This window comes from Fringilla coelebs (assembly GCF_963513975.1).
Source record: "Fringilla coelebs genome assembly, chromosome: 10".
In the NCBI taxonomy this organism is placed as follows: Eukaryota; Metazoa; Chordata; class Aves; order Passeriformes; family Fringillidae; genus Fringilla; species Fringilla coelebs.
In genome coordinates this window covers 12,964,043-13,224,551 of record NC_140036.1, presented here as the reverse complement: position 1 = coordinate 13,224,551, position 260,509 = coordinate 12,964,043, and the positions used below count along the sequence as shown (strand labels likewise).

At 40.3% G+C, this 260,509-nt stretch overlaps 6 protein-coding genes across 12 annotated transcripts; 4 read left to right on the top strand and 2 right to left on the bottom strand.

Moving 5' to 3' along the window:
* The first annotated feature begins 40,645 nt into the window (after positions 1–40,645).
* Positions 40,646–181,025, top strand: DLG1 (discs large MAGUK scaffold protein 1). 6 transcript variants are annotated; one of them, XM_084212494.1, is made up of 25 exons: positions 40,646–40,757; positions 41,019–41,150; positions 54,646–54,812; positions 92,312–92,476; positions 127,551–127,643; positions 130,953–131,006; positions 133,422–133,472; positions 134,443–134,567; positions 135,650–135,819; positions 136,340–136,476; positions 137,802–137,946; positions 144,014–144,140; positions 145,927–146,083; positions 147,140–147,242; positions 156,409–156,523; positions 162,887–163,063; positions 163,822–163,891; positions 169,046–169,079; positions 170,684–170,725; positions 173,806–173,856; positions 175,279–175,380; positions 175,625–175,797; positions 179,161–179,270; positions 179,636–179,727; positions 180,686–181,025. In XM_084212494.1, exons 1-25 carry the CDS (start codon positions 40,739–40,741, stop codon positions 180,790–180,792), a joined length of 2,718 nt encoding a protein of 905 aa, XP_084068620.1. In that variant the 5' UTR covers positions 40,646–40,738; the 3' UTR covers positions 180,793–181,025. The 6 variants fall into 6 exon arrangements, with proteins under 6 accessions (XP_084068620.1, XP_084068619.1, XP_084068618.1 ...); XM_084212493.1 differs by lacking the exon at positions 169,046–169,079 and adding an exon at positions 168,258–168,354; XM_084212492.1 differs by lacking the exon at positions 169,046–169,079 and adding an exon at positions 168,255–168,354.
* Positions 181,026–185,263: 4,238 nt separating this feature from the next.
* Positions 185,264–203,056, top strand: MELTF (melanotransferrin; the record flags this gene model as incomplete). The annotated part of the gene is made up of 15 exons (XM_084212438.1): positions 185,264–185,309; positions 187,852–188,006; positions 191,452–191,551; positions 192,900–193,082; positions 193,393–193,549; positions 194,413–194,480; positions 195,130–195,317; positions 195,500–195,680; positions 196,598–196,749; positions 197,153–197,249; positions 198,126–198,320; positions 199,458–199,614; positions 201,620–201,687; positions 201,783–201,970; positions 202,778–203,056. The coding sequence occupies 15 exons, from the start codon at positions 185,264–185,266 to the stop codon at positions 203,054–203,056; spliced, it is 2,214 nt and encodes a 737-aa protein (XP_084068564.1).
* Positions 203,057–205,078: 2,022 nt separating this feature from the next.
* PIGZ (phosphatidylinositol glycan anchor biosynthesis class Z) lies at positions 205,079–207,194 on the top strand (the record flags this gene model as incomplete). Its single annotated transcript, XM_084212471.1, has 2 exons — positions 205,079–205,196; positions 205,636–207,194. The coding sequence occupies 2 exons, from the start codon at positions 205,079–205,081 to the stop codon at positions 207,192–207,194; spliced, it is 1,677 nt and encodes a 558-aa protein (XP_084068597.1).
* Positions 207,195–209,648: 2,454 nt separating this feature from the next.
* Positions 209,649–210,347, bottom strand: NCBP2AS2 (NCBP2 antisense 2 (head to head)). Its single transcript, XM_084212179.1, has one exon. The coding sequence runs from the start codon at positions 210,321–210,323 to the stop codon at positions 210,069–210,071; it is 255 nt and encodes an 84-aa protein (XP_084068305.1). The 5' UTR covers positions 210,324–210,347; the 3' UTR covers positions 209,649–210,068.
* Positions 210,348–210,499: 152 nt separating this feature from the next.
* NCBP2 (nuclear cap binding protein subunit 2) lies at positions 210,500–214,034 on the top strand. 2 transcript variants are annotated; one of them, XR_014616410.1, is made up of 5 exons: positions 210,500–210,665; positions 210,745–210,926; positions 211,646–211,784; positions 212,354–212,480; positions 212,570–214,034. XR_014616410.1 is itself a non-coding variant. In XM_084212007.1 (4 exons), exons 1-4 carry the CDS (start codon positions 210,585–210,587, stop codon positions 212,423–212,425), a joined length of 474 nt encoding a protein of 157 aa, XP_084068133.1. In that variant the 5' UTR covers positions 210,500–210,584; the 3' UTR covers positions 212,426–214,034. The 2 variants fall into 2 exon arrangements, 1 of the variants encoding a protein (XP_084068133.1); XM_084212007.1 differs by having other exon boundaries at positions 212,354–214,034.
* Positions 214,035–223,863: 9,829 nt separating this feature from the next.
* Positions 223,864–242,392, bottom strand: CPB1 (carboxypeptidase B1; the record flags this gene model as incomplete). The annotated part of the gene is made up of 11 exons (XM_084211949.1): positions 223,864–224,051; positions 225,262–225,346; positions 233,374–233,576; positions 234,238–234,328; positions 234,411–234,521; positions 236,849–236,950; positions 237,289–237,390; positions 237,954–238,053; positions 240,340–240,464; positions 242,151–242,226; positions 242,322–242,392. 11 exons carry the CDS (start codon positions 242,390–242,392, stop codon positions 223,864–223,866), a joined length of 1,254 nt encoding a protein of 417 aa, XP_084068075.1.
* Positions 242,393–260,509: the final 18,117 nt, after the last annotated feature.

The window sequence follows — 260,509 nt, the reverse complement described above, 5'->3', positions numbered from 1 at the left end:
AGGAGCTGACCTGGCTCTGGGTGCCCTCTTACACACAGCTCTGCTCAGCAGCACTGGGGCATTGCTTTGCTGCTCTGTGCCTCCCTGGAATGGGGAGTTTGCTGCTGATGCTGCTCCTTGGGAGCAAATGGGACTGTAGGTGGCCCTAGGCTGGGCTCAGGGGTGTGGCCTGACATGGACAGGGGTCACGCTGGGGAGGCAGGAGTGGGCAAATGTCCTGGTGTCTGAGAATAACATCAGGCATTTTTCTTTCCCGTTCCAAGGAAATGTTGGGGCCCTGGAGAACTGAGTCTTCTGACTGCTACTTCCCCTCTTGTGTAATTCTTTAGGAAAAGCATCCAGGCATACTAACTCCATCCCAGAAATGGAAAAAAATGCACCAGAATTCCCAGCCCAGCTGATAGCCAGATCTCTGAGGAGGCAGGACACATGATACAGCCTGGCATCTCCCAGGGTTGCCCACCAGGCTGAGCTCCTGCTCCTGGAAAGCACCACTTTGGCACTGCCTCCCTCCCAGCCATGCAGATGGGACTGCCAGGCTTGCTGAGATCTTTTAAAAGTGCTTTTTGACAGCATTCACTGTGGTTTGACACAGCAGAGAGAAAGGGAATCCACCAGGAATTACCCAGTGCCCCGTGGATGTCTGTTAGACTGCAGTGAGTATAAAAGCAGATTAAATTTTTTTAGGGCTTGGCTGAAACATTCTTTGGGCTCCACTCTCAGCAGTGCTTTGAGCTGAGCTGGCAGCTTTGATCCCTCGAGCAGTCGGGAGCACATGGGAGCTTCTGAGGCACTGCCGTGGTGAGCAGAGGGAGGCAGGGACTGTGCTTTGGCAATGCTGCTGTTAGCTCAGTCACAACTGTTTTGGAGGATTTCTGACAGCACACAGGCAGAGCTGGATTTTAGCCAGCTGGTGGGGGATGTGTCTTCAGCTGTAACTGGACTGGTACTCCTTGCAGCCCCACAGGAGAATTTTTAAAATATCACATTCCTTAAAATACATCATTTTGGAGGAAGTGTGAGTGCCACCAGTGGCAGCACCTACTGAAGGGTCTGCAGCAGTCCCTGAGCATGCAGAGGGAAATGCAGGCATGGCTGTTTGCAGATGCTCCTCCCAGCCTGGGGGTCTTCGCAGTTGGGAACCAGCTGTGGGTCCCCCAGCAGGACTGTGACCCCTCTGCCAGGCAGATCTACCACCCTCCTGGTCTTTCAGGATCAGCCCTTTTGCAGCCTGACCACAGGCCTGGCTGGAAATGCAGACACATGGTTTTGGTGTGACTCACAGAGGGTTTGGTGGCTTTTCCCTCCCCGCAGCTCCCAGGATCAGCTGGCAGCATCAGCTCCTGGCCCCAGGGAGCAGATCTGCAGCCTTCACTTGTGAGAGAGGTTGGTATGAGTGCTGAGCAGGCTCAGGGGAAGCAACTAAAGGTGCCAAGTATTATTCTGGAGCTCTTTCATCTTTTTTGGGATAAGTGACCTCAGAGATGGGTGATGGGGAAGCTGGGCTTCCTGGAGATCCTGAGTGAAGGGGGATCTGCTCCTGTGGACCTGGACTTGGTACCTGCCATGCTCCCTTTCCTATCCCTGAGGCAAGCAGAGCTTCTTGTCTTTCCTGGGAGCACAGAGACCTGCTCAACTTGCTCCTGCCTGCCAGCGGGAGTTCCTGATGAGCCTGGTTTGCATGAAGGGGTGAGTTTTTAATTAAACTGAATGTTACAGCTGGGGGACACAGACAAGTGACAGATAGGAGAACCTTTCCCTTTCAGATGGGAACAGCAGCAGCATTTTTGGTGCACAGTGTTGCTCCAGAGGTCATATAACATCTGGGAGGTGAGGGAAAGCCTGACTGGGCTGCAGTCAAGGAACACTTCAGGGAGGGAATTTCTTATCAGTGTGACATAAACTGACTGCTGCCTTTTATTTGATGTGCTGTGTCGAAGGGCACAGAGCTGCACCAAGGTGGGGACCCACAGCTCAGCTGCTGGGAACAGACACTGCCACCAGACATGTCCTCTGCTCCCCAGTCTCCCAAACCATGACAGGCACGTGTTTGAGCATCATGTGTCTTAGGGCTGTGATGGATCCTGCTGCTTCCAGAGGCAGCTGCTCCAGACAGGCTCTCACCTGGAGTTTGCTCAGGTGTGGCTGTGTCTGGGCCCTGCAGTGTTTGCAGCACCTTCCAGCTCTGCAGCAGGCCACTGTACAGGACCCAGACATCCCTCATCCTCTGATTTGTAACTCTCCTTGTCTTTCCTCTGCCCCTCACCCTGCTGTGAGCCTCCTCCCCGAACTGCAGCTTGGACATCTTGGGCTCTCCTGACCTCCCTGCTCAGATTCCTGCCACCTTCACCAAGGCTTCTGCACCATCCAAGGCTGTTCCCAACCTTCAGAAATGCTGATATTGCCCCACTTACTACTCAAGGCTTACAGAGCCTTGCAGCAGCCGTAAATTTAGGGAGTTGTCTTTTGTTTAGAACAAATGTTATTTTGTTTGTACTAGAAATAGGCTGGAAGAACTGTCAATGAACAGCTTTGGAAACACATCCCAAAAACAATATGAAGGATCTCAGGGTGCATATCCACTGTGGGCACCACCAATGTCCTGCCTGAGAACCCAGTGGCTCCAGCACCATGGTTTAAAATAGCTCCAGCATCAGTTCATAGCATCAACAAAAGCCTCTGGTATAACAGCAGCCCTCTCATTTGTGCTCACTTTTCAGTCTGTCTGCAATATCTCTAATCAATTTATTGGTATGAAATTGGCTACCCAGAGCAACTGAAGGCTGCCCAGGGTCAGGAGGAACATGAACACCATTTTCTAACTCTGACTCTCTGAGGCTCCCCACGGTGAAGGCTGTCAGTACTATTGCAGACATCACTGTGCAAGGGGAAGACAATTGCTGCAGGAGAACCACTTCTCCCGGGCTGAGTGATTCATCAGCCTGTGTGGGTGCCGTTAATCCCCGTGGGAGCGGGGGCAGGTGGCCTCACAAACTATGCTATTCCTGATGGAGATTGCAGTAATGCTGGCAATGCCGTAGAGAGGTTCCTCCAGCTCTGGGGGAACCTTTTCCCCTCAGAAAACACTCAGAGAGGGTTCAGGACTGCTCATGGCACATTAGCTGGACCATGCTGTAGGCTTTTCCAGTGGCATCTGCCATCCTGCAGTGGGGATCCTTTCTTGCCTGGCAGTCTTTGCCACTGAGCTTTTCCCTGCAGCAGCAGCTGTGCTGTGCAGAGTGAGGTGAAAAGCTCATCATATTCACTCACCTTAGAGGTGTTCAGGGAGCTCCCAGACCCTCTGTGGTTTCCCACAGGAGTGATCACAGGGAACATTCCTGGGTGGAGCACCTTGAGCCCTGCCCTCACAGCAGCACAGTCTGTGTTGCAGCCCCTGGGCCAGATCCTGGGCTCTGCTGGGAGGAGCAGCTGGGCCACTGGGGATGCTCCTCTGTGCCCTTGCACCCTGGGGTGTCCTGGCTTTGGCAGCTGGGTCCTGCACCCTTCTGCACCCGCTGGTCTGACACACACAGCACTTGGGACAAGCCGTGGAATAGTCAGTTTGTAATGGAAATGTTGCCTGCAGAACCCTCACTGCCCCTCAGCAACACCTGGAATCCCTGTGCCTTATGGTTTGTATGAAAACATAGGTGATATCTAGGCACTAAAGGCACGATTAAAGATAGGATGATACACAGAAGAACCTACACAGGCATGCAAGCCTAAGAGATTCTCCTTCCCAGCAAATGCTTGTACATGGGCTTTACTGACTGCCTTTGCAGAGGGGAGGCTTGTAGGAAAAAAACCCCTTCTTTTTCCCCAAGCTTAAAAACCTTGATAAAAATCTGTGTTCATGTGTTATTTATTGCCAAAAAATATTTGTATGACAATTATAATCACTGCTAGTATCTCCAAAGTGTCTTAAAGCTTAATTACCTGATCATTTTTGTTAGTGAGGTAATTCTTGCCTCCACAAATAATTATCCCATAGCAGCTTATAGCACCGGTGTGAGCAGCTCTGTGTGCTCAGGAAAGGCCATTTTCTGACTCTCCTGTGAGCCTCCCCAAGGCATGGCCGGGACTGCAGAGCTGTGCTGTGGTGATGGACATGAGGAAAACTGGGAGGAGTGGCTGTGGGACCGGCAGGCAAGCAGCAGTACAGGAGAGACACAAACACGAAGAGTTAAGCCAGCGTGAGCTCCTCTGCCACAGTGATCCGCTCAGAGTGATGAAGTGCCCATGGGCTGGTGTTCAGGGGTTCCCTGGCAGGGTGTTATTAAAGCCGGCAGGGAGAGGAGGTGCTGCTGCCGCTCAGCACAGGGCAGAGGGCTGCACCCTCCTCACCCTACTGCAAGGGTGCTTTCGCTCATCTGAACCCTGGGGGGACCAGGTGCTCGCACAATCCCTGCAGCAGCTCTATCTCGGGGCTCCCTTGACAACGGCAAAGCCACAAGAAGGAGGATTTGCCCTCTAATTGCCTCTTGTTCCAAAAGGCAGCATGCTGTAAGATTCATTACCCTCGGACTAGTTTTAGCCCTTCTGTAAAATACATTTTGTGTCTAATCTTGGTAACGCCTCGTCTCCGCCGCCAGCCCGGCAGCGCGTTTCGCTGCCGATGAGTAACGAGAGAAGCCTCGCTGCGGCGGCGAGAGCCGCCCTGCTTGGCAGGCACATATGGTGCCCTGTTCCTGGAGACGTTTCCAGGCTGTTTTGAGCCTTCTTGAAGTCCCCAGCACTCGTTTTACAAAGCATCCCGCGGCAGGTGAGGCCGCCGCTGCGGCTCCGTGGGCGGATGGATGTGCCCAGCGGTGACGGGCGAGCGGAGCCCGGGGTCCAGCCCGGGCCCCACGGCCCGGAGGCGCTCACGGCGCTTGCATCCCCTCAGGTCTGTCCTGCAGAACGGGCTGGGAGAGCCCTGCCGCACCGGGACACGGCTCATTTCTCCTTGTGGGCACCTACAGCCCTTTTAAACCTGCTTGAATTGGCCTGCGGAGCGGAGCATCCCTCAGGCTCGGGTGCTCTGCTGACCCCGGGTACAGAAAACCAAACCATCTCCTTTTCTTCGCCGAGGGAAGGCAGAGGAAACGTCGCTGCTTAGGAGGAACCTTTGCTGAGCAAAGAAAGATAAGCTGTCATGCCCTGCATGGGTTTAGCGAGGAGGAAGGCACCCCCCGAGGGGCTGCAGAAGCAGCAGAACCGGCGTGCCGGGGCCGGAGCAGCCGCCGCTGCGCTCGCTGCCCTGAGCCCCCCGCTGCCTGCCGGGCCCTCCTCGCCTGCCCCGAGCTGATCCCAGCCGCAGATTCCTCTTTGGTTCCCCCTTTGGTGTAGGGGGAGGAGGTTCTAGCGTCCGCCTTTCGCTCCCGTCCCCGTTCCAGAATGAGTCACCGGGATGACGGAGCTGAGCAACAGGCGAGAGGCGAATTCGCCTTGTGACGGTGATTCAGCCCCTGCGCGCTGGTGGCAGCGTGAGCAGAGCTATTGTTTCTCCCCACCAGCTGATGACAGAAGTTCTCTTGCCCCTCTCATTGTAGAGGAAGAGATATGAACAAAGTGATGTGTAAAACAGTGATGACTGATGTCCCCGCTCCCGGGAACAGCCTCTGGTTCTCAGCCTGCGCTGCACGCAGGGCACCTTGCTGTGCCAGCAGCCAGCCCCTCTCCTGCCAGGGTCGCTGTCGCTGCATTGCCGGTCCCAGGAGCAGCTCAAGGCACACAGGGGCTGAGGCTGGCCCGTGCTCAGAAGGGACAGCGCTGCCTCGTCCGGGCGAGCACACTGAGGCAGCCTAGGAGTGCCACGCCAGCCGCTCCTGCGGAGCCATCAGCGAGTCCCTGCAGCTGTGCGTGCCGCCCAATGCCCTGGAGACCAGCCCCGGTGTCCCCTTCCCGCGGGGGTTTGGGCCACGGCACAGCCGCGCCCTGCCAACGGGAGCTGGGATTTGGGAAGTTCTGCAGACCACAAAATCAGTGAAGTCTGCTAAAGCCGGAGTGCTGTGGCCAACAGGGAGTGGCTATCCTCTGCCTTTTGTCAGATGAGGTTTGAGGGCATCAGGTGAAACTAGCGGAAATAGGTCACCACCACAAATGAGGAAAAACTAAAACTTAACAAAGTTTGTATTTAAGTCGTTGTCTGATGCGTGGCAGAGAGGCTACGAAAATTTTACAAGGATTCAAAAAATAATCATTGTATTAAGAGAAAATAATACGTTGTGCTCACTACTTCAAATACAAGCCCTCAATTAGGAATTTCTTGCACCAAGCGTCAGTAGATGCAGGGAGGAGATGCAGGAGTCATGTTTGCAAGCTCCCCTGGACACTTACCCTCCCCTTGGCACACACTGGGGAGAGGTTCTGCCAGTCTGACTCACTGTTTCCACATACCTTTGACCAACATATGTGTGAAATTTATAGGTTCTTGCATAAGTTGTATGTGGACTTTAAGCAAATGCTCCAAAATCTAGCATGGCAAAATTAATATGAAGCTGAACTGGAAAACCATAAATCATCTTTTACTGACTTTAGCATTTTCTTCTCCCAGTTATTTACATTTTGCTCATTTTGTGCTTGCAATTTAGATGAAGCCCAAGGAGCTGCATGTCAGATTAATGCATGACTGATAGCAGCTTCAAGATATTCAGACAGCAGCAATATGTGTATCATTGGCAGTGAATATTCATAGGGATAGATCAGCTTGGAGGATTAAAAGCCACATCCTAGAGGGATGAATATAATGAAAACAGGAGTAATGAAGTAAATGAAGCAGAAAAGGTGTAGCTTTATTGGCTTTTTATAGCCACACTCAGAGTCTCCTTCAGTTCCTAATTACTGTTGCTGGAAGATAACAGCTATTAGCAGCGGTTACAGATCCTGGGCTCTTTGAAGTCCTGAACAATAGACCACAGGAGGTGCTGCAGGACCTTCTTCATCTTCTCCCTAGTCTACAGCACCCCTGTCATGCAAACTGCTGATGGCTGCTCCAGCAGCGTTCCCAGAGATTTTGGGAGATCAGCAGCATTCCCAGTCACCTTTGATCGCAGCCACCCTTGCAATAGCTTCAAGGGAAAAGCTTTATTTTGGTGGAATAAAAATAATTTGTTGCCTGATCATATCAAAACAACCCTGAGGGAAGGCAGTGCCTGTATCTGCTTGGGCAGGGAGAAGATGCAGACTGTTTTGGGCAGGGCTGAGACCTCACCAAGGAACCTTACCCCCTCCTGATCACCTGGTTCATCCCAGTGACAGCAGCACCCCAAGTTTGCCTTGGCCATGACTGTGTATGAGTGTGAAATAAATCATCAGGCTCATTGTCAGATCCAACTGGCACAGTGAGATGCAGAGTGCACAGAAGGTCAGCACTTATCTCTCAATTAAACTTGCAATCTAAAAATTAAAACCAAAATTACTCTTTCATTCAAGTATGTTTTCCATAATTTCTAGGGATTTACAGATTCCTCCTGTACACAACGAGAGCCATGGATACATTTGAATTTCTCTGTAAGATAAAAGCACCTTTTAACTGCTCACATGTGGTTTTGCTCTAGTTTCTCACCATTAAGATGTTAGAACACACAGCCGTGTCTCCACACACCACATGGGTACAAGCAGATGTTTGGATGCCTTGTCCACTGCCAGCTGATTTCATCTGTGTTGTCTGGGGCTTTGCAGCATCAGTAATAAATGACTCACACTGAGAATGGGGGTTTTATGCTTTCCATGTGCAGAAGCCATGGAGAGGGTGGAGATCTCCCTTCCCATGTACTTGGGAGCTGCCAGGTGCTGCTCAGGACTTTCTGCAGCATTTTTGCACAACCCTTGTTGCAGTCCAGGAGCCAGCACAAGTGACTGCAGATGGAGAGGTTGACTTTGGTCTCTTTACAGGTGTTCTCTGAATTATGCAGTTCTGAAAGGGAAGGCAAAACCATCCTCTCCTTAGATCACAAAAACTAGGTCAGGAGGAAATTCATGGATCTTCCAATCTGATTGCTTATTATCTCAAGCAATCAGATGATGTAATCACCTTCATAAACAGTGGAACCTTACTCTTCTTATGTGGAACCTGCTGCAGACATCCACTGACAGATGGAAACCTTGTTTTATTAAAAAAGTGCCCAAAAGTACAGCCCAAGCTTTAATTGTGGCCAGCCGATATCAATTTGCGGCAGCACCAGCCTGGGCAGCTGCTCTCACTCCCAGCTCATCAGCTTCCCGTTAATATATAACCACTTCTGCTCTCCTCTGCTTTTTCATAAGTGAGGGTATGAGGTTAGTGGGCTTTTATCTGGACTCCTGGTTTGCTGAGTGTGTGCTGGGGTGACAGCAGCATCATGCCATGCTGTAAGTACCATGGGAGAGAGGGCTCTGTACCAACTGGGGGTGGCTGTGTGTAATGGAGATGTGGTAAAAGCTTTCTGTCCCCAGAACCAGTACTTTGTGGCAACCAATGTAAGGCTGTCCTTCAAACAGTATCAACACAGATCTCCTGCATGAGCAAATTCATTTTATACCTTGTTATTTGATTTATCACCTCTTGTGTCCTGGACCATGGTAGAAGGCAATTAAACCACAGTCTTGCTTTCAACTTCAGGGATTTTGGGTTGTCCTCTGATGTTGCAAGAACTCTGAAATAAACTCTCTGGCTCTCTAGAAAGTATCTTCCCTGCTCCATACGTAGGGAGGGGTTTGGCTTTTTTGTGCTGTGAGTGTTACCTGCATCCTCAGGGTCTTCTAAACCAAGCCATGAGTTGGGAGATTGTACATCTGACTCTGCTTGCTCTGTGTTCATCCTGAAAGCTTTGTGAGGCTGAAGGGCTCAGTTCCTTTCTAGGACAGGGCTGCTTCTCCCAGCAGTGCTGCTGAAGCCCCTGTGTGCCAGGGAGCTCAGCACAGGGAATGCAGCCCCCACACCGTGTATGTGCTTTTGTGGAACGTGCAGCTGCAGCCTGTGGGCAGAGCTGTGCTGTAGTGCCAGGGTTGTCCCCTCTCCCTGATCCTCTTCTGCACCTCCCTGGGCCAGCAGGGGCTCATCCTGCCCTGCCCAACCCTGTGGTGCCTCTGTGCCTCCCTGCTCCTCCTCCAGTCCCTGGGCCGTGGGCTGCCTCTGTGACAGCTCAGCTCCAGCCCTGCTGGGGAAGCAGAGGGGTTAGGGAGGTGCAAAACAATCCAGACATGGGAGCTACTAATCCCCAGCCACGTAGTCCCAGATCTTGGGAACTTCAGGACAATGCAAGCTTTTTGCTGGAAGACACTCAGCCGCCACGATCCTGACTTTCAAGCTGAATCTATCTGTGTTTAGCCTGGAATGATGCTTTCCCAGCCCTCTGATGGGATGCAAGTTCATGCTTCTGCTGGAAATCTTTGCTGTTTGACTTGTGATTCAATGTTCTGGCTTCTAGCTGCCCAGAACAGCTGCTGTTTGGCCTTCCCTGCTCTAGCAAGCTGAACTGCAGGGCTTTCCTTCTGCCCCCAGTGAGATCATCTCCTTGCTTAAAGGCTGTGCTGTTTTCTACACTGTTTTCTACCACTGTTGTTTTAGAGAAAAAGTAATTTAAAAGGCTTCCTTCTCAGGGACTTGGAAGATTTCTACTTCTGCCCCAGCATCAGCATGACACAGCCTCACTTTTTTCCTTGCTCTGGTTCACTTGCATGGCCAAAACTCCTGGTGTTATTTACTGATTAACTGTCACTCCCCACTGCTCCACCTCTCCATCTGGCCCTGGGCTGTGAAGCTTCTCAGGGCTCCCTCCCCCAGGAGCTGGAAGAGGCTGTGTGGATTTTCTTGTGCTACCAGCAAGTCTGTTTTTCTCAGTGTCTGGGTTCAGCTTTCCCTGGGCTGTGCAGCACAGAGCTGCTTGGCTGCTGGTGGTGCTGCAAGCTGTCCCTGTGGTCTGGAGCTGCCTGCCATTCTGCTGTGTAAGAGGTTTCCTCACATCCTGAATTTTCCCTGAATTACTCTGAATTTTCCCTGCTCCTGCTGAATTGCCAGGAGCCTCCCTTGCCTGAGAAAGCAAGAGGCTTCCCTCTTGTCCCAGGAAGCAGGACAGTGGTGGCCCAGCTGTGTGCTGGGACTGGCTGGGACCTGTGAATGAGCTGGAAAAGGGCAGCTCTGTGGGTGGAGGTTTGCTGGGAGCACACAAGTGAGGAGCTGTGGGGAGGGCTCTGGGCTGGGATGTGTTTTATTGCTGGGAACTGGAGGGGGGAGCTCACCCCTTTGGCAGCCCACACTAGTGAGTGCTCCCTTTAAGCCTTTTTATCAAAATCTCTAGATCATTGTGATTTCTCTGCACTTTGTGGACTTGTATTTCAATTTCTGATGAGTTGTATGAGGCTGTTTTTTGCTGAAGGGTTTGGATGTTGCAAATGCTGCTGCTGCCGAGGTGTGAAGCACTGCTCTGTGTTGGTGAGGGGGAGCACTGCCCCAGGCTTGGGGCTCCATCAGAAATCTGGCTCACAGGAGCATGCTAGGCTGACAGCAAGAAGGATGGGAGGACAGAACTGGGGTTCAAAATAACAACAAATTGAAGAATTCTGCAAATCTACACTGCATATCAATGAACTTGGGAAAACCTCAACTTTATTCAGATTTTGCTGACATAAGTTGCTGTCAAATGACTTTTCCTCTTTCCCTCTGTGGTCCTATATTGCTGTAGAGGCTGTCCTGCAGGCAGGAGAACCTGTCCCTGATGGCAGCACATGAACCCTCTCGAGGCTATATTGTAGTGGGTGGCTTGTTGTGCAGCCACCTTGAGCTGTCACAGGTGTTACCTTCTGCACAATGTTATGTTTTGTTCTTTTTCCTGCCCTGGTGAAGGACCCCCATGTGTCCTGATACTCTTTTGGCTTTGTTACAGCTCTCACCCTTCAAAATGCTCTGTTACTCTCAGGTTAGCCATCACCTCCCAGCTCAGTTAATCAGACTCTCATTAGCTTTGGTCCCCTGCTGCTTTTTGCCACTCTGCTGCTTTAATCCTGCTCTGATCTGACAAGCAAAGCACATAGAAACAGGGCTAGGATATGCTCTGGAAATAGTTCTGCCCTTTAAAGCCCTTGGTCATGTTTTTCTCTTTGGTCCTGCAATCTTTCCATCCTGACCACTGTAACCTGCCACCAGAGACCTTCCCATGGAAACCACTGGTGCTTCCATCCTCCACGAGCTGTTCTGGGAACCCAGGGGAAAGCCACATTATTTTGACCGCAGTCAAGATGCAGGGGAATTGTTTACTGCTAGGCAAACCTGTGCCATGTGTGCCAGGAGCTCCTCAGCACCCTGGCTGGCAGCTCAAAGCCTTGGATCCTGGCAAAGCTCCGCTCATGGCCAGAGCAGAGAGGGGCAGAGCATCCCAGGTGGGCTGGGAGGCAGGAGAGGGCAGCTTCACTGGAGGGAGTGCTGGGTTAGAGCCCTCAAGGGAGCAGCCTGGGAAGGAGGGAGGGCTGAGTGAAGCACTGGACAGAGGCTTAAACTTTACAAGTTTTGGGGATTTTGCAGCTCTGATATTCAGTCAGAGATGAGTGTTCATTCACTTGATATCTTGGAAGCTATTGAGGAAAAGAAATATTGTATGGAGGGCTGCTTTGCTTGAAGAATAAGTATTGATGTAATAGTGACAAATTTGTTCTAGCATCAGCTGGCACATGCTAGTTAAAAATCAATTACGTGGAGAATCCAGTGATGGTGCCTCTGTGACATGTGGCATCCTGTTACTGCACATTCAGTTTTTTCCATGCTTTTGAGTTTTCATTCTCTTCAGTATCTGATGTGTGATGTAGGAGAGAAGGGGGAGAGATGAATAAATCAGAATAATGAGCAATAAAATTTTCTCTATTTGCAGTTCAGAGTTTTGATCAGCCTTTTTGATGAAACCCAGAATGTATGAGTGCTAGTTGTCAGCAAGGAACAGACAATTGCAAAATATTCTTTCCACAGGAAAGGGCCTTGCAGCCTGAGGCAGTATTTCCACAGTTTTCCAATGTCTCTGGTCACTTATAACAGGTTTTCTCTGTTTTATGCAGCTGTGGTCTGGCATGCTGTATGACAGGGAAAATTTTCAACTTATGGTTTGCAGACACTGGATTATTAAGTAAGTCCTGTGCAGACAGAATAATGGCTGCCTGTGGGGTTTTTCTGGTTTGGATTTTTTTTTTCCTTCCCTTCCCTGAGCTGGAACAATTTATTTCTCAAGGCAGCTCTGAATATCTTTGCCTTTTCTAAATGCAGGATTATTCTGTCCTCTCTGGTGTGTGAAAACATGCAAAGAGTCATTCCACCTCCACTCCTAGCATGCAGGGCAGGGTGGAAAGGCTCCTGGATTTTGACTTCAGCAGAGATTACATAACTAAGTCCTCTAGTCCTTTTTTGTGCCTATTTATGCCTGGGACACTTACCTACTTTGCTCATGTCCTCAAAGCAGCCCTGCAGAAGCTGGGCTTCTCGTGCTGCAGGCATCAAGAGCAAACAGCTGCTGTTTTCTTGTCCTGGTGGTGGTGTGGGGGCAGCAGCAGTGCCTGGGCAGGTTCTGCTCCAGCAGAGCCCAGGTGCTGCGCTCAGAGCTGATGCTGGCAGGGTGCACTGCAAGGTGCAGGCCTGGGACTTCTGCTTCCTAACACTGAGGTTTTATTTTGCAACTTGATGAACAGAGCTAACTCTCCTTCTCAGGGCCGTAGCCAGCAGAACACAGATGGATGCAGCCTGGCCATGGCCTAGGGGGCCCAGGCTCATAAAGGGCAGGTATGATTTGTACAACACCCCAGCCTGCACTGACAATGCTCTTGCAGGGTGTAGCTGCAGCCTCAGAAAATGCCTCATCCTACCAAGAAAGAGCCCTAGGTAGTAATGCAGAAGCAACAGGTCTGTATTGATCCATAAAAAGGGAGCTCACCTGCCAACAGGCTGGGTTTAGCTTGTGCTTTGCCATGGCAGGTATTTGATCCTAATATTTCCCTCCCTCATGTCTGGTTCCTGGATCCCACCTCAAAGTTGCACAGATGAAATAGCTCAAAAGACTTGTGTGAAAGAAAATCCAAGGAATGAACAAGGTAGCAGGAATTCCACTAAATCTTTACTCTAAAATTTTTCTTGGGAGTAACTCTGATGCATTCTTAAACTCACAGAGCAACCCTGGATGGCACTGGGGCTGATGTCTGTCTCTAGAGCTGTCTTGAGCCATTTCCCCAGGCACTGACCCTCTCCAAGGCCTTGTGTCTTTGCCAGCAGGTTTGGATTTGAATGGAGGCAGCTCCTACGATCCCTCTCCAGTGCCATATGAATATACAGTGAATGGGAAAACTGTACATTAATAGCACTGAAAATTCAAAGCAAAACATCCTGAAGGGTGTCCAGTTTCACCTGGTGCTGAAAAGGGAGTTTTTAAATCAACATCAGTGCTGCTTGTCTGGAGTGAAAAAAGAGCAAGTTAATTATTCCCTGCTTGACACAGAACTGGTTTTGCGTGATTTGCAGATTCTGATCCTTGTCTCCTTAATCAGCCTCTTTTCTCTCTCACCACCCACACAAAGCTTCTCTTCCTACCTACTTCTAGCTGCTGCGTGATGGTACTTGTTATTGCCCCCATTCATGGTGCCAGGCTCACAACACTGGCATCAGCCCCAGCTGATGGGGGCAGCCCTGTCCTGCTGGGCACTTGGGAAGAGCATCCCAAAATCCAGGGGCTGTCCTGACCTGCTGCATGGCCACAGGCACTCGTGGGCAGCAAGACCTGTCCTTCCATCAGCTCAGCAATGCTGAGTGCTCTGCAGGCAGCACAGCTGCGTGGCCATAGACAGGCAAAATAGAAAGGTGGCTGACTTGCAGTCCAGAAGATTCTGTTCAAACCTAACCCTGGAAAACCCATCTGACTCCAATGGAGACTTACTTCTGTGAAAATTCTTTGCAACACCTCTGTCGCTCCTCTGTGCGTTCATACCTGGAGGAATGTGATGGTTTCTGCATAAATATGCAAAGGTACAGCAGCAAACAAATTTCAATAGGAGTAAGAATAGGATAATATTGTATATGTGAATTTTAGCTGATGTTATTTTTCAGCCAGGCTATGGCTTGGGTAACCCAGAAAAAAGCCCTCGCTGTGGATTGCAAAACCTCATTTTTCATGAAGAGGCCATATCAGAGATTTCTAAGAGATAATTCTACAGCTACTTTCAGTACTCAGAACAGCTGAGTAAACCTGTTTTACCCACAATATAAAGCAGTTCAGCAAATGCATGTCATCTGGAAAACAGTTTTAAGATGTGGTATCATGAGGCCAAATTCCAGGAGCAGGAATGCTGATGGTCTTGTAGCAGGACATTTTGTTGGAAGATCTGTCCCCACCTCTTTGCTTCCTGAAAAGAGATGTGATGCTTATGGATTTACAATAAGGGAAAAGCTTGTTCAGATGCTCTGACTTTTTAGAAGAAACCCTTCTAATCTGGAATTCGGATGGGAAGGGGGCTGAGGTGGGCAGTAAGCACCCAAATGATGCTGCTGTAGGAGTGCAGGTGAACAATCTGCTGCTGCTCTTGGCCCTGGAGAGCCAAGGCTGGATGGGGGAGATGTTTTATGTGAAAAAAGATTAGGTTATGCTGACTATGGGGTGAAGCAAAGTCTTGACTCGGATTTATCTGGCTGTAGACTGTGCCTGTTGGCACCATCTCCTAACCTGGGTCCCCAGCCAGCTTTGTATACCCACCTGGTAGTCTCAAGAAGCATCCACCTTCAGAGATGATAAACCCTCAGCTCCTGCTGGCTTTGAACGTGGTTGTTTTGAGATGTTTTTTACTACTTGGTACACTGACTCATATTTCAAGTATTATTAGCATGTACTTACAGGGTATTTTCTAGGTTCTACTTTTAAGATCTGTCCCACTGAACCAGTATGATCCTGTTGTGTTTTTTAAAGTCAACTGGTAGAAAAGTTTTTGCATGTGCTGATGATGTCCTTGGTTTTTCTTTGTGTTTCTGGTAGGAGGTAAATCAGGAAGCTTTTGGTGATTAAACTCAAAGCTGTTTCTCTACCTGTTCCCTTCTTGTGCAGATGACGGACCAGAATCAAGTTGTACTGATTATGCCAAGGAATTTCTGGTTCAGACAAAAATTAATAACTTCAAGTTTTACCCCCAATTCTCTTTTTAATGTGAATTTACATATGAAAACTTGTTTTTAATAACTTTCCACATCACAAAAATTTTTCACTGCAGAAATAGGTCACTTGAAAAAAATCACCTATTTGAATATTTTTCTGGTTCTCCAGGAGCCTTGCTGTTTTGACACTGTGCAAATATTTCAGTGTTAATTCAGCTGCCTCTGCAGTGAGTTATAACCATTGCTGAAGTATGTGCACAAGAAGGGAAGTAGAAGAACAAAGATGCTTTGAGATGTGCAATTCTGTGAACACAATTACTAGAGGAGACGTGAATCTAAAACGTAACTTCTCAATTAAATTGAGTGTTTATTATTTCTCAAGATAGTTCTTCTACCAAAGAGAACAACCATGTATCATTTTGCTGCCCAGATGTTTCCAGAGGTCTCAGTCGAGGTCATTCCTGCTGAGTGCAAGGCAGGTGCAGCAGGGAATTAATGGGCAGCAGAACAGAGAAATGCTGTGGTGCTGGCAGGGGAGGATGATGACCCAGGACAAACCCCTGCTCTGCCCCAAATGCTGCACGTGCATCTCCCTGCTGGCTCCTGAAAAGAACAGCAAATTATTCTCTTCTGGGAAGTGTTTATGTAATTGCTACTCTAAGTGAAAGAAATCTCATCATGGATTTAGAACCAAAATTGTAATTTCCAGTTTCCCCCTGCCCTAGCCCTCTGTGAGCAAAGTTCAGGCCTGTTTGGGAGCAGATTGCTTTGGTTTCTGTCTGGTGCTGCAATAATGCTCATTTTCCCCTCCTCCAATCCTGTCCCCAGGGTGTCCAGATGGAGCAGGTGGGACCCTCCAACCCTTGATCCATGACAGGCACCAACAAGCACACTACAGAAATGCAGAGAGGGTGGATTTTTTTCCCTGTGGAAGCCTTTTGGCATGCCTGAGCTCCCCTCTGCCTCTCCAGGGACTGCTCCTGCAGGGAGGGTGCTGCTCTGCAGTAGTGGCTGGGACAGGGGTGCCTCTCCTCTGATATGTCCCTGGATGTCCAGCTACCCCTTTATCAACACTGGTCATAGTGTCCCTGCTGGGTTCTTCTGATCCCTGCTGCAACCTTTCCCAAATTGTTGTTTGGCAGATTCACAGTGACTGTGAAGGATGGAGACTGCTAGCCTGCAGGAACTGGGCCTTTACCAAGAGACAGGATTTGGGAGGTGGAAAAGTTGTTCCAGATTGCTGGGTCTATAGGCTGTGAGCAGCATTCATTTATGGATTTCACTGTGGCTTCATTCTTCACCTGGGAGAGCTGAAGTTGAGTGGTATCACAGGCATGGAGAGCTCTGGCAGATGTTGAGAGCTTTGGGGGACACAGCTTGGGGCTGCTGCTTGAACTGAAGGGCTTGAAGTCCTGGAATAACCACAGGCACACACAGGTGGTGACCAGAGCGTCCTCTGGTGAGCTGCCCCACTGCAAGGGCAAAATGTCCTGGTGCTCAGACCCTGTGGGTGATCTCTCATCAGCTTCATAAGCTGAATGCAGCCTCTCCATTTATGTCCTGTGCCTTCAAGAGCTGAAGAAGGAGCTGTGGGCAGCACCAGGGAAGGCTGGGGAAAGCTCAGCTCTCCTTCCTGGACATGGTGGTGGTGCCAGTATTGCCACCCAGGCTTGCTGAGCTGCAGACACTGAGAACTCATCATTGCAGGAGCAGGGCAGGAGTTCTTTCCTACCTTGACAAAAGCCACAGTGGCTGAGCAGTACTTGGTGTCCTTGTGGCTAATGGAGCAGAGGTGCTGATTTTTTCATTGTTACTACCAGCAGTGAATTATAGTGCTCAGCCTCTGAAAGGACCAGTGCTGGTGGAGCAAAAACCCAAGGGGTTGGTGCTCCTGCTCTTACTGTAGCACTGCTGGGGTGGCTGTGGGACCATGTGGGGACACCCAGAATGACCCTGCTTAGCTCAAATCCCTTTCTGAATATTGGTTTTTTATAGAACTCTGCTTTTCTGCTCCGTTCTGTAATTCTGAATTGCAAAGGCACAGTCATGACTGACTACACTTCTAAATATTGTGATAGTAAAAGTCTTTTCTGCTGCTGGCCTGACACAAAGCACTGCACCACTAGCAGGCAGCAGCAGCTTAAAATGAGATTTGCAGACTCTCAGGGACAAGGTGATGGCTCCAAAGGGGATACAGCTTTAGGATGGGGGCTGGACAGTCTCTCTGACCTCATTAGTTAAATAGTGATGGGGAAATGGCTGGTGGCTGTCTGCAGCAAGCTGTGAGGGAAAAGGACTGGGTGGGTAAATGTGTTGGGAAGTCTGGTCTCTGAAGGAGACACAGAGATCTCTGCACAGTTCCCACAGTTGTTTCAAACCAAGGATTTTTAATTTTCTGGCTATGCAATTAGCCTTGCTGTGAAGCCTCAGCAATAGATATTTTACCATGTCCCTTGGGAGCATTAGTTCATTAGTTAATTAGTTCACAATTTTAATTAAAATTGTGCTGCTTAATTTCTTTGAACTGCACTGACTTCAGTGGTGTGGTGCCATTATCTCACAGAACAGAGGGACACACCTGATGCTGGCTGGCTCTCACCACGGCTGTGTGCAGTCCCTAAGGAAAACCAGGAGGTCCAGGCCCTTTTAGTGCTTACAGGCACTGGTGTTTCCAGGAGCAGTTCCCTGATATGTGCTCATTTCACCTTCTGCACCCAGCCAAGGCACCTTTGGGTCCCATTGCTTTTCCCACCCTTGCTGGAGAAGTCATGGATTTCCCCAGTGCAGCAGAACTCTGGGCATGCCTCCAGTGGTGAGGAGACAGGGTAGAGATGCAAGGGGCAGAAGGACAGGCTGGGTTTGTTAAATGTCACTGCATGTTGCTGGCTGTGGAGATGGCAGAGAAAAAGAACATATGGGTAAAGTCTCCTCTACACCTGAGCTGGCAGTGCCTGGCTGGTACTCAGCCACATCAGTCACTGCCTTTGCTGGAGATTAACAGGGCAGAGATGTATTAAGTGCTCTGCAGAGCCTGAACAATGTAATTACCCTCCAAGTGAGGCAAGAGTTTGTGCCAAGAGATTTTTATCTTCCATGAATGAGCTGGAGGGTGAAGGGCTCCTGGTTTTTATGAAAGGCAGGAAACTCCAACTCTCCAACTACTGTTTTATGAGCCAAGAGATTTGACCACCATGAAGCAATGTCTGTGTCATTAACTTGGCCAGACAGCCAGAATATGTCAGGACAAGGGTGGTGACTAATGCTGCTAGAAATGCTCCTGAATTACTCGTAAGCTGCTGCTCCTGGAGCACCTGCTGTCACCAAGGGTCTGTCCTGGCAGCCCCAGAGCACCTCTGCCAGCTCCCAGCTCTTTCTGGCAGTGCTGCAGGTACTGTGGCCATACAAGCACCTTGGCACAGTCTGAAGTGGAGCTCCAGAGGAGACTAGCAGGCAGCAAGAGAGGAGTGGTGTTTCTAGGGAGAGGGAGGGAGGACTTTGCTGGTGTGGGTGTCTTTAACTGCACCCATTATCCTGCCCTGTCTGCTGCTCCTCACAAGAGAATCCCTTTTGATCTGGAAACGAGTTTGGCTTCTTGCCCTGCTGTCCCAGTGCTGGGAGGGCTGCTGCTGCACCCCAGCCAGCCTGGCTGCTGCTGCTCCTGGTGGCTGAACTAACTGTTTCCTCCCTGGCGTGCTCTACAGAGGAATGAGCTCTCTCCTGTTGTGTTTTGCAGAACTACCCAGCCATTCAGTCCTTGCTAGAGCAGGCTGGTTTCCTGCTGGTGTGCTCTTTCATGTCTGCTGAAAGTAACCCAGCTCTCCTGAATGTGGGCAGCAAGAGCAAACTCCTCTTGTGCCAGAGAGACAAACCACAGATCAGACTTGACAGCAGACCCTTCTGGACCTGTGACAGTGATTCATCTTCAGGCTCATCCTGCCTCTCTCAACACTTGTTTCTGTTTCCTCCCTTGCAGCCAGTTCATTTTTGTTCCCTGTCTTTTAGCAGAAGCACCTTCAGTTTGTTAATCCTCCTTTGATGGCATGTCAGCTGCTTCTCTGAAGTCCAAAGGAATGAGCTCCAAGTCTTCATTTGACTTTCAAAGGAAGAAAGAACAAAGTCTGACAAAATTCCTCTTTGCAAAGTCCACATTTATTGCTATTGTGTCCTTCATTATCTTGTACTATTACAAAATTTGTTTTAAGATCTGGCTTTCTACTGCAGTTAAACTACCAATCCTCAACCTTTCCTTATCACTTCTCCCTTAAGTTCAGATATTCTTTTACATTTCCTTAATTGCATCCCAGTGTCCCAGATGTGCTCAAACCCTGCTATTTCTGCAGCCTCTTATGTCAATCCACTCCAGTAAGCAAAACTATGGTTCTTTCCCTCTGAAAATGGGCTGAAAAATGGTGAATTAGTGTTTATCACATTATCCATCTTGCTTCTTACACCACTTCCAACATTATTGGTTCTATATTGAAAAGTAAGGCAAAGAGTTAACTTGGCTTGGGGCCATCCTGAGATTAGCATTTACCCCATTTTCTCTGTAGAAAGACCCTCCCTTCTCCTTCCTTTGATCTACTTTTTCTCATGTAGCTGACTAAACTTGTCTGTTTGTGTATTACCTCCGGTGAGGTGTCATTTGGTCTGAGGATTGCCGGAGGTGATAGCCAGATGCTTTTGACCTGCCCTGTGTATTGCTGCCTTTGCTCTTCTTCCCTGTTCCTTTCCATTGGAATTTCTGCATGCTCCAGCTGCTCTTCTAAGGGGGTTCAGTGTGCCTCTGGCTGCTGTGCTGCTTCAGACCCTTTACCTGTTTTGCATGAGGTGCAAGTACCACAGCTCTTAGTAGCTTTTCTTCCACTTGTGGTCTTGAATTCCTCAGCTGATCTCTCATTTCCGAGAGATGATCAATTTGCCTTTTGGAATTGGGGGCCATATTTCTTAGAGGTTTGTTGTAGATTAGTACGTGCTCAATTGATGATAATTTATTGTTATCCACAGTCTTTTCACAAGCTCTGCCGGTGTATGCTGGAGCACACATCACCACGTGTATCTCTGAAGGGTTCCAGGCATCCCCTGGCACTGCAGTCTCCTGTCTCTGTGTCTCTGCATTCCCTTCACTCTGTAATCATCCTCCCTTTGTCTCTGCTTCAGAGGCAGATAAATCTCTGCTCTCCTGTTCACTGGCTGGTGACTGTTTAAGTCCTTGGCTCTCCTGCCTCTGTCAGCCCTGCCCCTTCAGTCAGGGCTCAGCAGTTCATGGTCCACCAGCTGGGAGTGAAGCTTAAGGAGGAAAAGGCCCATTCATGCGGATCAGGTGATGGGGCACTCCTACAAAGCCTCGCCTGCAGAACAAAGCGTTTTTGGGGCTTGCCAAGCTGCCTCTAAGGATGTAAAAACCACCTCCTGTGAAATCCCTTCCCTTAACAGAGGGAATTCAAACCTCCCCACACAGACGTGTGGTGTCTGTGATTATGTGGGCACAGTGCAACCTTCGTGGCTGCTGTGCCCTTGGAGGAGCTGGCAGAGAGGATCACAGCTGGTTTTAGCCTCCTCTCTGTCAGCTTCAGCCAAAAATTAATAGCACACCAGCTCCCTCCAACCTGGACGGCCAAAGCCTTGCCTTGTTGCAGTTTGCAGACATTCACATTCTGGTTAATAACATAATTGAGATGTTTCCAGTGATTTAAAAGACTTCTGACTAAGCTCTTGGCATAAAGAGGAAAAAGTGAAAGCCAGAGTCAGGGGGAATCAAGAATTCAACAGAAGCCTTTGAGCAGCTTTTGATTTACATATGAATGACATTGATCTGCAAAGGGAATTGTCCAGTCATCCCCAACAGAGGCGCCAGGCAGGAGCTGGTTCCATGCTGGGAGTCTCCCCCAGTTCCTACTAGGATTATTTTCCCCACTGTGCTTTTGTGACTGTGCACTTCTACCCACTTACCCAGGATCTCACACAGATATGAACTCCCTTGATCTCAGGGGCAGTGAACCACAGAGTCCAGAGTGACTGTGGTGTGTGGAGCAGGGAAAGATGTGCAGTCCTGGAGGTCTGGGAGGTGTCACGTGCTGATGGGAGGACAGTCAGCAAGCCAGGTGTTCAGGTGCCTCGATGCCTGAGCTGGTGGTGGGACAGCCTGGCAGGGACATCTGCTCTGCTGCCAGGCAGTGCCTCTGGGCTGGCTGCTGACCCTGTGACTTGTGTCAGCTCCTTGTGTGGCTTCCTGTCAGTTCTGCTCCTGCAGGTGCTGGAGGTGAAGGATTCTGTGGGTTTTTACTTAGAGGAGGCACTGGAGCATAACGTGCAGCCATAAACTGCTTAGAAGCCTCTAAGCTTTACTTACCGTTCCTTCTGGGGTAACCAGCGTCATGTGCCAATCTGACTAATGCTTTTTAAAATGCAGTAGATTAAAGGTGAATGTGTTGTTTTGGATTTAGAATTGGAATGACAGCATTTCTCACTGCTGTTCACATACAGCTCAGCAGGGATGATGAGCACTTCCTCTTCCTGAGCTCTGCCAGTCATCCCTGAACGTGACAACTGCAGTTCAGTGATTTCATCCCTGCCCTTTTCACACAGATCCATAAAACACACCTGCATGCTGTCACCCCAGCTTCATGTAAGAATATAGTAGCAAGTCAAACCTTGAATTTTCATATCTAGATGTTCTGGTTTTTTATATTTCTGGGTTTTTTTTTCTGAATGTCAGCCTGAACAGGTTGATCATCCATTCCTACATGGGTTCTGCAGCTGCACACCTTCACTCCCAGCTGCAGTAATGTTAGCAATGACTGTGATTGAGGCTGAAACTGTGCTTTAGATCCCAGTGGAGCTGTGCAAGGCTTGTTTGTATCTGGGTGTCACTCCAGATCCCTCTGATTGTGTAAAAGGTAGCAATCAGTGCTTTCAGAATACATCAGGACCCTTCCTACTCACTTGGCTTCTTTCCTGTCTGGTTACTGTTCCCTGTGTTTTACTGCTTCAAAACTTATCTTTTCCAATTGCTCCAAAATATTTTCACCATAATAGCTTCCAACTGAAAGAGACTTTGATTTGGGATTTCTTGCTTTGGCTGCAGGGAAAAGAGGGAGAGGTATTTTTACTTTTGAGCCCTCTGTGCCTGCAGTATTCTGCAGGGCACCTCATTCCTGTCTTGCTGGAGCTGGTTTAGACCAACCTGACATTCACAGCAATTTATATTTAATCTGCTGTCCAGATCTGGTGCTTCTGAGCCACTTCAGTCCACGCGCCTCCTTCTCCTTCCTATTTTGGGCTCCTGGGTGCTTTGACGCTTCCTCTGTGTGGCTCAGCCTTCCAAGCTTCAGCTTACGTGAAATCCCCAAGACAGCCAGCTTATGTCACCATCATCCATCAGGGACAGCCACAAAGGAATCTGCAGATCAGTAGAGCTGCTCTTGCTCACATTCCTCTGGAAGGAACAATGTAAGTTTAGGGAGCAGGCAGGAATGCTGCAGAGCTGCGTATGTGATGTTTTGACACCTGAATCATAGAAAATAATGTAAAACTCATTTGTTACAAACTCCACCTTTGAATATATGAGTGTTATATAAACCAATCATTTATTGTGACTTTAGAATAAAGAACTGCCAGCCATCCTGTACAGATGTGATGGTTCTTCTCTCAGCAATAGGAAATGTCTCTGCTCACAAGATGAGGTGAAAGAGAACTTGTCACACTTGCCTGAGCGTGTGTCCAGGGTATCAAAACCCACAGACAATGTGTCTCCTGCCCTGCTTTGGTGTGGCCTGGATTTATCCCATTCCCCTTTCTTGTCCTTCTGGCAGAGCTGTTGAAGGCTCTAAGTCAGGAGTTGCAGCTCTTTCTCTTGCTCTGACGGTATTTTGAAGGGAGTCACCTGAAAGGCTGTTTTGCATGAAGGCTGGAAACTTTTGTCCAGCTACAAATGAACTGTCCCTGCCCTGGAGAGAGCCTGGGGCACTGTGTCCAGATTGGTCCTGTATTCAATGGAGCCTGGCAAGTGGCTCTGCTGCTGGCCTTGCTCAAGTCACTTTTTCACTCAGGTCACCTCCTTCCTGCTCCTTGCCTTGCCAACGCACAGGGACAGGACTGCTCCTGAGAGACAAGCCGGGGGTTCAGCTGCATCATGGGCTCCTCAGCAGGGCACAGAACAGCAGCTCCTCTGCCTGCACTGCCCAGAGCAGCAGGGACCTGGCCTTTGTGAGAACAAGCTGCCACTGCAGACGATCTGATGAGTGCAACACCTCCTGCTTCTAATCAAATAGCTGTTATCTGTCTCTCCAGTCCTCCTGGCCCTTAACAGGTGTGCATCCTATTTGTTTCTTAAACAGCTCCATCCCATGCTGCTCAATAATGTGAGAATTTTGTGCTTGAGGAGCTGGATGCAGCCCTGCTCTCTTAAAGGGCTGTTGTCCTGTGCTGCAAATTAACAAGATTGCACTGGGTTTGTAATCAACAGCAATTAACTTGCCACAGAGGTTGCAAGAGAAATCTTTTCCCCACATCACAGGCTCCTCTGATCTTTTTCACAGCACCCAAAGCCCTGGCACCAATGTCTTGCACAGACACAGAGAGCACTTTTCTGTGCAGCAGCAGGGCTTGGGGTGTCTGCAGGGCTTGTTCCCCAAGCCAAAGTCACCCCTGGGAGTGCAGAAGAGGACAGCCCAGAGGTGCAGGTGTCCCACAGGAAGCTGCTCTGTGTCCTGCCATCTGTGCACATGTGACCCCAGTGCCAGCCTGACCAGCTGCAAGGTGGGTGCCTCCTGGGCTGCTCCCAGCAGAGTGAGGTGCAGGTCAGCCTGAACTCCCCACAGATCCCCCAGGGAGGATCACAGCATGCCCACTGCCTTTCTACCCCAACCTGGCATTTCTCTCACTTTTTCTCATGATGGAAAGAGCCCCTGGAAGCACCGAGAGCACCTGAGCCTCCATCCAAGGACCTACTAAACTTCAGTTGAATTTTCTCTTAAAAAGATCTGCCATCCCTCCTGAGCCTCCACTTCTGCCCTTCCTGGGCTGTGCTGCTGTAGGGAAGCCCCTCCAGCAGATCCCCATTGCACTGGGGAGGTCTCTGGGATGAGGTGGCATGCCAGGTTGTGCTTAGGGAATGTGGCACCCCTGGAGCAGGGCTCAGTGCTCTGCCCCTCCAGTGGAGGCAGGATCCAGCTGACCAGCCAGCTGCTTGTGCAGATGATTGCAGTATCAGTGAGATAGAATTAGATTATGTTTATTTCATGATCAGTTATGTTCAAGCTCTTACACAGACATCTTAATGATGTTAAATCCAAATTAATTAATTGCTTATTCTAGGAAAAGATTAGCATCTAAAAGCTACACAAGACTTTCAGGGCTTGTCTATTTAGTAGTGCTTGTCTTGCTTCTGCAAGTCTTGATCTTGCCAAGTCAAGAATGAACCATAAAGTGCATTTTACTACAAGTGAACTGGATGTAGCACCTGAGCTTGTACTCCCTTCACACACTGTTGGTAATTACCTGCTTTGTTTTTGCCGGTGTGCCTGAAGTGTTCTGGATATAAACTGGCCCAGGTGGTGGATGACAAGGACATCTGTGATGTGCCAGAGCAGGGCAGCCAGGAGGCAGTTCCCTTTGGGACAGGACAAGGGGTAATTCATGGCATAGTATCTCTTTCCCACACCAGAAGTGCTTCTGCCAATGAGTATTTCCATCATCCCTCCCTGCCCACTGCTGAGACATGTCATGTCTAAGCCCATCTGTGAGAAAATGTCTCCATTTTTACCTTAATTGTCCTGAAATTTCAAGGCCTTAAGGTGCCATTGTTAGTTGTCCAGGTAGCTGGAAGGGAGACCCCTAATCCATGTTCTCTACATCCACTCATTAAAGATGGAGCAGCACTGCTCTGAAAGACTCCTGCCAATGCAGTACCAGCAATATACCTCAAAGCAGAGAATGCTGCTCCTGCAGAGGCCAACAGGGTATAGAGGACAGGCATCCAAATCAGCCTCTGAACATGGGACTCACTACTCAGTGTCTGTACTGTTTGAACAGCTTTTGGAAGTAGATTTTCATGGTTGAGCACAGTTTCTGTAGCCTGTTCTCCCTTTCTGCTGTCTTCCTGCCTGTTCCCATATCAGCATAGATATTCTGACAGCCCAGAGACTGGTGTTTTATTTCTGTCATTCCAGTTTTTCCCATGTATTATTAGATCAAGATGGTTGTCTCTGGCTTTTACTTCACTGAAGCTGCTATAATGTAAAAGCAGCACTCACCTCCTCTACATGTGTTTATAAGGAAAATTCTCACCCCCAGAACAGAGAATAACTTTGTGCTCTCTGAGCTTCCTCCACTTTGGTGAGAAGAGGTTTTCCACTTTGAAAGCCACAGAGATGGACATGCCCTGGGTCAAACGCCACAGACGGATTTTCTCTTTAGCGTGGCTCTCAAAAGGCAATATTCATCCCTCCACAGGCTTTCCCCAAGCTTTTCATGCTTCCAGGTAAAACAGGCCCCTTTTTTTTTGTGGAAATTTCTTTGGAGAGGGACTCCAAGGACCTGTGCTGCGCAGGGAAGGTGTCACCCCAGCTCTGCAGCAGATCAGGTTTGCTGTGAGCATAAGTAAGGATGTCCCATCTCCTGGCACTCAATGCCATTAGATCCAAAGCAGGATGCAAGCCCCTTGGTCCCCAGGTACCTTTGGCTGACAAAATAAACATGAATTCATTCTGGTTTTCTCACCTCTATCCTGCTCATGTCAGAGGTGAGACTGAAGCTGTATGAGCAAATGCACCGTGTCCACCAGACCCTGTGCTGCATTGATACTGACTGTTCACTAAAAATAGTCTCCTTTTGAGTGTCAGAACTGTAGCTGCTATTTAACCCCTCCTTTTCAGTTTCTTTTTGGGCTCCAGAATGGGAGAAGAATTTGCTGTAGGAAGAATATGGGGAAAAATATCCACTCTTTTTCTTCCATTTTTCTTTTGCCTTGCTGGAAATGAATGGCAGGCTGCAGCTGTCAATATGACACTCACACACACTTTTCACCATCACACACACTCAGACACACTCACTCTTACATGCTCACATTCACACTTTTGGTTGTCAAGGGTCTGCCCTGCTCATACTCCTTGTGTAAAGTCACAAACTCCACCAAGTCTCTGTTTTACCTCCTTGTTCCTCTCCCCTGAAGGAAAGCAACCTTGTAAATTCTTGTGGCTCTTGGGAGAGGTGGGAGGTGGGTACTGACCTCCCTGGTGCTGTAGCTGCTTTTCATACTTCCCTCACCCTCAGCAGAGAGTGGGTCTGTACTGTGCAGTGCCAGGAGGTGACAACTGCAGCCTGTCCCTTCTCGGGCTGGAGTTCACCTGAGGACTCACTGCAGGGTTTCCCAGCACGTTCAGACACAGCCAAGCAGGTTCAGCTCCTTTGGCTCTGTGGGGTAGGTGTCTTGCTCTGGTTCCAGGCTCGGCTGTGCATTTTTAAGCATTATGAGAGTTCAGATGAAATTGCTTCCAGCTGCTCTCACAAAGCCTAAATATTGCCAGGGTCCCATAATAATGCTCCTTTCCTGCCAGATTGTGACCTCCTATAGAGAGGTCTTCAAAGACCAGTTTCAACAAAATCAAATTATTTTGAGATATAATTGCCTCTCACCCCCTTAAATTTCATTGTGTTCTGAAGAGTTTCCTGTAAGCAGATCCCAGTCTTAAAAGGAGCCGTGCCATTCTGCAGTGCTGGTGGGAGCCAGCCCTCGCCAGGCTCCCCTGCATTAGCAATTCTTGGAGAGACAGTGCCTAAGTAGCTTGTTATGTGATAAAACATCACTTTTTTTCTCCCCAGCACTGCTTGTGCTGATATTCAGCTCCTGCAGGAAACCATATGGCTTCCAGAGTCCTTCCCACATACCTGGACGTGCCCACGCGCTCCGTGAGTCACATTCACTGTTTGGATGCCCCTTGAGTCATCTGAAAATCTGTGAAATTTCCACCTCTCTTTTCCATGTAGTCTCTTAAGAACTTTAGACAGTTATGTATGAGGATTTACATATGTATCTTTTTTCCTATTCTGTTTTTAGTTTCATGGGTGGTAATACACTGACACTTCTTATTTTGAAGGAAATTGAATCTTGATGAGAGCAGAGCACTGGCTGCAGCTGTCTGGGGATGGGATTAAACTGAAAAAGTGAGATGCTTTTGGAAGAAGGGCTTTAGGAGCAGGAAGTCCAACACACTTGGGCTTCCACCCTTTTTTCTGCTCTGACAGGGCCATACCTGATCCCTGCTGACCTTGGGGTGTTTCTGTGTCCAAGGGCAGCTGCAGTGATGCCTTCAGTGGGATGTGAGGACTCTGGGGGCCCCTGACAAGACTTTGCAGCACTGAGGAATGGCACAGATGGAGCAGACTTGTGTCACTCAGGGGGTTCTGGGGACTGACCCAGAGCAGCAGGGCTTGGGGTGGCTGTCTGCCTCCATGCTCCTTCAGCTCCTCAGCTGCAGGGACTCCAGCCTCAGACAAGTCTATCTGCCCTTTATCAATCTCATGACAAGAAAATTTTGCTGCCTCAGGACAGCTCAGGTGATGTGTAAACTTTGCCTGTTGCTTTTGCTGACTAAAGTAGAGAAAAGACAGTTCTTTCTCTTTCCTCTGTGATGGGCTAGCCCTGAAAATGCATTATAGCCCAAATTAAAAACAGCAGCCCCAAGGTTTGCTGCAGCAGCATGGAATGATGTAACCAGCCTGCTTGAAACAGCTACTTTTGCAGCTGTGGCCCAAATGCAGGCAGTGTTGGGTGTCTTACAGAATAATCTCACAAGCAGTTGAAAGGGAAGGAATGTGTAGATTGACTGTTCTACTGTGGAGTGAGCTGACTGCACTAAAAACATCTATGTCTCCTCATAAGCATTCTGCAACCAAATGGTGATACTGTGGCCTTATAGAGCCAGAAAAATTGTCAGAGGTACCTATGAGTGTTTTGTGCAGCTGGAAGCAGCAGCGTGAGCTTGTAGATAACTTCTTGTTGTAATCTAGCTGAGTAAAATTGCCAATAGTGTTCATCAGGGCAAACAATCAGGACACTTCACCCTCTGTGAGAGAGTGTGCTGCTTTATTCACCCAGCCCAAAATGCTGCTCAGTACAGTCAGGGATGTTCCTGTTTCTGCACTGTTGAGAAGCATGTGTGACCTGGAAAGCTGCAAACAAAAGCACTGCTAATTTATACCCCTCCCACTCTTCATTCTGACTGGTACTGTTTAAAAAATTCACTCTGTAGAATAAGAAAAGAACCCCATGATACTTTCAAAATGTGATTGCAAACCGGGGTAACTTGCTGTATAGTGTTTAGTCAAGCAATACTGGTAAAATATGAGCTTTAATACTATTTCAGTGAGCTACAAGGTATCTATACTGGTCAATAGTGCATGCAGCATGTACACATATACACATGTGTATGCATGCAAAATGTAGGAGGCATGTTCCATAGAAATAGGTCAGGAATGGGAAGAGCAGAGCTAAAGGAACATGAGAGGACAGGAGAGCTTCAAAACAAGGCTTCCCTGGAAGCTGAGGGTTCCAGTGCAGAGGGTTCTGGGGTGGTGAACCCCTGACACAGCACTGTTCTTCTGCCTGCAGATGGGAACTCACCACTGAAAAGGCAGCTGCTGCAAATACTGGCAGCAGCCTGCTAGCTGATAAGAGGAATAAGAAGTTGAATAAGTAGAGACTAAATTTCCTATCTTGGATGTATGCTTTTGCACAAGCAACAAAAACGAGCTGAGTGGTTGTTTTTAGGAAGGTTTGTTCTGCAAAGGCTGCTGGAGGGATCAGTGTAACAGATCTAAGCCCATGGAATGTGCCCCTTAGCGAGAAGTTTAGAGGCTGTTTCTGGCAGTCTGTTCCTGCTTACAGCAAAAGGAATGCTCTGGTGGATGCCTGTGTCCCAGGAAGCTTGTGGCAGTTCCCAAGGGCCCCTGCTGCCCTGCATCTCTGTGTCAGCCAGCACATCTCAGTACCTGAGCCCTGCCCAGCTGTTCCAGCTGTGTGTCAGCCAGCACATCTCAGTACCTGAGCCCTGCCCAGCTGTTCCAGCTGTGTGTCAGCCAGCACATCTCAGTACCTGAACCCTGCCCAGCTGTTCCAGCTGTGTGTCAGCCAGCACATCTCAGTACCTGAGCCCTGCCCAGCTGTTCCAGCTGTGTGTCAGCCAGCACATCTCAGTACCTGAGCCCTGCCCAGCTGTTCCCATGCCTCAGGGGCACTCCTGAAGCTGCCTCTTGTTCAGCCTGAGAGCTTAACTGATCTTGGCTATTTAGGGGAGCTTGGTCTCCAGCTGAGCCTCTCAGTAACTCCTAGGGAATGGTGGTGTCTCCTTACAGTTTTCCAGGGTGAAGAGGGCACCAGGAACAGCGAGCCTGAGATAGAAATGATAAGGCTGGGCACCCTGGATCCCTGCTGGCTTGTGCTACTCCATCCACAGACTAGCAGGGACTCATTGGCACTTCCCAAATGCCACCTCATCTTTCCTTCCAGCCGAGTGGTGTTCCTCAAACTGTCTGTGGACCTCTGTAGGATGGGTTGCTTTTCTAAATTTTTGTATGACAAAAGTGGACTAAGAAGCCAAACCTATTGTTTAATGAGCTTAGAGATGACTTCCCAGGTCAGCACAGATATTGAAAAGATTTTAGGGTCTGTAAAATGAAAACCATGGTCCTGCTTTCAATATATATCACTGCTGAAACTGTCATGGACCAAGGCTGATGATTTCACTCTGACTGTGGTGATTGTGGAGTGATTTCCCTGGAGTGATTCTCTTTAGCAGAGATGTTTTTGTGAGGCGTTGGACTCCGGCTGCCTGGGCCTGAAGTCTGCTTTCCCCTGCAGCCACCAGCAATGAAATGGAGTTGGTCCATGAGTAGGATGGTAAAATCTGCAGGGGAGTGTTATGTTTTCCACATTTTCAAAAGTACTTTCCACCCATCCAAAGAGTTTACAGAAATAACCTGCTGCAAAATTTAAAAAAAGCAGCAAGCGTTTGTATTGTGTGGAAAAGTTAAAATTCCTGGGAGCTAGACCACATAGTTTACTCACCATACTGCTTGGGTAGGGACATTTGTGCAGCACAGTGAGCCAGTGAGGGCTGAGAGCTGGATGCTCTCCTGTCCCCTCCCTGGGGTGGTTGTGGCCCTGCGTGGAGAGCACAGTGCTGGGGCAGTGAGGAGCAGGGGAGCAGCAGAACTGAATTCTTCCTGACTAACTGCAGAAACTCCAAGGAGTTCACCTAAGGAATCAAGTGAGAGCTGAAGTTGCTTTATACTCATGCAACATTGCTTTGATGCCTCCAGTTCTCTGAGCCTGCATGTAAAACAAACTCAATGTGTATCTAGCAGCTAATTCTAGACACAGATACAAAAACTAGCACACCTCAGTTGCTAATTCCTTGAAGGTATGGGCTGCTTCTGATGTAAATGTGAGCATGTGGCTTGCTCTGCAGAGACTAGCCACAAAATTTTCATTTTTAGTTACATTTAGCTGGAGCAGACAAAAATAAAATCTGCAGAGGCAAAAATGCATCAGAAATTCACTGGAACTACACTGAAGTTGTACCCTGCATAAATAGCTTTAGCAAACAATAATTAACACTGCCAGCATGTTTCATAGTATTGTTAAAGAGAGTCGAAACACAGATAATCCCTTCTGAATTGTAATGTAATGCCATACATAATGATAAGGTTTCCTTTCTTTGGACTGCTAGTTTTGTTTTCCATGATGGAATGTCTTCAGAGAGTTTAAATGAACTATTTGAAATGAAGCTGGAAGCTTCCTCCAGCATGCAATAATCATAACCCAGTGAGATTGAATTAATAATTGAATAAATCCTTAGTGAGTGTTTGAAATAGGAGGCACGCTCTACATCTGCATGATGCCAGGAGATCTGTGAGAATACTGAGCTCTTTCTGATTAGGAAGCTGAGAAGTCACCCTTGAATCCAGACCAATGATGGTGGACTGAGTTCTTCTCTTAAGCCTACCCTTAGTGCAGAGGCCTGGAATTTCTTAGCTGTCCTAAAGCAGAAGTGTAAATTCAGCAGCTTTGGTGAGCAGAATACTCTTCGTTGTCAGTAGCTGATTTCTGTTCCATCTTTGATAAGACTGAATATAAAGAAGTAAAACGCCAAGCCCAAACCTATCAGAGGCTTTATCCTGTCCCCTCCTATTCACCTTGGAGGAGCTTATCTAGCATTTTACTGTGTTAGAGATGTCCTCAGCAATCAGAATAACCCTTGGGACCCCTGACTTTCAACAGGTTGTCTTGAAGCTGCTGTACACTACAACATTGTCCAAACCACCTACCAGAGGACTCCAGAAATGTCAAGAATAAAGAGAAACCCTTTATGAAAAAGATTTTGGGGTTGCTTCATTCCAGCACATTCTAAGTCTTTGTACACTGTTTTCCTTCAATACAGAGCAATTTCAATGTAAATGCAGCCCAAATCTGGTTGTGAAATTGACTTTTCTATTCAAATGTATGGTCCAATCTGTGAGTACCTGAGGTGAAAGGTACCAAGCCTCCAGGAGATGGAAATGAAAGGACACCAAGTGCTCAGAGAGGAACATTTTGCTGTGTTCACTCTATAGTGATGAGTGACTGCATCAATCCCACCTCAAAACCAGCTCAGTGCCTTGTCTTCACTTTTCTAGTTGGAAGCAGCCCCAAACCTCACTGCTCTTGTCTCAGGAAGCTTCTGGGGGACCTTTGCTCTTTTTTGCTCAATAGCCTTACTGACCTGAAGGTACCCTGTGAGGTTGTCCACTCTGGAAATCCCAGATTTCCTGGTCTGCCACCTTCCAGTGCAAATTCACCTTAGCTGAACACAGATGGCCATGGTAATATGAAACTGTAGGTGAGGTCTCGCTAAGGTTTTGTGCAGGGCTATTAGCACAGCCCTATCTGCTGTAAATCTCACTCCTGAGGCTCCTGTCAATTATCTTCCACTTTCATGGCCTTAGGAAGGGCTCACAGTCATCCTTTGTTGACTGTTTTTGTTTCTTGCCTCTCTCTGCTGCCTGGTATGACTTTGATCTCTACACTATTCCAAGTTCACAGTGTTTCTTTTTGCTGTAGCTTTTCATGTCATCCCATGCTTCTTCTATAAGCTTGTCTCTGTGAAGGATAAAATATTTACAGGTGAAAGAAAAAGGGAAATATTTTACCTCTAAGTCTTAGTCCACATAGTCTCTGCACCCATTTAAAGAAACTTTGCTGATTTCAGCATTAAGCAAATACATAAATACAAACCATTCCAGGACAGAGGCTTGCACACCACCAAGTTAATATTTTATTTGGCCACACTTCCAGATTATCAGGAAAATGAGACAAGAATTGCAAGCATACACCTGTTTTCCAGCTTTTCTTGTCCCTGTGAGTCAGTGGTGGTATCAGACAGTCTCGTTACCCAACGCTCTCTGCTGCTCAGGAGGGCACTGCTGAGCAGGAATGGGGTACAGCCTCTGGTGGTATCACTTCTTACCTTCCAAAAATCACACTCGTGGTAAGGGGAAGAGTCTTTTTTCCCCCAGTAATGAAAATCTGAAAATAAGGAAGGTTGATGGATTGCTTCCAGAAATGCTGTATTTTGAGGACAAAAAGCAAACAAAAGGAAAAGAACCCTGGAATATCAATAGTAAATAGCCTTACAGTACATGTTGTCTCTGAGTGTGCATGTTTGATTATTGCAGCCACGTTCCCTGTAGCTTTCTGGAGCATCTAGCTGAACCCTTAGACTCATCTGGAGAAGTCAGCAGCTTTTGTCCATGCAGCTTTGCCAGCAGCAGCAGCAGCAGAACACTCGGTGTATTCAGAAGTAGTTCTGATTCTGGGAATCTAGTATAAGCTCTTTAGGAACTTAGAACCAGAAAATGTTTAAAATTTCAATGACCTCAACTTGCAACAGTGTTTGATCAAAAAATTGGGGCAAGATAAATGATATAGAAGCAACAAAGCTTAAATGAGTTATCTATTGCAGAGGATTTACTGAAAGGACAAACAAGAATCTGCTTGTGAGTCAGTAACAGGACTTCAAATTCTGATAACTTCCTTTAGAGTCAGTAAGAGTAGGCACAGAGGCCTTTTGTGAAAAAGGGCAGGTGTACAAAGATTTTCTTCACCTAAACACATATCAAAATGTATCAGAAAAGTTCTGCGGACACTGCAGGATCTCAGCACTACTGAATGCTCACTCCTGGAGTGAAGGACAGGATCCATTAACTGTGGGCAATTCCTGCAGCCCCTAGGTCCTCTTTATCAGTAGATCCCTGCAAGCTGGACAGTTTCCCAGGTTTCTCCACTGTTCCAGCTCTGCAGTTGTTCAGTAGGACCCTGGAGGACTCACCCCTCAGCTTCAGTCACTGGCAGCCTCTCCCCTTAATTATTCATAAAATTCTAAACGAGACTAAATTTTTTTTCTTGAATTTTCCACCTGCATTCCATTTTAACACCACTCTTTTCCTTCACATATCTGTGGTACATATTTGCTTTTATCCTCCCAAAGCTTCTACACAAACAAGGAGAAAAAAACCCACTAAAGGGAAGGTGTGCCTGATAATTAAATTACCTGCTCACCACCAGTGAGCCAGGAGGGCCAATTTATGCTGACTCCAGTAACTCCTCCTCTCAAGTGATCTCTGCAGAAAACTTCCACAATCTCAAGGAGCAGGGAGTATGGCAGGGCAGGAGATGGGGAGCTTGGGTCTTGTGTACCCATAGCCCAGCCTGTAGCCAGTAACAGGGACAGTGCCCCAGATGGAGGCACAATCTGTGGAGGGCAAGCCAGCAGTCTGCTGGTTGTGCCCCTGCTAATCATCCTCAGACACGTATTTCTCCAGATATTGGGTGAGCTCAAATGTAGATGTTAGCACAGGGAGAAGGAATTTTAAACAAGTTTAGCTGTCTGTCATTCCAGGAGAGAGGGGTTACTATAAGAGCTCCACACACTCAGTGTGTTTCTGCAGTGTTCAGAAATACTCAGTGTTTGGTGTGAAGTAGAACGTCTTAATACGGTGCAACAAAACAGTTTATTTGGAGAGGGACTTGGAGCTCTGAAACAAGGTACTTTCTGACAAGTATGATTTTGATTCCTACAAAAATCACTGCCAGACTCCCTTTCTATTTTTCCCACTCACCTAATCTAGGTACATGTGTCTGTAATCCCAAAACAAAAAGACTTTTTGTCTTTTCAGGTGCACAAATGATGGACGATGTGATGGGAGCAAAGCACGTATCTCTCACCCTTGTGCAAGAGGCACAAGGCTGGGCACAGTCCCATGCTTCCTGCCACAAGCACTACATTGTTTGGGGGGGGAAAACAAAAGTGTCTTGATGTGATATGCTGTGATATCGTTCTGCTGGGCTGCTGGATCCCGTGGTTCAGGCACACCAGGGGTGGTGAAAATCAGCAGAGTAAACCAAGCTATGGATAGCACCTCTGTTTCAAGGCATGCTGGGGACTGTGCCACAGAAATAAAGAAAAAGCATGTTATTTACTCTATTTCCATAGAAAGGGCTTCTGCCCTTTCTGGGAGAAGGGAAAGCATAGCCTGTGTCTGAGTCCCACAGTGAGGTTTAATAGCCCTTTCTTGTGCTTTGTCTGGAGTGCCTTGCTATTTGGAGTGCATCTGTTACACTTTCATAGGATGTGAGGAGTTGAATTTATTTTTAGTAGCTGTTGTTTTAATTAGGTAAAGTGATCCTACAAAAATCCACAAATTTACTTTCTTAACACTCTCCTTAGCATTTGGTAAGGTAAACCCCACAGCAACCGCTGCCTTCCTCCCAGGAAAACACTTCTCAAGGGCCTCTGACGTGCTCTTTGAAGGTTTATTTCTTGCATCAGGTTTTCACACAGACAAAGTCACTTCATACAACACACCAACCTCTCTGCTTAATTTGACTGGGAAAGTTAAAATAGGCAGGTTATATAATGATGTTTATCTTTACATCAGGAAGTCAACTAAGAAGCTGTTAAGCTGATATTATATAACACAGCCCTGATTATAGAAAGTGTGGAGGAAGATGGTCTAGCTTTATGCATGTTATGTTGGCAGTAATTGTTAACGATTATAATTAATATTATTTTGTCTGCTTTTGTTTTTGATGTTTTCCAGCCTTCCAGAAGATGTTGGAGCATTAGCAGCCAGGCACTGAATTTTAATTGTTTATAAAAATTGTAATTGCACTCTTCTATACATTAGGTACATATATTTAAATAAAACATTCTAAATAAGGAAATTGAAGTCTCATATTTCTTATAATGCTCTAATTCTTGAGGTTACTGGAGTTGTAAAACTCAGTCTTTTGTAGGATTGTGAACTGTCCCAAACCCGATAGATAAATGTTATTAAGAGAGCAAAAGAAAGAAGAGTTTGCTGTATACACATGGAAAACAATCCCTAATTGAACAAAAGCTCAAACAACCTCAGTGCCCACCAACTGTACAATGATAGAGGAAAAAAAATCTTTTAGACAAAAAGAAGTCCAGTTTTCTCTTGCTCTCCCTGTAAACAGGAACACGATCATCTACTAGCCATGCCCAGCTGGACTCTCTAATGCTAAGAATAAAGACATCCTTGTGTTCTGATGGAGATTGAATTAACCTAAGACAAGTTTCAGTTATGAGGATAAACTGGACATACAGCTCACAAATGAAAATTATGAAGATTGTATTACTGGGGAAACTGACTTCTCTGTATTAAAAAAAAAAAAGAGTAAATAAGACGAGATGTGTAAGAGCATCCCATAAGAATTACACTGAGTAGGCTTAATTAAATTTGCTGAACATGATTTTTTAAAATAAAACTTTGATTTTAACAACTGAAGATCAGATCCTTCCCCATGTAATAGGCAGCAACTTATTTTACCTTATTTTAACTTATGAGAGTGAAGGTGATAGACTAAAATGAGCTGGCATTTCAACTGTTAGCAGTACCTATGACAGACACGTGGCTCATTGGGTTGTGTGAGAGAGTAACTGCAGACTGTATTGCAAAGAGTAGCTCCAGTCTTTAGTGGCCTCATGGAAATTTTCCATATATAATAGCTTTTGGACATGTTACCATTCCATGCTTTCATTCAAGTAGAATGCTTCTACAAGAAGTTGCTTGCATCTCTTATAACCCACAAAATTACAGATGCTAAGGAAAAGGTGCTCTTCTGAAAAGACAGCTCCTGGAAGGTGAGGCTGTGGCACACAATCCAAACTTATCAGACATCAGAGAATCTGGATGAGTGGAGGCATAATGAGCAAGCTAACTTCACTCAGGCTTCATTCCTTGTTAAGCAGGGGAAATGAGGCTTCATTAGTTTCATTGCTTCCCCAGCTAGCTGTGAAGTATTGCACTGAGTTTGCAGGGAAGTGAAAGCTTTTCTGCAGCTGTCAGAGATCCTTTCATGAGCATCAACTCCCAGTTCTGAATGAGTAAGGGAAATCATCTACTTTGTATGGTGACTGCTAGTAGTATATGGTGACTTTGGACACTAAATCTGACAATTAAGAGAGCACCAATTTTATTGTTCTTGTGTTTTCTTTCATTAGTAAGCCCAACACCAAAAAGTTTTGAGTTTTACTCATTATTCTTCAACTGTCAGCATTACTTTTTGCTAAAATTAATACTATAATTATAGTATTTCAGAAATATTCCACATTATACACCAGTGTCCATCTTTAATTATGAACAGATGTACCTGTATTTATTTAATCTATTCCACCTTCTATTGTAATGGAATTTGTCTCAGCTTGTAACTACTGTGTTTTTTTGGCCATACGAATAACTGCAAATTCTTGCCATGTGATGGTATCTGCAGTCCTTTTTTTCTCGGTGTTCTTGTGTTGATTGACATTGTGTGTGAAATCTAGGGAATGTTTTTTGAAGTCTCCTGTTCTGTGTTCATTATACCTCTGCAGTTACTGTGTGGGACATCATCTGCCACACATCCACTGCCAGTTTGAGAAGTCCGTGTTGTCAGCTGGCTCCAGTGGGACTTAGGGGTTCACCAGGTAGTTGGCATGAGGTCAAACCCCTCCATGTCCTGCTGCCCTGCCTGTGGCCAAAGTGTGACTGCCTCAAACATAAGAAGCTTGAGAGCATTCTTCTTTCCTGTGGTGTGGTGCCAGCTGGACAGGTGATGTTTCTAAAGCAGAAAGAGCCATTTTCAGAGTGGCAGCTGGACTGCTTTGAGGAGTAGGAGCTGGTGTAGGAGCAGGTACAAATCTGTGGCAGGGCTCACTACTATGATCACTTGCCAGAGCAGGCAGCTGCCAACAAGTTCTGGCATAGTTTCCCAAAGTGGGAAAACATCATTTCTGTTTCACTACAGTTTATGAGACTGGGGTTCTTAGGCTCTGACACAAGGCTGCTTTTTCCCCATGTACAAATGGCATGGGCTAGGATCAGGTGGCTGTTACAGAAGGTTGTCCAGGGAAAAACTTGTGCTGTGCTGGCCTCCCTGCTGCCAAAAGCTGCCTGGTCCTGTATCACACATCCCCCTGAGCACTACGTGTGCTGTAACAAGCTGCCTGTGCCTGCCAGAGACCATCCCAGGCAGAACATCCAGACACGCTCCTGGCAGCAGCTGCAAAAGGGGTTTTAAAGGGAAATCTGAGGGCAGTGAGAAAAGGCCAGTGGTCACATCCTCAGATGCATCTGAGGACTAAAGAGGCAATGGGCAGCTGCCTTGTGTAATTGTCCTGGAGTTCCTATGCCAAGGGTCATTTTGGAGCACGGCCAGGGCGTGTTAAGCGCAGCATAATGCTGACTTCTATGCTGACCACATCAGTCACAATTTAAGTACAAGCTCGTCTGTATGCTGCCTGTAGTGGTTTGATTTAAATGATATTGTTCAAGTTGTGGCACAAACGATGCTCTGCTTCACACTCAGTTTTCCCTTCCTCCAAGGGAACTACACAATTTCCTGAAAAAGACGATGTGTAACACAGGACAATTTTGCAACAGTGGCTCTAGCTGCAATGTTGCTAGTAAAAAAGTCATTTGCCATTCATGGGATATTTTCTGTATGTGCTGGAATTTCAAGCCCACTTTTCATACTGAAGTTTAATTCTGTGCTTTCTGGTTCAACTGCTTTCAATCAGCAACTGCACTCCTAGAACAGAAACAGAAGTGCCGGGAACCAGCATCGTTCTCTGAGGTACAATAAAGCTCACCTAATTGCTTCCTGACTTGCTGATCCATCATCCTGATCCCCTCTTTGATGTTTTCTTTTTTTTTTTTTTTTTCCTAGAGCATTAGTAACAAGTGAGAAATGCTGTCTCAGGGTGTTATATATGGGATTATTTCTCTATCCCCAGCACAGTGACCGTATGTAATGGGATTATCTCTTATTTAAAATAAAAAAGACTTGGAAACATCATATACTGTGTATGAAAAAGTAGTTTCTTTATGATGGTTCCTTTAATAGTAAAAAAAAAAACCCTTTTATTTTTTGTTTTGTAATAATACATTTTTGTCAGTCAGCAAAACCAACCAAAATGCTGCAGATGTTTCTTTTCTGCTAGCTAAATTTAGATTGTTCTTCCTCTCATTCTGTATATATATTCCTCTGACATCAAGAGGACTATTGCCCCTTTACAGCACATTTATTGCTGTTGTAAACACTGAAAACTGATGAGCCCAGATGATGGAGGCTTCTGCCAATGTCCCTTCTTAGCCTGCTTTCATTTCAAAACATCTGAACTGGTACCAGCTGGTGCCAAAATTCTGAGATATGAAAATACAACAAGAAAGGAGGAAAATGGGCAATGTGTGTCAGCACTAAATGTGTGTTCTGCCTGCTTCAATGAGATGCGTGAACATTTCCACAGTACATAGCTCTGGGAGCAGGAGAAACTCCTGGCACAAATCAAAGAACAAAACACAGGACTATTGGGAAGGGAAAAGAGAGAGGCCTTTTCTAGATCTGGGTTAGATCTGTCATGGTGTAAGTTTCCTTAAGATTAGGTCTTTGCCAAAGAGAAACTTAGCTCTGATTTTTAGACTTCCAATTTGTGAGTTGCCCAGAGACTCTTGTTAGGTTCTTTAGATAAGTTTTTGTACATTTTCTGTTGTGCTTAAATCTAAAAAGTGTAAATGGAAATATGAGTTTGGATTAAAAAAAAAAAAATCACATCAGCAGTATTTGTCTTGAACTTTCAAGTCTCTTTTGGCCTCTCATATGTGTATACATACAGGGTTTGAAGTGGATCAGATCAGAGGCTCTGTCCCTCTGATTGAGAGATAACTTAACATTCCCTCCTAGAACAAGAGTTGCCCCTACATCCACCAGCTTTAACATATATTGCCCTTTAATGGGTATATAGAATATGCTGCAAAGACCATTTAGCTCACATGTTTCTATCCAAGGCACCCATTTCTATGCACTGTTATCTCTTTGCCATCTTACAAAGAAACAAGCTTTGCCTTTGGAGGTAACTCCTTGCCATTTCCACGCCAGTTTTGAGAAAGTAACTATCATGATTCTGACCAGTCCCTGATGTCAGCCTGTTCAACTCATTTCTTAAACTTTCCAGGAAGCAAGGCTTTTTATGTTTTCTCCCATGATGTCATTATGCTGACCTTATGTTCTCTTTTAACTGAGACAAAACTATTTCTTTATCTTTCTTCGAGTCCTTCCTCGTCATCCTAGTCTACACCAGGATGACTGAGGGAAAAAACCCCAGCAACAGGTGGATGCCAGTGCTCCGTGTGTTACTTCTAGAGGAGGCCGGCAAGGTCTGCGAGGTGTCTCTGTCCTCCTGTCTGTCCCTTGCCCTGCCGTAACGCGGCTCCGGGCTCCGCGCAGCCGGGCACGGCTCTACCTGCGCTTCTTCAGGGCAGGAGCCGCTCCGTGCCCGGCACTCCCACGGCACCATCGCGGTCGTTTGGTGCGTGTTGCCCAGAAACTGCCGCGGTGGAACAGGGACGAGCGATACCGCAGGTACCCGGCACACCTGGAGCCGCCCCGCCCTCCCGCAGCCCACGCTGGGCACCACCAGCGGCGCGCCGGGGACGGCGGCGGCGATCGGCGGCGGGGACGCTGGGGGCGGGTTCCGCCGGGGCGGGTTCGCACTGCGTTCCCGGTGGCGGTGCCGGTGTCCGGCTGCGCGGGCTGCCCCGCGGTGCGGGCGCGGGCGCGGCGGGTGGGGCGGGGCGGCCCCTTTAAGGCGGGGAGCGCTCACCTGCCTCCTCCCCCCGCCGCCAAGGTACCGGCCCCGCGCCGGGCGCTGATTGGGCGCCCGCCGGGCCCGGTCACGTGGGGGGGGGCGCGCTCCCCCAGCCTCCAGGCCGCCATTTTGGCTGGAAAGTTTGGAATTTCCCAGCAGTGCGGGCGGGAGGCGGCGGGAGCGCCCCAGTCCCGTCCGGCCCGGCCCCGGCCCGCCGCGCCGCCTGCACCGCGCTGTCCCGCCCGGCCCGGCTCGGCGCCTCACGGCCCGGCTTGCCCCGCGTCGCGCCGAGGCGCCGCGGCGGCGCCGGCGGGAGCCCCGCGCGGAGCCGCTCGCTCGCCGGGCGGCGGGGTCGGTCCGGCGGGGCGGCCGCCGCCCCCCCCGCGCCCGGCCGGCAGGGGGCGCCGCCCCCCGCGCTGCCCCGGGCCGCGCTCCGAGTCCGCGCGGCGGAGCCCCGGGGCAGCCCCGGGCCGGGGCGCGGGGCGCGATGCCCGTCAGGAAGCAAGGTGAGCGCCGCGCGGCCGGGGCCGGAGCCGCCGGCTGACAGCCGCCGCCGCGGCGGGACGGGCGGGGGGGCGGCCGGCGGGAGCCGCGGGGCTGCGGGCGCTGCGAGCACGCCGAGGGCACCGTCCCGCCCGCGCTCTCCCGGCCGCGAACAAAGGAGCCGCCGCTCCGCGCCGGGGCGGTCCCGGCCGCGGGGGCTTGTTGCATCCCCGGTGCTCTGCCCGGTGCGCCCGGTCAGCCGTGTGTCTGGTCTCCGCTTGCAGATACCCAGCGAGCCCTGCGCCTCCTGGAGGAATACCGCTCCAAGCTGAGCCAGGCGGAGGATCGGCAGCTGCGGAACTCCATCGAGCGTGTCATCAGCATCTTCCAAAGTAACCTTTTCCAGGCTTTGATAGGTAAAGGTTGGCTTCTCTCAGTTTGCACGCAAGCCGGTCGGTTCTTGCTGATGCTGTCACTTGTGGTGTTAAGAGCAAAAGGCGTTTTTCCCCTAAGTTAGAAGCCATGTGCTTCTTGTTGTGTTTTTGTTTTGCATAGTAACACACGTGTTGTTACAGATCAACAGTTCACTTGTTACACGTACTTTCTTTATTTGAGGCTTTTAACTGGTCCAAACTGCTTAAAACTGTGCGATAGTTTTTAGTTGTGACATGTTGTCCTAGATTTCTTTAGATTGTTTCTTTGTGCATCTTTGTTCACCTGATAAATTTCTAAGGAGGATGGGATTTTTTTCCATCTGTATATAACAGGTTAGTTAATGACTTGAAATGTTTTTAGTATAAGGAATCAGGCAATTCCTGTTGAAGAGTCTCTAAAAACATCACAAAGTGTACAACTGAAGTGCAGATTTAACCTAAAGTAAATGAGAAGAAACCTCTAATGCTTCAGGGAATACTACAGTCATCTCTTCTCCTTTGTTGCATATTAAAGTATAGTGAAAGCACTATTGAATCTCAGCTTACAGTCCTTATAGTGCTTGACTTGATATGTTCCCATAAGTTCTTAGAAGCACTTGCATGTAATTTTGAATTTCCTGCCTGTCTGTTTGGAAAAAAACCCTTGAGCATAAATAGAACTTGCAGAATCCTGTCTTTATTTGGAAACTTCTGCAGAGCAACAGTGAGAAGTGGTTTCTTCTTGATTGATTGTCACTATCTTTATGACAGCTACTGTTAGTTTACCCTCAAGAATAAAATTTGTTCTGCATCCTTGTCTTTTAATAGTAACCAGTGTCTGAATCGGACTAATGGCAAACATTGTAGCTATATTTGTTACTGCACTTACTACATGGTTACTGTGCTAGGGTGCACATCTTCCATCGCAGGGCTGCAGGTTCTTTGAACCTCTGTTGTGGTTGAAAGCAGGGGGACTGGCAAAACATAAACATGCATTGCTACTGAATGTTTTCTTCTGGAGTATTTATTTCATCTTGTGTGGATTTTCAGAAGACAGTAGTTGTGCTGGTTTCTTTTCTTAGCATGTAACTTCATGAAGGGTAGTTGTGAAAATAGGTCACTTAAAAGACTTTTCCTTATGGGAACTCTGCATTTCCCTTCACTACACAGTTGATGCTGATCAACTCCATGATGAAAAACTAAACATAATCCTTGTGGGACATGTGAGAACGGATTCACTCTTTGGCAGATCAGAATGTTGAAATCTTGTGTCAAATATTTAATGTGCAGCAGCAGCACTTTTTATTTTCACCCATAAAACTTCCATGTTCACTGCCATTTTTCTTGTTCTGGGTGTGTGTACGTGTGAGTTTTTTATTTTAAAACTCTACAAGGTCCATGCAGCACTCTGTTTTCTCCCCTTCATTGAAAAGATACCAATCTGTTAGCCTTTGAAATTCAAACTGCAAGATGTATTTTCTTCTCATATCCACGTATGGATCTTCATTGTTTATAACTCTACACCTAGTAGCAGTAGTGGACTTGAAGGAGCAGGCAGCCTCCTGTCTGCTGGCTTTGTTCTGCAAGAGCAGAAAGGAGGAAGGGGTTGCTGCCTGGGTGGGCTGTGTGACCTGTTTTCTGGGCTTGTAAGAAGCTGCACATTGCAACCACAGGACCCTTGTTCTTGTTGAGTTCGGTTCATCTGTACATGCACAGCAGGTGCGTCTTGGGCACGTTGCATTAACTTTGCATTTCCCGGGTCTCTGTATGATGGTTTATTAGATTGCACACATATCTTCCCAAACCATCTGGCAGAAGGCTGGTACTTGCCAAGCAATTTATGCTGTCAACTTGGGTCTTTCTCCTTTAACCTGCTACTTTCTGTGCAAATGTCAGGGGAGTTCTTGTTCCTGGCAGGCTGCTCCTGGCTGTTGTTTTCCTGGAAGCACCTTCTTTTATGGTGTGATTGCTGCATGATGGGGGTAAGGAGTGGGGGGACTCCCTGGAAAGGTGTGATCTGGAGCATGGCTGCAGTTACTGGGGAGGCCTTGAGCTGGCTCCTGCTTGGCTTGTTTCCATGAAGATCTGGAAGCAGGCTGGATGAAGTGTTCAGTTATGCTGGGGGTTAGACTTACCTGGAATTCTCTCTTGGCCATTGCTTTATGGCTGAATTTGAAGTGTGCATTTTGTAGAAGTTGTGATGTGCTCCAACTGAAATAGCCAGTGCTGTTCTGGCAACAAGTTTCAGGCTCAACTATACCAAGTTATTGCTCTTATAGATGCTTCTTCCAGAAAGTGTCCTACTTTGGGTCCTTTTTTTTTTTTTTAAATTGAACAACACTAAAAAAATCCTCATCAAACTTCATCCATTTATTTTCTGCTTTTCCTGCCAAGTTACTGCACTATATCCAAGACTTGTTTGCCCATAGTAGGTAGGTTTGTGAAGGTTGTAGTCAGGATCTGCTATCAACTTCATGTATCTTTTTTAATATAATTTTTGACTTGGCAATCAAATGCTGTTCTTTCAAGCTATAAATAGCATTATGCACAGAAATGCATCTTTGAGTTTATAATGGAAGAAATTAAATATTCCTGAAAACTACAGATTTTAACAGTGTTTCATGTTTTTAGATAGTCAAAGGTTTTAGAAACCCAAGAAGCTTTAGAATTTGAAAAGCTGGTTTTTTTTGTAATGTCCATTTGGATACTAAAGAATAAGTAGTATTAATTTTTCATTTGAACCTTTTTTATGTTATCCTCTCCTTTTAGTCCTCTCAATAAAGTTTTAGTTTAGCAATCTACAAGTTTGACCTTGTTCCTAAATTATGGCTTTAAATGGTTTGAATTAGACCAAGCAGTGTGAACAGCCAGTGTGGCTGCATCAACATTGCAAGTGTTACATTTTAAGTGATGTAACTGTAAGAACTTTGAATCTGTAACAAAAGTTGTAACCACATGTGACCTCCTTAAAACAGTCTCTGAAAAAGCCCATTTTGATATTTTCTGTCTTCCATAATGTGGTATTTTCCATTGCTTCAACCAGCTATATGTAGTAATCTCTAGAACTTTAATTAAATGAATACCAAGGGCCTGTAATTGAAATCAACTTGAGAATTGGGTCAGTTTTAAGTCAGTTTCCTTTAGTACAGGTTCAAAAATGTGTGGTAGCTTTTCTATTTGTTGATTTCTTGTTTTCAGTTAGAACAGCTTGTTCCCAATATTCTGATCGTTGGTGAGCCAAATTATGAAGGAAATAAGGAAAGGAAAATATCCAAATATAGAACCATGGGGTAGACTTATTTCACTTTGGTAAGGCATTTGATATTCATCTTTAAATAGGGAGATAATTATTCTGTAGGTGAGTTCTCTCCTCAGCTTAGGTACTCTTTTACCTTTTCAGAAGCTACAGGTTCTTGAAAAGGTACAGATAGATCTATCTTTTTGAAAATATGGGAAGAAAAACCCTTGCATGCAAAAATAACACTTCTGACAGAAAAACATATGAAGCAGACTTCTGTTCATACACATAATATTTTAGTTTAATTAAGATCTGTTTTTAATGGGTGTCATGTTGAGGCTTACCATATTAAAATAGACTTCTAAAATTAAAAATATTACAGCTATAGCTAGAGACATAAGGTAGTTTGCTGCTTCAGAAGCATTCATTTTCCTGATAGGAACTAACTCCACATGCACTGGTGCCAGAAAAAGGGAATTCTAGGAGTCACTATATATGCTGGTAATGCAGTTGGCTGTGCTACCCTTCTAGCCTAAAGTAGGGTGGTTTTTTATCTATCTGTCTGTCTGTCTATCTATCTATCTATCTATCTAACGTGTCTGTCTATCCATCTATCCATGATCTATCTAATTTTGTAGCTGTGCATATACAGGCTTTTTGGTATAAAATGACAAATCTGACTAGGGAAGGTTCAATGTGTTGAATTTTATTGTGTAAGCAGTCTCATTTGTTTCACTTATAGTCCTTTTGCGTGAAGACCTGCCTTGAAAATTGTGCTTAAGTGCTGGCTATTCCTAGCACTAAACATCCAGTGTAGGAAATTTTAAATTTAAAAAAATGTGGTTGTTTCAGTCATCCTTACTAAACGAAAGAGCAGCTTCTCCCAGTAAACTTGAGGGTACTTTTAAGCATAGTTTGGATGAGCCTTATTAGTATAACAAAACATATTGCAAATGCTGTTAATACATTTTTACACCCCAGAAAAATAAGTCATGTCTCTGAAAATTTTGAAAAAAGTTCATGATTCCATAAAAGCTCTTTGTTCAGATTTCTCAGCAGTGTGATTCAGTCTGAAAATTCTAGGAATATAAAACTCAGTCTGCAGATTTTTCATCTCTGTCCACATTTGCTTTCTGAACTAAATTAGGAAAACAACCCTGGATTTTAGACTGAAGTAGATTGGATTGGGTCAGCACTCCTCAAAGTTGGTCCGCTTTGGAGTGGACTGACCACATTCCTGCTACCTGGAGTGTGGTCTCAGCTCAGCTGTGTGTGGCAGCTCTGGAGCTCTTCTTACTCCTTCTCACTCCTCACTAAGCCACCTTGGCAATATTTCCTATACTTTCTGGCTAACTGGAAATAAAACACAGTTAAACACAGCCTCCTCTTCTGCTGAAACCAAAAGTACTTGCTTTTGGGGAAACCTCAGTTAAAACTTTTATTTCAGCAGTATGTTAATAGAGCACGTGCCATGATGGCGCAGTTAACTCTGCCAACCAGCTCAGGCCTTCCCATTTTCTGAGGTTACTGAAGCCTTAGAACCTTTCAGACTCTGCTGAGTAAGATTTACACCAAGAATGCAGAAATTCTAGACAGCAAGTTGAGGATTTTGTTATAGTCAGTGAATATTGCTGGGGTTTTTTATTATTACTATGTTTCTATTAGAGGAAGGTTTAGGGACAATTGGATCTTTTGTAACATTGGATAGTACTGAAATTGTTGCAAGTGCTAAATAGGTTATTTTCACATCAAAATCTTATCCTTGCTGCATTTTTGTGACTTTTTCCCCAGACTGCAGCTTCTGTGGTACAACATCTTTACTCATGTTTGAGGCTGAAGCATCCATGCAGTATAATCCTTGCAACTTTGAGGGGTTCATCAACTCCTGGACAAGTTTCCTAAGGCTTATACTGTGGTTATGCTTGCTTTGGTCTCCTTTGAATACACAGAAGTTGGTCAGTTTTACAGAAATTTGACTTGGGGTTGTGTTTACAAAGGTTGTTAAGTTCTTGATTACTTTCATCCAGCTGGAGGGAGGATAAATATTTTAGTTGGTGTCCAGATGACTGGAATGTTAGTTCAGTCATTGTTAGTATGTTTCTGCTGTTAGTATGTTTCAGTGCAGTTTGTCTGAATGTCCCAGACTTTGGAAGAACTACATGTCTTACTCTTCAAGGAACATAATAATAAGTGAAATAGTCTCATTGCTTCTCTTTTTTTTTTTTTTTTTAAGAATTACTTATTATTTTGTACATAGTGCAGTTTGATAGCTAGCTTGCTTTTTAAAGTTTTTTCCACCCTGCATTGCATGTGTGTGTGTGTGTGTGACAGGGCAATGTATTGAATTTTTGGGATTAGGTGCTGCTTTTGGTAGCCTAAAATAGCAAGTAAGTAGTAAGTTGAGTAGCTACTGGTATGCAGATAAATAGTATTGTGGCAAAAGTTTATCCTTGTGGTATTTCACTGACTGTGTATTCAGTGTTGAATAGCTGCACTGTAGAATATATCAACTGCAGTGTTCTCTTCCCAGGGTTACCACTGAAAGAGTCTGCTGACAAAAAAAAAAAAAAATTGTCAATAAATCTGCTGTTCATCCAGGGGCTGAAAAGAAATTGTGAATAATCGGTGTACTTTCCAGGTTATGAGAAGGTTTGTCCTCTGGCCTGTCCTTGTTTTATTTCCCATGTTCTTTCACCTCTTTTCCCTAGGTGTGCTGCCTACCTCCTCCCCTGCTTCTGTCTGTGTTCCTGGATTTGCTCCTCATTTCCTCATAATTTCCTTCAGTGCTGGGTACAGTGTAGAGGAAGGGGGAAAGCATGAGAGAGGATATTTGCCTGATCTTAGTCCTGCTTCCATGGTGGTCCTAGCAGCAAGGGCAGAACATCTTGTTCATCTCTGCAGCTGGAATGCCCTGTGCCCCCTGTGCATCTCCTTTGCCTGTATTTTGAGAGATGGAGCTTGTTTTGGTGCAGGGGGAAGGAATCTTCAAAGTAACTGAACTGTAGCAGCTGACTTGGAGTCTCCTGGCACAGATGGTTTCCTGAATTATAACTAGGCCAAATTTGCAAGATTGTTAAGAGACTGCAGAAGGTGTAGGGCTGACACTAGAATAACCTCCTTAGCTTCATGTTCTTTCCCCAAGTTAGGGGAGGCTCTAGAGCTCTTTGGTAAAGCTTTTATAGGAATCTTGTCATGTGTGAGTAGCTTCCCAGCCATGCCCTCAAAACAGCTGACTTATTTTGGCTTGAAATGAAAAAGTCAGCCTAAGATAGTGGAGCAGCAAGGAGAGAGAGAGTGTGAGCAAATTGTAAAAGCACTGCAGCTTTAGGTGGATTTCAGAAACTTGTGTTAAAATTTGGCTGCAGGAGACACACAAGTGTTAGTGCTGGAGGAGATGCTACTCTGTGGCACACCCAGCCTTGTGTTGCCACCACTGCCACATAATTCCCTTGGAGCCTGAGCTTGCTGCAAGTAGAAGAAACCAAGGCTTGTGCTGTCTCATCTAAGCAAAGCTATGCACCTCTATGGAAGCTCTACTTGGAGGCCTGAGTGAACTCATCCCAAAACTAGTTTGAGAGGGATTAGTAAGCAAAGAGGAGAATGAGTGAGTACTTTGGTCAGCCTGGTAAGGAGTTGAATTTGTCTGAGTGTAAAAAGCAGCTAGAGGAATAAAAGCAATTAGATAAGCACCAATTAATGAGAACTGGAAGTGAGAAGTGGAAAATAACATCTCCTGGAATTTGAGGTAGGCAAAGAAGTGTGTGCAGAAAGGGTATTCAAAGAGTAGGACCTACTTACTGAAGCTGGTAAAAGAGCTGGGGGTCAGTAGCTGGATGCTGCAGCTTGTGGCAAAGGATTTTGTGGAACAGAATGTGTAGTGAGAAAGCTGCACCACAAGTTGCTCCTTAAATTTTTAAGAAGTCTTGATTGTGGGCAGCAGTTTTAAAGAAGAAATAGATCTCCAGCCCTGAAAGGGGCTTTACAGGGGTTGTGATGAGGCTGTTTTTCACTTCTCATAGTACAAATGCAAACATTTATTTTTGATCACACACCATGACAACACAACCATTAAATACACAAAGAGAATGCTTACTTAACTGTGGTCATTGGCTTGGTAAATGGACATGAAGCTTTTCTTAGTCTTTGTATCTTTTTGTTGATCACTAATTATGCAGTTTTTGAGCAGAGCTTTACTTGCATTAAATGGATATTCTTAGCTTGACATAGCAGATGAAGTAAGCATGCATGATTGAGCCTTCCTTGGAGTTAGTAGGAGTTGCTTTATGACTGAAGAATGAAAGTCTGTAGTGTTGGCAGACTCTTGTGCCTGTTCTGACAGTGATCTTGACTCTGTTTTGTCTATACATTCGTTATGTTGGGCTGTTAAGAATTTGGCAGATACCGTTTATCTCAAATTGCTCTGAACTGAAATAGCAGATTGACCTTTGTTTTCGTTCTAGTCATTTTTAGACTTAAGTTTTCAAGTGCTTTGGGTGCTTTGGCAGGAAGCCCTAAGAAATAAAGCTGTCTTTCCCTCCCCTCCTTAATTTAGGGAAGTACTTCATTTTTAATGGGATGACACCTTTTCCTGGACAACATACAGGTAGTCAAGTTTTTAACAAACCTGTTTCTTCAAATATGGGTAGCATCATAAACAAAACCAGGCATTTGCATGTTCATTTAGATGAACAATGTCTGAGAAGAGGCAGACCAATGAGAGATGACAAAGGAATCGCTTACATGCGCTAAACAGAAATAGGTCAATTTCTAATGGAATTCATAAGCTCCTTGGTTGCTTGCAAGTCTGAGGGAAGGCAGTGGCTTTGAGAGGTTCTCCTGAACAAAGCTGGTATTGAAAAACTTTGTGTGGTAAAGACTGTATGGTGAGGTAAAGTTATCTAGTGTTTTGCTGCCTTGCTGGCTTTGGCTGAAATTGGTTTGTTCTGCTGTTGAAGATCTTATCAGAAAAGGAACGCCTGCCGAGTGCAGGATTTACTGAGTAGTGGAAGCAGGTAGATCCCGGCCATGCTGCCATGCAGAAGGACCTTGCCAAGCTGAGGGAATGGGAACCTCATGGAGTTCAACAAGTAGAAATGCAGAGTCCTGTCACCCTGGGTAGGAACAATCCTACATACCAATATATACTTTTTGTCACCCAGGTGGAAAGCAGTGCTCCCAGAAGGGATGTGGGGGTCCTGGTGACAAAAAGTTGACCATGAACTGTAAGTGTGCCTTGGGGCAAAGTTGGTGAATAGTCTCCTGGGCTGCATTACACAGCCAGCTGGGTATCTTCAGATGGGGATGCAATTAATACAGCATACACAAAAATGCTTTGTTAAATCACATATATTTTGGTGGCAATTTATACCTTTGTGTAGTGCATGATGTAAGGACAACAGTTCACTGGTTTCTATGGACAGTGTCCAAAGCAGTCCATTGTAGTAAATGTGTTACTGTTTAAGTTCGTGAAATGCTAAGCTTGTGTGGAATTTCCTGGCGTTTATTTAAGAAAAACCATCTATAACCCACAAATGTTCAAGATGCTTAAACTAAAAACACGAAGCCCAAAACCAGTAGGTTACTGTGATCATTGGAGGAATGCTTTCAATTTAAAAAAGAATAAACCACAGAATCATTTAAGGTGCCAAGGACCTTTATGATCATTGAGTCCAACCTTTAGCACAGCACCACCATTAAACCATATCCCTAAGCACTGCACCTACAAGTCTTTTAAAGTCTTTTAAACACCTCTTGGGACTCAACCATTCTCCTGGACAGCCTGATCCAATGCTTGACAGCCCTTTCAGAGAGGAAATTTTTGATCGTTTCCAATCCAAACCTCCCCTGGCACCACTTGGTCATTTCCTCTTGTCCTATTCCATGTTACTTTGAGACAGACACTCCCCTCAATTAGAACCTTGTTTCAGGTAACTAGCAAATTTCAATGAAATTTAATCGGTTCCCTCTATACCATCATACAAAGGTTCAGTATCAGAAGTCTGAAACTAACATCATATAAAAAAATTACATTGATGCTTGTTTGAAAACCAGAACATATTAAAAGTTGGTCAGAAAAGAACACGGAGTAGGAGACTGAGTAAAGGGAATCTTTCCCATGGACGTGTGCAGTGTTGACTGTTTTCTTTCTCCTCACTGTTATGTTTTGTTGAGGTTATTGTTGTTTGCTGACATTCTATGCTTCACTCATTCTTTTTTACTTTGCAATTGCATTTGAATTTCTTATATATACTGTGTATTTTATATATGCTGGATGCTCTTTTTTCTGTTACACTGAACTTTTTTTGCCCAGTTCTCAGGTTGCCTTCCTTTAACCAGTAATTAGCAGCTGCTGAGTTGTTTGTAGACTTAAGGTCTCTGATACCATTATGTGTCTGTTTCCAAGGCCTCTCTTGTCATGCTGTGCCTTCTCTTCTATGCAGCTTTTTGTTCTGAGGTCATAAGTAATCCAATCCCTACAGAATAACCCATTTTTGTTGGTATGTATTAGCTGTTACACACACAAATGAGAATTTGTGCATTTAGTCTGTATGGGGGGGTGTACTTGTATTCGTGTACAGCTTTTAGTTAGCTTTGGACAATTGTGTGATGTAACACTGAATGATTTCACGTATATATTTATGTATACTATTTATGGAACATATGTAGCAGATATTTATTTGTGTGTTATATATAAAAATATTTATAGAAATAGGTGTTAGCTCACACAGTTGTCTGAAGCCAAGTAAAAGCCATGCAATTTAGATGAGTCACCAATCATTTGGTCTTTAGATAGTTGGTGGTAGAGTTGGACAAGCTAAAACAAAGCTCTGGGCAGGCCAGGACAAGTGCAGAGGCCTGGTTATTCAGTGAACACAAGGCCCATGGCCTGTTAGCAGCAATGCCTTGTGTGTAGGGTTACACCATTTCCTTAAGAAAATGCATCTTTCACTTGCAAAGTCACGGTTATCAAAAGATTCATGCATAAGTGAACACAATGAGATTTTTTAGAATATGCACTGATCTTAAGTTATCCTGATTACAAGTACTCCCCACTGAATCTATAGCAAAAAGTAGCAGATAGTGCACATACCTGTCCAAATGATAAGCAGAGGCCTTATGTTTGATTTCTAAGGAGCAGGGAAGAAATTGATCTTAGAGTGGTGTAATGTTGCTGGTTGGAATCCTTGTCCTTGGAGGCAGATTCTTTAGACAGAATTGATGTAGTCTCTTGAAGTGCCCTCAAATACACTTTAGAAGAGAAAAGAATTTGGTTTTGCAGTTATGCTGTTCTTTTAATTACTGTGTTGTGGTTTTTAGTGAAGCTGGATCTCTCTTGTAAAGTGGATTTGAGTTTCAGTTTTAGTGAAGCTGGATCTTCCTTGTAAAGTGGATTTGGGTTTCAGTTTGTATTTGGCAGATAACTCTTGTTTGCTTTAAAAGTGAGCAGTTTTAGCTTTTGGTGTATCATGTTACTGGTGAACAAGCCTGTTCAAAGAACAAAACTGAGTGGAGAATATGAGAAGGGGTGAGCAATACACCAGCAAATTTCTTTTAGAATAAAAAAACCCAGTTTGTCACTATTCCTTAGCCTTAGCTTTTCACACTACTAATAGGCTAAGAAAAATAATTTTCTTTTGTGTAGGAGTTCTCCATTGCAGAAGTGGTGGTCTGTCACTTGCTTTGTATAGGCTTTTATTCTTTGTGCTGTCAAATGTATTTCTGATTTGGCTATTAAATGTGGTTTTACTTGTGGGCAGACCAAATTCCAGAATGGCTTTCTCTGTTGCCTACCATTCATCACTTTTGATCACTTTAGATTCCTAAAACTCTGGGCTCCTATTTTTCAATGCTCCTTTTAATGTTCCCCTCTAGTTTCTAAATGTTCCCCATCTGTGCTTCCTTTTAGCGTTGTGTGATACCTGATTTGAATCAAGTTTTCTTTAACTTAGTTTGAGATATGATCTCTCTTGAAATTAATATGTAAGACAAATGCTGTAATATAAAAATAGCCCATCCTAGCTTGAAGAGGGAATCTGACCATAAATACAACTAAAACTTAGTATTTTACTACCTGCTATTTGTAATAATCAGAAAAATGTTAGAACTTGTCATGTGCTAATGCACTCTCACATCATTAACATGTGTTCAGTACATATTCAAGTGTGTTGAATATTTTTGTGAGCTGATATATAGCTGTAGAAAATAGGAAGGAATTTTTAGGTTTAATTTAGTATAGTCTAGGCTTTATAGAGTGTAACTGTCAGGTTTTGTTCTTGTGGACCTAATGCGTTCAGGGTTCATAGGTGGCTTGCCTATACTTGTATATACTTAATGTTTGCATTCTGAGTAGTAAAAATGGAAACTTTTTTTTTAGAAGGTAGATATTATCATATAGACACCAAGTTTCTAGAAACTTTGTGGATTTGGAGCAACTCCAGGATAAACATAAACTAATCCCCTCATTAAGTGGTGCATATTATGTCTTGCCATCTTTCAATAGCAAATCTATTGTGGTGTCCTCCGTGGAGAAGTGGAGATGAGGTATGGGAAATGCTGTGCCTTTTGAAATGAGAGTTGTGCAGGAGGAAGAAATGGCTACCTCCGCTGGCAGGGACTTAAAAGAATAGTAGCAGAATTGAAAATCAGTGTCCTAGATTTCTGTTGCAAAACAGTTGCACAAATAACCCCTTCCCATAAATAATGTAGTGATCTTCCTGGCTTGGTTGCTGTGGATTGCAGCTATAGAATCAACTTAAACCACTGCCTATTTTCATACACAAAGTACTCTCTGTCAGGGGGGGAAAATCTTTACTGGGTGTGCTTGATTGATGTATTGATGTTAATGCAGCTACAAGACAAATTTGCAACTGAGGGAGCTAATGTGAAAGATAGATTTAAAGGCAATTTGTATCTCTTAGGCTGCTTTGCTCCTGTATATCTAGGTCACTTAGAGCAGTGAGGGCTGCAGAAGATGTTTTCTTCCAATCAGCAGCGCTAAGAGCAAGTATAACTTTAAAAATTAATGTAAGCTGTTGGTAGGAATTTGACTCTTGCTCAGAGGAAAGATACAAATGGAATTTGAGAATTTCAGTTTTCTGAACTGGTAGAGAGCAGAAGTGCAGTGTCTGTAAGAACACATAAGACTGGAATGCCAGCATCAGTAGTTGCAGCTCAGTTGTGTAGTCTTTCTTTTGTGGGGTGGCTCTATAAAGGAATTGGTTATTGTGCCTCTGTTACTGACTCTGGGCTGTTGCTGGAAAGCTACAAAACTGCAGCTTAGACTCTACTCACAGCTGGGTCTTATTTCCTTTGGCTTACTGTGCCTGTATGTTTATCTTCTATGAAGTTGTTGCGATTAAGAATCAAGAGTTTGCAAATCCATATAGCAGATTTTTACTTTGAATAAGAGACAAAAGCTTTACAGGACAACTTCTTTATTTGTATGCCCTTCCCTTAGCCTATACCTTTCCTGAGTTTTTTTTTTGATGTGTGTATTTATGGATGTGATAGCAGTTGTGGTAGCAACTTTGATACACCTGTACTTCATAGGAACACATTTGGTGTTTCTTCACATTATGTTATTTTTGTTGATGCTTCATGGAGCGAGTAGGATGTCAATAAATAATGTACTATAACCAAATTTTTGTTTCCCAAAAGTTTCCAGCTGAGTCTTCAGGGTTATAGAGAAAGCTGTTAATTAGTTCATAACTATGACTGATAATTCATGCTATTAAGTTTCATCCTATTTCTGGTACTTAGACTGAAAAAGCAGATGATGATCTATCCTAATCAATTTTCCCTTTCCTAACTTCTTGCAGCTTCTCTCTCTCTTGCTGATTTCATCAGTATACTTCTATTTCTGTGGTCATTTTATTGAAACATGTACAAAATAGACCTTCTAATATTGCCCTTGAACAGTAGATTTCAGCTAACCAAAGGCTACATTAGTTGAAATGATGTATACCAGAACTTGAAACATAGACACCCATCCTTTCCACTATTCCACTGCAGTTATTTCATGTGCTTCTGCTGTTCCTGCTGCAGCCTGTGCTCCTGGGGTCGGTGGCAGAAGCCCAGAGTGAGTGGGGACAGAGTGAGTTGTGTGTGCAGCGGGGGAGGTTCATGTGATCGTGGTGATCCCTATGAATTTACTCATGACAGATGAAGCCATATCTCATTTGTTTTTCAAGAGGAGGATGTAGTTACAATCAGAATGTAGAGTAACTATCAAGCCTAACAACATTTTTTTTACATGTTTAGATATTCAAGAATTTTATGAAGTGACCTTATTGGACAATCCAAAATGCATTGATCACTCTCAGCCATCTGAACCAATACAGCCTGTGAATACCTGGGACTTCTCCAGCCTTCCAAGCACAACAGTGACATCAGAAACCTTGCCAAGCAGCCTTAGCCCCAGTGTAGAGGTATGAGATAGAAATCTTCTTTTCTAGTTGAGACTTTTAGTTCAATGTGGTTCTCTAAGTTTCCTTTATTTTATAAAATATTAATTGTCAAAGAAAATGTACATTATTAAGATCAATAGTCATAGGGGATTTAATTATTGAAATGTTTAATAACATGTATGCATTTTGCTTAGTCAAAAATTTATAAACTCGTTTGTCAAATGTACCATTAAGTGACCATTAAATTGGATTTATGCTTTGATTTTGGAACCTCACTGACAGGTTTAGTATGCTTATACTCATCCATACTTGTGACTCTTGAGTCATTGCTTCATTAATTATTTGGGAAATCTGAGGCTGTGTCTTTCTGATTAGTAACCTTTTCAGTCTGGTCATAAGAAGTTCTCTGTTACTTCTTTATCTATGTTCTGGAAGGACCTGTTTTTGAAAACTATATGCAGCCAGTTGTCACTAGTGAGTGGTGAGAAAACTGATCAGGAAAATGCACATTGATGTACATTTTTGACTAAAACACAATCTCCCTGCTCAGTTTAAACTTAAAATGTTCCTTGAATATTTTTGCATCAGAGCTATTTCTCCCCAGAGAGGTGAACCTAGTTTGAAGTGTGCCCTGGAAACCGACAGCGCTGGAAAAAGTGTGTGGATTTCTCAGTAACTGAAGGCAGTGGGCTTTGCTGATCCATTTTCATGAAATGATTGTAGAGCTCAGGAGGAGCACTGGCAGAGATCAGCTGAAGGACTGGAGCTGCAGCCTGTAGGGACGCTCAGAAACTTGTACTGCTCAGCAAGATAAAGGGGCTGGGATGCCTTAATGAGTGAACCTTTATCAGGGGCTGTTGGGACTGTGGGAGAAGGTTCATTTAGCTGCACATCCTAAGTGTGTGATGTGCTAATGAGTTTGTACAGCTAAAAGAAAGTGCTCATTCTAGCTTTTTTTTCAAATCTGTCATATTGAAGCTAGTATGAAATGCATCAGAAATGCTTTAAAGGAAACTGTAGATGAAATCAAAAACTTGTATTATTTTGGAAAGTAAAAAATGACCAGTGGATAAAAGGTCAGCCAAGCCAGGGGCATGAGTTACATATTGCAAAGAACAGCCATTGAAATATCTTTACATGAAAAAACTGAGCAGCCTAGGCTTACTGTATTTTTTAGGCTTGTAAGTAATTGAACACCGAGGAATTAAAATTCTAGTTGAACTTGCAATGTGGGAATAGATTATTTTCTTTGATTTTTTTGTGAATCTTGGTCACACAAGATTGTTACCAAAATTTAAATTGTATGTCTCTGTGGAATCTATTACCTGAAAGTGCATAGAGAATGCCACTGTCATCACAACCACCTTAATGAATTGTCATGTTTGGAGCAAATGGGGTAATGCTGGGGTATCTGAGAAATAGCATGGGGAAAAAAGGCATTGTGATATTTGCCTGTATGCCATCATCTAAATCTAAGGCTTAGAGCTCTGGAATGTCCCTTCCTGCAGGTATGGTGGGAATGGCATCTCTTAGAAGCAGGAGGAAAAAGGAGCTGTAAACAAGAGGGTAGGCAAGGCTTATTTTGCCTACTGTTTTGAAATAAGTTGATCCTAATGTATTTCATGTCTGCATGTGCAGAGAACTTTATGAGGCAAATTGAGAGCCATTGCAGTTGCCCTTAGTCATGGTGGGTGGATGAAGTTCCTGAAAATGGCAAATGGACAAATGCTATATTTTAAAAACAGAATATATAAGAGTAAGCCACGAGAGGGGGATTTAGGTTGAACTGGTACAGAAAATGATTCTACAGTTTTTTGGTAGCTCCTTGAAAGTCATAAATGAGCCAAATAATAGCTGTCATAGTTATTGATGACAGTTTTGTCAAACATTTTTGTTCTACTGTGGTAATAATTCTTGTGGTAGGAAAAAACCATAAATGTGATACTTCTGACTTGAGTAGGGCTTTTGGCATGGTTTAAGAGGTCAAAAACTCATATTTATCTTTTGAGATAATATATCAGTTAAAGTTTTCAAAAAACTAATCCTAGTTTGGGGTATTAGTGAAAATACTCTGACTAAATTAGAAATTGAACCATGGGAAGATAACAATATGTTGCTACTTCACCAACTAAGATTAAAATGAAGCCTTGGGCAGTTGAAGTAATTCATGAAGTAATTAGTGTCCTACATTTTAGCTAAACTAATGGTAGCTGAATGGTTAACAATTGGGTTTCTCAGAAAAGGTCTGGGTAATTTTAGAATCTTAGGGTGAGTCAACCATGGCATGTTAATAGATGAAAAGAACACATTATTGACATAAGTGTGGTGTAAAACTCTTTTCTTCTACTTGGTCTGCATAAGGCTTTGCTGGAGATATTGTCAAATTTGAGGTACCATGGTGTGAAAAAGATGTTTCATTTCAGTGCTTAGAAGAGATTGACATGGAGGATCTAAAGCCTGGAAAGGAGTGAAGATTGGGAAGGTTTGGTGCTGCTTGAAAGGATTGAACACTTAATTGGGAAAGAAAAGTTTTTCCTGTATGGAATGTGAACAAGAGAATATTTTGCTTTGTAGAATGTGAAAAAGATAATATTTTGCTTTTATACAAGATGTGCTAGACTTACACTATGGAAAGAGACTTACAAAAGCATTTAAAATATTTTCCTGAGCGCCAGAATAGTCTAATACATGGCCAGTCTCCTTTAGTGTTTTGTTTTTTTTTTTCATCCCTGTAACACACCTAGGAACAGTGTAATGGAATTGAGGATTCATGTCCCTACTAAAACATTTTGTTTTTAGTTAATATACTCCAAATCCTAGCAGATTGGGCTTGGAGCACATATTTGTTGCTATGAGATTTGTCTTTTGATGGTGCTACTGTAGGATGTTTTGTGCTCCCCTATAGGAGAAATGAATGTCTGAAGTGGGGAATACTGTGTGATGTTGAATCCAGGCTTTGTGATTATTTACTCCCAGCGCCCTGCAGAAACTGTTTCAAGCCATGTACAAATGTAGTGTTGTCCTTGGATCTTTCTGTGTGGTAGATGAAGGTGTAACTTAATTACAAAGTTGCAGTTTTAGGGTTTTTTTCTTATGTGCAGTTGAACTGCCAGGAACACAAGGCCTTGTCCTTGACACTGCACCAATGGCAACGGCAATTTATCATGGCACGGTCACCAATGCATTGAAAGGAGGAATTGCCTGATTTGGGAAAGCTCACCAGAGATGTATGTCTGTTCTCAGCTGCACTGTGTGCTTCTCCAGTCCAGTCTGGTGGCCGTGCTGGTGTTGCCTAACAGAACCTGCTATGGTGTGGATTTCTTCGTTATTTTCCCAAGTGGCTTGAACATTTATGACAAAGTCTCCTGTCTTCCTTCATATTTTTTGTTTTGAGTAAAATGTGAAAATCACAGTTGTTTGACCTTCAGTATATGAAGGTCAGGTTATAGATTTACTTCCAGTATTTAAAAACACAGCTGCATATATTGGTGTTGATCCCAGTTCACGTGAAACTGAAAGCAAGCTTTTCTCCCAGTCTGTGTCACTTACAGTAAATGTTACCTTGTATTTCATTAGTTAGAATACTGTTTCCATGTTAAGTTGGAAGGTGAACAAATTTGAAAAATGTTAGTTTGGTGTTGGTTTCATTTTCGTTTTTCTAGTATATCTGAATGTCTTAGTTTAGCTTTCAAATAAATATGAAAATTGTTACATAACCATATGTACGTTTTTATCGACCTTAATTCTTTCTTGTTTGGTGACTGTTTTTTTTTTTCTTTATATACCTGCTAGGCAATAATTTTTCCTCAATATTTCAAAATTTATTTAAAATTACAAGGAGAAATTCTCATGTATTCACAGTTTATATTTCACATACTTGCTATGTATATTATGTGAAAATTTATGTTTTAATGCTTAATGCATTTTGGTTTCAGTAATACTTTTTTTAGCTACTTAGGATATTAAAAAAAAATTATTTTATATTTGGTTTTAATAAACCCAAGGGCATAATAATTCCAGTACAGCATGTGTTTAATCGAGTGATTTGTTTTGCTTGCTGAAATTTACTAGAGGCTGGGGCTTAGTATATTGGATTTTGTTAATAGCTAGCTTTTTAAAAATAAATTCTCACTTTTCAGACTTTCAAGGCTGCTGCCCAGTTCAGTGTTAGTTCATTAACCAGACACAAGCAGACTGTATGCGCTTTGAGATTTTTTTAACTCTGTTCTGTTTTACCAGGCTAGTGAGTCCACAGGTGATACAAATGGAACAGCTTTTTTCTTGCTCAGACGTTAGACTTTGAAGTAATGTATTTCAATCCCATTTCTTTTACCTTGCTGATATTGTTTTGCTGTAGTTACTGTGGGCCAAATGAATATTCTTCCAGCTGACACTTTGATGGTATATGTGAGTTGCTTGAGAGTGGGAATATAATGCCCCCCCCAAGAGATTAAGGATTGAATTACAAGAACTTTCTACACAGCTGACTTTGGAAATGACTTTTTAGCAATGTGTGCTTGTGTATATACATAGAATAGTGGTATACAAGCTTAGGTTGCCTGAGGACTTCTCATGGCACGTAGCCTACTTCTGTTTTTCCCTTCCTGCTCCTGAATCCAAAGACTGGAGTTTGAAATCCCCATAGGCTGTGTATTAGAGAAAGTTGGAACTACAGATTACAAGTTTTCCTGCTCACAGCAATCTGTTTTCTTTTCCATGCTCTATATTTCTTGGAACATTATTTAACAGTTTTATTTGTTTCACTCTCCAGTACAAAATGATGGGGGGAAAAAAACCCACTAGAAAAAAGAGTGATTAAAGCCAGTGATAAAGCAGGAAAAGAATGTTAATTCTTTCAGTACTAGGAACTAGTTTAAAAAACCAAATGTATGCAATCTGAAAAGGACGAATGGTTCATCCCTTTCCTTGTGTACGTTAAAGACTGAGCTCAAGTGTGCCTGGCAAAGCGAACCAATGTGAAACAGGATCTGGGCGCCGAGTGCGAGCGGAGCCGCTTGCTGTGATCTGTGCTGCCATCTGTAGGTGGGACGCTTGCTGTTTGACAAATACACGGCGAAACTCGAATCACTGGAAGGAATCTCTCGCCTAATTGAGTAGTGTATTGCTAAGGAAATAGCCTTCTGGCATTCTTTTTTATCTTTAAATCTGTAGGATTTGTTTTAGTATTTTAATTGTTATAAACCAGAGAAGCTGTTTGCTGTTTAGCTTGAATTTAACAGTACCCACAATAATTTGATTTTAGATGTTGGAAAAAACCCCACTGAACAATGTCTCCAAGGTAATTTTTTGCTTTAGGACATGGAACTCAATCTGGAATCTCTTACAGTTGGATGAGGACACCTTTGTATTTAGTGGGTAATGGTGTCTGAAGGACTTTGGTCTGACCTGTGGTTTTCCCATCTATCTGCCCATGCCTATGTGTTTAGTGTCTGGCACGTAGAGACTGGCTAGCTCACTCTCTTCTAGGGCCTTTGCCAAATTCTTTCTTCATACAAAGAAAGCAAAAGAGGAAGTAAGGAAACAGCTGATATGTCTGCAATTTCAGCTAAAATTTGATGCCAAGGCAGAGTGGAAAGGAAACTCGCTAAACATCTTGCAATTACAAAATAGCTCAGTATCACCTATGAGGTGTAAAGGATTTTGACCAGCTAAATCTTGAAAATATCAAGAACTGGAAATGCAAAACTTTTCTGGTCAGTCTGATCCAATGCTTGACTATCCTCATGGTGAAAAAACTTCACCCTATTTTTGATTAAAATTTCTGTTTCAATTAATTTGTAGTTTCTAGGGGTTTTCCATCATGCAGCATGGACCTGACTTTGTCTTCTGGCTAACCCCAGTGTAGGTATTGGAGGGCTGCTCTTAGGTTCTGTACTCTTTATCCAAGCTTAAACAAGCCCTGTACTCTCATCCTCTCTTTAAGGGTTAAGGCTTCCAAAACCCTCTCACCATCTTAATGGCCCTCTGCAGAACTTGCTCCAGGTTATCAAAATCCTTGTATTGAGGCCCCAAAATGAAATGCAGTGTTCCAGATGCCCTACTTAAAGTGTCAAGCAAAGGGGAATGATAGTTATATGTTACTCCTGGCTGTGTTTCTGTTAATGCAGCTCCTGTTCACCTCCTTTGCTGTTAAGACCTGCTCCAGGCTTGTGTTCGCTTTGCTCAGTGTCTGTCAGTGTGAATATTTTGAAAAGGGATAAAGTTAAACTAATCTCATTTTCACCTAGAATATGAGAATTGTCTTTGTTTACAAAGCAACCAGTAATGTCTTCATAACCTTTTAAAAATTGTGATAGGTTTGTGTAACTTCTTAAGATAAACTGATGTAGTCTGGAGGAGAGAATTTTGGATGTCTGGTTCCTAGTGCAATGAAAAAAATCGGTGTTGAATCCATAGCATTTTGTATTCAGAATGGAATGGTACCTCAAGCAGTTAATCAGGATCTTAGTGGAAGTCTTGTATGGAGATACCTGCATGTATAGAGTACATTATTAAACTTCAAGATGCTCTGGTTCTGTTTCTGAATTTTAACTCCAATATCTTGCCTTCACTTTACAAAGTCATTCTGACCTGTTGTATTTAACAAGTTGTTTCAGTGAAAATCCCTGACCTATTGGACTATGTTCAAATACCTTCTTTGCCTTAATATTTATAAAGATTCAGTGCTGGTTAGCTTGATGATATGCTATGTCTGATTGTTGTGCTCCTTGTTATTGCACTGGTCCTTTATGCCTGTATCTGTATGTGTGTATTGCCCCTCATTTATATCAACTCCTCTGCACACATGATGTGCTTGTTTTATTTCAGCAGCTAGCATAGTCCTGGGTTACTCAGGAGCTTCATGGCTTTCTCTGTGTTAACTTTAGGGTGAGGAAATGGTATTTGGCTTGCTATGTATTTTGCCTTTGATACTTGAAATCCAGGCTGTTTGTACAAGGAAAAGAATGTAAGTCTTGAACCAAAGCTGAAAAAGTCTTCCAGGGGCAGGCTTCTGGTCAAAGTGAATTCAAAAGCAAATAAACGAAATCCAGATGCTCAGTTCAGGATATATACGCAAGCAATAAAACCCTGCTGTTTCTAAATTTCTCAATTTAGAACTAAATAGACAACTTACAAATTCACTTTAAAAAAAATCCAATTGTTTTTTATAAACTTGTAATAATTATATCTTGCAACAGATTCAAAGGTAGCTATCTAAATTATGACATCTTACACTTCTAGTGCTTTCTTTACTAAAGTAGCTGAGAAAATGCTTGTAGATATGATAGTGCTTGATCTTTACTGAGTCTTTGATATGTCTCCTCAAATATGCTGAGGTTGGGCATTTGACATTCCCTTGTGAGGCTGAGCTGAGCCTGCTTCTCTCGTTACACCTGTGACAGCTCTGTTTTGTGTGGCTTTTCTCATAGAATCCAAGAGCAAATTAGCATTTAAATAACCACATGTACTTTTAGATTTGTGGATAGATGAAGAAATTATTTATCTGCAAAATCAGTAGTTTCCAAAGCATTGTTCTCATTTGCATGATTTATTTCTATGCATAGTTTATCTAAGCATGAATTTTCCTTTATTTAGTTATCTGGTGGCTTCGTAGATAGAATCTGCCACACTGGAAAAAGAATAAGCCTGTGAAGGCACAAAAAGTGACTGCCAAACATAACCTGAAAGAATTCATAAGTAATTCAAGGAAAGGAAAACACATCTCTTACCTTTGTGTGAGAAAGAGAATCATCCTTTGTTGTTTTTAATATTAATGCCATGAATAGTGGTGAATGGAAATGCATTTTTTCCTTCTGGCCAAGCTGTGTAGAATAGTTATTACTGGTTGTTACTGAGATCACTTGGAGCTGACAGGACAGAAAGATTTATTTTTAATAAGAATGAATGACATTGAAGAAATCACAATGTTTCTCCCAAATTCAGTAGAATAATAGTTATTTTAATGACTCACAGCATTTGTGCAAACATCTTACTCTTCAGTGCATGAAAGGATGACTTTTCATGCATTTCATGATTATGATTCAGGTTTTGGTGTGTTCTTTAATATCATTCTGTTCCTTCTCACAATACAATTTAAAGGAAAGAAGGTTCTAAGTTCTTTTATGAAATTATTTATTACAGTAGTTTTACTTCTGGATTTTTTACCTATGTCTCATTTTAAAAAACATTGTTCTGATCTCCAAAATTTACACATACTTGCTCATTCAAGGAGTTTTATGATTTGTTTTCAAAAAGCAATATTATTTTTTTCTTATGAAAATGCTAAACCTCCTGAATGTGTGAGTCTTGGTCAATAGTTTTTGGACATTTATTTCTTCTATAGACAGTATTTCCAGTGAAAAGGCTGCAGAAACTGCTTTTGGGCTAGAAAATACTTTTTTTATGCATAGTGCTCTTCTCTTTGTGTGCTCATCTCTATGTACACTATATTTATGAAAATGTATATTGGTGTTTGCCACAAAATCTTTTGGTCTACTGGTATGAAATTTTTTTCCCCTGGTAGTGGACATTGTTAGCCTAAGATGGGTCTTGAGAGAAGCATGTACAGTTACCAGAAGGACTTTTACCCCATCATAGTGGCGCAGTGCTTGGTAAAGGGCTCTAATGTACCTTGGTTGTGCATCCTGCTCTGATTTCTGCAGTGCGTGCCTTACATTTCAAACACACTTGTTATGAGATGACTTTCTGTCTGCTCTGGAGTGTTTAGGCTGCCTGTTCATGATGAGCAGCTTGATCACAAACTCTGAGGAAAGAAATGCTTTTTCCTCACCTCTCTGGAGAGGTCTCTTCTACATCTCATAGTTTGCCTTGGAACTTGAAGGAAGTTACATGCTTGCTATGACAGGACTAATGGGTCTTGGGTTTTGTTGGAAGTGTGGTGGCAAGTGGGAGAGGAGAAAAATGATATGATAATGACCCTTAGTTCTAAAAGTGTCCCAAAGGAGGCAAGAGAACAAAAAATTGAGAATAAAAGTGATTGATTCTCGACATAAGCTAATTGTAGCCAGGATTCATCTGCAAAAGCTTAATCTTGTGCCAAGGTGGCTGAGAGAAATTTCAGTGGTGAGCAGGATTGTTAATCTTTGCCCTTCTTGGACAGAGCATGAGAGACAAGCCAAGTTTCTATGTGCTACTGGCATTCCTAGAGCTGTTTGTGCAAGAAATGAACATTTGGACTGACTGCATGTCTTGTATTAGTCATTGAAGATGTTTCTGGGCTAGGAACTGGACATGTGCCAAGTTAACCTAAAAATGCTTTTCCTTAACTTTTTGGATACTTGCACTACATTTCTCTGAACCTTATGGTCTTCCCAAAAAAGTACTTAGAAAATGCAAGAATGTCTTTGTGAGATACCTTGTGTGCATTCAGCTATGAAGGTAATCCCTCCCTCCCTTTTCTGCCATAGGAATGTTTCATCAGCCTAATTTGTTCTTTTTTGTTTTTGAAGTTAGAACTTTAAACCTTCTGTCTGGGTTCAGCCAGTTTCAGCAGTCAGAAAGATGCATATTTTTCCCACTGCTGCTTTGTAGCAGTGAAAACTTCACCTAGGTGGTCACAGCAGAAATTCTTCACAGATTTTATAGGCAGTGTAAAAATGAAAAATATCTCTGGCTTGTCTTGGATATGCAAGGTAAAAATTATCATCTTAGTGGTTGAATGATGTAAGATTTATCTTAAAATTCCATTCAGGTTTGTCCTATAAAGATATCACCTGCCCATAAAATAAAATATGGGAATTTGGAAAGATTAGTTTCCTTATATACCCCCTTCCCCACCCCAGTCGCCCCCCACACCCCATCACTTCTCTCAGTATATATAGAAGAGCTGGGAGCAAAGTTGCAGAAAGTTTAAAGGGAGTGCTCTAGATACAGAGTATTTTCTAGAGTTGTTTTGGTGCAAAACACAGTCAGTTGTACATCTTGGGGTAAAAGCAAAATGATACAGATGATATTTAATAGCTTGAAATTACTCATTGAATTTTTTCAATATACTTCATTGTGCTTGCAGCAAAGGTGTTCGTGGGGGACCTAATAGGACAAGATAGTGGGAACTGAGTTTACAAGCTGCTTTCAATGCCTCTTGTGGGAAATTAATGTAAAAAGGTTCTTACCAATGGATGGAACTGTCAGGTTAGTGTTTCAGAGTACACAGGAGGTTGTTTGTGCCCAAGAGTTAGACTTTTCCCAGCTGTGCTAATTAGGCTGGGAAGACAATGCCTGCACATTCAAACTTTGCCTTGTCACAGCATTACAGCCTTACAAAAGGAAATGAAATTCTAGGTTAATTCAAGGCTCAAAATAGCATTTCTCTTGCAATATGCATTACTCTTTCCTTGCCACTTTCTCCTCTCCCTGATCTCATGGAATATTCCATTCATTACTGCTTCGGATATCAGTTATTTTGCAGTCTGCAAATGCTGAAATGACGTTAGAGGAGAAATACTTGTTTGCAACCAAAACTATTTTTGAGCAAACGCTTCATTTTAGAAATCCTAGCTAGCTAAGAAAAGCTGAATTGAGATTTTTTTGCTGTAAAATAATTTTGTATTGCATTTCATCAAATGATTCCCTGTGATGCTCATGTGTTAGGTAATCCTGACAGAGGAGTATATGAAATAGAATACGAAGAGGTACTTAACTGGTATGGAACAGGATTTGACATCTTTTGTGGAATCTTTGCAAGGATATATTTAAGTTTTTCAAACATAGATAACCAAAATAGGTTAAGGACCTTTCATGAAAGTTAAAGCATTTGTATTTTAGCCTGCTGCTTTTTCTCCACGGTGTTTCTACCTCTGAATGAATCCAAAGGGAAAGCTGGCACTCACTCAGCTGTTTTGACTATTAAATAAGTGTGTTTTTTCTCATTCTATTGAGATGGTGTTTAGCTGTGACTGAAAATAAACCTTTTAAATGTTTGGAAATATACCTGCTATGCTGAAAGGATGGATTGCTTATGCATTGTAACAACAAAGGTAAGACGATAAAGCTTTTGATTAATGCCTACAATCTCGGAAGTTCTTATTGAATCAATCTTCCAGTTTTTACTACCTGTAATGAAAATGCCTTGATGGTTTTCTAGTGTTGATCTTTTTTAAACTTTAAACTGCACAGATCATCAAAATAAATTCTGTAGTTGTTGCTAAGAACAATCATAGATGTTAATCCTTTGAAGAGCTAATTATGCACATATTGAAAAGTGTAATAGAATGATTCCCCCCCCCCCCCCCCCCATTCTGCAGTAAGGCACTTTTTTGTAAAAATTCACTCTCTTTAAATGTGCTAAAATAGTAGTTTGCTTTTTATTCTAGAATAAGAAATTCCAAATGATGTTTTACATAACCTTTATCAGGACATGTTTAAAATAATCATCAAAGAGAAGAAGATGAATCTGGCAAGTCATTTTAGGGATGGATATATTTCAAGATGCTTTATTATTTTGACATCTTGCTGCTTTGAGATGAAGACACCCTGATAACTTAGAGTCATTACTTCTGTGCTAGGATAAAGTTTTATGTAAGTTTGTTTTTATTGCAGTCCACTTGTAACTGCTAAAGATAAAATCTGATGCATAAATGTAATATATTAGTACTGTGCTTGTGAAATGTGGACTTGGTGAGTTCGGTGTTTTGGAGGCTTTTATTTTCCTTCAAGTAATAAAATTGTTCTGTATTGCTCCCCTTTCCCTGGATATTGAGATAGTTGCTAGCTTAATTTTTTTTTTGACAAACTGATTTAACTTTGAGCATTCTTCTGGACAATTTGAAACCCTAAAACTTGCTTATACAAACTTCTCCTTCTCAAGAAGTAGAAGAAAATTGAACATCTTTAGAATATTAGGTGAATTTAATGATAGCTTTTACAAAAGAAAAGATGCTTTGCAGGTTTTTTGACAAAAGGAAGCAAAGGCTGGCTGGAATGAATGAAATTATCTTGTCTCTCACTAGCAAAGGAGTGTTTCTGGTGTCTGAACTGTCACAGTTCTTTTGGAAGTTAAATATACCCTTTGAAATCATGTTTGAATGATATATTTTTTTGGCATTTTGGCTTTATTTATTTTAGAATATTCTCTTTTATACAGTGAGATTGGGATTGGATATTGATTGCTTCATTTCAGTTATATTGATATGTACCTTAATTTTACTGTACTTATTTTTAAAAAGGCAGAGCAGTCATTTTTTATAACTAAAGTGCTTACCTTCAGTTTTATTTTGTGCGTTTGTTCACCTTCACATATCTACTTGTCTAAAAGCAGAAAGACAATTGATATGGAAAGTTAAGGCAACAGAAAGCATTCTGTGAAAAAAGAGAGTTTTTTTTTAGCATAATTAGCCTAGCTCTGTGCTGCTAAGAAAGTAAGACTGCTCACAGAAATGTTGCACAGAAGAGGGAGAGATCAGCTCTGCACAGCACAGACTTACATGGGTTACTGATGGTGCATTTCCACCTGGAGTTATCAGCACTTCATCCTTCCTGCTGGCTTCTTGTGAAATTTTGGCCTCATTTAACTAAATGCTGTTGTAGTACCTTGTAGCTTTAACTAAAGCTGTTTATTTAAAGTGGGGCTTAGAGCAGAACTGTGGGCTTTCCTGTGTACCTGTGTGTATCTAATTACTGGGAAGTTGTAGCCTAATGAAAAGTACATTCCTTGGTTTTGTGCATAAACCTATATTTCAAATCTCAAGAAAAATCAGTGCATGTAAATAAGGCAATTTTGAAATCAGTATTAATGTAATGTATGATAGGATTAGTAAAAATGTTAAATGCTTCCCCTTTCTCTACCTTGAGTGGAGGCATATTTGAAACAATTCATTGTTACTCTTTTCTGACTAGGGAAGAGAAGAATTTGGCTAGTGAGATGAATTTTCTAGTGGATTTCAGAAGTCTTTTGTAATTTGATCTTTGATATTTCTGTTCTGCTTAGTTCAGAATTCAGATCTAGTCACAATAGATGAACAGGTCATTGAACTAATTTCTGTCCTGTCTTCAAAGGTTCTAACTGGTTTACTTTGCCCAAATCTAGTGCAAAGAATACTGATTAATACAGTATTTTTTCCTCCTTATGTGGGCACATTGGCTTGATGTAGGTAGGCAAATTTGCATCACTGCAACCATGGATACTATTAAGAGCAGGCACGTGGGCTGAGCTTACAGTAATGATTTTTATTTAAGTCACAGTTTTAAATGAGTTCATGGCACTTAAAAATGCAGAATATGAAAAGTCGTTGATTATTCCAGAAAAAACAATTTTTAGCAGTCATTCTTAACTTTGTTCCATAGTATACTTCCAGTAAAGGAGTTGAATTTAAAATGGCAATGATCTAGAATAGCTTTAAGTAATATATCTAGCCTGACAAGTGTGAAAAAACAATTGTTTTGTACCATTTTTATTTCAAAATCCTAAGAAGCATCCTGCTTGGACTGCTCCAGAGCAGTACCAGTGTGGTGCAGTCCTTGTTTCTGACAGTAACCAAACTCCAGTATTTCAGGAGAGGAGAAATGTATAATGCATCAACCTGTTACTAGGGGAGAAAGGTGAAGGGTTTTTCCCTAAGTTGTAAAACTTAAGCCATGAGACCTTGTAAACTGGGGGTCTGAGCTCATGATGTGGCTGCAGGGAGCCTGACCACAGGAGCACAGTTCAGCTGGCATGGCTCAAGTGGGGCAGGTGACACTGAGTTTGTGTGATTCCTGCAGCTTTCCTCCTTGGCTGTGCCTTTCACTGTAGTTCAGTCCCATTGTTGTTACAGTCAGTTTTTGGAATTTGCCTCAGCTTAAATGGTTTGTGCATAATTGAATTTGCACTGAAAGTGATCTCGTCCAACCATCTGCTTAAAGAAGGGGCAGCATCAACTTAGACTAGGTCACTCAGGGCTTTGATTTGGTTTTGTTTGCCTGCTGTGCACAACAAGGGCTCAGTTTTGCTTTCTTATTGTCCCCTCTTAGACATGAGAAGGTTGTTACCAGCTCCTGTCCAGGGCCTTTCTCTGGGTGAACAAGCCCAGTTCCCTGAAACTTTCTACATTATGCTTCAGCCAAGTGACCGTCTTGGTGGTTTTCCACTGTACTTGATCCTATATTCCAGGTCTAACAAGTGCTTGGAGAAACATAGAGGGGTTGCAATGCAGGCTTTAGCCTTCTGTATTATGTACTGTGTGCATAAAACCTGAAAACCTCAATGCTGGCGGGAAATATAATGTGAGAGGCAATTGTGTGAAAACAGAATTAGTGAAAAGCTAGGCTTTTATGTATAAACTTGATGGAGAGATTACTTGGTGGGCCCAAAGGAATTTATTTTCTTAAGTGGAGGAGCAAAATACAGAATTTTGAATTAAAAATTGTTGATGAGATGTAAATGAGTTATCTGGGCAATTTTTACACCGAAAGCTTAAGAAATACTTTCAGTACTTATTAGTACACAACAGCTCTGCCAAGCTGGCACATGTGAATGATGTGTCATAATGGGTTTTGGCCAAGGACTTCATTTTGCAAACATTCCATGTCCTCACTAAAAAGCAAATTGCTTTCCAGACATATTTGATTGGATAAATCATAGTTACCTGGTGAGCCAGTTGAATAATACTAATAATAAATCATTTGCCTTTGCTATGACATCTGCTTACAGTGTTGAAGAAAAGGGTGCAGAATCAGTCATAAAAGTTTTGGGAAGTGAAAAAATGGTGCAGCTCTAATGTTGGCAGCATCTGCAGATGGTATGATACTGCTCTTGCATGTAAGCTTGATGTCTGCTAAATGCTAAAGAAACAGCTGCCTACTAGATAGTTGGGAAGTGTCAAAATCGAGCTTGGTTGTCTGCAATCTAAAGGATTGGCCAGCGTTCATGTGGAATATGAAACCAAGTGTGTGAGGAGTGTTTGCCATATTTGCTTTAAAGGGTATTTAACAAAATCAGTGAGGAATACATGCTGAGAACACTGACCTGGTAGTCATGCCAGGAGAAATGATGTCCCAACTGCCTGTATTTGCGGTTGGGAACAGCCCTTTAAAAAGTTTGAAGTTTTAATATACAGAATGAATTTAGGCAGAGGGTTATGCCTCTGATCTCTGCAGGGCGAATAAAGAAACCCAGTGCAACATCAGATAGCTGGTGGTTAATTCTAGAGGTTGTAGCTAAAGAAATTAAGAAATACTATGTTTTAGATTCTATGGATGGAACTAAAAGTGGTTTCTCAGGGTTTTGAAGATGAGTGTGTTTCAAGGTGATGACGCCAAGAGTGATGCAGGTGGCAGAGTGATGATGGAGGAAATGATGAAGGGACCTGATATGCAAAATCTGAAAAGCTGTATGGGGAAGTAGGAGAAAACTTTGACTAATTTAAAGCAAATCATTAGTAGAAGTTTATTATCTTGTGTATGGATTACAAATATATAATATGCTTTCTGCATTTAACTTCTAAGGAAGTTCTCTGCATTTCAGAGTTCTTTCTGTTAACATGTTATTTGGTATTCTCCCAACCAACAGTAGTTTGAGACTCAAGAACTTCCTGAGCCAGAGGCACTTGCTCTGTAGTATTCTTTGGCTTTCCCTTAGGTGGATTATCTAGTGTCATCAAAATGCACATAGAATACAGACCAAAGGTATAAATCTTTGGTGTTTGCTTTTTATACAGAGCATCTTCTAAGTTAATTCTTGTTTGCTTGTGTTTGCAGCCATTTCGAGAGAGCAAGCAAGCATACAGGGTTGTTTAACCCAGAAGTTAATAGGATTGTGTTGTTATTCATGCTGGCATCAGTGATGTTATTATTTATTGGAATTTGTGTGCTCCAAGAAACTGAATACCAGGCTCCCGAGATGTTTAGATGAAGCTGATGAATTTAACATGAAGCTCTTGTGTTATTGTGTGTGTTTGTACTTATTTCTCCTTCTGCTTTAAATGAAAAAGCTGCTAATTAATACTAGAAATAAATGACAAATGGGTTATATTTGGTTATTGCACTAGGGAGCTAGACTGACTCTGAGAACATGGTGTGGAACATGTTTAGAATGGAGATGCTGAAAACTATAGTAAAAAAGGAGAATAACTTTTTGAAATCAATCCTACAAATAAGACCCCTTCTAAGCATCTTTGTAACCCCATTTGCCTGCCTGGAACTGTGTGGATTTATTTCAGAGGAGCTGATGATCATTGCCTGAGTAATTTTCCAGGTATTAATGGCATCACAGTGGTGAAACATTCATTCCTGATCACTTTTGCTTTGCTTACCTTGTTTACTTTGGGAAAAGAATTCAATCTATGGCTGCACGAGTGATTGTGAAACGCAGCTGGTGCTGCTGAGAATGCTTCTACCCCTTTTTGTTCACTGCCCACCTGCTAGGAACCTGCTAGAACTCTGTATGCTTTTGTGCTGGCTACTGAGTGAAAACAGCTCATGGATGACCAAACAAGCACTACATCTATTGGAAGATAGCTGCTGGGATGGAGAGTTCTCAAACTGTTGAGCAGTTGAAGTGATTCAGATGCCTGTGGAAAGGCAGGTAAAATGGTAAGACTTAACAGCTCAACACTTTAGGAAGGAGAAGGTGAGAAAGAAGGTAAGAAGAGCAGTGATTGTCTCTGCAGCAGAATCAAACTGGTTGCTCAGTTTGGCTGCTGCTCATGGAACTGGACCCTGTGAGTGAACAACTTTGGCATAGTTTCCCGTTGTAATGAAAACAGTGGGAGAAAACAGTGGGTGAATAAATGTAGGGATGTTGGTAGTTGGGCATATGGTCTCCAACACGATTCCTTCAGGAGACAGAACTGTGTGGATTTCTTGATGGCAAAAACCCCAAAAGGCTTCCTCTCTTATTTGAAGTGAAATTTCAGGATGGCTGAGCTCACTGGCTGATTATCTGGTATGCTGCTAGTCAGATTTGTTTTACTAGCCAGCCAGCACTGTGCTTGATCACTTCTTTTGTCAATGCACAGCATTGCACCAGGGCTTTGTTAACATGAGGGGTGTTTTTACACTTTATTTGAGGCTTAATCATAGTCTGATGTTTTGTCAGGGGATATTACTCATACTTTCATAAGTGGGAATAACATTACTTGAATCTCATTCCTAGGACTGGTATTTACCAGACCAAAAAAAGGTAAAACTTTGAAAACATATTCAGGTGGAGAACATCAGTATTTAAGGGATATTCAACCTTGTTAGGTTGGTGTGTTTGTAAGATATGTTTCTCTGAAGACCATACACTGCCATATCTTGGTTTGGAGGAGGGAAGGACATTTTTTAATGAAATTCTAATGCATACTTAAAATATAACTGAGAGCTGCTGTCTTAAAGGTCAGTGTGGGCAGGAATCATCAGCATTTTCTGAATTCATCTAAATGCCCCACAAAGAATGAACAGGCCTTAGGGGGTTTTAGTGACAAACCCATATTGCCTGGAAGAATGATTCCCTACCCTCCATGCTGTGAAAACATTAGAACAATAATTACTTCCTTCTTTCGGTCTTTGTGCTTCAACAGTGAGTTTACTTGTGCCACAAATCAGATTTGTTGAGGACATTTTTGCTCTTGCCTTGGTGGGGCTGCCTGTGCCAGCCTTTATTCACAGTTCTCTCAAATGTTCCTTTGAGATGGAGAACACTGCAGAGAATTCTCACTCCTCTGGCTGTTCTTTCTTGCCTTTTGGAAAAATTATGTGATAGTTGCACTTAGCCACCGGCATTTGGGGTGCCTTGAGGGTGCCTTTTGGGTTACCTGGTGAGGACACCACTGCTGGGGAGTGCTTTGCACATTGTGTAGGTGACACACCACTTGCACATCTTGTATCTCGAGCTCCAGAGCTTTTCTCTTAAGCAAACTCCAAAGGCTCTTCTGGCTTTCCAGCTGCTGGGGTGGGCTGGCCAAACGTGGTAGCACTGAATCCAGAATGGAAAGGCACTTCTTGGATTCTTGTAAGGCTCTTGGATTTACCTAACACTCTGTAGGTAGAGTGTTATAATGACAAACTTGGTCCATTTTTCTCCTGTAATTAAAAGATGGCCTTTCACTTTTGTATGCTCATTATTTCTTTGAAAATATGTAATAATTCAAAACTGTACACATTTGACTTCTAGTATGTTCCTGTATGTTTTTGTAAATGTTTTTCCCAGAAAGAGACTCCTGTCTGATTCTTCAGTCTGCTGCTTTTCTATTTGGAAAAAAAAAAAAAAAAACAAAACAAAGCCCATTCATATGTGGTAAAATGCAAGTATCTCACGTGACTGAGTCTGAGAAATCTACTGCTTTGGTTGTTTTAGCTTTAGTTTGGTTAATTCAGGTACAGTTCTCCTTAAAATAACTCCAGTCTCAAAATGAGGAAGAAATTGAAATAATTTTAATAATTCTGCTGTCTGAAGTGATCATGTTGTTGCAGTTCATTTAAAAAAATCCCCAACCAAATCACCTTTCTGCTGCTATTTGTAATTAAATTCTATAATAACACTACTCAAGAAGGAGAACTGTTTATTACATGAAATCTTTCTTACCTGCTGGGTTTCATCTTTCTTCAGGCTAAGGAAATGGCAAGGGAATACTTAGTTAACTTAGTGATGTAAGTACTTAACTTAGTATTTAACTTTGTGATCTGTTATTAATAAATGCATCTTGAGCTGTTTGTAGAAAATTTCATGGAAATAAATGTCACTTGTATGGTGAGAAATGGATCCATTTCTTTATTTCCTAACTTCTTAATAGGTTGTTTACAGGATCTGATGTACACAGCTGGTTTTAGGCCAGGAGCTATAATTCAGGTGACTGGAAAGAAGTCTGTAGTTGTGCTAGAAGCTGCATGGTCTTTATAAGTCTGTTCCTGATCTTATTTTGATTGATTGAAATACTCTTTGGAGGGCATCAGGGTATTCTGAAGAGATGGAAAAGTTCTGTTTTACAGTGTGTAATATAAGGGCCACTGCAAATTGCACATCCACGACTGGAAGTACTGGTGAGGGAAGTGCTGTCTGGGAAGGAGGGGCAGGAAAAAAAAAGTTGGAAGAGTTTGTCTTGATGGCTTAGGGAATATGTTTCCAAACCCAGAAGATGGTAGTGACTTTTCAAATGAGATGATGCTGAAATGGGAACAATAAGAATTAAGCCAAAATAAATTAAAGCTGGAAATCAAAAGGATCCTTGCTGCTAAAGTAATTAGTTAATAAAAGACTTTAATAACAATAATATAGATAACACAAACTCATTATGATGTAGCTAGATGATTTTAAAGATCACATTAAGTTGTTTATTATGTGTTTCAGTTGTGTGAGAGACCTAGCAGAAAAATCTGTCTCACTTTGCATTTTGAACAAAAAGCATCAGATTGGGTTAGATCCAAAAAGAAGGATTTTTAGTTATCTCAAATCCTTTAAGCATCATTTGTAGCATATTCTAATGTATCTCTACTGTCACAGGGATTGTAAAAGTACATGTCTGGTAACTCTAAATAGGAAAGTTAATTTCAAAATAGGATTGTTTCAACTCAGTGACTGCTAACTGGCAATCTGAAAACCTTTACTTTTTCTACCACTAATTGAAATGTTTCTTCATCTGTTCAGTCAGGGACTCAAAATTTAGGTTCTGTGCATTGGCTCACCAGCGTTCTGCAATTTATAAACAGCACAATGAAACAACTTGGGCAGCAGATTGTGACTGCAACGAAGGAAATTAAACCTTTCTGATGGAATCAACTTGTTTGTTCTCTGGTTTGGTTTTAGTTCAGATCTGATGCTTGCATATCAGAGTGCTTTTTCTTTTGTCTTTGCTGAGAGTGAAGTGTGCCTCTGTAAAAGGAGGACTTCGGCAGCAGGAATATACTCTCCTTTTAGTGGTTGGCATCCTTACCTCCCCGGGCTGCTGCTGGCAGCAGGGCGATGCAGCCGAGTGGCGGTGGGGAGCTGCTGCCCTCTGCTGTGCTCAGTGCGCTCTGCTCAGGGTACCAACCCGGGCCAGGGCGGATCTGCTGCCCCGAGTCTGCAGCTTCCTTGCCCTTCTCACTTTTGAAATAGGTGAGGATGTTCTTTTGAACGGTAGAAAGAAATGAAGGGTTAACTACAGGTTACAGAGCTGATGTTAGTTTGTTGACTTGCTGATCATGAAGCTGTAAAATCTTGTTGATATTGTGTATTTTTTTCTATAGTCCTGTATTATTTTGGAAATTCCTTTATATAGTTAATATTCATTCACTTCCCTCATACAAATATATGCCTGTGGTAATTTTCATTAAAATTGGATTATCCCAGCCTTCATTAGCTTAGTTAATGATTTTCTGTAATATGAGAATGGGCAACACTAAACCATTTTTATTTTGGTGATCTCTGCTTTTTTTCATGAAATGTCTTAAAAGGCTTTTGAGAACTCTGGCAAGTATTGTATCTCTTCCTTTCTTAATTTAAACTTGCATGTCCTCAGGAACCCAATTGCTATGAAAGTGACTTCAACTCCCTGTGATGACTTCCCTTACAGCATGAAATAAACACAGGAGTGTGAAAACTTCCTTGCCTGCATTTTGTATTGTATGGCTTTGTTGGATGCTGCCCAGAACTGCAGTGCACAAGTGCATTAAGGTTTTTGTAGTTTTCATTCCCTTTGCCTTTCCCCTTTCTGTTTGTTGTTATATCAGCCTTTCTTTAACCAGTAGTTAAGATGCCCAGGGGAAGCCTTGAGTAGATCTGAATCTCTGATAGTAGGTGATGCAAATTGAGTTCTTCAGAGTATAGGTACTCATTAAAAATAGAGTTGGACTTGTGGGTAAGCTTTGTGGATCCTTTCCAACTATGGCTGGTAATTCATCTTAAGATGAGGCTTAGGTTAGACATTAGGAAATAATTCTTCACTGAAAGGACAGTTGGGCATTGGAATAGAGAGCCTGGGGAAGTGTTGAAATCCCCATCCCTTGAAGTGTTCAAAAGGCACGCGGATGTTGCACTTGGGGATGTGGTTTAGTGGTGAATATGGTAGGGCCTGGCTCATGGTTGGACCTGATGAACCTTGAGGTCTTTTGCAGCCCTAGTGATTCTATTTGATGGTTGTAAATGAAGGACAAGTGCCCACCTCAGTTCCTGTCTCACTCCTGAGATAGTGATTACACATTTTTATTAGACCCTGGTTTGTTGATTTGCTCTGTTCCTTTTTGATTTTATATTTTTGGCAAGGAATTCTGCAGTACTTTCTTTTCTTTGCTTTCAAACATCTGCTGGGTAATTTAATTGTCTGCTAATGCCTGTGTTGTCTTAAATAGTTAGTAGTTGCCTTTTATGTGCCTTTTCTATGCCATTCATCTTTTCAAAGATTGAATGTCATATTCCCAACTCAGCTGCTTGCTTTTTATAAGATGAAGAGCTTTGTCAGTTAAGCTTCTCAAATAGAAGGCACTGAGTATCTTTATCCTTGATGTTATTCCCTATAATTTTTTTATTTTTGTGGCTTTTATCAGATGAGATGATCAGAAATGTTTCCACTAGGCAGGATTTATGATTCTCTGAAAATTATACAGAAAAGTAATACTTTCTGCTTTTCTTTCTTTTTTTCTAAGCTAGTAGCTTTGTTCTACTTGGTGGTTTGAAACCCCTCTATAATTTTAGTTGAGGTTCTATTTTCTAGGTGTTTTAAAGGCAACAGAGGGGAGGAAGAAGTGGAGAATGACCTACATTAGCTATAACATACTGTCACATTCACTCAGGTATTTGGGTCCTAACTGAAGTCATTTCAAAGCTGAAGTAGGGTGTTATTTTCTGTAGCATCTTGCTAAAACATACTAAGAAGAAATATTCTGTTTTGAACAGTTGTGCAATTAGTTTGCCAACAGCTGCTGGTGTTTTTTAAGGACTGGTGCCTGCCAAGACTGTTGCCCTAGATTCCTGCTGAAATGCTGTGATTAGAAACCTGTAATAATATGCAGAAGCTCTGGGGTCGATAAGTAACATTAAGTCCAGGATCAATATTTTCAAAGTTTGCTTGTGGTCAGGGAAATAGCACTTGGTAATAATATAGTATTTGGTGCATCATTGCTTGAATTCTTAGCAAAGTTTGACTCTAATTTGACAGTAATTTTCACTGTAATTATCTAAATACTCATTTTGTTAATGAGCATTTAGATAATTCAACCTGCTATAAGGAAATGTGATTTGAGATTCCTTTGTGGAGCTCAAGTTCAGATCAAGTAACAGTCCCCACACTTCTTGCTTAAGCTGTTCTGTCATGGTGATTCAGTTGTAATTTGTGGTTTCAATTTTTATAAGTAATAACCTTCACCCCCAACTCTATTTTTCAGTTTGTTAATTAAAGTATTTCATCCTTATTTGCAAGTTCTGAAACTGTTACTGTTCTGGTTACCATATTAGTGAGCACTCCATAGGAGAATGAATCTGCTAAAAGCAGAAATACTTTGAAAAATACTTTTTAAGAACTGGAGAGAAGTGATACTAACTTATTAGCAGTGTCAGTGCTACCCTAAACTGCTTATGGCTTCTCCTCAGCTCTCGCCTTTACCTTTTAGTTTCCCAGGAACTGGAAGTAGAGTCAATGACCTGCAGGCAATAAGAGCCTTCTTTACCTGTTCTCAGTTAATAACAAAGTGTAAATCACCAGCACCCTTAGCACCTGGATTGGATAGAGATGGCAATTGTAGTCCTTGCCTATAAGAGGATTTGCATTTTAAGATGAAGAAAGTGATGAAGTTGCAGTGAATTAAAACTGTAAGCTAGCAAATGCTTTTATCCATTGGAGTAAAAAAGTAGCATTGTGAATTGCTTCCCATTCAGAGGAAGGTGTCATCTCTGGTTTTGAGATGTTTAGATTCATTAGAATGATGTAAGAAATAAACCATTGGCATTTCTGCTTTAAGCATTATACCAACTTCATTGTATAAAAAAATCTTTTTGAAAACAATTGGTGTAGAACCTAATGATAGTTCTCTGTGTATTCAGAAATGTATGGCAAGTATTTAAACATCCACAAAACAGCACTGCTGTTGAGATTCCGTCCTGATCTCAGCAGATTATTTTATAATTGAGATGTGATCAGCTTTCACTGTTTTTAAAACAGCAGGACTGAAGGACTGAGTTGCATTTGTCTCTGGGAACAACCTTCTCACTGTCTGCAGGGGGGGGAAACCCCCACTGTTACTAGTATTGTGCAAGCACTGCATCTCCTGGCTATGAGACGTTGTTAGACTCATCTCTTTTCTGCTCTGCTGCTTTGATGTAGCACCAAATATGTCAAATTACAGTCTCTTCTTGATGTGGTGTTAAGAAGCATGAACAGCAATTGAGATGAATCTGGAGTAGTTTGAGGCTTCACCAGATAAAAGACATGTATTATTAATATATTTTCTCTCACTCATTTTCACTTGTTTTTTTACCAGTCTGCCCTTATTTTTTCAGGGGAGGCACAGATGCTTTATTAATTCTTTGTGAATAATTCAGCAGATCTACTTTTTGTGGCTACTTTGCACGGACCATTTAGAAAGTATTCCACTACTGAAAACTGCTTCCCCTGAAGGGGCTTGTTCAGATAGGATGGGATAAATCAGATTCTGAGCAATTCTACAATAACTGAAGGATCTTTACATGTTATCCATACTGGAATAAACCTCAAAGGTGTTGTCCCTCTTTCCTCCCATCACATTCCCCTCCAAGAGTTCTGCATGACAGTCTTAATCAAATTAGCCTTCTGTTAAAGCCCAAGAGGTTCATAAGGAAAACCATGTTTTGGAGGCTATGCTTGGCCTAGTCAGCCTGGGTCCTACAGGGAACCATCCAGAGTGAAATCACATCCTTGCTCCAGCCTGGTCTTGACACTGTGGAGAGCAGTTCCAGCTAATCACACCCTGCTGGATTTAATCTTTTCCACTGAGTATAGCCTTGAGAATATAACCTTGCTTGGCTGATAATTGCCACTCGAGATTAGAGTCCATCCACATCACATAGTGACTGGGTGAAATCTTCATTGAAGGTGTGGGGAAGGGATGAGGCAAGGCTGCAAAGCTTTTGGGTATTTCAGGAGAGCTTTTATAGTTTAGCAGTTTTATCTTTGTGATTCAGAGTCTGTTGTTCACTAGAAATCTTTTTGAGAGTCCCATGGAACCATTTGGGGCTATATATCAATACTTCTTTTTCTCCTGTATGGACAGATGGAACCAACACATCAAAGGCAGCTTTAGATTAATCACATACTTTTACTCAGAATGATTTCATTGGTGTTTTTTTGAATGTAAAGATCTCACAGTTTTTAATACTAAAGGACTTTTCAGGTCAGACTGGTAGCAGGTTTGGCTGGGATGGAGTTAATTTTCCTCTCAGCAGCCCATATGGTGCTGTGTTTTGGATTGTGAGGAACTGTTGTTGAAGATGCCAGTGTTTTAGCTCTTGCTGAGTAGCACTCACACCTTGTCAGGGCCTCTCGCTTTCTCACTCTGCTGCCCTGGCAAGTAGGCTGGGGGTGGGCAAGAGGTTGTGAGGGGATACAGCTGGAGCCTCTGACCCAAACTGACTGCAAAGATGCTCCATATACTTAAATCTCTTGCTCAGCAGTAATTTAGGAGGAAGCGGCCATTGATCATTGGTGGTTAGTGATTTGGCTTGCCTTACTTGTATGTGTGGTTGGTTGGGTTTTGTTTTTTTTAAAAAAATTATTTCCCCTTTCACTTATTTATCTTGATCTATGAGGTTTCTCCTCTTGATTTTTGCCTTTCTGATTCTCTCCCTCATCCCTCTGGAGGGAGTGAGTGAGTGGCTGGTTAGATGCTTACCTGTCATCAACCTACCACAGACTGTATCTGGACATGTTAAATATATTTGAAGCAATGTAGTACATTCTGATTTTAGGAATTTTCTGATTGAGTTCTATTCTAATCACAGTACAGTTTATTCAAAATAGAGTAATGGTTTTGGTTTTTTTTTTCTCATTGATATTTTGCTGATGTAATGAAACAATTGTCTGCAGTGAATTTAACAGAAGGTCAGATAGGTGTCTATCTGCTGCATGTACAGTGTATTTATTGGATCAAACTTCAAGTATTGCAAAAGGAACCATTTCTTTTCAGTCATTTCCTAGTCTGTATTGAAGATGTTCTCCTGACTTTGGTGGTTTCCAGCTAGGAAAAAATAATGTTGACTTTTGGCTTTCATAGTAGTGATACTAGCCAATTCTGTGACCTCTCTCATTCTCAGGAACTTCTTGTGTGAAAACTAAAAATGTAAAGCATGCTCCAGTAGTGCTAAAATACTTTCAAAACATCAGAAGAAAAGGAAGATGTTTCACTCAGGGCATTTTTAATTCCAAAACATGCAATGGCTTCATGCCTGCCTTAGAAAACAGGACTACCTGTAATTCTCTGTTGCTTCTGTTTTAATATAAACATATAGCATTTTGCTAGACTTTCTCCCCTTTGATATTCTTAATCCTTTTCTCATTATATAAACTCTACTTGTTGTTGCTTAGATAGCCTTACCCTCTCACTTGTTTCCCCTTCACGTGGTGGGGATTTTTTGGTGTTTATTCTATGCTTGCTATTTACTTCTGAGAAACTTGCACAAGATTGATATCCTCAGAGACCTCTATTCCTCCAGTCAGTTTGGCTGAAGTTAAACTGTAATGTTAGAATTACTAAGAGACAGGAACTGACAGATGAATGATATGACTAAATATCTTTGAAATCACACTTGGAATATGTAGGACCTTTATTCAGTGGTAATTGTCAGGAAAGTCTGTTTTTCATGAAGTTTTGCTTCTGAATGCTCTTCAGTCTGTCACCACATATTTTGAAGTCTGGTTATTTTTGCATATAGAGGACATGATAATGCAGAAACCTCTTGGTTCTATCTCCAATATGGCATTATATTTTCCTCCTCTGTTTTGGACTGTAAAACTCCTAAAGCAAGCTTATACAAATGCCCATAGTGATGGTCACTCAGCTGGGAAGGGAGGCAGTCTTGTCTGTTTTTTGGCTTGACTTATCAAGGCTTATGAAGGACCTCATTGGAGTGATGTCCCAGATCTGTCTTATATGTAACAATTTAAGACTTGGAATAAAATGGGAGAAAAATCACAAACACCCACTGAAAAGTTTCTCTTCATAGGATCTATTCTGGGCTTAAATGCCATTGCAGGGTGAGTTTAAAAAACAAAAAAAGGCAACTATTAATCAGCTTCCTCTTTCCAAAGTAACATTTCACATTCCTTCTGAAGTTAATGAGGCTGTGGTATTCTTCAGGGTTTTGGAAACTTAATACACAGACAGGTGTATTTTGCAAATTTTTATATGAGATTGTTAAGCTTTAAAAGGACATATACACATCAGCATTCTGACCTGGATGTGCAGTGGCTGCTGGTTTAACTCCTGCAAACATGTTTACCTGCTAAGCTCACAAAAACATGTTTCTAAATGATGGAGACCTGTTAAAGATGCCCTTTAGGTGGGGAATTTCAGCTCACAGTGTTTTGAGTTTATAAACCTCTCCACCTGAAAGAATGGTGCAAATGAATGTTTGGCAGTTCAGGAGCATGCAGGAACAAGCAGTACATTTTTGGCTACTCTCTCAAAATTGGCTTGGATGGTCATCTGATACTTCAGGGAGCAAGAACTGCAGAGCCAAAGAGCTTCCTGGGTGCTGATGGATGCAGTTTGTACCAGACATCAGTTGTTCTAAAACTAGCGTTCAAATTTCATTTGCCTTATAGAAATTGCTTATAAAATTACTACTCCTTGAGTAAGAAATCATTATAGACATTACATTAGAGCTCTGTGCTGGTATGGGGTAATCTTAAACCAGCAACCAAACTGTCCTGCAGAGCTCCTTATAATTTTGGAACTCTGTTTGAAATTACTCTTTGAAGACCTTACTGACTATGATTATGCAAAAAACAGGATAAAACAAGTTTCTTAGATTTAAGTAATTCCAATGATAAAAAGTGCATTTTTAAAACAATTGGATTGTATTACATATCCCAGAAGTGTACCAGCCTAGGCTTCTGGGGAAGGGGCACCTAAGCTTGAGCCCCAGCAGCTTGACAGGTGCCTGCAGTGCTCCTTAAGGGACATGCTCTGTCTGAAGAATTTATGAAGCCTTTTCCCCTTTGGTTTGGCAGTCTGAACAGTTGGTACATTTGTCAAGTTAGACCTTCACTACTCATTTCATTAAAAGCTCCAGGTCTTGCTGCTTATGAGATTGCTGTTTCCTAACCTGTGTTGTGTTGAGGATACAGGTAGAATACAGGGATCAGTGAAATTGGTACTACTTGTGTTCCATCAAGAATAGTTGGCAAGTGCTGAACTGAAGCATTAAGTTTCTATGAAAGTCTCATACTGTGGTTTTTTTGATGCTATGTAGCTCTTGTTTCTCTCCATCTAATATTCTTAGGGCTCAGGGAGCTTTCTTATATTAAGACAACAAAATTAGTCTTGCTCACTAATTGAAGATCATAATGATGTGGGTATTTTTATTATGCATGTGGGAGCCATCCATAAAGATGGGTTATTGCCAAGTAAACATTCAAACAAAACCTGAAATAAATACAATTCACTTTAGGTAGTGTTTTTGTAAGGATGAAACCAGTTATTTTCACTCAGAACACTTTTGAGGAAACATGAAAATAGGAGCTTTTATGTGATAATACAAAATACAGACTAATGAATTGGCAATGAGATGTGATAGGTAGTTAAGGCCATATTCTTCTAAGTAATGGCTTAGTCATTGTATTAATACATTATTTTTTGTGTTTTGAAATGTTAATTCAACCTTCAATTTGAGTCAGAGCAATAATTAAGTATGGATATGTTTCTGTAGAGCTCAAAAGTAGACTTGGAAGTCTTCCTTTTCATATGTTTCTCCATATGAGAACATACTATATGTTCATATTTCAGAAAGACTTATGTTAACAACTTTTTTTTTTTAAAGTTTTTGGGCACAAATAATTGTTTTGAACAAGTGAAACCATTACAGTTATATCTCAGGATTTAGTCAGCAAAATATGTAAGAATATATTTTAATTTTATAAGTTTAAATATTGTATTTTTAAGCTTGTGGGCAGGCAAATGTGTAAAAAGTTTCATCTTTGTATGAAGGTCAAGATGATTTTGTAGTGTAACCAATTTATTTATCTACAGCTGCAAATATATGGCTGAAAGATTCAGATGTTTTATGTGGTCTTCATCAACAATGTAGATGTAATTGCCTGAAGTTACTTAAGCTTTCTCTTCCTTATTGTATCTTACTGATGGAATCCTTTGTGGATGTGTAGACTGTATCTTCCTCTTATTGATTCTTCTATGCCCACGGCACATTAGAGCTTATATTTTCTGCATCACAAAAAGCTATTTCTGCAACATTCAAGAACTGCTTTTGGCTCTTTGACTTTTATTTGTTGTCATGAAATTGCCATGCATTTGGCTGTGTGTTATTTCAGTGAGAAATTATGTTATTACAATGCGATTAGAGGTATGGAAGTAAGATGGATTGTTGATCCGAAGCGCATAGAAAAGGTTGTTTTGTGGGATAGGAACATTGTTATGTTTGGCAAGAGACAGCACTCCGTGCCTGTGTTCCTTCTCCTTGCAAGTGTTCCATGTACGGTGTTTGAGTATGTGCTCAGTTGTGCTCTGCCCTGTTTCTTCAGTCAGGAGTCCATTTACTGGGACCCCCAGCCAGCAGAAGGAACATAAAGGGGTTTTAGGTTCTTCTGTCAGCCTTTCAGCTTGGGGTTACCTTTGGATATTCTTGCAACAAAAACATAATCTAATTTAGCTAGACAAAGAAGGTGCATTTTTTGGTTCTTTACACTGTTTCTTTTTTTGTGACAGTTAAGTTCAGGGTTAGATTTTTTCCGTTGGTCCTGCCCATATTGCTGCACTCACATGCAGAAGATGATCTGCAGTGGGAAATCATGTCTAAGGCTATTTGGTGAAAAATTGTAGGTCACAGCACACGGTGGAAAGAAAACTATGCTTATTAATATGGAAATACTGTCATTGGTAATCCTTGGAGAGTCTACCAACAACGAGGTCCTCATGCAAATGAAGTTTATTTTGAGGTTTACTGTGGGCTGAGTTACACATTTTTTCTCCAGACATCTTGCCTTAGTTTTGGTTTCATCAATCTGCACATTTATATAAAGAACAGTGTCTCAGTATAATTCATGAAGTTACTAGTTTCTGAGCTGGAAGTGTGGATACAATTTTACACTACACCAAACTTGCTATCTCAGGGGCTGCTTATCAGGTAAACCAAAGGAAGTAAAAGGGAGATGACAAAAGGCTGCTACAGGTGTAAACTTAAGTGAACAGTTATGCCCTAAAGAGAGTTCTTTACAATACTGCTTAATGCAATAAAAAATAGAAATTATGGCTATTGTTATTTTATTGAAGTTTTTTTGCAAAGGCGTGTTAGCTTATGCTACAAGAGCAGTGTAATTGCAGAGGGAATGTTTTGGATCAATTTCTGTAATGCAATTTACTAAAAAAATGCATGAATAGATTGAAATCTTGCAGAGACCCCTGGCTGTGTAAAAAGGGAAATAAAGTTTGAATCTTAGAGGGCTTGATTAAAAAACAAACCCCAAACAACCCATTAAAAATTTTTGCATCTTAGGTTTGTTAGAACGCAACAAACAACAACAAATTCTAAGGAGACTATGACTGTATTTACCTCAGTTCTAAGGAAAAAAGCTTATTTCTTGAACTCTTCTAAGTGTTCACATGTACAGTTTGAAATGCTTTACCTAGAGCTCTTCATAATCAAGTGGATGCATAGTCCAGATTGTTCGTGATTTCATAGTGCTAACGGGGAAAAATAGCAGTTTCTTATTTTATTGTGTTGAAGTTGGAGAGTATTCTTGTATTTCTGTACTGTTTCTTTATTACATTTTGTAGACCATTAGGAGTTTTACTCAGCAGTTAAAGACCATTTTTTTTGATGTGTCAAATAACTTTGAATTTTTAATGTTTGAAAATGAGGATTAAATATCCCAGAGCCATTCATTTTGCGGTCTGCTGACACTTCCTTGAAAAAGCTGGTGTAAATTGCAGATCAGCAAATTCCCTGCTGTTAAGCTTACAACGTCCCTGGTTTTATAATTACACCCAGCTGATTTCAAACTGGGCTTTCACATGCTCATTGGTGCAGTGCGAAAGCACCTTGCAGGAAGCGTTGGCTCGATCTCCATCGGGCCGTGTAACGAGTCCCTTGCTGCAACATCTCGCCCCTCCCCTAAGCAAGCAGCACACACCGAGCAGTGGCTCTGCTGGAGTTGCTCTGTTTTCATGGAGGAGATAGCAGTCCTTGCACTGCAGCAGGTGGAGCTGCCTTGGATCGAACCCGGGCTTCTGGCTGAGAGCATCTGAGTGTTACTTTGGGCCGTGAGACAGTTGTCACTTCAAGCTGGCGCTAACGTAATTAAATTTAAAGCTGACTCAAAAATTTTAAAAATGGACACGGGATTTTTTCTTTGCTTTTTTTATAAGGTCTGGTTTCTAACGTGAAGCAATATTTTTCCTGAAGGATTTAACCTATTTATATAAAGGCTTATTTTTGAACACTATGGACCTAGATTAAATGTCAAAGACAGGCAGCAAGCAGCGCTTACAGAGGCATTTTTCTGGAATCTCAGTCACGGATCGATTGAAGTGCACAGGGTCTGAAAAAATGTCTCCTAGCATAAAAAACTTGGACTGTTTTTCTCCGATGCTATGCCACTGTAAAGTAGCATGTACCAACAACACAATATCTTTAATGTTTGGATGTAAGGTGGGTCTATAAAAGGACTTTCCTGGAAATGTAAGCTGCATTTAATGAATGATTGCCTTTCTGTCTAATTTAACTGTACCTTAAATTTCTGGTTAAATAAGTGTGTGTTTTGTTCCATGCCTTACTCAATTATCCGAGCTGTTAGTGATGGAGACATAAGTAATGAATTATCATGCCTACTGTTTAAAGATCCCTTTGAACAACATTTTGAATTTACTGAATGCCGCATGTAAAATGTCGTCATTCTTCATTAATCAGCATTAATCATCACGTAATCAGTTTATTGCACTTGGCTTTCATTTTCTTCAGCTGTAGAGAATTAAATACACAGGAGACTTGCACTGAGATACAGGGCTGGAAATGCCTCCTGACATCATTTTGATGGAAGCAATTGTTAGTGGCAGGTTTGGGTTTAACAGTGCCCTCGGGCATTTAGTCATTTTAGGACGACATCAACTGCTTAGGTTTCAGAGGAATAGAACATATATAATTTGGTAGTCATCAGAATGGTAAACAGCATGTATTCGGTGTTGTGTCAAAAGTCTTTTTAAAAAATTTCTTTTCAGTAAAATTACCACGCAATGTCAAGGATATGAGGAGACTGTTAAGTACTGGAAAGCCACTTGAAAATTAAAGGGATATGTGTATGAAGTTACTTTTGAGGCAGAAATTAGGAAATCTTTCTTTCTAAAACTTTCTTTATATATTCGGGGTTTCCAAGTCATGTTTGTTATTTTTAACAAAAAATATTTCAACTACATTTTATTTTATAAAGTGGGATCAGTTGTGTGTGTACATATATACTCACATATATGCATGTGTGATTCATTTATAGATACATGTAAATATACATATATGTATCACAAAATCTTGATGGTGAATAAATGTCACCTATGTTAGGAGGGAGGAATCTAAATTTTTATGGCTCTTTTTAATATTATAAAACTTAAAGTTGAATGCTTTATTTCCAGGAGGAAGACCTTGTTGTGAGTTTGCTTTTCCTTCCTGTGTCCCAAGCATTTTTCAGTTGGAAATATGTGCCTATTTATTGATGCCATTTAGAAACTCCTTGATATAACACTAAGATTTCTTTTATTCTTTCTTTCTGGAACTGCACACTCCTTATTTAAACGATATGCTCATGTTTAAACAGTGGACTTAGGAAGAAAGCCGTGGAATGAAGATACTCTGGGGCTGGATTTTGCCCGTTGAGCTGCAGAGCAGGGATGCTGTTCACTTTAAGAGCAAACTAAAAATATCCGGCGAGCACGCAGGCAGCACTTCGGGCATGGAGCGGTGGGGGCGAGCGATGGCGGCGTCCCCCCTGCGCGCTCCCCCCCCTGCGCGCTCCCGCCCTTGCGCGCCCCCTGCGCGGCCGCGGTTGCCCGGGCGGGGGCGGCCGCCCGGGGGCGCTGCAGGCGCCGTGCTCGCCTTCACGGCGTCCTTGGGCTGCGCGCCGCGCATCGGGCACGGGGCAGGGCGGCAGGGCAGCCGCGGCCTCCCGAGCGGGGAGCGCTCGCCAGGGGCCCCTTGGGATGCCCTGGGCTGTTGGTGCCCGGGCCCGGGGTATCTGCGGATGAACACGGCTCGCTGCTCATCCCCCGTGGGTGCTCCGCGCCCCCTGCGTGCTGCCTGCGCTGTACCTCTGCACTGCCCGCATCCCGGCCAACGAAGGGTTTCTGTTTGAGCAGCGACTCTGGAGTGCAAAGAGGTTTTGCATCAGGCACTTGTCAGTTTTTGAATAAAAGTTGTAGGGCTGGATAGTACTAAAAATAAAATGCTCTTGTCCTCTGAGAAGATACAGCCTTTGAATACTAAGTAAATATTTAGATGACAATGTGAAATAGTAATGCAGGGTACCTGTACCAGTCCTTAACGTAATGAAACAATTAATTTCACACAAGTAATCACACAAAATAGTGTTTTCAATTTTCCTTTTTGGCCACGTGAAGAGAACATTCACAATCTGAGCATTCCTTCTTTATTCTCTTTTCCTTGGCCTTCTGGAACAGGTGAACTTTAGTACAAATATTTCTGGAGTTTTTGTAAATGTATATACTTATCTTCAACTGTTTTATTGTTTGTGGATGTCCATGACATGAAGCATTACATAAATAAATTTAACAGTAGCTCTGCATTTTGACATATGATGGAACACTGTGACCTAAATAACCATGCTATAAGCACTTATATTCAAGATACAATGTCAAACTGAAACTGTTCAAGAAGGGTGAAATGCCTTATGTCTTTGTCATAGCTCTAGTTATTAGAGAAAACTTTGTGCTTTTGTTTGAGAATGAAGCAGTTAGTTACTCAAAATATTGAACTTATCTTTGAAGAAGCAAACCCAAAGATCAAAAGCCTTCTTCCCATATTGCAGATTATTTAGTTTATCATTTGTTGATGCTTAAGTTGAAAATAATACTGAATGTCCTATTTCATGATCAGTGAAGAAGTTGTGAAAAGACACAAACGCTATCATCTTTTCTTATATTACTTAAGTTTCTTCTGTTTTTTCACAGCCTTTTAACTTATCAGTCTGAATTGCTGTTTACCTGCAATGAGATTTTATTTGGCTTTCACAGCCTTCTTTTTTTTCAAAAATAAGAAGTTTTCAAGTTGATTTCAGTTCTGCAATAGTGGAGCATCCCTTTATTTTTGTCTCCTTTTTTTCCTTTGTGTGGAAGGCACTATTATTTTTCTAAGCACTAGTTTCTAGTTTAGCACTAGACTACAGGAAAGACTTGTACAAAATGTGTTAGCATCTTTAATATATGAGTCATTTTTGATTAGTTTTGTTTTTGCAAGATATGCAAAATTTTCTGTATTGTTGCTTTTGTTATTGGAGTTGTTGGAAGTTATTTTCTGCTGAATGGTGACAGAGCTCTGAAAGCTGGGGAGATGTGAGAGCTGTAGCTATTCAGTCTTCTCTACCTGTTTCTTTTTGACATTGCATCCAGGTCATTTTTTGCAGGAGTGGGAGTGTTGCATGTCAAACAGTGCTTCACAATAACTTCAGTTGCTGAAGTGATCTTTGGAAGGGTCCTTTCAGATTTAGTTTAACTGGTAAAATGGAGAAATGATTAAAAGAACCAAGTATTTAAACTTGGGGAATGGTGTGCAAATGATCTAAAACTACTTGGTTTCATCATGCTGCCTCAGAAAGGGTCTGGCCCTTTGAGCTTCAAATTCAAATTGTTAGATTTACTTATTCCAGTCTTCTTTTATTCTTAACCTCTTTCTAACCATGGTTGGACCTGTACAGTGAAAATGAAAACTTTTACCCAGGGCCAGACTGTAAGCCAGACTGGGCTTTCCTTGGATTTTTTGCTTTTGTTGTTGGAAGGGAGCAGTGACTTGGGAGTTGTATGGCTGGTGGATGGGAAGGACTAAAGTCTGGAGAAGGAAGGGAGTTTGAAATGGATGTACATGGATTTTTCAGTAGTTTACACCAGTGACCATAGAGTTTGGTGACATTTCAAAACTTATTCAGGGTATAACTTAGCCTGAAGATATCCTGTTAACTATGTTGCATCAGAGAAGAAATGTTTTAAATTAATTTTGACACACCTGTATTATGCAACAGAATCCTCTGGGGCAGTGTCTCTGTCAGAAGTATGTGTTAAATGTTTAGCACTTGGTTGCTTTGGACTTAAAATTAAGGTTATAAATTGCAAAGTAGTCCATAAAGCTCCTTAAAAAGAAGGTAAATTGCTTGGCCACTACCTGAGTGCTGGGAGATGTGCAGCTGAGACTCTGCCAGTTCAGAGATGCTTTGCCTCACCTTTTTCTTTCGTTTGATGAGTCCCTTGCTCGGCTGGCTCTGGTAAATGAAGGTCTCTTTGGAGCCTGGATTTGGGATGGCATTCTCCTACTTGTGAGCACAGTAATGACCTGCTTCTAACCACTGGAGCAGGGCTGGCCTTAACTTTTTACCTGCTTTTCTCCTGTTATGCCAGCGCTGCTGTGTGCCTCAGCTTGTCATGAGCCTCTTCAGGGAACTACAGAAAATTTGTAACTGCTGGAAGAGGGGGAAAAACATTCTGCTGGATAAGCTTGCTGAGCTTGCTCACTCTCTGAAGTCAGCTGTGTGCTCCCAGCAAGGGCCAGGGAGATGAAATTGTACAGCCTGACCAAGAGCAAGTGAATGGGTTCTTCTTCAGAGCCTGGCTGCCCTTGCAGAGAGCTGGGCTGTGCTGTGAAATCGTGGCTCTGGAGGGGAACTTGCACAGGGCTTTGGAGGCAGCAGCACAATAACCTTGGCATGGCTGGAACAGCTGACTGAGCTCTCGTTCAGGGGCTGGCAGCTGCTGGAGAGGAAGGGAAGGGGCAGTGATGAGTGGTGGCTCTTTGACCAGCCAGCTCACTTGAACGGGCTGCTCAGACAAGAGGCACTGTGTTCAGGGATGGTGCTCTGTAGTAAAGCAGTAGAAACACTTCCTGGAAAATTGGCTGGTACAAGAAACAGCAGTTTGCTTTACTTAAAGCACTTCACTCAAAAGTAGTTTCTGTGAAAGGCTATGGTACCTTTCAGGATAGGTTGTAGTGTGGATATTATGTTTTCATGCACTTCACTGAATCGCAGAATCAACAAGGTTGGAAAAGACTTTTGAGATCACCAAGTCCAACCTATGACTTAACACCACCTTGTCAACGACATCACAGCACTCTTTTCTTAAACAACTTCATATCAAATAGTAAAGTTCATCTCAAGTACTACATCAAAATCTAAGTAGCAGTTCACTTTCAAAAAATTTTTTTGAGAAAATTGTGGGCTCTGTCACTGCTTTTAGGGGAGAGTTCTTTACCACAACATAATTTCTAATCAAAATAATGAAATACCAATCTTTTAAAACTTCATATGCACTATTATATTATAAGCACTGATACACTCCATAATGTAAAAATATATATATTAGTGAAATCTAAAGCCTGTTTTCATTCAGTCATGTTCAAGTATCTGTTTCTACTAAAGTACCTGTTTCTAATAAATATGTCTGGTTTCAGGAAAAAAAGCAAGGTAATTCTGTGCTTTGTCTAAAGATATTAACTGTTCTCTAAAGGAAATGAGCTTTGATTAACCTGTGACTATTTGACATTGTGTTCAGAGTTTTTACGTGAATATTGTGTGTGCCCTGGCCCCCACAGTAAAACTGGAATGATCCACATCTAGCTTTTACAGGACCTTGTCTGAGATAATCTGGAAACTAAATCCACTTTCAAATAATTTTTCTGTATTTCATAAAGAAATCAAAGCTCAAGGTCTGCTAGGGATATTTTGGATCACAAGTACAGCCAAGTACAGCCTTCAGCAGTGGAGCAGGCTGCTTTAAGCTCACTGAAGTCCTGCATTGTCTGATGCTGCAAGACATTTTCTCTGCTTCTTGGAGCTTCAATGTTTATTTTCTCTAATTGCCAATGTGGTCTAATTTATACTCTGATAACGTACCCTTGTATTTTTGGCCAACACTTTGTTTAAATTATTATTCTTCCCTGTTTCTAGTGTTTAATATGGCTGCTCTAGAGAGCTAATGTCAACTCTTTTCAGGGTTTCATTTTGATAAGTGAAAAACAAGTCAATCTCAGAAAAAAGATGAATGGCAGCAGTCTGAGGCTGAGCAATCCAGCATCTCACTGCTGCAAGGAAAGGAAAGAAAAAGAACTTTTATCTCCCGGTAGTAGTGAGCTATTAAGTTAATAATCTCACAAATCCTCTCTGGTAAAAACTTGAAAAATTAGGGCTTTTTGAGTTACCATTGCAATTTTTCTTAACTGTCAGACTTCACCATCTCTCCTTTTGTACATCCGGCTGAGGAGAAGGTCTGAAAGTTTTTGGAGTTGGGTTCTTGTGGTAACAGAAGTCGTAATGCTCTTGCTTTCTTCTTGGGAGTTATTTCTTATGCTGGAAGAAGTGGGTCTTGTGCTTCTCTGCTAATTAGTATTTTTAGAGAAAATACACTTGAATTGCTTCTACTTTACAGTTGGCTTAAGAATGTGTTAAGGAGCTGATAACTGATAGATCATTTCAAGCAGTTTCTTTGTAGTTTATCCTGTATATTTTAACTTTGTAATGTAGGTGTTTCTGGTGAAAGGAGTGGATCTTTGTGGTACCCTGAAATAGATACTGCATGTAACCCTTGAGAGGGTTAGGATTTATGCACTGTTTGTCAGATACTGCCTTGGTGTAGTGTTCCTGTGCTTACAGACAGGTTGGTTACTTGTAGTTATCTACTGGATTATGATATATAAAAAGTTGCCAGGAAAAGGTCTATTTTTGACTTAAGCTGTAGTATGTAGATCTTGGAATTTTGTTTAAAAGAAACCCAACAGAAATAGCTTCTATCTGAAGTATGCTTCAATAACAGGAATAACTTTTTTCAATATTAAAATGAGTATGTGTTTAGAAGGTTTTATGTACCTTTAATAATATGACCTGCTTTCCCTATAAACTATTAATAACTATTCATGTGCTTGGGAGTCTAGTAATGTGTGAAAGTGCATGTGCTTAAAAAATGTTGGGATGTTTTTTATGGACACAATAAACCCTGCTGGGGTTTAGGTACCTTTTTAGTAATCCCAGGTGGAACTAAAAGGGCTGGAACATTTTTTGATAGGACCAGTTTTAAAATAACAATGCTAATTAAATTTTTTATTTATAGATTTTATTGCTTTGAAGTCAGCAAGGTCAGAAAAACAACTATTTCGGTCTTAGGTTTTCTGGATTCTTTTTTCATTTCTGGGGTGGCCTGATCTTATCCTGTAATTTTTTTTTCAGAAATACCGCTATCAGGATGAAGACACACCCCCACAGGAGCACAGCTCTCCACACATTGCCAATGAGGTGACAGGTCCAGAGCTGGTTCATGTATCAGAGAAGAATCTGTCTCAGATTGAGAATGTCCATGGATTTGTTTCCCATTCTCATATTTCACCAGTAAAGGTAGGCATTTTTAAATAGTGAACTGTTTTGGTATGCTCCTCAGGGATTTAATTTGGTGGGACAAAAAAATGCATGCAGAACACCTCTTTCTGTTTTTTATGGACCTGCTCAATTGTGAAATTTATTTAGTATACATTAAAGCATTGCCTTAGTTCCACAAATTCTAACTAGAAATGCATGGTAGTAAAATGCCCAGAAAACAGCTAAAGGTAACTGAAGATTTTGGATGTGGTTTGAGGGGCACTGAAGTTCGGGCTGTCGGTTTCATTTTGGATTTTCAGTCAGAAACCTGTAGAGCCAATTCCGACTTTGTTTCTAGTAGATATTTTAATTGAGGATCTCTGTGCAATATGAAATAAGCCAAGGGCCATATATGTCTCTCAAGTTTTTCAGCATGCAGCATCATTATTTGCAAGATTGCTTCAGTTACTTGAAGACAGATTTAAAGATTTAAACAAGCTGAGTGTGAGGTTTGGGAGGGGGTATTAACAGGCAGTTTTATTTACTGTGTTAGTACATAGATATAGCTCAGTCATGTTCTGAATAGCACAGTGTTTTTGTGTATCAGACTAAATGCTGTTTTCTATAACATCTATGAGTCTTTATGCCTGGTTTTGAGGGAAAGTAGAGAAATTATTTGATACTGGGGAATGTTTGTGCTTTAGAGTGATGAGACGGGCTTACATTGTAGTAGGCTTACAGCTTAGTACTTTTAGCATGAATTGTTTGTGTGCTGTAGTGTCCTTTGTAGCTGCAAAGAACAAACACTATTACATGGAGAGCAGCCCTGGGGAGAAGGACTTGGGGGTGATGCTGGTTGAGAGGCTGGACATGACCCAACAATGTGCACTCATAACCTAGAAAGCCAAACACGTTCTGGGCTGCATCCAAAGCAGAGTGGGCAGCAGGGGAGGGAGGGACAGAGGGGATTCTGCCCCTCTGTGCTGCTCTGCAGAGACCCCACCCACAGTGCTGCATCCAGCTCTGGGATGGGTCCCTAACAAAAGGACATGGACCTGTTGGAGCAGGCCCAGAGGAGGGCACAAAGATGATCAGAATGCTGGAGCACCTCTCCTGTGAAGATAGGCTGAGAGAGTTGGGGCTGCTCATCCTGGAGAACAGAAGGCTCCATGGACACCTTAGAGCCCCATAAAGCAGCTGCAAGACAGCTGGAGAGGGAATTTTTGCAAGGTCATGTAGTGGTAGGACAAGAGGGAAATGGCTTTAAACTGAAAGAGGGTCAATTTAGATTAGGTATTATAAGAAATTCCTGTGAGTGGTGAGGCCCTGGCACAGGCTGCCCAGAGAAGGGGTGGCTGCCCCATCCCTGGAAGTGTTCAAGGTCAGATTGGATGGGGCTTTGAGCAGCCTGGTCTAGTGCAGGGTCTTTGAGCCTGTGGCAGGGAGTTTGGTCTAGAGGATCATTATGGCCCCTTCCAACCCAAACCATTCTATGATATTTTAAGAAAAAATGTTTTGAACCTTATATTTCCATTTTTTCAATTATGAAGAAAAATTTTGTTGAATGTATCACCTGTTTATCATTGACTTGTAAGGATTCTGTAGAAGAGCCAGTTGTAGTGTGTGAGTGCATTTATTAATTGGTTTCCAGCTTTTCTAACAGTTTTAAAATGTATATGATGGTGTTGAACCAGTGGTTTTTACTTATATCTCCATAATGAACTCTCAGTATTTTTCCATAGTCTTCAGCTAGGCAAGCTGAATTCTTTAAGCCCTAGTGAATAACCTTTTAGAAGTGGGCTATATTGCCCTCTGAAGAGCCTTCTGAGAATACTCATGTGACAAAGCTTTCATTTTTGGGAATGGCTAGAACTTCAAAGTTTTCTTGCTTATGAAGTTAGACACACAGTAACACACTTTTAAGTGTCTAATTCCCTGAATTTACTGATGTTGGGAAAGCAATGAGGCACCTTTTGTGTGCAATCATTAGAAATAAATAAAAGTCCTTTTTCTCTGGGGGCTTAAGGTCAACTCTGTTTATTCACAAGCTCTTCCTAATTCCTAGTGCAGTTAGTCTTGCCTTTCAGAAAGCGTAAGGGGATCAGAAAGGCAAAGGGGGAGCTCTAAAACTGTCTGCAAGAAGGAAAACTATTTTGGAAATAGAATTAAGCTGAGTTAAGTATAGTTACAAAATATGGTGAGGCCTTTTCAAAATACTCTGTGTCTTAGGTCTCTGAGGAGGATTGCTGGTATGTGTCTCACATTGGTAAATGCTGGGAAATCATCCGTCAGTATGGAAGAATGTCCATAAGTATTACCACTCAGTTTGTATTACCATTTTTATTTTATTTTTTTACCATTATTTTCAGGTAACTCTTCTCTGTTAATTTCAAAGCAATGTATGGCAAATTGAAATTGTTCAAAGCTTTGTTCATCTGAAAACAGATGGGGTGGGTGTTCCAGGTTTCAATTGTTTTACCAGCATTTTGTGTAATTCTGAATTCTGATGCTAATTGACTGCTGGCTTGCTTCTCTCCTGAAGAAAAAACCCAAGGTTGCTGTTGTGTTATTAGCATAGCTGGTGAGCTCTGCTTTTGGTCTGATGATCTGCCAGGTGTTCATAGTTTTAGCACAGCTTGTGCTGAAGATCAATTTAGCAACAACAGCTCTGATTTAAGAGTGCTTTGTGTGATTTATTTGGTAGGTTGGCTTGGTGCACTGTGCAAGGACCAGGTCTTGGCTGATACACAGGAGCTCAATCAGCTTTCTTGAATAGTTCATTGATTAAGGAAACTAAACATAATAGAGAATGTTGTGTTTATGACATGAATAAAGTAATGAGAGGAGTTTGTTTTTTGTTTTAAATATTAATATTAAATCCACTTAAAATTTCAAATACAGAGTTAGTAGTTTGAAGAAGTCAGTGGTTTTATGATTATATCTTGATTTATAAGCAATGCTGTAGAGGCCAGTAGAATTGGAGTTTGAGGAATACCTCCTGTTGTAGCAAGGTCTCTGCAGTATGGAGCAATTATATAAAAGAACAGAATTTTGTTCTTGAGAGAAGCTTTCAAATACTCTAGGAATTAAAACAGCTTTTATCATTTGCTTCAACAGGTGGATGCTATTTCAAAGAGTACTTTTCAATGACCAAAAATACAAATATGTATCGCAAGTTTTTAGATGATGAGTATATGATTGCTATTTATCAAATATTAAGTACTATAGTAAATGAAGGTGGTTTATCTTCTTGACAGGGGAATGGGCTACCTCAGATTCAGATTGGGTTAAAAACTTGCATGTTTGCAATAAGTATAAAATAAGAGAGACTAGCTGTACTGATTTAAAGTTTAAGTGAGGCTTACAGGTCTTGTCTTGTTAGAGTGGAGCTTTGTCAGTTTAAGAAGAAATGTTCACTTCCTGTATGTCAAGTAACAAAGAAGTGAACTTGGCCCGGGAGATTGTGTGTCCTCTGTTCTCTAGTACTGCGTGAAATGGAACGCTAATGCTGTGAAACAGCTTTTAAAAAGTATTTAATGGTAGAGAATCGTGAGTGAAAACGGTCAAACTTCAAATCCTTCACAAAAAATCAGTCCCAAAGTTTTTGAAGAATACGTTCAGGTAGGTCGGCAGCTGGTCCAGGATTTCCTCAGTGCGGGGTTCCCCCATTGCCCCAGGGAGCGCGGGGTTCCATGGGAGGGCCGAGTTGCGGACTGTGTGCTCTGCAGAGCGGCCGCGAGGCGGCGCTGCTGCACCGGGCTGTGCTGCGGGCGGGCCGGGGCTCCGAGCTCGGGGGGAGCGGTTCGGAGCTCAAACGCGCTGTTACTGAACAGCTCCGCGCCGGGGAGAGCTGGCACAGGCATGGTATGGCACCAAGCGGGCTTTTAAATGTGGAGTGGAAGCTAAAGTTTTCTATCAAGGAAAAAAGCTTTGAATAACGTTATTACAGGGCTGCAAAATAGTGGGTCACGGGACAATAAGACAAAAAACCCCAAAAACCAAAAACACACACCAAAAAAAAAAAGGCCAAACAAACAAACAAAAAAACCAAACCAAAACCCCCAGTAATCTTTATTTAGAGCAACCTGGGCACGACAGATTATTTATCTCATATATATGATGTAGCATGGTAATTCAGTATTTAAGTGTCGAACCTGATTGGGGCTTCCATATACTTCTGTAATATGTTTGTGTATTGTGTGTTGGTATTTGGGGCTAATATTTCACTGTTAATGCAGAAGCTCTAAAGGAAACATGTAATAATTTGTAAGCTACTAAATATATCTTGTACTGAAAAGATATACCATGACCAGCATGATGAACCTTTATCTTGCTCTGAAGTAAGTTCTTAATATTGTAGTATTCAATGCATTTCTATTCTATCCATAATTGCCATTTGCAATTTGCACAAGTTCTTAAAAACTTTTCAAAGTAGTTGATAGGTTTATGAGTAAAATTACCATGTGGCTGCATGTGGTAACAGGAAGCTAGACTTACTGGTTGAGAAAAGTTTCTGCAGTTCTTCTTCCTTTAATCAAATCTTTTTCAGTGATTGACCTCTGGAGATTTTTGCCATAGCTCCAATCTTCCAAGGGAATGAGGAAAATGCCTGCACCTGGTTTTTTCCTTTCATGTGTCACAGATAGGGACAGCTGAACAGAAATGTTTTAGTTGGAGCATTGTACTGGCTTTAGTCTAGTGAGGGGCCTAAAATTGCTTATTCATGCTATACATGAAAATTTTAAATATGGACTGAATTGTGCATCTGTAAGGAGCTAAAGACATTCTACTTGTTGAATATTTGGTATCTAGAACAGCTTTGTGCAATCATCAGTGGAGTAGCAGAACACTCTAGGAATTGTGAGAAGTAGGTTTGGGTTGGTGAAGGAACTCTTTAACTTGTAGTTCCATAATCGTGGACTCTTGTCCGTATTTCATGCAGCACAGTTGGCCACTTTGCTGTCCTCACATGCTCTCAGGAATGGTCATCCCTGTGCAGGGGGTGCTGGGCACAGGCAGTGCAGGGATCAGCCTTCCCATTGCTGGCTGCCTGATCTACCTCCTGCACAGACCTGTCAGTCTGGCTGGGGCTGTTTTATTCTGCTGCAGCACTTGTGCTTCAGGTGATGCAGTAAAAATCCCACTTCCCTTTACCAAAGGGAACATGTGCATTAATGTTGTTTTTCCATCTAAAGCACATGGAGGACTCTTTTGTGGTTACATTAACTTATGTCAGTGGATAAAACTATGACTTCATAATATTATGACATTAAATGCAAATGAGTTACTGTTTTCCTGTCTCTGAACAATGAAATGCTTCAAACTGAGGTGAAATGCTCTTCCGCATGAATAAAAGATTGAAGTTTTACCCCCAAATTCTAACCAAAGGAATGTTTTTGCCCAGGTGAGCACCCAGAGAATGCCCTTGAGGCAGTAGCTGTGCCCAGTGCCAGCGCCCCTGGGCTTTATCTCTGCTTACCCCTTGCAGTGTCAGATCTGGGAGAAAATACTCAGGCTCAGTTTGCGTTAGAGTGCAAGTAGTCTTTTATTAGAATAAAAGCAGCAAGACAGAGTTTACCTTCTTTGGCTCTGTGAACCTCAGTTGGAGCTTGTGGTGGTGTAATTGAGCAGGGAAGGATCACTCTACACCTTCACAGTTCACTGCTGACAGAGGCAGTAGGTTAGTTGGGTGTTTTATCTGACCTAGTGCTGAGTGCCTGTAGGGTGAGAAGGATGTCCTTCAGCCTTCCTTTCCTCTTGCTTAGAAGCAGCAGCTTGTGGTTTTGTTCCCCATATTCTGAGCTTTGTGAAGTGGACACACAGTTTCAAAAAAAATGTCTAATAGTGTGTCAGCAGTACCCAAACCTTTGCTGAGGCAGGTTTGGTAATCCTAGCACAGCAGTTCTGCTGACTACATGCGCTGTCTGTGAAATAAATATCTTGTGCCCACTCGGTGTATGCCTGCTTTTTTCACACGTTTAGTCATCTTTGGAAAAGTATTTCCAGGACCTAATGGTATTTAAGCTTAATGGGTTTAAATTAACCTTGATTTGAAACTGCTTATCTATTAGTGCTGCAGTGCTGTGTAATAGCCCACTTACCCTGACTGTGGTATCACAGCAATGAGATATGGCAAGGTGGTACTTGTTCTTAAAATAACTTCCAGGAGGGAGAGGAGAAATTGGAATTCGCTCTCATTTCTGTACTGCCAAAACATGGTGAAACTGTTTGGAAGAGCAGAATCAATGAGCATGTGGTGAAATGAGAGATGAGAAAGCAAGGACTACATTGCAAAGAGAATTTCTGCTGCACAAATCCCTTAAAGCATGTGCTTAAAGATCATCTTGTTGATGTAGGTTTCTAGGTTTCCTTAGATACACACAATGGACGTACTCAAAAAAAGATTATGGAGAAACTGAAGCTGTCATGAGATTAAAAAAAAAATAAAATATATATTTTGGGATTTACTTGTTAAAAAAAACCAAAGCAAACAAAAATTCTCCACCAAAACCAAACCAACAACGGAATGAAAGAAAAGGGTAAGGAGGAAGATCGGTAATCATGGATGGAGGTTACCAGAAGGATCCATAAGAATCTGTGTTCTCATTGCATCATCTAAGAGGAATAAGAGCTCAGGGTTATAACAGATTAATGGAATAATCATCTCAGTACTCAATTTACAGTCAAAAAGGCAAATGGAATACAAGGAATAATCAGCGAAGCAAATGGGAATAAAACTGCATTATCTTATCACTCCAGAAATCTCCACCATTCATTATCTTGATTAAGAAGGCAAATTTAGATACTCGAAGAAGAACAACAAGAATGGTCAGAGATAGAGGGCAGCTGCTGTGGAATGAAGAATGAACTAGTTTGACCCCTCCATTTGGTAAAGAGTTGACTCAGGAGATACCAATGAAACTGCAGTCAGTAATGCTGAGTCTCTGAAATGATAAAAATGACTAGGGAATGGTTAGTTCAGAAATTACGATTTATATTCAGAACTACAGATTAGCAGGTAATAGTTGTTTTATAGCCTGTAAGCACAGTGATCTACAGTCAGCCTCTGACTTTGAAATAATCTTTCAACTGCTGGTAGTCCTTTGGTTTGTAGCTATACCAACCAAGGTATCACAGCATACATGTTTGTTTCTTCAACTGCAAACAAGCACCTTTATTTAACTCCTTCCCATTAAGCTGTATGGAAATAGCTGTTATATAAATGTGCATGTTAACACATCCTTCCTTCAATGCTAACAATCTCCTTTCCATGTGAACCCAAATCTTGTGCTGATAATATTGATAGGTTCCCTCCTCTTTATCTTCTGCTGTGTCTTCTCTCCAATCCGTTCTGTTTTCTCAAGTGCTTCCCCAGAAGTCTTTTAGAGCATGTGGAGCTGCTGTTAAACCAGCCTCCTCTCTTGGTTGGGAGAGTTTTCCTGTTCTCAGGAAGGCTAGTGGTCTTTCTGACTTAAACCGTGTGGGTTCAGGGTTAGCCAACAGTCAAAGTAATTTTTAATGCCTCTTTGCCCCAATTGATTTTCTTGTCCCGCTCCAGTCAGAGCAGGTAGGGGAGGTTAACTTGAAGATGAAGATACTGTTTCCATTTGGAAATCGAAGATCAGTTGATGTGTAATTTGCAAGTTGGGTTATGATTGTGAAAAGGTTGCAGTCTGTTACTTTTTTCTAAATAAAGAACTTTGTAAAGCTTTGCCATCTTCAGCAGAAAGTCAGTGCTTCTGGTGTTAGGAACAAACCTAGAATACTGGGAATCATAAAGAAAAACTTGAAGATACTCTCAGGCATACTTATTTTTAGACTAGTATCATACTTGGGTGGTCACACTTAAGAGGAGCTTTTACGCAGTCTTTAATTAAAATTCATTGCCCAAGTTCTTGATAGGTTACTGATTTTAAACTCTTGTAATTGAAGAATGTGGAAATACATGCAAAGGTGTCAGCTTGTGTTTTATAGGAAGAAGCAGTTGACCAAATCTGCAATCCTCTGTGAGGATCTACTCAATAAATTCTTGTCAACAGAGATAAGAAAGAAAAACTGTAACAGATGGACTGTGGATTAATCCAAACATTAGAACAACCTCCCATACAGTAATCAACATCAAGTCATCCTAGAAATGGGTTGCACTGTTTTCACCCGAGATTTTCCCTGAGCTCTCGGTGCAGTTGGGTTCATTTTGATGACTGCAGCAAACCTAAGGAGACTTGCATTAAACACAAGATGTTTTTGTCAGTCTGGCGTGCCAAAAAGATGGGCAGGAGGTTCATGAGCAGGGTGCGGAAGACCAGGCAGTTTAATCTGCCCAGATTGGTAGGTTGTCTGAGGTGTATTGTGAGTAATAAGGTAATGAACTTTTATATAAAATATTTCTACTAGAATAGCTCATTATAGAGTATTTATGCTGGGATGTTTACTTATAAGTTGGTTTCAGTAGTAAGAGATATACTTTTTATTGATTATGTAAATGCCATTTGGTCAAGAACTATCTTCAGTCCTATCTGAACTAAAAGTTAAGATAGACTTTACAGCATCTCTTAGCAGAAAGGGTTAACAATTTTTTTTTTCTCCACAGTATTTGTGTCCTGAACTCTTGGGCTTTGGTTTAGGATGCTGCATATACTTGTGTATGAGACTTAGACTTATGCCAGTAAAAGTTTGTTAAATCTAGAATTCTGAAAACTGTAAGAAAGAAACGTGAGTTTGTATCTAAATTTTCAGTATTGTTTTTGTTCCCATGCCTGAAGAGTTTAAATTGCGTAGTCTTATGTTTGAATATCCAAGTTCTGAACATTTCTTTTGCCTCTGTTTTTGTTTAAAACCTAACAGATATTGAAAATAAAATAAGTCCATGCCATTGCTTTAGGTGATCCTTGAATTTTCTCTGTTAAGACAGTCAGGTTTTTTTCCTTTAGGTTCTGTGCTTATTTTAGCCAATACTCTGTTTAACGAAATGGTAGTAAAATTAATATAAGACACTTTTCAAATGCTTCAGGGGAACTGTTGGTTTTTGTTTAGAAAGGGTAATCGAGATATAACTGCTGTTTCTGTTCACAAACAATTTTTGTTGCTGTGCCTTTTTAATTTTAGGTATGCATTCTGCTTGTAAACTTATGCCAGGAAACCTTTATCTGAGAGATTAAAATACAGCATTATGTCATGTTTTGATTTGTCTCAGAAAGCTGATAATACCAATTTGCTTGGATATAAAGTCAGAGGAATTCTAGTCCAAGTATCTGATGTTGATTTTTACATTTAGTAACCACTGTGATTACTGTATCTTGCTGCAACACAAATAATGTTACTCTGCAGCCTCTACAGATGCAGACGAATTTTGCAGTAAATTTCTTAACCTGTAGAGATATGTGTACTGATGTAGAAATCTTTAATTATGTGCTGTTTTGTTTTGGGGCAGGAATCTATTCAAATCTGCAAATTCTCAATTCTTGCCTAACAGTAAATAGTGGTTTTTGTTTTGTTTTAGTGTGTGGCATTTTTTGTTTGCTTTGTTTTTCATTTTAGTCCCATCAGTTCAATATCCAGAATATGAAAAAGGGGTGATGGAAGCTCTTTTGGAAATCCTTTTGGATGGAAGTCCTTTTCGGACCTCCTGCAGTTTCCTGATGAGCCTCCCTATTCTGCCTTTTGACTCTGGAGGCAGTCATTGACAGATGCAATTCCAGCTGTGACATCTGTGTTGATGATTTTCCTTTCTCTGGATATTGCCTTTTCTGTGCAAATAGAACTTTTTCCAGTTTCTACTTGTAGGTGTTTGACCCTCTGTTGAAATGCTCTTTGACTGGAATGAACCTTTGTTTTTACAACCTCCCACTGTTTTTTCAACTCTGCAAATGACCATTCTTCTAATCTGGACTCCTTTGTGCTGTCCTGGTTTTGTGCCATCTGTAGAGCTATGCTTTGCCTTTATCTTCAGGTTGCTTTGTAGCACATAAAAATCGGGGTTTTTCTCATCACCACAGTACCAGCTCCTTCTGCAAATAACTGCAACTGTATCTGCTTAGGCATCAGCAGATCTTGCTCGATCTCATTGCATCCATATGGAGTGTAGGTGACACAGATTGCTGCCTTGCATCACCAGCAGGATTGCATAACCTCTTCCTTAAGTACTTTTCTGGATTTCTCTCTCAGTTGAAATTAAATCATCATTGCTTCACTTTCAGGAAGCTTTTTGTCCATGTGATGCTTTCCTGAAGTGCTGATTTCTAAAATCACTTTGTAATTGATTCCATATTGGATTGTTGGCTGTGTGGGAATCAGCCTTGAAAGAAACTGCCTTAAAACACAGCAGACCTCTCTTATCTTCAGACAGATTGATATAACAGTAAAAAGAATAGCTGCTTGGTACATTTATTGTCCATATATTATGGTGTTTTCTTCCAGAATTTTGCACAATATTTTTCTGTGTGACTTCATTTGGAGCTTATAAGAACAAACAGAGAGAAAAATGAATTCTTGAAGAAGTTCTTTTGAATTTTAGACAAATTCTTGTTCTCTAGGATATCTAATAAACTCTATAGCAGTGTTGACATTCAAGGCCATATGTAGAAAAAGATTGAAAATATTTTCACCTTGACTCTTTATAAAAAGGCTTGATACTCAAAGTATATAATTTGTACCTTGTTCCAAACACCTTCAGTCATAGCAAGGGATTAATCAATTTGTCTGGTAATAAATTCATAGCATTTTTCAGGCTAGGTATTTTTTTTTGTGTCTGCACAAAGGTAGGGCTCAGAAAGTGCTGCAGTCTTCCTGTGAAAAAATTCCCATTATGAGAAGCTTGTCCATTTGAAAAAATCCTATCTACTGTGTCTCAGACATTTCTCAACCTCCATTATCTGTCTTATGCTCATAGCTTTAAGGACGCTGTGCAAGTCAGATCCAGTTTCATATGACTTACAGTGATAAGCCATTGTATTTTATAAATATTAATAAAGTCTGTCTGAAAGGTGTGCTCAGAATATTGGCATGTGGTGTGTTATTGAGCTGTACTGGTGACTAGAAGTAAATGGTGCATTGATCTCGCTATGACACATTTCAATTAATGTACTTCTTATTTCTGCTTGTAATAGAAGCTGCAGGAAAAAAACTGTTACTCAGAATAGGATAGCTGTCAGTAAGAATTTGTTAAACAGCAGATTATGTTGCACCCCAAGAAGTATGTGAGGGAATTTAGTAACTCCACTAAAATGCACATCATGGAGCAGTGGATTTTTAGAATTATGTGGCTGTAAGTTGTGGCTGTGTTGTAAGGAATTTTTCTGCCTTTGCTTGTCATATGAAGAGTTCTCTTATTTTTTAAAATGTTTGCCCTGGTACTATGATCATGACTGTAGAAATATACCACAACTTGTTTTGATAACTTTTGGCTTTCCAGAGTTGAGCTGCTACTGAAAGCTTGACATTTAACTGATTTCCAAAATAACCCCTCTGATGTGAGCTGGAGGATTTTTTAAAAAGTAGTTGGCTATAAAAATTTGAATGGTGAGTTCTATAAGGTAACTTGAGTTCCATATAATCTTTCAGCTAATTATTCTGAATTCTTTTTTGCTATGGAGAGAGCAGAGAAAACCTTTAACAGTAATACTTGTCATGTGCATGGGAGATCAAAATAATCTTACTGAAAAGTCATTAGTGAATAATAAGAATTTTTTGGTTTTGAATTATTCTTGTGCTTTTGAGAAGTAATGTTGAGTCAGAAATATATATATATATTTATAGTTTTCATAATATGCTTACAGCAGTCACAGAAATTTGATCATAGGTGTTATGAATGTTACACGTTATTCACAGAATAAGAACAACAGAGTGTGGACTCATAGTGTTTAATCTGAGTCTCTGATTTTCTTGAGGATTAAACAAACCCAAAACCACAGTAGAACAACTTCACTAGGAATCCTCTGATCCACAAAATGATTGGTTTGTGGCACTGTAATTCACTCCCTCTGTAGTTGTTTTATGCACAAAAGAACAGAGAAAACAAGAAGAAATTGGCAAATAGTTGTTTCTTAAATATTTGTTTTGAACATGGTGTTAAAGTCATTTCACTCTGTGAATGTTTTCATAAAGACAGAATCAGTGAAAAGCACAGCTCTGCTCTATATTCCCTGTTTTGTTTGCTTCAGGTTCATAATTTATGCAGGCAAGGAAGTGAAAAGATGCTATTGGATATTTCTACAGGCAGTGATTGAAACTTGGTTATTTTTGATCTGTGCTTTCTCCACCCAGTAGCTGTTATCATCCACCACCATCCTCATAGCTGTGAATTTGTAACGTTGTACTGTACCTGCTACCCAGTTTCCCTTAAATATCTGTTGGCTGCTAGGAAGAGAAAGCAAGGCTTTCATCCCGTGCGTTCCGAAAAGGAAAAATAAGGAAAAGCTTTGCTTGCTGCTTTTTAAATTTTTTTTTTTTAATTGCTCAAGATTATGCTCATCATTGTAATCACAGGTAGAGAGGGAATGTAAGAGGTAGGAAGCCTTGGACGAAAAGCAAGCAAGCAATCAGCTAGCAACAATTTTGTTTTCCGGGTTTGTAAACGATGCTGCTGTAATTCTATCTGCATTTTTTTTTTTTTTCCTGCTCATTCACCACTCAGCAGCTGGTAGGGAATTAAGACTGCCTGGCAACCACCTGCAGAGCTGCAGAGATGAATTACATTTTCGGAAATAACACACTGCTCTATTCTCGCGCCAGTCGAGGCAACGCTGGCTCCAGCCACAGCTCGGTAGGCCCCAAGCAGAAGCAGTGGGCAAAGAAAGGCTCCACAGATGAGTTACGGGCTGAGCCTTCCCGGTGGCAGCAGATTGTGGCATTTTTCACTCGCAGACATGGCTTCATTGACTGCATTTCTGTTGCTGCCAGCTCCACCCAGGTAATATGCCACATGTTAAAGTGATTGTGTCTGCATGTTTTCTGGTTACTTGCTAGTCAGAAAGAGCAATTATTTATATATGCATGATTTCATATAATCTCTTCTTTATGGATGGCGTTTTCTGTCTGCTTTCATTTTCATATTTTAAAGAGCTCTGTATAATTTCTAGCATTAAAGCATGAAAATGGAAACACTAAATGAGGTCTGATTTCTATTTATTTTGCAAGTGATGAGCCTCCAGCAATTTTAAATATGAGATATCCTAATGAAACAGTGAAATATTGAAAATGTAGTTTGCATTCTGCTGCCTAGCTCTGGAGGGCAAAAACATAGTTAAAAATATCAATTCCGTAGCTCTAGTAAGATGCCAGATCAAATAACTACATATTTAATGGTTAAGGAATTTCATCTAAAGAATTAAATAATTTAAAACCTTAACTCTACGTAACAAGGAATTCAATTCTGTAACAGCTTTCTAGGTTTTTTGACCACTAATAATACACAGATGAAGGAATGTCTTCCTTAAATTCAAGGTGTACATTCAATAGTGCAATCTGTAGGAGAAACATGACGTTTTTCAACTTCACTGTCCATCTGCTCTATGTGATGCTTGTGTTAATCATCATTCAAAGTCAGGTAAAAGCAAGCAAGCTAAATTTTAATTCTGTAGCTTTTGAATGACTTCTTAAGAGTGACAGTGAGAGAAGCTTAAACTTACTGGCATTAGAAAATTAGTATCTCTTGGGAAAATATGACTAAGATCTATGGAACAATGCTGAAATGTCAGAATTTTTTAACCATGGGAGATTAGGTTTGTTTTGCCACTGTCAAGTGAAATTCATCATTAGTCAAGACATCTTGAATGATTTAACGTGAAATACTACAAAAACTCATAAAAGAAGGAAAAATTTCTTACCCTCAGACACTGTAATTTTATTAGGATAATTTCTATCTGTTAGTAGTTCAAAGATGGTAAACTGGCACTTCCTCTGAAGTCTGCTTATTATTGCCTGTTTTTTTTGCCTATGAATTTGGAGTAAACAATGAATAGGAGAGCCTAGAGGGGAATTTTGACTTTCTTGTTGCATCTTGTACATGATGTGAAAGTTGGATCCTGTAGTTTCTCTAATGGGTCATTATACAACTCCAAGTGATGTATTAGGTAGACATAATAGCTTCTAAATACTGGAGGTTTTTTTTTTTAAAGTAAAAATATATAGTATTAACCTTCTGAATAAAAATTACAGTTGCTCTCACTTTTTTAAAGCTTGAAGAAGTAATATGGAATGTGTGAAGCTTGCAATTGGACTGACTAGTCTGGCCTAGAAAGCTGCTCATAAGTAAAATGTGGAATACCCTCTGCCTTGAGTGAGGGTTGGACCAGGTAAAGTTCCTGAGATCCCTTCAATCCAAAGCCATGGTTCTGTGAATATCACAGTGTTTGTTCTATTTTTCTGCTATGGAAAAGAATGCTTAGCTCTGGGAAAGCCTGCCAGATTTTTTCATATCTCTGACAGTTCTTCATTAAAAATAACTGCTTATACATGTTCATGGCCAGAAGGAGGGGAAAAAACATGAAATATTTTGAAGTGGTTGTTAAAAAACCTTAATGAGCATATTCAGAAGTCACGCACTAAAAACATAAGAGCTTGTTGAAGCCACTTCCTCTGGAAGGATGCTGTACTGTGCTCGCACCTTATCCACCCATTGCAGCTGTTCTAGCCTCAGGATAGAAAAAGGCACTTGGAGGTTGTTCATTGTGTGCAATTTTGTTTTCCAGTTCTGTTCAGTTTGTGTTCTGTGTTGTAGCATTCGGAACATTTTTCTTACCTTTTATTCGTTCATTTGAGATACATCCTCATCATTTGAATGCAATCACATTTGCAGAGTCCAAATAAGAATTAGATGTGATGTTCTTCTCTAGCCTGCCCTGTAGAAATTCTATGTGTGATCGTGGGCTTTATCGAGTCTTATTGTTGTGACTTCATGATTTTCAACAGATACAAAATCATTTGGTGGTTTTTAAAGTAGCTGTCTCCTGCTTCCCCTGTGAATCTGCTATCAACCCCCCAGTTTTAGCTGTCCCTTCATTTCCTTGGCTTTCTTGGATGGCATAAATTGGTCATGCTAGCTTAGTTCCCTCCATCTCCAGTGAAAGGGAAGTGACTCTGGAGATGGGACACACCTGTCCTCTGGGACCTGCTTGGGTCACCCTTGCCCCAGCAAGGTGGTAAGAGGACTTTGGATTTTTGTATCCTAAAGAAGCAAGGCTGAAGGTGATGATGGATATGGTAGCACTGCTTTTTGCTGTAGTTATCCCTTGGTTTATGCCCCAAAGAATGCATGCTTGCCCAAGTGCATGGTGCCCAGCTAACCACACCAGACTTCTTTATGAGTCCTGGGAGCATATTTAACATGCTCAGGAATTCAAGGCCTTTATTGTTTCTTCCTGCTTATTCCCTGTGATGTTGTGTTAGTCACTCAAATAGAAGAATTAAGGAATTTGATTGGGAGCTGATATATCAATTTTTGTGAGGAAATTTTTAAATTTCTTTAATAAAAGCCAAATCTGTGGTAAAAAATGGAAGGTAACAGTAAAAGCAAGCAAATAACAAATTTGTACTGTCACAAGGGTGAATAACTGTGCCATGAGCTTAGTAAACATACCATTATACAAATGACAAATGCTGGGTTATTTAAAGTGCTGTCCTAGCAAGAGATATGCCTAGTGCATCAAGGATGATACCTGTATCAAGATCACTGCTTTTCTCTGAAGTCTTTCCAGAGCTCTGAGAAGCCCCTATTCTTGCCAGTCAGTCCAGCTATCGTGTCTCAGAAAGCATTTTAACTGTTGGTATTTGGCTCATGGTGTGCTACAAATGCAGAAACTGATTTGTCTCAATCCCACATGTCATTAAACTGGTTCTAACAGCAGTCACTGAGGCTTTTCTTAGCATGTAACTGAGCATACACTTGCAGCATGTGATACTGAAAAATTGTTTAGCTCCTTGAATATCCTGTGCTCATTTTTCCTTCTATTTTCTAGGACATATTTTAGGAAAGATGAAAAGGATCAGGACAGAAAAATCATCCTAAATCCACTTAGCCATTTCAAAAACTTAATTTTAAATTTCAGAGCTTATCAACTGCTTTTGTGAGTTGTTTGAGCCCAGTAATTTCTTGACTTAGTGTATCTTCCTTTTAAGTTCTTGATGAAAGTTTTACTGTGTCATTAGTCCTAGACTATTGCTCAGAGTCATTAGAGTATTATGGGCATAGTTCTGGCATGTACAAAATGCTATGTCTAATCACACAGCAACATAGAGGTGTTGTAAGGCAGTTAAGAAGATAATTATTAAAAAAAAAAATCAGCTCTCTACCCTAATCCCTCTTTTACTGTATTTCTTGAAAAACTGCCTTCTTAGGGCAATATTTATTATCCTTCATGTACTTTGATGTATATTGAAGTATTTATATATTGTTGCTGCTAATATTGTGATGAATGCAGGAGTAAGCAGCTTTAAATAGTACGTGCTTTGGATGATTTTCTCTATAACAATGCACCTTCTGAAACTGAAACATGAGATTTATTGTACTAAGTTTCTTTCTTATTCTTGATTTTAAGCTATGTGAAATCACACATTTGTAAAAGCATGAGTTTATTTTGTAAATGAGTTCTGCCACTGGTTGCATTTTCTGTAAGATGGTGTTGTAGCCGTGATAAAAGCAGTATGAATTTATTCTGTAAGAGGGATGCATTAATACATGTTCCAATCAATAGGCCAAAAAGCAGGAAGTTCATGGTAATTTAACCAAACCATCTGGACTTTCTCTGGAATCTTTGGTTCATTTTGTAAATATTTTCCGTGTACAGTAGAGATGAAAACTTCTCAGGACTTTGAAATTTGCTTGACATTTTAGAGACAGGCAATTTTAAAGTCATAATAGTATCAATAAATGTTAGGAATACCTGGCATGACCCATGTAAAGCCATGCAGACTTTGTCAGCATCCTGCTGGTTCCCTGCTGTGGGCAGTGGTCCCCCTGTGCTGCGGTCAGGCCTGTGCAGTGATGGGGCTCTGCTGTGTGACTGATGTGTCCCTGTGTGTGACTGCACTGTGGCATGTGCAGGTTGTTACCTCAGCTAATCACCTGCAGCACGGCAGTGCTGATAAGAACTGAGGGAGTGGTGATAAGAACTGAGCCCAGCTCCAGCTACCTGCAGGCACTGCTTCCTGCCAGAGGGGTTCACGTTCCACCTTCTCTTTCCTGTTCTCTCGCAGCTCTGGCTCGCTCAGAGTTGGGAACATATTTTCTTCATATTTCTGTTGCATTGTATCTAAAGAAAGTTACTTTTTCCAGAATGAGTCAGAAATCTGGTAAACAAAGAAAGAGACACAGAATTTTTTGCTTTTGGAGTTCTGCTGCTGCTACTACTGGGGCTTTCTGCCTGCACTGTGCTCAAGAGTCTGAATCTTCAGGCAAGGCAGACACTGGATCCCCTCTTAATCCATTGTCTTCAGCTAATAACTCAGGTGGACTAACAAGGTCTTGCTGTATGAAGCCCAGTGCTTGGAAGCCTGTGAAAAAGGTAGGACTCTTTAGGGCTGTTATATAACTTTCCTAATTTATTTTATATTGGGATAGTTGCCCTCACAGTTGAGGCTTGTATTGATTGACAAAGTGTTTTCAAAGTCAAATACAGGCCAGTCTGTCTTTCACCAGCTGTTAGTTTACTGAACAGCTCTAGCATGGCTCCTGTAGTGTAGCATTTCTGTTTTGCTGCCAAAGCTGCTGTACATGTTTCAGTTAATAGAATTATTAGCTAAATTACTGTCTGACAGAACCACTGAATCTGAAGTGAAAATCATCTTCTTCCTGTTCTTGGTCCACAACATCAAGAGCACTCTCAATTATGATTAAGATGGGCAGGATATTTCCTTTACTTTGAAGACTATACAACAGAAGCTTCTTAGATGTTTTTAGAAAACATGACCTTGTCTTTTAGAATGATCTCTGCATCCATGTTTGGGAGCTGACATGGTTGAGCAATTTAAGACTTCTAGTTTAGACCCAGCTCAGAGTCCTGGTAAATGTTGTGTCCACAGCATTCCTGAGATTTATAGTTACTCAAGGAGAGAAATTGTTTTGTTAAAAAAGAGAAATTGAAATCAGTATGTGCACACCAGCTATGCAGTATCTTTTGAGAAAGATTTGGTTCTTTTTCCTAGAACCTCTGCTGGGGCCACTGCTTTTATCTGTTTTCCAAATCAAAGAAGGAATTTAAATTTCTTCTGATGAATAACAATTACTTTAAAAATTTTTCAGTGAAGCATTTAGGCTCTTGAACTCCCTTATTTTTTTCCTTTTTTAACATGGGCATGATAGCCTGAGTGAAGAATGTATCCATCACTCCTCTCCCTGGGAGAGAATTCAAACTAATTTCAACGTGCTGCTGATTATTAAACTTCAAGCATAATCCTACTGTGAAGCATTTCCAGACAGTTCAGTTTTGAATTACTTTGACAGATCCACAAAAGATGACAATGCAAGGAAAGCATCAACCTCCTCATGTACAATTGAAATGAAGTGCCTCATTCTTGTTTATTGGTATAACCACATAATTCACATTTTGTTTATCATGTAATGGCTCTGTAGCAGAGGGGTCCCAGTGGATGCATTTCTCCCATGAGGAAGGATGCTTCTTTTAAAGCTGTTTCTAAAATGTCTTTCCAAATTTAATTCAAGTGAAGGTTGCATAGTTCTATAGATGATTTCAAGAACGCTCTACAGGTTTCTCCAGTTGGAATTTAGGAGAAATCCTTCTGATCAGTTGATGCTGATCTTCCATTTTATTCCTTACAGAATGGATAAGAGCATTCCTGTTTCACAGCAAAGGCTGATAACCTTGTGCCATCTGTCATGGAAGCTCAGAAAATGTAATACAGAGGCCAAATTTAGTACTGAGACTTGACAACTTGTTAATACCACACCACTTAGCAAGGCGTCCCTGAATCCTTTTGAGGATCTGCTTTTTCTGGTCTTTCCCAAAATAGCATTAGCAGCAGTCAATTCTATACAGGTCAAAATTAATTACATCAAGGTTCTCCCTGAAAGTAGTTTGTAATGAAAAAAAGAGAAAAAATATTGCCTAATCTTTGATATACTCAGCTGCAATATCTTTTAAACTCTACCTTTGTTGACTTGGGATCATCCACTGACCTCTTAAGTGGTCACCTCTTGTGAGTTTTTCCAGGAACTGCTTGGTGTCCAAGACAAACCAGTTGTGCTTCCTGACTCTCCTGAGCCACAGAAGTTTTCTTGTACCTCATTAAGGTTTGCCGATGTTACCTGCTGGAAACTGCTGCTACTGTAGGTGCTCAAGTTGTTCAAGTTCTGATCCCCATTTGACCAGCCTTGTCACCTGACCTCATGATGGTTCATTCCCTAAGAAACTCAAAGATGCCCAAACTGGTGCAGTTCTGACACTTGCCTTTTGAAAGACCTGAGGCCCCCTTCCATGTACTAGGTTTTTGTGGCTGCACACACAAAGTTCTGTATCAAAAGAGCACACTTGGGAGGACTGAAAGAATCCTCTGAAAGTAGAGCAAGGATTCCCTTCTGTCTATCTTGTATGATTAAAAAAAAACCCTTGCCACCAACCAAAGCACTTCTGGACTTGTTTTCCAGTTTGGTATTCCTCAGGGTTTCTCTGTGCCGTTTATTGCTGTTCCATGTGACTTGTTGTCAGTATTGAATTTCATCTCATTGCCTATAACCCACTTGTCTAATACATCAGCCTTGCTCTACAGCTTGTTTCTGTTGTGCATTTGCTGCCCTTCTCTTTTTGTTGGTGTTTAACTGCACATTAGGATGTAGTTGAGCTGACGTGTCCTCCAGACTGATAACAGACACTTATGACTCATTTTGTCTCTTGTAAGCTGATCTTGGCATTTATGAATTTTCAGTCTGTTGCTCTATTAAAGTGTTTCCTTTGTATATTCTTGTCCCTTGCAACAGTCTTTTTGGAAAGGATACATGTAAGCAATTATTTCCTTAAAATAAGATCACCTTTTGCATACTTTTCATAGGGGAAAAAAAAAAAAAAGAAAAAGTCAGGACAAGATAGTTTAAGGTATACCAGAACACTGGTAAAATAGAATTGCTTATTAATTTTTTTCATGTCCTTGTAATCAGCTTAAGTTTTGGGTTGTTTTGTAAGTTGCCAACATTTTTTTAGCTGTATGGAAGTTAGTATATTATTGTTGTTATTGGAGACTAGTATCTATGCAGCTGTGTCAGTCTTCTAAATAGGACTTCAGACATTTTATGGGATGCAGGTATAATACAGGAGTTTTCATTGATGATGGAATCTTCACTTTCTTCCCACTGCTTTGTGTGGTACTTCCTGGAAACTGCTGTACCGTGGGAATGTTTTGGATGACTCTGCTGACTTCTGGTCTTTTATTCTCTTTATCAGTGCCTCGCAGTGTGTGTATTTGCTTATTTAAAATTGTTTCTCTAGGACTGATGCCTGCAGAAGTCAGTTGAGGAGCCTGTGCTCCATTGCTCCCAGGTAGTAATGTTTGCCTTTCATGACAAAGTAGGGAGGGGAGTAAAGACTGCTTGTGCTGTTGGGGTACAGTTCTACTTCAAAGCAAATTTATTTTACTAAGTAAATAGTACTCATTTTCCTTAGGTAACTAACTTTATCTGAATACCTAGTGTGATGCAGCAGGTGAGAAGGGAGTCAGCTTTCCCATTGGAGAGAGAAGGAACTCTGGATTCTCTCTGTAGTGTGTAGGGTAATCAGTCTGAAATCATGATAAGTGATTGGAGTGTTCAGAAAAGTGTTCTATAACTGTAGATGATATTCAGGAGCACCATTTATAATGAAAACTCAAGAACCTCTGCTTAGTTCATCTGAAGAAAAGTCAGGAGATGATATGGTCACAGACTATAAATATGTAGGGATTGATCTCAGAAACTAAAAAGCATGTTTATTTAGTAGAAAAAGGCATCTGTATTCAAAGTCAGATAGAAAACTTAATTTTAAGCATTGGTACTAATATAATCAGCATTTTGGAAGCTTAGCGGGACATGATGTAGTTGACAAATCAGGGTAATAAATTAGTATTTCCTATGTAAAAAGTATAATGATAAATAAAGTTTCTACTTGAGAATGTCAAAATACATCACAATCTCTGATCCATCATCTGATATATTAGCTTTAAACTGCTCTTTGAAAGCTGTAAACTGCTGGAAAGCAAATTATATATTTTAAAAAAATACCTCTTTTATTGCACTTCTTTGCTACTGCTTTTTATTTCCCTTTAAACTCTGTAATTTAAAAAGATGAATGCAGGGAAAATTCTGTGTACAGAAAAGCTTTTTAGACTTTGAGCACATTAAGCCTCATTACAGAGCAGCACTTGTAGTTAGATGCTAAATCAAGTGCTATGCAAAATGACCGTGGAATACTGCTGATGAAGCTGGTGATAGTACAGACCTAAAACCATATTCCCAGAGAGGTGTGGAATGCCAAAGGAGATACCTATCTCCTAGTAGCAAAGTAGCTAAGGCAGTCCCAGCTTTGAGCTCAGAGTATTTCCTATTACTCATTTTACTGTATGTAGATTCAGGTGCCAATAGAGCTTAGATTAATGTGTTAAGAGGAACACATGATCAATAGGAGATGACATTTATTCAGAATTTCTTATGAAACTCGCATTTAATTTGGCTGAATTGTCTGTTATGTTCTGTGTGACCCTTTTGTTTAAACCGTGTTAGTCACTAGAACAAAAATTTTGAAGAAGCGTGTATGATTCTCTTCGAAAAAGGAGCAAAGCTGTACTTTCTTAGCCTGCACCTAAGCAGTCTGATTTCCTTATTGTATGAATTTTGGGAAATGCTCTTTTATTACAAAATAATTAACAGGTAGAGAGATAAATAGATATTCTTAAGACAAGTCACTTTCTTTTTATAATGGAAAAATAAGGACTTGCAGACAGACATCTGTGAAAACAGAGACCACATAGATCAAAATCTACATGGGAACATGTGGTCATCAGGATGTTTTATAATTACAGAAGTCTGAAAACTATGGTTCTTGCATCAAAGTCTGTTAATATTAATGGTGCCATGAGATAAAAGTGATAGGATAGGCTACAAATGAAGTATTTCAATTCCAGAAAGACTTTGAAGTTATCACTGATGGTTGTATGAAAATGTCACCTTAGTACCGTGTGATAATGAAAAGGGTAAATGAAATGTTGGGTATTATTAAAGAAGTACTGGCAAATAACATTTATTGCGTATAATTCTTATGGAGGGGGAGGTGTTCTGTTTTTCTTGTCTTAGGAAGGATATAGCATAAGTAAAAAGGAAAAGAGTAACAAAGCATCAAGAGGAACAATTTAGTTGTCTATAAGGATAGATAACTTAAACCAGAAAAAAAAAATCCTGAGGGAAATATGATAAAGACATAAAATGAAAATGAAGTTAAGAAGGTTGTCAACTAGAAATTCTGCAATAGATACCTAATTTAAAATCTGTCCAGTAAAATTTCTTCTAAAATTGTGAAAGGTACTGTCACAAAACACTGTGGACAAAATGCTCTTTTTGAAGGCTCAAAAAGAAAATTACTTAAAAGTGGAATTAAATGGATTTGCAAAGAGCAGGTGGCAGAAAGCTGTTACAGAGAGTGGCTCAGGAAGCCCTTGACTGTCAGGTTCTGAGATGGTTTTCTGGGAAAATTACTGGGCATATGTCTAATTCCTACTTGCCCATCTGTCAGTTTTTACTGCTGGTAAGACTCTTGACCAGTTGGGCCTTTGCTCTCAATCCAGTATAGCAACTTTTACTGGTTGTGTGGAGCTATTAGAATAATTTATCTCTCTCTGTAGTGCACTGTGCTATTTGATGTGTTTGAATAAATTACACTAGGGAAAAAAAAAAGAAGAAGAATAAATGTCTAGAGGATGTTTGGAAGCCTGGCAAGAGTGCAAGTTAAATGCAGGGAATAGAATCTCAGTTTCTGGCTTTTAGGTGTCACTCAGCAATCATGATCACCTGAGCTGGAAATCTCCAAGTCTCATAAGGAAATGCAATCTGATAGATTCATCCCCTGAGTGATGTGTCAGTCATGAGATGATCAGAGTGGCAGGAATTAATCTTGAAATGTATCTGGAAAGGACTAATGGTTAAATTAATAGTCTCAGAGAATGTGATTAATGATACAAGTAACAGGTGAATTCCCAGCTGCTGCCCTAAGGCATTTCTGAATTAGAAATATTCTTGGGTTTTTTTTTTTTTTGCTATACAGTTTTTTTCCAATGTACAGTAGATACAATGCTGCCTATCTTGGAACCACAGATGGTTCATCTTGTGTTCTGGTGCAGTTGGGAAGTGGCAGGAGTGCTGGCAGGTTGGGTTTTGTCTGGTGTTAATTTTTATACTATACATTACTGCTGTCACTTAAATTCAAGTAATGAAGGACTTGAAAAACTTAATTGACAATTGCTAATTTGGCTTTGAGCCTCAGAAACCAGCACAAAAAGATACATTTTGTTTTCCAGTTCTTGAAATTCATGCAAGTAAGTAGTTATATATTTATAGCATGCCCACTTAATTTGTATTTGCCTGTTAGTTCACTTTCTTCTTTCATAGTTTTCAGTGTTAATTTTTCTCTTGTTTCAGCCTATTTCTTCACCTATTCATTTTTACCCATGCTGCAGTGTTCAATTTTTATCAATTTTTGTCCTTTAACTTTAGAAACCATAATCAGATGAAGTAGAATATACAGTAAAATACATTTTTCCATTTCCTTTTTTGCTTATTGGAAAAGAAAAACTGCAGAAGAAAACTACTGGCATGTGTGTCAAGCTGGTGCCCTGGTTCCAACAGCAGCCAGAGCAGAGGGTTGGGGAGGGGTATAAACCCAGGGCAAGAGCTGTGATATTTCCTCTGAGAGCTTTCAGAGATTGCTGCCTGGTCCAGTACAGGGATTCCAAGAGCTGGAGGTGACTTGTGTGTTTCATAACGCTGAATCCATGAGTTTTCATGAACTTGGACAGCATTCTTTTAGTGGCAAGGATTCAACAGTCAAAGAGGAGCTTCTGCTGTTTGTAGCCTAATAAAGGGGAGGAGAGTTGGGGTTATGGGAGCTGTCCTGCATTTTGTTCAAAGTTTTTTTAAATGCACGACAGTGTTGGGAAGAGAATTCAGTGTATTTTTTAAGGAAATAGCCTTCCCTTGGATTGAAGAGTCAGATTTGTCCTTTCTGTTCTGTTGTTGCCTCTGTTTTATTTTAGCTCCTTACTCCATAGAGGCAGACAGGGACTAGGCCAGGTTAGAGCAGCTTGGCAAGGAGCAGCTTGGGCGGTGGCCTGGGAGAGGAAACTTTGGAGCATCACTTGTCAAAGTCAGCCTGAAAAACTCAGACTCCTCTCATGGTCTCACCAATGTTATAACAGTGTGGCTAAGGGTTGGTATCTTCTTGTTCTGAGGATATAGGAAAGTAAGTGCTTTTTCAGTAATTGTGGTGGGGAGGTAAATAAATGCAGGCCATAACCTCACTTCTTTTTTTCCTTTAAACTGTTGAAAGATTTAATTGATGTCTTTTAGCTTCTCCATGTTTAAGGACTTGAAACGTTAGTAGAAATGTGTTGTGTAGTGTTGTTGGTATTAGAGATTATAAAAAAGGAAACTGCAGAATTTTCTTGCAATCGTTGGGACTCTTGAAGGTCTGATTAATCCTGTTTTGCTTTTTCTGAATTGTAAAGTCAGAAGTCAAACCCCTTGTCTTAATCCTTTCTACAGACTTTTTTCGTAATGAAGAATTTGAAATTTCAACTGTATTGTAGATTAGGTTTTTTAATTACCTTAACTAAATGGAATAGGCAGAAAGGATTGTGTAAGCTAGTATCCTGTCACAATTAGTCTGAAACTTAATGGAAGTGAAGTCATAACTCAAGAAACGCTCACATTGCTTCATGTGTTTTATGATAGTCTGAGAAACTTAAGCTGCTACTTGTAATATTTATTGTTACCTGCTTTTTTCAGGACAGTATAGTTGATATTCCTTTTATCCAGAGTAAATTAGTCAAGGAAATGCCATGCAAAATTGATGTTTTGGTCAGTTTGATATGAGCACGAAAGGCTGAGTTTGCCATCCCAGCTTGCAGGGTCTCCATGGTGTGAGAATGAGTGCAACCAGCTGAGGAACAGAGCTGGCAGCTGTGGGTAGCAGTAAGAAGCCATCAGGGCTGGAGTGAAAGTAGCAGTGCATGTTTGTGAAAAATTCAGCATGTGTCAAGATAAAATGCTACTGCCACTGATATGTGCAAAGCCTTTTGTAAATGAAGGAGTGGCTTTAGTATAAAGCCAGTTTAAGTGCAAAGCAAGTAATTAATTTCCCTTTTTTAATTGACATTTATGTCCTAAAAGCTAATGGATTTCAATTAATGGGTTGTTATAGATGACTTTCCTGGTGTGGTTTTCTGTTTGGTGTTCATTAATGTGAGGTAAATTCTGTTCTGCTCATGCTTAGTGTCCTAGCACAAATATATATATTTTTAAAAATATTTTTAGATAATAGATTGTTCATAGATTAATCCAGTTTTCAATAAAATAATAATACTTATCTTAAAATGGAAAACTTTAGCTGTGATTCACTGACTTGCTTCAGATCACTTCACTACTCCTTTTCAGACTGTCCCTCAAGTACTTTGAGTGCAGTAGGGTGCTATAAGTAAGTGAACCTGAATATTTCTTATCTTAATTGTACTTTAGTTAAGATGACATTCACGTGCAAAGTTTTCATACGTTATGAATAATGGTTCTTGAAGATTTACTCAATTAAAAAAAATCCAATTAATTAAGTTTTGTTAACTTTTGGAGAAGAGTAGTGAGATAGTTTGACAAGTAATTGACTTGTTTCTAGTATTGAGTGACATCACTTTTCAGTATCACAGCTAGATAGGTGTAGGACTTCTTTGATATTTAAATTAACTAGAAATAACAGAACGGGCATTCTGTCTAGGTTTACTTATTTCCTGAATAATTGAAAAATGATTGCAAATTATGTGTTCTGAGAAACATGTAAACAGTATCCAGCCTTTAACATTGTATTTTGATTTAATAATGTTCCTCGGAGTGAACCATTTATCACATCTCAGTTTCTTAACACAGCATACCCTTTCTACTGTGAATATCAAAAACTAAAATATTGACACCTGAGAGCTGCTATTATTTTTCTATAATAAAGTCTTAGAATATATTTTTTCTTTGTCTTGGCTCTTTTTGATACTAAAACCCTGCTTGGGCTTCTTTGTGGATGCATTAGCATTATAATGAAAGCTATTATTCTTAAGGTTGATGTTATTTAAAAGGAGCTTTCTAGGCCTTGCTTTAAGTTGCAAATTAAATGCATTAAATTCATTCTCAATAGCACTTATGAATTTAATGAGAAGCCTTGCAATTCTGCTTTGACCTGAGGGTGTTGAGTTGCTTGGTAAATACAGACTGACCTGCTGGAAAGGCTTCAGTACTGGACTTTTGCTTCGTATTTGAAAAACAAAAGACACGAGTTAGTTTTACTAAAACTAATATTGACTTTGTGTTCATTTTTTATGTTATGGATCTGGAATATGATTGAGATTAAACTCAGTCCCTGAGAGATTTGACAGGACAAATTAATTTGAGCAAAGTCTTTCTGAATACCTCACATAAAAAGGCAAGGCTTCAAGAGTCCAGTTTTTGATCTTAACAGAGAGAACAGGTTGGTTGCTGAAACTTTTGTTCTATTGAGACTGTTTCTACTTGCATGAGATTCTTAGCACCTGAAAATTTTACTCATTGAATAACCATAAGATACTGTGTGGTAGCATTGGTGATAGTTTTGTAGGTCCAGGTTGCCAATTTCTGCCCTGTGGTTGTTCATTTGTCTCATACACAAACTCTAGTTTAGCTACAGTCCACCTCAGCAGGTAAGAGTCTGTCTGTCTCTGCTGCTTTACTTTGGCTTGGGTAGCTGTGGTGCACATTGTGCCTCACTAGGCTGATTTTGTATATAGAGATTGTAGCAAAGAATTGAAAGAATAAATACACATTGTGTTTGTCTTCAAATCAGTTCAGGTCATCCTCACCATCTGTGATTTTCCTGATATTCTGCTGTCTTTGTTTTCCCCCTTCAAAGCTATTTATTTATATTTTTAGTTCAGAGTTTGAAGTTCATTTGAGTTCATTGTAAAATGCTGTGGGGTTTGAGGAGGAAAGTAGGTTAGAGAATCAATTTGTTGACTGAGTTAAAAAAAAACCCAACAACACAAAATCAAGCAACCAGATAACCCCTACAGTTTAGAATATCTAACATACTAATGGTGTGTCTTTAAAATAGTCTGCTCACATAGATAAGATTTTCAAGAGCCATGGTTCACTCTGAAAAAGGTGAGAGCCAAGGTAATGTCACAGGCATTCAGACTAGTCCTTTTCATCCACAAAGTCTGGGTGGGTATGTCTTTTCCTTTTGGGGATCCAAAAACCTTTGAACCTTCATATCTTCATTACAGTACTTACTTGAACTGATGTTACAGCTCCAAGATGAACTTGCCTGTCCTCAAAATCTCATTGTTAAACCGTTGTGCACTGACTTATGCCTCCTTATGTAGACAGACCCTGACAGGCTTAAGACTCAGCTTCTTTGTTGCTGTGCTTTCTGTCCAAACTCTCTTTGGAGAGACCAGGATATCATCCAGGTGGAAGTCTAGGGGTTTTATTCCTTCATCCTTGGGACACCATGGTAATCAGTCTTTGCAATGTCATGGCAAGGTGCAACAAGGGTCCCTGAAAGGGGCAGGAGTCAGTAACACAAATCAGAAACCCAAAATTATCTTTGCATCAGTGCAGAATGTTAGGAAGACCACCCATGGGTTGGTGCCATCCTGATTAAACTTATAATTTCCCTAGTCAGGTAATAGTGGATTGTTCTTCTGTTAATGGTATTATCTTGTTTGGCAGTTCTGCTTCCCATTGTGTGTATTCATCATATCAACAATGACAGAACTCCTGCCTGGCCTGAGTTAGGGCTTGTGTCTGTGCAGTTTTCTAAATTCAGATACATTCTTCAATACCTGACTTGGAACATGATTGCTTATGTTCAGGTAGTTCTACATGGTTTTAATTCTTACGAAACGTGGTAGTTTTGATTTGATTTCTTTAGAACTCCAGCGTTGGGGCTGTAGGAAAGTACTTGTTTTATGTTTCATTTTCAAATGCTCTTGAAGCTACGTTTTGTTTAAAGTAGTGCAGAAATACACTCAGGAAAAATATGCATGTCTTTAAATTTATAGCTTAACAGCACAAGTCACTGACATCATGGTACTAAGGACCTGCCAAGGCCACAGGCTGATTTAGGGAGGAATAGAACAGAGGTGGTGCATGAGTTCAGTGCTCATTGCATGTTCACTTAGATCCTCTGGGCAGCACACTTGGATAGCATCAATTGGGAATGAGGATGAGTGGCACGCACTTGTGATTTGTTCTTGTCACAGTCAGACTCCATGAAACAGTCTATAAATCCCTGAAGGTATTTTGAGATGAGTATTGACTTCTGTGATTTTGAGGAAGATGGATGCAAAGTTCTGAAAATAGCACACTTCACTAGTGACATGTCCTGTGGCATTCTAGGATGTAGTTCAGAGGAGAGATGCAAAACTGCACTGCCAAACTTTAACCTATATATCTCTAGGAAGACTCTATGCCTTTTAAAGTCAGCTTTGTCAGTGCGTATTGGATCAAAATTGTTCTTTACCACTTTTAAATTTTTGTGCAGTTTGGAAGATATTTTATTTCCTACTTTCAAGAAGAGATGATGAATATGGACTGGTTTTCATCAGTCAAGTCACATTAACAGAAGTTACTGATTTTGTAGTATCTGCTCGAAGGCAGTGGGAAGAGTCAAGTACAAAATTATTTTTAGAGTATTCTTCTGGCTATTAGAATTGCTTTTTGAAGTCATGAAACTTGTTCACCAAAGCTTTAAAAAAGACCTTTGCAGAAGACATTGCTGGTGAAATATTAGTACTATTTTCCCTTTCTATGAGTATTGTTGTTACTCAGCTGTTGAGTGGGTGGTAGAGAATGTGGAAAGAAAATGATTCTTGAAGGAAAACTACTTAGAGAAGATTGCTGGTACTTTAACAGATTGCTGCAAAGTGTGCCCTGTATATTTGATGCGGTAATTTAAAGAATAAAATATTGATGATTCAGCTTTGTGTTAGCAACAAATTGTTCAGAGTTGGTATTTAATATGAAAGCACAACCTGATCCTGAACCCTCTCTGGTTATGAAAAATCACTTAGCACTTGATATTAGAGTAGAGCAGCTCATGCTAGTAATTAAAGCAGTCTGTGGAGAACACTTGCTTTCTGCAGTCAAAAGATGATCTGCCAGAGCTGTGCAGCTTCAGTTACACAACTGCATTTTCTGGCTTTGGGTTGTGCATGTGTCCCACTGCTTTGCAATGATGTCGAAGTTTTAGCTTTCATATTTTTCAGATTTTGTACTGCATTAGTGTATAACTGAACTTCGTAGAAAGTGTGAGCAAGTTCTCTTCTGAGTTTAGTCAGACAAAGCAATCTTTTTCCAGCCTGAGAACCAAGGACACCATTGCAGCTTTGGGCCCAAAAAGTATAAGCAGGGAATTGAGAGCAATCTGGGAGGATAGGACTGGATAACCTAAAGCTGTAATGGGACAATTAACCCCAATATGGAAATGGATCAAAACTTATAAAAATGTGAAAACTTGTGACCCTCGTCCATCTTGGGTGTAGCCTTGGCCAGGCTCTGGTACTGCCCAAGGTGTATCCTTGGAAGGCCTTTTATTAAATACCTGCTTTATTCCTTTAACACTGGCTAGCCTCTGTCCCAGGTAGCCTCTCAAGGCATCAGCAAGAGTTTTTTTATTCTACCAATGTGACTCCAAGGCAGGCTCTGCCTTTACCTCACATGTGAATATAATTGGGCAGACTGATCCCCATGTCTCTCAAATATCTGATTGATCTATTTCAATAGCACGCATCTTGTCTTCTCTTCCTTTTCTTGTGTTTTTTTTCCTTTGTTATGTTTTCATTTTGTTTACACCATGGCTGTTCTATATAAGCGTTACTACACTTTGATTATGCTGTAGTCACTTTCTATACTGGTATTTCTACCCTTGAAATTTCAATGCAGTCTGAGCTTTTCACTGGAGAATCTCAAGGCACGCTATGCAGCCTGGATGAGGTATTTTGCCTCTACCTCTTGTTCCTTGACTGTGTTTTGGTGCTTGTACTGTTGCTTTTGGAACTACAATTGCCTTCAAATTTTTGTTTTCTTTTAATTGTTGATATCTTATTGTTATCGCCTCAGGGACCAAAGGCATGATGACTATGAGAAAAAAAAAATTATGCCCTTAGCAGTTTTCTGCTGCATAATGGTCCTTCTTTTGCCACTGAAATGAAAACATCTGAAAGCACACTGCAGATATGTGAATTCCTTTGCCTCATCTTTTGCATGGTCTTCCCCTTTTCTGCTTGGAGGAGAATATAGGAAGCCAGACAGCTGCGTTTCCAAGAATGTGGTATTTAGCATCTCTCCACCTTGCCCTCGGTTTTCTTACTTAGCACTCTTAAAAGCTAATTTATTTTTGTTTTAGTCAACACACTATGTGGTCTACGTGTTTTCAACAAAGCTGATGTCTCCAGGAATAAAATGTTCCTTTTGAATCAGGAACATCATGTATTTTGGGATTTATTATGCATGAAAGACAAAAGCCTTATACCCTAAGCCCCTCTTCTGGCTTCTTTTCTACATTTTAATGTAATAGACATTAATATTGTCTAATAGTAATTAGACAATGTCATGCTGGTTACTGATATGGAAGTAAAATGGATGGTATAAATGCATCCTGCTAAACCTCAAGCAGTCTTGAATGTCTCTGGAAAAGAAATATTTGTGGTCTCCAAAAGCCGCCATTTAGCAGGCTGTTGCCAAAGAGAATACTGATACAGGGGCTTCAACATGAGACAGCTCCATCCCAGTAACCCCTGTAGGCTGAAGAGTGTGCCTCAGAGCTGCTCAGCATTCATGCATCTGTGGACATTTCTCAAAGGAGAAGAAGTGATGATGTGCTGGTTTAGAACTATTTACCTTCATGCACATCCACGACATGCTTGTCTTCATCTCTGCCTTTGCCCTTCAGTATCAAACCCCACAGGCTCCCTGGAACAGAACAACCTGGGTGCACCTGTCCATATGTGTTAGGGGGATGCAGTCCTCCAGCTCCTGAATGCTTCACAGGCCAAAGACATCCCTGCTGTGTGCCTGCACAAGTCTGAGAATGTTGGTATGGCCAACACATTTCTGGTTTCCTGTCACTGGCCAGAAACATTTCTGTCTCTGCGTTCTGAATATTGCAGTAATGAAACATTCGGCAGCTCTTGATTACATCCCTTCTGGAGAGAAGATGAGACATGGCAGCTCTTGGTGATTAGAGGAGCATCTGTCAGTACCTATTTATCTCTTAATATTCATGCTATAAATAACTGGAAATGCTTGTACTTGGGCCTGTATGTCTCTTCCTTTATTCTGCGTGTAAAAATTCTGCTGACTCATAATTTAAAAATTCACATTTGCTGTAGGAAGGTGTAATGTGAGATAGAGAATAACCATGTTTTAATGCTGTGAACTGATGAAACCTCTCCATGTTATCTAAATACAGTACAGCTGACCTAATCAAGTTGTTTCCTATGGGCTGGTGTCTTTCATTCTCATCATACCCAGTGCCAGAAATTCAGATCCACAGCATATTCCTAGAACAGACCCACTGGGCAAGAGGCAGGTGCTGCACGCTGTGCCAATGCTGTTTGTGTGTACCTGCTGAGAACACTGTGGCCACTGGTTTGAGCCCACTTCTTTCCTCTGTAAGGCTGGGAATATAGGTGTATTTAGCTGTCAGTTTTCATACAGATGCTGGGAAATTACCTTTGACCCTTCCCTTTTTCTAGAATTTAAAATAGGCTGGTAAAGTTAAATGTTCAACAATGTGAATATGTTTTCTCCTTTTTTACTTTTTGAGGGGAATGAGGGAAGGATTAATTTTGGAGCTTTTTTTGTTTTGAACATTGGAATTAAAATGTAATACAGAGATCATGCATCCTTAGCATTAAAAATTGAATGAATAATAAACTCATTTAAATATTCATTTAAATGTTCATTTAAATATCTTAAATTAAGAAAAAAATATTTTAAACAGTGTGTCTGAAAGTTGTGGTTTCATGGTGCTGCTGCATTTCAAGGAAATTCAACCCTTGAAATTATTAACTCAAAGTAATTCTTATTATTATGGTATTAAAAATTTATTTTCTTTGACATTTTAATGTTGAAATCTTGTACAATGTATCTGCCCACTCACAATTAATATATTTTTCATCATAAACTACTTGTAAATTCATTCATTTTCTGCCCCAAGAAGCATTCAGAACAGCAGAAGGATTAAAAAATTTCTGGATGTAAGCCTTGGAAAAGTTTTGAGGTGGTAAAATGGAGAAAAATTAAGGGATTGTAAGAGGTTTTGGGAGAAATAACCTTTGGAGCTTCTTTATAATAGTCAGATGACTTTTGCCCTCTATCCAATAATTTGTGCATTGCATTGATTATTTGTGCCCAGCAAATTGACTGTTGTGTGATGGTTCAATGGTGCTCTTTAAATAGTGTGGGAGAGCACACAACATGCAGACCTAGCTAATGCAGAGCATCTAGGGCTTCTTCCTACGACCATAATCTAGAAAACATATTTTTAAATTCCTCAGGAAGAAATATTTTCCTTTATTTTTCCTCCATAGTTTAGCTGTGTGTTTTTGGTTGGCTGTTTGGTGGTTTGGGTTTTTTTTTTCCATTTGGGTTGGTTTTTGGGGGGTTTTTTGGTTTTGTTTTTTTTTTTTTTCCCCCCAAAAGGACTCTCAGTGTTGTGACTTTGATGAGTGCTCATGGTGGTGAGATGGGAACGCTCAAGCGCTCTGATGCAATGAGGAGCCCGAGACTGCAAATTCACGAAGCTGCTGCTCTGCAGCCAAAGCAGCTGCTGCGGCACCCGCCGCGGGCACCGGCCACTCGGGCACCTTTCAGCTCCTGCACGCTGCCAGTGGCTGCCAAACACAGAGGGAAATTTGTAAACCTACGGGACAGTGTAAAAAAGAGCCCTACAAAAAGCACAGCGAAAGTAAAAGCTGCTAGTGGTTGGGTGTCTGATGGCTCCTGCTCGAATTGCTCTTTAGGAAAGGTAGGTGTTGCACTGCGTGTTTGCAGATGTGCATTTTGTGCAAGCTGTAGGAAGTATGTTGCATTCTTTTCCTTCTGTAGTTTTATCCCAGCTGTTTCTAATAGCTTTCTTATGAACTTTTCTTTTGTATTTTATTGCTAGAAATCAAAGTAGCAATTACTGAAACCAGATTGGCAGGAATACTTGTTCTCATGTTTTCCAGTGAAGGTTGCTGCACTTTATACAATATGGGGGTTTACAGTAATTTCTTGAAAGCAGGGGAAGTTTAGTTTGCTTGAATTTTGCTCTCCAAAGTGTATCGTTTTGTTGTTTACTAAGAAGAGAATTTGCTGAATTTCACAGAATTTGCTGGCTTAGTTGGTCTCCTTGAGGAGGATGTGTATGATGCTCTGATTTACCTACATATTAGTTGGTGTTTCCTCACTGAAGGTCTAACTGTGTGTGGGCTAAACACAAAAAACCACTTGCTTTGGGACAAGGCAGACTTAAAGGGGTATCTCATATTTTGCATGGGTAGGGCCAAATTGGTGCTTGAGCTGTTTACTTTGATCTGTCCTCTAAAGCCTGTGTTGTTCTTTCAGGAGCCACAGGTTTATTGCACTGAGCATCTCCTGCATCCTTTGCAAAAGGCATATTAATATTTTTCCAGACCAATTTAGATTCTCTCCTACCTTCCTCTTTTTTAAGTACTTGAAATATTGTGCTTTAGTCTGTGGATGTAAGAATGCTTTAATGACATTAAAGGATTGAGGATTAACTCTCAAGATACCAAACATATTTTGTGTTTGCATCTTTCAGTAATTGCAATGTTTTTCACCAGCTTTCATTTTGGGAGGATTGACTTTGAGTTGAAGAAACCCTGTAGAAATACCATATGTGCATTTAATATGTGTTGCTGTTCTTGGACTCTTAATGCAAATAACATTATTTGCTATTACTCTTTAATTTGGTGGCTGCTGTTGATATATGCTGCTTTGTCTTTTAAGATATCTCAGACTTTTAAAATGTTTAATACTTGTATGTTCTGGGGTTTTTGTTCACTTTTGGGATTTAGTTTTCTTTTGTCATTACGCTTCATTATTTTTAATGATCACAAGAATGTCTTGGAACATCTAAATTACAAGAGCTTTGATCTGCTGTTCAGTTTGTAATGTTGATGATAGTTGCCAGCAGTTTGTGTTGCTGACAGCTTGTTGACAACCAGTATGTGAACATCTCAAAGACATCTGAGTCAATGTTTTGCTCAAAATGCTGTTTGGAATCTTATTCCCTTGCAGCTTAAGTGTCACTAGGTTCCCTGGGTATTATTTTAATGAAGATTCTTAAGACAAAAATTGTGCTAGTCTGCAGATGTTTGGTAAACCTGTGTGAAGATCTGTGAGAGATAAATGGAAGCTGTTTTAGCACCTTCCACCCATTTGACTAAAAGGTTTTCTTTGATTTTTGCTAAGTTTAGAAACCATAAAGTACTTCTGATTTTTCTTCTTTATCAAAGAGGAATATTAGCTTTGTTGGGTGCTATTAACTTCAGCCCATTTCCCTGCACTCAGTAGTGTATTGGTGAAGGGATTCTGTTGTGAAACCAGCCCACAGAAAGCCTGAATCCGTCCATTGACCTGAGCAGGTTATTGTTGGACCCCAAAGTCTGAGTGCTGCCGGGGGAGTGCCTTGGTGGATGATCTAACCCACCTGGGCATGTCCAGCCATGTGGTGCTGGGAATGTGCTGCCATGGACAGTGTGGCTCCTAGGGACTGTCTGCATTGTAGTTAGGCTCCAAATCCATGTGCTAGCTCATGGTTGTTTATGCTGTTACATATGAGTCTTGATTGTTTGAAACTGTTTTTCTAGTTTTTCTTATTTTTGACATTTTGTTGGTGATTTTTAGCCCACAGAAGCTGTTCCTTCCTCTTCTCCCATTGTCCCTGTGATCCCTGTCCCACCAGTCCCTGCTGAGACCATCCCATCCACCATACCACAGGTTTTTATTCTGTTTTGTTTTGTTTTATTAAACTTGTTCAACTTTTATTTCTTTAATTTGTTTTGTTGCTTTGTTGAATTACGCCTTTTGCTACTCTGCTCTCAGCTTTGAGGTGAACTGTTAAATAACTAGAATTTTGCCCTAACTTTTGTTCATTTTAGGACAGCTTTTAGTACATTGAAATATTTATATTTTTGTATAGAAGTGACCAGTAAGCTGTGAAAAAATGAAAGAAAAAATAACCAGAAGAATGGAAAGAACCAATAGGATATTTTGTGTTCACATAATAACTTGAGAGCCATTGCATCAGTACTAAAGTGTTATTGCTTGATTGATTTCTAAACAAAATGTTTTCTCATCTCCTATAAATACTTCCTACATGTCTTTCTTTGGTTGCACTTGCATGGTGTTTCTCATATTCTCCACCCATTTATTGGTATTACTCTTTTGGGGGACATTTAGAATACAAAACAGATCTTTTTACCTCTCCATTTCTAACATATTTGACTCATAAAGTGTTTCCCTTCTGAGCCTTCATCCTTTAGGTCCCATAATGTCCAAACACCCCCCAAAACAGAAACCAAACCCTGTCAAGACGAGTGAAGGCAGTAACATGAGTTAATTTTAGTATTTCCTATGTAATTTGGAATATGTGACCACAGCATGGCAAGCTATGCAACAATCCAGGATAGCCAGCTGTTACAGTTTTGCAAATAGATTGTCATTCTGCTCTTGGTTTTTTGTAACTTTACTGTAACTTCCAGTGCAGAAATCTGAAGTGATGAGTCCACACCTTCTGAAAAGATGGGTCAAGTTTTGGAATAGTTTGATGACAGATATCCAGAATATTACTTGAAAATTTTTGTAGTATAGACATCAGTATTTTTTCTTCATTTTTACTTTTAGGCTATTTCACTAACCTTGCAACAGGTGGTAATCTTTGTCTTTGCTGAGTTTTTATTTTTTTGCATAATCCATAATTAGCAAAACTTTTCAGTTGCCTGTTTTATAGTGCAATTTCCAGTAGATGTGTATTCATTTGAATCTCTGACCTGTACTTCTTCCACCAGGAAGACCAGAAATTTGATTAGTTTTAGAAGTACTCCCTTGTAATAGGGAGGTTCTGCCCACATCAAGATTTGAGGTGGACAGGCCAGTGCAACCATGTCCAGATAGTACCTTTGGAAAGCCTGGCACAGCTTTTTTCATTCTTCACTGACAAAGATGGTAAATTGCTGCTGCTTGATGGAGAGTTTGGATAAATATAGGAGTGTTAGGAACAGTCATGTAACTTACAGAAGGAGTTTGATGTTGGTTAGCTGATTTGTATATCAAACATACTGTTCACCAAAGCTCACCTACTAACAGCAACTTTGCATTTATTTGTCTTTTTTTTTAACATGAAAATAAGAGCACTTGTCTGCCTCAAAAATAAAAATCACGGGGAACCAGCTTTCACTGGCACTGTGTATGTTGAATACAATTGGATGTTACAGAATCCTAATATTAAATAAAAATACATTCCAAAATGGAGTGAAAAGAACATGACTGAGCAATTAAATCTTGCTTTCTTCTGAGTAAAACCATAAAAACATATGTTTTTCTAAAAGATATGGTTATATTTATTGTAACCTTAACAATAAATTATTGTGATAGGTTGGGATTTTTAGTACAGGATCTTAATTTTAATTTACTCTTATTTTAATAGAACCTGCACTTGAATAAGAAGCAGAAAAGGAAAATTAGCTTAGTGGCACAAAATGGTTGTGAAGGATACTGTTGTTTTGACAGAGATTTTTATTGTGACATTAATAACTAGTGCTTAATGTCTTTACTGCATGAAATGTGCCAATGCTTCTATTGAGAGAACTGCTGGGTGAGAAAGGCTTTTGATTGCATATTGACAGTCAGAGGTGTCATCCTTTTTGTTTCCTCTTACTTTTAATTGTCTGCTCTGTTAACTTGTGTAGGTCCCACCTGATTTTAGTACTTATTAAATCACACAGGCTTAATTTCTAACACTTGATAGCAGATTGATGGCTCCTGTCTAATGATAGGAGATTATTCATCTCAGCCTTTTGAAAGGCACTTCTGAGTCATCACTTCCTAGGCTTGGGAGCTTTTAAAAATCATAAATTCTTCAGAAGTATGTTGCTGTCATAGTAATGAAACAAAAATGCAGAATATGAATAGGTTAATGCAATTGTCATATTTTTGCAGGTCTTAACTTTATCTTTCCATGAGTTTAATACTGGCTTCTTTTGCAGCCTATTAAACTATCCCTAAATTTATTTTCACACACACATATACCTAGGAGATATAAAAAAAAAGAATGTCTTAATTTTAAAGATAATGCATTTTTATACATATTAAAAACCCTCTCAGATTCATTAAAGCAATAAGGAGATTAACTTCGTTTAGTGCCCCTGAACTTAATAATTAACAGTATTTGGAGTCTGGAACATATATGGACACTGTTTGCTTGTTTGGCTTATGTTCCTAGAGCAGGCTAGATGCTGCCTATTTTAAAGGCAGATAGTTGATGGATAACTGGGAAATCTGTTTATTTGGAAACATTTCAGAGAAATTCCATCAGTTCCTATGGATTTTCTTTTAGTTGAAACCACATTTTTCACAGAAAAATTCTCAGTGTATGAGTCTGAAAGTGTAAATTTACTCTACTGGTTCCTGGCTTGTAAAAATGCTAATATTATTTCAGCTTACTGTGGCAATAATCTCTGACTGCTTATGCTTGTTCATCCTTAACAATTTTCTGATGGAAGCTGTGCTGCTGTGGGGTAAATGAATGTCTGCTGTGGATTTGCTTTTGCAAGTCAGTTTTGTAGGTCCTTTCTTGCTTAAGTTGCATTTCTGCAGGTTTCCATTTTGCAGTTTTTGAAGGGGGTGGTTCACTGCTCCTGATGGGAAAAAAGGGAAATTGAATCCACTGAAAATTGGTTTTGAGATACTGAAATGCTAAAACAACCTCTGCATATCATACCACAAGTACTGGGGCAACTGGCATCATGTCAAATGGTAGCATGACTCAGGTTTTCTTTTGAAAAACAAGGTAATAAATGTCAGAACTTAAATATCATCTCAGACTTCCCTAATGGTGTGGGTTTATGTCAGGGAAGCAATTTGTCCAGGATAGTAACAAGTGTTTTAGAAGGTCAGCTTTGAGATTCTCAAGGTCAGGTTACTTTTTAACAGAATTTTGAGAAAGCCAGCAAGTTAAATGCTGTAGAATTATCATCAATAGTGCATTTTCTTAGGCCATGCAATTTTTTTTTTGTTTCATTTTTAAAGGCAAATCCCCCTCCAGTGCTGGTGAATACAGATTCTTTGGAGACTTCAACATATGTAAGTCTACACTTGCTTTCAGTTCTACCTTTAAATCATGTTTTGTCAATGTAGTTGGGTGCACCTGTTGTTGCTGTTTAAGAAGACCTGTTTTATCTCTCTGATGGTGCTTGATTTTGTCAGCTCTCATGATGGTTATTTAAACCCCTTAAATCCTTAAATAGCTGTTTCATGAAAAAAAATGTTGCAGATTGCAGGTGGGAATTTTCTGTGTACCTGTGTATAGTGGTGCAAAACACAACTGAGATCCCAGAGGTTCAGTGTTCAGAGAACAATCTGTTTCTTCAACTGTGCAGGCAGATACTTTAATATTTAATGTGCCATTTCTGTTGCAGTTCTCATAAAAACATTTCTTCATGCAGTGGCTACACTTAAGGTTTTAGTGCTATAAATGTTCATAAAAATGAGTTGGTTCTGTTTGAAATATTAAGGTAATAAGTGTAGTTATGTGGAGGCTGAGCCGTTTATTTGTCAGGCATAATTACAACATTTACATGCAAAGTCCTTCATCTAGGGGAAGGCCCTGGAAATAAAGTGGGTGTGAGATCCCTTTAAAACTTGGAAAAGATAGACTGGGTCAGTGATTTTTATCATGTGATATATTCTTGCTCCTGTCTCTGCTAATGTTTGGTTTGTTAGATGAATAAATTCAAAGGTAATTTTTCAAAAAAAGAATATAGAACTAAGCTAAAGGAGAAGATGAAATGATGGAGGTTTTTGTTTGCTCCTGTTTATATAGATGATATTTTAAATTGGATGAAAGACCTTTGTACATGGAAATAAGAGACTGCTTAAATATATTAGGACCAGCTTTGTTTTGTGTAATGGCAATGAATAGGGAAATGATTAATCATCCTTGTTATTTATTTAATAAAAAAGAAAAGAAAAGAGCACTGCACACTGATCAATCATCATGAACCTTTTGCAGGTACTGTAATGCTGGATGACTGCTTCAGTTAGCACATGTCATTCCTGTAGATAATAGCTCAAGGACTAAACTACCATCAAAACTTCTTGATCACAGTGGCTTCTTTTGTGTTGGTGTAGCAATAGATCCAGTTTCAAGGATTCAGAAGGTCAGGACCTCATCCCTTTTTAATAGAGAAATATCATGTGTTAAAACCACGGTATCTTTTCCACTGAGCAAACTGCTAAGGACATAATCATTTTTGAGGTACTTTGCAAGGATGATAATCTGTTACGTGTGGAATGGATATGGCTTCTATTGTCAGGGGAGATATAATTAGGGAGTGAGGGATAAAAGAGCTTGATATTAGACAGCCTGTAGAAGTCATGGCATTGGCAGCTTTTGGAGCATTTAAATATGCTAAATAAACATAGGAGGAAGGAAGTAGCTTGATCTTAATTTTATTTGGGGTGAATTAAATTCCCTTTTTAAAGTCTCTACTAGGAAATGGTCAGATTTTAAAATGCGTTCTTCTATATATGTTTTTTATCTTTAGTGTGTTAAGACTACAGAAGTCTTTCCAGATATTCTATATTTTAAGGGTAGACAAGGTCTTTTGTAAAGTAATAGTATAAATGCTATTTCTTACCTTGTTAAATATTTCATCCTAAAAAGCTAGGAATAGGGAGTTTTCTGTAGCTGCTGTAGGTAACTGTGGAGGAAAGAACTGGAGTTCCAAGATATCTTGGAAAAAAACTAACTCTTGAATATTAAATATGATTGAGAATTTGTTATTTAATTGATTTTGGTTAGTTTTGATATTTTTTTGCTTCTGGTATTTGATTCTTTCCTTGTTCTGTAGGTAGCAAAGAATGTGGGTATCCTTTCCAATCAGAGGATGACAAGGCTTCTTTCTAGGATTTCAGTTTTTCATCAAGCTTTATAAAGTATTCTTCCAAACTCTTCTTCTCTTTTTGCCCCTATTTTAAATTGCTGAACTTCAGTATGTATGTGACATGATGAATAGTAGTATAAACAGTTGTTAAATATTACTCTAGAAGGGTCTTACCTATTTCTCATGAAGTTATACAAAGAATCAATCTGATTTTTCTCTGCTCAGTGGAATAACAAGAGGAAAATAGAGCTCTGTTCTTCCTTACAGTTCTTCTCTACCCCACATTCTCTTTATTTTTTCTCAGTTTCAAGTTGCTGTATAGCCTGAGGAACATCTGAGGATCTCCTGAGCATTTTTTCTTTCTGGCAGTCAGAAGCAGAGGGCCTGTGCCCTACAGTAGTTGTGTTGTGTCTGAACAGGCACCTTTTAAACTAGCACAAAAAGATTGTCTGATTCATAAACACAGAGTGGTGTGAAAATCACATGTCCCCTCTGAGCCCAGTGGTCACTGTGAATCAGCTGAGATTTGATGGGAGTGAACTTCCAACCAAGCAAAATGGGTTGTGTAAAGTGTAGGATTCTCTGTAAATCTCATTTCTCCTTTTTTCAATAGGTCAATGGCACCGATGCAGATTACGAGTATGAAGAAATTACTCTTGAAAGGGTAACATGCTAAATATCCTCTGTACTCTGTTTGAAATGGAATTTATGATACTTTTTATATGAAAAATGGCAATCCAAACTAATTCTTACTCTTTCTTTTTTTATTTTAGGTAGATTATTTAACCTAATTTTTAAAAAATACATTCAGTTGCTAAGCAGGAATTGAGTTTTATTAATATCCTTGACCATTGAGAGTAAAATGGGGGAATGATCTCTTCTAAGACATCCTGCATTTAATGTTGCTACCTAGACTTGTAGAGACTAACAACACAGATTCTGATTTAATCTTCTGAATTGCTATTTTTCTCATAGGCTTTTACTTCTATACTATTAAGTTCTGTATTGAGATTACAAGAGACACCTTGCCACATGCATTTCTTTGTTAGGTTTTCTACATTGAGATCTAGCTCAGTTCATTTGAGGTGCACTGTTAACAAAAAGACAGAAAGAAATTGTTTTATACCTGTGCAGTTCTGGTGGTTACTGAGAGGGTGAAGAGGTCTTGCAGTTGATGGTAAGGGCAAGTAATCCTTGAAGAGAAAAATGTCAGTCTGAATCTCTTTATCTGTGGGACCTATATTAAAGGTGTGGCAGAAGCTATTTAAAGGCTTTTCTCTGGGAAAAATAGTGTGTCACTAATAATTTATTGAAGAGCAATATTTGTATGAGTAATCTGAAATATCTAGCACTTTAGAGATAGAAGATTTTATGTAATTTATCAAGTTCAGTGGGAAAGCTGTGGGGCTGGAACTGTCACTTACAGTTATACAATGACTTATATTCTCCTTACATGTATGTAAGTTGTAATTATACTTATTTTCATATAAATAAGTTATATATGTAGCATACTACTTAAATTGTCTTTAAATATTTTTGTTTTCAGTGAAAATGATGCCAATTTGGTTCTATAGTGTATCAAATACACCAGAATACCTTTTCCCCAATAAATTTTTTTCCTCTTCTATCTTTAGGGAAATTCAGGACTTGGCTTTAGCATTGCAGGTGGTACAGACAACCCACATATTGGGGATGATGCAAGTATTTTCATTACAAAAATTATAGCCGGCGGTGCAGCTGCACAGGATGGAAGATTACGGTAGGATGGATTTCTGTCTTGGGTTACTAAGTGCTGTTACTGTATTTGAAAAAGTGAATAGAAATTTTTCTGTTACTTTTAATAGTTGTATCCTCCTGCATTAAATGTTAAGTGGATTTTCCTTACGGAAGGGTTTTGTAAATAATGAAGAATGTTTGAGTGGATCAATATGCGCCTCCCAAACTAATAATATCTGCAGTTTAGGAAAATTAGGCGAAATTTTTCTATTCTGTGGTATAAATTTATTAGGCCATATGTTTCATAGTCCTTAATTCAAGAAAAAGCTTAGATAGGATGGGTGACTCTTGGTTATCCATATGTGGATTTTCTGATCCACAAGGTAGTTGAGTTTATTAATATCCTTTGCTTGATAGTAATTCAGGGCCATCCACATTGATTGTAAGACTATTCCTTTTCCTCTTATGTTACCAAGAACTTGGCCCATCATTTCATGTGCAAATACCTGCTGTATTATGGGTTTTAGTCCTAATGAGCTTACTTCAAGGCTTCATTTTAGCTTGTTGGCCATTGTCAGAGGTACATCTGGCAGGCCACGGTGACAGGTGGGCTTAGCATTGCACTTTGTGTAATGAGGGCTCAGTGTTACTGCAGCAACATGTTAAATGGACTGGAAGGGCAGCACTTAAACTGCTTGTGAAAAGCAAGATTGACTTGTTCATATCATGGCTTAAAACCAGTATGTTTGCATTGTGTGCCTTCTAGGTTTTGATTTCTTAAAAATTAAGAAATCACTCTGATTCTGTTTTATAGCTGTAAACAAAAGGTAGTTTTTACAAACATCTGTTAAAAACACTGTCAAAATGAGGCACATATAATAAGGTGCCCTCTTCAGCCATTGATTAAATATTCCTCTTAAATATTTTCTAGTGATCCTTGATTTATTTTTAAGCACTAATAATTAATTTTAGAGCGTTGTCTTGAATGAGTAGAACTTTGGAGATAAATCTCTGTATTTTAAAATGTTAACATGTATGTTAGTGTATTATAGTTAAAATATTAGGCTCCTGATGTGTGCACTCTGCTGTAACACAACAGCTGAGCATGACTGTTGCTGTCTCCAGGGTCAATGATTGTATCCTGCGAGTAAATGAGGTGGATGTTCGGGATGTGACACACAGCAAAGCCGTGGAAGCACTGAAAGAAGCAGGATCAATTGTACGATTGTATGTCAAAAGAAGAAAACCAGTCACAGAAAAAATAGTGGAAATCAAACTTGTGAAAGGCCCCAAAGGTACGTTGGAAATCTAAAGTTTCTGTGTCGTAAGAAGGATAGAATTGAAAGTGTTCTTGTAGAATGCCAAGTTTTCTTTTAAATGATAAAAATGTTTTTGATTGTATCTAGTAATTTTTAAGTACATTGAAATTGGAGTAAAATACTTAATTGGATTACCTAGTAAGGATGTTTGAGAGATTAAAAAGAATTTAGGGAAATTAATTACTGAGCAATATGGCTATAAATATATAGATGCTATAGCATGGTGATGCTTACAGCTCTGCTGGGCCCATACTTCACAAAGCATGAAGTAAATAATCTAGCTTTTGGTTTTTAGAATTGTGTACTTGCTACATCTTTTCTAGAGCCTTATTTTCTAGAAAATTATGGAGTTCACTTTATAAGGCATCAGAATTACTTCAGCCAGATCCTGATTATATATATTTTTGTTATATAAGGAATGTTATTATTTATGTAAGAATTTAAATCCAATGATTGCAAAAAAGGTTTCTTGAGTGATGCTTTTATCTTCAAGCAGGTCTTGGTTTCAGTATTGCTGGTGGTGTAGGAAATCAGCATATACCTGGGGACAACAGCATTTATGTAACCAAAATCATCGAAGGTGGGGCAGCACATAAAGATGGCAAACTTCAGATTGGAGACAAACTTTTAGCTGTAAGTAAGAGCTGCATTTTTTTAATGGTCATTCACTTTTAGGCTCAATAGGGGCATGATTCAATTTGTGGTTAAGCTGCCTGGAAATCAGTGATAAAATTAAATCTGCATCATTCAACACCATCCCATCAGGAAATCTGAAATCTATTCCTCAGCCCAATGTTCCATGCAAAACCTGTATAAATCAGCATGTTTATTTCTGATGCCTGCTATTATTTTTCTGGGGTCTGAGTGACAGAATTTTAAACAAACATACAATGGGATTGTTTCTTTTCTGAAAATAGAAGAATGGAATGGAACTCCATGTACTGGTGGCTGGCCAGCCTTTAGCCAGCCTGTAGTGAGGCTGCTGCTTATATTGCATTTCAGTGTTTGTAATGCTTTTGAATGAAATTTTTTGTCCAGATAGAAAAATGAGAGCCACAGCCATACATTGCAGAATGTAACTTTCTGTCTCTGTGTTTAAGTTGTACTGCAATTACCAAATACTGCAAAATGACTTATGACTTTTCAGTCTTCAAGAGCAGTAGGAATTAAAATCTATTAAAAAGATATCAACAAAAGGCTTTTAGAAAACTTGTAGGAAACTTAGAGAATACAGATGCAGGGTTTTCCCCCCACAATTAACAATTGGCAAAGCCTGGTTGTTCTTACACATGAAGTTAAATTATGAAAGTGTCTTTAGCCCCTTGGGTTCAGTGCAGTACAAGCTTTATTTCCTTTGTTGCCTGAAATTATCTGCAGAAGTTTCTTCCCTTTCACAATAAGGGATTTTTTTTAGTGGAAGTGCTAGTGTTTCACTCTAATAACTATAGCTTAAAATAGGTGCTCTTTGTAATTGAATTAGTTCTTGTTACTTGGCATGTAAATCAGTTATTCTGGGACCTTCTCAAGTTTTGACCCCTGCTTTTTGCCATCATGCCAGACTATATTGTCCTGTTATAAGGTCTAGAATATAATTATGACATGACAAGTTCATGTGGGGTTTATTTTTATTGGAAGAAACTTCTCTCTATGTAATGCTTGCAGTAACACACTGTGTAAGTGTGCAGGCTTACTACATTTTGAGTGTCCTATTTGTCCCATTGGCTTCCCAAAGTCATGTGTGCCTTCTTTACAATGTTGTGGTCAATACAGTTTATAATAATCTTTGATAGGAATACTTGTCCTTCTCATTCTTAACAAGGTATCTCTTATATAATTTCATGTAACCAGATATGTTACATAAGAAAGACTCTCAATGCCAGTGTTCCAACAGCCTTCAGTGAGTGTCCTATGAAAACAGTACATTTTCCTGGGTTAAGAATGTTTGTTTTTCTCTTCAGGTCAACAGTGTTTGCTTAGAAGAAGTTACTCATGAAGAAGCAGTGACTGCCTTAAAAAACACATCTGACTTTGTTTATCTGAAGGTTGCAAAACCCACCAGCATGTTCATGAATGACAGTTATGCCCCTCCTGACATCACAAACTGTAAGTTCATCTTATCTTTCTGATTTAATTAATTTTCCCTTTAAGACACTAGCATATATTTCATTTTTAGTATTTTAACTGTTGCAAGCTTAAAAAAAAATGTATGAGGCAAAAATCTGCTAGAAGTTGATTAATGAGGAAAATTATATACTATACAGAACAACATCCTATAGCTTGTATACGGAAAAGACAGCAGGACAGCAGCAGCAGGGCTCCAGGTGTGTTTTTGTGGCTGTCATGGCCCAGTCTTAGAGACTCAGTGTTACTCATCACTTGCTGATGAGTAAAAGGGGGAAGAACAAGTATCTCATGCTCTTGGGGTGTGAAGAGTAGAGAGCAATGCACTGTGAGGGTGTTCAGTGTCCTGTAAACTAAGAGGTTGGTGATGCTCTGATGTTTTTCCTGTTTTCCTGGTTTTGCTTGAACTTGCATATACTTGAATAAACTGAAATGGGAGGAGTTCTTGCTCTGGTCCCTGCCTGTGAATGTGTTAAAAAAAATTCCATGTTTACTTGTTTGGAATCTGACTTCAGTTTTGACATAATTATTGACAATTTGAATGGAAAACCAGTGAATGCTGTATTAAAAAGTAGTTACAAGAATTTCTTGTTGACATAAGGGTACTACTGACAAGAGTATTTTCAAAATCAAACATACAAATCCAGAAAGTTCAGGGTTGAACTACAATGTAAAGAAATATTTGAGTTGAGTATACTTAGAGGGTTATTACCATTTAGTGGCTGGAGAAATGGAAGATAATGATATAACTGCTTATTTCCAAGCCTGAATAGACTGACTTTTCTGGATGACCAGTTTTACTCATGTTGTCACATGAAATGGTTCTAGGGGAGACTCATTTTAGGTATTGCTTTGTTTCCTGCCATTAGATATGTGCAATTGATATGTAGCACTGATCTGTTTAGGTACTACTTCATATGAAAAAAGAAGCACTTTGGGACTGGCAGATGTAATTGACAACAGTATGTAAAGAACAAGAAACTAAAGTGCAGCACAACAAAGACTGGAGTACCTTATAAGCCCATCATTTATTGGCAATAGCTACAGTATCTTAAAATCTATTTGTAAGCTTATTGAATTACAATTTGGAGCTAATTAGGTTTTATCTCCACTGTGTTATTAGAGGTATGCTCTGGAAGGCTCCATTCTTTGACATATCTAATTTTCAGCCTCCACTGATTCTTCCCCAGTTTTCTACTCATGTATATTATGGTTAGAGAGCAGCCATTTTACCTTACTGTATCTAGTTTTTTCAATAACCTTTCCCAATGTTTCCTTGGACAGTAGACTTCCTGTTCTCTCTCTGGATAACTGGTCTTTTCATATATTTTCACTTGGAATTCATATTTTTTGGAAAAGAGAAATCTGATTTTTACCTAATGTTCCTGGTAATGCTGCAGTAATGCAGTTACACTGCTGTGGATTGGGATTTGACAAACATTGAAGTATCTCATCTCTTACTGCTGCACCTTGACTCAATCATTGGAATGTTTATGTTGTTAATCTTTTGTGGGATCAAAGACAAAACCTGTTGAAAGTTTGAGGGGAGGAAGGCAGAGAAGGAGCTGATTCCTGGTATTTTGCCCAGTGCTAATAAATCAATGACAGTGGCAAAGGTGGCTGTTGGTTGTTGGACCTCTTGTCATGCAGAGATATTCATTTGTCTCAGATGGTGGATGAACTGAAGGCTCAGTTCATTGAAGGCAAAAACACAGAGCCATAAGAGAGTGCCTTCTTCAAGAGTACCTTCTCACCATGTCCAGGGGCTGGACAGATCAGGGAGGTTCTGTCAAGTTATGTTCCCACATAACTGCCATGAGGATGTCCTCTGCCATCTTGCCATGAGTCCTTGATTTCTCAGTAAGTGTGACTTGGTGTCACATTCGTTACCAGAGATAAATGGCCTGGTCACATATGCAGGCTCCTTTTGTCCCATTGCCATCCTTCCTGCAGAGTTTTTCTCTCTGTTTGCTCTCCCTCTGAGGGTGATTTGAGAGATGGAGGCATTCTGTGCAGCCCAGTATCTCATCCTTTGTGGGAGGTGTATTTCTATCCTTTTACTGAGAAGAGAAAAGCCAGTCTCCTGACCTTGTCAGGTACCTCAGGCTCCAGCAGCTGCTTCTGGGAACGTTTCTCCTCCAACTCAAGTGTTCTGAAAAAACAGTCATGGAAGTTTTTCTCAGATTCCAGGCATCTTGTCTCTCTTTGTCTTTTAATGACCCTTGAAAAGGTGTGTGGGCTATCTGTACTTTGGAGTAGATTTTCTGAGTTTTATTTCATTTAGCTACAGTTCCCTTGAGTTCTCTATCTGAAGATACTATGTTTTTCACTGTTTCTGGTAGACTAAAGAACATTCCTCTGCAAAGTGCTGGGTTCTTTGATGAAACTTCAGTCTGTTTCTTTTCCTTACAACAGGAAAGCCTTTTCTACTCAAGGGTCCATGAGCTTCTGTCTCTGTTGATCAAAGTGCTGCTGGCTGTTATTGCAGCTGGTGAGGAGATTGAACCTACTGCCAGAATTTTGAACCCAAAGCAGACCTGAAGGTCTTGCTGAGGTGTTTAATGGCTTAATTCCAGGAAATCAGTTTAGTCCTGTCCTCAGTCTTTCACTTATGAAACACAACTGTGTGTTTCTGAGATGCTAAATGCTATTTTTCTAATTCAGAGCAGAACAAAAGCTTTTCCAGTACCTCTCAGCATTTGCACATTTACAGTGGAAATCTCAAAGGGGGACATCAATTTCCTCAAAGGCTGATTCTGCTTTTGCAACCAGAAAGCCTCTGCTTTCTGCAAGAAGCTGCTCAGTCAGATAGAACTCTTACCAAAAAATAGTGGCAGCTGTATGTAGTATTTTATACTGCATTTAGCAGAGCAGTACAGGGCTCAAGAGCTTAGGCTGGGGATTCTGAAGTGCTTTTACCAGGTGGCAGATATTGTAGAGGTATTTTCTTGGATCACCTGGATTGTGAGGCAGTGCTGAAACAATTACCAGGCTTCTTTCTTCACCTGCTCATCTGCAGCTGTTTTGAGATGTGTATTTGCAATCCTCCTTCCTATTTCTGTCCATGAGAATCCTTTTAGCCAGGTTCTTAGGAGTTCAGTCTTACCACAAAGGAGAAGTAAGATGTGCACAGAGGCTCCCTGTGAACATGTCTACTACAAGTGATGTTAAGGTAGAAACTCCATTATATGTGAACTGCTCACTTAGAGAACCCTTGGGAGGGATTTTTGTTTGCTTATTTTATTTCCTTTCTTTTTTTTTATTTGTTTGGTTTTTTGCTTGTTTTGTGTTTTTAATTCTCATTTTATCAGAAATATCTAAAAGCACAGGGCACAGTACTTGGTACATGCCATAGATTGCTCACTGTGCTAACTTCTGTGGACTTGGTAGTTAATTCAAAAGTCCAAATTCAGAATTTGGTTTGTCTTTAAGGTTTTCCCTCTGGAACTGGTCTTGTCCTCAGTTTACAGATAGTCGGAAAATAATAAGAAATCATCCATTCTTTCTTTTTGTCTAGAACTGTCTTATGTAAAGGAGAGGGTAGATTTGGAAATGGAATTTCTTCTTAAGAGTCTGACTTTTTCTGTCAAAGCAAGTTTATTTTATGCATGCAGTTTTCTGTTCATCCAAAAGACAGTTCCTTTATCAGTTCCATCAGTAATAATATTTACCTGGAAATAGAAGTTTAGACCTCATTTAGGATTCAAAAAGTGATGGCTTGCCTTTTATTTCTGTCACGTTCCTGATGAATATGCTTCTGCTATAATTTCCATCAGAAGCAGTTTCAGAGAGGTGCAGGCATGGTTTAGTGCAGGAGCTCCACAGAGAGCAGCCTCTTTGTGCCTTTATAGGTTTGCTTTCATAGCACTGAGAGCACCAGCCTTGAGAAAGGACCAGACTCTTCCAAGCAAGCAGCATGTGTAAAACTTTAGGAAGGATGCAGCCAGTGCTGTTGTGGAACTGTCCACAGGTCTGAAATAATAAACTGTTCTATTGATCAATAGCTGACTTTTAGTCATAGGATAAAAAGTTTAAAAAATATGGTCATGTAATAGGTAGTGTGCTGAACACAGTGCAGTTAAAAGCTGCAAGAACCTGAAAAACAATCAAATGAGAAGTACTGTAAGTCAATGAATATAGAATTTGTATCTAATCTTTTCCTATAAAATATGCATCATTATGACTACCATTGGCTTGGTAAAAGCAATTTCAAATTCATTTTGTGGAATGAGATAATTTGGTACAGGAACAGAATGTACAGAGCTGCTATACTGTGCAACACTTGTTCAGATTTTTTAATTAACACCCATTTTCCTGTAGTTGGAAGAGAGCTCATAATGTCTTGCATTTCATTTTTTGTGCTTTAGCTTTAAAATTTTCTGAAAAAACAAATAACTGTATTTGTGTGGGTTTGTTTTAAGCAAAAGGTGCATACAATGACATAGCAATAATAATGTTGTATTAAAAACCTTTTTTTTTTTAACTGAAAAGCAAATATTGCAGTATAATGTGGTAATCATTGTGAAAAGCTGTTGCTAAAATTCCAGTGTGACTTAAAAAACCCCAGGTTTTGAAATTGACAGTTAGGTGTCCAAGTCTCCTACCAGTGCACAGAAACTCTGTGTTGTACTGGGACAGACAGTGGGAAGTCAGATCTATAAAATCCTTGCAGGGAGTACAAGGATGGAGGTGCAATGTGTGTGTTACTGCTGTTCCAAAAAACTGTGTCAGAAATCACACATATTGAACAGCTCTGAATTTTTAGGGAGCTCTCTAATGTGAATGCTTTTGTAGATCATTTGGTTTTAGCAAAAGCAGCATTCTCTTTGCTTTAGACTTCATGGAGCCGAGCAATGTGAGGGAGCTTCCTGCTGCCTTTGTTACAGAAGGGCACCAGGTACCTCTTGCACTTGAGTTCTGAATATTGCTGAAACCTCTTGTATATCCAGAATTATGATTTCCAGAAGTTTTGCACACTCTCATGCAGCTAACTGAGGGCTGGTGTGTCTGAATAGCACAATTCCTTTATCAGCCTGTGCTTTTGAACTGCTGAAGCTGTTAATAGTAGATTTTAATGCTTGCTGAAATGTTGGCAGTGTTGACCTGATGCATATGATGCCATGTGAAGAATTTAATGCACACAGGTTTACTAGGAATCTAGAACAATACAGGCACAATCCAGCCCAGATTGGGTGGCTTGGAGTATATATACATATATATATATATATACACACTCAGTACTCATGGTAAGCTTGTATATGATCCAAACTTTTTGAGAATGGCTTAAAAAGGAAAAAAACAAAACGAAAATGTGCAGATTGCTTCATCAATCTGTGTCATGTATGTTCAGTTAAAGAGCTTTGGGTTTAGTATAAATCCTCAAAGGTCAGCTACCCCAACAGATACATCAAGTGAGGGCAAAGAGTCTGGCAGCTTTAATAATACTGAATCTGTGAAGAGTCCCCACCCTTCATGTTTAAGCCTCAAAGTCTGAAGCACATACGCCAGGAAAAAGCCATTTCCAATTGTAGAACATGCTTTGTAATAGCAAACAGTGGGTATGACTGTGCCTTAATGAGCACTTAAAATTGACGTGCCCAACTTGGAAATATCATGCACCTTCTTAATTATTTATTGGAGCAATTCTCCTGGTGTTGTGGAAAATTTCCCATCAATTGTAATCATTAAGATGCTAAATTTCTTCTAGTATGTGTGTTGTGGTTCAGTTAAAACTTTGCTTCAGTCAAGTTAAAGACAGCTTTAAAACAGATAAATCTCCAGACTGTTCCCATGGGGTTCAACTATCCACAGTAACTGTTTTTAAAAAAGTTTTATTTGAGACACAATGAAACTGAAAAATTTGCTTACTGACTTAGTGAGGAGACTGGGGAATGTACAGATTTAACATGCTATTTTAGAACTCTGATATTTCTAATATATCATTTCAACTGCTACAGTTTGTTTTTCAAAGAGGTCACTCCTTTTTTTCCAGCTCTTTTTTTGGTATTATCCTAATATCTTTTATTGTTTTCTTTCCCCCTCTGTGAAGCTTATTCTCAGCCAGTGGATAACCATATCAGCCCATCTGCCTACCTGGGACAGTCCCTGCCCCCAGCATCTCCAGGGCGATACTCACCAGTTCCCAAGGGAATGCTTGGAGATGATGAGATCACCAGGTAATGAAGAACCAAAGCTAAGTGTCAGATTGAATAACCAGGGGAGCTCCAAAATGTGTTAGTGGGCAAATACTAGGGAATGCTATATTTTATTTCAAGAAATAGATGTTAGTTTTTAACTCTTGTAAACGTTGTTGTAAGGATAAAACTATGTTTATTTATGTGTATATATATATACATACACACACTTTATTATTGGTCCAAAAATAGCATTAAAAGCAGAAAGCCCTGGAAATGCTGCATGCATTGACAGAGATTTTTAGGATGGTTAAATGAGCAGACCAGAGATTTTCTTATTTTCAAGCAAGCAGTGTTTGGGTTCTCCATGCCCCCACAGGCAAGGGTTTGTTTTGATGGATTCTAAATCCAGAAGGGCTGGAGAGCTCTTAATCCTTTCCCATTAACAGACCTTTCATTCCTTCGCCGATTCAGTAGATTGCATTAATCTTTTGTTCATCATTGATGATAAAGGGAAGCTCTTGTAATTTTGTTGCCCTTCTGTTCTGCAAGTATAGGGATGTTACACTGCACTTTCAGTATGCTGTTGCTGAATTCTGTGTCACACCATCATCTGATATGGCTAATGTCACTCAGATTCCAAGGCAGGGTCCACCCAGGATTGAAGTGGCATAATAAACTGGAGAATTGATTTTAGTGTAGTGGAAGGTAGGATATGTCTTTGTACTGATTTTTAACTTAGGGTTAGGTAGACATATAAGCCAAAATTATTCTGTCCTGTTGATATCATTATGGTTCTATTGCTTTCCTTTTAAATTACTGTAAAAGACAGTTTTTAGATTTCTTCTAAAATGCAAGGCCTATTCAGAAAATGTTTAGATTTTCTTTAACTTACCTTCTCATATTGCACTCTCTCCATCCCAAAAAGGCATCTATAAATTTTATGGTATTTTAAAAAACAGTGCATCTTTTTGTTTTCTCTTCTGTTCTGTTTTTGTTAATGTATTGGTGTGATCCAGAGCAATATGTATAGAGATTTTCACAATGTCATTTATTCGTAATAGAATCGTACTCTGAAAAAATGAATATAGTTGATGGAGCTGAAATTTAAGAAATTGACCTTAAGATGATTTAATAGCTAGTGCAAAAATTGAGTGACTTTTAAAGATTGGACTAGATGATACTTTTTGCTTTAGAAAAAAAAGCAGCTTCTTACTTTATCCTGTAAATTAATAATTAATACCTCCAAATACTTAATGTCCATTAATTGTTCTTTAGTGCTCTCTAGTGATTTTTGAAATGCAGTGCACAGTTTCTCTGCTTTATTAGAAATGTCTTTTTCTGAGATCATTTATGCTTTGCTTGTATTAAATTGAGCATCAGATAATAGATTTTTGGAAGGAGTCTTTCTGCATTAGAATTTGACTGGCTTTATCAATATTTTTTCTTTCCTCCCCTCATTCAAAGTAGGAGGGGGTCCTATAAAAAAAGTGCAACAACTTGATTTAGTTTAACTTCTTCAATTGCAGTCGCTTTGCTAAAATTGAAAAATTGTATCTGAGCATGTCACAATCTACACTGATGTTCTTGAACAATATGGAAAATAACAAGTAATGACATTTAGTGCTTAATAGGATTGTAGCATAATAGGAATTTATTTATGTATTTATTTATACATACATACCTATGTATATACTTACAGATTTGTTCAGTTCACCAAACAACAGGGAGGAGATTTTGTTTTGCATCTAGAAGCTTTTCTAATTGTTTATTTTACTTTTACTCCTATCTAGTGACCAAGATTTCATATTCCTTTCTTTTTCTTCAGGGAGCCTAGAAAGGTTGTCCTACATCGAGGATCAACAGGTCTTGGTTTCAACATTGTTGGAGGAGAAGATGGAGAAGGAATTTTCATCTCTTTCATCCTTGCAGGAGGGCCAGCTGACCTGAGTGGAGAGCTTAGGAAAGGAGACCGTATTATTTCTGTAGGATTCTTTGTTTCTTTTATTTAAACAGCAACAAAATTTTCCCCCTCCTTGCATAATACCAATCAATGATATACAAAAAGTCTTATTAACTGAGCTAAATTTGAGACAATGGAACAGATATACTTCCAAACTGTCTTTGAGAACTTTAGTCTGCCTCAGTTTTTCATCTATAACCTGATGAAAATAGCACTTCCCTCTCTGAGACATTGAGTGAAGACATTAACTTATCTTAGCCTCATAGCTGAGGGCTATGTGTGTGTATCTCAATTTCCGAAATAACCCTTCTAATGAGATGGAGACACTTGACTCCAGTGTCTAAAATTGGATCTTTACTTCCTGAAGTAGCTGCTGAACCTCCTATTAGTCTTAAAAAGTTCCATCTCGTACCTCTCTAAGGGCTTCTTCTATACTAGTATTGAAGGTCATAAATATTTTGTGTTTCTTTGTGAAATTACTTAATTTATGGAGAATCATTTATTTGGGCAATTACATTGTATTTTGGGAGTGATTTAAGAGGAATTATGTTCTTTTAACAGCTGTTACTAAAACTGGTATTAAAGCACATCTTTATTTTAGTTTGAACTATGAAAACAGCTCTTGGTCTAAAATGTGGAACACATTTCTGCTTCATTTTTTTGGTGATGCTATTTTTAAATGTGCTGCATTGAAAACAATGCCAGATTTGCAGAGAGTGTTGCCTGTCACTGGCTGTGGGGACAGCATGGTCTGTATTTGACTAAGAAGGTCCCTGAACCATCACAAAAAGTAACATTCTCTGTTTCTCCTTAAAAAGAAAAAAAAACACTCTTAAACAAGATGAAAATTGACCATTCACTGAGTGATATACTGTGATAGTCTCAGTAATTCTTAAGAGAGGTATATGCAAGAGAGGATTTTATTGACCTGATTTCAGGAACAATGCTGGGAACAGTGGAAATACACATGGCATGGAAACTAGTTTGTGTCCAGTTAATTTTTTTCCACAGGATTGTGTTCTGTGGTGTTAAACACAAGCATTAATTTTGATGAAGGGCTTTTTTGTATTACTTGTAGGTAAATGGAGTAGATCTAAAAGCAGCAACCCATGAACAGGCAGCAGCAGCCCTGAAGAATGCAGGCCAAGCAGTGACTATTGTGGCTCAGTACCGTCCAGAAGGTAAGGGCTGCTTTATGCATTCAAGTTCTCTTGTACAACTTAAAACTCAGAGAAAGATAATCTACAGTGTCCTTCCAGCAAACACCTCTTCTGAAACAAATAATGTCATGGATGTTGTCATAAATATGTTAGCATAATTGCAAGTCAGATTGGAATATCTGCAAGTGCTGCTGCCATGGCTCGCTACATTTCTTGCTTTCACCATTGCAGAATTTCTGTTTCCTCAGTAAATATTGCTACTGTCATAACATGAAAATTAATTCAGTATATCCAGAATTTAATAGAAATACCCTGTTGTTCTTTCATATTTCCAATTGTCTTCATGCTTTAATGTGGTGGTTTAATATGCTTTAATAGTACAAAGATAGAAGACTAATTCCTTCTTTGTTGTGTTGATTCAGTTGACCTGAGGAGGCCATCAGGTTTTCATTCCTTGGTTTCACACTGAGGTGTTATTTCTGTTTATCCAGCAGTTTTTTCTGGTCCAGATTAGACTGCAGCTGATGCTGATTAACCATCCTTGTGTGTTCTGCAGAACACTACACCGTCAATAGACATATTTGTCCTCTTGTATTTCTGCAGCACATTTCAAATACCTCTATTTAAAACTTTAACAATTTAATAGTCTAAAATTAAATGCTCGAGTCTGTAAACTCATCTATTATTGGGGTTACATATACTAAGGCATTTTTGTTGTTTTATGAATTGTGATGATCAGCAAATTTCTCCAGTTTTGCTAAATTGGTTGGCCCAGCACTGAATCTTCCTTGCAGAGACTTGTTTGTTTGAAACTTCCATTTAGCAGTAATGTCAGGGGGTAAGTGTCATTGTGCATCAGGAGTGGACGTGGAGCAGGACTGCTGCCTTCATCTGTTAGGTGGCTGATAGCACACTATAGTTGTTCTTTATTTCTTCTTTTCTGTCATGTTTCTTCTATCCTGACTGACTCAAGTGTTTGAAGCATTAGCTTTCACATTCCCCAGCCCCACCACCTGCATCCACATCACATCTGTCCCCTGACCCAGGAATTCTGTTCATGGTAAGGCCAAATGATTGGTTTTTCTGCTTCCTGGTCAAATCCCTGCTGCCAGCCCATGTTGCCAATTGTCTCAGGAGGCTGTATCTTGGTCACATGTTCCATCTGTACATTGCTGGGGTCCAGGATTCATTTTCTAACAGTGCTCACTCTGAGGCTGCCTTTTAAAAAGAACAGTAAGGTCAGCATTGGTTCTGAAATATTTGCTTTGGCTGTGTGTTAGAATTGTCAAATATTTCTGTTGATACACATTTATTCTATCCTATGCTTGGCTCTTCAGTGTTGTCAGCTTTTTATGAATAAATGTGTGTATGTGTGTGTGTTTTTATAATTATCCTCTTTTTTTGTTTCTGCCATTTGCAAACAGGTTAACAGGTATTAAAATATTCATAAAGTTGTTGTTCATTATTGGTGTTTCTCAAATGTCTTCATAAAGGTGGAGAGCATCAGTTATAACTGCTTGTATTGCATGTGTATTTTATTTATATTTATGAATCCAGCAGGATTTTGTAAAAGATGCTGACAGCTAGGACAGATCAAGGAGATTCTAGACATCCATCAGGGTTCATTATAACTGAGTAAAGAGATTCAGTATGATAGGAGCATTTGGAAGACACTTGGGACTGGCTCACTTCACTCCCTGTTATTGTATATGACAGTTTGTGTGTTCATAGATGTGGTGGGGAATGCTAATTTATGTTTTTACATCCTATCACATTTCCTATTTTCCCATCATAAATTTCCCATTTATCTTTCTACTCCTATTTTTTGGAAAAGAGGATTTTTGCAAGCAGTTCTCTCATAGGAAAGCCTGAGTTAGGCTGTAGAAAAATGAATCACTGGAAAACCCTTTTCATGCAAAGGCTTGAATTTTCCATGTCTCTCTCTTGAAATCCATGGTAACTAAACTCCTAATTACTGGGTTTGGGGTAGGCTATTATGACTGAATGAAATTGATTTTATTGAATTTGGGCTCACATTATGTAACCACTGACTTTTCTTTCCCTTAAATCTCCACAATGTTCCTTGGTTATGGAATTGAGTGAAAACAGATGTAATTACATTCTTTAAAATGTCTTTCTGGGCATTCCTTTAGTTTCCAGGAGCATTCAATAAATTTGAGGGATGCCTTAAAAAGTTTTTCTGCTCCACTGAATTAAATTTCAGCAGCTTGCCAGCACTCTTTGGAACAGGTGAAAGCCAAACATGGAATGTGAGTGTCTTCTGCTGTTTAAGTGGCTCAGGCATCAGGCACCCCCACAACTGTACTCAGTTGAGCTCAGGCTTTCTCCTTTAGACTCCAGGCTTTATCTTGCAGCTTGCCAGGAGCTAATGTTGGAAACTGGTCAGCTGTTGGGTTGTGCTGGTGCATCCTTCTGTGGTACATGGATGCCATGGGTGACATACAGAGTCTCCCTGGTTGTACACATCAGTGGGTTTAGACCTGTAGGGGCTGCATGCTGCAGAGGGATCTGTAGCAGGACATGAGTAAGAGTTTGTGAAACAGGAATTAACCTGTAGAAATGTGGTTGGGAAGTCAGGATGTTGTTCTCATTTTCATCTTTATTTGGAGGCTTTTCCTTACTCCTTTGCTGGTACTACAAATTTCTACCTCCTTTCAGGACATCACTCATGAATAAAAAGGGAGTTTGCTTTCCTCTGAATTCAACTGGAAGAGAAATACTGTAACCTGGAGCAGTTTCAAAGCAAGAAATGTTGCTTCAGTACACAAAAATGTTTTGATAAACCATTTAAATTCAGTGGCTTCTGATCCATTTAATTTTCATGTTGCTTCCTGGCTCTGCAGACACCTCCTCAGTGCCACACTGCTGTGTCTCTGGGTTTCTGCAGAGCTAGGATGGCAAAGGAAAATTGTAGTGTTGGTGCAGAGGAATGAGAGGAAGCAGTGAGCAATTTGGATAGATGTGTATCTCCTGGGAGTGGGGATTCAGGATGGTCAGCAGTGTGATCATGCTGCATAGCAGGGACATGGGAACCTGAGTGCCTGAAGGGAATGTAGTGAGGGGAGGAGCAGCAAGGGGGAAGTACAGGACTGCCCAGGATTACAGTCCTGGGAGGGCTCTGTGTTTCACATTGATACCCTTTGTTACAGTCATTCCAATGAAAAGGTCATCTGAAATGTAATAATAATGTTGCCTCACAATTCAGACTTTCTGGAAAGATAGATTTTGCTATTCCAAAAAGGTATGAGGTGCCAGTGGGCTGCCATACCTGTATTACAGTTTGAGTGCATTTAAGTGTTTAAAAATAATAGAATAGCCAAACAAATATATTAAAAATATGAAAATATATTTGACTGAAATTGGATAGAAAATTGTTTAGTGAGTTAAGCTTTCTATTGTAGTTATACTCTGCTAGATCAGAACTGATCTGTACTAAGGATGTGGATAACATTAACTGCAATTATGTAAACTGTGAGGCTTGCTCTTGGAGGGCCTTGAAGAAGGCAGCAGGCCAAGTCATCAGTCATTCACTGGTCACCTCATCTTTCCCCAAAGCAGGGCAAAATTCAGATAAGCTTGTCATGACAGAAAAAGGGTGCCAGCCCTTTCTGTTTCCCAAGGATTCACGTGACATACCAAAAATAAAATTATAATTTATTTTCTGAAAGTGGTAAGATGTTTAAGTGATCAGATTAGCTTCATGTTCTTAGGTGATCTGGTGGATCAGTGTAAGATTAGGAGAAGGTGGAACCAAAACACCAAGAGAAGATTTCAAAGTATTTTTATAAAGCATCAGCTTCTGAACCTACATTATTCATATAGGTAGTTAACACTTATTCTTTCAGTTTTATTAATGGAAACTGTGTTTTCTTCATTCTCTCTTGTCTTCAAAACAAATGACTCAAAAAAAAAAGGGAGGAAACAAAAGTTTTGTTAGAGCTCTCTGCTCATTGGCCTGTGTGTGCCTGATTTTTCTATTTACAATGCTGCATTTATGTAATTCAAAAGAGAATAACTAAGCTCTGGGAAATGGTGCCATTTTTCTATGTATAAGCTCAGATTGTTTTCTGAGCATTAGTCTTGAAATATATTGTACATCTTCTGTCTGCAAAAGCCTAGCTGGGGTAACATGAAGCCAGTAATGCTTGTGCAAAACTTGATTTACAGTAATTGTTTTTTATCGAGGCTGAGCTCCCCCTGCTTTCTAGAAGAGGACATAGATTTTCTTCAATAAAGGTGGTTCAAAAGATCAGTGCATCCTGGTTTCATAAAATGAAAAATTCTTAAAAAAAACCTTCCAAAAGGGTTTGCCTTGTTTTTGAGTATGTGGTCCCTGGTTTTCCAGGTTTCTGTTCTTGTTTGTTTTGTGCCTGGTTCTACTCATTTGCAAGTAATCTAGATTAGTCAATTAGAGTATTTTCAAAGCTGGACCCATTAAGATTAGGAAAAGGGTTTTGCTATATATAGCCCTGATAGACACTATAAGGCGGCTTATACATGTTTTAATCCTTTAAAACCTCACTCCTACTCTTTAATATACTAAATAAAATTGCTTGTGGATGCTTGCTAAGCCTTCAGCAACATTTTTAGTGGATTCACCTCAGCAGTGACTGGACCTAGTCTCTTTCTGAGTTTTCCAGGGTGTGTGGGAGGTGTTAACTAAATACAAATGCAGTTTTTCTAATCTTTTGAAATTCCTTGGCACAGTATTTCAAGTGATTAATGAGATACAAGCTCATTAAACATTAGAGTATATGAAAGTCACCAACAGCATGTGGAATTCATTCTAGTCTGTCACAGGCAATGTTCATATCAAATGACAAGCATTGCAGCAAAATATCTCCTCAAAAATGATTTATGATGTTTTTATTGTGGTCCATGCATTTTAAAAGAAAAATGGAAGATCAATACAGGGTCTATATGATGGTGGCCATCCTAACTACCAGACTCCATTTCTCTCTTTGGAGGCACCATGAAAAGGAAAATTGAATATTCTGCAAGTTGAGAAAAGACTATAAATCAGTAGTTACATAAAACTGTCAGCACAAGAGTCCTGCTTAGACAGATCCAGTAGGCCCTGCTAAAGAGGGCTTTCCATAGACAGATGGGAAGAGGGAAGCAAGGGGCATACTTTTTTAATGCAAGTGAACTTTTTCAGCTCTACGTGGGCTCCCTGTATGTAAGAATCTCTGCCATCTGTTCCCTGTGCGCACATCCCGGCTTCCTTCACTCGCTGCTCCTCCTGTGCTGTTTGCTGAATTTCCATCCTTCTGCAGCCTTCTGCTCTCCTGCCCATTTGCTAGAATGTGTGTTCCAGACCAGATGCATTCCCATTGCAGCCATGTTTTCATCTTCTCCTGCCTGCACAGACAATTTTTCTGTGAATCTATCTGTGTTTTGTTGCCCATCAGATGGGCAGTCCAGGAGAGTTTCATTGATCAGATCCTTTCTGGAGCTCTGATTTTCTGTTCAAGTAAATACTGACATTAAAAATATTACGGATTTCTAGGTAAAATCACTTTAGCAGCTGGGAATCAGAGTAATCTTCTAGGATTTGCTAATCTTCCCTCCTTTTTGTTTCTTGCTTGGAGTACATGCAGACATAGAGCAGATTTAGTCTAGTTTTGCACCATCTGCTTATCCAGTGTAATTTTAAAGTTTAAACTTGAGCTCAGATGTATTCATCCTCTGTTCTCAACAACTGATTATGTGTCAACCTGAGTAGGCTTTGGGTTTTTTTCTTTGGTGATGGTGGGGTTCTGTTGGATAAATGCCATGAATTGAAGCAGGAGATGCTTGTGTTTCCTTGATCTCCTCAGTAGATACTGTTCCCTCCCTGCCTCTCAAGTTCTGGAAACTTTGAGAAAATTCTAGTCAAGAAAAGATGCCCTTATTCTAATGCTCTCATTTTATTGTGTTTGGTAGTTTTGCTGCCTGTTATCTTTTATTTTATGTATATCAGCAGCAGCTTTCCTAAAATTGAGACCTTAAAAGTCGATTCTGAGTGAAGTTTCATTCACTGCTGTTGCATATACATCTGGTTTTGGAGCCTGACCAAATTCTTACTGAAAGGATTGAGAGGTTGGATTGTGTGGTTTTCTTTTGGCTTTTAAGTTCTTTTTGCATGGGTGTCTGTGTTTCTTGTACAACCATAGCCCTTATTAAAACAGTATTTCAGAATCTCAGGGTTTTGATGGCTGTGGAAATTGGAACCATATTTGTAGATGGAGTTCCAGTGGCCAGCCTGCTTCATTTGCGTTAAAATCACTTTTACTTTTTCATTTAAACAGCTTTTGCCCTTTCTGTTACCCTGATAACACCACACCAGAAATCAAATGCATTCCTTCCCTGCCAAGCTCTTCATTTCCTGTTGACCAAGAAAGCAGAGTGTCCTTTTCATCTTGTTCACTGTGCCCTGTTCCAGCTCGAAATTTCTGGAATGTTAACATGACAAAACTTTCTTTAGAAGTTACATATTTATATGTGCATTGTATGATTTTGTCACAGCCAGGTGGGGTTTGTTATGCTGTTCACTGTGATTTGGGGCAACAAATATCAAATTTGTCATACACTATATATGGCTATTATGAATAGCATAAGAAGGAAAGGCATTGTAAAGAAAATAGTTCTCAAGTATTTGTGAGAATCTAGGCATGACAAGCTGAAGGAAAGTAAGAGATTGAAGTTGCAAAAGACACTTGATATCCAACTCGTCTTAATCACAGAGATAGAAATGTAACGTGTCCTAGACAAATTATAACCTCTTCTAGATAAATTAGCAGAGCTCACACTTTGTTTCATGAAGCTGATGTTGAACCAACCCTACTTTGTCAACAGGGCACAGGTGCTGATCCTTTGGGTATCAGACTAACACTGCTTTTCTGGTGCTATCAAGAATCCTGCTGCTGTGTTATTTTCTGTCTCCAGCATTAGTTTCAGTAGCACTGTATCTAATACTAAGGTTTCTTTTTTAAAAGCCTGTGTACTTTTTAGCTTCAAACCAAATGATGGTGAGAATTCTATTCATCCTGTTCCTCCCAAAACCTTCTGTTAAGAGGAATGTAACTCAAATTTTAGCAAGCTCTACATCAAAGGATCTCACCAGATTCTGACTGCACAGTGCTTAAGCTTCTCCTAAATATGAAATTTCTTGGCATTCCTTCTTTTTGAGCATAAAGCCTTCTCAGTCCCAGCCCATTAGTTTCCTTTTTTTGCTTTATTCATATGGCAGGAGGCTCTGTGGTGAAATTATTCTCCTCCTTACTCCTACAGATGTCCCTGTCACTCATTCAGCACTTACTTCCCAGGAGTTCTGATGAGAAAAATTAAATTAGTTCAGGAAGCTGCAAGACCAACGACCTGCAGATGAAATATAGGATAGAGTCAAGCAATACTGGGAAATAGCCTCCCTGGTAGCTCTCTTATATCAATGTGCTGCATAGGAGGAAGTCTGATTCTTCGATAAAATGACATGATACAGAAATTTGTGTTTTTCCCAGTAGCTATTACAGAGAGCTGCAGATATTTTTAGTATTGAACAGGCTGTAGCACAAGAAAACAGTGGGATTACTTTCCTTTCACACAGGGGCATACAAAAATCTTTTAGGTTTATAGTTCTTGGTTACAAGTGAGTAAAATGAGGTGACTTACCCAAGGCCCTGCAGGGCAGCAGTAGCTCAGCAGGAGTGGGCTGTTCTCTCACTGCATCTGAGCCCTTCCCCTAAAGAATGCTGCTTTCTAAAAAATGTTGTTTTCTCACATTCCTCTTTGGTTACTGTCCTGATATCTTACATTCTTTTGTTATTAGTGATAGCATCAGTAGTGGTGGAAATAATGGTTTTGATTCTCTTGTCAAACAACCTCAGCAGATCAGTTTAGTGCCGGTAAAGCGTTTGATCTGAACTTTACTTGTAAACAGACCCTTGGTGCTATTTTAAAAACTAGGGTGTCTTAAAAGCCACTGGCTTTTGCTTATAAAGGACAAAAGTTAGGGTTATTGAAGAGACTGTTCATATTGTCATAATCTGGATAGGGTTAATTATAGATGCTATCGGTGCTCACTGTATGATGAGTGAGGGGAGAAAGGGCTGCAGAACATAATATGATAAAACATTCACAGTTTTTAGATGGCTATTGAAGGAACCTTAGAGATTTTTTCAAGATTTTTTATTTTAGAGTCCTTTCTCAGTCTTGCACTTCCTAAATAACCTGGTGCCCAGAGGGAGTGAGGGTGCAGCTCAGGAGAGCAGCTCAGTGCCCGGTCCAGCAGCTGCTGGCGGCACACACGCCCTGGCTCTGCCAGTGTCGACTTGCTATAATCTGGCATCACGTGCTCTCCTGGGGAAGGTGGTGGCTGTGCAACATTTCCTTTGACTAGGAAGGGTTTACAAGTGGATCTGTTGATCCTGAAGTGCAAACTATTCAGCTGAAGGAAAAACTTACTTTCTCTGAGTTCGTATTTTATGCTGATGCCATGTAAGTACCTCACTTCAGGAGATGTTTGTCCTGAAGAAGCAATTACTGTTTTCCTGGCTGCCTTTGTAGCTAAAATCAAATGTATTTAGCGTAGTTTTATTAGTACACGGTGCTGCTTCAGAACACAATCCGTTTTTCCAGGATTAACGTTGGACATAATTCTGTGGGGGCAGTTTGAATCTCTAATGCAGTTTACAAGTGGATTGAAATTCATGCCAGAATTCTGGATATTTTTTTCCTTTCCTGAGTTTCCAGAGGAATATGGTCTTATTTCAGAAGATGTTTTGCATATTTCCCACCTTGTAGTGTTAAACTCTTTATCTCAATCAAATCCAGTAATTTTGAAGTACAGACATTTTTCATTTACATTTCTTAACATTTATAATTTAAAAAATGTAGTTCTTGGTTGCAAACATGTATTTCTCATATATGTTCTGAGTTTCCTTTCTGTCATGGGTTAAAATTAATCTGTAACTGCCTTTTTATTACTATGAAGTTGATAATTATTAGTAGAAATGTTTGCCTTAATTTGAAAAAAATAATTACTGTGAACTATAGATTATAATCACAGAATTTTGAAGTATAATATTCTTGTATATTTTCTTTGTCTAATCAAGATTATTTCAGATTTTCTTTGTTTAATTGATGAAGTTTGGCAGGAAATTAATTGCCATGCCTGTCTTTGTTACAGAATACAGTCGTTTTGAAGCTAAAATCCATGATTTACGGGAGCAGATGATGAACAGTAGCATTAGCTCAGGATCAGGATCTTTGAGAACCAGCCAGAAGAGATCCCTCTATGTCAGGTAATCATCTTTTTCATAGCATTGCTGCTGTGTTTTTCTGTTTTCTCTAGACTTACTCTTTTGGTATTTGCAGTTTCATACAATTATTAACCAAGTATTAATAAAGGGATACTTATATGTAAATATAATAAAAATAAAGCTGTATTTAGACTGATTAATGTAATATAGCTGAAAAAGTAGTGATATCCCTGAGAATTCTATATGAACTTTGAAGAATGGTGCTGTTGTTTGCTTTTTGTCCTTTGATTTGAGAGAGATGATAATCCTTCAGCAAAAACATATATTTCTTCTTTATGTCAGTGTACATGAAGTCTTAAAAACTTGCTTAGTTCAGTTCATGGTTTTGTGGCAGTAGTCTTTGTATTCTCCCTTGTTCAGTACTTGAGTTCAAATTTGTAGTCTTCTCTTTCTTAAGGTTTGACAGATTTCCATCTTATGTCCTTCAGCTTACTTTAGTTGTTTCCTTGGCTTTATTAAGGAACCTTATTTCTCTATCCGATTGAATTTTGTTATGGAATATTTTTCCATGGTAACCAAGAGAGAAAATGCAAAGCAAATGAACTGAGTATACCTCATTAATTTATTCATATCAAGTTAAACATGAAGGAGGCTGAAAGGAAGTAGAAGCATAAGAGCATGAAGCAGATGAGAAAATAGGTGTTTTCACAAGGAAATTATGGCAGGGTGCAGCTTATTCATGTGTCACTCAACTCCTACATTGGTTATCGTGTACTGATAAAGCATAATGTTTCAAGTATGGAATGTGGGTAAAAGGATTGCATTTTTAAAAATAAATTGGTGTGTGAGTTCTTCAAATCAGCTCATCTCAGGATTGAGTCAGTAGCCTCTTGGTAGGAGCCAGAATGTTTCAATAGAGCAGGTAAGCCTTCAAGTAGTTCTGGTGTTTGGGTTAAACATGATTTAAAATGTTGTAGGACCTCACTGGTTTACCTCCTAAAAGAAATCAGGCTCAGGTGCTGTTGACTTTTCCCATCCAAAGCAGATACAGTGTTTTGTTCATGGTGTGTTCTGTCTACTGAGCTATGGGAAAGGAAGCAAATCATACACCAAGCAGTTCCCTCAGTAATTGCATGAGTAAATGCTGATGCTCAGGAAAGTCATGGCCCTTTGTAACTATATCTGAATGCTTGACACAAATGTAGCTAAATACTCACAGGGCTTCTGTTTAGCTTGACTTTAGCAGGTAGTTTCTGTGTTTTGACCTATTGTTTCAGTAGCTGGATTCTGTTTTCTCAGATCTGAGCCTACTTTTTTTTTTTTTTCTACTTCTGTTTGCCTTAAATATTTTGGCAGTCAAAACTTAAATCTCTAAAAATAAATGCCATAAATAGTAAGGGTCAGTCCTTAATACCACATTTATTCATATCTTTGAATTGGAGGTAAGTAAGTGAACATATAGATATTGTGCCAAGATCTTAATTTCCATAATCCCAAGATCTATTGCTTTAGTTCCCATCATATACCTAAGCCCAAACAATTCTAAATGCTTTTATTTTCTTGGTTAGCTATAGCCTGATTAGGTTCTAAACTGCTTATGCTCATGTTCACACATCTAATATTCTGACCCACTGACAAGCATTTTATCTTTATGTAGTTTTTATTCTACTGATGGAAGCTGTTGAGCTTTTGACTTTGCCAGCTGCTGCAGAACTTGCTGACTTCTCCAAGCTGGTGGCTGAGGTCTTGTGGGGACTGGTTTCATTGAACGTTTTTGAGGCTCAATATTCAGTGCTGGTATAAGTCAGTGCAAACATCTAAAATGCAAAAACTTCCCAACAAAAGTACTTTCCTACCCACATCTCTTTACAGAGGGTGCTGATAGGGCTTTTGGGATCTGCTTGTGTCATCACACCAAAAGCTGCCAAATACTGGGAGGCAGCTTAGTATGCACAGAAAGGGTTCTCATCTGTTCTGTCTTGTTTCTGATGTAATTTTGACCCCACTAAAGTAACTTTTATGAATATTTTCACATATTGCTAGATACTGACAGAACATGTTACTTACCCACTTTATTTCTTATAATAAGTCACTCTGGTACAGTCATACTGTACTTTTAATTTAATTCAAAGCCAACTTTAATAACTTCAGATATCTTTTTTTCAATAGTGCTGGGTTTTGGATATGCCTTAAAGGATGTCAGTTATATAACAAAATGCTGAAGTGAATGGTAAATCCACCAGTAAAATGTTTATAGGCACTCAATCACAATTTCAGAAAAGCTATTAAATAAAAATACCCTGAAAATCATCTCGGCTTTCTAAAAATCAAATTAGGAAATAAAATCAGATGGATCATTGTATCCCTGTAAACATGATATCTTAAAACTAGTCTGTCAGTCAGCAGCATTTTTTGGTATTATGTAATATTAAGGAAAAGGCAATTGTGTTTGCCCAAAAATACAGTTTGGAGTATAATGGCAGATTTTTCTTTGTAATTGTATCTATATCAAAAAATGATGCACAGCAATTTGGAAAACAGCACCTGGAGGGCAATGCAAACAGAGCAATTCAGCAGCAGCTGACTCTCCATTTGCATGTCCTACTGTGTCCCCCACACCACCCCCCCTGTCCCCAGCTCATTCAGATGTACTGATGTGTCTTCTCTTATTTTGCTTTATATTTCTTCTGGTCTTTGTTCTGAGAAGGATTCTCTCATAATGTTTCTGGGTTTGCATCTGATCTGTATCTATATATATCTGTATCTATATCTATATAGATATATATGCTCACCTGGAGATTCAAAAAGCACATGTGAGATACCTTCATGGTATCATGTTTCTGTGATAACACATGGAGAGAGAGTAAATCTGTTCCATATTTAATCTCATCTTCTGTGGCAGGTCTCAGTCTGCAATGTGTGTGGCATTCAAAATCAAAAATTACATTTACCTTTGGGCATTTTTCTGATCAGCACAATACATTCCAAACTCAAACAATGGCACTGATTTGTGCTTGAATCACAGCAAAAAATGATTATGTCTCCAAGTTGAAGAAACATAACAGTTTTACAATGACTAAGAAATTTTAACTGAGTCCTTTGGAAAAATGAGATCTGCTATTAGCAGCAGGCTCAGTGTACTTGTCTGCTGTTTAATTGGGCCTTCTTTATGGTATTCTCAGAGTTCAAACATTAAGTTTCAAACAACTTTCCCAAAAACTCAGAAAAAGAGAACCTCCTTTACTAGATGACCTTCATTTATTGTGAAGTGGTAAAATTAATTAATTTTTAATGAAATGAAACATAGAGCTGCTTTTGCTGAAGGAATTCCTGGTTGCTTCAGTAGAACTTGGTCAACAGCCTATTACACTGAAAGTAATGAGTGTGGCAGGTAAAAAGATACTCTGGAAAATTTGGCATTGTTACACAGCCATTACATTTTTGGCTTTGAAGCATAAACACTCATGAAATATGCAACCTAATTTCAATTTCTCTAGACTTGTGGATGAATGAGCTGAGTTACCTTTTTAGTGCTTTTTGGTTCCTGAGTAATACAAAGTGAAATAAAAGGGAGGACTTAGTGCTTTCTCTAGAAAATGTTTTTTAGGACTTCCCATTTAAATTTAAATAGAACTTTACTGTAAATATCATGGATCTGCATTCAAAGCAGTATTTGATGATTATTACTAAATTTATTTTTAAGTTAATTTGTGTTTATAACCTACAATAAGTAAATATACACATGGCGTTTTTAATCCATAATGAAAGTTTCCATGCAGGAATTTAATAGAAGCAGTATTTTTTATATTCCAGCGTGTAGATAAATTCATCATCTGGGCTGTGAAGTGAGTTCTTGGTTGATGATGTGCCAGGCATACAGGAAAAGCCATGTTACTCACTTGGAATCAAAGGAAATTTTTGTTAATTCTGTTTGCTTTTGAGGTCATTTATAGGATCATTAGCAGTTCCTGGTATTCCTATAAATGTTAGCTGCATAGTTTTGTCACTATTATGTGACACTCTAAATGATCTTTTTATACAACTATCTTATATCAGCTTTGACTTTTTTGCCCAATAAAATTATTTTTCTTGAAGTGACTTTTCCAGAGAAAATGTGTTTGATGAAGCTGCCTTTCATTGTACAAAACCTGCTCTGTGTAACCATTTCTCTAGTTGGAAAAGCACATGTTGGCAAAGTTGGCAATAATGGCTTTATCCATTTCTGCTTCCATTTCACTCCTGAGCATTTTTTCTCATGCAGTCAACATATATGTTAATGCTGTTAGGCCAAGCTCACAGCTTTTATGAATTTATGTGCAAACTCAAAAATAGAAGTAAAAAGTGGAGCTGGTAGAAATCATTGCTTGAATGCTAACAAGAAATCTCAGGAAATAAATGTCACGATGCATGTAATTAATTCAGTGAAAATGTATACAACTTGAATCTGCATTGAAAGTACATACTGGATTATGTGCAGTTTATTTTGAGATATGAAATGATATTTGTCCAGAGTTTTTCTTGAACAAGTGTGGAGAAAAAATGTGGAGGAATAGCTACTTCCTATCTGTATAATTTTCTTACCTGCAATATTTTGGCTATGTTAAAAAAAAAAAAAAAAGTGTTCTGATTTTTAGAAAAATAATCAGGATATCTTAAGTATGCTGTGGAATTAACCCAAAAGATCTTATTATGAAGGTTGCACTGCTAAGGAAGGTGGTATTTCGACCTCCAAGGTATTTCAAAATTGAAAGTCTGAATTAGGTTATAAACTTAAACTAAAGGTATCGCAGATTTAAGTATAAGGCTCTTCAATATTTTGAAGCCATTTGAAAATTTCTGTCTTCTTTTAGACATTCTAAAAATCTTTATTAAAACCTGTAATCCTTTAGGATTTTTTAAAAAATATTTTATAGCCTAAGAAAGCATGGTGTCCCAAGCAGCTCTGGTTTTGCAATAGATGCTGAAAATGAATTGGTATGACAGAATATTTTGCGTTTTTTCCCTGTAAACAACTTGTTATTGGTTATAAACACAAACAGATCACTCAGTGCTTGAGGAAGCAAAATTCACGAAGCTGAAGTAGATTTTGGAGCAAACAAGTTTTGACTTACATGGATTAAAAATTCCTGTGATATTTAAAAATCTGGCAGAAAAAGGTATGTAAGGCCAGTGTTCAGAATGAAGAAATGAGCTGAATTTGGACAAGGAAAATGACACCCTTTTAAATCATCACAATGTGATCTCTTGGTAGTACTTTGGCTTGAGATCGAGTAAGTTGAATTTGGGTATTGTTCAGAAAGTGCAGCACTGACAACACAAGAGCTGGCAGATTAAATAATGCTGAGGGGGTTTTTGACTGTCATATAAGCATTTATTTCACATAGGTGAGGTTCATGAACTATTTTCAAATGTAAAAGAAGTCTTTCAGAAGGCAGAACCTGAGCAGTATCTCTTGTTGTTTGCTTAGAGATTCCTGTCATCTTTCATTTCCACGTCCTCATTAAACCCTCAGCTGTGCCAGGGAAAAACAGACTGGAGATACCTTTATTTCCTCAGGGAACTTGTCCAGGTATAAAATGATCCAAAAGGCTGAAAAGATGTGACTTGTAAACCAGTTCAGTTCCACATCATGGTGGACCATGTGCCTTTCCAGACAACTCTGCTTTCTTCAGCAAAACGGGAACAGGAGTCAGTTGCATAAACCAGTCTTGCTGCCAGAGGGAATGTTTATAAAATTGTAGTCATGCAGCTGCTGCTCAGGTATTGTGAGTGCCTTTTATTTGAAAACAGGCTTACCTTAGGAAAAAGGGTGAGATTCTCTCAAAATGGTCAGGAAATTCCTAAAACAATGTGCATAAGGTTCTCTGCCTTTGGGTACTATGGTACAAAGTGCTAACCAGACCCTCTTTCTAAGGTTTTTTTTCCTGTGAGCAGGATACTGATGATACTGACTTTTATTTTAAAGCCAGTACTAAACTGTGTTAAATTACTAAATAATTTAAATTTATAACTTGATATGGAAGTGTACTTTACAGAACTTTTGACCATGCTCTATGCTTTAAATACTTGCTTGTCTTTTTTATCTTAGGCTGACATGTAACTTGCTCTGTGCAAAGTACTTATTGAATTGCAGTAGGTGTCTCCTGTAGAGCTTTTGTAAAGCACTAAAGGTTTGCTCTGGATCAGTTTTTTTCTCATTGATTAAAGCTTAGAAGTGTGGGGGGTACTGTACTACACATTCTGTGTGTGTATGAGAGAGTGTATTCAGCCTTCTTGTAAGTACCTGTCAGAATGATGCAATCATCTATGAATAGCACAGGCAGCTTGCTTCATATTTTGTGCTATTCATACTCTCCTGTTTTTTCTTGCTTTTTTTCTATGTTTAATTCCTTCTTTTCAATGTAGAGCTCTTTTTGATTATGACAAGACTAAAGACAGTGGCCTTCCGAGTCAAGGATTGAACTTCAAATTTGGCGATATTCTGCACGTCATTAATGCTTCTGATGATGAGTGGTGGCAAGCACGGCAGGTAACTCCAGATGGAGAAAGTGATGAAATTGGAGTTATCCCAAGCAAACGGAGGTATGGCATTCTTTATTGACTTGGAGATGTCTGCTATTAAACATCTGATCTGATTAATGCATATCTTGTATATGCTTTTCTCTTTCTTGGAAATTCTGTACCACAATAAGCCGCTTGTTTGATTCTTTTGTTTTTAAATAAGCTGTAGTGAGATTCTCATTTACTCAATGAAAAGTTATTAAAACCCCATTTAGTCCTAGGTGTTGTGTGCTGAAGTTAATAAAGGTGGTCCACATCCACCTCTGTCCACACTGTAAGTTGTGCATTTAATATCAGATAATTTACCATTTATGTATGAAAAGGTGCAAAGTGTGAATGAATTTTATTCAAGTCATAACACTGTCATGAATTCTTTCTACCCAGAACCTGGAAAACTGGAAAATCATTCTTTGGTAGCCAATGGAGATGAGGTTTTTGTTGGCATACTGGAGATTGAAATAAGAGTTTAGGTGCTCTGAATCTTAATATCTGCTATTGACTGAAAATTGAGACTGTTCACTTACTGTGTCATGTTTCCTTTTTGCACTCTCTGGATTTATTGAACATGTATAGCCGCAAAATACTCCAAATAATTCCTCAGCACATCACTTGAGAAATAACAGTTTTCCATTAGCAGGCTTCCATTTTCTGAGTGTGTCATAAGCAATAAAATTTATAGTACAAAAGTTACACCAATATGCTTCTGCTGTAACAAGTGCTAACTTGAAGTTCTGGAGTTTTGCTGATTTCTGACATTTTTGTATGTGTTTTTGTGGTAGAGTTGAGAAAAAAGAACGAGCCCGTTTGAAGACAGTGAAATTCAACTCCAAAACAAGAGGAGACAAAGGGGTGAGTTAATGAAGTGCTAATTACACCTGGCATTGTGAATGGTAACATTTTTCAGTGGTTTTGTGTGTGGAGAATCACTTTAAGATTTGAATGAAAATAGTAAATTCTATCAAATCAAAATGAAATAATTCTGAGCACCAAAGCAGACTTTATTTGCCAAAACACTGCAAATTGTTTAAAGGATTAGCATAGAAATTTATATACTTGTTAATACAGTAATGTAGTAGGAGCTGTATATCCTAACCACGTATTGAATAGTGCCATTTCTAACAGCTCTGCACCAGATGTGATTTCTGTCACAGTACATGTGATGGGAATGAGTAGTGAGAAAGGAGTGAGGCTACTTAAGTAGCAATAGGAATGTTTGTAGCCAAAATTATAGCCATTTCATAATGGCACAGCAGCTAAATTTTTTTTATTGTTTTGAGGGTGAGGCTTTTTTGCAATGTTTTGGCTGTTCTAAAATTTGAGAAACAATTCCACAACCATATCATTTCTATCAGTAGTTCAGGCCTGAGCATTTTAGATGTAAGAGTCTTCTAAATTAATAATATATTGCCATTTCAAAAAATTTGAAGCGTGCTTTAAGCTCCTGAGGAAGCTATTTCTTAAATAGTGATTATATTTTTAATTGCACTAATGCTGTAGCATTGGTTAGTCATTATTGTAAATCCCACAAGTGCATTTTAGTAATTTATTTCACTTACAATGTTTTCATAACTTCAGAAATCGCATACATCAAATATTAAAGCTTCAGTATTATATCCTGATAGTGTAGGACTGCAAAGTATAAAGACTCTAAAATTCATATATACATCTCTCTGCTGCATGGCAAAGGTCTCAGTTATTAATGAAATGTCCTGGTTTTCCCCTATAAGTATTTGCTTAAAAGAAAATCAATATCTCTAACTACATTCTGATTCACAATTATGGTACTGCCCTGGGATTTACTGGATTATTGGCAGCATTTTTCTGTTTTGGTGCTTTTGTAGTTTGGTATTGGAATAAAATATTATCAACTGATATGGTAATTTGAGTTTGCTTTTTAGAAGTCATATAAAGAGAGGATTAAATACTTCAGATTCTTTTCAATACACTAAGGAATTTTTCAAATGTTACCATGTGCTTTGAAACATAATTGCATGGTTTTAGAGGGTGTCTACCAATTAACTGCAAACAGTTAATTAGTGATGTGTTTGAAGTAGCTTTTTGACAAAAGCAGAGTTGGTGCACAGCCCCTGTGTACTAACAGAGCACCAAAGAAATGCATGGAATACAGAGTGGAAAAGCAACTACGCTTGCCATTGATGTAGAACTGCAGTTCTTTTTCTTTAGTAACATTTCATTTTGCAAACACTTACACTGTTCACAGTCTCTTGCTTCAGCTGTAAATGTTTTAACATCAGAGTTTCTCCTTGAAGTATTCCTTCTGTATTTTCCCAGTAAGTTGACTGCACCCTACATGTCCTCATGGACCATGTGCCTTCTTGTGTCTGTGTGTGCTAATTCTCCATAAACAGGATGAAATACCAATTTTATACAGTTTTTGAAAATTTCTACATTAAGACCTTGAAGAATCCTAGTGATGGCTAACATTAAAATCCATGTTCCTTTCATTGTAAGGAAACCTAAAAAATACGGAGCCAAATTGGTTACATTTTATTCTTGTTAGTTCCTTTCATATACACATTTATCTCATTTTCTGTGCTGCTTCTGATTGAATATATTCCTGCTTATAATGACTGGGAATGATTGCCAGCGGGCTTATGAAAAATTTAATGCAATTACTATGCATTTTCAACTAATAAGCAAATCCTTCTAGCTTTTTATAATCATGATATCTTTTAAAAGTAATCTTTTGGCTAATCTTTTATGCAAAATCAGTATAATATTACTTTTTTTTCTCTTTTTTTTTGGCAATGGAACTGACTCTGACCATTATACATGCAGTATATAAAGTTTCATATTAGCTCAGGAAGACTTACTGTAAGAAAGTGAAAATAATTGTTATGAAATATTTTCACAACTATAATGAAGAACTTGATTATGTTTTATGAAGCACACAATAAATCAGCTAGTCCTTTTATTTTAACTGTACAGATTCCCCATTCCCAACACCTCAGCTAAACTGAACTATTTTATCTTTATCACATTTGTCTCCTTTTACCAAACTGACGGACTTGCCCAAATTAAAAAATTACAGATGTGAGTTTTTATTTTTTGAATTTACATTACAGTATTTTTCAGTATTCTCAGGAAGGATCTCCTTTGGACATATTTCTTTGTTGTCCTTATTCTCTAGATGACATTACCCTGCCTGGTTGTGGGAAATCATTTGCAGTGACTTGACTTCTGTTAGAGAAGGTCAAGAGAACCATAACATAGAAATTTGCCTGTGCCAAGTATGGTTTCTGCAGGCATATCATTGGCTCGAAACTTCATCTTTTGTCTATGTGTCAGATTGATAATTTACCAATTTTTACAGTGGAACAACAGTTTTAGTCGAACACAGATGCAAGGCAATTAAAGGTTTTATGGATTTCCTCCTTAGCACAGTATTGTTATTTCCAGAGCTCAATGTCACTGATTGGGCTCCCATGGTACTATGTGCCTCTTTAACACCTTGTAATTTTAAGTAATTTTTTAAAAAACATTGGTAATGAAAATATCACTGGAAGTTTAAGTATCTACTATTGCCAAGCACATCTGGCCAGAAGGATTGTTAGTCCTGTAGCAGGATGCAGCGTTTGTGTTGCACTGTTGGAAAGGAGCACAACTATAGACATTCTCTTTAGGAAGGCCAAGTGTTAGTGTTCAGTTGTACCAAAAAATGTGGCCCATAGTTTGAAAAAGCTTGAAAAGTCCTGTTTCACCCCTGCTTGTTACTGTCATTCATTCCATACTTGATGCTGATAGAAAGGATAATATGCCCTTTTACAACTCTATTGCATATAATAGAGGACTGTGAGCTCACATTGGCTGGAGAAAGACAAACAATTACTTGAAAGCTAACATGCTCCAAATTTTGGAAACACTTGTTAACAGAGTCTTGAATGCATGATTATTTTTTTTTGCAATACCTTTTAAAAGATGTTTCTGTGGCGCTTTTCTTACTTCCTGCTGCACATAGGCTCTGCTTAGCTTCAAAAAAACTAAATAGTCCCCTACAGCACAGGGTCTCAAGGGTGTTTTCCTATTTTACCATCCTTTCTATTATAGTTTTTTTCTGCAAACCTAATGACAAAAATATGGCAAATTTTATGTCTTTGCAAAACTGGTCAGATGAGTCACTTATGCCTAAAGATGGAAGGGGATTTCTGCTGACTTTAAGTTAGCTGTATTAGCTCTAGTTCTGGGCATAATTGCAATTAAAACATTACTGATTTATTTATACTGTAAGGTTTTTTATTGACTTGGAACATCAAATTAAAGGTGCTGTAGTCACATATGTGTTCAGCAGAAGATATGGCAGATATTAGTAAAATCTGTACTAATTACATATATACATACATATATAGGAATGAAAATGCATTGATGCTCTCCATGACTTGAACAAACAGCACAATAATAGTTTATATTTATATGGATGTAAATGTCTATGTAAGTAACTCTAGAAATGTTTGTAGCAACTGAGATGCAGAAATTCTTCAGCAACACAAGCAGTTAATGTCAAAAGTTGCTGAACATGATCCTTGATATACAGGGTTTTTCATGTGGTAATTATAAGTACTCTCTTGAAAAACATAATTGCCTCAATAAACCAAAGAAATGATCTTGTGTCTTTTCAAGTTAATCTTTGTATTAGGATGCAAACTTACATAGAACACAGCAAGTCCTTTCAGTGAATTTGCAATGAATTGCAATAGTAAAACACTGATACAAGTTTTGGACTTTTTTTGGTTGGATGGCAACACTGCCCAATACTTTTGATGTTTTGTTATAATATCAGTTATTTGCAAAAGCCTCAGCTTGCTTTTTTGGTTGATTTTTTTAATACTGTAACCCCTAAATGAAATAATATCAGTGATTTAATTGACTTTGAGTCATTACGGTTCGGCCATCTTACAGCAGCCTAGTTTTCCACTTTTTTTAACACTCAGAGCAAGCCTAAATTTGTGAAATACATGTCAGGCTCTATAGCATGAACCAGTTTTCTCACTACTAAGCATGTGAAACATGGAGGATCTGAGCCAAGTCACGATCCCAGTCTCTGTTTCTAATGAGCTGAGCAGATGAGTGTTAAACTGAGATGCGCGCTGCATAATGTGGTTGTAGGAGTCAGCTTCCGCAAAGCTGCAGGGCTGGGCCTTTGTTCACACAGACATTAGACATCCTTTGTTTTGCCCCTCCTTCTCTTCTTCAGCAGTCATTCAATGACAAGCGTAAAAAGAACCTCTTTTCCCGAAAATTTCCCTTCTACAAGAACAAGGACCAGAGTGAGCAGGAAACCAGTGATATTGACCGTAAGTATGTGGCATTCCATGGAGAGTGAAGCACAGTAGAAGGGCCTGCTAGACTGCACTAGGGTGTTACCGTGGAGACAGTTTCATGAGCTGCAACAGGCGGAGGAGCTCCTGGTGCCAGTAGCAAACCAGGCTACAAAACCAGGGCAAACCTTTGTTTGCTGTGAAAATCAAACTTAACACAAGAGTATCCCAGTTTGGAATAAACTGGAATAAACTGTTAACTAACTGGAGGAAACAACTGCCTTCCAGTGCTGTCAGTGATGCTTCCCTGTTTGTGACTTGGAGGAGAAGGCACAGTATTCATGAAAGTATAATGGAGCTTACCAGCTTCTCAAATCAGTCCCTTTAGACTGGTTTTTCAAAGTAATTCATTCTAATTTGATTTTCCTAATGAAGAGAGGTTACTCTGATTTTCATTGTTCTTGCCAGCAGTTTAAAAAAGTGAATTCTCAAAACATAGTTGCATAAATTTGCTAATTCAGAGCAGGTTCAAAACAAACTGTGTTCTCTGCCATTTGCATTACTGATTGCACTTCATGTGCCAGTCAAGTCAAATTCTACAGGCTCATTTTTCCCTGTGATGTTCTAGGAACTGTCTCCTGTCGTAGCGCCAATTCTATATATTACTGACAATTATTTTCTTTGTGATTGTCTTTTTATTGCTTGCCCTCTGGGGACTACTCTGCAGGAGGTCCCTGACGACATGGGATCAAAAGGCCTGAGTAAGTGATCAAAATACTCCCAAGTTATTTTAACCTCCATCTGAAAAATTACTACTTTTTTTTTTTTTTGGACAGATCTCTTTGAGATTGGTGCTCCACTGGCATAAGGAGGTTAACTAAAACTGGTTCATAAGCTTTTCCTAGTTTGTAATCTTTTGGAGTTTTTGCTTTCAGGAACATGTAAAGTTTATGTGACTGTCACATTAGATTTTTTTGTTTTCAGAGGTTTACCAGTGCTTTCTTGTTTGTCCTTAACAGTACTGTGTTTTTAATTTGGTGATTATTTTTTAATGTTACTTATATCTTGTCCTTGTATTTTTATTTATTTAAAAATAACCTTATGGCTCTTTACAGTAATAGTACCAGCATTGCCGTGCTACTTTAACTAGTAACAGTTTTCACTCCTCTCTCTAGGCGACTGATGTTTACAGCTACCTAAAACAAACACAACTTTTCCTTAACAAATGCCAGGAGAGTTTTTCTATTTTGAACACTTAGGATGCTTTTAGACCAGGTGAAAGGCTGATAGGGGTGACTTGAAGCATTTCTTGTATTTCTATTTGAATCTAGTCAGATTCAAAAGTTGCTGCCTACTCTTAGCAGAAATGTTTGTGTGTACATACCCCGCCACAAAATGTATTAAATGACATACCCCACCACTAAATGTATGAAAATGAGAAATAAAAAAAGCCAAGACCTTGCTTTTATATTAAATACATACACTGTTAGGCACTTAGGGAATAGGAAAAGGAGTCTCTAAAGGGATGTGGCTCAGGGTCATTAGGGGTAGCATTTCTTCCCAAGGCAAACTGTAAGGCACAGTGTTTGTGAAGTTCCTTGTAAGGGCCAGTGTACTTCTGTATCTGTCCTCAATCATGAAGTAGAAATTCTAGTAGCTGTAACATTCATTTCTCAATTCTGAAATGGCTACTTTCAAAGGAATTCTTGGTCTAGACCAGAAAACTTCAGCAACCTTTATGGCCTTATGGTTTAGAACATAAAATCATAAGCAGCCTTTATGGCCTTATGATCATACCTAGTTTGAACTATGTAATATGGTACAGAAATATCTCTAGATGATTCTGTTCTATAAAGTGAACATGTTTCTTGTGTGTTTTTCAGCACAGATTTTTAAAACTGCCTTATCACACCTAATGCAAGTTGTGTTACAGGCTACACTATATTTCCTCTAATGTAATCCAATATTTTCTCTACAAGAGACTAAATGTAATCAGTAAATTGCTTGCATAAAAGTTGAAAAGCATAATCCTGAGATTTTTACACAACAAAATTCATCCTGAAGTGAAAACTCAAATTGCAGGGTTACATGTAAATTATGAATTAGTGTACTTTTTGTAATCTTATTTTATGTGCTATTTAATGTTTTTCTTTTTATTAACATCAATTCCTTTCATATGAAATTAAGCTTGATCCTGAGAGCTATGAGAAGTACGTTAAAACTTTTATATGCAGTATGTATTGATTTCAGCACTTTGATATGAGTATTGTCTTTCATCTGGATTATTTTTTGTCGATTTTCTTTCTGTTTGACTTATGCCATTGGTGTATGTTCCTTATTTTTTCCCATTGTGTTGCAATTTCAGAGCATGTAACCTCTAATGCCAGCGATAGTGAAAGTAGTTACCGTAAGTGTTTTTAAGTTCTTTGTTTATTCAGAGCCTTTGTTTTGCTGCTCCTTCTTTGGTTTTGTTTGTCTGTCTTTTCTGGGTATTTACATGTTAAATAGAACTTCCCAGTCAGCTTCAGGTGAAATCTGTTTTTGTGTATTTGGTGGAGTACTGCAAATTGTTCTGTGTCTTTGTTTTTAAGAAAACCCCTAGAATCACTGCAAACCTCCTTTATGGATATTTTTTATTGTTGTCTGTGATTTTCTTAGTTCAGTTTAATTTGAATCTACTAATTTTTTAAAAATTACACAAGCTAGCTAGACCTGTTAAATTTAAATGCAAATTTAATGCTGACAAATATAATTTTGTGTAGCTGAGCCTTGATACTGGAAGTGTAGCTAAACTCTGTAATCCATTAAATAATGCCTTAATTATCTAAAGTTTTTCACAACTGATACTCAGATTTAATATGTATATACTTCAATGAAAGTACAGATAAGCAAACATGTATTTACCCTTGCTTTCAGCTCATTTATTTTGTCAAGTGTGGGTGTTCAGTATGAACTGTCTTCAAAGCATACGACACACATTCAGTGCTGGAGTCAGTTTTGATAAATCAGCATGCTAGTTCTCTCTCTTTCTGGACACATGGGATCTTCTAAATACCACACTCAGTTTGCTTTCACTGCTAGCATAAGCTCCAGTCGTGGTTGCTATTACCCCAGCTGCAGTAGCACTCCATGCTCATGGGGGTAATAGGCTGCATGGTGCTGCTCTGCTGTGCTTTGCCATGTCCAAAACCACAGCAAGGACTGGATCCCACTATTCCAGTGAACAGCTCCCCAGTAAGGTTGCAGTCTAGACCTGGAAGCCATGGTAGAGCAGAGCAGGACAATAGCAAAGTGGAGGATTTGAAGGCAAACATGAAAAGAAGGAGCAGTGAAAGTTGTGATGGTTCAGTGCTCAGCTCCTGGCTGCCTGCTGTGTAATGGGCACTGCAGAAATACCCAATTTATGTCAGGATAATAAGGAAGGTGGTTCATTAACAGATATATTTGTTTGGCTGTCAATCTTTTCCTAGGTAATGAGCCACATATTTTCTTCCAGATGATGACAGTGAAGGAGAGAATGTGTAAACATGTATGCAAAATGCTGGTGTTGTTGCAGATTGTAATTGAAAAGAAACTAATTGAGGAAGGCATCTGTATTCCCTGAGAATAACACAGAATTGAGCACATATGGAAGTTGCCTGTGATAAACAGGAATTTTTATAGTTTTTAATGACACACCATTAAAACTATCTAACCATGTCTGTTTCTTCATAAATTTGCTGCTTCCCTCTCTTCCCTCACTTCTAAGGTTTTTCTGAGAGCTAGCTTTAAATGTAAATAAAGCTGGTTATTGGTACTACTAGTTACTTGAGAAGCCATGATTTTATTATGAATGTCATGGATTTGTTTATCTCAATGTGTAATTCTGAGCACTTTTTATTAAAATATTCTTTTAATCTCTTCTTACTGCTGTCTAATATGAAAGTTATCTTGATTACAGATGAGTACGGTTGTTCAAAAGGTTCATTCTGTTAATACTAATTTTTCCAAAGTATTGAAAAGCAGTGACAATATATACTTTTGGCCCTCAATCAGGGGATGCTTTTTACTTGTTCTTATCTCTTTAGTAGTTTGCATAACTATTCTTTGACCTTATAGCAATGTGACTTCTCCAAAGAAGTATCTAATTCTATGTAAGCTGGATCTTTCATAGATGAGTTGACAGCTGGTGATTCCCTGTTCCTCTCCCTAGCCTAAAAAGGGTTCTGAAAGTATATACTGTCCTTCTAAAATCCATTTGCATGAGTAACTTTTTGAGATATTAAAATGTACAGGTTGCATGGTTTTGTGTCTGTCTTAAGGTATTCCTCACTTGCAACAATTCAGGAAATTAAAGTCTTCCTTCATGTATTGCTGTAGGATAGTTTGAATGCAAATTTATTGCAAAATAAGAGAAATATTTCTGTTAATGAAATGGTAACATTTACATTTAAAATATTTGCATTTTCTTTGAAATAGAGAATAGATACATAGAAGCTCTATATGCATTTACAAAAGCCTTCATCTGCCTTCTGTTTCTACATAAACTGTGGTGTAGCCTTGGTATGTTCCTTTGCCTGTTTTAAGTATGGCTTATGAACATCACAGAATGTTCCAAAATTAGACAAGTGAAATATTGGAGGACTGTATTTTCTTCAGTTCAAAGCAATGTCATGTAATTTGAGCTTGTGTCTTCAGAATTATAAATTCTCTGCTGTCACAGTTAATTTTTAGTGATTTCATTGAAAGAAATTTTCCTCAGAGATACCATGTTAGGCTAGAAACAATCTTTTAGAGAGATGGCAACTGAGGTATATTTCAAATGCTTTCACTAACATTTAAAAAGCCTACAGCTGTCAAAATTCAAGATTCTGTTATTTTAGTTTCATTCACTGCTAATGTGCTTCCTGGAGCTGAGAACAATCCAAAGCATTATTTGCTTTCAACTTTGTCTTTAAAAATTAATTTATAAAATAGTAGTTGTTTAGTATATAAGTTCATAGCTTTTTTGGTAGAATTATAGTGGCTGAAGATGTGTATGGAAATGCCAATTCAGGATTAAGGTTACGGAAGATCTGTTCTCCTTGACATACATGGTTGCCAGCCATGCATAAATACGGAAAAATGTTCTTGTAAATGCTGCCTTGAGAGTGTGGAGAGCGTTCCCAATGCAGGAGGCATTGCTCTAGCAGTGAATGACAGCATGCATGCACTGCATCAGGACTCTGGGGAACAGCACCTCAGCAATGCTTGAAAATTCTCCTCATGCTCGATGCCAGCTTGACATGCCAGCGTTCACCAGGAACTTCTTTCTACTCTCTGTGTCTTATGCTTTAAAGCTCAGTGTTTGGCTTAGCTTTGTGAGGTCTGGAATTCATGGCTCTTGGAAGGTGTCCCTCATCTGCATCATTGTAATGCATAATGCTGGGCAGTGTCTGCATCATCACAGTCCATGGAATGACTCCCTTGAAAAAAATACATTGATGTGTCTTTGCCTTTACATTTTAGGTGGCCAGGAGGAATATGTGTTGTCATATGAACCTGTCAATCAACAAGAAGGTTTGTATATTTTGCTGAGTATGAAATAATCTGAATTGTTAGAATGCTTTGCATGGCCTTATGTACTAAGCACCAGGATAAACTTCTTCACCCTTTTAAAGTTGAAACTTACTGTTATTCAAATGAATAAATCATAAGGGCATAAATTATTAAATAAAATCTCTCAATTATTTAGTGCAGAATCCAAAGGTGTGCTACTTCAATAATTCTTGTGTGGTTTATATTGTGGAAGGAAAGTACAGTATGCTTAACAGTTTTGTCAGTGAGAACATCATAAATTATAGTTTTCTTCTGTTGCATATTGCTTTGGCAGTCTCACTGTTTCTATCACAGCAAAAAGCATGTGAATAGATCATTTGTCTATTTACCAACTTCAGTTGAAATGTCTCTAATCAGTCTCCCATTTCTGTACGGTTTTCTGATATGGCTAATTTTGTTAATAATTGCCAAGGGATTTTTTTCCAGAAAAAAAGTAAAATATAATGAAATGGAAGTCACTAGGAGAAAATATTTTCTCACACTTGCATTTAAAAAAAATTGCTTTTTACTGATTTCCTGTGGAATGGTTTCCCCTCACCAGAGGGGCTCACAAAGGGAGAAACAGCAAAGATGTTTGTTACTTAATTAATAAGTTAATTGCTACTGGATTCAAGACATTCCTCTTACGAATACAGTAATACAATAGAAAGGAAATAGCTCCGAGTCAAATTAAAATATATTTAATAGGCCAGACTTTAATAAATTGGTTCTTATTGTGCAGACAGATTGAACCTAAAATTAAAATTTGTACTGCTGAAATTACATGATCTTGGCAACATACTTAGGCATTATTGTCTTAAAGGTTCTTAAAGCGTGATTAGAAATAATCTGCTTAAACTTAATTTTCAACCAAAATCCCTTTATTATAAATAATTAAACTACTTTCAAAAGGTACAACACTTAATTTTGTAAGGGTGTTAATAGTTACAGAAATTATTTATATTTGAGTCATTTTGTATGTGAGTGCTTAATTGTGGCCTTAGAGGAAAAGAAGTTTCTCCCAACGCAGACACAGAATTTTATGAACTGTGCTGCTGCTTAGGTGCCTCTTTGAATTGAAAAGATTTTCAAACCTTCCCTCTTTCATTTTTCCATTAGAATTTAGGATGTTAGTTTGTGAGAAGGTTTTTTTTTTCCCAAAGGCTTCATAATTTAAGACTCATTTTCAATCACTGAGAATGACGATTTGGGAGTGAAAGTCTAACATCCTACATGATTATGGTATTGATTGATTGATGTTCTTCAATGTTTTTCTATTCTCTTTAGAAGTACATATTCTTTTAAGTATTACAATCATTGCTATGTGAGAGCTTATTTTGATGAACACTTAAAAGTTAACAGTCATATGAAATACAACTGACATTATTCCTTTATGTTCATTAGTCAGTTACACTCGACCTGTGATTGTTTTGGGACCCATGAAAGACAGAATAAATGATGATCTGATCTCAGAATTTCCAGACAAATTTGGCTCATGTGTTCCACGTAAGTCTCGGCAAATACTAAAGCAATTTTAGAATATATTTTTCTCTTAATTTTTTTAATAGACATCCTCTGTATGATGGGTTAAAAAAAAAAGTTAATATATTGTTTAGACTTTATAGACCTATCATAATATCAATCTCTTTGGAACAATTTTGCAGTATAAATGGGAGGCTTTTTGGATATTGTAAGGAAAAAAGTCACTGTTGTTTGTTTTGCTTTAAAAACTATTGGTTTATATTTAAAGATACTACTAGACCAAAACGAGATTATGAGGTGGATGGACGTGATTACCATTTTGTCACTTCGCGAGAGCAAATGGAGAAGGATATTCAGGATCACAAATTCATTGAAGCTGGCCAGTACAATAATCACCTTTATGGAACAAGTGTCCAGTCAGTGCGAGAAGTAGCAGAAAAGGTAAATCAGTGCCCCTTCCTTTCATTTGCTGAGGTGATTATATGCCTGTGCTGACAGGAGAAAGAGAAGAATGGCAAGAAGCCATTAGGAACATTCTGAATTTCAAGGAATTTGTATAAGGCTAGAAACAGTGCATTGTCACAGATGCATTTAGGGAAATAATGAAGCTTTGGAATAATAAAAGTGTCATGATTAAATTGTGGAAAAAGAGCAACCATAATGTGCCCTCTCATTTAAAGAGAATACAGAAGAAATAACTGGAATTATTGGCTAATTAGCCTAGCTCACATACACAGATCATTAACTAATGAAGAGTAGTGCTGTTGGAGTTAATTAATACGAGAATCCTTTTGACATAGACAAAAGAAAACTTGCAAAAATGTTATCCTTCGTGCTCCTCATGGTTTTAGCTAACAAAGAGAAGAGAATAAATGTAAAGAATTCAATTTTATAAGTATTTTTTTACATAATTACCCATATATTTTGAATATTAACCTGACTGTTTCTATCCCAAAGTGATTTGAATTAACTATTTATTGCAAATTCTAATTATTTCTAAAGTCTTACTGAAGTTGATTTGATCTGTCTAAACAAAAAGTAGGAGAAGGGAAGTGTATTTTCTGAAATTCTGTATTTCTGAGAATAAGGTGCTTGTCTTAAAGAAAATCATGTGGTGAAAATGTTTTGCAAATGTTCCATGTTGAGTTGATGAGAGTTGTTCTGCTGCTGACTCTGTAGCCCATTTTGACCAAATGGGTGAGTTTTGCTATTTCTGGTAACTGAATTTACTGGAAGCAAAACCAGGGCAAACACAGTGAGATTCTGTGGGGCAAATAATGTTTTCTTCTCCTGTCTTTATCAGCTATGGAATGGAACCTGGCCCCATGTGACAGAGTGAGAAAAGGAAAGAAAATAATATTAATTATAGAATTGTTCAAGTAAATGAACAGTATTTTGTATTGGAGGCTGAACAAAGCCATGAAACAATTATTTGTGGTTAAATGATGAAATTATTGAATAGCTTAAACATTATAAATCTGTTGGCAGTTGCTTTACTTGGTAGCACAAATACAATCCTTCATTTCCATCCTGGACCTGAAATTGACTCCCTTCTTTTCTCCCTCTGTGGGGATTAGTAAGGTACAAAATTGCTATGAATCTTTCAAAAATGGACACGAAGAACAAAGTATTACCAGATGTTTCCATGCAGTCAAATCTCTTGCACAGGCACCGTGGGACTTTGGGTAGATGCAGCAATTTCTTAGTTTCAGCTGACATTATTTTTCTGGGAAACAATGGCCTATCCTTCAGAACTGTACTTCAAAATCGTGACAGGGCTGCAAACTGGTTGATCTGAAATTATTCCCATCCTTGTATTCTTTTCCATCTTGCTGAAAAGATGAGTCTTTTCAATGGGTTTTATTGCTGGGATGCAAAGGATAATTTCCAAGTTTTCTACAATCAGTTTAGGAGAAGACAGAACAGAAGTGACTGCTATTACCCCAGAAGAACCAGAAACAGTATTCCTAAAATAGCCTTCAGTTGTGTTCATTTGCCCATGCTTCCAGCTGATCCCTGTCTCTCTCATTTCCTTACCCACAATGGACACAGCTAAAGATGCTTTCTGATGTTTCTTTTTGTTCAGTTATAGAAGGCACTGGCTGCTGTGTGGTGCTCTCAATCAGATGCAGTGCAGCTAAGGAACTAAAATATATAAGATGTTATTCTAAATGCACGGTGCAAAGAGCAAAGTAGCTTCCCTAGATGAAAACATGCTTGTAGCACGATCTACTTGTGTTTCTTTTCCTTGTCTTTCAAATCTTCACTTGAAAAGAATTTTCATATCCTCTTTCCTTTGGAATCATCAGCAGTTTGCAAATCTCTGTGTCTCGAGGCCACAGTTAATGCGCATTCATCGTTGATTTGGAATAAACTGTCATGGTTATATCCCATAAGGTCTGGCACAGGTACTGTGCTGGCTCTCTAGCCCTCCACCCTTTGGTTCCTGGCTTAAATTGTTGGGCCAAATGCAGCAAATTGTGGTTTACTTGGTCCTTTTTTCTTTTTCAAATAATGCTCTTAATTCTCAGTTCTCAGAGCGTGTGCCACATTTAAAGATGTGGACAGATCAGCACATGTAAAATACTCTGCTAGGACATACAGACACTTTATTAAATGCTACCAGTTGGCATCCAGACCCATGGGCTGGATTTGGGAAACAGCTACCATCAGCTGAAAGCAAACAGACATGCATATTGTTCATGTGGGAAGAACACTTCTCTTTAAAAATTCCTGAAGTAAAATTCTGATTTTGTTGGGAAAGAGACCAAATGTAAATGATCCCAGTTATTTCTTCTGCCAGAGAGCAGAAGCATGTCAGTAATTTCAGACATTCTTCCAGGAATGATCTCCCAGGAGTTCAGGAATGGTGTTGTATGATATGAGTAACCTTTGGTTATATGGTACTTGTGGATTTGTATCCTGGCTCACAGATTTCTGCAATGCACGTTGGTGTCCTGATAAAGAAAACGTTTTTCTTTAATGCAGTCACCCAGAAGTGGGTTTTTGTTCCTATTCTCCTGTACCTTTCTAAAATGACAGTCTGCAAAATTATTCCTATGCTACTCAGAAAGGAAAGAAATAAAAATGTGTGAGGTGGAAATGAGCATATCTGAGATGAAAGGAGCTGAGAACAGGAGGAGCCTTTAGATGAAGCCGGAAAATTCTTTTTAGTGGGAGAATAGAGAGGGGGAGGAAAGCAGCCTTACCACACTGTCTTCCAGCTGCCCAAGGAACAGTCAAGTTACATTTGTTTTTCAAGAGATGAATGATAAATCAACACAAATAAATTGCATTCACCATCTCCAATGTGGTATTTTTACGGGCTGGTACCTGGGAGAGGAGAGGGCTTTTCTGCAGTTCCACCTGAATATGGTGGCATATCTCCCTGCCAGCAGGGGCAGGCACTCCCTCAGGTATGCCAGGTAACTCATCTGGCTCCTCTCTAAACTGCATCTGTGACATGGCCACCTCCCTAAAGCATCCTCATGTTAGTACCAAAACAAAGCAAAGTAAAAAAATTTGGTGGTGTGGTTGAAGTCCAGCTGTTCCACTGTAGGGTTCTGCATTGCTGATTGGGCTGCAGTCTGTGATGAAGAAAGGAATAAAGAAAGAAGGGTCAGGAACATCTCAAATGATGTGTGATCCAGCAGAGGAGATTGGGGGACCTTGTGCCAAAGTGGTGAAATCACAGTATTGTTGATGCAAATACTCTCATTTTCTTGTTTTCTCTTCTAAATTATTGTGCTATGCTACTTGTGACTTCAACTTTGCTTAGTGCCATTTTCCTTTCTCACTTTTCAGGGTAAACATTGCATTCTTGATGTTTCTGGTAATGCGATCAAAAGGTTGCAGATTGCCCAGCTGTACCCAATCTCCATTTTTATTAAACCCAAAACAGTGGAAAATATCATGTAAGTAAAAGTAAAGTACCTCAGGCTAAATTGTTGGAGACTGTTGTATTTGAAAAGCCAACTGCAAGTTATATGCAGACAATTGTCATGTTTGTGTTTTAAATAATATTTAATTCCCTGAGTTTAATTTTTAGGGACTTTAAGATGGGGCTTCTAATCCAAATTCAAGTGCTTGAAAACAAATGTCATTGTGTAAATTCCATGCAACATGAGGCCAGAACAGCTCATTTCCACTACAGTCTTTGCTTGGAGTCTTTAGTGTTTAATCCTTTAATTAGGATTAATATTCAAACAACAGTTTAAAACCTTAAAGACTCCAAGTATTTTGTATTGGTTTAAAAACTCTCTAATATTTGCACTTTCAGGGAAATGAATAAACGCTTAACAGAAGAGCAAGCCAGGAAGACCTTTGAGAGAGCCACGAAACTGGAGCAGGAATTTACTGAACACTTCACAGGTGTGTTTTGCTTGTGACTGCTCACTTGCCAGAGTTGAAACTTTATGGCTTGCTGTAAAAATAGTACTTGCTTAACCACTGAGATAGTGAGCTTTGTTTTTTAGATGATCTGTGATTACTTGGAGGTAAGGAGTTTCTTAGTATCTCTACATTGATTTCACTTTGATCTGCTCATTTAATATAAAAATAAACAAAAATTTACTGTGAGCTTAATTTAGGTTTTGAAAACTCTAAGACTTTCTGCCATTTTCCAACTTCATCAGCAGGTTCTGTTTCCACAGACTTAAACTTTCACCAGACTATATTTTATTCTGATTGTCAGAACACATCCTTATTGGCTCATTTCTAGTTAATTCCTAGCCTTGGCAAAAATGCATCAACCAACATGATAGAAATGAGTATAGATTGCACTTTTAACTGTGTGAGGAAGCCTCTTGTCTATAAAACTGCAATCTCTTGTCTGGACAGCAAACTCCATGAGTTCCTCCTTTTTTTTAGCCAAAAGCAAAGGTAGAGCTGGGTAGACATCTCGAGGTCAGCCTGCCTTGCTGTGCAGCTTCAGGGCAGAGCTGAGGAGCTCACCAGCCTGTGAGGACACAGCCCTGCACTGTCTTGCTTTGTGTTAGAAACACAAATGAAAGTTGGGCCAAAAAGAATACTGGAGGATGTGAATTGACTCAGGCATTGGAACATGTAGCTAGCAAAAGGTTAAAAAACTCCTCAGTTGTATGTATACTTGGTAGGACAGTGGAAGTTCCTGTCCCCAAGGAAGTGCTTTGTGTGTCCTGCAGTACCACTCTGTGCTTCAGTCCAGCACTGAAACCAGGAGTGTCCAAGGGTGTCTGTTCCTGTTCCTTCAGCAGTCAGAAATCCTCCTGTCACCCTGAGGGAAGGAGCAGCCTGGCTTCTGCACAGAACAAGGAGGGACGATTGCTGATTGCCACATTATGTTTTGCAGCTATTGTCCAGGGAGACACTCTGGAAGAAATCTACAACCAAGTGAAACAGATCATAGAGGAACAATCTGGTCCTTACATCTGGGTTCCAGCAAAGGAAAAATTATGAAAACAGATTTTTATTTTTCATTTTCTAACTGACATCACCTACTACATCTGACGACTCTTAAGCCCTTCCAGTGGAGCCTGCCTCTAGTTCTTTCCAGCGTGGTTCATACCCTAACCATCGCATTCTGCAGTTCCCATAATGCTTCACATTTGGTGTCTCTCTTAGTTTAAATAATTTGTATTATTGTGTGTTGTTGGTTTGCCATTTTTCAAACATGACAGTGGAATGGCCTGACCAGCTATTAGTTTAGGGTGGGGGTGGGAGGGAAATGCTGGGTAAAATTCCTTAATGTTTAAGGGAAAGTAACTTTCAAAGATTTTTCAAAAAAGCTTTATAGACATTCTTTTAAAATTTCATAACAATTGAAAGAAAAGTTGTATTCAAGGAAGTTGTAAATTATGAGTAACTTTGCACGCTTAACTTTAATAGCATGGTTTGGTCAGGGCAATCAATTTCAGGTTTTATTTTCTGAGTTCAGTCCTCTTGTCACATCTTTTTTTCTTTCCAGGCAGTTAGAAAGAAACTTTTAAATTTTGAGTTAGCATTTTCATTAAGTCCCATTACTACTCTTAAAGGGATATTCATTTTCATAATTTCATATGGATATTCTTATAATCTATTTTTTCATTTTTTGCCAATAAAATTGCTAGGGACAAAGATGTGTAATGTTTTTAATCTTCCTCATGAAACACTATTTATAGTGTGTTACAGAAATTCTTTATAGATAATGGTCATCACACTTTTTGAGCCTAAAAATATGTTTAGGTGCTAGGAAACCTTGTATTTTTCAGAGGAATGCCAAATTTGCATTGGCAGTAATTCAGAAAACAGCTGCAGAGATGGTCTTTAGGGCAATGAGAGAATGATTCATAGCCTAAAAATGTGTGTGTTCTTAGGGGTCAGATTTTAATGAATATTTTACCCGCAATAACTGCCTATTTTGTTATAATAAATATATATATATTAAACTTTCTTTAACTAAACTCTGTAACTATGGGAATTATTTTCTTTACATAGTTGCGCACACGTATAAATATATATATATAAAATATATATTTTTCTTTTACCACCTACTCCTAGCTTTTTGTTTTGAATAAAAATAAAAAACCAAATTAGAATTTACCTTCCTTAATCACGGAAAAATCAAATGGGCTGTGATGGCTGGGCATGAAGTCCAGGGAATATTAGTACAAGAAAAAATACATGCAAGTTCTCCTCTTTTCTACGCAATTCCGGATGTTTGTCTTCTCCTGTCCCCTTTGTAGTATGCATGTCTTAACCAAAGGGAGAGTTCAGAGCCAACAATATATTTTTTTTCTGTACGTGTTCGTCTCGGGTTGCACAGGCACAAGATCTTCCATTTGCAATGCACAAACTTCTGTGCTGAATGTTATGAATACGTTGTACCAAAACCTTCAATAATGAAATTCTCTAATTCCCATATTATTTGGTACCTGCCATTGCTTGTTTGCAACTGATTGTTTTTGAGAGGGATGTACTTATGGCAGTCATGGGGCAGTCACACAACCAAATCGGCTTTGGTTTGTAAAGAATTATCAACACTATCCATTCCATTTGTTAGAAAGAGGAGAACAGCTAATAAACTTTATTGTACAATATATTTGTCAAGTGTGTTTTTAATTATGATAAATACAGGTGTTGTACTTTAGAATAATTGACCAAGCACTTTAGAATAATTGACCAGCACTTTAGAATAATTGACCAAGACTGTAAATGAAAATCAGGTGTTAGAGAAACACTGGTGGCCACACTGGGGCTGCTGAAGTTACTGCATTAAAAGCAGGTTTAAACTTGTGACACAATTCTTGCTGATGTTACGGGGCATGCTAGTGCAGCTTACAGAAAGTTAAAGCTGCTGGTGCATGCCCCAGCAGAGTTTCTGGTTTTCAAGATGTGGGAAATCAGGTGTGCTGCCTGCCCATGAAAGTGCATGGTGTTCTGGATTGATGATGCAGCTTTTGATAAATATTGTCATAAATTTTTAAGGCAACTAGAAGTGTTCTGTTGTCTCCCTCTTTGAAAGTGACTGATTGTTTGAGGTGTCTTGTGAGACATCTTAAAAGCATAAACCTAAAAAAACCCCAGAAGGATATGAATATCAAATCTGCAAACACATCTGAGATTTCTGTATTGTATACCCTTCTATTTACCTCTTTTTTTAACCCATCAGAAAGAGCCTGTTCAGCTGAGTAGGTCTGTGAGGAATTGCTCTTTCATATGTTGGAGTGTCTGAGTAGCTGTCACCAAACTTTGCCCCCAGGCACTTGTCCTATAGTAGCCAGGTGTCACCAAACACTCCACTCTGACTGAAGTCCACAGCAGTTATCATGAGGTAGTGAAAACAAGTCTTGGATCAAGAAATCCCACAGGACTCTAGAGTATTTACTTTGCATTTTTAGTTTTGTTTGTTTCCAATGTTACCTTTGAACAGTGGCAGAAATGTTGATTCTGAGAGCCTTGATGCTCCTTGTTGTCTTATCTTGTGTAATTGTCAGGGTTTTGCATTACTTAGATTTTCTCTGGGTCTCATTTTTCCAGCATCAAGTGCTGATAAATCTTTTGATTCTTGGGTGTGCTTTTCTGTATTTTAGAGTTATGTTTTACAATACATGTATTATGCTAAAGGCTTCTAATTTAACAACCAGAGTAATTAGGATATCCAAATGGCATCACACTGATGTATTACCACTCTTTTGCTGGCCCAGTGAAGGCATCATGGGTTTTCTTTCTTGCCTGATAATCCAACTGTTTGTAATTGCTCTATGGACACATGCCTGATGAAGTATTTGTAACCCCCTGTTATTATTGTAAGTTATATTATTTCCTTGTTGGCATTTTTGCTGAATTGTGCTGAAAACTAGGTTAAGAAATTTAATATCTCCTTAAAGCACAGATACTCAGAGCTATGAACAAAATAGGAAAATTATCTAAATTCTGGCAAACTGTGCTCATGTGATTGTTTAGAGGGGGCTGTGTTTGGGATAGACCTCCGGTACAAAAAGGCTGCTCCTCTGCCTTCTGAACCATTCCCATAGAGGATTCACAGGAGAGCCCTGGTACCAGATTTGTGTTTTACTAATCCTGCCCTTGCAGTCTTAAGCAACTGGTACTAGGACTGTTGGTCTTGTCATCTGTATATGAATGTAAGACCTACTGCAATCAGGGAGAGAGGGCTTCAGATGTTCATCTCACCAGTAGGAAGGGCACAGGAAGGATCTGAGCAATGGGTCCTTGAGAACATTTGGAAATACTCCAGTGATATCAGGTTATTCTTTAACATTTAAGACAACAAAGGGACAATTAATTCCAGATTGTCTAAGGAGCCAAGAATCAGAGTTCAGCCACAAGGTTTTGTTTGGGAAGAAAGTCTGGAGGGATCATTCTATACTATTTTAAAATTCTAAACTTGAAATAGCAATTAATTGATTCAGCTGTTGTCTTACAGGTGCTAGTCAGAGTTAGAGCTAGCATCCTGCCCACCTGCAGTCAGGTAGCTGATGAGTGCTGGAGGCATCCTGCCACACTCCTGGCCATACAGGCTGGGGGGGGATGCACAGAGCTGTGTGGCTCACGCCCTCCCTGGGTGTGAGGACTCACACCACACAGCCCTTCTGTTTCTGAGCAGCACTCAATGACTTTTATCTAAACAAAGTGTTACAGGAAGCTGCAGTTCATTGAATAATAAAAAATTAATAAAAGGGCAGCACAAATGAGGGCTGCTCTGTGAAGGTTGCCCTAAAATTCACGCCAGCTTTTAACAGATCTGCTGTCAGCAGTTTTGATTTTCTGGGAAAGAATCCTTCCTGGGCCTTTTATTAAACCTTAAAATAAGTCAGAAAGATTCAGCTGTTTTATAGCAATTGCTATTAAATTTCAGGCAATATGCATTTAGCTGTACCTCCTGTACAGTGTACAGGCTTTGCTGTTGTGAGAGGTTTGGCTTCTGATGATGGCTTTAAGCAATTTGTGACAATGCTGAGAAGGTGGCATCAAGTGCCTGTCTCCTCTGTCAGATAAACTGCTTACCTTGAATCTCCTCGTGCTTCCTGAGCCCCAGGTATCGGGAACACACAGACCTCAGTGAGGATGCGGTTCCACAGCCTCGCCCCACCCCTGTGTGCCGGTGTGCAGCCGTTCATTCAGTGAAGTCTGTGGGTGGTGCCAAGGCAGGAGCGACCTCATTGGTGCCTCAGATATGTTGCAATTTCCAGGTCTGATGTTTTTTTCCAAGTTACAGGCAGTGTGAGGAGGGGAATGCTTTCTTTTCCGGTGGTTGTTAGGATGTGACGCGTGCCGAGGTGAGCAGGGTTTATTGTTGAACAGAGTGCATCAGCAATTGGATGCAGCTGATTTTCACCTAAGACCAGGCTGGAGAGAGCACTCTTGCAGGAGCCTTAATCTCTGGGAGTTCCGAAGGCTGGAAAAAATCACACATCACAAAATTTTCACCATGAAGAGTTCCAGAAATGTCTTCTATCTTCTCTTCTTTCACGCTGGTAAGTGTCCTCCAAAAGATTTTGCTGTGGCATGGGACCTCTGTGTGATGTGAGAGAGCAGAAGGAAACTAGAACCACTACAGAGCCAATCTCATATGGCCAGGAAAATAAACAGAAGGAAGTAATAGAAAAGCAGTAGAAAAGGCTCTGTTGAACCCCATGTATATATCTTGACTCATTGGTGTCAAATGGTGTGTTTCCCCAGCACTGAATCAATTTCTGGTTCAATGGTGTCTGTTTTTCACAACAATGAGCAGTTCTCTGACACTTACTTTGTAAAAATAGAAGTAATTGCTTTATTTCACTTCTCATTCTCTGTGCAATGTGTTGGCTTTTTCCTGTCGCTCCCAAATTGTATTGGTGAGTGCTTTTAATTTCACCAGAGGTGTAGGCACTGTTTCTGAAGCACTCTTCAGTTCTTCAGAAAACAAATGATCCTAGTTAATTATTTTTCCCCTATTTTTTCTGTTGAAAGCCCTTGATGCAGTAGTAGTAGCAGTTGTAAAGCCATTTGATGTTACACAATGTAGTACCATTACTTTTATGAGTTATTGGGATATTTTTCAGTGATAGTTATGGATGTGTTAGGACTCTGAGCATATTTCAAATGGAAGTTGCCAGCTTCTGCCATTTTAAGCTATATATATGTGTGTGTGTGTGTGTGTGTGTGTGTGTGTGTGTGTGTGTGTGTATACTGATATACAGAAGGGCCAAAATTGAGAATTAACTTGGGTTCAGACACTGACCTGATGTTTTAAGCTGGTTTTCCTTGGCAGTAGAAAGAGAGGCTAACTGCAGGCCTTGTCTGTGCTCAAGCCCATTCAGATGGGCTAACTTGTGAGGAAGGAGCTAGGATATTGCCCAGATCTGACTTTCCTCTAACAAAAAAATGTAGCAATTTGGAGAGGGACCTATAAAACCTTGGTTTTGGTGAGTGAGGAAAAAAACAGTGGATTCATGATGTTTCACTATTTTGGCTGAAATATAGCGCTAAAAGAATTTTATGTTTAAGGTGTATGGTTGATGATTTTTTCATACTTTCATGCTTTACCCCTGTGTGTGTGTATGTAAAATCAGAATGCTGAGGCTGAAAAATGGCACTTAGTGCACATACACACTGAGAGGCTGAGTCCCCAGTTTAATTTCTCTTTGCTTATGTTTATTAAAAAAACCCTCAAAACAAAAACCAGGATTTTTCTTCCACTCCCAAGGAATTAATGGTGAAAATTTCACCCCAACAGATGAGGTAGTACAGACATTAAGTTTTTGTGAGGTGTATTTTTACCATGACCTATTAAAGCTTTCTCCCGACTCTCTTGGTTCTCAAAATTCCTGCAGCTCAGAGGTGGGCAGTTGTTTCTCCCTCTGCTGGCATATGCTGCCATGAAAACTTCCTGTAAGCTTTCCAAGTGTGACTTAGTATTTGTTGACAGCAGTAGAGTTGGCTCTGTGTCACAGAGGAAGAGCAAGCCAAACCCAGTGTTTCACTATTGGATCTTTTGGCATCAACAGTCTTGTTTAGTCTGCAGCCATGAAGCCAGAAGATGTGCAGGGAGCACTGTCGGGCCCTAGCTGAGTCATTTTTAGCTTGCACGGTCAGATGTGGCATCTCAGCTCCATGGCACTGGGGGGGAAGTAGAGGGCCACTTGGAGGTGTTAGAAAACCACATGATAAATGGTTTACAGCAGACTCCAGCTTAAAAATGGAAATTGTAGACGAGCAGTGGAATATTGTGTCCCTGCTTACGAAAATGACCGTGCCTGTTTGTCCCACGCCCGCGTTTCCATTTCACCGCGCTGTCTGCACACGGTGACCTCTCCCTACAAAAGCAGCCAAGTGTTTGTAGCTTTGGCTCTTAGGAGGGCGACGTTTGGGGCTACTGAAAGGCACCTTTCTTTGCTAATTAATGGAAATCTCCACTACTCAACTTGAGTCTTTTCATTCATGGCTCTGCCCTCCCCTCTTCCTGACTGTGGTTATGATCTCTTATGAAAGACTGTTTTGAAGGGCCAAGTTTACTTTTCTAGTTTTCATAATAAGCCTAGTGGCAAGGCTTTTGAGCACCTAAGGTTGCTTTTTTAATTCAGACCAATAAGGGCTGGTGCAGGACTCCAGATACTAACTAGCAATACTCAAGACAAGAGTTGTCTTTGGACAATCTCTTTAGTTTTGTAGCATATAATTTTAAATAACAGTTTTACATGGTTTTAGCTTGATTACGATGGTGTATTCTGCAAGGTGTTTAAAACAGTCTGGATGCCCTGACCTATTCCATGGTATCTGTATTTCTTATGTCAGAAACAAATGCCATTGGATTTTGGTATCTGAGTCTGATCTTGTGGTCAGCCAAAAAAAACTTCAGTATTTATGTAAATTTAAATGAAAGTGGGAATCACTTCTAAGGACCCAGAGTGAAGTGAGCCCTGATTTTTTTTCTGTTGGGGGGGAGAAGCAGAACGAAAGTTTGTCTCTACATGGTAAGCTCTGTTCCGAAAGCTCAGAAGGGTTTTGTAATATTTTCTCTTGGTGCTGTGTTTGCAGCTCTCGGCCTGGAGCGTGTCCGGTGGTGCACGGTGTCTGAACCAGAACTTTCCAAGTGTAATGGCATGAGCAAGGCCTTCAGTGAGGCTGGCATCCTTCCCCCTCTGGAGTGTACAGCAGGGGGGTCAGCTGCAAACTGTACCCAGATGATCAAGGTGAGCTGTGAGTGACACAGTGTCATTAGTTTAATTTCTCCATGTGCCTAATAATAATCCCCTGGCAAGGTGCACTGTTTTGTGGTGAGTGTGTGGCCCTCCCGGCAGCTGAGCCTCTGCTCCCTGGCATTTGTGGCTCTGACAAATCAAGGCATATCTTTTTTTTAAAAGGCACAGAAGTATACATATGAACTTGAATGTCAGAATGGCCCCATGTCATCTGTTTGGCTGCTCACATATGGCCAGTCATTAGGAACACAGCTAAGGTCTTAAATATTTCCTTCCAAATAGTAATCTTTGACTTGGGAATTGTGTCAGATTATTTAGCAGATATTTAAGAAGGGATGGAGCTACAAGATGCAGACAGTAGTTAAAGCTGTGCTGTTTAGCCTCTAAGTAGATTGTATTTCGATAAACTCTGGACCAAACTCCCATTTCAGGGTCCTGTTATGGGAATTGCTGTATAAACAGATGAGCTGAGTGTAATCAAATCAAATCTCCCAATACTGAGTACAAGAGGAAGGCAAAGCAGCAAATGGGGTGACCAAAGGGCAAACCTCTATACTAAGCTGTATTAATTCAGCTGCCCAGAGTGTGCTCAGCTTTCAAAAAGAGTGTGCCTCTGGGGAAGGCTTTAAAAACTGTGAACATGTGAATTTGCAAAATGATGTATGCAAAATAATTCCCTCCTTTGGAGGGGTAGGAGGTAAAAAGTGGATGTTGGAAGAAGTGTGGAGGCAGGTAATCATGGTTGTCATCACTGGCAGGGTGTGGGGGAAGGGAAGGCTGGCTGGCTCTGCTAATAAAGAATGTTCTTTGTAGATATGCCCAAGAACCAGGTTTCTGTGGAGATGCAGCCTGTCAAGGACAAGAGGTTCAGAGGAAGGAAAGGAGATCTGAAAAACAGTTTGAAGGGAGATGAGGCTGATGATTATGTGGCTGGAAAAAAAGGAAAGGATTTCAAGAACTGATACGTTGTAATTTTTGTCAGTGAAGCAGAATGGTTGCCTGACTCCTCAGACTGCCTCATTGCCTCTTGATAAATACTGTTCTTGAGCAAGGGGGTCAGACTGTATTGAAGAATGCTGAGAGCAGATACTGATACAGATGTGGATCTCACCTTGGGAACAGACAGGGCATTCTAGTGTCAGACCTTCCCCAAACCACTTGGCTGATTGCTGCATTGCAGAGAGGAAGCTGTTAGATTCTGCAAAGCAGATTATAGGAAGGGCTGATGAGTGTCTGCTTCTGAAATACAGAGCTCTCAGAATTGCATTTGCAAGCCATTGGAAATAGCAGGCAGGCAGACAGCATGAGTAAGTTGCTTTCTGATAAAATGGATTTTCACTGTAAGGCTTCAGACAAGACTTTGTCCTTTAGATCTCCTTTTTGCTTTTTTCCCCTTGTGCTGATAATCAACTAAATATTCAAGCTGGCCTACTCTGTGTAGGACTGTGTGGAATCCCTGAGTTGGCATCTGCACTGAACTCTGATCCTTGAGGCCAAGAAGGGAGCAGAACACAGTGGCTGAAGGGGCAGATGCTGTTTTGTAACACTGCATAACTTGGACTTAGACCTGTGTATGTGTTAGCACATGGATAAAGGAAAAAACCTTTTTGACTGAAGGTGTGTAAAAATTAAGAAATACCTAAATATTTAACTAGGAAACCTGACAATATTTATTGTGAGCTGATTTTCAGCAGGTCTTTAAAACACTTATGTAGGTAATTCTCAAATGTTGTGACGCACAGAAATAAACTTCCTCTGAAAATAATGAAGAGAGGATTACCATCACAGGTATACTTACTAAAAAATTGTAGGTGAGTCCCATGCTTTTGCTAAATTTTTTGGCAAGTGCTTGCTGAAAAAAAAGTCCCCATGCTGCTGTTGATATGTCACCTCAGCAATAACTGTGTGTTATTTAAAGGAGAGATCTGTAGCCGGAAAACTACTTCATGTTAAAAACAACAATAGACCTTTTTGGTCTTGTCGTGCTATTTTTACAAAAGCTATTTATCAGAGGCTCTGTGTCTAAACTGAGCTCAAAGGTTCTGCTTTGCAGTCAGAAAAATGCTATTTCCTATGAAAATATGGCCATATAACATACCTCATGGTTTCTGTGGCCAGCCCTTTCCATTTTATCTGCTCTACTTTCCGTCCACCACCAGTTCTAGAAGCTCATTTTGTTCTCCCTGAGGGCAAGAGCCTTCTAACTCCCACCTCCTCCCCTGTCAGGTGTCCCTCCTGAACCACAGATTGTATTTGATTCCTACACTGTCCTGTGCTCTGACCCTCACCAGTGGAATATCACATCTCGTTATTTTCTCCTTCAAGCCAAACAAGTAGAAGATTTCAAATTACATGGCAACTTCAAATCTGGTTTAGATGTCAACATCAACATATTACCTGTGCTCTCACACAATGCCTTAAAAATGTTCAAGCTCTTTATGTGGTTCAGCCTGTGGGAAGCTGCTGTGGTGTCCTAGGCAGTCCTAGCCCTGCCCTGCCCATGCTTTGCAAGCTCCCAAGACATGGAGAAACTAAATTGCCCCCTCCAGGGCCAAACCAGAGGTTAAGCAAACTGATAAGAAACTTGGAATTAGCTTAGAAATGCAAAATGTCACCCTGCTGGTTATTTTCTCAGCAGTATCTTGTCTGGGTGTGAAATGCCCTCTCCTGGCTCCCATAGGTTCAGTTCACAGAGGGAGCTGATTGTGCTGGCAGGGGTGTGTGCAGCAGTTCTGCTGGCCTTGCTGTTGGGGTACCCCATCCTGTGCTCTCCAGAGCTGTAGCAGCATCCCAGCAAGCTTGGTGTTACAGTCACCAGAAAATACCTGCTGTTGCTGGGCACCTTCCCAAAAGTGGATGCCTCAGATTTGTACCCTCCCAATTTGAGCAGTCTTTTTAGATACTTTTCTCCTTCTCAGGAACCCATTGCCACCTGCTCCCCCACTCACAAAATGCATGTCTGTCTTGTGCTGAGCTACAAGCCAGCAGGCTCTAAGGGTGCTTTGGAGGGCACTTTGGCATTCAGATTTTGTAGCCCCAAAAATATTATTTTGACCTTTCTGTGTATAATCTAAAAATGTATCTATTTATTTAAATCTTCAAGCTTTGGGGCACAGAATGAAACTTCAAATTGCTGGACTTTAGGATCCTGCAGAGACCTGCAGCATCCATTTCTAAGGTTCCTTTGAACTATTAAGACTGGTGAAGCCATCATTGTCCAGGGCTGCTTTCTGCATTGCTTCTGCAGGGAGGCAGTTTTGAAGGTCTAAAATCCCTCTTGGTAAGAATATTGTTCAGAAATTTGTGTGCCCTTAAAATAATTGGAAAAAAGAAAACACAAATGCATATTACCTAAGGGCCTCTTCTAAATGCATGGGCACTCTGGTTGTTGATAACTGCTGATAATTAAGCTTTAACTGTCCTTGTGTCTGCACAGGATGACTTGGCAGATGCAGTGACCCTGGATGGCCGTTTGATTTTCCAGGCTGGAAGGGAGCATGGACTGAAACCTGTGGTTGGGGAAGTATATGATCAAGGTATATTCTGACTAAATACTTTTTAGATTACTTAAAATGCATAAGAAAAAGCTTGTATTTCCTGCTTGCATTTTATTTGGAGTCTTCTTAAAGACTCTAAACAGTGGGTAGTGGTTCCCTCGTGGGTGCTCCTGCCTGTAACAGACTGTTTGGGGAAACAGGAGACAGGGCTGTGGCTGACCTAAATGCTTTCAGTCTTTCCTGAAGCCTTTAGGTCAGAGTAGTTGTTCCTGTAATAAATTTATTGGGTTGGTTTTTGTTTGTTGTTTACTGTCTCTCTGCTTTCTGTGTTCTCTATTCCATACTTTATAGATTAATGAATTGCTAAGCATAAATCACTAGGTTTAACTCTCAGTCCTTTAGATTTTGTTTTTACTAATGTATGATAACCTACTGGAAGAAAGGAAGTACTAGATTCTGCTTCTTGTCTGGGTTAAGCTTTGAGTTCCTTTCAAGGCAGAGACAATAATTCAGTGGTGACTTGTCATCCTGACCAAGGGCTCAGTATCAAGACATTTGTGTAGTTCAGAACTGGATGATGCCCCCCCTAACTTTAAGATGCAAGGGAGAGGAGAGCTCTGGAAGCAGCTGGCTGGTAGTGCTGTCCTGTCACGCTATTGTGAGATGGAGCTGGATTTGTTTTGTAGCTGGGTATTAGTGTTACCTGGCCAAAGGCAACTTTGGAAGTGGCTGTTGGGGTCAGTCCAGGATCTTGGATCATCTGCAGCAGCCCCCCACCCTATTGAACACATCATGACTCTGGGACCTGTACTTTGGCTTTTCAAAACCAAATGGGCCTCAGGATCCAGAGGCTGACTATCTCCATTAGTCAGGCTATGAGCTCAAATCAGAGAAAAGTGGAAGAAATGTAGCAATTTCTGATCTAAATAAAGTCAGATTGAATGACCTTATGATCACTTCAAACCCTCAGCTCTTGACTACAGTTACATTAAACTGTAAAACAAAGATAATGAAATCAGCTGGGATGCTCCAGAGACATCAGTTGACTCTGCTGTAACAAAATTAGGATCCACCGTGACATAAATTATATTGGTTTCAATTAAATCCAAATATATTTAGAGTAATAGAAAATTTCTTTCTGAAAGGAGCCTCACTTTCAAAGCAGAGGGAACTCCAAATTTAGAGTAGATAGCCTGTGGACTAAGACAATTCAGACTGAAAAAGTTATGGCTGATTCACAGGGTGAATCAGCAGGGTCTCAGCAAGGATGTGAACACAGTGACTTCCTTGTGGCTAGGGCAGGCACAAGAGTCCGAAAATCAGTCTATGTCACTGTAATGCTTCTGTGGGGCTATTCAGGTTGCTTCTCTTTCTTCCTATGCTGCAGAGATTGGAACTTCCTATTATGCTGTGGCTGTGGTAAAGAGAAGCTCCAACATCACCATCGAGAGCTTGAAGGGAGCGCGCTCCTGCCACACCGGCATCAACAGGACTGCGGGCTGGGACGTGCCAGTGGGGTACCTCACTGACACTGGGCACCTGGCACCAATGGCATGTGACCTTCCAAAAGGCAAGGCTTAGAGCAAAGATCCCTTCAGCAATGCTCTCTCAATGGTCTTGGGACCCTCTGTGTGTGTGTACAGAAATGTGACTCAGCTGCTATTTTGTTCTTTGACTTTGATGCTCCTTGTAGGATTCTAATGTAGGTCTGATGAAGACTTCAGGGTTTTTGGTTGTTTTAAACTTGGAAACTATCTTTTAAGAAGAAAATAACTTGTGCCTTCTGGATCTTTTTAGAGATGTACTGTGTGGATGTGTTAAAATGAAATTGATCTTGTTTATTCATTGCTAAAAATGCCTCATTCTAATTTTGCATTTAGCTGTAAGTGACTATTTCAATGCAAGCTGTGTTCCTGGAGCAAATGGTGTGAACTATCCCAAATCCCTCTGTCAGCTCTGCAAAGGAGACTCAGAAGGACAGAACAAATGTGAACTAAATTCCCAAGAGCAATATTATGACTACAGTGGGGCTTTCAGGTAAAAATCATGTCTGTCAATTTTTTTATTGCTGTACCCTCTCCACAGTCATCATGTTCAGGCCTCACTGACAAGAAATTGAACCTACAGAGCTTCCAGTTGATCTTGTTAGAAAATCTATAGTTTTGTTAGGATATCCATGCTTTTAACCTGACTGATTAAAGGCAATTCTTAACCCACTGTTTCAAGTATTAATACCTGAATATTAAAACCAAATGGATATTTAGCATGTATGCTGGACAGGGAAAGCCCACTGCTATTTGCTTTGTCCAGCAGCTGTTTGACACAATTTGAGTGTTTCAGCAAGCTTTACTGACATACCTTTCTCAGTGAAACCTGATGATCCTTGGAGTCTGAGAGCTGAACTGCTGCCCTACTTGGCTATTTCAGTCATCGCACATAACTGCTGTGAATTATTGAGTTGCTTTGCCCTCCATTTTTGCACACCAATCTTGATTTTTCTCCTCCCTATCTGTGTGCTGTGTTGCAGCTGCCAGTTCTCCTAAGTCATAACATTAACAAGGGCAGAATTTGCTTATGAGAAGCACTTGCCCCTCCCTGTGTACTCCCCAAAGGACTGTGTGACTGCCTCAGACACAGAACTGTCCTGGACAAAGAAGGTCATGGTGTTTGTCCCAGGCAGCACTGAACATGTTGTTCATATTCACCAGATGACAATGATAGTTTACTTCATGCTCCAACAGCCTCTAGTCTCTGCCTTGAGCAAAACTCTGAGCACAAGGAAATAGGTCAGTGTCTGTGGCTGATGGAACGGAGCACAGAGCCCTCGGGCTGTCAGCTGGCAGTGGCCAGAGCACAGGGGTTTTGTAATGCCTCTTTGTGGTTGGATTTATATTTATTAGGTGTTTGGCTGAAAATGCTGGAGAGGTCGCTTTTGTGAAGCACAGCACAGTGCCTGAATATACAGATGGTGAGTAATCCTGAAGCTTGTTGAATAATGGCTGCAAGGTCTGAAATACAGTGTTTGTATTGACAGTGTAATATCAAATATTTGATGTATTTTGAATTGAGGAATCAGCAAAAAAGTGCTGTAATAGTGAAAACAGATGTACTCTCTCAGGTGTGCACCAGCAGATAGAGATTTTTTCTAAATGCTTGGTAGTTTCAGTAGAAGTTGAAAGGTGGAATCTTAAACTGCTTCTGGAAAGAGACCTTCAACAGCAGAAACCTCTTTCTATATAGTCATTGACTCTTAAATTGCTCTAGCCTGCCAAGGGATTCAGTGGAGCCTGGGAGAGAATTAACCTGCCTTATGTGGCACTGTGTGAAAACTACCTTGAGCATAACATTGCTTTAATATGTCTGACCCAGGGGGAAAAAACCCCAGAAAATATATGTGACCCTAAACTGGGGATGCTCTTGATACTGCTGCAGACCCCAGCACAGGTCAGTGCATTCTCATGAATGTTATGGGACTACAGGACCACAAAGTTACCCGGGATATGCTGTGCAGTGAGGAATAGTTCAGAGATGCTCAGGAGAGGTGTGTTCTGCTCTATGTGTGCTGGGAGCCAGAAGCATCAGCCCCAGCTGATGTCTGTCCCCTCCTGTGGTTTCAGGGAGAAGCCTTTCCTCCTGGGCCCAGCGGCTCCGCTCCCGGGACTTCCAGCTGCTGTGTGGCGATGGCAGCAGGGCCGATGTGACAGAGTGGAGGAGCTGCCACCTGGCCCGAGTCCCCGCTCGGGCCGTGGTTGTGCGGCCTGACACAGACGGGACAGTTCTCTTCCAGCTCCTCAACCAGGGACAAGTAAGAGGCCCTTTAATCATTGCTCCTTTGTGTCTCAGAAGGGCTCTCCCAGCTGTCTAAGCAGACTGAAAATGGGATATCTGAGCTCCTTTGGTTCTGCGGGATTTGAAGGTGTATGGGATGTCACACATCCCACACAGAGCAGTGTGTGACAGGTTCTTCTTTCTTGTTTAACATTCCAGCAAAGATTTAATGGGGTGGGTGCCAAGTTTCAGATGTTCGACTCTGCAGTCTACGGTGCCCAGAATCTTCTGTTCCGAGATGCCACCACAGAGCTTGTTGCAATCACAGCTCAGAATTACCAGGCATGGCTGGGTGATGAGTATCTTCGTGCCGTGCAGGCTCTGAGCTGCAACCCCAATAGTAAGTTGTCTGTAGATTCCTCTTTATAACCAAGCAAAAAGATAGCTGATAACACAGATCATCTTGATTCTGGTTTATTTTCTTCTCAGTCTTGGAGTGTTATGGCAAGATGCCAGTCTGATCTTTGAGCATGGGCAAAGGTCACTTTTTGACCTAGAAACAATACTGTATTAACATTTTCCTGTGCAAATTGTCCAACTTTGTTATAAGATGCAGGTATTTTCTACCCTTTCTTGGTGGATGAGAGCATTAATCTGGTAAGCTGCTACTGCTGCCTGGTACTTAATTTCTTACCTGCTGACAAGGGGAAATAATAATGTGCTGCTGCACAAATCCACAGGTAGTCTATAAAAATGGATGAATGGATTCCTAGCAGAGGATTTCCTCCTAAGCTGAAGGAACCCTTCAGTCTCTCTTTATTGAAGCATTATGGTCTTTCCTGCTATCAGAAGAAAGTAGAAATTACTTGATACACATTCTGGGAAAGTCAGAAACACAAATTGCAAGAGTCTTTGCTTTAAGAAGCTTAAAAATCTTGGCAACTGAGCCTCCCAGATGTGATCTGTGCTGTGGCAAAGCCCCTCACCTTTCTGATTTGTCTCTTCTGGGCATTGCTCTGTGAATGTCTGATATGAGGAAGCTGGTATTCAGGGTGGATTTTTGCTGCACTCCACTAATATTACAGCTGGGTTTAATGGTCAGTAATTGTAGGAACTGTTCCTTTGTTATGGAGAGGTTTGCAGGGTGGACATAACTGCTCATCAGGGAGTGCCCTGGTTCCTGGCCAGGTGTAAGCCTGAGCTTGGAGGGATGGGGAGCAGCACAGAAGCAAATATTTTCATGTGACAGTGGGCAGTGTGAATCCTTGTGCATTGCAGAGAAAGTGAATGTAGCATTTGCTTTTCAATTTTGTGCAGCAATGCCAGAAAGCCTGAACTGGTGTGTTGTATCTACTGAGGAGATTTGGAAATGTGGTGAAATGGCCGTTGCCTTTAGAAAAAAGAATTTGAAGCCAGCAATTCAGTGTATTTCAGCCAAGACAAAGGAAGAGTGCATGGAGCTGATCCAGGTAGGCTGCTACAATCCTTGTGCCATAAACCAAATGAGCAGAAGCTGCTCTCTGCTGGGTGGGTGAGGTTAGATATGTGCACTCACACATATGGTGACAGGCAGGAACACTGGATTTTAAGGAGAGAATCTGTAGCTCAGATGGTTGGGATGAGCCTGAACCCTGATGATCTTTGGCTGTGATGAGGGCACTGTTCCCCAGCTGTGTGTGTGAAATCTCCTGTCCCTGTTTCACTGATGATGCTTTATGCATATTTGGGAGGTTTTCTTCAGCAGTGTGATGCTCTTCTGCTGTAAGCCTTGCCCTTCAAGGTGCCACAGGTGTGACCATAAAGGTGTCATCATTGCAGCAGTGGAAGTATGTGCTGGGTTTTTTCACAGAAATCCTATGTTTTATTTTTCAGAAAAAGGAAAGTGATGCTGTAGTTCTGGGTGGAGCTGATATTTACACAGCTGGGAAGACATACGGCCTTGTACCAGCTGCTGGAGAAAGTTACTCTGGTAAGATCCAGAAACATAAATATTGACTTTATTTTTCCAGGTTGTTTGAAAACAGCATTAAAAACACAGTCGTTTGTTCCCAGCCCTGCTGGGAAAGCTGTTTTCAAAGGAAATAAGAATTATTACCCTCACATCATAGATAGAGGAGGATATGAGATGAGCTTCTACAGTGAGGCTACTTTCATCTGTCCTGCTGGAGGTTGAGTCTTTGACAATTTTGAGTCTTCTACCTCTTCATTTGTTGAGTCTTTGACAATTTTGAGTCTTCTACCTCTTCATTTGTTTTTTGAATTCTTGTAAAAAAATTATTTTCAGTGGAAAAAATTAGTATTCACAAAATCAAAATACTTTTAAGATAAGCAAAAATACAGAAACTACACAGTAGATTCTAGTTAGAAGCAAATTCTTCCTGTCAGTGTGGCTGCTTCAGAGTCACTGATTAAAAGAGGGCTTATGCCCACAGTGTCGCTAAGGCAGAGTTTAAATTTGCTGCAAGACTCACAGAAGTTTTAATGCAGGTTTGAAGTTTTCACATGAAAATAATTTCTTGAAGCAGATTTGCTGAGTTACTTATGCCCTGAATGTTGTTTTTCAGAGGGATGTGTTTATAGGAGCTGGTGGGAACAAGAACACTTTCATCATCTTGTCTGTAGATTATTCAGTTCAGGTGTAAGCAGTATTGTGCAGACCAGAGGTGAATGCAGCAGTGTGAGGCAGTAGAAGTGAAGAGTAATTCCATGAACATCCATGCTGCCTGACTAGCAGATTGTTGGTGCCACCCTATAAGTGTAATGGATGCACAGATGATCACTAAGCTGTGAGGATGCATGAGGGAAGCTGTAATGTGTTGTGTGTTTTTTCTGTTTATTTTACAAGCTGATGACAGCAGCAATGGTTACTATGCTGTGGTGTTAGTGAAACGAAATCAGTCCAATGCATTCACCATCAGTGACCTGAGAGGAAAGAAGTCCTGCCACACAGGACTGGGGAGAAATGCTGGATGGAATATTCCCATTGGTGTACTAATTAAGAGGGGGATTATTAAGAACAGAGAGTGTAATATTCCTCAAGGTAAGACAACAGTAATACATATCAAAAAGATAGTAATAATCTAATGGCAAACTTTAATTAGGGAAGTATTTTTGATATTTCATAGATCTATATTAATCATATCTGTTTGTGAAGGGGTATTATGTTTTTAATATAAATATTTGAAATTTTAAGTTTGCCACCAGTGTGGACTAGTGGAGGGGTCTGAGAATGTTACATCTAACACGAAAGTATTCCTTTCCTTTATCACAAAGTAATTGGCTAATTTAGATTGGAAGGGACAGTTTAGAATCATCTATTCCAAGCAACTGCATGAAAGCTCTGGTAGTTCATATTGCTCAGGGCTGTGTCCAGGCAGGTTCTGAGTAACTCCTAGGACAGATTACACACAATGTCTCTGGACCCTGTCCCACTACTTGACCATCCTTGATACAAAGGATTTCTTTTCTTATATCTAATCAGTATTTTTCTTCTCATAACTTTGGTCTGTCGCTTTTCATCCTTTTGCTCTGCACCCCTGAGAAGGATCTGGCTCTGTCTCCCTGAAAACCCCCCCAAGTAGATTAAGATAACAATACACTGTTAGTTGTCTTATCTCCAGGCTGACCAAGTCCAGCTCTCAGCCTGGTAAATTGAAGTTGTGTTTCAGCCCTCTGGGCATCCTACTGTCCTTCCACTGTATCAGCTCTAGACTGTCCATGTCCTTTTAACACTGGGAGCTCAGAGCTTGCCACAGATGTCAGAGGAGAACCTTCACTTCCTTGACTGCTCCCCCAGCACACCCTATTATCCTCAGCACTGGTGATGCATCCTGGTGCCTCTGTCCAGGATTTTATTGCATTTATTTTCAAACTGCATTAGGTAATGAAACATGTAGCACAACAAGAAAAAGATCTGTAAACATGGAACTCCACATTCTAATTTTGCTTGCCTTCTTATCTATCACCTAGGAAGTTCTTTGGTTTCATTACATAGTCAGCTAATAGTGCTCTAAAAATATTTTAGAAGTTCTAGTTCATTAATTCCAGTAAGGCAACTATTAACTTGTATTTCTAGTGTTCTGCTGAAACCTGCACTGGTTATAACTTCATGATGTCTGCCTTTTTTTGTGAAGAGCCCACACTTTTCATTCCTTATGTTGGTTTTATCTTTCCCCAGCTGTGAGTGAGTTTTTCTCCGCCAGCTGTGTGCCCTCAGCTGAGCAGGACAATTACCCAGCAAAGCTCTGTCAGCTGTGTATTGGAGATGAGAGTGGAAATAACAAATGCAGTGCAAGTAGCCAAGAACGTTACTACAGCTACAGCGGAGCCTTCAGGTAACTGATAGCCAGGGCTGTGACTCACAGTGTCAGCCTGCCAAAATGCAGGGAGTGCCTGCTTTCCATCCCAGTCAGCAGGCAGAGGTTATTGTTGCTGCTGCAGGTGCCATAAATGAGGTGGGACATGTGTCCCCAGATGTCCTCACCAAGGCAGGTATGGCATAAGGCATTGCACTGGCTCGTGTCAGAGCCTTTGCCAGCTGCCTTGCAGACAGCCAGGTGGGAAAGCAGGGAAGCAGGCACAGAGTAGCCAGGATCTGGCTGCTGTAAGTCCCTGCAGAGAGTGACAGGCTCGTGACAGAGAGCCTGGAGTGTGTCTTCACTACTCTGATTCATTGGTGGCTGTAGCTGAAGGTAGATTTCTGTACAGCACAAACAGCTGTGGCCAATGTTCAATTACCAAATCCTCTTCAAAACAAAGTATGTTAAAAATAGAGGGGAGAAAAGAATATAAAATGGAACAAGTACTTTGTGCAACAGTGTACGTGTACAGATGGGGCCATACCCAAAGACTGTGAAACTCCTAGATATGAAAGGAGCACTTCCTTTTCCTGACCTTCACCTCAGAAGGTAATGGTGCATGGAACAGCTGGCAGAAAGCCACCTTTTCCCTTCAGGGAGGAGACTTCAACAGCAGCTGCCTGGTAAATAATGAAGTGTTAGATTTGGATAACTACTTTTTGCAAATCTATTTAGTTGAGTCCAGCTGCTCTGCTGGGTACAAGCCTTGCAGGCAAACTCGAGATCCTCTGCTGTACTTCATGGATTAACAGAGCCAGCTCCCAGTCAGGAGACGAATGAGTGACAAATGCTGTTACAGGCTGCGTGAGCCTTGCTCATAATTCTAAGACTGTGCATTTGATAAAAGGGCCCATACAGTCAAACTTCATATGGAGGTCACTTTTTGTTTTTAAGGGAGAAGGTGCTCAATTCATTGAGTGATGTGGGAAGTTTTAAGTATTTAAAAGAGTAGAATTTGGGTGAAAAAATGGAGGACTGCAGTCTTCTACAAGGTAGGGGTAGATCTATCTGTGACACTTAGGTGATCCCCTCTGAAAAAAGAATGAATTATGGAAGGTGATTGAGATGGACTTAAAATTAAGATTTCCAGATTCCTTAAACACTGGCTGTCTTCAGACTAATTTGATAGAGGTGTGAGAGGCCATTCAGTTTGTGTATGTCCCACTGGCTGGGGCAAATCAAACTGCACAGAGTACTGAAAAATCTGTTAGGCAAGTTTTTTCTGATGGGGAAATGCACTGAAGAGCCCCACTGAGTCCTTGTTCTCTGTGTGACAGGGTATCAGCCACATTGTGACTTAGCACTTTGATTAGAACTGTTGATGTTAAACTATATATGTAATATATGTATTTTGGGTAACTGTTACCAGTCATAACTTTCCCTTGTATTTTGTACTGCATAAGCTATGTAGTTACGGCTTTACATCTATTTAATTGGTTTCATTACTTTGTTTTAGGAAATGCTTCTTTAAAACACTTACAGAATAAGCTACATAGGAAAGGAGGTGGTTTTAGGGTCTCTTGGCATGTTGGGCTACTTCTGCTTCAGAAAACTAGAAGAAACTTTACTTTCTTCTGGAGCAATACCCTTGGAAATTGCAGTTAGATTAACTGGAGATCTCCAACATCAAACAGGGCTGCCAAATGTTGCACTGAATATCACATAATAGATCTCCTATTTCTTTACTCATCTAATATTGGTCTTTCTTGTTGTTTTACACAGTGGCTTTAATAATTTTTTTCTACTCTATTCCACTCTTGAAATTTGTAATTCAGAATTTTTTTAAAATTTCTTTTTTGCTTTTCTCTCCATCTAAGATGCTAAATTTCTCTATTTTTTCTTACTAACTTTGGGTCCAGTACATTTGCTTGCAGGAATGCCCGTAAAAAAACATGCATTCTAAACCTATGAGTTATTAACAAATGTGGTTCACCTAAAGATGCTTTGAATTGAAAGCATTTATATCTTTGACTTCCTTTAGGTGCCTGGTAGAGGATTCTGGGGATGTGGCCTTTGTGAAGCACTCTACAGTGTTTGAGAACACAGATGGTACTTAGTTTTACATGTCTCTTTATTATAATTAAATTATTTTTTCTTGCTTTAAAGCATTCATTGCTTGACAATGATCTGTTTCTTTTTTTCAGGTAGAAACACTGCTAGTTGGGCTCAAAAGTTGAAGTCCAGTGATTTCCAGTTACTGTGTCCAAATGGTGCCCGTGCTGAAGTCACCCAGTTTGCCAATTGTCACCTGGCTCAGGTGCCAGCTCAGGCTATTATGGTTCACCCAGATGTCAATGTTTTTGCTCTATATGGACTACTGGACAGAGCCCAGGTACTAATAATCCATTTATTTTTGGGGGGAGTTATGTATAGTCTTACACAGTCCAAGGATAAGTACAACAGGACCACACTGCCATATCCTGCCTCATGGCACTGGCAGCACGTGCACAGTGCACAGCCCTGTTGGAAGTGTGATGGAGAAGGTAAAGAACAGCCCATGGGAATCACCCAGTAAAATCACCCTGATGCACAAGGGATTTCAACTTTTTGGCCCAGCCACTGGTTGCAGTAGTAATTTTCCTGGAGCTTAAGGTGTTTTCCCATGGCTGTCCCCCGTTTCTGCATTGTGCTAATGCTTTTCCATTCTGGAATTTTCCTTGGAATGCAGTAGAACTTCGCTGGGTTTGTTTATGCTGCACCCATGTCCATGGTAAACCATGCGGGCAGAGTGTGCCTGGCTGCCACAGCGAGGCTCCTTCTTCACCATCCCGAAGTTAATTAGTTCAAAACCAAAAGTGAGCAATATCTCTGCTAGGCTCCAGTCATGTCTGTAACTACTGGGCAGCCAAACCCTATATTGCATAACAATATTGAGGCAAGAGAATTTTTTAAAAACTACAGCTCTTTTTCCAGATAGTAACTAAAAACACAAAATCACAAATGCTGTTCATGTAATTGCCAGTGGCAGAATTCTGTATCTGATCTACTGGAGCGTCTAAAAGCAAAAATGCATAAGAGAGATTCTGCAATTGTGTATGAATTTTTCATCTACAAAACGGTTCCTCTCATCTTTCATGTTGTCTTACAAGAATGTGGCACTTCATCTTGCAAAATTCTGAGAATTTTTCATTATTTTCAGGTCTACTTTGGAAACAGCAGCAATGGAAATGGATTCAAAATGTTTGATTCTTCAGCTTTTCAGGGAAAAGATTTGATTTTTAAGGATTCTACTGTTGAGATTGTGCCAGTGAAAGAGAGGAGAACATACACAGAATGGCTGGGGAGTGAATATATTGAGTCCCTTGAAGGGATGCAAATGCCCCAGTGCTCTGGGGCAGGTAACAAGATAACACAATACTCGCTCATGGCTACTGTCGTTCCCCTGCTTGCTCTGTGTCAGATACAAGGCTTGGACTAGCACAGTCCAAGTGGGAACTTCCAGGCCACCTCTGTCCTGCCACCTTCTCTTCAGAAAAGCTGCTGTCTGGATAACATGCTGTGCTACCATGTGAATGCCTCTTCCTGCCTCTTTGCAGGGCAAGTGCCAACAGCCTCTGCTCCTCAGGGAGTGGGGTAGGGCTGGAAGCTGCCCCTGTCTCTGTGGATTGGGTGAAATTTGGGGCAGAAACCAGCAATACAGTATCAACATGGTTTACAAGATCACTCTAAAACTGGAGCATCTCTGCCGTTGTTGCTTATATTGAACCACCCAGGATTCCCAAGAACTGTTAGATGGATTCTGGGTTTCTCACCTATAGAAGAATTTCTTGGAAGGCAATATCAAAACTCTTGTCTAGTGAATTCTCTCCCTAGTGGCCTCCTGGCTGGCTATGCTCAGACTCTACATCCCTGCTTTACCCATTCTACTCTGCTTCTCCTGAGCTCCACTGCCACAAAGGTTAGTGCACAGAGAGAGGACAGGCTGTGAATAAAGACCAGTCCAGCTTCTGCCATGGACAAAGTTTTCTACGTTCCAGCAGAAGAAAGTAGGGGAAATTTCCAAAGTCACTGGATGAAAAGAAGCCCAGAGAGACTGGAAGGGGGACTACCCTTTGACAGATAAAAGAACAAAGCCAAACGTGAGCATCCACTGAGCTTATTGACTTTCCACACCCAGTGCTCTCATGGCTGGCCAGAGATGTCCTGTGATCTTTAGTTTGATGCAGCCTTCATCAAGAACCTCATGACTGTCCTCCTTCCACAGGGGGCAATCCTGAGTGCCTTGTGCATGAAATTTGTATTTGCTGTAAGTGAAACAAAGTACTTCACTTCTGAGTAGCCATTTGTACTGGCTGTAGTATTCAGGTTTTATTTTTATCCATAGCTGCACTAACCACAGATGTTGCTGTGCTGCTGGCAGGCACTGCCCTCCTGACTGTAGAGACCACCTCATGATCCTGGGATGAACAGACATGTAGTGTCATAAAAATCTGGTAAAGCCAGATAGCAATCACATAAATAAGTGAAAATAGCAAATAAACATGAAAACTTTAATCACACTTTAACCAGCCTGGTAGCTAAACTTCTGCTTTTCTGGGACATGAACATTTGCCTTTCCCTTTCACTGTTCCATTGCTCCCAGTTGCTGGGGCTGGAGTGGGACACAGACTGATCCCAGCTGTGCCTGGTGGGGTGAGTGTGTGTGCAGGGAGCAGTGCTGCCGTGCCCAGCACTCAAACCCATGACTGTGGGCAAGCTGTGGCCAGCTGCAGCCCCCACTGTGTTTCTTCTCCTCGTGCTCTTGGTCAGTTATGAAACAGCGGCTGAACAGGAGCCACCGTGTGCCCAGGTGGCCATGGCATCCTGTCTGGTCTGTATCAGGAATAGTGTGGCCAGCAGGATCGGGGCAGTGATTGTCCCCTGCACTTGGCACTGGTGAGGCCACACCTTGAGTGCTGTGTCCCTTTCTGGACCCGTCGGTTCAGGAAGGACATTGGAGTGCTGGGATGTACCCAAGAAGGGTCTGCAGCACAAGTGCCATGAGGAGGGGCTGAGGGGGCTGTGGGTGTTTAGCCTGGAGGAAGCTCCAGGGTGACCTTATCCCACTGTACCCTCCCTGACAGAAGGGTGCAGCCTGGTGGGGGTCGGGCTCTTCTCCCAGGCCGTGACAGGACGAGAGAGCACATTCATAGAACTCATGCTCTCAAACTGTCAGGATGGACAGCGGGAGGAATACACAGAAAGGGTGATTAGACACTGAATGGACTGCCCGGGAGGTGTTGAAGGGCGGGCGGGCCGTGGCGCTCCGTGGCTCTCACGGTGGGCTGGGCCGCGGCCTGGCCTCGGTGATCCCGCAGCCCTTTCCAGCCTCATCGATCCCGGGAGCCCGGCAATTGCAGCGGGCGGGGGGCGCTGCGCATGCGCGCCGGGCTCCCGCTGCGGCGCCTCGTCCGTGCGCCGCGCGCCCCCTGGCGGTGCGGCGTGAGGGGCCGGGGCCGCCATGGTGGCGCGGGCGCTGTGGGCGCTGCTGGCGGCGCTGCGGGCGGGCTGGTGCCTCCTGCCGCAGAGCGGGTACCTGCACCCCGACGAGTTCTTCCAGGCGCCCGAGGTCATGGCAGGTAAGGCGAGCGCCGGGGACGACGTGGCCCCGCGCGGGCTCGAGGGGACGCGAAGCGGCGCGGCCACGGGCACCGTGTCCCGCATCGCCGGCCAGGCGGGAGTTCCCGAGGGATCCCGCTCTGTCACACAGCGAGTCCCGCAAGCCGGGCAGGAGAGGATCCGCAGCGCTGGCCTGGTGGGTGGGTTCCTGCTCTCTGCTGTCCACAGCGAGTGGCGCCTCGAACCACATTACTGTGACAGGCTTCTCGATGTTTTGTAAAAATGAATGGTACGCTCCTAAAAATGTCAAGGTTGACACCAGTTTCAAAAGTTCAGGAGCTGCTCTGTATTGTGATACCAATACTACCAAGAAGTATCCCTAATGCTGAATTATTGAATAAAATATATTATCTATATGTATTTTTTATTATCTATATGTATTTTTCTCTTCCTTTGTAGGAGATATTTTAAATCTACAGGTCTATTATCCATGGGAGTTCCTTTCCAACTATCCTTGCAGAACAGTTGTTTTCCCATTAATGACATCAGGAGTTACGTACTGGGTAATCAAGTCCTTGCAGCAGTTGGACATATGTTCAAGTTGCATCAACAGCTACACTCTCCTTGTATCTCCTCGCCTGTTCTTTACAATCTTTTCTTTCATACTCGACTATAGCGTTTATCGTTTGGCCCCTTTCTGGGGAGCAGATCCGTGGAAAGCGCTGGTACTTCTTGCTGGATCCTATGTCACACTGGTGTTTTATACAAGAACGTTTACCAACACACTCGAAGGACTTCTCTTTGCTCTTCTCATGGTACTGGTTTCTTCAAGGAAGTCCAGTGGCTGCTCAGCAGAGTCTAGAAGCAGCTCTCTCTTAGGTGTCATAACAACTGCTGGGTTTTTCAACAGGCCAACCTTTCTGGCATTTGCTCTAATGCCCCTGCTTTACTGGGCCGGTTTACTTGTTGACTCTCAAAAGAGCATTAAAACTCTCATAAATGACTTTTTGAAGTTTATCCTATGTGCATGTTTTACTGCTTTTGTTTTCGTAACTGCTGACACCTTCTATTTTACCTCCGTGAGCTTAGACAACCTCTACACTAACAAGAGCAGCCTAATTGATGTAATTGTTCAATTACATGACAAAATAGTAGTAACCCCCTTCAATTTTCTCAGCTATAATCTTAATCCTCATAATCTTGCACTGCATGGAAGTCACCCACGAGTTACACATTTTACAGTCAATGGAGTGATGCTGTTTGGTATTTTACATATTCTGGCCATCGGTGCTGGCTTTAAAATGCTAAAGAAATATGTCCATCAGTTAATGCTGGTCAGATGGTGTTGCCGTGGGCTGCCTGGGCTCTTGGTGCATTCTGAGGGCAGTCCAACGTTGCTGCTGTTTTATTTTGTTCCTTTGGCATTTCTCTCCCTCTTCAGTCACCAGGAGCCTCGGTTTCTCATCCCTCTCATTCTGCCATTGGTCCTGTTCAGCGCGTCACCAAACAGAGCTGTGAAATGGAAGCTCCTCATTGTTCTGTTCAACCTTCTGGGGGCACTTCTGTTTGGGTGCTTACACCAGGGAGGGCTCATTCCCTGTCTGTTTCACTTGGAGCAGCTCATCCATTCTCCAACATCCTCAAGCCATCCGCAGCACTACACTCTGCTCTTTGCACACACCTACATGCCTCCGAGGTCTCTGCTCAATATCAAGAAGACAGATGTGCATGTGGAAGTCATTGACATGGCTGGGGCTGGAGAAGAAACCCTCTGCCAGACAGTACAGCAGCGAGCAAGCAATTTTACCTGCAGCAACTGTCACATCTTTATTATAATCCCTGGTACTGTCAGAGCCACAATTACAAAATGTGGTGTCTCATTCAAGAACAAGACTTTGATATTTCCTCACTTATCAATGGAAGACCCACCACAAATACCTGTCCTATCCAGTGGAAATTGGAGGAGTCAGTTAGGACTTTACATCCTTGAGCTAAACAGAGATCATCAGAACCTTTAGATTTTAGGGGACCAAGTTTTAGTCTTTTACTTCATTTGGGTGCTGTCTGATGGTGGTGTGAGACCTTCCTCTTTCCTACACCCCCCTTTCAGCATCAGGAATGGCACTGGGAGCTCTTCCATATCTCTTTATTCCCATTCCTCACACTCTTAGGGTAGCCAGTTCTGGATAGAACCTGCTTAAAGTTTGACTTACTCAGCCCTGTGGTATTTCATATGAACTTTTGTACTTCTCCTGATGAGAGAGGATGAAATCAGAGCCCACTGAAACTGTGATTGAAGCTTAGCTGTTTCCATGTGAAATTTATTTTTGAAAGCTCTAATAATCTGTCAGGGTTTGGGGACTGTGGGGTGTTTACTGATAATAGGCATTAATTCGACTGCAGGGTTAGACAAAAGCTGGTCTGACTCAGTAATCTTTTATTTTATGTTCTTAAAAATTAATTAGACCAGACTGCAGTCACCACTGCCTTGGGTGGGTCCGTCTTGAAAAATCCCCAGCACTGATCTGGCACAATCTGATTTAGAACATGGAGGATGCTTCAGGCTAAGTGCTTGTGCTAAATCCTAAAATCCAAGCTTTGCCTGTTTAGCCTTCCTTGCCACAGTTCCATCCTCGTGAACGTGCTACCCACGTACCGGCCCGGGCAGCTCGGGCGGGCAGCCCCGTGATGGCATTAAGCGTGCGCGTTGTTCCGCGGCTGCAGCTCGGGCACTCCTTCCCTAGCGCGCTCCCACCGCTCGTCTCGCAGCTGTCGCTGCTCTGTCACGACTGTCACCCCGGCAGAGCGCGCGGCAGGTCCTGCGGGAGCTGGACCGAGGAGCTGCGCAGACAGAAAGCGGTGACAGAGGGATTTGATCCTTCGTGCCGTTGCACCAGTTGCATCTCTGAACGGTCTCAGCACAGGTCAGAGGTCCCCCGGTACTGCCGCCGTGGAGGGAGGACAGCCTCGAGGGAGGAGCCGCATCGCCTGCGCCCCCTCCCCGTGCACCAACTGCTCCCCATTAAATCAGCTCAGTGGGAATGACAGCTCCTATCCTGGCTTTCCACTGGAGAGCAGTCTCTTTTCAAACTGGACACCAACAACTGGGCTTCAGCTGACAATAATGCATATGCTCAATAGCACGGCATGATCTACAATATTTGGTTTTGCCTATGTGAACTTCTGGATCCAAAACACCCTGACTTGGCACGTGCATTGTAGATCAAGCCTCTCTCTCTGAAACAAATCTGACACTTGAATTATTTCTGCTCGCAAAGGTGGTAATGTTTTTGGCATTCTCCACCCACACAACCTTACATAAGGTCTTAAGAGCCAGGCTTTCAACAGAAACAAGAATAATACAGATTGATGCCAGGCTCTAAGGAGAATCTAGGAAAAGTGAATGTATGAATGATTTTCCTGTTTAGGGAAACAGCTCTCGCTCTCTTGTAAAGCATTTTGTTTTGTGTTGCCTGTATGTTCATCCCACATCCTTCACTCTTCACTGCTGGCCTGCCTGTAAATTAAAGGTGTGTTTTTGGGGGGAGGCAGGGGAGAGAAGGTGCCTGTCTTAGTAGTGGTGACTCACAAAGTACTGTAAGTAGTTTTGAAAGCATTGTGACAGCAATTGTATTTTCCAAGTTAATTTTCTTTTTGCTCTCTTACACTGGGATGACACAACTGTGTGCCACAGCTGTTACTCCATGTCCTGCTTCCCATTTTCAGCTTTCTTAAACAACGTAAATCTTTAACATTATTTTCATAAAACTTATGAATTCTGGAGTCTGAGTGGGGTACATCTTGAAACTCTTGGGGGATGTAATGGGGCACCATTCCCATGGGATGATGACTTCTCTACCACTGCACAGGTAACCTGGAGAGAGCCAGCAACAGAATCTGGACTACAAATACCAGCTCAGATTGCTTTTATGTTGCCAGCCAGACCTTTGAATTTACACTGTAGATACAGTTTCTTCATCCATGCTAGAGGTTTAACTTTACCAGCAATGCAGGAACCTGTATCTCAGACAAAGTACAAGGTTCTTCTCACCTGGGATATAACAGGAGTGGAAATTACCCTCCCCAGTTAACTGAGCCTCTACTCAGCTGGATTAAACAGTGAAATATGCTCTGAAGGAAGGTTAACTGCTGTAGTGTCATAGATGTCATCAGACACAGTGTCTTAAGCAAACCTGCCCTAGGCATTATATGTGATGGATGCATCGTTTTCCATTATATAGCTGTATTTCCATTTATATGCAGGGTGCCTCTATTGGTCATTTTTTCCCCTGTAAACCCTTCCTACTACAATAGACTTGAGGTGTGCTTTTAGGATAGCTACTGAATCTCTTCTACATTCCTGTAAGATGTCCGTTATCCTGTCCATCATCATCACTGAAAACCCTTTTTGTAACAGAACTGTATCAAATATAGAGTATTACTCCTGTATACAGAGACATTGTTACAGGTACTCCTGTGAGAACTGTGATTTTATTTCAAGTTTCTTATCAAGCGTTTAAAGTGACAATCTTCACAGCATTGTGGGTGATTAGAAAGTGAGTCTGCTTGTTCCTGAGAGCCGCGGGACGTGTAAATTGTCTTTGAAATAGAAATCCATGAAACCGATGAGGAGCAGCTTCCCGTGTTCATGCTTTCCCGAGGAGTCGCTCCAGGCCACGCGATGAGGAACGCACCGTCCAGTCCGCAGCTCGCCATCCACATCCCGGGCACCGCCGGGGTCCGCAGCGGCTGCGGGGCCCCGCTGTCACCCGCTCCCGAGGCCCTTCACCCGCCGGTCCCAACGCGCTCCGTGCGCTCGGCCCACGCAAGCGGCGGCGGTTCCCGTCTCCTCCCCGGCACTGTCCGCAGCTGCTTCCCGTTCGAAGCGGCGATCACGGCGCTGATCCGGGGCGGCCGCCGCGGCCCGGCCCGGGCGGCCACGGCCACCCGCGAGCACGGGCGCCGTCCTTGAGCTCGGCGAGGAAGGCGTCGCGCAGGCGAAGCAGGCGCGGGGCCAGGTCGCGCTGGCCGCGGGTGAGCGCGCTGGCGGTGACCCGGGCGGCGGCGCGGATGGGCCGCGACTCCGAGAGCCGCTCCACGAACCGCGGGCTGGACAGCAGCAGCAGCAGCGCCCGCAGCAGCGCCATGGCCGCCGCTCTCGCGAGACCCGGCGCCCGAGCGCCCACGCCCGCGGGGCGCGCCGCGGCTCTCGCGAGAGGTGCCCAACACCCCTCCCCGCCGCACTCGCGAGAGCCGCGCACCGCCTCGCCATTGGCTGCGCGCGGGGCGCGTGCGTGTGCGGGGCGCGGTAAGGCAGCGAGGCGCGGCTGGGCCGGGTGGTGTCGGTCCGTCCTGTGCTGGACACGGCGGGACCGCGCGGGGTTGGGCTGGCCTCGGGCGGCGCCGCCATGAGTTCCGGTGGCACGCTGAGCATCCTGCGCAGCGACTCTTACGCCGAACTCAGCCAGTACCGGGACCAGCATTTCCGGGTGAGCCGCGGCCGGGGGCGGGCGCCGCGCGGTCCGGCCGGGCCGAGCCCCGAGGTAACGCTGTGTCCTTGCGGCCCAGGGAACGCGGTACGACCAGGAGCGGTTGCTGAGGAAGAGCTGCACACTGTACGTGGGGAACCTCTCCTTCTACACCACGGAGGAGCAGATCCACGAGCTCTTCGGCAAAAGCGGCGACATTAAGAAGGTCATCATGGGGCTGGACAAAGTGAAGAAAACCGCCTGCGGCTTCTGCTTCGTGGAGTATCCTTGTGCAGCGCGGCAGGAGCTGTCAGGGTGTGGGTGAACTGCTCTCCACTGCAGGCTCTGAGTTACGGGGGAGTTCTCCGAGGATTAAATTAATAATTTGCTAAAGCGGCTGTGGGAGACCCTGGCGAGAGAGAGCAATGCTGGTGTCACGGTTGGACGTGATGGTCTTACAGGTCTTTTCCAACCATGATTCTGTATTCCAGCATACACTGCATGTCGAGTGGGGTTAGCAGATTGCTTTCACTTTGATACTTTAACCCAGATATCTGTTGGGTAGTTGACCTCTGGTAGTAAATTCATATTCTCCGTGCCGAGGTAAAAAGGCATTTCTTTTCGTACAAATGCACGCGTAAAGTTTCTGTTGGCATCTTTCATCCCTGTTATGTGACTTTATTGTGTGCACGTTTCTGAGGATCATTCTGTTCCAGTGAACCCACCAGACTGGTGAAAGTTTGCAGCATGAACAGAGCATGCCTGGGACTTCTCACTCTTTAGCAATAGAGCTTTGTACTATTAAATGTCGGCATGATTGACAAACTTTTTAATGCCTGAATTGTTGCATGTTTCACCCTTTCACTAGCAGTTTTTTTTAGATGGTGTAGCTTCATAAAAAGGGTTTAAGCAAAGACTTGGTTTTGTAGCCCATTTGATATCGTTCATTTTTGCACATGGTGAAAATAGAAGTCTGTTTCTTTCATTAACGTATTCCTAAGGTATTATGCCAGAAGAGATGCTGAAAATGCAATGCGCTACATCAACGGGACCAGACTGGATGACAGGATCATAAGGACAGACTGGGATGCAGGGTTTAAGGAGGGTAGGCAGTATGGCCGTGGACGATCAGGGGGGCAGGTAGGTTGTTGTACAGCCTGGGGTTTTAAGGGAATGGTGACTTTGCCAAACTTCTTGCAGAAATAGCAGCTTAGGAGTCATCATTTAAGATATAACACTGGAAGACATCTGATCAATGGCAGTATAATCCACTAGGAATAAATAACTCCTTCCTAAATTTCACTAGAAGTACTTGCAGAAACAACTCTTGGCTGCCTGGGGAGATAATGCTTTTAAGTAAGCCTAGAAAATGTAACGGGCTGTTAGGAATACACAGCACAGCAGTTGGCTTGCCCCAAGTGGAGCAGGTGGCAGTGGCTTGTACTGCCAAAGCCCAAGGCTGGCCATCCTTGCTTCAGATGTGGTGATTAGAGAATCCCCAGACACAATGCAAGAGGTAGTGGGTTTATGCTGTTCTGGGCTTTTACATGATGCACTTCGCCTTCTGTTTGGTCAGACAGCTCCATGTAGCCACTTAGATGTTGTGATGTCAGTGTGACTGTATTCTAATGGTCTGACCATTCTAATGGTTTTTGAGAAATTGTTTTTCCTTGTGTTTTCTGGACTTCCCTTTCTCCCTCCTTCGTTAGGTCCGAGATGAGTATCGGCAAGATTATGATGCTGGAAGAGGTGGCTATGGCAAAACTGTTCAGTGCCAGTGACTCCTCAGCTTCACAAGAGAACGAAATCTGCATAGTAAATATCCCCAGGCACAAAGTAGGTCTCTTACACACAGTTCACAGAAACTCCTATCCACGTTCCTGTGAGCACATCCTATGTTCAATACCTCTTTGTTTTAATACCAGGATCCAAAGCACTGCAGAGGACCTGGGAGCAAGGCTTTAAGCATTAGAATGCTGAGGCTTTGGTCTCGAAATGCTGCTATAACTTACTGAAAGGAGCAAAGATGTAATGTTATGGTGCTTTTTTTGTTCTCTGGCAAAACTTGATTATTCTGGGTTTTGTTTACATTGGGATCACAGGGTGGAGCAGCGATAAAGGATGATTGGTGGGTGTTTCACCAAAGGGTGATTGGTGGGAAAGCAAAAGGCAAAGAGCCTGAAAAGGAAGTGGAATGTATAAGGAAATATTTCAATTTCTAGAGAAGACTTTTAAGTTGCAGATTTTCTGGCATTACTGGATTAGCATCCTTTTCCATTGATGCTGTTCCTAGAAGGTTTACATAAACAGCCATAATAAAACAGATTAGATTGAGTTCAGGACCCATGAAGTGAGAAGCAGAGGGCAGGAAACAGCTGCCTTCTACAAAGTACAGTTGTGATTGCATGACAGAGAAGAGCAAATGCAAGAATTACAGTACTGTTATTTCACAGTATGAGTATTAGTATTTTGCCCCATCTGGTAGATCTCTACAACCTTAATTTTGAGGGCAGTATCTTCTCGGTGCCTTTAAGGGTTGCATGAAGCCAAGTTACCCCCAAAATGGGATGTTTGAGGAACTGGGTTTCTAATAAGTACATTTCTTCCCAAAGTAGGTTTTCCATTTAAGAAACTTAAAGACAGTTTAAGTTCCATTTAAGAACTTAAGACAACTTAAAGATAGAAATAAAAGAGTTTTGGGAGGAGTTTTGCTGTCTACTGAGCGTGTGATAAGAATGGTAAAAGGATTTCAGAATTGTGTAGCTTGTTGTGTTTTGGTTTTTCTCTTTCCCTGCTGGATCCTATTCATACTGCTTGTTGATGTGTTGGAATTTTGATGTACTGCAGATGTAGGTTTAAAAAATGTGATCCCAAGATCAAGGAAATTGACCTGCTGAAACAAAATAGTTTAAAAATAACTGTTACAGGGCTTTGAAATTTCTTCATGGACTTCTGAGTTCCATGTAAATGGCAATTACTAAAGTTTTGTGCAAATACCTTGTTGTCCATGACTCCTTATAAACTTTCAAAGGTGTACAAAAGTTGAACTTTACTCACTGAAGGTATTGTAGGAAATTTTGATGTTTCTTGCATACAGTTAATCACAACTGTTACTGTAAATTGGAAGACACGTGAGATTGAACAACTCCTTAAGAAGTGTGAGTTTGAGGTTTTTTGGCATGTCGAGTAAAACTAGACTTTTGGGATCACTTGGTGCTGGTCTGCAAATAAGCTTTGAACAAAATTACCTTTTTCACCATAGTACATTTGACTATGAGTTTACAGCCTGTAATCTGCTCTAGAACACTGCTGAAGTTTATTTTTCATTGTATCAATTTTGTATAAAAAATATGTTACCAAAAATTCTAAAGTCACTTTCTTTTAAATAAAAGCTGCAACATTATAATGGTTTGTTACTTTTTTTTAAACAGAATCAGTGAACTAAAAAAGCTTTATTCAGACTCTTGGTCGCATCCTTTGTTTTAGTGTCTTTTAAGATAGAAGAATGAATATTCTGTCCCTTTCGCTGAATTTTCAGGCTTGTTCTGTTCTTAGCTGGATTCTGAAAGATGTTTGGTTAATGCTTTTCAATCTGGTTTGAATTTCTTTGGATTGCAGGACAGAAATTGTTTCTTGATAGTGAAGTAAGTGTGAAACTGGTGCAGGCTCATGGCGTGATTTACATACCTCTCTTAGGCAGCAACGGCTGCAAATAAGATTTGTATTCATAACATTTGAGTCTGGGAATTACTGGGTAAAATCAGTGGAGTGTAAAAGTATTAGAGACATTTGTTTTCAATGGCTGACACAATAATCCCGTTAGCAGTGTCTAGGGCAGGCTCATCCCAAGGTGGTCTCTGTGTTAGGTTACTTCACTGCCCTGTGCAGCAGGCAAGTTCCTGCTCAGGTTGGTGCAGGCACAACAACTGTTGGTGTTAACAGTCCTTTCTACACAGAGAATTAAAAAAAATTACTGAAACCATTTAAGCTAATATCCAGCACCTCATATTCCACATCTTGTCAGATGAGGCTTCTTGTGAAGGAAAAGAATTGATGAAAATTACTAAAATTGACATGGTTTGTACATGGTTTCATCTCTACAGGAAAGACAATCTTAGTCAAAGGAATGCAGTCCACAGGGACTGACCTGCTCATAATATTTGAGTTTCTGAAGTGCAGGTTGTACTTCATGCCAGAGCATATAAATGAAGACAAATTAGGGTGTGCATTTTTCTTTGCACTCTCTCCTAGCTGAGTGTATTTGGTGCTTTCAGGTAAGTCTAGGGCCTTACCACTGTAGGTGGTGTATCAAAAAATTGGTGGAGGTGGTGGAGAGAAGTGTCCTGTGCTTCAAAACATTGTAGTTTTGAATCCATGCAATAATAGTATTTGTATTTAAGACTGTGTAACTGCACAAAGATACAAAGTATATTTCAGCGCTGCCAGTAGAGGACGCTTGCATGAGAAGAGAGTTTGCCGATATTGAGAAACTTCTTTCTGAAGGCAGGAGAGATCAGTTCTTCTGTCAGGGTTCCACAATTTATGAGGATGACCTTCCTGCCCCTCTGCTTCCCAACCTGCTTTCTGAGACAAAGATGTGCTTTACTTCACTGAGGTAATATCATTCTCCAAGGTTATTTTAGTTTCCACCTGAAGGCCCTTTGAGTGTCTATTTGGGTCCTCTACAGAAAAAAAAAAAAGAAAGGCGCCAAACTTTTCTTTGCAGCTCAGAGTAGGAGGTGAGGTGAGATGTGGTGAATGTTTCCTGCAGCAGGAGGATGAAGTTCAGCGTGGAGCCCCCAGGGGCAGCGCAGGCGAGGTGTCCATGGCCCCCCGGTGGTGGCACCGCCTCTGGCAGGGGCGGCTGCCGTTGTCCTGTGGGGATTTTGCCTCGACTTGGTTGGCGGTTAACGGAACAAAATACAAACAGATTTTATGTAGTCAGAGATGAGCACTGGAGGACAAAGATAAAGCTTCTGGGAGGAATATTCAAGCAGAACTGTAACTCTTATTAAACAGTCATGAAAGGGTTTTCAAAAGCATTTGCTGTAGCATCCTCAAAGCAATAAAACACTGCATCAGGAATAACTCATATTTGTTCTTCAGATGTCAAAAAATAATTCCATTTCACTCAGGTCAGGCACACTGAGATTACTGCTACTACTCTGTTCTGGAATGTGTTCAGTCCTGTGAGGACCCTACAGCCCTTGGGTTGGACTCCACCTGCTTGAGGGGCTGTGGCTTGAACCCAACCAGTGCCAACTCGCGCACACAGTCACACTCGCGCACGCTCAGGCATACTCGCTCGCACTCAGGCACACTCGTGCACACCCATGCACACTCAGGCACACTCGTGCACACCCATGCACACTCAGGCACACACACTCACTCACACTCGGGCACACTCAGGCACACTCGTGCACACTACTCACACTCGTGCACACTTGCACTGCCTCACACAGTGTGTTTCTGCCCTGACAGGAAAAACTGCCACTGTGTGAGGGGCTGAGTCGAGATTTTGGGCACCAAGTTGCATACAGAGAAAGTAAAATACCTTCCATCAAAACCCAGTGTGTTTACTCAGTTAATGTGACTGAGAAAACATCCTTTTTGTGTGCCTTGATGAGGATGTTTGTGAAAATAAGACTATATATTAAGTAATTTTGTTGGATTTAATTTATTTAATTAGAGCTATCTCTGATTTTCTTTTCAAGGTGGGCCATCTAGTAATTCTGGGACTGGCGTGTTTGCAGTAGAATAGTATTGAACCACAATTTTTGTTTTATCAGGTATAATTAAAGGACGTTTTCTCAAAATATCATTTAAAAACAAATGGGAAGTAAGATTCGCTATTTTGCTATTCATCCAGTTGCATGTAACATAAATATCAGAATAAATTAGCCTGATTGAGTCAGTTTTTCCTTGTGTTTCTGGACTATGAAGCTTTTCCCTTCTCAACCAGTCTCTTCCTGGAAGTGCAAAGAAAATTCTAATTTTCTAGTTAGAAAGAGGTAAGAATATGCTAAGTGCTAATAATTCATGCTTGTATTATTATTGTTGTACATCTATAGCTCACATACACTTCAAATTGCATTAGATTGTTTCATGTTTTCTGACTTTATTACTTTAAAATAACGCTTCTATTATTTTATACTTTGTGTCTTTATTTCTATGGGCAATATTCCTGTTTTGAAAATTGTTGCTATTCTTCAGATTAATTGATTGTAAGCTAGTGCTTTTTGTTTTGTGTTTGATTTTCTGCAATATCATTGTTTCACGTCTTAAGTTACTTTTTTGAAGACAAAAGCCCTGTCAGCTGGTGCTGCTGCCACAAGGTGTCGTGAGAAGCCGTGTCTGGCTCCAGATGAGTGGGGGCTGCCGGGATTCTGCCAGCTGAGGAGCTGTTGTGGAAGGAATGATGTGTTCTGAAAGCATCTCATTTCACTGTGCAGCTAAGGCAGCGTCTGTGTTTCTTGAAGAAACTCTTGCATCTTAGCATTCTGCTTGCAACAAAAGGGTCTGATGACTGGTTAAATGGTGTTCTACAAACCCTGAAGCAGTAGAGTTAGGAGTGCCTTAAGGTTGCTGATTTGTAGGATGCCTCACAACACCAAGCAGCATAGAACTGAGAGATTGTGCAGGCTGGCAAAGGACTGGCTTGTGGTTTGGTTTGGTAGGGTTTTTTCCCCTCTCTGAATTTACTTCTGTAAGAGGAGGAGTATGTTTCCATGAACTGGAAAGAGCTCCTTCCCATTAAATCTGCACTTTTTCTTCTGCTTTAAATCTCCAGCTGAATTTGCTCTTTGGAATCTACATATTAATGTGAAAAAGCCTTCAAGCAGCACTCTTACAGAGTCCATTCTGCACAGATGCCAGGAGCAGGTGTATGCTGGTGTCTGAGCTTGCCATTGGGAGATTCAGCAGAGGTTTTTTAGTTAGTCAGATCTCTCACACTCACTCTGTGAGTCATGGTGGGTGTTTTGTTCAATTGTTTTATAGGGTGCTGTCTTGTCAGGAACTTAGTTTTATCTCCCATGGAGTTCAGTGAGATCTAAAGCACTGCATGTGTTTTAATGAACTTTATCTTCTTATTTCTCCATAAACTGAACTTGTAACATGGTGGCATGCCAGGAGAATTCTTGAAATGCCTTTGGAAGCAGCACTGACTCCTGAGTTACATCTCAAAGTGAGTTAGGGAGGCTGAGCAAAACAGTGTCACAAAAAGAAGTGAGAGCATTTTGAAAGGGATTCCAAAAGTTCCTCAGGATAATTGTACATAATCATGTGCAGGACAGAATTTTTCTCAGAATCCAAGGCCTTGATGGCCAGCAAATATTACTTGGTTTACAGAGTTTCACAGGAAAGACATTGTTTCAGAAGAGTGCAGAAACCTGGAGGGATATGAAAAATGAGGGAAGAGTCTAGCTAATTTGTCAGTAATTCAGGTTCTAGACACATAATGGTCATTAAAGCAAAATTAAATATTAAAAGAGGCCCAGAAGCCTGGATAAATATGTGGTATCCATCAACAGTGTTGATTCTGTGTTTAATCATAAATTTTCCCCTAAAGATGTTTAATTGAACTTTAACAGGCGTGAGAGTGACTCATTCCCTGTTAGAAAGCAAATCACTTTGATGTCTGTGGAGGAGGGATGCTGTTCCTCTCTCTGTGAGCTGTGCTCCTGCCTGGGCAGGCTGGAGCTCTCCCTAAGCAGTGGCACAACTCCCTCCTTGGTGACACTGTGGAACTGAGAATGAGAGAATGAGCCAGGGCTTCAGACACATCTGAGGGTAATTAATGTACCCAGACTCAGAGTTGTCCTGAGAGAGGAAAAACCATTTGCAAAGCTGAGTGCTGCCAGTACCAAAGCTTTCAGGTGCTCAGGGCTGTGGTGAGCCCTGACAGCGGAGTTGGCTGAGCAGCCCTGCAGAGAGCTGCTGCTTTGCACTGGAGGCTTACAGATATGTCCACATGAAGTTTAGTCTGGATTGAACTTAATGTGAGAGTGCTGGAGTCTGTCTTCTAGGTTTTTAATAGTTTACATTTTAATAGATTTTAAGTGGATATGTTAGTGCACATAAAATGCAGAATTGCTTCTCAAGAATTGCTTTTTCAGTATTAGCCAGGAGTTTATACTGGGCTATGCAATTAACAAGGAAGTTCTCCTCTCTTAACTGTATATCATTACAATCCTAGGAAATGAGCTTTGTGATTTCCAAATGCACAATACCTGAACAAAGTCAAGTGTAAGTATAGTGTAATAGGGCTTTTTAAGAAGCAAGTTTTAATTTATTTTTTAATTCTAAGGTGTAATTGATTTTCTAGTTTAGAAAACATATAATAAAAATGCATTTTGTGTTAAAATTTTAATATAATTCATTTTTTTAAAACATTTTTTTTATTGGTGAATATGTTGTTTCCAGAACTTCCATCAGTGACAGTACAACTTACAGTAGAGATGTGAGAGACTGAAACTGCAAAGGAATAGTGGTGACAAAAGCTAGAGGTAAAGCATCAATTTCTATTCATCCTTCCTTTTAAATGGAGGAAAGGTGTTCTGCACTTGTAAGGATTACATTGTTGCTTTTCAGAAACGATTCAAAGACGGTTATTGAAAGAGGGAAGGTAAAAAATGTCATTATGTTATTAGGAATTCTAGTTCCATTCAAATAGGAAATGTTCTATTTATGATCCTTAAAGAAAGCCCTCAGGTCATGAACAGTATTTCCATTTGTTGAGAAAAATGTCAGAGTAGTTTCTTCAAAGTCTGTACAAAAATGAATGTTCCTTTTGAACCCTTTATTAATTCAGTTTCTGGGCACATTTAAAAAATCACTGAAGAATTAATAAAAGCTATGTGTAAAATTACAAAAATCACCCTCGGTGAAATTCCAGTGTTTTTTAGAATATTCACAGCTTAGTTTTTGAGTGAAATAACTGTTTTCAGTGGGCTTGAACTTGTTGAATATAGCACAAGGAGGACCCACTTTTCCTTTGATTTTTTTTTTAGGGTGTGTGAATTAAGAGAATCAATTGAGACCTTCATGGCATTACTGTATACAGGCCAGGGAGGAGAATGGGAGACAGAGTTTTTGCTGTCATATGTGGGGACAGTTTTTTAAGAGAAAAGGATCTTGGTTTCTAGATGTGAGTGACACTAGAATATTTTTGCTAAGTGTGCTGAACTTCTGAAACTTCATATGTTTCAGAAGGTTGTGAGGTTATTTTCTTTACAAAGAAAACACATCTATGAACAGGGACATAAACCTAGAAGTGAAAAGCTTTTTGCATCTACTGCTGTATTTGCAGTTCCATAATCTGAGTATGTTGCACCTTTGCAGTGGTGAAAAAGGCCCCATATTGATGAGTGCTGATGCAACATTCATCTCAGCAATGACATCACTGCTCTGCTGCATAACAACACGTCTGTCTTTTGAGTTCTGTTTGCCATTTATAGCATTCACTAACATCTCTTGGTTTTTGTGGAAGGCTGATTAGGTTCTGGGCTAACTCTGGTAGGAACAGAGATGCTCTGAGCTTCTGGACATGAACTGGTGGGTCACTGTGATATGGAGCTGTGCTCAGTGGCTTCACTCTCAATTCAGCAGCTACAACACAGGGATCTGTGGGAATGACAGCTGTTATTCCTGAACTGTTATCCTTCTTTTTTTCCATTATGCCCTAACATTTCAAATGTATTCAAAAGAAACCTGAATATTTTATTTTTCCCCATGAAGCCAGGAAATTGCAAGTTGATTTTTTTATTAAAGCAGTGTGATTCATACTTTCCTTGAGGAATTCCAGTTAAGCATCTTAGGTCTTCTGCTAAATGCTGAAAGAAAAGATTTTAGTGCTTGCCAACTGTTGAATTCCCCATTTCCCTGTTTCTTGGCTAAGCTGTATATATGCACTTACTGATAGCAAATTTTCTGCTTTCTGTGGTTGCAAAGTTTACTACAAGTAGCCTGGCATCCTTCCTGTAAAGGACAGGGACCCAGTCCCATTATCAAAAGCATTTGGCTGTTTCCTCTCCTCCTGTTGTAAATGCTATATGCAGCTGTAATGCAGCTGTTCTGAGTGCAGCAGGGAACACAGAGACAACCTGCTTCCATGCACAGCCCACATCTGTCCTTGGAAGAATTCAAAGTGACAGGAAGCATGCTGAGGCCATATGTCAGCAAAGCAGAGTTCAGAGCAGGCTGCACTGTAAGCACAGGTTTAATTTCTAGCACAGTTTTTGAGGCAGTTGTGTCTGGATCATTAAGAGCAAAAGTTGCCTTCTCTGAATTACCATTATGTGTCAGCAGTTGCTTGCCAACTTGGAAATACCTTCCCCAGAAGCTCATGTTTAACTCTGACACAACTGTTGGGATTTAACTGCATTTGATTCATTTTTGTGTGTGAGCTACCTTTTTATGTGTTAAAGAATCAAGTGTTGCCTTTGTTAAGGGCCTTTGCAGCTGTGATCTGTACTGAAGGGACATTTCCTCTGCGAGTGGTCTGGTGTCTCCAATATCACTCATGGGAGACCTGGCAGAGGGACAGTACATTGTCTTTAAAGCACTTCATCAGGTCTTAATCCCTTTTGAGTTAGGGAACACTGAAATGAATTGGCTGTTTGAATGCATTTGACTAAACAATAGCTTAATATGAGAAATATGGCAACTTTTTGATGTGATTCTTAATCAAGAAAACAGAATGTTCCTTTTCTATTTATCTGATTAAAGGAGCAGTATAAATCAAACAGGAAAAGCTGAAATTATTTATCTCAGTCCTTGGCTGACCTGTATCAGGCAGACATGAACAGGATAGCACAAAGCAGGTTGCCCAGGGCCTTGTCCAGCCAAGTTTTGAACAGCATCTCCAAGGAGGGAGACTCCATGATGTTTCTGGGCAACATGATCTGGTTATTGGGCATGTGTGATAAGAAGGCATTTTCTTGTGTACACATGGAGTTTCATGTGCTTTAATTTGAGACAAGGTTACCAATCAGTTTTGCATGTGAAATTTCCATGTTTTTTGAAAGTGATGCTAGAGTTTGAAGCAATGTGACTTCTTGATGAATTTTTGCATCCTCTCCATGTTTCTTTCAGTGTCTCTACACTAGAAGCTTACCTGCTAGCACAATGTGCTTTCCTGCTTAAAATTCTCCCATATATTCTTTGGCTTATGTTCCAAGCTGCATGGATGATAATACCACATTTGATTGCCCTTCTCTGCATCTGTGTAATTTGATCAGCAGTGCTAGTGAGTGCCTTCTGGTGAGAATTTAATTGATAAAGCCAGATTTGTCTGCTGAAAATGAGGAAAGCATAAGGTGACCTAATGGGAAGCTAAGGCCAAAATATGAACTTCTGGGGAGAAGGCACAGAAAAGCTGCAGATCACTGCCTTGCTGTGATTTGATTTGTGAATGTCAGAGCCACTAAATGTGTATTATATTCTGCCTCAGAGTCACACATTTAAGTTAGCTGGGGTAATTCTAATGTTGTTGGAACTGCTGAGTGCTGTGACCTGGCCCTCAACTATGTTTATAGCTGTGTGTTTGCTGCCTGCAATCTTACACAGTGCCTGCCTAGTACTGGATCATAGAATCATTAAGGTTGAAAAAGATCTCCAAGTTCATCAAGCTGATGGAACTTGTCAACTGCACCATTGTACTAAGTGCTGAGTATCATGAGTTCACATTCCAGTTGGTGTAAAACCTGTGACATCTTCCCAAATAACATAGTTACAGTCAGAATAGTCCCTGGATGGTTTTTAATACTTAGTTAAAATTAGCAAAATATTTCATATTCCAATAAATTTATTTTCCTGCCCTTTGTGGCATGTTAGGCTCTGGCCAGTATGTTCTGTTCATATCCTGTGCTATTTTTAGTAACGTTGATAATCCTTCTCCCCACTTCTTCTGCAAAACAGAATGATACGTCTTTTTATTGGTACGTGTTACTTTCACATGTGGGTTCAGTTTCACCAGTGATCAAAACCAGATGGATCAGTCATGTGTGAGGAATAGTTTAATTTGAGTGCTGCTGGACTAATTGGAGTGAGCTAGTGGATGTGTGGCCTTTCTTTCTCTTATACATGCAAATGAAAGCGTGATTTTAAATTGGACCCTGTCTTCCTGTTTCCTTCCACTGAAAAGGGACAAAAGGGCAGAACATGTAGTTTTTGACAGGTCTTGAATTTGATGATTTCCCTTGGAGAAGCATTTTCTGTAATTTCTGGGGCTGTGTTGAGTGGATTGGCTAAGGACCTACCAGAAATGGGGTTAATTCCAGGACCATCAGTGGACAGTGGAAGTCTCTGTTCAGAGCTTCCGGCAGTGGCAGGGAGATCAGCCAAATTCTGTGTTGACATAAGGTTTTTCCCCATGATTGTGCAGAGCATGTCCCATATTAGCCAAGCTCCAAACAGTATTAATAGATGCCAAACACATTTTCTGCAGCTCTGTGGGAAAGATGTCGAGTGGCAATTTATCACTTTCACTCACTCTGACCCAATCAGACCTGCATTACCTGTACAGAAAATTGATCGGGAGGGGATAATTCTCTACAGCTTTTCATGAAAGAAACAGTTACTCATTTTTCACCAGACTTAGTCTTTAGGGCTGTTTATGATTCTTCCACTCATGACAGTAGGAACATGTGGGGCCTCAGGAAGTACCAGGCCTCTGAGAACACTTTGGGAGATGCTACTGTAGTGAGAATGAGAGCCTTAAATGCAGGGTAGCATGATTTATATCAAGTTTTGGCCATTAATAGTAATTATAATTTTCATAACTGAATCCAGATTGGACTAGCAGTGGCTGCAGATCCAAATTATTTTTCAGTGATGGGACAGATACAAGGTGGGTTTTGAGAAAATTCACAAGAGCACATCACAGATTAATAATTTTAAAAGTATGTACTGTGAGCTTCTCCTTGCTACTGTTGACATTGAGGCAATGAATGTTTGTGTGAAAGTCCATCTATGTAAATCACTTGGTTCTTTTATTCTGGTTAACAGTTGGGCTGTATAAGCCCTAATGTTCAGCCCATCTCCTCTGTGTAAAGAAAATTTTAATCAATTAGGTGACCTCTACCTTAGGTTGATTAATCTTGTGCTCCTTCTTTTTCACGCCCCTTCCCCCCCCCCCCCCCAACTGTCATTTTTAGGGAAGAAAAAAAGGAAGGCATCTTTGCATAAAGCCTACTTTAATAATTTTTAGAATTCCATTCTAATACAAGTGCTCAAGGACATAGTTGGCAATGTATTTAACAGCAAGTAAAGTCTCTTCACAGGTTGGCTTTATCTGAGATTCAGGGAGGAGGAAGCCGTATCTCCCGGTGTCGCGGAGCTCGAAAGTGAAAGAGTACTTGATGCCTTGGTCATAAGCCCAGTCATCAGAGCCCCCTGAAGCAGGGTCTGTTGGTAAAGAAATTAAATAAAGCTTAACTGGGAAAGAGTGGCTACACATCAAATGGGAAACACTTTGGAGTCAAGTCATATAGCCAGGAATGCAGAAAGGACAGATAAAAATAAATATTTGGTAAATTGATTGATTTGGGAAATTGATTACTCATGGGAAAGCTGCTGTGATTTTAGGCCTTTTATGAGCTTTGTTCCAGCTGATTTGTGCAAGCAAATGTAAACAAGTTAAACTGTTCCCTCCTTGTCATTATTGTGGGGAAACCATGGGAGAAATATCTAAGGAACAGGAGAATTGCATGGGGTGATTAGAAACACTTGGTATAAGAAGCAAATGCCCTCTCACTGAGTGGCCTTTTGAGTTTCACAGAGATGGGAAAGAATTGCATATGTGGAATTTCAGCTCCATCATTTTCTGCTGGACAAATAGTACCCTTTCTTTTCAGTTGCTGGTACGACAAAAACAGTCTCTTTTGCTAAGGAAGGAGCCTCCAAAATTGCCATCTCTAAAGGAAGAGTCTCCAAAAAAATTGTAAAAATTGGAAGAAACTGTTTTTTAAAATGTTTGGGAAGAGGCGGTTAACTATTGGAGGAAGGAGAAACAGGCAAGAGAAATTAGCTTCCATTTATAAGAAAATTCAGAGATCTTAAATATGGGAGATATTGAGATAACCTCGACTTGGCTTTTGGCACTGCAAAGGCCATATCCACAGCTGAGTTCCCAAGAAGGGTAGAATAATTAGTCATTACAAATTACAAATAGGAATATAATTAGTATGTGTCTCAGAATGTAACTCAAAGTAAAAGAAATTGGTGTCACTAGAGTGGTTGAAGGATTCACATCACACAGTGGAATCAAAGGATTCACATCATCCTTGACTTGGAGATACTGGAAATGCAGAAAATCTCAGGTCAAGGTTTTTGTATTTAAATCTACCCTGTGTATGATTTAGCAATTCATGCTATGCATGTGAATTCATAAACATTTTACTACACCACTTGACTTTCCAGGGGGTCACACACTTCCTGGGATCCATGGGGAATAAATTATCCCATAATTTAGAAGTGACAGGTCCCATATATACTTCTTCGTATGTGCATGTGAAGGAAGAAGGGGACTACTTAGAGAGAGGAAAACAAGAATCACTAGACAACTGCATTTTATAGTCCTAGTAGTACTTAATGTAGATTGTCAGTCAATACTTACAGATAGTTGTTGCTCCTGGACCATATGTATATTCAGTGTTGTACAAACTGGCCAGCTCTTTGGTAGCAGCTCTAGCTATGGAATTCTGTAAGAAAAGAAGAATGATAAATGCAGATTTTGAGAAGCTTTCTGAGTGAATCTAAGCAATTAATACTGTTGTATAAACTCAAAAGCCATGCTGGAGAAGCTTTTATTAGAAAACCGTTGTTGACCTCTCAGTGTGACTAGGTGTCAGTAGCTAAGTCTGAAATTGTCCTGGTGCTGTAAAAAGAGATGTCAGCAAAGAACTTATTCTCAAAGGTTTAATGGAGTGTGATCCAGTCTGCGTATGGTCTGTGTGCAGTCCAGGGGGGTTTGGACAGATAAGGGGACAAGAGGTAACTGCACTTTCTATACTTAGAAGAGCTTATACAAGGTGCAAACTAAATAAGGAACAAGGAACCTTACTTTGAGATAAGAGAATCTTAGAGGATGGTTATGACTTGGTACAGTAAATTGCAAACATACAATAGCCTTTCTTTGCCTTCTGTTCATGCAGCTATACATTCAGAGCAGAGTCGGCTCAGTCAGGGGAGTTGAATATTGATACAAGTGGAAGCAGATTAAGGTCTTATAAATATTAACAGCCAAAAAAGGCATAAATTACCCTGAAACCATATGTAGTCTCATTAATTTCAATTCATTTCCTGCGCACAGAGGGACTCATTCAACTCCCACTGATTCAGTGAGGGTTGGATCAGGCCCATCAATAGTACTATGAAGTTTTGTATATTTGCATTAAGGAAAATTACAGACTTCTCTTTGGAATGTGTGGCTTTTCCAATTCTTCATTATACAACATGTTGGTAATAAAACATGAAAACTATTACTAACAGATGATAAATATGAATGATTTTTGAAAGCATATGTTCAGTATAAGCAATGGGTTGCCATATATTTCTTTATAGCTTGCAGCTGAATGGCTTACTATTCCAGGAATTTCCTCAAGCCCTTTCCTTCTCTGTAGGTTACACTCTGGCTTACATCCCAGTGGAAGATATATTGTAAAATATTCGCTGCTCATCCTTATGCTTAAGTGTTCTTGTGATTTACTCAAAAAGACATATTGGACCATGTATTTTGGAAATTTTAGTTAACTGAGAGAACTTTCTCAACTGCTAAAAACCAACATCACAACATGTTTGCATTTTCACTGATGGCCTACTTTCTAGCAGAATTGCAAGTGTTTCCCCATTCCCAAATATTTGGTTTTGAACATTTTAGAATTATGGGTGTTTTCTCTAGAAATTTATGGTCCTTTAGCATATGAAGGATATTTAAACAAAACAAACCAAAGCATAATTGAAGCTTGTCTTTCCACCTATAACACTGACTGTGCCTGAACGTGGGGTTTGGTTTCTGGCCTCTCTATCACACAAAGACAAGCATTTGCAAGGAAGGAAGTATGTTGTTGCTCTGCACTTCACAATCTTGGATCCAGAGCAATTGGGCTAGCTGAGCTCTCTCCTGTGACCTTCTTTTTTGTTTGGTTTGGGTTTTTTCCTCTCTTTTTTAATCCCTCAATAAACTGATTTTTCTAAAATCCATAATAATTTTTAACACATGCTGAGGGAATTGTAGAGGTTGGAGTCTGCTATCTGCTAGCGATGCCATGTTTTCTTCAGCCATCTGTTGTTTATAATGTACACGTTTAATCAGCAGCTGAGATTGAGTCAAATCTCTCAATCGCAAATGAATTTTTAAACGTAAACTGATTCTTCCTCTCTTCAAATATATGCAAAGTGGAATTAAATTTGGGAAGATTGTCTGGTTCAATATGCAGACCTGTTGGTAACTGGTATTTGCTCTCTTTAGTTAACTAAAGTAGGGACAATAGAGTAGCAGAGCTGCTCTGTGGGGCTGTTTGACCCAGGGCATTTGTTCCAGCCAGCAGACAAATGATGGCTTTAAATCATACCAGAACACATACCGGAAAAACTATGTCAGGAAATCTTTTTACCTGAGGGATTTTTTTATTGTTGGCCAGGAAGTTGTAAAAACAGAGATTTGTAGAAAGAGCAGTTGAGATTTCCAGCTGTTTAGAGCCTAGAATCCAAATAAACAGCTTCCTCAAGCTCTCCAGGTTGGAGATAAAGGTGGTGTTTTAAATGACCCTCTCTAAGTGAAAAATGTGCCTAAGCATTTATGACTTCATCATGAAATGAAGCTTTATCAGAAGTTTTGATATCTTTTTGTTTTCCTTTAAGTGACTCTCTAACTTTTACTTTCTTAATAGATTTGCAGCCCAAAACATAAAGCTAGAAAAATAAATTTCATCTTTATAGGAACTAATGTAATTTGTTAATAATATAATATAAACCAGCAGAAATAATATGTATTAAATAAATACTCGTGAGTATAAATACAAAATATGAGGAAAATGTGTTTGGTTGTTTTTTCAAAATAGCTCAATTACTCAAAGCAATCCATCAGAAGGAAATAATAGGGAGGTCAATGCAGAGGTGTATAAATAGTGCCCAAAGTTTTCCAAAAGGGTGAAAAGTAGTTTGGGTTTTCAAGCCTGTAAATTATTTGGAAGGAGAAACATTGTTTTTCTTTTGACCTTTGAGGATACTCTTTGTTGTTCAATGATTTTCTACGTCTCTTGGTGTAATGGGCTTAACTGAATTGTTGTGGTTTGTTTGGAGTTTGTTTGTTTGGGGTTTCATACTGTTAAGAATCCCTCTTTTGCAAGGAAAATGTTGCTGAGATTTATATTAGCAGAGAGCAAGTGGCGCCCCGCAGTCGAAGAAATAACTCCAGAGTAATACCCTGTAACTGGGAGCAGAAATGGCTTTTCAGCTTCTGACTCCCAGCTGAGCTCTTAGAGCTGGTCATTTCAGCAGAAGGCAGCAGTTCCTGTGCTCATCACCCATCTGTGTTTACACTGCAATTACCAATATTTCGCTTATCTGTGTACAGAATGTGTGAGCCAGGGAGACAGCAGAGTTGTGTTCTCAGTTGTCATTATCTTACATAATTAACAACTTTCAAACCTAGGTTTTTTCAGTTATTAGCTTTTAATGAAAGATGTGGTACTGGTGTCTCTTTCTCACCATGTTGGAAGTTTGAACTAACAAGATAAATTACCAGGCTAAGCATATTTTGTGTGCTAATAGGTAATTTTTATGGGAGCATCTCATCTCGCTGATTTTACTCTAGTATCATCAGGGTGGACGTGCCAGCAAACTGTGGCCATTTAGAAACACTCCACCTCCACAGATGTTGATATGCAGCTGCTGTTTGTGGACAACTCCCTTTGCCTTCTCAATCTGAAAGTGGTCTGGAGAAGCCTTTTCACTGCTTGACTGGACCTCTTGCTCTCTTCCCTTACTGGACTGCCAACTGATTTGCCCAAGGCTGATCTGCCCAAGGTATTTTCTCTTCACATTGGTCTTTCATGCTTTACTTTTTAAGTAAAGGGATCCTCAACTTCCTTAGTAATGAAAGGCTGAAAATGTGGGTTTGCTGTTAGCTTTAGCCAAGTGAATTCTGAGCCTTCTTGTTTTGCCAGTAAAAACAGACTCCCCCCTCAAGGGTCCATGGTGATGTGTCATTCAGTTCACTGTTCTATTGTGTCTCATATGCTCCAAAAGCCCAGGGAATCCAGCCAGTGAGGACTTCAGTGGAATGATTCTTTTTTTTGCAGGCCTGTTTTTCTGTGACAGTTTCTACAATGTTTAAGAAATTAGTCCCTGGTGTAGAGGGTTTCCACTGCAAATCATTTGGGCCCTACACCTGTTGGAGATTCTTGTCTATCAGCCAGATTCACACATCAGCTTCATCTGGAAGATGCTGCTACTAAACAAACACATCCTTTTCACAATTTTAAGACTGCCAGTACAGAACAGTTCTGTTGTGGTAAACTCTTGTGGAAGAGCTGTGAAGCAAATTTCAAATACTGCTTTGCTGCCCACATTCCTGTTTGTTGTGCTTCCCAGCTGACTTTAACAATATTTAATGTAACAAGTAGTACAATCATAGTAATACAATCTGTGCAATATGGCAGATACAACAGCAGCAGATTGCAACTCCTCATGGGCTGTCTGAGTCTTTTAGATGTAGGATTTTTGCTATCCAACAATTCTTACCCATAGGTCTTCATATGTCTTAAGCTTGTTCAGGACTTCACGACTAGGCACTAAGTTAAATGATCAGACTGATACTCACAGTCATGCTATATATTTGAAATTCACTCTTGCAGGCTGCACAGACTCTGGGCATATCTCTTTAATACTTTCTAATATGTCCTATTTTAAACACTCAACAGGAAGTGAAATGCTAGACAAACCCAATATGGAAGGTTAATTTTGGTGAGTTGAAACAACAACCCATGCAGCCAGGGTCCATTCAGGTAATACAGACTGGAATTATCTTGGGTTGTAAATTAAAATAATGTTCTGCAGCCTGTGAAACTGTAATAACACACCTACATTAATCTGATAAGTGAGTATGAGCTGGCTGAGCACATGTATTTGGTGCTGAGTTTAACTGAGAGATGGAATGGAACTGGAAAGGAAGGAAGGGCACGATACACATTCCTCTGCTCTCTCAAACTACAGTCCAGAGCCAATTCAAATACAAACAAGAACTGATAAAGGTGGATTTGTCTGCTGAAAATGGGGAAAGCCTAATGGGAGGCTAAGGCAAATATATGAAGTGATTAAAAAATATGGGCTGAACTGTTTATGAGAAGTCTGATTAAATGCATAGTTCTTTATTGCAAGAGGAAAAAATGTCCATAGTAAAATAAAGATTAAAGTAGTCCTTTTGGGGTGTGGAGAGATACTGGTCTTGCCAAGAATATTTTGTTATTGTGGAAAGCTAATGCTCCCTGTAGGAGAGGGATTCAAGTGTGTATTCTGTGCTCAGGGCAATACGTCAGGGTACAGTAAAGAATGAGCCAAGAGGATTGCAAAGTAGACAAAATGTGATTCTCCAAAAGGAGGACATATTTCTTTAAGGGTGTCATCACAAGAATATTGTGTAACTTCTGAGAAATTCCTGACCTAGATTTTCCTATCTTGGGTGTTTTTATTTTTGTTGTTTGGATAACAGTGGAAATTTTGTGCAACTCCTAAGTTAAGGGCACAAAACAACAACCCTGAATAAAGGGAGACAAATTTGGGGAAAATCCTTGTGAGCTGTGGGATTTATAACCTCACAGATCCTCTTGCATCTCAAGGGAAGAGTGGGAGGTTGTGGGAACGAATGGACATACATGACTTTCATCACGTTTCACACCCCAAGACCAGGCATGGTTGAAGGATAGTTCCAATCCCTGGCTTTAAGTCAGTTTGAGTTGTTCTGATTTGCTGAGCAATGCAGTGGAACGTGAAGAGGTTCTCTGAGTGCCCTGTTCTATCTGACTGACCAAAGCAGTTTTAGACCTTCTGCTGATTTCATGAGGCTGTAAACAGAAAAAGTCTTTTGAGCCCCAAGGATGCACTGTTCACTACGTGTTCAGGGAAGGAAGGTACAGGCATTTTCTGGACCTTTCTCTTCTACAGATTTGGTGTCCTTAATCTCAGATTACTCAATTTTTGCACCCTTCTGTATCTCAGAGGCTGGAATGCAACATAAGCCCCATGTATTATGTTACCTTTAATTAAAGACAATGGAACAAAATATTATTAATGAAAAGCAGACATGTGAGGTTTTGTTTAAACACATGTCCAGTTGCTCACTGAAAGAGATAAGAAATTGCAGCTATATTTCCTTTAATTTATTAGATCTGTCAGGGTAAAAATAACATCTAAGATAAGATAATGGCACTATAAATTTTGCTTCTTCATTTTAAAAATGATTTATGATTATTTTATTTGCCCAAACAATAGCTATTAAAAGTTAAGATTCTCATCCTTCAGCATTTCTCCAAATTCTAAATTTAGACAGAACTTTCAGACGTTAAACACAGCAATTGTCATATAAAGTAATTCCTCTTTTTGTAGCTATCTTGTCTCAAGCAAGTACAGTTGTTGATTGAAAATGTTAAATTTTCTTTAGTCACAGCTTAAATGAATGTATCTCAGTTATTTGAACTAACAAAAAGCTGTCCTTGTGAACCTGACTCACAGCCTGAGGAAGTAAATTTTTCTATTTAATTCACTGACATTGGAGTGCATAAGGTCCTTTCTTGTTTAATTATCTCGACTACAGGTAATATTGATTGGGTGATACTCTGGTCTCATTGTCCAAAAGGACTTTTGGCAGCAAGTCTTCCCTAGTTAAAATCAGATACTGCACAGGTTGAACACCTCTAGGATCCTGCTGTCTCTGGTGGGATCACCAACAGAGGAAATAATTTCCCTCAGTTAAGAGGTGAAAAGCATTCATAAGGTCACCTTGTCATGGTGGTGAGATTTGTGGTTGCTCTGTGAAGAATATAATGGAACTCCATCTGGTTTTAGTATGACTGATTTAAAATATAGGATTAAGTGATATTGGAAAGACTAATATACAAAGTGAAATCAAATGGCTGAAGAGGAATATATTTCCTGTATTCCTGAGCAATTTAGTTTTTATGCTCTGTGGTAGCAGCAGAATTGTCTTCTATGGCAGGAAAGGGGAGTTTAAACTTTACTGTGTATTAGAATAGAACAGTGACAATATAAAATTTTAATTTAAGAATTTTAAAACCTAGCAAAGCAGATAGGTTCTTTCTTTCTGCTGGGGATTGCTTCAGTAATGAGTTGTCAGTGTACTTTGTTTAATACTGTGAGAAACACACTGTACTTTTAGTTACATTTCATCACATTTGCTTTCATTCAAAAAATGGGGGCAGAACTTCATGCAAATTTTTGACAAATAAGAACTTTGTGATCTTGACAACAAAGCAGATTCAAGTGTTTAGTGCTGTTTATTACTTTAGACTAAACAATAATGTGTGAATTATGAAGCTTTTGTAAAATATGAAGGCAAGATATTACTACCACTCCCTGAAATAATTTCAATTACAAAATTCCTGGAATATAAATTAAGAAAACAAAATCTTCATTTTAATTTAATCTTCTCTTTTAGGCTTTAAAAAAATCTAACAAGAAACTTCACTCTTGGCCCCAAGTTGTATTCTGTTCAGAACCAAGACACATATTTGGGAGCATTCATAAATCTGTCAAACCTGCACAGCAACACACATTGTTTTTGCCTTGGACTTTTGGCAGCATCAAGGAAAGAGTGGGGATCAAAATGTGTTTGTTTTGTCTTGCTGTGTTGTTTTCCCTGCCAGCAGATTCTCATTGCTAATATGCCAGAGAACTGAAGTAATTTTATTATTCATTATTGTTGATTCTTGGCCTATGAAATGCTTACGGCTTTTATACACATTTAATAGTTTTAAGCTCTCTATCTGGTTTTAGGGATGAAAAAAAATCTCTCTTAAATGGCATTAGGGTGTGGCTTTTCTCTGGAATTGATAAAAGAGGAATTGTCCTTTAAAATACCACATTCATCCTCTCCTCTTCTAAATAAAATGTCTGTGTTTAAATACAGGCCTCTTGGAAAAAGGCCTCAAAACTGAAACTTTTAATGTCTTTTGTATCTGTTTTCAATTATACTTTAGTCAAGAACTGCTTCATTGACTTTATGTCAGTGAGAACTAAGCTTCAGTAGAAAGTGGTAGAGAGAGATTCTTGCTTGCTGTTGATACCAGTTGAGATATTTTGTAGTTATTACAGTCTGTCAAGCTGCTACCTTGGTTTACAGGCCATAGTGTTTTTATGTAAAATATTACAGGTACACATACAGCAGCCTCTGGAGTCAGCAAGAGGCAGTGCTGCACAGCAGAGTGGATTTCTGGATGGCATGACTGGAAGACAGAACTGCTTCTGTGTCAAATTCATTGTGCACATGGAAATTAAATAAGGCTCTGAAGTTCATCTGATGCTTCAGCTATCTTGAAACCATATTGGTTTCCCTTGTTCTTGCTAGAACAAGACTAAAATATTTTCAAAACCTGGCAATATGGATTCTTTCCAGATGTTAAAGAAACCGCTTGAAGTTAAAGGTACCTAAATAGCAAGTGATGATTTTTGCTTATTCTTTTCACAAAGTCAAAATGACAAAGAGACTTACCAGTTCCTCGTAATTGGATGGCAAATTGTAAGTGTATGAATAAGGAAACAGTAGCAGCTGGGAATAGGAGTGAATTGTCAAGTATCCCTTGATTGTAGAAAGATGTTCACGAATAAAATCAGCCAAGGCCTTGGTCTCCTTTTCAGACTCAGGTGCAGAGCCACAGTAAGTGGAAGAACAGGCGTATCTTGAGGCCCCAAGAGCTGAGAAGAAAGGTGAATTTAATGAGTACTGAATGAAGAAGTAGACTGTTAGGAGAGTCATGTTACACCATGTTTGTAGGTAAGCCTTGGAAATCCTGCTAATACACATTCCATGTCAGAGGAGGGAATATTTTATGGCATAGTTAAGATGCTGGGAAACATCCCATAGCAATGAGTAAGTATGGCCTCTACAGTGTAAATAGTTGAAAGAACATGAATATGGATGTAAAGACCTATATTATGGGAATATTTTGGAATATTGATTTGCTCCAGTACTTAGCAGTCCTCTCCTTGCATATCTCCTCCATTTCTAAGGCAGTTCCATGGAACAAAGTGGAAACCACTCAAAAGAGACTGCTTTTAATGAAAGCAAGCTCCTTTGGTTTCTGTTCTGAACTCATAGCTGTGTATATGTGTACATATGTGTATACATATGCACATGTGTGAGCAGATATGTTCATAGAAGTGGCCATGCTGATGATGCTAGTAGCCAAAGTTTGGCTTTTTTTCCCAAAACTGCTTTAAAAATCAAACACAAGCTACTCCACAATGCTTTGCTTGAGCACAAGCTGGACCATCAGGTAGGGGAAATCCAATAGTTAAGTATATTGGCTATTGCACTCGTGAGTAATTACTTGAGCTCTTGTTAGGAGACACTTACTGCCCCAGCCAGCATTAAAATTCCTGTTGGGATCTGTCCCAATGCAAGTGGTCCCGGCGTTTTTAGAGCGCGTCTTTCTCCACATGCGGTCCTGTAACAGAATCACAGGTGAAAACTCAGAGTCAGTTCTGACACTCGACTTTTCCAACAATAAGAAAGAAGAATGTACTTACGTTTGTCCAAGTGTAAATGTAACCATCAATGTTAACAACAGGCAGAACATAGAAGTCCAGCTTGTCCAGAAGTGTGGTCATGACAGTATCTTTTCCGTAGGTCTCCACAGCCTACTTGGAGAAAAATAGAAAAACCTAATGATGTCTTCACAGATGTATATCTCCTGTGTGTATGTGAGGGCCTGGGTCTGGGTCAGGAGTTGATGAATGTGGTAGAAAATCTCATCCAGGTCACTCCAGCCCATGAAATGGCACACCTGTCTTCTGTCGTGTGCTGAGATTTGCACTGACTCAAACCACACTGCTGTTAGAAAACCATCTTGTACTGCTAGATAAATTATAAGATGAAGGAATGGTGATTTTGAATAGAATGATAAATCACTGGAAAGAGATTTCCATCTACTAGCTTCTTGCTTACAGGAGGAACAATATTACTGTCCATATATTTTCCTATATGCTAGCACCTTAAAGGTTTGAGTTTAATTTATGTGAGAATGAGAAATCATTACTTCTGTTTTTTGTATCTGTTGTGCAGAAATTTTATCAATGACCAGAATTATAGAGACTATTTCTAAGTAACATTCTAACACATTTCCGATCATAATTCTGTGGATGCATTTATTCATAGGGAGACAGATTTTTCCCTGCCCTTTTCCAAACACAGATATTGAATAACAAACAGGAACTCCTGCAATATCCTCTATATCATGATTGTTCATGGTCTGGCACTTGCTATGCTTGTTCACAGTTTCATATCAGTGTTGAGGGACCATACAATGTTCATGGAAATTTGCTCTAAGTGTGTTGTACCCATGTTTGGTTTACACAGCTATAAAGGGCAACACAGGGCAATGCAATGGAAAAAGGCATTTTTTGTCCTGTAACTGACAAGTAGGAGGGTGGGATATAAAATCTAGAAAAGCAGATCACTTGAAATAATCACATTTCAGATCACTTGAAATAATTTTTCCTGAATTTTATTTTATGCTTGTTTTGGTTTTTTGTTGTTGGTGTCTGGGTGGGTTTCTCTTTTGAGATACCTATAATAATCCACCTTGCTCATGTTTCTCTCTATTTTTTTTTTTTTTTTACTTTCATGTCTAGAAGCAATCCCAAGTGAAAGTCTGATGATGCTCAGAGGTCTGCTCTTTTAAAGCACTTCTGCCTGTGGAGCACTGAGCAGAGGCACTGCTGGTGTCAGGTACACCCATGAATTAAGTGACCAGACAGTGAAAATGACAGCTGCAGTGACGTGAATTACTGAGAGAAAAATGGTACCACATACTGTCTGCAGCCTTATTAGGCACTAATGAAATCATATTCCCATTGACTCCACCAAAATGTCACTTCCAATTTCCACTGCTCCCTACACAAAACCGCATGCCTGTCTGATAACACTGAGATTATACTTGCCACCAAGCCCTCTGCCAGCATGGCTGGCTTATGTAGATTGGCTTTCCTTTTCATGGGTTTTAGATTCCAGCTGCTGCTTCTGGTGTAGTTTTATTTATTTGGTTGGTTGGTTTTGTAGGTGTTTTTTTCTTAATCTTCCAACAGAAGTTATTACAAAATTTGAGATTCAGCCTGTAAGTTGCTCTGCTAAATTGATTTATCTCCTCCATCTGAGGGGTAATATACCTGTCTCTGTGAAGATGACTGTGCAGCATTTGATAACCTCCACCTCCTTTATATTGGTAGTGAGAAAAAAAATATAAAGGACATAAAATTATTTCATTCAAGACCTAAAGTATCCCAGACTGAAGTGAAGCTAATTTCACCTGTGCAGCTCTCCCTTGAATATGTTTTCATATTTTAGTGCCTTTCTGTACAGCCTGAGGTGGTAGCTCAAAGGGGTGTATATGCATTTGCCTCTTCCTGAGTGGAGCTTAGGGAGCTTCATTTATAGTCTTCCTCCTTTCTTGGGTACATTTCCTCAGTGCTGAGCTCAGGGCAGGTTTCCATCCTCTCTGTTGCCTTACTGAATAAAGCTGGTTGCAAGGAACCCACCGACTAGCACTGTAGCAAGTCAGCTGTTCTGAAGTGCATTCAGGTACCTTCTGATGTGCCCTTGAATTTTCTTATTCCTTATGTCTGTGTGCAGAACATGGCTATGTTTATAGTGTTACTAGAGCTATTTGTTTTTCTCTCACCTTTCTCTGACTACAGGTGCAAAAAGAATTTACAAACTGAGCAACCATTGTAGTTGTCAGTACCTCCTAGACATGTTTCAGATTGTCTTAAGCTGCTGAAGGATTCCAGCTCCTAGCACAAACATCTGGTTTAAGTTGTTACACCTTAACCCTCTGAGGTGAGAAGAAGGCATGAGCAGACACGTATTTAGAGGGGAAAAGGCAGTAGCCTAAGTTCTTGCTGCTCATTTAAGATTTTCTTAAACACAGGTTTTGTAAAATATTTTTTTCATCATTAAGCTTACTGACCTCTTTCACAAACCACTGGCAGAAAGCAGGGCTGATCCACTCTCTTGCATGGAACCCACAATCCATAAAGATGGCCTTCTTGTTTGCACCGCTTTTCCCCAACTAGGAAAAAAAACAAAATCAAAAACAATACCCCAGGGCTTGAACAAAATAAATTGTATGCAGAACAAGTCAGTCAGCTTGCTGACCTATTTATACAAATATGGCATTCCTTGTTTAAATGGAAATCTGTGGAGTGCTCCCAGCTGTACCCGACCATGATATTCAAGCTAAAAAAATACTCTTAATATATTCATTTTTATTAATGTTGATAAGCTTCCCCCAATTATTTGATTACTCTGCATTGTTGATTTATTTCCTGTAGTGTCTCTAAAAGTTTATCTTGTGTGTTTGAATGATACATTACTGTAAATAGAGGAAAAAGAAATTGAGGCACTTACTTTGAGAAGGTACATTGGCCGTCCTTCATAGGTTTCCCCAATTACACTACGAGAGACAAGGTCTGGGTGCTGAGCAGCAATATCAGCAGTCCAAGCAGCTATCTGTTTAATAAAGAGGTTAAGTCTAAATCTCTATTCCTTAGGCCCAGACTGATTAATTTGCAGATTTCAAGCCAGAGCAGTCATTCTGAGCATCTAATGTGGTTTAATAGTTAATACAATGTATAGATTTCCAAGGAGCCACTGCAAAGATGTGAAGAGTAACATGGCCATGATTACATGTCAGGAAAAATGAGCACGGCTGTGAAAAAAGCAGGAAGGGGTCTTATGATACGACATGAAGAGCTAGAACTGAAGCAGGGAATGGAATAGAGTTTTTTAGCTGAAGAGATGGGAGAAGTAGTGAAAAGAATAGGAAAACAATAGTGAAGCATCTCAGCCTGGTCATTGGATTTCTGCCAGAGTTTCTTTGCAGCACTGGGAGCAAAGGAGAGGAAATAAGAGTAGGTTACACAAACTAGCTCAGTAATGAAGAGGAAGGAGAGTTTGGAGGCATTATCATGGCAATGGATGGAGCAGAAGAGGAAAAGGGAAGAAGGCTGGAAGCACTTTGACTACAGAAGCTAAGGTACCAAGCTGATAATGTGGTAAATTCTGGACGTTACCGTGTTCCAGTTGTTGTACTTCACGTAGCTGTGGCCGGCAGTACGAGCTCGGCTGTCAAACTGGGCATCCAGTGCAGCCTGCAGGTTGTCAATCAGAACTCTGCAAGAAGGCACCATGAAAAGTGTGAAGAGAAACATACACCAATCTAGCAGGAAAGTAAGATATTTCAAGGTCTGCCCAGCATCTGGGCTGCCCAGATTGTGAAAGGAAAGGTGGGCAGGTTGGAAATAAGATATATTAGTTTCAAGTTTCCAACTCCTGCCTCAACCTTGCCATGAAAAGGACCAGGGAGCAGCAGGCTCCTGCCAGTTAGCAGCTGCCTCACCCCCATACTAGCAAACCTCCAGGGTGGCAACAGTTTGGTTTCAGAAAAATGGCAATGCTGAGAGAGAGTGTGTCTTAAAATGAGCTCTAGGCTGATCTCATGTTGCCAGCTGTTTCTGCCTCAATAGGAAAAGGGCCTTCTGGAACCTTTGGCACTGGAGAACAGTTAGACTGCAGCAATGTTTCAAAACCAGGCAGCAACCGGAGATGTTTGCCTGGTGTTTTGCCCCGAAAAACCAAGCTTCCAAAGGTTAGATGTGGTTTGACAGCTCTGTTCAGGTGGCATTATCCATCCTCCAAGCTACTTCATTGCATGTGAGGTGAGCTATTAAACAGAACACACAATTGCAAAAAAACCCTCAACATTCTGTCTGGATTGGTTGGGTCTCTCCAGCTCATTTTTCCCTGGGGCTGACACAAAGGCACAACTTACCACTGAGCACACTCTTGAGGACCTTTTGCTTATATTTCAACCTTGGCTATCAAAAAATGAAGTCCTCTTGTTTTTCCAGCACCTGTCTTAAAACTCTTACAAATCTTATTCATCCAGGATATGTCCTTGATCATTTGTGATTTGGATAGAGGAACAGGGGGCCAGTTTGTGAGGCACCAGCAGCCTTCAGAGCAAACATTGCAAGTGACATGATGTCATGGCACTGCAGCTGCACTTCAAAAGGATTTTAACAGCTTGGTTTGTCACAAGGACAATCCACTGGTTTGTCAGGGACAGCTTCCAGACATTCTGGCCTTTTGTTGCAATCAAAAGATTTGTGCATAGACCTGAAGCAGTTAATGAATATTACAGGAAAACTAACACATGTAGAGTAACTCCTTTGCTAAAGAGGAAATTCCACTGCAATGGGATTCCTGTGCTGTATGCATACTGTGGGATTATTGAAAACCATTTATTCTAGTGTTTTTAGATTCTGTTCCTGTAGAGGCATCCAAATCAGACACAATTGACATGAGGCCAGTAAATTTAAGGATGCATTGTGGGATGTCCAGTGAAGGAGTTTGGTCTAATAGCAACAACAGTGGGGCTGAGAGACAAAAGCTCTAGTCTCAGCCAAATGCAATAATAAAAACTTGATCAAATACTACTTACTACTTACTACTTACTTTCAGTGTCTGAGTACATGATGTTGACAGACTATCCTTTACATATCAAAGAAGCCTGATAATGAAGTTGGGCAGATCCATTCTTCAGTGCTTAAGTGGAGTGAAAGGAGAAATGAAGACAGACAACCCCACTCCACTGCAGCTCAAAGTCAATTTCTCATCCTCAGTTAATGCTTGCACAGTCATTGGAACATATAAAGTGAAGAACAGGATCAGGCAACTCCTCATTCTCCTTATTCTCCCATTAGTGCTCATCCTCACTACAGAGCTTTTGCTCCCAGGGTTGTGTAATGTGGCAATGTGCTCTGTTCTCTCCACTCCTGCTGCATATTTGGTCAGCTCTCTCTTTGGAGACATCCTTGCCATGGATCTGCTGTGTCACTTCTGTCAGCCCAGGGCTGTCCTGGGAATCTGTTTTTCATGCTTCCTTGGCCTTTCACCTGGCAGCTGTCTTCTGTCTGTCACCTGTTGGGGTTTTTTGGCCCTCTAGCTATTCTGCAACTCACTGGGCACCTGCTCATGGTAGCCTTGGGGCTCACCATTTTATTTTCTGGCTTCAGTTCCCTGTCCATTTCCCTCATCTGGTGTATCTTCTGTCTCCTTCTAAATTTTTGCTGAATTTTGTCTGTAGTAGGAAATATTTCGATCCCCATCCATACTCCAGCCTTGAGTGTTGCAGTGAGCTTGCACCTCAGGGAAAATTCTGGTACTGCATCTCTGCTTCCTATCTCTTGCCTCTACCAACATTTCATCTCACTCTGTCAATGCAGAGTAGTTACAGTCCATTTGAACTGTCATAGGAAAGCTGAACCCATAGAGGCATCCATAAGAGGGATGAAGTTTCTAACAGGAAAATCATTTGACCAGTATGAAAAGCTCAAACACATCCTCCATGGTATTTGTCCCCTTCTATTCAAAGTACAGTAGTCAGAACAAACTTACTGATACTCCACTCCACTTTCTTTCAAAAGATCTTCAACCTGAAAAGACTTCTCAGCTTCAACTCGGAAATCAACTTGCATTTTTGGCTTTACCAGTTTGACAGAGTCTGGCCGCCAAAAGTCAACCTGAAAGAAGAGCAAATGAAGACATAAACAAATAAATACATACATGTGGCTGTGATTTTTTAGATTGGTGTATGTGTGCTGGTGAGGTTGTGATTAATATACTGAATTTCATGCCTATCCTATTACACTGATTCAGCATTGCTTCCCACAAGTACCAGTTTAAATTTTAACTGGAAATTGATTAAGATTTTCTTAGGCCCTGCATTTTACATGGCAGAATTCTGGAGATGACAGTGACGATTCCACAAATTGTCTACAGCATCTGCATTCATACAGAATTGTGAATATTATAACTATATTTACATTTTCACATGTTTTGTATATAGTTATTTTGCATAACTATATTTACATTTATTAAGTATATTTATATTTTCTTTCAATTTTACAACTCCTTTCATTTTTTTGCTCAGGTTTTTGCCTACAAATGTTAGAGAGAAATTAACTCAATACCAGGGGTGAACTGTATGAGTATTTTACATAAATCAGCTGAAAAAGACTGTTGTCTATATGAGTGCTTTTGAAAGAGATCACTGAAGTTGATATGAGGAACCTGTGCCTTTGAAGATGTTTCATTCCAAATGGACAAACAAGAGTGTTATTACTACTTCACTTATTTTTGCTGAAGTAAGCATACAAGCCTCTGGATTTAGTGCTGTGTTGAAGGCCAATGGAAACAAAGATGATTTGCCAGCCTGATGCCTTTTCACCCTTTCATGTCACGAAGGTAAAAGAAATTTGGGCTGATTATTCATGAATTATGTGTCATCTGATGAGGTGATTGTTCCAGAATATACAATTACATCAGTCCTGACTGACTGCTTTGTATAACAATGGTAGTTTGAGGGGTCTTTTCTTGAAAGAAAAAGAAAACAATCCTTTGATACTTCACACTTAAAAGCAAGCATGGTATATATTAATTTCCTTAATATTGGCAGCACCATTCCAATAGTATGTTGTTTTACAGAAAACTGTTCCAGCATGCTGTAGTAGCCTGTTGATGATAGGTCTCCACATCTGTAATTCATTAAAAGTACCATCCTTTCATCCTACAGCTAATGGTGTCTTTTTCACCAACAGCTATTTTACAACATCAAAGCTGGAGAGAAATATTGAAAACACATTTGCTGTCTTTGTTGTTTTTCATCGTGTCATTGTGTCATCATATATCTACATCAAGGTCAGTGAGAAACATGCAGCTTAGAGAGAAAGGAAGCTTTAAAGGAAAATCAACAGAAGAAAAGATAACATGATAGACTAGAGGCCAAAGGAAAATTCATTTTGCTGGCAGTATAAATTTTTAGATCATTTGCATGAGGAAAATGTTTCATCTGTAACAGTTAAAGTTCTGGTAGTTGGAATTTCCATGGTTTATCTAATATGTTCTTGCAAGCACCTCATACTGAATACAGCATTTAAGATTTATTTATTCTATTAATAAATTCTGATGGGCACTTTGACATTCAGATTGGGTAAACCAGACTTTCTTGGAAGGTATTTGAATGTTTTGTATAGCTCTAGTTTTATCAACTTGTCTATTCCTTCCAAAGAAACCATACAGGTAATGAATGAAATCAAGATTAGGTCTTTAATTCAGTAGCACAATTAAAAAAAAAAAAATCTGTTATTTGAGCAAAAGGAGAAATATTTTTTTCAACTACAATGTAACTACTTCCCCAAATCCTTTACCTCCATGATGTTGGTAAGGAAATTGAGGATTTCCACCTGCTCATCATTCTGTGGAATCACACGGAACACCTTCTGTCTGTAAGGGGAGAAAAAGATTTGATTTGAAAAAGTTGAAAGCCTTTTGATCATGCAGAAGAAATCACAGATATAAAATTTGATGTCTGTTCTTACCCATCAAAGGAAAGAGTCTGCAGGTGAGCAGAAACAGATGCAGCACCTATGAGAACCAAAAGTGCCCACATTTTCTCAAACAGGCTTTCTGTTCTTTTTTGTCCTGCTTTTATAACTTGTTTTGTCCTTCTTTTTATCAGTTTTACAGAGAACAACCCACTGATCAACTGATAGTTTACTCTTTTGGCCTTGTTTTATTTGCTTACTATTTATAGTGTGTGTTTTCCTCTACACCTGTGAAAACAGCTGAAAGTCTCACAGAGGCCTGGCCTAAGAATCTTGCTATTTGAGCTGGATAAAGTCATCATGTGAGAAAGTGAATTTAATTTACTTTATGTTTTCTATTTTATGTGAATTTAGATAATTTTTAATAAGGTGGTTGCTGAATTACAAACTTTGTAATATTTTATTGTTACTTTGTGAAATGGTAGATGTCCATCAGATGTTGCTGCAGTGCGCCTGATCTTAATCACAATGTTCCTCTTCATTAATAATATAGGTTTGACTTTGACATATTGTTGTCAAAGAGGAATCTACCAATTGGGATATACCAATTAGCTTTTTTTTTCCCCAGCAGAGAAGGAAAGCACTGAACTGGTTCTTTGCTCACTTCACTGAAATTTAAGTCAGGCATCTGCAGAACTGAAAGCACAGAAATTTCTAGTAGCAGTAGGTTGTACATATACTGCATGTGATACAGCTGCTGATTCTTGTGCATTCTCTAATTTCATCATGTGTGGATCAGAGGTAAATATCTCACAGGTTAAGCAATACTGTGGAATTTACTAAGAAGATCAAGTGAAATGTAGTCACACAAAAGCATTTTTAACTTTCATGTTGTGCCTACTCTGAAGAACAGTGGTGTGTTTGCAGCAGGGCACTTGCATCTGTTTAGTTTTCATTAATGAGTACTTGGCATTGAATGCAACATTAATTGTCTGTTGATGCTGTGTCCTGATGTGACTGATGTTTTTGACAGGGAGCCTCTAAATGAATCAGTGAACAAATAAATAAAAAACGGAATTTACGAGCTCAGTTCTGTCTCCTGTTATGCCTAAGTAACCAGGCAAATTAAAAGAGTTCAGACCCAGATAATCTGTCCTATGTATTACATAATACATGGAAATTTATTAAGAAAAATAGTATAATTCATCTCAGATTAAAAGATGTAGTTACAGTTTCAAGGTACAGAAAATGTAATTGTCATTGAGCATTTTAAGAACGAATGTGGCATCAGACTTGACACATAATTTTTTATGAGGTTCTCTGGAGTCAGGTCACTAAAGCATAAATACAGACTAGCTAGAAATATAATTTAAAATCAATGTACAGTTCATGCATATTAATATGACCCATTATTATTACTTTCCTAAAAGAAGAGTCAAAAAGTCTACTGGGCCTACTAATTGAAAACTGTCTTTGCCAAACCATAGGATTTAAACTTAGGTTGTAATTAATGGCTGAATTTGTAGCACTGCAAGCTCTTGCCCAGTAATAATCTTACTGAGAGACAAGACTCTTACTGAAGATAGATGACATCAGGAGCTGTTCTGACAGTGTCAAAACAATACTGCACTGTCTCCAGAAGTTTTAATTTTATGATGATGAGATCATCACTACAGATATCAGTATCAAACAAAAAAGTCTGATCCCATAAAGACAATTGCAAACACAATAATGTGGAGATGATCAAGCACAGAACTTGCAATGAATAAATGATCACGAGAAGTAATCAAACAATTTGCAGATGTCATAATTCCCTGTTGAGAAGCATTTTGGAAATAGAAATTGCCAGATTTCAAAGTCTGAGTTTACTTTTAATAAATTGCTTCCTTATTCATGTAGTTGGAGATGATGGGGTTTTTTCTTTGGTTTTATGTTTGGGGGTTTTTTCTCCAAACAATTAGTGATGCAGCATCACCTACTGAGTTGGCAAGCATCACAGAATACCAGAATTTGTAATGGCAGTTTTTGCAGTTTCCATCCCAGACTACATCAGGAACAAACACTGACCTGGAATCCTACTTAAGTAAATTATTTTGCATCTCAGGATGGATATTTGTCAGGTAAGTTCATAAATTAGCTCTAAACATTGTCTCTTTCTTCTAACTGTATAGCATAAATGTTTAATACTTATATTTCTACTTGATAAAGGGGCAGCATAAGGATAAATAAAAGAGCAAATCAGATTTGGTTAAGCCATCTGTTCTTTTCAGCATCTGATTACAAGCCAACATCATCAGTTGGCCATGGCTGAGTAAACCTTGTCCTATCACAAAGAGCAGAGCATTACCTATCTCTCTGAATAGATTGAGAAGGAAAAATTATTTTTTTTATAAACAAGGAAGTAACAAAATCCAAAAGGAGAATGTGTGGTAATTTCCTTCAGGACAGGCATTTTGTCTTATACTTACCAAAACTGAAGCTAAAAACAGTGTCAGCAATTGCAATTTTGTTGTAGTTTTTTGCTTTTTAGATGATTAAAAATACAGCCTCCTATGATGCTGTCACTCACAAAGAATGTTCCCTGTAAATAACTGGCTACATTCCAGTGAAATTCATCTTTGTAGTAATGTCTTATTTCAGTTTTTGGAATAGAATTACTCTGGTACTCCACTTTGAAAAGCATATGAAGGCTAACCCCAGACTGATAAAAGGAAAAAATAGACATCAATGTTAGCATTTCAGCAGCATCCTTTATCCTATGAAGCCTTTCATCCCATTTGTTATCAAACTGAGTCCAAAAGTCTGAGGATAAATAAGGCCTGTTTTTATTGGAGTTTCAGTAGATAGGGATTTACTGAATCCAATAGTTTGTTGATCTACATTTTTTAAAAGTCCACCATTTTTCAGTCACAAAATATTGTCTGTTCTTACAATCCCTGACGGACAAATTTATCTTCTTAATATTCTTTAATATTTATTATGTTTCAAAAGATCAGCAATGTGCAAATTTTAACACTGCTTATGTGTGTTATGTAGCAAAGTCCTAGTATGTGCCCCAGACCAGGCATATGTATTTGATGTATGGCACCCTCTTATGATCATTTATTTGTTAAGGTAATATATTCTAACCTTAGTTTTGAAGAGTAAAACTATTGAATATATTCTGAAGACCTTGGAGAGTACTTTGAAGAGGCCAGGATCAGCAGAATCTGCTACCCAGCACATGAGCCAAGCTTTCTTGGTACTTCCTCTTTATTTATATATTATTAATTTTCTTTTAATTCATCAAAGGCTTTTTCAACTTTAGGGCCCTGGGACATGCTCATATCCTACTGTTTTGGTAGCTATGTGTAGTTATCTTCTTTTTAATTTTTTTTCCACATTAGTAGATGCTACTTAATGGGTGAACAGGTACTGGATAAGAAGATAAAAGAATGGCAGTGATGAGAGCAAGGGTAGGAGCAAAAAAAGAGGGAGCACTCATGACTTTGGGATGTGTTTGTACTTTTGTTATTGACTTGTCGGGGGAGAAACAGAACTTGTAACTTGTTCTTTTGTAGAGTCAGTGGATTCTTGCCATTGTATCTCCTGTGAAATAAGTATCATATTTTTACTATTGGCCTCTAGGAATCAGGATTGACTGCAGTATTGCAGCTTCATTGTGTGATCCATGCACACCTTGCTTAGGATTTAGAAATTATTTTATTGCCCTAGGTAGAAGTTGAATATATAATATATTTGTTTGAAAAAATGTGTGAAATGTACTAAAATAGAAGCAGGGAATAAAGGTATTTGCAGTACCAGAATTCCCAGAAACCAAGCAGCGAGACTCTATTTAGTGCCAAACAGATAAAAGATGTTTAATGAAGCAATGAGAAGGACTGAGCTCACAGCCATTGGTTATGGACATCTGCTCAGTCAGCTGGTCCTTGGGCTGAGCTTTCTGTTGTGTACAAGCCTGTGGCCAGTTCTCATACTCCAGCCTATGCCGTGATCCCTGTGAGGCTGGCAGGGCCGTGGCAGGGCTCAGTGACACCTCAAAGACACACAGAAGCATAAGGCTCTTCTTACAAATTTAAGGCACTGAGATCAGCGTGTGGTGAGAGGTGAGGTCATAACTGCAGCAAACAGTTCCTGCTCCAGAAAAGTGCAGGAGTGAGTGGACACTCAGTGCTCTTACTATTAGAAGCCAGTTTTGTCTCCCATCTTTGTGCAGGTTCTATCTGATGGCTTTAGGAGTTTCTCTTCTGGGGTAGAGCAGCACATCATTCTCACCTGCAAAGGTCTCCAACAATGCCAGAACCAGATGCTGCTGAGGTGGTGCTAGAACTATTCTGTAGCAAGACACAGGAGCATCTGCCCACTGCTGAGGCCTCTCCAGGGTGTGTGATTCAGACTATTAACATGTTGTCTTCCTCAGTATTCCCCTGATTCCCATCCTGGGCTCTACAGGGGCTGAAGGTAAATCACACTGTCAGCATGCAGTCATCCACCTCCAGTTTTAACAGAAGGATTTAGACAGACAGATGGATCTCCATTTCATCCCACTAAATATGATCCAGATAGTGATGCTCTATTGGTGTCAGCCTAGCCCAGCAGATCACCACGAGTGGGAGCAAAGGCAGATGAGAGTTATCAGGAGAGCCCAGGATGCATAAAAAACATCAATAGGAAAGGTTCAAGGAAGAGAGTAGACTGAGCAGGTTTATTCCACCCTTGGGCCCAACTGAAATTTCTTTTTACAGACTGATGGGTAATTTACTTTTCTGTTTTGCTTTTTGTATGTGAGGCCCTCATGGGTGATGTAAATTATGAACATTTTTCTCCTTCATAGCTTGAATTTAATCTGCAGGCTTGATGGATCTGAAGCCTAGTGCTTAGATAGATCCTTCAGCTCTGGATGATTTTGAAATCCGGTGCCCTTTGCTGAGAGACATTATATCAACTGGTGTTGTACCTGAGCAAAGGTCAGGGAGTTCTACCATTTCAGTTTTCTATTCACATCTACTGAAATAACCCAAATTCACAAGCTACAGATGAAAGTAGAACTGTACTATAATCAAATCAAACTTTGGCTAATTCTCTGGCTTCCTTCCCAACAAAACATACATGAAAAGATCAATACAATTACTTCCCTTCTTACTTTCTAGAGGAGTTTGGAGTTAGGCTTCAAAAAACATAATGCAAAAAAAAAAAAAAAGGAAAAAAAACCCCAAATCCACACTGAAAGAAGCATGTAAAAATATCAAACAAGAGAGTTCAAATAGATTCTGCACATCAATTTGTTCATGTAAAAATATATTCCTTCTTAAACAGACTGACAGTTATTAATTGATCAAGAGTATTTATTCATAAAACTCTTCTCAAAGCAATTAATTGGACTAATAATCTCTACTTGGACAGCCTTATTAAAACATACTAATTGCAAAAATTAGTGAGAGCTCACTCATTACAAGAGTATGTGGTAGCAGATTAAGTTGAATGAATTAATCTTGGCACTCTTTGTTCCTCTGTGAACATGCAAGTAAACAAAACTCAAACTGAGCAGAGAACCTGTCTGACTTAAGCAAGTGTATTAATTATTTGGGAGATATCACTGGGAAGAAATGAACAACAAATCAAATCCATGCTACTGAAGGGTGTGGAACCAAATCTGACTGAGGTATGGATTTTTTCTTAGATTCCTTTTATTCAAAGAAGAAGTTCAACTACAAAAGATTTTTTTTCCAAAAAATTAATAATTTGCTATTTTTAGTAAGCAGTAGGCTTCATGGAACAAAGGAAAACACAGAGTGCAAACAATTTAATCTTGTCACCATAGTCAAATTTCATTTCCATGCATTCATCTGAAAATAAATTCAGTTAGACAGATGTCTGTTAAACTTGTATGAAAAGAGCCTCAATGAAGCAAAAGACAAGCAAGCTTCAGAGCATAGAGTGCACCATTCTTGGGAAATACTTGTTGCTTGCACACATGGAAATATTAGGCATCACAGATAAGATGCTGCTTTTAATTCAGTATCCATATTCTCCTGTATTACACCCAGACAACTCCAGATGTTTAAATTATTTCCTTTTTTTTGCTTGGTAAAGCACAATAGAGAGAAAATATTCCTTATACCAAATTGATTTGAAACAGTTTGTAAAACTAGGTTGTAATACAAACACTGGGACTGAGCAGGTCCAGTTTTGGACACAGGCTTTTTGCTACTAATTTATCTCTGCATCTTAGTTATATTTTGGTGCACTTCTCAGCTTCCAACCCTGAAATCAGATCTACTAGGAAGGGGTGAAGGAGGAGTAAAGGAGAGACCATGCTTTGATCCACTTCCTTCTGAAACATCACAGCTACCTGAAATCCTTACATTTTCTGTGAATTATTTAAAACGTTTTCTGAAAAAAAAAAAAGAAAAAAAGAAAAAAAAAAGTATTTTGATGTGGAAATGTCGCTGTAATAGTGCTTCTTAGAAAGGTAGAAAAGACGTCCCAAGGCCCAGGGCTGTATTGTGCAGCCTGTGTGTCACACCCATGATGGGCTGTGACTAAAGACTCCAGCCATGGAGCAGCTCAGCTGCTGGTTGTGAGCAAATGTCACCAGGAAATCTGGTCCAAGAGCCAGGCCAGATAAAATAATAATTAAATTCTGAAATATAGAGTCCTTAGATATAAAAATACTCTTTTCTCCCCTATAAAGCTCCATAATGCTCCTACCTTACCTTGAGAAGTTTCATAGTGAAAGGTGATGTTCCTTCCCTGTTGTGGTTACCTGATTTTTGCTACTATGCAACTTCTAGAAGGGTTGGGGAATCTTTTCTTCTTGGTTTGCTGCAAAAGATTTTCCTACCTTAGCAAAGCTGCCTCTTGGTTTTTTCAGTATGTTGCTCACATTTGACTTTGTTTTCTCTCTGGAAGGCTTAGAACAGAATATGTGAAGTTTGGGATTTTGCTTGGTTTTGTTTCATACAGTTTTAAATTAAATATTTTGCTTCCTTAATGCTGCTTTTGTCCCAATGTATTTTCTGAATTAAGTAAATTGCTGAAATTTCTCTCATGTTTGAAGAAACTGGTAATTGTTATCCAGCAAGGAAAATGAGAAGAAGTCATGATGTTCGATACCTCCCTGTCACTGAATAAGAAGCCAACAGGCTGAAGGCTGCAAGAACTGAAGCTTATATATGGAAACAAATATAAACAACCTGACAGGCACAAAGCATTAAAAAACTCCAATAAAAATCTTCCTTTCAAATAGGCTTACACCACGAGTCCTTAAGCTTGTGGCTAAGGCCACATGGTTAGAGAAGGACTGCCTCATGTAGTCCATATCCATCCACTCAGAAATTGTGCTGACATTCATTCCCTTCATAATTTTCTAGCATTACAGAAGTGGTAGTTTTCCAATTACTTACATGGACAAAGAGTTTAAATGTAGGTCATACTTCTTTTACTGCCAGGAAAGTGTCTGCTTCCTGGAGACCCCTTTTTGGGAAGGGCTCAAAGTGAAGCCACACTCCATACAGCCACAGGGACACAAATATATAGAGCTCTTCACAGATGATTACAGGGAGCTGTGTAATGTCACAAGTTTGGGTTTTTTTTAAGTTGCATTGACATTATTTCATGTACTTATTAATTTTTTTCCATTTGTAAAAAATTGCATATTCATTAAATGGTGGTTTAAATATTATGATCTTTTAGGAAAAATGTAAAAATTTTGTTAAGAAGTAGCCCAGTGCTGACAAAAGGAGAAAATGATGAACCTTGTAAAACACATTTCCAGTGCAAATGGTTCATCATAAATATAAGGCACTCATGGCTCTTTCAGAATTTACAAATAACAGCATTTACAAATAAACCAGGTCCTCCTGCCATCTTTGAACTGCATATCCTGACACCAGTGTTTGAAGGCGGTTTGGTGGGAGAGACTGCAAGTTCTAAAAGAGTCAAAAGTAGTTCAAGAGCATAGATTTTAAATGATTTCCCGTGAAACACCACCTATGGTAGAGGAATACCATCCCAAGGGACAGAAAACCAAAAAACATTGTGCTAGGATTGTGCTGAAGCTCTGCCAAGGCCTTTTCTAGTTCTTCCAAGCTTATCACAGGCTGTATTTGTCTGCTATAAATTAAAGTCAGGATCATGAACTGCAGCCTTAGCACAAGGCCAGCACTGTTTGTAGTGAAAGGCAGGGGTTTTTCCTGCTGGTTTGAGCTGCAGCAAGAACTGAGGAAGCTGATGTCTAACAACTGAATTATTCCATCAGCTTCTCCTCTGCCTCAGAAGTGTCTCTAAACCCAAAGTTCTGACCAATTAGTTAGTCCATGGCTTTGTCACAAAGCTGGATAATCTGTGTGATTCCTGATAGGCATCCAAACTATCCGTTCTTAAAATTTTCCAGTGCTGAGGTGCCAAAATTTCTCCTGTGCTGGGTGGGGAACAAAGTCTTTGTGCTGGGAGAGACCGATGAAAATGCTTCCTCTTCAGCAGGACCAAGGCACAGCCTCAGCAGCCACTGGGCACCCCACAGCGAGAGGATGGCACTGTTCTCTGGGGCAAGCTGGTGCTTGAGTGGGCTTTGAGGTGACAGAATCACAACAGGCTCCCTGTGCTTGATAAATGAAGGGAGCAGAGTCTTACCTGGTGTTCTGCTGGTCAGTGTCCTGGTGAGAGGCAAACGTGAGCTCTGTGAGTTATTGTGTGTGCATCTGTAAGAATTTATACAGCAAGGATGGTGCTTGCTGGGCCAGGAAAGCACAGATGTGGCCAAATCCTGATCTCAATTGCACGTGCACAGCTCCCAAGGCAGCAAGGCTTCATTGTGGCTCAGCACTTGGCCTGATGAGGGCTTGCATGATTGCCAAGAATGTGCGTGGCACACTGGAGAGTGAGCAAACAACAGCTCCCTGTGTCGCTGTGCTCTGCTCTGCAGCATCTGTTTTGCTTCATCATTTTTTAAAAGAAAACCACAAATATTTTTCACTAGGGAGTTGATAAATAACAGTGCTTACATTTGGAAAAAAAAATTTAGTGAGGATAAAAGTAAATCTTCTAGTATATAAAGTCCTTATGCTTTGATTTGAGTATTAATTCACAGATTGTCTCTTATTATGTTGTTCCTAGCTCAGTAAATCTTATGGGGTTTTCTCCCTCAGGAAATCACATGGGGTGATGTCTTAGTGTGATTTATTTTTATTTGTATGTCTAAGTTTGCACAGAATTGTCTTTCGCAGCAGCATTTTTACATGAAGATTTGTATTCCTTGGAAAATTTGGCAAACTGGGGAGTATTTAATAATTTGTCAATGAAACTTTAAATGAAATGTGTTGCAACTTTGTGGATACACATGACGAGTGTGATGTGGTAAACTAAGTAGATATTTTGAAGGGATGTGTTCAAAAGATTATATTACATATTTTTCATTCTTAAACAGATTTCTGAGAGGAACTGTGCTCTAGCAAATGGCAGACTACATGTATGAACAGCAGCAGGGCTAGCCTAAAATCTAGTTTTACTATTTCTCTAATGCTTTGTTGTCTTTCTTGTCTGCATAAAATTTAGTTTTAAGAATAGTTATAATGAGGAGGTCAACCACAAAGCAGGGGAAACAGCATAGAGGTGAAATGGAAGAGGGAAGTCTGAGCTCTCCGCTGTGGAGGGGCTCCCTCCCTGTCAGCCCTGTGCTCTCACTTGGAAAAGCAGGAGAGGAAAACCCCACTTCTTCTAGAAGCTGGTGGCATAAGCACAGCAAGGTGTTCACCTCTTTGGACAGAGGAAGTGGTCTGTAATCATTACATGTTTGATAGATGCATCTGCTTGCTCTTTTGGGATGGGGACTGCTATATTTTTTCCTTCCTTTGTGGTTCCAAGCTGAGGGTGAGCTCTGCAGTGGTGTTTGGAGTGAGCTGTTGGGTGTCTGAAGTTTTGAGCCTCTTTTTGGGTTATAGGGTTAGGACTGGACCTTTCCAAGTTTATTGAAATAATATGATTAGGTGAAAGACAAGATGCAAATAACATTAGAGAATACCAAGACAGAGAACCTGGTTTGGGAAACTAAAGAAAACAAAATAAAAAGGGCGGTACCTAAATAAAGAGAAGAGTATATGAAACAAAGAAGAAAAACAGACCCTGGAATCTGTGCTTTTTCTAAATGAGAAAAAAATTGTAGTAAATGCACCCTGTACATGCATAACCCCTGCCCCCATACCAAACAGACATGCAAAAATCAACAGAACACACAGACACAAATTCCCCTGCTGCCATTTCACTGGCAATTTCTCAATATTGCTGTTCTGCACCAAGCAGTTAAGGCAGTATTACAATGCAGTTGCTGCAGGGATATTTTCTGATTTTTGGATAGGTGAGTGGAAAAGAACGTGATGATGGGTCTGAATGTGGTCCCTGCTATGAAGAATTGTAGAAGTTCTCCATTCCATTGAGGCTTTGTTGTATGAACTTGATAACAAAAAACATTTTACATTTCATGACAGCATAGAAGTAATTTTCAGCCGCTGAGATAAAGGTGTGTCACGATACAAATATTGTTGAAGTCCCTGGATGTCTTTGTGCATGTAGGTGCACAGTTTGTGATGATGGGGATGGGGCTGGGCTGAGCCTCATCCCCATGGGCACAGCTGTGAGCAGCAGGTGAGCAGCACTGACAGCAATGAGCCAGGGAGTGCCCAGGGGCACTGAGCAACACCCAAGGGAGCAGAGGGCACACAGGTGCAGGGCATGGACAGGAGGGGATAAAAGGCAGGGGAAAGAACAAGAAGGGCAGAGTTAGCAGCCTCCTGAGGTGATCTGATGTTACTCTGTATGGGCAGACGCCTGAAGCCTTCTGATGAGGTATGGTGTTACTGTGTATGGGTTGAAGCTCTCTGATACTATGTGGAGGCACTCTGTGTGTCGTGGCCTTCTTGGCTGCAATGTGCCTAGATGTGACTTCATTGCAATACTGATTTCTCTTTTTATGTCATGTATCTTGCTGACAATAATTCTGATTGAATTTGTTAAAATTGTTTAATAGTAATTTATCTCCACTTATCTCCAATAATTCCTTCACTATATTTGACTGTATATTTTCTACTGTTGCACAGCATGACCTAAGTACCATGTACTGAAGCGTGTATTGCTAACTTAAAAAAGCTGATTGGGTGCCAAGAATTAATTATAATTATAAATTAGTGCATATGTCTCCTATTTGACAGTGGGAGCTTCAGCAAAATACAGGCATTGGGCGATTAGCTGATGTCAACCTAGGTGTTCAGTTTTGGATAGCCTAAAGTAAATTTGATGTTTCATTTCCTGAAATAAATAAAAGAAGCTTTTGAACTGTCAGAAAATAACAGCAGTTCTTAAGGGCTAGTTACAGATCTTTGTTATGGGTTTGTAGTTGTTCCATGAATTCTGCTTCAATCAGGGAAAAAGACTCATAAGTGCCAATAAAAGTTTTCATGCTGCTAGGGTTTCCTCCTGCCTCCCTCCTCTCAACTTAAGATTTTATTCCACTGTCTCTGTTATTAAGTGACACTTTACATGGTTTTAATGCAAATTACTTCAAACTCTCTGTTAGTGAGGCCAAATCACATCAGGTTAATAGCCTGATCAGTGTGTGCTACAAAGAAATGCTCGGTACTGCACAAACCAAAGAAGGTGGCTAGGAAGCTGCTTCACAGCATAACAAAATAGAGTGTTAAATTTTTTTTTGTTTTCTAGATTGGCTTGGCTGTGTTTAAAACAACCTTTATAAGCAGATGGATGAAATGCTTGGATCCATCATTTTGCTTTTGTCTGTTCTGTATTCATCCTCTCAGATGATGGCACAATGCATGTTATATTTTCATATCTGTCTTAGAGAAGATAAAATGATTTTCAGATGCTATTTGTTCTCCATTTCTAAAGTGAACAGTAGTATGCAAAATGTTTTAGAATCTAATGTTGTCTCGTCTTTGAAGCCAGTAACTAAATTCCAGCTGACATCAGTGTGAACAGGATTCAGTGTGTGTTTTGTGGTTTTGACAAACTTCTTTTCCACACCAGTGCCACTCAGCATATTCTTAAAACTCTTCAATATTGTGCACTTAAGTGATTGCATAGTTTTCTCCTTTTTTTTATAATCTTGAAAATGCAGTCTCATTTACCAAACTAGCAATGGTAATCTTGTCCACAGAGCAATGCCATTTTAGATGGGAAAGAAACAGATTTTGGCACTTCCCAACGGAAACCTTACAAGGCATGTATAGTCTGCACACAGGAACAGCTGTGACAGGTTTATGGCCAATGTTTACAGACCTGCTTTGACTTCTCTGCATCAATGTCAGTGCTTGCTATTGCAAGCTGTAATTTGAAGGTTGAAATGTAGAATACTAAGGGATTTAAAGTATACTTAAATGCATGTTTGCAGCTTCAAGTCCTATAATTCCTGAAGATTTATATATTTACAAGAGCCTGAAATAATAATGAGCCTTCAGACCACTTCTGCCTGTTAGAGAGGCTCTTAGTTTGAAATTGTACTGTTTTCAAGCTAATGAAATTAATAGTGGGTAACACAGCTCTAGGAACCACAGCTGCATTGACCTGTCTTCCAGTATTTATTGTTCAGTGTATATTTTAATTTTTACCCTCTGTTAAAAGAATATTTGATGTCCTGTTACTCAGAGGCCCTCTGAAGGAGAAAGAAATACTGGAATGACTGCCAGCAAAATCCTGTCAAATGTGCAGTCAGCACTTTGCATCTAAAATACTGTCTAAATTGTGATTCAAAGCTTATGCAAAAGAATGTTTGTTTGTTTTCAAATTTGTTAGAGACCTCCTGAGAGTTGGTCTGTGCTTCTGGGAAATCAAACATTTCCCAAATTAAAAACATATAGGGAAAGTCTTAGTTTCCTTTGTTTTCTGTGAAAACACATATTTAAAAACAATGTGGGATTAACACAGTGTGTGTTGGAGCAAATTGTTAGTATTGCCCATGTGTTTTTCTCCTCTGTTATAATGAACTTAACCCCTAGAGAGTATTTCATGCATAGCTGTTAGGAGAAAAACATAGGGTGGAAAGCCCAAAATTTAAGTGTAGACATGATAAATTAAATGCAAGGCTTTGCCAAACAAAAACAAGCCCTAGTGTTTGTTGTAGTCCATATTTCCAGTGCAGCAGTGGTGTGTTGGTATGTGCTGGCTGGCAGTCAGTTATCAGTAAGTGAAATATTGTAGGTATTGCATAGGAGTTGAATTTCAGGGATATCTCTACCCACGATAATTTTTGTTCAGGATGTCACTGCCTCCATGGCTGTATGGGGCTAGGGGAGTAAATTTTATTTTGCACTAAGTGAAACTGGATTCCACTGCTGTGCTCTGTGCACACTGATCTCCTGTGCAGCTTTGGATGGCGGGGGGATGATCTCCTTGGAGCTGGGAGTTCTGGAGCTTTGCAGTGTTGATCAGCTCCTTCTGTGACATAACCAGATCATCAATCAAATGATGTGTCAGGAGAGATAAAGGCATGTTCTGTCATGGGATAACCTTGTCAAAATAATTGAACTAACTTGGCAGAAAATTTAGCCTTTAAACAGCTCCAAGATAAGCAGTGAAGTGTAAGGAAAACTTTATCTTGCATGAAAAGTTTGCATTTGACTTTTGGGCAGGAACTGAGGTAAAAATTGGAATATGCCTTTAGCTTTTTTTTTTTTTTTTTTTAATGTAGTGTATACTTTCTAGTGTCTTGACAGTATTGTGGTGGTTCAGTTCTACATTTAAATCAAATGCATATTTCTGGGTCACAGTAATGAATGTTGGCATTTTGGTACTGATCTGTCAAGCACTCAAAACATATTTGATGTACACATTAGTGGTGAATCCCTCGTGAAAAGGATTGTAGGAGCATATCCCTTGGTAGAATGTTATCTAAGCTTAAGCAGTAAGTACAGTGTATTTTTTCCAATAAATGTTTAAAGTCTTCTTTAATTAAAAGGATATTAAATCACAAACATTGCTGATTAAAGAAAAAAAATTATGAGCAGCTGTAGAATTTCTAGGGTATAAGCTGTACAGATAACGTACATTTGCTAGAATTAAGTGTTCATGTCAGACTCTGTACATGGTTCTCCTCCATGTTGCTGAGTTAAAGATGAAAACACAGTTGCTCGTAGGGTTAAGGAGAGACAATCTTGAGAGAAGCAGTCTAAACATATGGTGTGAAGAATAAGTTAAACTGACACTTATTTGGAGTTATTTTGTATTGTTTTAATATTCTCAGTATTTCAAAATACAACCAGTCTGATGTAGATGGCTCTTTGAAAAAGATTACTGGTTTTGCAGCTGTGTTAGACAGAAAGCTGCTGAAAATGCGTTATTTTCTTTTTAAATGGAACAGTCCATTTCTGCTGTGCACTCTCATGTAAAAATGACAAATCACAGTATAAAGAGCTATCACAGATAAGCAAAGGAAAAAAAAATGCCAGAAATTCTTCAGAATTTAACATGTAAAAATGGCACTGTGTATTACAGTCTAGTATACAGAGGATGCCTTTTTACTGCTTCTTTCCATTTGTATCCAGAATAATCACATCACAGAAATCAGGTTCAACACTAACAATGCTCTGGCAGGTGACATTCCATCTCAGGTGCACTTATTTATGTCCTGCCTTTGAAAGGCATCATACAAATCATACACATGGCCTCATTTTATAGGTGCTGCTGTACAGAAAGAGGGCTTTGGGTCTGGACTCCTGCTTCTCATGCCTGGAGATCATTTTACAGGGCAAAACATAATCCTTATAGAAGCTTAAAAATTACTTAACTTTGTTTTAACAAGTTTATCATCATTTATTTTAGATCCTCTACTGTTTCATAGGTGATGAAAAAATTAAATAGCACTACTGTAATACATATTTTCACAAAATTAATTTATTTCTATTTTGTTTTCCAGCTTAGTCATTTTGTTTTTGTTTTTTTTTTCTTTGGTGTAGTTGTGTACCATGTGATAAACTAAGCATGAGGAAGATTCAGGCTTAGCTAAGCAGGAGGAGGATTCAGGCTAGGTATGCAAAGCTCATCTAAGCCCACAGGCAGTATGTTGTCTCCCTTTCCTGGGCATATAATTATCTGGTGGATTTCAAGTCCATAATTCAACTTTTTTTCTGAAAGAAAAGTCAATGGTAGCAAAGTGGCTGCTCGTATCTTACACCCATCTGTTAACTTCAACTTTTCTGTTTATTCATTCAATTTCACATAAATGGTCAGGTTTGCATTTACTTGAGCATATGACTTGGAGATGCTTGAAATTCTCTGTAATTCTAAATGGAATTTAAATTCTCTTTCAGCATTTTCTATTCTTTTTTGCTTTCTTATTTTTAATTATTTGGCTGACTTTGGTTAAATTTTTTTTTTCCAAAAATGCTACTTAAAGGAGTTAATTATCTTTACAATTTTGTATTTGTTCAGCAACTGTCTTTGCTTTCCATCCTTTTCTAACAATTCTTCACCTCTGATCACTCATGATAAAGCTCCAAGGTATGGCTCTGTCTGTCCTCCTGCCCCAGAGCCTTTGCTTCATTGTAGCCTAAAAACACTACCAGTGCACAAAACTGCCAATACACAAAGCTGAGGAATAACTTATATACATGGAAAACTGGTTATACAGCAGATAAGCCATAAAAATTTCACAGGCCCAACCTTTATGTGTTTTTCAGTTTTTTCCAGTATGTGACACTGTAAGACACGGTATGAAGTGGGGTTTACTAGGGATATGCTAAATACTAAATTCTATTTTATTTTCATACAAATTTGAAATGGCAAAATCCAATCTCCCATTCTTTTCACTGTCAACCCCTCCTCCCCCTCCCAATCCCTCATTATCATATTGTCATATCTTATTGTCACCAGGTTCCCTTCTGGAACCTGATGCTGTTTCCACTGCAGCCACAGTACAATCTGGCACTGCTAGTATTCTGAGTGGATTTATTTACATCAAATACTCAGCTACAGGCAGCCTGAGTCAGGCTGTTCAAGGCCATTATTCATAATGCAATGTGATCCTGTATTTAACACAGTATTCTAAATAAATCTGTCCCTAAAATTAAATTCAGTTTCTAAAAGCCTAAACTTGGCTTCAAACTCCAACTAGTACGTAGGAAAATTAGCAATTTTCTAAGTCTCCACTCCAAGTAAACTTCATTAGCTTAGTCTGTTCTGGGATACAGAAGTGAATTACTGGTGTTCTACAGGTGATTTTGGAGCTAGCTGGGTATCCTTTCCAATAAGAATGGCAGACACAACCTGCTCATCTCAAAGATTTAAGGGAGAGCTGGATTAGGATCAGGGGTAAAAGTAATGAGGAATAGTGGTATAAAATGTTACAGCATTACACAGAAATACTTGAAGGATATTGCCTAAAAATATTTATATATACGTTTATACATAGCTGTAGTTACACAGATAACAGAATAGTACTTACAACAACACAGAAAAGATCTCTTTGCTTTGGGTGCTTAACACAGAAGTGGAGATGACTTTCACAAAGACATTTATTGATGACCTGTATGGTTTTAGTAACACTTCAGACAGTGAAAGTTGTTATATAATCGAGGTAAACATCTATGATATAAAACGATGGCTATCGAAATAGAAAACATTTAACATCCACAAGTCACAAATTACAACTGCACAAAAATATTGAAAAGAAAATAATAACTAGTTTTTGTTATCTAACTTGCCAACTACACAGCTGGTGCCCATGGCACATGATCTGCTCTGTCCCCATCTCTTGAGTGTCCTGCCACACTGCAGAGCTTGCTGGTGACACTGAGCTTGAGCTGGGCTGTAGCATTGAGGGTTTGTTAGTTCAGCCTTGGCTGGGAGGTCGCTGTAGAGGTGCACTCAATGATTGATAGGGCAGCCCTCGCTTTGCACTAAGCTGAAAGATTTATTCTTTGTGTGTGTGTGTGTGGTTTTCCCCCCAGCCTGTTGCAAAACCAAAAATAAATATTTACATTTAACACTTAATATTTACAAATTCAACAAGTCCCTGTTTTAGGCCTTCAACCACCCTCTCCCAAGGATTTGTTTCTCCTTTCAGTAGCAAATATTTCCCTGGCAATACCTGAACTTTAGTATACTTAAAAAGGAGGTCAGGTTTATCAAATGAAACCTTTGCTGAAGCTGATCAAGCAAAACTAGAAAACTTACTGTATTCTCTGCTGCCGTCACAGTTTCACGTAGACAATGGAAACTATCACCTAAGTAGTAATGCTGGCAAGGTAAAGGACTTTTGGTCTTGTGCTTACTCTGCAACCTCTTGATTAACAATGTAAACACGAGGAAATTGTTAGGCCAAGAAGCCAGATTAATTCCTGCTCTATCTGTAAGGGTTTTGTTGGAATTTGGGCTAACCAGTGTAGGTGATGCAGTATGATTTAGGCTGGGCATACAACAGGCGAGCAAGTAGGGAGGAGAGCACAAAGCATGAGTCACAGTAAGTACTATTGCACAATAAATAGAAATAGGTGTTGTGTACACGTCAAATACGGAATTTAGTAATTATTCAGCAGAAAAAAAGGTGTTCATTCAAATAAATCAAATAGTGGTGGAGCAGGGGTTGTAATGCCTGCATTTAGGGTTAGATGATGTTCTCATTAGTACTGACTTGGGTTCCTCACAACAGGAGAGTACAAGGACAGACTGAGAGTTGGTAGAATTTTACTTTAGTCATCACAGGAATGAATAGCACTGTGGCTATGCCTTTTAAAAACAACTGCATACTATTGCATATTAATAGTTTTAGCTTTGTGTTTTTTAAGGTAATGGGAGTTTGTTCTTACACATCTACAGCCAGCTCTCTTTTGCTATTAAGAGGACTCAATCCAAAATTTCCCAAAGATGGCAAAGTCATACAGAGCCAAATACTACTCCTCCCTTTGTTGGCAAGTAGGTCCTTGCACCAAAGAATATTCTGCCCCTCAGTAGGGATCACAGAGCCAAGGGTCCCCAGCAAAGGCCAGACTGTCCCCTGTGCCTCACCTGTGTCCTGCCAGGCAGGGGAGAGTGAAGCTGAGCAATAACGTGCTTCCCAGCACCTGCCTTGGTTGCAGATACGTGATGGAAGTGCTGTGGGTGTCCATCCTGTGGGCTCTTCCCTCAGCTGTCAGTCTGGGGTGTTGTGGAACTGCAGCATCTGGTTGTACACAGTATCTCTGTGTTCCAAGGAGTTTACCTTCTGCTGCTACCCAGTCAGAGTTGCTGGAGAGTTTTAT

Excerpts from the sequence above, each read along its gene's own strand:
- NCBP2AS2 (XM_084212179.1), bottom strand. The coding sequence starts at position 210,323 with ATGGCGCTGCTGCGGGCGCTGCTGCTGCTGCTGTCCAGCCCGCGGTTC.
- DLG1 (XM_084212492.1), top strand. Across the intron at positions 168,355-170,683 it reads GGAAACCAGTGATATTGACC|AGCATGTAACCTCTAATGCC; the intron begins GTAAGTATGTGG and ends TTGCAATTTCAG. Across the intron at positions 175,381-175,624 it reads ATTTGGCTCATGTGTTCCAC|ATACTACTAGACCAAAACGA; the intron begins GTAAGTCTCGGC and ends TTATATTTAAAG.
- NCBP2 (XM_084212007.1), top strand. The coding sequence starts at position 210,585 with ATGAGTTCCGGTGGCACGCTGAGCATCCTGCGCAGCGACTCTTACGCC. Across the intron at positions 210,666-210,744 it reads ACCGGGACCAGCATTTCCGG|GGAACGCGGTACGACCAGGA; the intron begins GTGAGCCGCGGC and ends CTTGCGGCCCAG. Across the intron at positions 211,785-212,353 it reads GTGGACGATCAGGGGGGCAG|GTCCGAGATGAGTATCGGCA; the intron begins GTAGGTTGTTGT and ends CTCCTTCGTTAG.